General features: G+C 39.5%; 2 protein-coding genes across 10 annotated transcripts; both read left to right on the plus strand.

Moving 5' to 3' along the window:
• Nucleotides 1-7,247: 7,247 nt before the first annotated feature.
• Nucleotides 7,248-222,016, plus strand: thsd7ba (thrombospondin, type I, domain containing 7Ba; the record flags this gene model as incomplete). Its single annotated transcript, XM_079822385.1, has 27 exons — nucleotides 7,248-7,401; nucleotides 62,825-63,668; nucleotides 70,237-70,485; nucleotides 70,920-71,089; nucleotides 75,009-75,164; nucleotides 81,111-81,308; nucleotides 119,006-119,197; nucleotides 120,689-120,917; nucleotides 131,564-131,679; nucleotides 133,452-133,584; nucleotides 137,096-137,199; nucleotides 146,140-146,331; nucleotides 163,336-163,602; nucleotides 163,849-164,027; nucleotides 191,724-191,857; nucleotides 191,983-192,136; nucleotides 194,753-194,894; nucleotides 197,818-197,933; nucleotides 198,207-198,324; nucleotides 202,908-203,053; nucleotides 205,651-205,825; nucleotides 211,799-211,972; nucleotides 213,327-213,422; nucleotides 217,943-218,025; nucleotides 218,982-219,174; nucleotides 221,511-221,598; nucleotides 221,842-222,016. 27 exons carry the CDS (start codon nucleotides 7,248-7,250, stop codon nucleotides 221,921-221,923), a joined length of 4,884 nt encoding a protein of 1,627 aa, XP_079678511.1. The 3' UTR covers nucleotides 221,924-222,016.
• A 7,161-nt stretch (nucleotides 222,017-229,177) lies between these two features.
• Nucleotides 229,178-233,330, plus strand: hnmt (histamine N-methyltransferase). Of its 9 annotated transcripts, none has more exons than XR_013816892.1 (9): nucleotides 229,208-229,246; nucleotides 229,603-229,748; nucleotides 230,078-230,226; nucleotides 230,374-230,426; nucleotides 230,532-230,639; nucleotides 230,745-230,875; nucleotides 230,990-231,083; nucleotides 231,797-232,325; nucleotides 232,444-233,043. XR_013816892.1 is itself a non-coding variant. In XM_079821786.1 (8 exons), exons 3-8 carry the CDS (start codon nucleotides 230,081-230,083, stop codon nucleotides 232,150-232,152), a joined length of 888 nt encoding a protein of 295 aa, XP_079677912.1. In that variant the 5' UTR covers nucleotides 229,178-229,246; nucleotides 229,633-229,748; nucleotides 230,078-230,080; the 3' UTR covers nucleotides 232,153-233,327. The 9 variants fall into 9 exon arrangements, 6 of the variants coding, with proteins under 6 accessions (XP_079677912.1, XP_079677913.1, XP_079677910.1 ...); XR_013816894.1 differs by having other exon boundaries at nucleotides 229,222-229,246; nucleotides 229,633-229,748; nucleotides 232,444-233,047; XM_079821786.1 differs by having other exon boundaries at nucleotides 229,178-229,246; nucleotides 229,633-229,748; nucleotides 231,797-233,327.
• Nucleotides 233,331-288,358: the final 55,028 nt, after the last annotated feature.

Below are 288,358 nucleotides of genomic sequence, written 5' to 3' on the forward strand. Positions count from 1 at the left end.
CATGAACACAGACACTGGTAATCACGGCAACCCGTCAAAATAAAAGTTCGGTTTAACGTGAAGAGATTGACTACAGATTGTAGCCTACAGTAAATTTAGCTACGTATCTATGTAATAATAATACGTCTCTACTAATAATAATAATTATGAAATAAATAATACTAATTATATAATTATTAATGGTTGCTTATTTTTCACTTGATCTTTCATTTATAAACAATGTTTACTTTTAAACAGCATACAGCCTTTACATGTTTATGTATTATTTACTTATGATTATCATCATATATAATAAAACATTTATTTAAAAAAAAAAATAGTGGTATTGTACCGACTACTGGAACTACTACTATACTCTTTCAGGTGTAAAACAGTTTGGATAGTTGTTAATATGAGAATTATGATGCAGTATTTAAGAGTTTTAAGTATTATATAACATGAGTAGCTCTCTTTGACTTTTTTTTTAAAAAGTAGCTCTCAAATGAAAAAAGGTTGGAGACCCTTGACTTAGACAAAGCATCGCGGTTTGCAAGCTGTGTGACACAAACGTGAAATACTCTGGAAATACCAACAAGTGTCAGTGTCAAGCTAAAAAAGCTGTCAAAGAAACTGTTCAGAACAGGCCACTTGCTGCTACTTTTAAAACTCCATTGTTAATTGCAATACTGCACTTTATTACTTTTCAAAGGCTTGTAAGCAACAGTTTGCACTGTTTCAATAAATGGAACTAATTTTCCCATTACCGCCCGCAACGTGTGTGTTACACTCCCGCCCGCTCCCGCAATATGTATGTCCACTCCCGCCCGCTCCCGCAAAACTCTGAGAATTTATTCCCGCACAATAATAGAGATGCATTGATTTTGTGTCTTCTCCCGTCCCGCAGGGAAAAAAAAACACGTATTTGTATTGATATTATTAAAGAGATTCATGGGGTTGTTTGTTTCCCTGGCCTGCATGTAAAAAAAAAAAAAAAAAGACAAATACATTCAAATATTATTTCGTTTTTATCAAAAACTTTGCACATAAAAATAGACTGCTTTGCAAAACAGAAAACAGAAAAACAGATTGAGAAACAAAAAACAGATCCCAATTCGTCGGTCAGTTCCGACGTACGTCGAACGTGACCGACTGAAAGGAAACCTGAGAAAACATGCTTCAACAGAACGTAATGTGAACACAAAATACTAAACGGACATTTAGAAACAATCCATTTCCACTCACTAAACTTCTATGTATTGTTTGTCAAAAACACCAAACAGTCAACTTGACCTGCAGGGAGTGCTGAGCGTTTTTGGTGAGGTATGATCAAGTAGCTATGTATTTGCCAGCTGCGCAATATGTGGATACATATAACGTTATACCGCATGATTTTGCCTACCAAAACAATTGAGAAACTTCTCCAAATGTCAGACTTTCCTTGTTTAGCTTTTGTGCTGTAAATACCTCGTTTGAGGTTCTTTTCTACATCATCTATTGACATCTTCTCCATCATGTCGTTAGGCAACCTCCCTATCCCGCCGATTCCCGCTGTGTTTTTTTTAGCCGCCCATTCCCGCCCGCAGCAAAATTCAAACCGCCCGCTCCCGCGAGATTTGCGTTGGGTCCCCGGGACCCGGCGGGACTCAATCCCAATGCAGCCCTCTACTGTAGACTCTCTGTCCCGTCAGAGACATATATTGTGTAATTGATGATTTTAGTTTTCAGTTCAGTTAATTCAATCCAAGTAAATGAAACACTCACAAGATGTCACCAAAATCACTCTGTCCCCTTTAAATCTTTCAGAAAATGATGTAAGTGTATCGAATTATATCGAATCGTATCGAATCGTATCGTTGGCTGAATATCGTGATATATATCGTATCGTGAGCTGAATATCGTGTATCGTATCGTATCGTGAGATTAGTGTATCGCTACAGCCCTAGGCAGATCTTTCACCTGCGTCCTCACAAAGCTTGTCATTTGTATGTGGTTTAAGCCCTGCCAGTTTGAACATTAAAGCGAGTTTCGACCATCAGATGTGTATTATGTTGAACTAATGCCTGATATATTGTGACAAACGAGCACTCAGACAGAAGCTCACACATCACGTGAAGATTGTGCGCAGAGGAGAACAGAAACGCAGTGTCAACGCTGTCCTGTGACTAAAGTAAAATCACTAAAGTAGCTCAGAAACTCAACCGTTATATGCATACATGTTAATACTTTTGCAGGAAGTACAAGCCACAGCTTAATAATGAATAGAGACAGTATGAGTAATTCACACACAATCACTCTCTCATTGATGCATTCAGATAAATCTAATGTAGGCCTACTGTACTAATTTATCTGTATCTGATGTACAACAAGCAGAAATCTGCCCAATAGACAATAACTGCTGAAAGTGAACCGTTTCCTTCCAAGTATTTTAATATCACAAAGAAATGCACTTTTTCATTAGAAAAAAAAAATCCACCTTTAATAGTAGAAAATATTTACAGTACAAACCTTATCAGTGAACTTACTCAAAACCTTATGAGGGCAACAAAAAAAAGAAAAGCTAAATAATCGTTCATTAATCGTAATCGAGGTCAAATGTTCAATTAATCGAGGTTTTTATTTTTGGTCAGATCGTTACAGCCCTAATTGCATCCATCCCATCCATCGCCTGCTAGCTGCAAAATATTTTTTTGGTTAAAGAAGCTATTAGCAGAAGTCAGTCATGACTAAATTGTTGGTTAATGAGATAAAATGTGGCTAGACATTTGGCTGGTCATGTGATCTCAACATGGCCATCCCCCTTAGGTGACCCACTGTAAAATACAGTCACTTTTATTGGGTTACTGTGTAGCAACTTCATCTCATGTGCCTGTACATGAATGTAATTTTTTTTTTAAAGTACTGTTCCATTTTTTTTTAGAAGTAAAACTTTTTAATGAGGGAAAAGATACTGAGTTCACCTTTAAAATATTAGTGTCAAGAAGACTTCTTATTTCTCTCTTTCTTTTATGATGCCAGCTTGCTAATACAGTGCAGGTAGAGGCTTATTATCAAGTTGTGTGCTTCTGTGGTTTTATGGACAAATAAGGAAGCAGAAATGACAGGTGGCGTTCAAAGGTTTGCTCGGCTTGTCGAACACAAGCCAATTGGATGCATTACTGTATGGAAATTGAAGCAAGGGGGAGGCGTCTGTGATACAGTAAACAGGATTAGGAGCTTTTGTTTCCTTTGCTGTCAGAGCCGGTGGTGTCCTGCATTGAGAGATCTAATGGAACGAGTCTGGCTGAGGCTGCAATAGACCTGTTACAGACAGTGTTTTAGTATCTGCTGTGGGAGTTGTAATCAAACGTTAATTACCGGGCCCACCTGTTTACAGACGGATCAGCTCAGATGCCCTGTCCCATGTGTAGATTTGGGGAGGATCAGTTTTCCACGTTTTAAATAGACAATGCTGTTACATTTTTTTTGGCACAGTGGTTCAAATGTCGTTTCGAATTAGAGTTGGAAGTAGGAATCTTTCTCTTTTTTATGAGTATGCTCTTTGAGACAGGGCAGAAAAAAGCTCTCAGGTTGGGTGGACATGGTTGCTCATGCTTTTGGAATTCATTGACACTTATTTTTTGTTCACATTCATACGTTTATTTAAAAATACATTAAAAATGCTATTAATACTTTCAGTGATTTGAATGCAGGACCTGATTCACCAAGTGCAACATTTTCCTGATCTTTGTTGAACAACATTTCAATTCTGGAACAACAAATCAGATTTGAGGGACATAAAGTTTACGGTCAGCTGCAAAAATAACCCTGTCCATGCCTTTTCAGCGATAATTTTCACTGTGTGTCTTTAGTAAATCCTGACGTTTTTTAACACCGAATGAGGGGTCTTGTATTACATTGATATAAATTATAGAATATAATTGTTACGAGTCGCTCAGGCAGGAAGGCAAGGACTGGTAAATCCGTTATTCAAGCAAAGTTTACTGGTGAAGGTTTAACAATACAAGTCATACACACAGGACCATAAACGCTTTACATAACTGTGACCAGACAAGGAGTGAATGAACAAGAGGAACTTAAATAGTGAACAGAAACGAGATAATTAACAAGACACAGATGGGATAAATGAACTAATGAGGGTAATCTGGGAAACACAGAAATGGCGTGAAAAAGAACAAAGGAACATGTGACAAATCAAAAACACAACCAAAACAGACTAGACATGTGACAAAATAATAATAATATTATGTGACCCTGGACCACAAAACAAGTCATAAGTCGCACAGGTATATTTGTTGCTATAGCCCACAATACATTGTATGGGTCTTTTTTTTTTCTTTCATGCCAAAAATCATTAGGATATTAAGTAAAGATCATATTCCATGAAGATATTTCATATTCAAGTAAATATATACCGTAAAAATGTATTATTATTAGTAATATGCGTTGCTAAGGACTTCATCTGGACAACTTTAAAGGCGATTTTCTCAATATTTAGACTTTTTTGCACCCTCAGATTCAGATTCTCAGCCAAATATTGTCCAATCCTAACAAACCATTCATCAATGGAAAGCCACTTTATCAGCTTTCAGAAATATGTAGAAAAATCTCAATAAAAAATGACCCTTATGAGTGGTTTTGTGGTCCAGGGTCACATATGAGAAATAATATATTTTCTTTAAATCCTCATTAAATGTTTTTTTCCCCCCTAAAATTTTTAAATATGTTAAACAAAAAAAACATGTCTTTAAACTGCTTATTATTAAATGAAGGGAGAAAAAACATAAAATTGGTTCGGGGCACTGACCAAATGTGGTTGTCAAACACAACAAATATAGCACATGTAGATGTAACACCATATCACACGACAAGAATGGTGAAAAGCCTTCTGTTTGATGTTGATGTGGAATTCCCTGCCTCAGCTAATGCTAATAAATTAAATCCCATGTGCTTCTTTGAAGATATATTTGAGCGCATGACTTTTCACACCAATCTGATATGTAACCCACCCAAACTGGAAAGACTTTCAGCCTGCTGAAAAAGTTTGCTTTTATCCAATTCAGCCGGGCATCTGCATAGTGGTAACTAAGAGAGAACTGCATGATCCGCAAGCCTATGAAATTTGAACCAGTGCATATTTAAATCGGATGGTTTGTTACCCATTCATGGCAGTATAAATGAAAATCTGAATGAGAGTCCATGGCTCTGCCTGAAAGAGTTAATGTGTGTGCTTCTTGAGAAAATCTCGACAGAAATGTCATGAATCCTGAAGCGCAGAAGCTTTCTCAGGTTCTTAAGACTGCACACTGTGTTCCAGTCTGAGCCCACAAGCTTTGTTTGACCTAGTTATTCTAAAAAGCAGCGCAGGACTTTGACGCATTTTGATTTCCAGGATGGCTGTTGCTGGTACGGTGGGTGACAGGCACATGCAGGAACGTGTGTCAGTATTCACATCCTCCCTACGGCTGACAGGTCACGAGGGAAAAGGCCAAGTCCATCACTCCGAGGTTTTTCACTCTCAGCCAGTGAATGTTTGCTAGGCTTAGGCTATACGTAACCTTTTGTAAATCTTAACTGTAAATATTGAAGTTTCATGTTATTTGTGTGTTGTATTTGACAGCATGCAGGATTGTGGTGTACATTCCTACACCATATTTATGTCTGTGTACAGTTTGTGTGCATATGGCATGTCTGTAAACTGTTCATATGCCTATGGATTAGTATAGAGGATAAAGGAATTGCTAAAGGACATTTTATTTTATCCATTTGAATAGTTGGTCATTTGACTATATTTTGAGAACATATTAATTTCTTCAATGTTCTGTCATTTAAAACTGCAGTGTTTTGCTGAAATACAGCTCTTCTATTTAAAATGAGTTTAGGAATCGATAGAAAAATCGATTGTGAAGGAAAGCTGACATACAGTACAGGTCAACATCACTCATTTATCCACTTGAATAGAAACGTTAAACTGAAATATGTTATCAAAAATTGAATGAGCCAAGCTCCAAAGTCCCAAGCAACCAGCTCTAGCCTCTTCAAGAGGTTATCTGTGTATACCCTTTTGAAAATATCTAATTCTATCAAGACATTTACTTGTGGCAGCAGTTAAAGGATAAGAGATCTTTTTTCACTCCGTCAAGGCCTCTCACCATATTCCTCTCAAATCAGATTTTCCTGCAACACTGCTGAAGCAATGAAATAAAAATCTAATTTCCCCAAATGAAATCAACCAAAAACCAATTGGGAGCTGCAGGCTTTCCCTGAGAAATCACATCAGAATAATTCCACATTCCAAACACATATTTTAGTCTGATAGCAATTCATCCATCAAAACACCGATTCTGTCTAGCCGCCTCGAACAGATCGTCCGCAGGTAATGCATTGTATTCCGTCTCCATAAGAGGAAAATCAATCAAAATTTTAATTCAGATAATACTGTAACACACTGGTCTATGCAGAGCTGTGTCCCATATATGAAACAATGATGCTATAAAATATAGAGATCCCCATTTCTGGCCGCGGGACTGGCACGAATGAATAACCTTGGTTTGTGCTGCCGAGCTGTTTAAATGAGTTACTTTCCCATTTCGGTTGTCAATGGAGAAGTTTATTACATGTGAGAGGCATAACGTGGATTCGGTCCATTGAATATTTGCCATTTAAATGGTGTGCAGATTTCCATCAGTCAGCGCGTGACAAAACAGACTGTGCGTGCAGACGGTAAAAGACGTTTATAGTTCAAGATCAGCTGCTTTAAAATGTGAATAGTACAAATACAATAGTGTACAACTGCTATCTCCGAATGTTTGCAAAAAAAGTTAATTGTAAATCAGATATGCATTAAAATTCCCTCTCATCTATACACATGCTCCAAGTCAGTGATTCCAGAACTAATCCTTCACCCAAAGGATATAAATTACAGCGGCGGGGGACAGAATTAAATGAGTAGCAATGAAAAGGTGTTAATATCCTCAATTACTTCAGGGCTGAAAGACCCAATGCTCTGCCTGTGTTTACCGTGGTAGTTACCGCATCAGTGCATGCAGCTTTAAGACCAAATGATCCTGATCGTGACACTTGTGCTCCATTTGACGTCCTCGAGGATTAAATGACTAGTCAAACGTATGCCGGTGATTAATGTAATGATTCCCAAGAGTTGTTTATCATGCCTGGCTGGTGTATTCGCTCCCTAACCGGTAAGAGAGCATAATCATCTTAGTTTGCTTTGTGTTTTTGCTTTTGCAGGACTAAAAGTGGACAGGACGTCAATGGGCTGGACTATGGTTCTAAAAGATGACTCTGGTGTAACGGGCTGGATATGGCGTGTTGGGAACTACCTGCTGCTCTCTATGTCTCTCATTGGAATGCAAGTGAGGTCGGACCTGGAATTTCCAAAGGACAGGCACTATACATGGAAAACGGGTAAGCGTGTTGTCTATGATGTCTATTCCTGTGGAGATTTCTACGCTAGATCTCTTTTTAATGGATCCGCTTTGATGTTTCTCCCACCTGTTAGCATTACACAGCATCCATCCATTCAGGATTTATCTCACTCAAGCTCAGATACAGTGTTTATCAGGAACTAGTGTAATAAATTCCTCCGTGCCATTTCAACATTTTGTCATGCTGCTTTCTTCCATCTAATTCTTAATTATTACATTGCTGTCTGAGATGTGGCTTAGCGGTCAACGTGTTCTGTGAGTGCAAAATTCTGTTTCCAAACCCAATGCATAGAACAAAAAAAGGAACTGTGTAGCAAAATGTTCAAGCTGCTCTTTTCTCAACCTAGGCTTATGGGAGAAATTGTGCCTCTACCTATATTTTTGTAAAACTCCAAAACATACCAACAATTCACTGTATTTTCCAGCTAAAATAATTAACACCAACAACTTCATTCCTTTTTACACAAATTATGATTTCAAAGGGAGATTGTATTAATAAAGACTTATTTCCTTGAACACTGCTATGTTATGACCTCAGAACACTTTTACCATAGTGTATGATTTGTAAACTAATACATTTTGATGTTTACATCAAACCAGCTACATATGTATGGCTTTTCTGATTGTGGCGGATGTTGGCCGAGCCTCGGTCAGGTTGATGTTTGATGTTTTCGGTTTTATGTTTTCATGTTATTTTATGTAATGGAAAATGTTTTTTATCGCATGTTTGCTTTTGTCGTTTATAGGAATGCAACGATTATAGATTTTGTTGGGATGATTATAGTCAGAGAAATAATCACGTTTTCACGATTATTATGGATTCATTCATTTCACGATGTATAAAATCACATGAATGCTCTTAAGATTTTATAGTGTTCTTTTTTGCTACCTTTTGAACCAGAAATAACACAATAACCAAATAATACAGCATAAAATAATAATAAAGACATAAGTCCATCCCTCCATTTGGAATCAACCCCCTCGAGTCGGTGGTCGCGCCGGCGCGATCGACTCGCTTTTTTTCTTATCAGTGGCAAAGAGACTCAAATAACTGTCATTTTTTTTATCATTCAGGCAAGTGTTATACATCATTATAATCTGTTAAGTTTCTTTTTTTTGTGTACAGTCACAATAAAAACAAAATGTGCTTTTTGCAAAATAAAGAAAACAAACATGATGCGCGATCTGCAGCCTCTCTCTCTCAATGTATCTAATCTGATTCTCATCAGAAAATGACCTGTAGCTTAGTGAAAACTTATCACACAAACATGAGACATATGTCTAAAGAAACGTTAAAATGTCAGGTTTTAAATAATGTAAACCAAATCAAAAACAAATATTCTGTGTTTATGTAATCTGTTTGAAAAGAGAGAGATGTCAGTCGTAAAGAAAGTTAAAAGAAAGGTGACCTCTGCTAAACATCCACGTCAATATGAGGGGAATAAACTGAGCAGTTACTGTCCCTAACTGCCATCCATACATATTCATTTTATTCATCTTTTTAATAATTCATTATGTTCATTCTAATTTCATATGTGGCCTGAGAAAGTCATGTCTATTATATTGGTTCTTTTGTGTCACTGATGTATGAAAATGTATGAATTTACGTGATGAAAACAGATCCTCTGAATTGCAAACTCATTGCGCATTATATCAACGAACATGATCATTATGAAGGTGTTTCAACGTCAAAACACATTCACTTCAACATATTTGACAATCGGAATAGATCATAATTCATGATATAGTTAACAATTTTGTAAATATTTTGGATATAAAAGGACAAACAAAATAAAAGCGATACTTCTCTGTATTGTGACTGCATGACGGGTCGGCATTTAAATAATATGTTCTAAAATAACGGTCACTTTAAAAAAAAACTCAAGCAGGGGGCTAAACAATAGACTAGACAACTTCAGGCGTATCTTTGGTGGAAATAAAGTGTCGCTGTTTGGTCCCTCTGCCACAGTTAATCCAGTGTGTACAGTAGTAGCCTCCGTGTTTAAGCTGGTGCACCGCTGGTGTAACTTTTCGTTTTGTGCAAGTTGCAACATTTCTGTTCTGTGCAAAAGAAACACTCGGTGTAGCAGAGCCTTCACGGTTAAATAACCGTGACGTTTTTAAGCGTGGTTAATTGAGAAATCGGTTAAACGCTGCATCCCTAGTCAGTTAGTAAGTGTAGGTGGTGCGTTATTTTTAAATGCGATAGAGCATTAACCTTTTATTAACCACACACCAGACATTTCATCTCTGAACTGCTGCAATACACAACCAACAAAATATAACATTGCCATAGTCGCGTTCATCGGTTTCGGATAGAATTTACTGTAGCTACACTCACTGGACATTTCACTTTAAAGATGCAAGAAGCGAAGCGACAATATAATGTTGCAGAAATGTCATCATGAGCACAATTTTCCATTGAGCCTGGGTTGTCTTTTCTATAAATGAAAGTGAAGTGACACCACAGCTGTTCTTGATTCCTTTCATTTTAAGCAATGTGGTCATTCTGCTATTTTTTTTCTTTTGTGTCGCATGGACGAAAATAGTTAAACGGGTTTGAAACGACATGAGGGTAAATAAATGATGACAGCATTCTTATATTTGGATGAAATATCCCTTTAATTGCATTGTATTGACTCAGCGCTCTGTTTGCAAGCGTCTTTCATCCGTTCCTTTTCCCCCCACTGAGAATCCCTCATTCACACAGCTCCCAACATCACAACGACACTGACATCTTATGCTGGAATGAAAAACTCTGCCGAGTTTGATCTAGGGATGCTGTGTGGAAGTGGGTCTGTTAGCATAATATATGCTCTGAGAAAGATTATCCATCTCTTGCTGAACAATGACAGGCCCTACTGCAGAGAACGTAATCACATATAATGATGTATATAGTAATCTATTCCTAGTCCTCAAAGCTGGAGTAATTACCTACTGTTATGCCTAGTTTGAGATTTATGGGCTTTGCCAAGGCATTCTGAAGTAAGGCAGGATTTTTTTTACATGTTGTGCTCAGTTTTACAAACAAGAAAATCTGATTCCGACCCTTAATCTCTCTGGTTCTGTCAGAACAGTTCTTATTTTTCCCCTCGCTGCAGTGATTGATTCCAGATAAGGACTTTTACCCTTGGCGCACGCGACTTTCTGCAGCTGTAGACTTCGAAATATTTGATAAATGAATCGCAAAGGCATTTGCATTCCATAAATGATTTAAAACACCCAAAGGTGATTCAATTTGAGCCTGATTGTTGTCCTAGCTTTGCCTCCAAGAAGCAGACCTGCGGAATGAAACAAAAAGCCTTCGGAGAGCGTCACTCTCAGATCAGCAGTGTGGAAAATGAAGTAATGAATTTAAACTCACTGCCTCAGATGTTTTCTCTGTCCCGGTGAGTGCGGTTTAAACCTTTTTCGTACACAAAGGCCTCATTGGTTTTATGATCAGCGCTTTCATGTGCTTCTCCTCAGTGTGGCGATGGTACGACTGAAAAGATAAAGAGATTGATGAACTACACTTGAAAAGGCCCGTACGCAGAAAGAATCTAATCAGATCATCGCGAGCGAGGCTGTGACATCTCTACTGAGCAGTGACGGCTGATATATATCGCTTGGAAAAATGAGAAATCACATCACCGAATACAATCTAACGCTTTCTGGTGCGAGTAGCACCAACGACAGGCATTGTACGTGCATCTGATGTGTCTGTGGCCATTAAGATCAACATAAAATTTTTATGGAAAGGATTATCATATGGTTGGGCCAATTAGTAATGCCTTACAGAGCATGAGAGATATCTGGTGTGAATTATTAATGACTTGATTATAAAGTCAACTCAGTTCCACTTTGCAGAGTTTGAATTATTAGGTTGTAGTAATGCTTACTCTGTGAGGTACTGGCTTTTATCATGTGGTTGGTGATTTTTAGCACCAGTCTTCAGCTAGTCTGGAAAACGTTGCCTTTTTATCGGTTCATATGGCTTTATGCTTGTAGTAATTGGTGGCCTATAATTCTTCTAGGCATTTAACCACAGGCAGAGCGGAGTTCAACTGTTATAGGTGAAACTGTTTCCTCAGAGTTAGCAGAGCAGCGTGACTCTTGGCGTTATGGAGAGCTTGAAGTGTGCTTTGGGCTTGACCTTCATCACTGTCTGAGAAATGGGGGGGCACCCAAGGCTGTGGGTAATGGGACGATCATTTAGCTCCTTAAACAAAGCACTCTCATTAGGGCCTGTGAGGAACAATCCACCCTGCTCCATTTTTCACCAGCGACTGCCTGAAGAGAGGGAAAATGAGAGTGATCTGTAGTTTGACTCTATGCAGGGTTTCTGCATGTTCTCTAAAATCATAGGAATCTAGTGTAAATGTGAGCATTATTTCACATTGAGCTATCTGAATGGGCTTTTAACAAGATGTAAATAATGGCTGATATATTTAGCATTGTCAAACCTCATGCACTGTGCGAAAACTGTGTATTAACCGGTTTCAGGAATGATGTTTTTTCTTCTAGTGCTTCAGGAGACGTGAAGATCGTATCGGGTTTTGTTTTCAAAAATAATGGATACAGGGAAATGTGGTGTATGCTGTATTTCAAAGTTATTTGAACAGTTTGTAAGCGTATTTGAACTTATTTTAGAGCTATTTGTGCATTTGAATTGTTTTTTTTATAAACGCAGTTTTTCCAAGTTTGTGTTTTTTCAGCCCACATTTCACACTGCTAATGCTTTACTTAGCATATTATTATCTAGACCCAATGCAAATGCTTCATTAATTGTCGAAATATAATTTTTTTTTGTTCCCTCTCTGTGAAAGTCAAATGGTTTATTTTAATGAATGCACTTTATGTGGTTATTTTACGTTGAAATATTTTCAAGACAGTAGAATCGTGCTCTTTACCAATTATTAAATGCAACTACATTTACATTTATGCATTTGGCAGATGCTTTTATCAAAAGTGACTTGCGCTGCATTCAAAGTATACATTTTGCAAGTTTAGGCATTCCCTGGGAATCAAACTCACGAAATGGTCTCTATACAGGAATGATCCCATTTAGGGCTGCCACTAACGACTATTTTTATATTGATTAATCTATCGACTAATTTATCACAATAAATTTCAACATTTTACTTAAAAACATTTCATTTAACTTGCAACGTTGGCTTTCAGTAGTGTACTTTAAAAAAAAGTATAAATGTAAACAAGCCCTTAGACAAAATGTAAAACTAAAAGAGTAAAAATGTAAAAAGGTACAAATTTGTAAAGCAACATAACAAAAAAAGAGAATATCAGCAAATACTTTGTATATAGAATAGTGTTGTCACAATACCAAAATTATGACTTTGATACGATACCAGACTAAAATACCTCAATACCGATACTGAATCGTTACCATGGCAAAAAACAGTAAAAGTAATTGAATAATATGACAGAACTTACTATTCATTGTTTTATCACAGGGTTAAAAAACCCTAAAAAACTCACTTGGCCGGCATGTTCCTGCCCTGCTTCACACAGAATATTAGGCCAGGCCCTTTAAAGGCCCTGTAAAGTCAAAAATGAACATGTGTTCTGAGTTCCTCACACCACAGATAAATGTGTTATTAACCACCCAGCCAAATTTGAATCATAAAAAAATCAGTACATAAAATAGCTTATCAAATACTTTAAAAAATGAGCAGCATTCTCTGCTCTCAAACACTGGGGGTGTGTCCGCTGTCTGCGCTGAAACCACGCCCACTCACGGGAAAGCTGCCATAGCACACAAGACAAAACACTCGCGTACTGATCACGACCGTATATGATCACGACGCACCAGATGTCGGCGGGACGGGAGGAATAAGGCCGGGGCGGGGGATAGTCGGTTCTGCAGCGGATTATCAGTGAATCCCAGTTGTCTCCGGTGAAAGTTTGTAAAACTATCCGGTGTAAAGTCACTGCAGAGGCAGGTGTCGGTGGTGATCCTCAGCTCTCCATCAAGGTAGCTGTTCACAAAGTTAATCCACCTCTTCTTGATCATCGTTTTTGTTTTGAAAGCTGTTTTGTAAGTTGTAGGCTGTAATAACTAACAGTACTGTCAGTAACTAGAGATCGAGCGGGCAAACTGACGCGAATGTGCTCTAGTTATGATAGTGTTAGGGGAGGAGCCAGGCTCGGTGGCTCCAGTGCGTCATCGAGCCACCGCTTTAGACCCGCCCAGAAAATCCTGGACACAGCAACGGTGAAAAACGGTTTAACGGTCTAACTTCTGAATTCAGTACTACATAGTTCACAGTCTTTGTAATGTGTTTTAGCAATACATTTCTAACATTTATAATGTGTTTAGAAACAAATCTTAGAATTACCTTTACTGGGACTTTTAAGAGCTGCACGGACCAAATTCATTGTAACACCCGATTTCTCATTCAACTCTATACGTTCACTAAAGACACACCCAACTGCGTTTACCCGAATACTCGCCAGGACGTTAATTTTTACATATTTTTTACCATTAAAACCCAATAATCCGCAAAACTGGCATCACAATCTGTCTGAGTGAAAGGCATGTACTCGGCTGCGCGCGCTTCAGGTCTTCTTTTTCCTGAGCTGCGCGGATAAATTAGATTGTTCTGCTTCCATTGTTTAGTGAACGGTGGAAGCAGAGCTCACACACACGTCCTCACTCCTGCTGTCACACATCGACGCACATTAAGAAATACTGCTCTTATTTGAGTGCTGTCATTTTTAAAGTGCTGGTACTAATACAATTTCATATCGTACCCAATTTACCCAGTCAACTAAAAATATTGATGTCAACTAATTAACAGGCCTAATCCCATTGCTAATGAGTGTGGTTTTAAACTTCTCGCATGAGTACAACACCATAAACGAAGACGTCTGTATATATATATATATATATATATATATATATATATATATATATATATATATATATAATATAATATAATATAATATAATATAATATAATATAATATATAATATAATATAATATAATATAATATAATATAATATAATATAATATAATATAATATAATATAATATAATATAATATAATATAATATAATATAATATAATATAATAAATATAATATAATATAATATAATATATATCCAGCTTAGGAAAATGTCGGCCATTAAGTGACTGAATGCCAGTGGGCGGGCCTATGTTGGAATGATGTACTATTCGATGATGTCTGGAGGTAATATGCAAATGTATTTGCCCATGTGACTTCACAGATCATGCAATATCAAAACGAGCTTGATTAAATAAATGCTTTGTTTATAATTAGGATGACTTTTTAAGCTATGAAACTTGCAGGATGTTTTAATGGTTCAAATACCTCTTATGTCAAGATCAAGGCAAATTTGATTTCTCATGTCATGGCCCCTTTAAAAGAAAACTATAATGAACAAAATGCCTCTGTATTGATCTTGTGCTCTGCTTCTTGTTTTGTCTTCCTAGCATATCAATTGTTATATATGATGCTGCTGCAAGATAAATATGTCAGCAGTTACACCATTACACCGGCCCTAGTGGAGTCTGATTGATCTCGCTCTCAGATGAGATTCTTCTCCAAAATACTGTGAAAGGTTTCATTAGTGGAGTCACGTGTGATCTTAAATCCGATGAGGCTTGGTTTGATTTGTTACACCATTACCGTTGTCCAGTTTCTAATGTACATAGAATATGTAATCGGCTTTAAAAGGATGTAGAATAGAATATGTAATCGGCTTTAAAAGAATGTAGAAAGGGAACATTTTTATATTAATATAAGTCTCTGTCTCAGTCTACTACTACTGTTCATGAGCTTCATGGGGTCCAGTTTTTTTTTTTTTTTTTAAAGACATTCAAGGGTCGGTTAGTAAACAAGATAACATTTAATATGTAAAGCTGCTTTTTTAAGTAACTGGTTAGCAGTAAGGATCATGGCCCTCAGTGGGGGAGACCTTAAAGCCAATCCTATTTGCAAATATCACTGTATCTCCTGTTCTTCAAAGTCCTGTTTATTTGCTCTTGTGATAAGGCTTATCTTCAAAAACAGAGCATCCAGTTGGTCTGCATTTCCCCATCAATAAGTATAAGCAATTAAACACTTGTGGCAGTGCATTGTCTATTAGCATATCACTTATATCCTCCTCATGGATGTTAACAGATTTTCTTGAGGTCTGGATTTGCATTATTAGGAAATGTCTCATCTCATTCCCACATGCTTATCTCAAAGACGGGGGCTCAAATTTGTTATGGATGTTTCATGTTTCATGGTTTTGTTTCAAAAACAAAACATATAGCTTCATCTTTTAGTCATAACTTGGTGGGCGCAAATTAGAGCTGTACATCAAAGCATTTTATTTTTGGAAAGAAGGCATTTGTAGCTATTTTGATCTCTTATAAATCTATAAAGGTTGCAAACACATTCCATTTTCTTAAACGTGAGGTCAAATCTCATTGCAAGTCCGCAAAATGTAGTTGATTTATTTTTGATGCAGAGTTACCCCAGAGGTGAAAGGGGGAAAATGCTTTAGACAGGCGTGGAAGATTGACATTTCGAATATTTCCCTCAGACAAATACCAAGTACAGCATAGAATGGCATTGTGTTATTTTGTTTTGAGAAATGCACTGGCATTTGAACTGGCAGAATAATGCTGCGAGTCTCCTTCTCTGTGGGCCGGCATGTTTATTCTCCCCCTCCTCTCAGAACACAGCTACGATCAGCTGTTGTGTAAATCACTGCAAGTCTCACTCCAATTACCACTTCCTTTATTTCACAGAGATCTGTAGCACATTCATCTTAAATGATTCCCAAATCTAGACATTGTTTTGAAAGTCCTAAGCTAATTATATGTCTATCCTTACCCCTAATCACATCTATACAGTATGTGAATACAATAAATAAAATATAAAAACATATAAATTGTTATATTAATAATAATCATGAATAGTACTGGTTAAATGTTTGCGGTCGGTAAGATTTTTTTAATGAAGATGTTTATGAAAAAACATTTCTTATGCTCCTCATACGCTCTGTATTTGTTTGATCAAAAATGCTGTAAAAGCAATAATATTGTAAATTGTTGTTACAATTTAAAATTGAAACACTTTTCTATTATTATTATCAATGTTGAAAAATTATTTTTTCTCTGGAAACTGATACACTCTTTTATCAATAGAAAGATCAAAAGAATGCCATTTATTTGAAATAGAAATATGTTGTAGCATTATTGTCATAGTTAGCCTCAGTGACTAGATACTCTTATTATGAAAATGATTCTTATTCTGACACTGGACTGTGAACATGCATGCATACACTTCTTGCTGTAACATCATAACACACATTGGCTGAATCCGAAATCGCCCCCTAAACCCTCAATCACTATTCCCTACGTTAGTCCACTAATACAGTTCACTTGAAGGAGTGAATGAAAACGAGTGAATTCGGACAGCCGTTGACTGTATATGGACTGTACACTCGCTATTGCGGTGCAATGTGGAATAGAATGAGTGCACTCAGTAATGTCCACTATGGTTTTGGACGCCATTACAAATGGCTGTCCCCTCAAATAATGCCCTATTTAAGGGTATACTTGCGTACTGAAACATTTTCCCACCCCAAACAGACAAAACCCGGTCACAATAAGTGCCACCATTTTGAGGATCCCATTCCCGCCAATAGAAGGCACAGTTCATTGTTCTCATGTATGAGTGGGAGATTGGTGATCTGTTTGATTCTTGGTTTAACATTGTTAAACATTAATAATTTAAGTGAGTTTGTTTTGTATTATTTATATTTTTGTATAATTAAAACAGTTTACCTTGTTACTTTCTTAAATGTCTTTATTACCTTTAATTTCTAAATGGTTTACCGGTAGAAGTTCAAGTAGAAGGGGCTTGGCCTTATTAAGGGGCCTCTCAGAGTTGTTTGGAAGCTCTTAGACGCCGTCCACACGAGACGCGTATATCTGTATAAGTAAAAATTGTGTACCGTATCAGCATTTCGTCCACACGGATCCGGCGTTTTGGTTGCCTGAAACCGATCATTTTTGAAACCAGGTCCCAGAGTGGATAAATCTGAAACCGACACCCTTGTGTTTTCGTGTGTACAGCCAATCCGTATATTTTGTGAAACGGTGATGTCATCACACCACGTCCCGCACGGTAAATACTAGGTAAGGGATACAACTACAGGCACTGGACATGCGCACATCAATATTGCGTCATTTAGTTACTGTATTTTGCATTATTGTAAGGGTATGTTAAGGGTTGGGGTAGGTGTAGGCGTTAATAAAACACAATCTGGTAAGTAGCAAATTTATTTATTGTTATTTTATTGTGAGATTTTGCCTCACTTCCTACCATTGCTGTACCCCTTCTAGCCACAACTCTTCTTCTCCGTTTTTAGTGTATCTCTGTGGCAGAATTATAGCGCCACATACTGGCCTGGCATGTATACTACATTGTTTTGTGTCGGTTTGAGTGGTTTCTTGTAGAGGTCGACCGATAGTGGATTTTACCGATACCGATATCTAGGTTGGACCGCACTTGCCGATGACCAATATTTTTTTAAATGGATACTGGATTAAAAAAACAAAAGTAAAGCAGTGCTGGACTTTATAACAAAAAATCAAAAAAACTGTACTGATCCATGAAGTGTGCTAAATTAAAAATGTATAAATATGAATATTAAAATGAGAAGTTCTAACAGAACAAATTCTTCAGAAAATGTTTTAACATTCAAATATTACAGGTCAATTTTATTTCTTTACCTATAACCTAGAAACATGCATGCATATTTCATAGGTAACACTATGCAAGTCCCTTTGCAACAAGGATGAATTAGCTTACATGAACTATATGCATTATGCATCCATTTTTACAGCATGTATTAATATGAGCAATACAATTGTACCTTGATCATTCATGTTAGTTCATAGTGCATTAACCAAGGTTAACAGATACAAATTCAAACTCAATTTAATGTTGAAATGAACCTACTAACAATGAACAATACTTCCACAGCATTTATTAACCTTAGTTACTGTTACAAATTGAATCTTATTGTAGTGTTACCATTTCATACAAATCCAAACAGTCTGCTTTATTAGAAAGAGATAATTTAATTAAAAAAATGTATGCGTGTCTGCTTTGTTTATATTTCTGTCGGCAGCATGACGATACAGTTTGCTTTCTCACATCACTAATTTTATATATGCAACATTTGGGTCGGACTTGCGCGTTATCACATTGATTTAACTGCTTGAGGTACTGCTAATGTTAGCGTCCTCTCAGCCTCAGTGACAAACATACACTGTTGTTCTTTACCTGTTACTGCAGCATCTAGTCAAGAAATTAATTACTTTATAATGATTTGGCAACAAGTACTATAGTGTTCAGTATTCATTCATACCGTTTCGCTGTCGTGTTTTAAACGCGCATCTGATGTGTGAGTGCTCTCCGTGCAGCCTCACGTGTGAATGTAAACACAAGGCAAATTATAGTTTTTATTTGGCCTCTAGAGGCCGCTCTTGTGCTATATACTGACAGCAGACCCTTCTCAGAGCTCTTGTACTGTGTAATAACAGCGCATCCATCTCAGCCGCTCCAGCAACGGACGCAACTCGGAAAAACTATCTGTGTGGATTTTTGCTGATAACGATTGTTCCACCAATCAGCTATCGGTGCCGATTAATCGCCGATTAATCGGTCGACCTCTAGTTTCGTGTGTACGCAGATATTTCTTGAGACGAGGGGGAAAAAAAGATTGGATATAGGGAAAGCTCTGGCTTCGTGTAGATGTGGCCTTAGAGTGAGTTGGAGTATAGTTGTGGAGCGAAATTGCTGTGGTTTGGGTCAGTTTTTTTTTTTTTTTTTGGTTTTGTCCTTTTGGATTTTCACTGTAAATACCATGTGCATTCAATTGAAAAAAAAACATTATTTTTGCACTTTTTGGAATAAACACTGAACTTTTGACTTTATCATTACGTCACGTCATTTTACGCCTCCATCTTACCGGTACAATCAGAACAATGGTGCTGCTACTGTTCGAAACATCTTTGGGGCCCTCTTTATTGCAGTTGGCACACCCCTGTCTCTGTTACATTTGTGTACATTTCTTTACTGTCACTTCTGGTCAATTTAATTAGTCCTTGATCATTTAAAAAAAAAAAAATCTTACTGACCCTAAACTTTTAAACTGTAGTGCATTTAATTAAATATGTAATGTATTATACAACTATATTTTGTATTCTAACAAAGCATGGGCATTCTCTGAACTCATCAAAAAATCCCCAGCATTTAAGTCTGCTTACTTATTATAGTACAGTATGTTTAAATTGGAGCCATTTGCAGAAGTAAAAGGATTTGTGTTCATCTACATTACATTGATTAATCTCATGTAGATACTCTGGAGGTCCTAACGGTCGTGTTTCCAGAACATGTGCATCCAGATTAAATGTGGGAACTTGAGGTTGAGCACATGAGAGCAGAGGCAATGATTCCCCGCAATGAGAAATCAATAAGGGTTTCATTAAGGAAGGAGGGTTCATCTCAGCCCTTTCGTCATGTATCATTCAGCATTCAGTGGTCACTGTCGATCACAAAGATAAGAAAAGGAAGATGAAAAGAGAGGTTAAGTGTTAAAGTATTACCCCAGATTCACGGTAACCTCACGTAACTTGCTGTTAATGAGCATCTTGAGGATATGAAATAATTTGGCTTTCACTGCCAAAGCCAAAATGAATATATTTATATTTTAAAAGAATAAAGACAAATTACATTTCCTTTATACCACGTTTTTTCTTCAGGACTTAGATTTGGACAATTTTCATTTTTAAATGTCTCTTAAATTTCAATGGTTTCATGCTCATGGCAGCCAATAATTCACTGCATAGAATAAATTGTGGTGTTTACACATTTATCCTCACTCTTAGTGAACCATGTTTAATGCAGTCTGGTTATGTTTTCTTTTACCTTGCAGTGAGTTTGCTCATGGTTTCTGAGGATAGAAAGTAAGAAAAAGTAGGAGGGAAAAGTACATTCTTACGAATCTCTCTGCCCCTTTTTATCCTGTTGCCATGAAGAACTAATTTTGACAACGAGATGACGAACATGTATGATACTTTCTTACCAAAACAACTGGTTCACTGCATTCACTCGTGCTGGAACTGTCATATGTATGTGCTGTTTATTAAATTGACCTTGGAATACAGTGTAGATGCAGTGTTCAAGGCTTTCCTAACATCACGCGATAACGCGATTGGGAGTTGTAGCTGGTGTGTGTGCTATCTTCATGAGCAGGGGGAGCTGATTGAGGTTGTCTTAAAAGCTTTACATTCAGTCTCCCCGGACCCACCAGACAGGAATTTTCCAAGCTGTTTTCATTCCCAACAGAACATTTCCTTGCCAAGATACAGATTTCAGAAAGCCTTCTGCCTCTGATGTTCTTTGACGCTGTGAAGGTTATCTTATCAACCACATGCAAAGTTACTAGAATAATTTTTTGTTGTTAAAGTTGAATAAACTATTTTTTATTATTAAATTCATTTTATTTGAGATTTTTATATATATATATATATATATATATATATATATATATATATATATATATATATATATATATATATATATATATATATATATATATATATATATATATATATATATATATATATATATACAGTGAGGAAAATAAGTATTTGAACACCCTGCTATTTTGCAAGCTCTCCCACTTAGAAATCATGGAGGGGTCTGAAATTGTCATCGTAGGTGCATGTCCACTGTGAGACATAATCTAAAAAAAAAAAATCCAGAAATCACAATGTATGATTTTTTAACTATTTCTTTGTATGATACAGCTGCAAATAAGTATTTGAACACCTGAGAAAATCAATGTTAATATTTGGTACAGTAGCCTTTGTTTGCAATTACAGAGGTCAAATGTTTCCTGTAGTTTTTCACCAGGTTTGCACACACTGCAGGAGGGATTTTGGCTCACTCCTCCACACAGATCTTCTCTAGATCAGTCAGGTTTCTGGCCTGTCGCTGAGAAACACGGAGTTTGAGCTCCCTCCAAAGATTCTCTATTGGGTTTAGGTCTGGAGACTGGCTAGGCCACGCCAGAACCTTGATATGCTTCTTACAGCGCCACTCCTTGGTTATCCTGGCTGTGTGCTTCGGGTCATTGTCATGTTGGAAAACCCACCCTCGACCCATCTTCAATGCTCTAACTGAGGGAAGGAGGTTGTTCCCCAAAATCTTGCAATACATGGCCCGGTCATCCTCTCTTTAATACAGTGCAGTCGCCCTGTCCCATGTGCAGAAAAACACCCCCAAAGCATGATGCTACCACCCCTATGCTTCACAGTAGGGATGGTGTTCTTGGGATGGTACTCATCATTCTTCTTCCTCCAAACACGTTTAGTGGAATTATGACCAAAAAGTTCTATTTTGGTCTCATCTGACCACATGACTTTCTCCCATGACTCCTCTGGATCATCCAAATGGTCATTGGCAAACTTAAGACGGGTCTGGACATGTGCTGGTTTAAGCAGGGGAACCTTCCGTGCCATGCATGATTTCAAACCATGATGTCTTAGTGTATTACCAACAGTAACCTTGGAAATGGTGGTCCCAGCTCGTTTCAGGTCATTGACCAACTCCTCCCGTGTAGTTCTGGGCTGATTTCTCACCTTTCTTAGGATCATTGAGACCCCTCGAGGTGAGATCTTGCAGGGAGCCCCAGTCCGAGGGAAATTGACAGTCATGTTTAGCTTCTTCCATTTTCTAATGATTGCTCCAACAGTGGACCTTTTTTCACCAAGCTGCTTGGCAATTTCCCCGTAGCCCTTTCCAGCCTTGTGGAGGTGTTCAATTTTGTACAGCTCTTTGGTCTTGGCCATGTTAGTAGTTGGATTCTTACTGATTGTATGGGGTGGACAGGTGTCTTTATGCAGCTAACGACCTCAAACAGGTGCATCTATTTTTTTTTTTTTTTAGATTGTCTCTCACAGTGGACATGCACCTACGATGATAATTTCAGACCCCTTCATGACTTCCAAGTTGGAGAACTTGCTAAATAGAAGGGTGATCAAATACGTATTTTCCTCACTGTATATATATATATATATATATATATATATATATATATATATATATATATATATATATATATATATATATTATGTATATTATGTATATATTTATATATATATATATATATATATATATATATATATATATATATATATATATATATATATATATATATATATATATATATATATATATATATATATATATATATATATATATTATGTATATGTGTGTGCTTAGAATTATTGGCACTCTTGGTTAATATGAGCAAAGGCAACTATGAAAATAAACCTGCATTGTTTATCCTTTTGATATTTCGTTTAAAGAAAATCAAAAAATTAACTTTTCATTGAAGCAAAACAATTGAAAGTGGGGGGACAAATGAATGCTTTTCTCCAATACATATTGCCCACAATTATTGGCACCCCTAGAAAATCTTATGAGTAAAATATCTTGGGTATACGGCCATTCATATTTCCGTGTTTTTTTTTGTTTTTTTTAGCACACCAGGGTGACTGTAACATGACATTTTCCAGCCATGACTTACTGTTCCACAGGAGTATAAGACACTCTCAGACACGACTGGAACTTCAAAAGGGACCGGATTCTATGGTCAGATGAAACTATAAAATAGGCCACCAGATGGGTTTGGTGCAAACAAGGATAAAAAGTACCCCATGCCCATGGTTAAATATACTGCTGGATCTTTAATGTTGTGGGCCTATTTTTTGCAGGAGGTCCTGGACATCTTGTTCAGATACATGGTATCATGGATTCTAGCAAATACCAACAGATAAAATATAAAATCTTGACCACTTCTGATAAAAATCTTATAATGGGCCGTGGCTGGATCTTCTATCAGGACAGTGATTCAACAAACATCAAAATCAACACAAAAATGTGTCACTGAACACAAAAGGAAGCTTCTGCCATGGTCGTCCCAGTTCCCTGAACCCTATAGTAAATGAGTGGGGTGAACTGAAGAGAAGCACCAACATGGATCTGGGAATCTGAAGGATCTGGAGAGATTCTGTATGGAGGAATGATCTCTGATCTCTTGTCAGGGTTTTTTTTTTTTTTTTTTTTAAACTCATCAGGCATTATAGAAGACGACTCAGAACTGTTATCTTGGGGAAAGGACTTCGCAGTAATTGGGTGCCAATAATTGTGGCCAATGTGAACTAGAGAAAAACTTCTTTTTTTTAATGAAAGATCAAAAAGATAAACAATGTAGATTTATTTTAAAAGCCCCCTTTGTTCATATTTAACAAGGGTGCCAATAATTCACCTTATGTTTTTAATGATTTTGATATATTGGTAGACACACTACATTTCATGGTTGCAAAAGCGACACATTCTTCGCTACATATCTTTTATTCTATCTGTTGTTAGTTAAAATAATATATGAAGCAAATTTGAACTTCACAACCACACAGTTTTAGATATATTCTAGTAATTCTTCTAGTAAGTAAGAAGACATTACCATATCTCACATATGATAAATCACCATATGTCATTTGTGACAAAATACCATTAAATCATAATGTTGGAATCAAGGTTATTATAGTTTTGCATTTTTAAATTCGTTTTTATTTTATTATCGTTTTCAATTTTGCTATAAATTTCAGTTTAGTTTTAGTTAGTCTTATCAATTGTTTTGCTAGTTTTAGTTTAGTTTTTATTTTGTAAACACATTTCTATTTAGTTTTTATATATTTCGCTTCAGTTTTAGTTTTAGTAATTATAGTTTAGCAGAGTTACCGGAACAAAGAGTAGAGACCAAATCAAGATTTTTAATTTTAGCAAAGTTTAATGTTTGCACAGATTAGAGTTCTTATGCAGACATCTTAATAATAAAAATAAAATAATGGAATACAGATTGTTTTATTTAATGCCATATCAGCATCTAAGGCTATATTCATGGCAAAAATTAAATTACAAAAATACAAATATCATATATATTCAATAAAACCAAGCAAACAAACACAACAAGTCATTTTATACAAGATTTTTAAAATCAACTTATGATTAAAAAAAAATCCAATACCTTTTCATGCACAATCTTACTAAATAAGTACTTAAGTGAAATAACTTGATAAAAGAGTCCAACAAAATGTGTAACGGAGAGGGGAATCTTAAAAAAACATGCATAAAGTTGGGTCTTCACCTTTAAGCAAAAAAGCTTGAGTCAAACTATGACCTATACGGCAAACAATGGTCTGAGATTGAACAAAGAACCAAATAAATGCAATGTAAAAATATAAAAGTAAAAATGATAAATTCCAGACAAACTCATTAAATATGAAATATTATTAAACAATTAAAAGCTTATTTTAATTTCTTCAGTAGTACAATGTAGGCTAGCAGTGTGACCACAGCTAAAGTCATCTGACTACAGCCAACAAAAAACTTTTGTGAAGACAGTGTGATTAAATAATGAAGTGTTTGTGTGCGTGTCCTGGAATTCCCCACTTTGTGGGGAAAAGTCTCCACACGGATAATAATATTATTATTATTAATAAATGATTTGTAAAAACAATGATAACACCTTTGAGCCTGTCAATATTATGCAAACATGAACGCACTGCCACGAACGCATTTTTTGTGAACAGCCGTTTAGGACTAGCTATGTGTGTTCACTGCACGCGTCGCGTCACAGGACAGCGGTTAATCTCCTCAGCTCAGCTCACTTCACGCGCAGTAGCGCCATATACAAACATTCCCTCAACCGCCACAGGTCAGATTTTCCGCCACAAAGAGCTTATTAAATACGAAAACAAATATTTATTTTTGCTAATTATTATTTTATTTCAGTTCGTTTTTCAGTAAGAGTTGTTAGTTTCGTTTAGTTTTAGTTTTTCATTTATTATGATTTTTTAATTTTATTTCAGTTTACGAAAATGTTTTTTGACCAATAGTTTTAGTCTTAGTTTCAGTTTTCGTTTACGAAAATAACCTTGGTTGGAATGTCTATAAATAGGAAAACATGAGTCCCCATTTTTCATAAACTTCGCACACTGGGCAAATAACAAAATGTGTTTTTACAACACAAAAATATGTGCAAGGTCAGTTCCAGCTCTTCACTACAGGAAAAGGTGTGAACTGCCGGGAAAGATTGCCAAAAGCAGTGTGACAGACACACTCTGTAGATGCTGGCATGGCTACCAAATTATCGGGTGCTTTTGGTAAAAGGCCAAGAGCTGTGTGTTATTTAACAGGAAGGGACAGGAGGATGTGTCCATATGCTCTTAATGGAAGCAGTATGTCGTATACGGCACATGCAGCAATAATTTTCAACTGATTTCGCTGTTGTCTCAGATTGAATGTACACCTTACTAAAATTATTCTTTTAATGATTTCAGTAATTAGTTCTTGTAGTAACTTTAAAATAAAAATAGTAATGTGAAGTTAAGATAATTTAAAATAACGTTTTTCTATTGTTATTTATTTTTAGATTGTGAATGCAAAGTATATATTATATATGGAAATGTGTTAATATTAAAATAATATTATTTTAGACAGCCAAAACAAACCACACAGAACAAATTCTGGCTAGCACAAAATGTGTATCTGCTGGTTATGTGGCTATTATCTAGTGACAGATAAATGTGTACCAAAATACTGTAGAATGTGATTGGACTGTTTTCTCTTCTCTTTTTCAAGCCCATTTTTTTGTGTTTAAAGTGGCTCTTTGGCCTTGATAAACTGAATGTGATAATAAACTGCGATGATAAACTGAAGATTCAAGGAACTTGACAACATTTGCTGGAAATTAATACGACGGCCGATGTAACTGTGACAGCACTGACAGAAAAGAAAAAAAACTGCCTAAGTTAGGGGACTGACACGAAAACATTGTCAAAAACCCATCACTTTCCATCAGGTAGGAATTTACAGCTCAGCAACTGTTGTGGCAGTAATGTTTTCTCTGTGTCATCACAAATTACCCACCCAGCCAGTGCAGCAACAGATTCAGTAAAATTGGTTCCCCTGTGATTTAGATTTTCCTCTCTCCCACACAGTCCTGTTAGAAACTCTATACTGTGTGTGCGGTAATTAACATGGTATTACGTTGCCTCGGGGCCACTCCAGGGGCCCTTGCGAGAGCCGTAGCTAAGATGCAGTGGATGTCATTGTCCTCCTGTCACACTGCTGTCCGAGGCTTGAGACTATGGTAATGCTCGCTGTTCTGTATTTTACTCCACATTCTCCCATTTAACAATGCATTTATATGGATATGGACTCTAACAGAAACACTGTCCTAGATATGGCATCTTTCCCTTGTTACTAGGGAATTAAAGTCACCTGTAAATGTCATTGGTATTAATTAAGACATGGTACTGCTGTGTATGAGGATGTTTGAGTCACCATACTAGTAGTACAGTCATTTGTATAGAGAGAGAGAGAGAGAGAGAGAGAGAGAGACATTTTATTTTGAGAACAAAAAAAATATTGTGTGAGGTACGCTGCAATGTGAAGTTGTTGCATCAAAAAGTGATAGTTCATCCAATAAACTCTATCGTTTACTCCCTCTCATGTCGATCGAAACCTGTATGACTCTTTATTCTTCTGTTGAACACAAATGAAAGTATTTTCACCTGTTTTTGTTCATACAATGAGAAGTCAATACACTCAGCTATAGTGTTTCAGACAATTTTCATGAGACTCTGAATACTTTTTGGGGGCCACTCTCTATATTTTTGTATAGGTCTAGAGCTGTGGTAAAAGCTGCAGCCTAGGTGACAACAAACAAGCCAGTATGCATCCATCAAGAAAGTTTAGTTATGCATGTCTACACCGGACGTGTGGTGCAGCAAAACTAGATCTCTCTCCCATTACAGTCCAAAGAGCTGTCTACACTGGAAGCACCCCTGATGCGCCTTTAGCTGATGGACATTCTCTTTCTATTTTTAACATGCTGCACAGCTAGTCTACTTTATTTTTTTGACTGCAATAAAATGTCTTTACTTACAAATGTCAATGTGTTTTGATGGTTATGTATTTTAGTGTTTATTAACTAACTTCTAGCTGTTACATCAAAGACAGATTGCGATGTTTCTGGCCTCTTAATGAGACTGCTACCTGCATGATTGTGCTTTTCAAGGAACAGAATTTCAGGCGTCATTAGACCACTAAACGTGTAGAGCAGTGTGCTAGATCATGGAAGGGAAAATAAACTGAATAAATGTGCATTGTGATTCATTATACATCTTACATCATTTCACCAGTAAGTGGTGACAATTGACCTATCGGTAAGCCCCTCCCCTTGAACGCAGATGAGCCAATAGCAGTTGAGTATTAGTTGCGCTGGGACCAGAACTCAGACATCTTTAGGCTTCAGCGCCATAGAGAAACATTGGAAAATCCGAAGCTCTAATCGGTTTGATGGCGTTTATGCTACAAAAATGCTAAAACGATGCGTCTGGGAGACTGTAACACTGATTTCAAGTATCCAGAGAGGATTTTCCTTATTAAGTTACGATTAAAGTTAGTGAGTTCCTGCTAACATACAAACCGAAATAACTAACTGTTCTCACGTCATGTAACGTTAACAGTGTAGGTCAAAAACACATACATTACTGTGAGTTTAGATAAGTTTAAGGTCTGCAAGATCTGTGTTACTAAGGAGGGACTCCTGTTTTCATAGGTATTATAGTCTACGGAGCAATGCGGGTAGTGAAAGGGAGAGCCCGCACTCACAGTTTACCAGAGTTGTTTTCAGATACAAAATTTACAGTTTATTAGCACCCCCGAAAAGGCATGAGGTCTGTATATGTTTGTTTACTGTTAGTTGTATGAGTGTTTTTGTATATTTGCTGTGTATGTTAATGATAATGGAATGGAGAGAGGGTTTGTGAATGAGACGTTATTGGGCACTTCTTATGCTTTATTTGTTCAGCTCTTACTGTGAATTTTTTTCGGAGTGAAAAAGGACGCAATAAACTTAATAAACCATCATTCTTTAGACATATGTCTCATGTTTGTGAGACAAGTATTCACTAAGCTAGAGTTCCTTTTCTGAAGACTATCTGCATGAACGTCTTTGACAGAGAGGCTGCAGATCGCGCATGATGTTTGTTTTCTTTATTTTGCAAAAAGCAAAACATTTTGTTTTTATTGTGACTGTACACAAAAGAAATAGAAACTTAACAGATTATAATGATGTATAACACTTGCCTGAATGATAAAAAAACGACAGAGTTATTTGAGTCTCTTGGGCACTGATAAGAAAAAAAGAGAACCGATCGCGCCGGCGCGACTGCCGACTCTAGGGGGTTAAGTCTGGCCATCAATCGGAGGGGGTCCACTACATTCTGTGTCCAAAAACAATTTGGGATAAGGTTTTCCCACTGACACTGTCATTGTAAGACAGTTAGCAACGCTGTTTGTTTGTCCGAGTTAGCAACAGTAACTAAGGGGGGCGGGGCTTACTGATAAGTCAATTGAATATTGAAATTGAACCGATTTGCTCAAACACACCGATTTATTCAGTAACAAATCAAGTGAGTCATTGAATTGTTCACTCAGGTGATTCATTCAAACAGATTCATTCAAGACTGAATAATCACTGCTGTGTGTTGCTCTAAATGCAGCGGTTGTGTTGATGCTTCATTTGGAAGTAGCCTAACTTGGTGGAGCAAAAACAGAGAGTTTTTGTATGTAATGTTTTTACATACAAAAACATGAGGCGCATGGACAGTGTAAAGGAAAAAGAATGTAGGAGGACTGTAACAGAAATGCTATGGTGTCTTTCCCTTGTAATTGGGGAATGAATTACCTGTAATTGTAATTTGCATTAATTAAGACTTGGGTCTTCATACTGACTGTGTATGGGAAAGTATGAGTCATACTAGTTTGATGGGACAGACATTTCATTAGGTGAAAAGGCAAGAATAGTCACCCTGCAAAAATTCGGAAATCATTTACTCAAAAAAGGATTTTTTCATACAATGAAAGTCAGTGGGATCCAAAATAACATTTATCCTCAAGTATTATCCATATATCCAGCCCTGCATATCAATTTTCACTTTCTGAACTTAGGTTTTGCCTTTAACATTAACCTGAAGTTCTCTTAAAAGGTTAGTTCACCCAAAAATGATAATTCTGTCGTCGTTTACTCACCCTCATGTTGTTCCAAACCTGTAAGACTTTAATTCATATTCAGAACACAAATGCCTAAATTCAATCTGTTCATCATATAAAGTGATTGTGTCTCTTCAGAAAATGTACACTAAACCACTCAATTCAAATGGATTAGTTTTACAATCTCTTGAATTTTTTTTAAACGTCTAAGTAGTAGTTGCGTAGCTGTCAATGGAGAGTACAGGACTGGCTCAGATTTTATAAAAAAATATCTGTTCTGAAGATGATCGAAACTCTTACAGATTTATTTAACTTATTTTAACTTGAACGTCTTAATGTATAATGCGTGAGATGCTGCAAAAGACAAGAGCACAATGGTCAAAGACTAAAATACATCTAATGTGTGTACAAAACCATGTTCTGTGTGAACTGTAGTAACTATTAATATTGTTTTTAAAATGTAAGTTACTACATACTAAAGAGGTCATGGAATAAAAATCAAAATGTCATCGATATTTACACACATAAGAGGTTACACTACTATCAAGTATCAAGTTAAAAATAAATGAACATTTTTATTTTCCACCCTTCTGAAACGGACATATTTTAAATGGCCCCATTTGTGACATCATGATTTTCCACTAATGCTTTGACGGTAAGATGACGAGCAAGACCGTCCGATGTTGTTCTGTCCCTGGATGTAGGCAATGTGAAAGACACAGAATGCTGTGATCACGTGGTGGATTTAGTCATATTAAATAATTTTTGCCTTAAATTAAACCAGTTGAATTAAATATTACTGCATGAAGGACATTTTTAGGTTGCTTGACAAAAGTTTGCTCTGTACCAGTGGCCATCATTTCTTTGTCACCTGCTGATTCTGTTCAAACAAGCTGAACTAGAAATAGAAAACACGTTTCCGCCTTTATCTTAACGAGTCACAGATCCATACGTTTGCATGTTTCTTTCAGCTGTGTGTGCTGTTCTGCTGGGAATACAGATCTCCGGTGGAGGCACGGGGAGCCTAAACGAGACGCTCCTGAGGTTGCATCTCAATGAGCTGTGAGAGAGCACACAGCTGTAATGATAAACAGAGCCAAAGCGGCTGCAAGCTTTTGCTTTTATACTCTATGGGGTCATTTTTCCTTCAAAGGGAGCTGGTTTGTTTTCAGCAATGAAAGGGTCATGTACTCGGTATGTTTAGATATTGAAGGAAATGCCTCACGCTGAGGGACTGGTGTTGAAAAGGACATGCTGGTATTTTCTCTCTAGCAAGTTGTCGATATACTGTATATGCATCATTATTGTATTATTTATTGGTTCTATTTTATTGCCTGTGTAGAGTCTGAAGCTGTAAAATGTCTACATTGTGTGTACATTGTTTGTGAGTTCAGGCATAACATTATGAGGTAGAGTGAATAACACTGATTGTCTGTTTATCACGCCACCTGTTAGTGGGTGGGATATATTAGGCAGCAAGTGAACATTTTGTCCTCAAAGTTGATGCGTTAGAAGCAGGAAAAATGGGCACGCGTAAGGATTTGAGCAAGTTTGACAAGGGCCTAGTTTTAATGGCTAGACGACTGGGTCAGAGCATCTCCAAAACTGCAGCTCTTGTGGGGTGTTCCCGGTCTGCAGTGGTCAGTATCTGTCAAAAGTGGTCCAAGGAAGGAACAGTGGTGAACCGGTGACAGAGTCATGGGCGGCCAAAGCTCATTGATGCACGTGGGGAGCGAAGGCTGACCTGTGTGGTCTGATCAAACAGACGAGCTACTGTAGCTCAAATTGCTCAATAATTTAATGCTGGTTCTGATAAAAAGGTGTCAGAATACACAGTGGATCGCAGTTTGTTGCATATGGGGCTGCATAACCTCAGACCAGTCAGGGTGCCTGTGCTGACCCCTGTCCACCTCCGAAAGCGGCAACAGTGGGCATGTAAGCATCAGAACTGGACCACGGAGTAATGGAAGAAGATGGCCTGGTCTGATGAATCATGTTTTCTTGGATGCATTAAGATGCACTATGGGAAGAAGGCAAGCCAGCGGAGGCAGTGTGATGCTTTGGGCAATGTTCTACAGGGAATCCTTGGGTCCTGCCATCCATGTGGATGTTACTTTGACACGTACCACCTACCTAAGCAAACGGTATTCCCTGGTGGCTGTGGCCTCTTTCAGCAGGATAATGCGCCCTGCCACAAAGCAAAAATGGTCCAGGAATGGTTTGAGGAGCACAACAAGTTTGAGGTGTTGACTTGATCTCAATCCAATCGAGCATCTGTGGGATGTGCTGAACAAACAAGTCCGATCCATGGAGGCCCCACCTCGCAACTTATAGGACTTAAAAGATCTGCTGCTAACATGTTGGTGCCAGATACCAAAGCACACCTCCAGGGGTCTAGTGGAGTCCATGCCTCGACGGGTCAGGGCTGTTTTGGCAGCAAAAAGGGGACCAACACAAAATATATATACACACACCGATCAGGCATAACATCATGACCCTTATGTCATGAGATTGTCCTAATATTGTGTTGGTCCCCCTTAAACACAGTCTTGAACCTTTGTTGTTTTCTATTTATCAATGTAGATAGGACTGCTGAGCTAACGTTATGTCAAAAAAGTAATATTCACAAGTTTTATAATGTGGCCCCCACTGTTCAGATTTTTTCTCTAGCCCCTGATTTTCATCCAGCTGTTTTGGTTTAGCAAAAGGGATAATATACATTTTCTTAAGAAACAGTCTATAAATACATCCCAGTGGGTCTCCTTCCTGCAAAACCACTAACAGTGCGAGATAAACAGAATTAGAAAGGCTACTGTTCCATCATACTCTTCCATTATAAAGCAAAAACGTTGCTTTTTTTAGTGTAACAAATAAGGCAATTACCATATGTCTAAACAGCACATCATCTGGAAAGTTTTGTTTTATGTATTTGTGTACAAACATATGATGCACATCTTGACAAGACCAAATTCATTTTAGTGACATAGTCACGTTGGGCCAGGCAGACAAAGATGATGGAAGAGCAGGGCGAGGTGGATCTTAATATGTAAGCAATAGTGAGACAATTGTGGCACTTTTATAACTTAAGATTTTTTCAAACACAATGGTTTTAAAACATTGATTCATTCTTTTTAAATATTTGATGAATTATGTAAATGTCCCATATAATATCCAAATGGCATACATCACAATGCTTGTAATGCAAATCAGGAGACCAGTGGACTATGTCGCTACAACCATAGAGATATATAGCCTATACGTATATACGTATACATATCTATTGCTTCAACGTTTTCCGTGGGATAAACTAGCGACGTCTTTTGAGGACGTGCCCACCACGTTTCTGTAATGGTGTTAATGGTGGTGTGGGGTTGTTTATCAGGGGTTGGGCTTGGCCCCTTAGATCCAGTGAAAGGAACTCCTAATGCTTCAGCATATCAATACATTTTGGACAATTTAATGCTCCCAACTTTGTGGGAACAGTTCAGGGATGGCCCCTTCCTGTTCCAACATGACTCTGCACCAGTGCACAAAGCAAGGTCCATAAAGACATGGATGAACAAGTTTGGTGTGGAGGAACTTGACTGGCCTGCACAGACTCCTGACCTCAACCAGATATAATACCTTTGGGATGAATTAGAGTTGATTTCTTTGCTGCCAATTATAGCTTTAACACAAAAAACTTTTTTCCCTTGTTTGCGCAGCCTCAATTTGAGGCCAAAGTCTGATGCATGTGTCTTTCTTAGGGTTGGGCATCGAGAACCGGTTCCAACTTTGAACCGATTGAAAAATAACGATGCCATTGGAATCGTTTAGAAATTTTGTTTTCGATTCCGATCATCGGTTCCAAGCGCGCAAGTTTTCGGAAGTGCTTGCCGCGCCCGTTTGTTCTGTTGCAGCCATTGAGCACGGTAAGCGGCACTCAAAAGTGTGGCTTTATTTCACTTTTTAAAAAAAAGCCTGGGTCGGCACAGTGCAACACCATATGACAAACTTATTTCTTGCACGGGAGGATGCACTACAAATATGTGGTGTATAAATTAACGAGTGTAGCGTGTTTGAAATGCTGCGCAGCATTTGTCTGTCCTCCTCGGGCAACCCTGCGCTAACCAACGTTATTAAAGGGATAGTTCACCCTGAAATGAAAATAAATCCTTCTTTTACTTACCCTGATGTTGTCCCAGTGCCCTATGTCCTATGACATTTAAAATACTGTTCCTGCACGCACTCCATCCTATTATGGCAGTGAATGGCGATCAGCTAAAACATTACAAAAAATAAACAAATGTATCACGCAACGATACAGGGAGACGCGCGCCATATGGAAAGTGTTCAGGGGGCACACTATAAGGTTTTGCGAGAAAGAAACCGTATTATTCAGTCAAAACACTGAGCTCGGCCGTTATTCTGAGCGCGCTCCTCTGTGTGCACTATGAGCCGTCAGCAGCCGCCGGCGCTCATGCCTACTATAATAACTCGCACTCGTCATTGCACCCAGGATAAGCACACACACACACACACATGCACCATTTTGAGAAATCAAGCTCAATAGAAAAAAAACGCGATTCTCATCTTTTCTATAACGTAAATGATAAGAAATAGTACTAATAATATAACCTCCTTATGTGAATATTGTGTACCGGTTGTCATGACAATATTGCACGAGGCTACTGCGGCTTGGAGTGCGCACACACAGGAACACGCGCATTTGAACAACAGCTGGGTGAGTAAAAGATGGCTTTATTTTCATTTCAGGGTGAACTAACATTATCCCACCTCGTCATAATCAGGTAAGTGATTGTAGTGTAATAACAAAGCCCTTGACCAAATTGCGAATTGTGGTGAACAACAACGTTACTGAAATTATTTTTCCCCCTCGTAGATAAATGTAGCTATACGCAAATTGCCCACGCTAGTAGCAGTCCTAATATGACTGCTGTTAATGCTATTAGTGAAATTATTAGCTACAAGTGAAAATGCCAGCGGAGAAAGTCCCAAAACTAAAACCCATTATTGAATCAAAATACAATTTTCCTCTGTGAAATGAGCCTGTGATGTTGTGACTCCACCCCTCAAAGAATCGGAATCGAGAATCGAAAAGAACCGTAATCGAAACTAAGAATCAGAATCAGAATCGTTCAAATCAAAACGATGCCCAACCCTAGTCTTTCTTACGTTGTGAGGTCCTCTCCAAACCTTAACTTTCTGGACTGAAGATATTTTGATCCCTTTGAACTTTTCCATAGAAGCTCCTTGGTTGATTGCGCTGTAAACCTCAAGATGACCGGTCGAACCTTCTGTGCTTTTCCTCCCAACTCGATGTACAATGTCAATGTGATGAGGAAAGTTATCCGCAGCCTCCGGTACCACCGCACAGCACGACTTTCGCTCGTTGTTTGATGTTATCTCCTTCTTGCTCAGACCATAATGCCTTAAATTCCATCGCTTTTGGTACCTTTTAGCTTCATTTACTCTTTCTTCCAACTCTTTCTTTCTTAACATGCATCTCTTTGAAGAGAAATTCAGTACATTCCTTTAAAGAGTTTATGCATTGTCTCTTTTGTTTGATCTCTTGGTGTGAGGTTTCAGTAATTTGATTCATTTTCTACGCCAGCATTTGCACAATGTTATTCTGTACCTCAGAAAGCGTTGGCTCTGGTTTACTTTTTTTAGGATCTGGCATGTATGGTTCTGAACCCGGGACCAGAGTGAGATCTGAACTACCTCATCAAGCATAGGGATGCACTTCCATGACTTGCATCTTTTGATTATCAGCATGGTCAACAGAATGATCTTTTCAAGAACCATATTTTCCTTTTGTCTGTATTTCTCCCTCGTGTCCTTTCTGCCATTACAGCATACGACTTATGGGGAAAAGCTTTCAGTCGTCAGTATGCTCTGTGTAAGTTATACTTATTTCTAAAGGTTGAAGACATAATTTACACATTTATTGCTTCATTAATCAAAGCCATACATTTTACATTAGTTAAAAGTCAGTAAGATTGTTCAATGAGTGTGAAAAGCAGCAAACTATTCCATCTATATCGGAAGCCATCTTGGCCTACCTCTCGCCTTGAGTACCTTATTGCTTTTATAAAACAGTTACCACACAATACAAATATTAAAGCCAAAAAAAAAATATTTTCGTAAGTAAAATCACTAAAAGCCTTCCTTCTGCTGGAAAAAATAGTCCCTGTCCTTGAACAGCAACAGAAGATACATTTTTACGCCATTAGATGGCGGCAAAGACAGTCAATCAGTAGTGAAGACTTTTATATTGAAAGGACAGACACTTGTTGTGCAAACGGAGGAACAAATGCTTTGACTAGCACTGTCAGTTTAACGTTACCGAACGGTTTCCTGGTGCAATCTTTAACAGTTCACAGTCGGCTTGTTTTAAGCGCGGAACACACTTCAATCCGAGTTCCCACACAAATATATTAAGTATTCAGTCCATTTTATCACAAAATTCAAACGAATAATGCCGTTTTGATGCTCTATGTGGCGTGACTGATCACTGATCACAGTTCAAGTGGCGGCGCGACGCGCACGCTCGTAAACGCGATCATCTGTGAAGGCGATCGATTATCTCTTACTAAAGAATTAACATGAATGACCATCTGAAGGTATGCTGAGGATACATTACAACTTACTGTCATGTATATATGTGGTGTAATCGCTCAATCAGTGTTTCAACGGCGGAAAGACCTCAATATAACTGCTTGTAAACTAAACAATGTCATGTAACGTTAGCATCACATTTACCTCAGGCAGTCATTCAGTGTCCACAGAATTTTATTCACTAGACAAATCAACTCTTTCACTAAATATATGCACTATATTAGCCTATATATTCATTATATTCTACTTAATCTGTTAGTGATGTCTTGATTATTTCATGCATGTTAAATAAACCTGTCATGAAAATGACAGACACTGTGTATAAATTATTATATTTCAACAACGAATTGGAGAAAAAAACTATTTTATAATTAGATTTTGAAGTTAATGCAAAAACTGCCTTATGTGAAGTTTACATGTTTGCATACAATGTGTTATTTGAGTGTTGATTATTATATCTAAAAATAAATAGCAACTGAATTTAGGCTAATAGTTTGGGCTCTATTTTGTTAACCTTTAATATTAATGTGCAAGTAAGGGCTCCCTATATAATTTACAGAAATATCTTCAATAAACTTTTAGATATAATTTAATTCATTCAAGGACAGACACTTTTTTTCTTCTTCAGTAAACCACTGTTAAATGTAAAAAATAAATAAAAAGCAATTTTGTAAAACTGCTGTACCGAACCGTGATTTCAAAACCGAGGTACATACCGAATCATCAGTTTTGTGTACCGTTACACCCCTACTGTCAGTCTTTTATTTTTTGTGTCATGCGTCACAACACTTCCTTGAGTTCCAGGCGTTTCCGTGTTGTAAATAAAATCATTTTTAAAATATTAAATGTGTCATTCTCTTTAAGTCACGCTCAGAAAAGTGTCATTTGCATATTAAATGACTCCCCCTCGCGTGACACTGTCACCTTTTTTACTCAGAGGAGTTTGCAGGTCTGAAACTAAAAGTCCATAAAACAGAATGAAAACCTAACACGTATGTATATACGTAAACATTTATTAGACGCATCAAATTTTTGTCATTTTTATTGTTTTGGATGTGGAGAGCGAAATCTTTGAGTGATGCACATTCAGAGTGATGTGAGTGACATTCAGATTCTATGGAAATCTGCAGAACTTTTTGTGAAGTTGCAAGGCCCTCATGGAATGTACAGAGATTCCATGTGTGCCTGAATATAACTTGTCTGACACATGGCGTGAAAGAGTTCACACCGTATAGTGATTTTTTTTTGTCACTCAGTATCTAAGTATAACACATTTGTGGAAGGAATACACTTTTGACATTCTCTCTCTCTGTCTCACTCTCGCTCTCTCGCTGTCTCTCTCTCAGTTGTTAGTCCAGGGAGGCTTGTCCTCTAAAACAGACTCATTAGAACCCAATTATAGCAGCTGTACACGAGGATTGTGTTTGCATGGTTTACATGTTTTTACATGTACTTTGCATTTAAATCTGTGATCACAGGTAGATGATAGCTGCAGAGAAACACCTTAGTGTGAAACTAATTCTGAAGCTATATATTTCTTGTGCTGCTCAATTTACATTTAGTTTGCAATGTTAGGTGATGCCATTCATCAACCAGCAACATTCTGAGCTTCATCTGTTTTAAATTATGTCATTCCAAAGTGAGCATTAAATCTAATCCATTCTAAAATAATCCCTCTGTGGTCTAAGGCAGGAGTAGACTGTCCAGTTTCAGTAAAGTTGCATACTCTTTGTAATGATGTCTTTTAAAACTTCCATTTTCTGACTTTGCAAGGTCACTGATCCCCACAGGTATATAAAAAGCTTGACGTCTTGAAAGTCCCCTTTACCCTCATATTCTGTTCTGACTTATACTTTTTCTAATATAATAAAACTGCCTATGAATAATGCTGCAATAACATCCTACATAAAAAAAAAACAGTTACATTACTTATGCACAAATAAATGCAAGTATTCTTCACAAACCAAAAGTACCCACACACTACAAATTGTGTGACTGTGAACTCAATGTGAACAAAGTGATATAATGTTAATAATACTAATTTTAAAACGGTGTAATATTTATGAATTTGATCTTGTGCTCTTCTGTGATTTTATAATTGATTTTGTCACATCTCTTTTCATGTCGCTTGCCCCTGGAATCTTATCGCATTGCGTCTGGTTAGGACATGGTGTTAGGAATCGATTGCATTTGCATGTTTTACCAGCTTCAGTAACCAAAACTAAACACGGGACATGTATTACGCAATAATCACAACCCGAGGAACACATTAAACACCTGGGAATTGACAAAAAAAATATTTTCTCTTTCTATTTTAATTATTAGTATTAATAAAAAAAAATATTTTTTTTCATTAGATTCTTCAAAGATCTTAAAAAAAATTATTTGATAAATTTCTCATTCATTGGAATGAAAAGGGACAGATACTCTTGCAGTTAGAAAGGACACTGTAACTTAAATGGCAGGGTAATTTATTCCTCCCTTTTGCATTCGATTCCCCAAGATGGCATGAGGAAATATTGCAGCTCTTTTTTTTTATCACTCTAATGACCTTAAAGTGCCATCATTCATGGTTCCATTACTAGAGACAAGTGTAAATTACGCTGTCAATCTCCTCATTGTTAAAGATCATGTTATCTCTCGGTTTCCATTTTAAATGCATTTCAAGCCATTTCAATAGCCATAGAAAACAGCCACATTTTGATCTGTCCAACTCTGCAAATATTGCATGTTATTTTCAGATGTCAGAGTTCAGGCACAGCAAGCTCAACAGTGACATTTTGTCCGCTCAAGTAATAACCTGTAATTTCTACATTCCTTCTTTCATTTTGTTACATTTTTGCTTCCATTTTTATTTTGTTTGTTTTGGTCATGTGCTCTGAGAATACAAGGAATCAATGAATGTGGTGTCATGAATGATTTGCGTCAAGAGTTGACCCTGTCTCCCAGTGCATGATTTTATTTGCTTCAGATCCAAGTTAATGAGGAATGACTGATGAAAGATCTCAGGCTTTCAGGCTCTGGATCTTGTCATGAGTTGTCAGATGATTCTACGCTGACAAAAGTTTGCTGTAAATAAACATGTTTGTCTGTGTGCCTCTTATAGGTTTGCCATATTCGCACTATGCAAAATGCGGCATATTTCTCTCAGCGTGCAGCCTGTGCTGCCAAAGCGCCATCTGTCCCAAATTATAGAGTATCTTCTTGCATGTCTTCAGAATGTCTCAGCTTTTGTCATGTATCAGGAGCTGACTTCTATAGAGCCGATGCTCTTTCTCCGTACACCAGGCTTCTGCTCAACACAAACACACACACACACACACACACACACACACACACACACACACACACACACACACACACACACACACACACACACACACACACACACACACACACACACACATCTTTCAAATTCATGTATCGTATAAGCTGCTCTAAAACACACAGCTCCATAAACGAAACCATTTCCCAGAGCTATGGTCATATAGCGTACACTGCAAAAATATACAGCATACACAACGATTTCTACTTTATCTGATACTTAAAAATGACTCTCATTGCTGTATCCAGGAGTTAAATTGGGCCTGAGAGATCTGGAATGGCGTTGTGGCACTTTATTTTAATAAAACAATAAATAGAAATTGATTTTTTTTATTTTTAATTTATCAAAAGTAGCAGTAAAGACATTTATAACGTTACAAAAGATTTTTATTTCAAATAAATGCTGTTGAACAGAAACTCATTAAAGAATCCTGAAAAAATGGTATTATGGTTCCAACAATCAACATTTTTAGCCACTATTTTTTTTGTCAAATAAAGCTGCAATTTAGCTTTTTGTTTTAGGTTATCTTACTGTAAAAACATCAATATTTTCAGCACATAACAGATATATAAACAGTTTATGAATAGACCAAGAGTTTATACCATCCAAGACACTTGTGAGATCCTCAGGAGGTGGTTAAAAAGCATTCAACAGGAATATTTGGTGCCTGTCAGTACACTTGCATTGTTTTCTTCACTCTGTCTGTATATGCCATACTATACAGTAACATCCCCTCTTCCTTTCCTTGAGATGTACAGTTTTTTTTTTCCCCATTGGGACTCCCATCTGTCTCCTGGTGCACTTTTGCTGCTGTGGTGCCACAAATCTTATTTAGAGCAAGATGAAGGTGCATGTCTCATCTTATGCATGGAAGCTGTGAAGAACTTTATTTATCTTCTTCCCCAACCACCGAAGAATGCCAGTGCAGTATCTGTCCCTGTCTAATGGCTCTGGAGATAACACCTGGCTCCAGCAGCGGCTGAAGCTTCTGTTTTTCTCCACAAGAATAAGGCAACAGGAAAAAGGAAGTCAAAGGGAACGATTATCACATGCAGTTGTTGTAGGAAGCAAGGTTGACAGTACAATCATCATATTTATCAGTGTGTATTGTATGTTCACCTGGAATCCATTCAGTTCTGCATTCAGTTTGGAATTGTGCGAGTTTGTATCTTGTCAAATAGAAAAAGAAGCCAGACATAAGAGTAGACTCACTAAACAGGTGCACTATTTTAGCATGATATATTTCAGTGCAAAAATAACCAATATAGCCACCCACAATCCAGCATAACTAGTTCCTATTTAAATTTCTTTGTAAAATACACACCAGGGCTCGACATTAAGCATGTTCACGTGCTTGTCCTTCGGACAAGTAAATCTGTCATCCACTTGTCCGAGTAAAAAATGTGCTTGTCCGAAGAAAAAAAAAAATATGTTTGTGTGTGTTGTACATAAACATTTTTCTGAAGCAATATTCTCACCAGTGTTCAATCAGCTTTGACATATGCATATTTTTGATATTTGTACCTTTTATAAAGGGCATTTTTCCCCTAATCTTATTAAATATAGGCTATGATTCAGATTTCCTTTTATATTCTTAAATTGGATCAATAAATTAAATTAGAAGACGACACTGGCTGTTACCAGTCAAATTAAATAATTTACACTGAAAAATTACAACTGCATTAAATAATGTTATGAGATTGTTTTAAATATTTTTTGAATATACAAATAAGAAATGTTGGAAAGATGAAACTAAACCACCAGTAGGTGGCAGCAGGTGACCGTCTGAATGAGTGAGTCATTGAGTCGATTCGTTCAAACACTGATTCATTCAAGAATGAGGCAGTCGTTCCCATTCAGTCTGTCAACTCGGTACAACACATGACTATGGGATATCGCGCTCTAGCGCCATCTGCTGAAGACACCTTTATTCACGCCTGAAAGGCCAATGACGCATGACGACGTGGGCGGGGTCCCTTGCCCACAGCATATAAATGCAGTCGTATGCGTCATTTCCCTTGTTCTTCAGCTCTTCACCGTGCTGCTAGAACGCCATCACGCCAATCCTCACAAGGAGGTAGCCCACGGTGGTGAAATCTTGTGGAAAGGCACCGAAAGGAGAAAGTTTTAAGCACAAGTTTAGCATTGCTAACAGAAGCTAAAAACTTTTCTCAGAAAAAAAAAAAAAAAAAAACAGAAAAGAGAGAATGTCTAAGCACAGCAAGGGTGCTCGCCCCTGTCCAATGACATGTGGGTATATGCTGTCAGAGAGAGATACTCACGAGCACTGCCCGGTGTGTTTGGGGATTGTCCATGCTAAGCTGGCTCTCTCCAACCCCGGGGCATGTGTGCACTGCCATCAGCTCCGTCACTCGACACTCGAGCGGCGCATAGCGTTTGTTGAACGTGTGCTCGGTGGGGCAGTGGCTAGAGATGGTCCACTTCTGTCCTCTGGGGTTGGTCCGGATGCGACTATATCCGTTTTTGAGGAGGTTACGGGATCCTGGGCCGAGCATATGGAGGCTAATGATGGTCTGGGTGCGTTTGTTCCTCTAGTCGCTTCGGAAGGTAATCAGCGGTTTGTGGATGATGTCTCGCTTGAAGCGGGCGAGGAATTCTCCGACGAAAGTTTTCAAGCGGAGCAGATCCTCGCTTCCTCCTCGCCCATCGAGGCGGCAGATGGGAGTGAGGTAATGGGTGATTCTTTTATTGAGCTGTGTCAGAGAGCGGCAGGAAAGCTGTCCGTAGAATGGCCAGTCTCTGGACACTTTTCAGGCACAATTTGAGAGCTCCAAAAAGCAGGCAGAATCACTGAAGGGGTCAATGCCTAGAAAGCTCAGCGGACCGACGTAGTCGGGGGCACAGCCTGGTTTTAGAGCGTCTTTTCGGCCGCCACCAGCTAAGAGGCCGGCTGCAGCAACAGCGCCGAGACCTGCTTGGGAGGCTGGGCGAAAGCACGCACATCCTAAACAGCAGGTGGGGTCGCAAAAGAAGGGGCCGCCCCCGGCGAAAGGGAAATATTTCTCCGCAGGAAAGAAGGGTCAGTCGGGTCCCTAGCTCGCAGACGAGGGAGGAACGTCGGTCCAGGGGCAGCCGCTTTTCTCTCTCGCCGAAAAAAGAATCCTGCAAGAGAGCGGGTTCACCTTTAAATGTATCAATAAAGAAACTTTGTGTTCAGCATACAATGCCTCATGTGTTGATTTGTCAGAACAATCATACATTGCCGCAGGGGTTGATTTGTCAGAACAATCATACATTGTCTCAGGGGTTGATTTGTCAAAACAATCAGAATGTGTTGGAACCACTAAAATCACAAAAAGGGACGGGGGTTCCCCAGGTCATGCCAGGGATCCTCGCTGTCAGCCTCGAGCGGTGGCGCGCATGCGCACTAACACCGTGGGTTCTTCGAACGATTCAGTGGGGTTATCGGCTGCAGTTCATTTCGCGCCCCCCCCCCCCCCAGGTTCGGAGGTATAATTACGACGTCAGTGTCGAAAGAGGCTTCCTCTGTGTTGAGGGAAGAGATTTGGGTTCTCCTGGGAAAAGGGGCAATTCAGGTGGTTCCACATGGGAGAACGGAGGAAGGGTTTTACAGCCGTTATTTCCTTCTCCCCAAGAAAAGTGGGGGTTTGCGCCCTATCCTAGATCTACGGCAATTGAACAAACACCTCAGACGTTACAAGTTCAAAATGCTGACTGTACGTCACCTGCTATTCACTCTGCGTCCCCGAGAGTGGTTTACATCGGTGGATTTGACCGATGCATATTTTCACGTCACAATCCACCCAGAACACAGGAAATTCCTGAGGTTCTCCTTCGAGGGAACTGCATACGAATTTCAGGTCCTACCGTTCGGGCTGTCACTCGCGCCCCGCATATTCACAAAATGTGCAGAGGCAGCGTTGGCTCCACTGCGTCAGCAGGGCATGAGAGTGTTCGCCTATTTGGACGACCTACTTCTGGCCACAGACAGCAGGGAACAAGCAGTGTTACAGACACAAGCACTTGTCTCCCATCTGCGAGCTCTGGGGTTTTTAGTAAATCTCAAAAAGAGCTCCCTGGTTCCGTGTCAGCGGATTTCATATCTCGGTTTAGAGATAGATTCAGTACAGAACACAGCTATGCTGTCAGTACGGAGGGCCAAAGTTTTTTACGGCTGCCTGAGTCGGTTTCGGCGGGGCATGCGAGTGAGTTTTCGGACAGTGCTGAGACTGCTGGGGCTCATGGCCTCAATGATAGCAGTCATTCGGCTGGGTCTCCTCTTTATGCGCGCGTTCCAGAGATGGGCGCTGGGCACTGGCCTGAATGCCGCGAGGCATTTAAACAGGCAAGTGACGATAACGCCGTCATGCGTTCGTGCTCTGATCCCCTGGGGATCCCCCGGTCTATTGACAGAGGGGATTCCCCTGGGGAGAGCTACGTCACGTGTAGTGGTGACGACAGATGCGTCACTGCTTGGATGGGGAGCCCTGTGTCAGGGGAACTCCGTGAGAGGAGAATGGTCGGCAGCGCAAAAAGAGCATCATATAAATTGCCTGGAGTTGCAGGCGGTTCATCTGGCACTGAAACATTTTGCTCGGCGTTTGCAGTATTGTCGTATATAAACAGACAGGGAGGTACTCGCTCGCTTCCTCTGTTACAACTGACACAGACACTCCTGATGTGGGCCAGCGAGCATTTGGCGTCACTCCGGGCAGTATATGTCCCGGCCCGTCTGAATGTTGGAGCAGACCTACTTTCCAGAGGGGGACCACAGGTCAGAGAGTGGCGCTTGCACCCTCGAATAGTGGCGCGGATCTGGGCTCGGTTCGGCAGGGCCGAGGTGGATCTTTTTGCGTCCGCGAAGAACACGCACTGCCCGCTGTTTTTCTCAATAACAGACAGCAGCGCCCCGCTGGGGGTGGATGCCCTGTCACATGTATGGCCCAAGACTCTACTGCATGCGTTTCCCCCAGTGGAACTGATACAGCCCACTCTAGACAGAGTGCGCCAGGAGGGGCTGTCACTGATTTTAGTGGCCCCTCGCTGGACGGCGAGGACATGGTACGCGAGTATCATGTCGCTGCTGGTAGGGACACCGTGGTGTCTTCCTCTATGCACCTCTAGGACCTGTTGTCCCAGGCAGAGGAACAGGTTCTGCACCCTCGGCCGGAACTGTGGGCTCTATGGGCCTACCCGCTGAGAGGGAGAATCTAATGGCAGCAGGGCTCCCAAGCAATGTCGTGGCCACAATACAGAGCGCTAGGGCGCCATCGACAAGGGGGCTTTATGCATTGAAGTGGCGCATATTTGAACAGTGGTGCGGTCGGAGGTTTTTATCGCCATACCAATGTCCGATTGCGGAGATATTTACTTTTCTCCCGGAACTGTTGGAGGAAGGGCGTGCCCATTCCACGCTAAAGGTCTACTTGGCCGCCATTTCGGCCTGTCATGAGGGCATTGGTGGTGCTGCGCCGAGCGCGCACCCGCTGGCTGCTCGGTTCCTTAAAGGGGCACGACGGCTAAAACCCGTTACAAAGTCAATGGTGCCGTCATGGGACCTGACTTTGGTTTTGGAAGCTATGGGTGAACCTCCGTTTGAGCCCTTAGAAGCTCTCGATCTGAGAATGCTGTCTTATAAAGCAGCTCTACTGTTGGCACTGGCGTCAGCAAAGCGCGTTGGTGACCTCCATGCGCTGTCAGTACATCCCTCGTGCATCCAGTTTGCGCTGGATGGGTCAAGAGTGGTGTTGCGTCCGAATGCGGCGTATACACCAAAAGTCATGTCAGGAGCGTATAGTGCGCTCTCCTTTGAGCTGCCCGCTCTATCGAACCTTTCGATTGACTCGGAGGAGGAGAGGAGACTCCATGCGTTGTGCCCTGTGCGAGTTTTACGCAGGTACATCGAGCAGACGCAGGCTGTGCGTACATCTGACCAACTTTGTGTGTTTTGCAAAACCAGTTCGTGGGAAACCCTTGTCTAAACAGCGTCTTTCACATTGGATTGTGGAGGCGATTGCAATTGCATACAAAAGTAAAGGGCTAGCTCTGCCGGCAGGAGTACGCGCGCATTCCACAAGAGGCATGGCAACGTCATGGGCGTTGTTTAGAGGGGTGTCTGTAGAGGACATCTGTGCGGCGGCCAGTTGGGCATCGCCGCACACATTTGTTCGGTTTTACCGACTTGATGTTACTGCTACGTCAGTTGCTCGGTCCGTGCTTACGGCAGGAGCTTTAAGCCAGGGCCCATCGCTCCCTTAAAAAAAAAAAAAAAGGGGGATAAACGGTGTGGCGGTGCTGGCATTTGTGTTCTAGTTCAGCGACTTGCGGGGCGTGAATATATGTCCCATAGTCATGTGTTGTACCGAGTTGACCGACTGAATGGGAACGTTGAGTTATGCATATAACAACTGTTCCCAGAAGGAGGGAAACGAGGTACAACACCTCTGGGCCCCGCACAGTCGGGGCTCGGTGAAAAAGCTGCACTGAACAAGGGAAATGACGCATACGACTGCATTTATATGCTGTGGGCAAGGGACCCCGCCCACGTCGTCATGCGTCATTGGCCTTTCAGGCGTGAATAAAGGTGTCTTCAGCAGATGGCGCTAGAGCGCGATATCCCATAGTCATGTGTTATACCTCGTTTCCCTCCTTCTGGGAACAGTTGTTATATGCATAACTCAACGTTTACGAATAGTTCATTGAATCTTTGATTCTAGCAATTCATTCAAAACGCTGAATCATTCACCAACACGCTGTTGCGGTGACACGCGTTCTACTGTGATCTTTTGGAACTATTTTCGCTGCTGAAATAGAACAAAAACACTCAATATTGCATCTAAAATGTAAGTGACTTAATGTTAATAATTGTTTATGGAACTGTCATATGAAATCAGTGTCATTTTCAGTCGTGATGTTATTCAGGAAAACAGCACTCTTGGTAATGTGACGTTGCAACTGTATCATGTTATAAATATAAATAAACTCCACATTTCTACATTTTTACAGCAACTTACAATACATTCGCAACTTACACTAAATTAATGCAGAATCAGTCTTGCATTTTGGTGATTCCCTGGTTATTTTTTGTTAATGACGTTTTATCAGGCTACTTGTCCGTCCCGCAAGTAAAATTCTCTTTCACTTGCCCCATCAAAAAATCCACTTGTCCCGGACAAGCGGACAAGCGTTAATGTCGAGCCCTGCACACTACCATTCAAACATTTGGGGTCAGTAAGATTTAAATATATATATATATACCTTTTAATCAGCAATGATGCATTAAATTGATAAAAAGTGACAGTAAAGACATTTATAATGTTATAATGTCTATGTCTTGATCTTGTGGTGTAGATAAACACGATGAAGGCAATTGAAGTTCAACTCAGTCTTTACTTGATAATCCACAAGATAGATAATAAAGAAGGCAGGAGAATGCACACCACAAGTATACATTGACGAGACAGGACAATGAACTGAACATAACAGGGAGTACTTTTACCAAAACTAAACGAGGGACCTAATGAGATAATCGATGAACACCATGTGAACTAAATGACTAATCAAACACAAAGGAGAACGGAGTCAAACTAGCAGACAATAAAGGCAGAGTAAAAAAAAAAGAAACAAGACAAAACAGAACAATAACTCTGGCATTACTCCCCACTCCCGGAAGGCATGGCCCAAGAGAGTCCAACCGTGGAGGGAGGGAGGGCGTCCTGGAGTCGTGGCAGATGAATGGCAGGTGGTCTCCAGGATGGTACCGGTTATACAGGAGGCTAGGGAGGTACTGGTAGTTCAGTGGGACAGGGAGGTGCCGGAAGCTCAGAAAGTCATGGAGGTGCCACGGGGAGGCGCTGACTGTTCAAGGAGCCGGGGGGGTGGCAGCCGTTCAGGGGCCCAGAGAAGCGCTGGTAGTTCAGGGGATCAGCCTCCGTGGCCTTGACCCGGGAGCTAGACCCGGCCACTATGGCCAGGGACGTATAGCCTCCCCGCAAAAAAAAAAAAAAATCCTGGAAGGACCTATGGAGTTGTAAACCGGAGCTGACACTGGAGCAGGCTCATGAGCTGGAGCGGAGTCTGTAGTGGGCTCATGGGCTGTAGCGGAGACTCTGGGTTGGGCTCTAGAATTTCCCTCACTGGAACGTACTGGGGATTTTCTTTCACTGGAACGTACTGGGGAATTTCCCTCACTGGAACGTACTGGGGAATTTCCCTCACTGGAACGTACTAGGGAATTTCTCTCACTGGAACGTACTGGGGAATTTTTCTCACTGGAACAGACACAGGAATTTCTCTCACTGGAACAGACAACTCTGACAGTATAAAGTTTTTCTATTTTAAATAAATGCTGTTATTTTTAACTTTTTATTCATCAAATAATCCTAAAGAAAAAGAGATAACACTTTATTTTTGCAGTCTTGTTCTTCATGTACATACTATGTAACTATTATAGTGATTACAATTGTAATAACTAACCCTGTACCTACCCCTAAACCTAACCTTAACCTATGTAGTTACCTTATGTTACCCAATACTATCTTAGGTAAGTACACATAAGTGCACATGCTGTAAAATAAGGTGTAACCGAAAAATTTATCATGGTTTCCACAAAAATGTGTCAGTTTTCAACAATGATAATAAGAAATGTTCAATTTTTATTCATAATTAATAATATTGCTAATTTATTGTATTTTTTTATATATCAAATTAATGCAGCCATGGCGAGCACAAGATACCTCTTTCAAAAACATTTAAAAAAAATCTTACTTCAAAGTCCAACGGTAATGTACGCAATCCAATCTTCCATTTTTTAATTTAGTGTAATTTATAATCAATTTTAGAAGTTTATTTGGTCCTGCTTTATATTAGGTGTCTTTAACTACTATGAAATAACATTTAAATGAATTATCTGATTCAATCCACTTATTGTGTACATACATGTTTTTACAATGTACTCCTATTGTTAAAAATACCTGCATGTAATTACAGCTTTATTTAATCTCTGTAAATACATCTATAATTACTCAGTTGACCCTTCCCTTACCGCTTAACCCACCCTTAAAGGGTTAGTACACCCAAAAATGAAAATTCTGTCATTAATTACTCACCCTTATGTCGTTCGAGACCCGTAAGACCTCCGTTCATATTCGGAACACAAATGAAGATATTTTTGTTGAAAGCTGATGGCTGAGAAAGGCTTCAGTTAGGCCTCCATTGGCATTCAGTACACTTATACTCCCAAGACCGATAAAAGGCACTAAAAATGTCATTACAAAGTCCATCTCACCACAGTGACTCTACAATAATCTTACAATGCGACGACAATAGTTTTTGTGCGCAAAAAAAAATCAAAATAACACCTTTATCCAGCTTGTTATTGCCTTCCGCGTGTGCCTCCACGACGCATGCGCGAGAATATGACGTAGCGCCGGGGCTCGGGATTCCATGAAATGCACACTCTAACCTCATTTTGAGAACTACGCCGAGACCTAAAGCACGATCAATGTAGAATCCAACAGCTGAGATACGCGCGTCTTCCTCTGATTGTAAACAAATCACTTCTGGGTCATCTGTCCGAACGTCGGATCTGCGTCATATTCTCGCGCATGCGTCGTGGAGGCACACACGGAAGACAATAACAAGTTGGAAAAAGGTGTTATTTTGATTTTTTTTGCGCACAAAAACTATTGTCGTCGCATCGTAAGATTATTGTAGAGTCACTGTGGTGAGATGGACTTTGTAACGATGTTTTGAGTGCCTTTTATCCGTCTTGGGAGTATAAGTGTACTGAATGCCAATGGAGGCCTTTCTCAGCCATCAGCTTTCAACAAAAATATCTTCATTTGTGTTCCGAATATGAACGGAGGTCTTACGGGTCTCGAACGACGTGAGGGTGAGTAATTAATGACAGAATTTTCATTTTTGGGTGAACTAACCCTTTAAACCTACCCATGCCACTAAACCTATCCCACCTCAATACAACATCAACACAAGAACTACAAGAACTACATACTTTTTTTATGTAAGAACATAGTAGTGAAGGACACCTAATATAAAGTGTGACCTATTATTTCAACAATTTCAAACTTATAATTTAAGCAGGAAGCACGCCTCCTTTTGATGTCAATTAGGCTTAATATTGATTAAGTCCTTTCCCAGTAAATTCCCCCTTATTATTGGGAAAAGCACAGATGGTTAGTTTTGAAGTGCAGTAAAAGTATGGTCGTTCCAGTGTTATTTCATCTTAATTCAACACTCAATTTAAATAAGGTCATTGTAGGATCTCTTGAATTCAGTGTTGTCACAGTTACTTCTCGCTGCCTGACAGAGATTTTGATTGTGAGTATTTAGAGGAGCACATCAGTGTGACAGGCGATCTTCAGCTTAATCTCACTGCTGTCATGGAAATCTGCCCACTTACATTTCGGGCTGATGATGTTCTTTCTCTCATTCAAAATGTGCTGGCACATTTTTCAGATGCTCGCCCTCTCTGGATACCTTGTCTTTAGAGGCTCAGTGACAGTGAAAATAAGCAAACGCATGTTATCTCTATTGTACAGTTTGGGTCATTTTAATTTTCCCCCTAGGATTTGTGTCCTTCATCTTCCATGCCTTTCTCTTTCAGTTTTTTTTCTTTGCGCTGCCTGTTTTTCCTGCAGTGGCGTGTGATACCGGTGTTCGTGATAGCTTTAGAGGGGTGAGAGTGTATCGTCACTCAATTAGCCCTCAGCTCGCTGCTCTCTTGTGTCAAGAGTCGTTTACACTACGGAAGACATGCAATTACACCTCACCAATAATATGAGTTTGACTGAGCCTGTCAGTCACTCCAGCGGCAAGCCTGTATCTCTCTGCTCTCTGTGTAAACTGGGACAGGGGTGTGTGTGCTGCTAATACAGTGCTAAATCAGATATGTACAATAATTAATGTTTTGAGTTGATCATGTTTAATCTTAAAATCTATAATACAATACATTGTTAGTCCCAAGATTCCTGTAAGTGAATAAATACATACAGTAAATCCACTGTAATTGTTTGTGTGCCCTTATGGTCTGGCGGAAGTTTTGTTAACCGTGCCAGAGGTTCTGGGTTCTAATCAGTCCTCTTAGATCACTAGATGTTCATCAGTGATTGTATATCAAGACATGTTTGTGTGCAGTTTGTTTTGTGATTTCACCGGAACGAATAGAGAGTCTCCGCAGCAGCGTTAATTGCTATATTGAAGCGCTGGTCTGTGTGAAGACTAATAAGCGACAATGAACACGCAGCATGGTTTAAAAAACAACACATTCCAGCGCCAGATCGCCTCTTGGTTAACAAACTAAATTAATATTCTGCTAGTCAACTGCAGTCGTTTCATTTGTATTAGATACATTTGAGCCACGAGATGTTTCAAAAAGTGCAGAGACAATATCGACTCCAAAAAGTGGTGAGGACAGGTCCCATCCTCAAATGATGCTTTTGGTAAGAGCAACATTTGGCAATCAAGTTTTTAAAGATATAGTAGTGTTTGAACCACTGTTGTATTGCTTGGTTAGAGAATGAACACAAAACAGCACAAAGTATAGGTTTGTGGGTATAATTCATCACTTATATTCAACACTTTACTTGAAGTCTTTATGTATAATGCATTATAAAAGTATTTTTAATGCATTAATGATGCCTTGTAATGCACCTTATAATGCATTGTATGGTTGCATTAATACGTGTAACCACAGTTATAATACATTATAATTAGGGATGTCCCGATATGATCATGTGATCGGAAATCGGGCCCGATCACGTGGTTTGAGACTCATTTTAGGCAGTTTTTATTACGATAATTTAATTTCAAGTGTTCGTTTTTTTAAATAAGTTTAGTTTTAGTGAGTTATTTGATGCTATAAAAATGGGGGGTGTGACATCATGATTGACAGCTGAGATTTACGGCTGTCAATGTGATGTATTGATTGAGTGATGTAAATGAGGAGGCTTATAGAAATGAGAGAATGATGAAAAAAGGAGAGAGGAGGTATGACAGATACTCAAAATCAAATGACTCGGACTCGGACTAGAGGGCAAAAAAAACCTGATCGGGACATCCCTAATTATAATACACTTTGAAAAGTTGAATGCATTAAAACATAAACCAATTTCAGATGTAACAAGGAACAGTCCACTGGAGGCAAGGTTTCAGAACCCAAGTGCAGTTTATTAAACTCAGAATCCAAAACATAAAACAAAGACTGGGCAAAACAATAAACAAAAGACTTGGCTTGACAAAACTTGACTTGGCATGAACAGACTTGACAAAACTTGGCAGATACTCACCATCAAGGGTTACCGGAACATTCAATACTAGACAAGGACACATGGCAAACATGAGGGCTTAAATACACAAGGACTAATGACTAGACAAGGGACACCTGTGAACAATGAACCCATGAGAACAAGACAACAGAACACATGACGAGAGCACATGAGGGCATGGGAATCACATGACCAACCAGGAAACAAGACAGTGAACATGGCAAAATAAGAACATGAAACATAACCCAAAACAAACAGTGACACTGAATATCATAATACATTTTTAACTTTGGTTATAATTACTTATTACCATTATAATGCATTATACATAAAGGCTTTAAGTTAAGTGTTACCAGAATTTTTAACCTACTATAATTTCAAAACATACAAGCAAATAGTAAATAATAAAGGGGAACAAAGAAACATATAAGCAATAAACAAAGAGTGCTTTCAGTATATAAGAGTGCTTTAAAGTGCCCCTATTATACTTATTACCTTTAATACAGTGTGTAATATAGCTGTTTGTGAAATGTAAGATCAATGTGCACCACAAATAAATGTATTGCCTCCTAAAAGAAAGAATCAATTCTGAACCTCATCGATGCTAAAACGTCGAGAAGACGCTGTTTTCGGTGTTGCCAATCCACTTTCAAAAGGATGAATTTAGCTGGAATTTATACAGAAAAAACGTTTTAGTATCTGTGTATATCTCTGTGTATGAAGCCTCCGGAGCTTATGCTGCGTTCCAGGCAGGTTTTTGAGCCCGTAAGTTACGACTTCAAACCACGACTCACGACTTTGTAGCGTTCCAGGCAAAGTCACGCCAAACTGCCTGAGCGGTAGCTAGATGTAAACAAAGAATGGCGAACCGTACAGGGCTTATGCTCATTTATAATCATTTCTATCGCCAAAGGTGCTTACTCCTTGCTTATTTGAGGGAAAAGGAGGAGAAAAAACGGCGCATAAGGCAAGAGAAGCTGTTATACCTTTTATTTTACGTTATTTGTATATTTGGAAATGTATTTGGTATTCATTTATTCTTGCACTCAATGGCCTGAAAACTAGCTAACACTAGAAAAGCTGCTGATAATGCATAACATTTGCGGATAAATAACGTTATAGCAATACCTTATATTTGGTTTTTAATGTACGACTTTCATAAACACCGCGTCCATAGGGGCTGCCATTGTTGCTTCGCGGGCTATGTGACGTCAGAGCTCGTAACTGGGAGTACATCGATCTAGTACGAGTTCACGGGTGGGAAGTCACGGGTGTGACTGCCATTCCAGTGCACTTTCACGGGTAGAAGGTTAGAAAAACATGGGTTACGGGTTGCCTGGAACGCGGCATTAAATTCAGATTTGGTAATAAGCGTTTCCAACATGAGCTGTAAACGGTAGACCAATCAGAATTGACTGGGCTATCAGACCAATCAGAGCAGAGTAGGCTCACGGAAAAGGAGGGGTTTAGAGAGACTGAATCCTCAACTCAACCGTTTTCAGACTCTTTGAGAAATAAGGTGATGTAAAATGTATAATATGAGAAAATGTTAGTGTTTTTGACCTTGGATGTACGTAAACCTATTGTAGGAGGCCTTCAAAACAAATCTATGAGCCTTTAAAATAGCATCATATGGGCATAAGTATCCGATTTTTCTCTTTCTCAGCTTTACTGCTTCTCAATTTTTACTGATGACATAGACAGTAGGCTGTATTCACACTAATGCACAGATCTATTTTGACACATGTTTTGTCCTGTCTTGTCTAATCCCTTAAAACATAACTGACTGTTTAGATAAATTTTGCATCATAAAAGTGCATTTAACCACTTACACTGAGTTGCACACAGCAAGTGCTCTTCACAAAGCGTATGTGAGCATTTGAAAGCAGCCGTCTGTCAGTAAGTTTCATGTTGTTCATTTATTTTATTAATTTGACAGTTTTTTGGGGGGGATTTTAAATCTTAAATTCACACATGCTGTATTAGTTGTCAAAATGAACTAAAACTTTCAAAACACGACTATAAAAATAATTTTTGTTGGCATGAGACAGTGTTTTTACAGATAATAATAAGCTCAGCTTTAATAATTATTTTCACTGTTTTAGAAATGTTGCCATAGAAATGCACATCTGAGGAAAGAAAATCAACATCAACGTGTGTAATGCTGTGTTCGAATTTCCACTGATTGTGAAATAAAATAAAAGTATCTCTTCGGTGGCTCTGCAATGGAATAAGTAGGAAGCTCCATCGTTTGACTGCATGTAAAACAGGATCTGATGAAACAGCTGGTATCACTCTCTATTTCAAAAGAAACATCTCAGTCAATACTGTGATTAATATTCATCATCTATGCAACAGTCCAGTCCTTTTAGCAGCGTACATGGCAGACTGAAACAAAACGGACAAACAGAAGTGCCCATGTGTTTACTCTCATATTTGCATTAAATCGTTCAATTTTCATAGAGGGGATACAGGATTTAGACTCATTTAAGATTATGAATACTGAAAAGAAGTACACATTAAATGGGTCAACAGCAACTGGGATGCTCTTTGAGGTCATATCAATCACCTTATGAACTGTTGTTTTATGGGATATTCAGTCATTTAGGGTTAATGCCCAAATGCTATCTAAAATAAATATTTAATACATTTACACCGCCACAACAGCTAGAAGCTGTCTACACTGGACGTGACAAAGAGACCATTGCAAAAGCATTTGTCCTTCATGTCAGTATGTCATAAATAGAATAAGGCATCAGTTTACTGTCAGGGATTTGTCGTATTGTCATGTCGCACCACATCCAGTATGGACAACATCACTGTTTTATAATGTGTTATATAAGCTGTGTCCGAAATCAAATACTTCTCTACTATATAGTATGTGAAAAACAATACGCAATAACAGAAAAAACAATAGGCAATAAAACAAAAAACAATAACAGAGTAGTATGTCCGAATTCATAGTATTCAAAAAACAGTAGGCGAAAAGTTCCTGGATGACCTACTACTCCCGGCGAGATTCTTAAGTGCGCATACGATGGACACTTTACTATCCCATGAGGCCACGAGAGACGATTTATGAATAGGTCACATGAAAACGACAACTTGGCGGATGTAGTACGTCCGGATTAAATTCATACTACATTCATTCATACTATATAGAACATACTTTTTTTAACGGTCGCGAAGTTCGTTCAAATTCAAATGTAGTACCTACTCACATAGTACGCGATTTCGGACGCAGCCATTGTCTTTTTTTGGGTCACTTCGCGCCGCACGCGTTGGGTTATTTGATGCCAGTTACAAATGTAACCACATTGTGGCACAGCTATGTTAGTATCTATTTTAATGTATTCTTTATTATTAATATTTACGATATTTTATGTAATTGTTTAAGTAGAGTTCCATCTGATTCAGTTCTAAAATCAGATCTTATTTTAATGCTCTAATAAAGCATTTAAATTATTCTTTGCTAATTGCAAATGGTTTATTCATGGTTAAGATACTGTGAATGAAACACTAAAGCACACTCACAGAGAGTAATTGTAATATTTTGCTTAAATCACGTGAACATCATGATTCTGGACGTGAGCGTTCTCTGGATTTGATTTTAGCTCTGTGAGGTTGCATTATAATCACAAGCTGTCACTCAGGCAGGAGACTGCTGACTTTGTGAACGTACGTTTACACCGAAGTTAACATTTCCACACTTTATACTTGAACTTACTGACAGACCTGGCAGGAGGAAAAAGTGCAATTTAAGAGATGTTACTGTTAACAATTCTTGCATGCACCTCACCTCCAACATCTGGAGTGTTAACGTGTTAACTGTAGCTCCATCTGGCTGGATGAGCCGGAGATGTTTGCGTTCAGCGTCCCCGAGTGTTGCTCTGCAGCTGACTGAACTCCACTCAATTATTAAGTAATTAAACATCAGTCATCAATATTTCTCATCAGTCCAAACAGACACCTGGATGAAATTAAGAGCAGTAAAAGATGGATGGACTACAAGTTTATAACCACATGAGGTGCCGTATATACAAATTCAATAATTAAGCACTCGCTAGACTGAATAAATTAAACACGACAGGATTCAGCATGGAGATATAGTCATGAATAATTTAGTTCCTCGCTTAACAGTTAATTTCAAGTTGCAAAATAATTTGCATATTGATGGAAATTTTTCAAACTTCTGTTTATTTTAGTTTATATAAACATGCAATAAAATCAGGCCTCAAATGTAACTTTCCTGTAGCTTTGGATAAAAGTGTCTGCCAAATGCATAAATGTTGATGTACCAAACATCTGGGCTAAGCTGACAATACAACAACCAAAAGATTTGGAACAGTGTTGAAAAGAAATATATATTTTTTTAAATGTAGATATGTATTTGTCTGTGTGTGGTTATCTGTATGCGTGTGTCATTTTAATGTATTGTTTTTTTTATAGGAGCTGCATAACACATTTTTTGGTAACACTTTATAATAAGGTTCATTAGTTAACATTAGTTAAAGGAGAACTCCGGGGAATTTTTAAGTTAATCTTGATCGTTATACCTTTGTGAGTACTGTCTATAGAAAAAAAAAACGAACCGGATTGGTGCTTGCAACACGGAGCTGTTACAGTTAATGCCCAGAGCTCCCACTCAGCTAACACGGCAGTTATGGGGGCATATACATAAAGTGTGTCTTTGTGCCTCTTAACAGACACAAAATATGTACTATATAATTTACATTTTCATCGTCTTCCTTTTTATGACCTCGAGATTCTGCAGCTCCTCCAACCTGGACTATTTGCCTTTTTCCGGCTACAACTGAGTTCCCACGGGACTTCAGCGCGAGACTTCAGCTAGCCGCCTAAAATACTATTAAGGGGAATTTAAACAATGGCTAAGTTACTAAATGCATCTCGTTGCCATGTAAGGGCCCTGTTCATGTTGGACAGACATTTTAATTGCATTGCCACTCTTTATGTATATGCCCCCATAACTGCCGTGTTAGCTGAGTGGGAGCTCTGGGCATTAACTGTAACAGCTCTGTGTTGCAAGCACCAATCCTGTTCGTTTTTTTTTTTTCTATAGACAGTACTCACAAAGGTATAACGATCAAGATTAACATAAAAATTCCCCGGAGTTCTCCTTTAACTGCATTATTTACCATTAACTAATAATGAACTGCAATTATAAAGCATTTATTTATCTTTGTTAATGTTAATTTCAACATTTACTAATGCGTTATTAAAATCTTGCTAACATTAGTTAATGCACTGTGAACTAACATGAACAAAACATGAACAGCTGTATTTTTATTAACTAATGCTAACAAAGATTAAAGCTACACTGTGTATCTATTTTAGTTTATTCTTAGCTAAAAACACTTAGTTCTTTCAAAAATATATGTGCTCATTAATGTATATTTACTTCTTTCAAGTAATAAAGTATTCTCGTAAGTTTATAATATGCCATTGAAAATACATACGGGTGAGGGGTCGAATGCCGGTTGCCATGTTGTCCCTCCATCTTGAAAGTACATTAGCCAAAGAGGGACATACCCGTAAATTCAAGCTTTGCCTTTTGCGTTTTAACACTCGATGGCACCGTGTCGAATGTGGACGAGGTCGAACTGGAAGCCATGTTAATCTTGAACTAAATCGGCCACCGTAGGAGTTGAAACGAAATCGGAATTGAGAGGAACAGAAACTAATATTCTCTGGATAGTCATATACCTTTTCACCGCTAGATGGGGGAAAATATCACACAGTGTAGCTTTAACTAATCCTGAACAGAGGGGTTGTTCATGGCTAGTTAATGTTAACTAATGCGTTAACTAATACAACCTTATTGTAAAGTGTTACCAATTGTGTTGTATGACAAATAAAGACAATTCAATTCAATATCTTAAGCAATAGTTTCTGTCAAATGTTGTAATTATTTACTCACCTCCACTCATGTCATCTTAAACAGTTTATTTTGTCTGTGGAACACAAAAGTATATATATATTTTTTTGATTAATCAATTATTTTGGGGGGAAAAAAATTGCAAATGGGTTTGAAACAACATGAAGATGATTAAATGTGTTTTATGTAAGAATGACAGATAGTGGTTAAAATGGGTACTACAGTCCAAATTCAAAATATTGTTTGCCCCGCCCCCTCCTCCTCGAGTCGATGCTCACGTGGGTTGTCAGGTTGTGGACATGCACGTGCGCAATTGACAATGGAAGGCTAGGAGACTTACACACTGTAAGCTGATAAGTTGATTTATCTTGTTTGCTGGCCTCCATGGTAGCAATACGCTGTTTTCCGCCAACTGGCAACCTGTGGTGTCGACATACTATTGGTTAAATAGTATAATATTGGTACTATTGGCATGCGTATCACAGACCAAAACAAAAACAGACATTCCGACGCAGAATGCACATCTCAAAGTAAAATAACTGGCTGTAGCATTGTTTTTCGGAGAAACGAGTCTGTGAACTTAGCATGTTTTCTAAATACCTGCAAACATAATATGGTATTTTATGCTTTACAGTCAAAAACTTACATACGGCACCTTTAAATAACTCGTTGAATGTATAATTTTGGGGTAAATTATACTTTTAGTATGTAAGTGGAATAATTTTTTACTTGTAATAATAAAAAATCATCACATTTGTCTGCAATCGGGCTGTGAGTGAAATGAATAGGTCTCCTGGTGTCAAGCGCCGTGCTGATCCCTTGATGTAGTTACAAAAGCTGTAATGAATGGGGCGATGCCACTGGCTCTAGGTGAATCAAAAAAAGCGGCAGTAGGATGAGAAGGGTCTGGCCATTGATGGACTGTGTGATTATCCAGCCCTGGAGGTGTAGATCTCTGGAAAGGAACGGTTTGTTGTGTTTGCTGCTGCTCTGTCAGTGTAATCACTCTGAATCACTCTGCTATAAATCACCCGCACAGCACAGCTGGTGCTGGAACAGCCGCACTGGCTGGGATGAGGCTGGGGTGCGGAAAACACCTTGTGCTGACCAGGTGCAGTGGATTGAGAGGAGAGAGTGGCTTGTTAGGGATCAGTGATTCACTGATTTTATGTGCTGGCTGGATCATCAACAATCAGCAGCTGTGCGTGTGTGCAGGTGTGTACACATGTTGAGGATATTTCATGTCAGTTCTGCAAACTGAACGCTTTAGTCCAAAGCATTAGTTATGCATAGTCAGATTTTTGATCCATACAATGTCTGGACCATTTTGCTCCTTACACTGTATCCATTAGTGGTGGTGAAAGAGCTTTTCATTGACTCTTTCCACATTGGTACTCCAATAGAAGCTACAACTGACTGTCTATGAGGGAATCATTGAATAAATTGTTCAACCGATTTGTTCAAAACACTGATTTATTCAGGATTTAAACAAAATCTTTAAGTGAGTTATTGAACATTCACTAAACAGATTTGTTCATGAATGCTGTTTCATCCAGCTTTTGAGTGAATCAGTGAATCAATCACTGAAGTGATTCACTTAAAAATGCTGATTCTTTCAGGAACACCATACTGTGTATTGTTCGGGTTGTATGCTAGCTTGGGTTAATTCTGCTGTAATTCGGCTTCATGTGGACTGGAACAGTGCTGCATGATTAATCATTAAAAGATTGTGGTCTCGATTCAGACATCCACGCAATCTTATTCCTAAATGACAAAGATTTAGGTATGTCTATTATACCCTTTTGAATCAAAATATGTCATTCATGTGAATCGTGTAGATCCAAAGAGATCCCTCACAAGAATCTAGTGGGAATTGTAAATGTTTTCATTTATAAAAATATTTACTATCCTGTGTAATTTAAAGGTGTCATGAACTGGCTTTTTAAATTTTTTTATACTGTTGTCTGAGGTCAACTTATGACGTTCGCGTGGTTTTTACATTCAAAAACATCATAATGAATAAGTAATAGGCTATTTTCTGCCTTGGTTTTGAGGCTCTCTGAAAAACGATCGGTTTTGATGGGCATGCCGCACTGAAGACTTGGAAGTAAACGCCCACGGCTAGGATTGGATAAGATTTGCATATTTAATGAGCTTCTGCTCCCCTGTCAGTGAAAGCGTGTGTCAAACGGCAACCGGAATGAATCACTCAGCCCACAGCCAGGACTCACAAAATGTCTTTATCAAACAAACACAATGATTCATCTCTCATCCACCCGCGATTGATTGGAATGTTATTTCTGTATCATTTCGCTTGATCATCAGTGAATATAACCGCGAACCGTGCGCACGAGCCCGTATGAAAAGCACATAGCCCTGGGACATTGGGCTTTGCGAGCTGGCGTTACAAGTCCGAGTCCGATCATGAATGAACCAATAACACCTTCTCCAGCCTGTGACAGCGTGCTAAGGTATGTTATCAATAGATATCAAACGATCTGTAACAATGCAATACTAACACATATAAAAACATGTTTTACTCAATTAAGTGTGTTGCACCGTTCCTGTCGGATCCAATATAGAAGGCACAGCATTGTGTTTTAATCTCAATATCAATGCAAATCCAGTCTCGACCTCTATCTTGTTTACAATCGATTCCGCATCGTTTAGCTCCACGAGTCGGTGGGCGGGCTTGAGGTGGTACATCTGCGTCCTACTACGTCAGTGGTCGACATATTCGGAGATCTCTCGTTTTCTGGGCCTGGTGTCTATAAAAGCTTTTCTTTGACTAACAAGGACGTTTTCAGCTCTGAAACTTGCGGGATATTCTTATATCATGCTGAACTTTTATATACCAAAGGCTCAAAGGAAAGTTGATTTCTCAAGTCATCACCCCTTTAAATGTAAGTAGACTACAAATAAATATATTTTAACCTTTAATAGTATAATGACGTACCAACTGGGGTTCCCTGTATAGTTTACAGCATTACAGATTTTTTCTTTCTTTGAGGAAATTAGCCATGTACTCTGGAATGGAAGTTCTCCGAATCACAAGCTTGTAAATCAAATCCAATTGTGAAAAATGTCAATAAAAGTAGGATGAGTTTTTTTTTTACTTGAAGCAAATGTTGTCTTTTCCCTTTATTTTTCAGAGTTCACCAGAATGCTTTGTTTACATGTTAAAATCACAACAACAAAAAAATCCTCGGGAGGATGCCCCCAGACCATTTCAACAAAACACAGTTCGTAAACATGTCACCTTTTTCACCTCTTATGAGTTTGCAGGTCTGAGGACATAAACCTCTCACCACATGAAGTGGGATTGTAGTGTCTGTATTGTAGATATTTTCTCCACTCTTGATCCTTCACTCTGAAATGGGTGTTCAGCGTTACAAACAAGCATGTTGAGTCTGTGCCTGCTCGTTTCTGTATAGCCCCACAAGCTGTAGTTCACACTCTAATGTCTATGAATATGATTCTGAGGTTGAGAGTGTCTGCAGACCGAGAAGGTTATTCATCTGTGGTCTGTGTGCAATATAATATTTGCCTTCTGAATTTAAAGTTGATGTTTGGCCTATATTTTTTGTTGTTGTTGAACCCACTTAATATGCAGATAAAACTACAAGTAAGCCATGTGTAGGTTGATTCCCCTGGCTATGATGACCAGTCCAATACAGCAACATTGACTTTACCAATAGCGTGTAGTCGGGGTGAAACTATCAGTTTGTAAACAGTGCTTATTTTTGCATTTTCATTCTGTGATGCTAGTGACGCAGAAATTACACATTTCAGCTTCAAGTGTGCATTTAAAGAACACCATAGCTGCATTCACTAACTGAATCCTGTGGGTTTTAGCCTGAAGCGTTTTCATATGCAGGTACAATAACAGAGGGAAAATCAATCTTGATCCATTTGTGCATGTGTAGTCAATCTATAGACTCAGGGGAGGGCGTCTGTGGGAGGCATGGAAATGCCTTTAAATGTTGGTATTAGCTTGGCTTCTTTAGGGGAATGAACGTGAAATGATGGTGTTTACATGTTATTAGCTATTTTACACACTTTGGCTTAGGAAAGTGCGTGAGAGACATTTAATTCCTTCAGTTAAATATATAAACATGTTGTTGTGGTAAACCTGTGGTGGTGTTTCGTGAAAAGATTTAATGATGTGCTCCAGTGAGCTACAATGCTATTCAGCAGTTTAGGATGTTGTAGCTGAGTGTGCTGCTTTCCGGCTAACATGGATTTTTTTTTCTTTTTCTTTTTGTTATACCTATCTATTTTCAGTTTGCATAGATGAGCTTTTAATGTGGCCATCAATTTAGAAAGAAACAAAAAGTTAAAATAGTATCATTTTTATTATATGTAGTCCCAAATAGCACATGTACAGTACAATAATTGCCAGTATCTGTTCAACGTGTTTGCTCACTATCGCAAAATGTACATTTCATTAATCATTTCTTTATCTGCTGTACAATGATTATACAATATTTCTTGTTGGGTGTTAGAACAACACTCAGCAGATGTTTTAGCAATGTTTGTAATGTTATTGCACTCTTTAATTTTAATTGATACACTACCATTCAAAAGTTTAGGGTTCATTATTATATATTTTTTAAAGAAATTAATTATTTTATTAATTAATAAGCAGTGAAATTGAATGTAATGACTTTTACAATGAAAAACTATTGCATGCATTTTACTAAAAATTCTATATCATATAAATAAATAAAAGGTTTCCACAAAATCTGACACAAAAACATTAATTGGGGTCTGTCAGGCTTCAAAAATGACAAGTCTGAAGCAATATGATGGATTTATGTAATAAATAAACCAAAGTGTATGGAGTTAATACCTTCCTGTTGCTTTAAAGAAATTCATATGGGTTTGGAAAGACATGAAGGTGAGTAATGATGACAGAATTTTATTTTTGGGTGTAATAATCCTTTAAAGTAGAGCACAATGCTGTCCATGATGATGCGCTCTATCACAGATATCCTGATGATTTATGCGCACGCACTGGGTTAAGCTCATAGTTATGAATGCTGAGATATTTATATAACCATGTACGTGAATTAATGAATTATCCTCAAAGTTGGAGATCTATTGTTTATTCTTTCCTCCCTCCTTTTCCAGGTCAGTGGGGCAGGTGTATGGGGGAAGAATGTGGAACTGGTGGGGTTCAGTCCAGGACGGTGTGGTGCATCCACTCAGAAGGCTGGACCACGCACCACTCCAACTGCCGGCACGCAGACAAACCCGAGAGCCAGAGGCCATGTTTCAAAGTGTGTGAGTGGCACCAGGATCTCTTCGAATGGGAGGTGTCAGAATGGGGGCCGTGTGTTCTAGCCCCCTTCCAGTCCAATGAGCTCAAACCACGGACTGTGGAGTGCGTCACGGCCCAGCATGGCATCCAGAGACGGAAAGTCCATTGCGTGCGCACCTCGAACCGCACGGCGGTTACGGAGAGGATATGTGAGTTCTTCTCCCCACGACCGGCGCTCGAGCAGGCCTGCTTGATCCCCTGCCCTCACGACTGCGTTGTGTCCGATTTCTCCTCCTGGTCCGGCTGCAGTCGAACATGCGGCACGGGTCTCCAGCATCAGACCCGGCATGTGCTAGCTGCGCCGATGTACGGAGGTGCTAACTGCCCTAACCTTACCCAAACGAGGATTTGCGCAAACCTTTTGCCCTGTCCGGTTGGGGAAAGCGAGCATCACTACAGCCTTAAAGTCGGCCCCTGGAGCGAGTGCAGGCAGCCGCAACACAAAGGGCTTTGGATGAGCGGAAGGACCATGCTGGACTTCAGCACGGGAGATACCGAGAGGAACACCGTGAAACGGCATATCCAGAGCTCCCAGCACCACCATCACCACCTCCACCACCACCACCACAGCCTTAAGGGCTTGGACGTGGAAATCGGCTACCAGACACGCCAAGTTCGGTGCGTGCGCAGCGACGGCAAGAACGCCATGCTGAGGTAAGAAGCCCTGAACGTACGCAGACACATCAGGCGTATCTATTCAATTTACAATAATCTGTGTACAAGCAATGTATGCCTGAAAGACAAACCCTCTGAGAACATAAACCCTTTTAAGGTCTAAATCCCAGATTATGCTCTTGAAAGCAAGGTACGGCTGCTGCTTGTGTGAAAGGAATTGCTGTGCAGCTGGATTTTTGAAGCGGCTCTGTGAAGTGGGCCTAGCTAAATCGGTTAGTCCTCCATTAATCTCCTTCCCGCTGCCGTACTATACAAGGTGAGCAGAGAGACATGCCTCTGGCAGCAGCAACACCAGCATGGGAGAGCTGGCTCTCTGAGCAGAACAGACCCTGGCGTGATGGAAAGGATTGAATTTACTCTCTTGCTGCAATCTCTGCATCCATAGTATGAGTTCGGAATGACGGTCAATCACTGCTACGCTGTAGTTTGTGCTTTATTCTCGTTTCAGTCTCACTCTTGTTAGAATTAGAAGTCGTTGAGATGTAGCTCATCCTTCTCTCACAAAGAGTATGGATTTCCTACAAACTGAGGATAATGAATGCTGGAACGAAGGCAGGCTTTGAACATGACTTTAAAGATGCCTCCTTTGCAAAATATTGATTTGCAGGCACTCATGATAAAGGTTTTAAGGCTCAAATGTAGACTTTCATGTCTTTGCTCTTTTACCTGTGTCATGGTGCTGTCTGCTGCTGCTTGCTATCCAAGGTTGTTTAGGTCTAATAATAAAGGGTTTTGAATATTATATACACCATGGAGCCCAAATACTCTATAATCATCCTCATGAGAGGGACCCCATCGTAAAATTTAAAAGGCATCTGTACGTTTTCATGGTTTAACACCAAATGTGTGAAAAAGTTATGTTAAACGTGTAAAACATTATTAGGAAATATATTCAGTTGCTATTACATTCCTGTACAGTTAGATGTATTGTTTATTACATATAATTTATTTATTTATTTATATATTTATTTTAATACAATTATTTATTTAGTTTAATCTTATTTCTATTATTTATTTATTTTATTGTTAGTGTGCACAAAGAGAGCCTCAAGCCTTGTTAGTACTATTGGCTTGCACACCGCAACTGTCCACGCACTTCAGAATCATTTATGGTCATTCAACAAAATTATTAATTCAACAAAATTCTAAGAATATATAACCTTCCTTATATAAATATATAATGTTAATATAATAAACTTACACCGTGTCTACTCCGAACGCGACCATTGGCGCGTTGCGCCGCACCGCAAAAGAAGCTGTCTACACTCAACGCGACAAAGCAACCACTGCAAAGCATTTGTCCTTCATGTCAGTATGTCATAAATAGAACAAGGCATCAGTTTACAGTCTGGGATTTGTTTTGTCGCGGCGTGCCATGTCGCATCCAGTGTAAACAACATCACTTATTATAATGGGTTATATTGTCTTTTGTCTGTTTGCATTGTTCCGCTCGCGTCCGGTGTAGACACGTTGTTATACATTTATGTTTTATTCACTGACCATATGTAAACATTTATTGGAGAAAAGTTCTAAAAACATTTTAAAGGGGACATGAACTCCATTTATAATGTTATCAAGATTTTTACATAAAAAAACATCCTAATTTAGAAGTAATAAGCTATTTTGTACCCTGTTTTGACCCTCTCTTTCTAACACTGCGTTTTGATAGGTGTGACGCATTCCTGGAAGTAAACGCCCACTGCTATGATTGGTTAACAGTTTTGCATATCACAATAATTCAGTACCACAGTTTTTCACACTGTCGTTCTCATAGGCTATTTATAACTCATCCCTTTCGATCATTTGAAAACTGCATAAATTGTCCTATGCAGTGTCGTGTTTTAAATTAAATTCCAGCAGCCATATCACCCTGTAGCCCAAGACTGGTTTCCCACTGAAGCTAAGCAGGGCTGAGCCTGTCAGTACCTGGATGGGAGACCTCCTGGGAAAACTAGGTTGCTGCTGGTAGAGGTGTTAGTGAGGCCAGCAGGGGGTGCTCACCCTGTGGTCTGCGTGGGTCCTAACACCCCAGTATAGTGATGGGAACACTATACCGTAACAAGCACCGGATGAGACGTTAATCCGAGGTCCTGACTCTCTGTAGTCATTAAAAATCCAGGAAAAAGAGTAGGGGTGTCACACCGGCATCCTGGCCAAATTTGCCCATTGGCCTCTGTCTATCATGGCCTCCTAATCATCCCCATATACTGATTGGCTTCATCACTCTGTCTCCTCTCCACCAATAGGCTGGTGTGTGGTGGCCGTTCTGGCACAATATGGCTTCCGTCGCATCATCCAGGTGTATGCTGCACATCGGTGGTGGTTGAGGAGATTCCCTCCTTCTATATGTAAAGCGCTTTGAGTACTCTGAAAAGCGCTAAATAAATGTAACAAATGAATATAATATTATTAAATGAAACGTGTCGTAATGTCTTACTGGTGACAAAACAGAAGATGTCGCTCACTTAAGCTTTTATTGAGGATTACAGCGAATGGCTTGGATCAAAACAATAACAAAAGCAGCTTTATCTCCGTTCTTTATTCTGTATTTGATAATCCAACGCATTAACCCCATAAATGGCCCCATAAATTACAACTATTCAGTTTGACTGCGACGCTACAGTAATTCCTATCGACCAGCTCACTAATGCCTGGCTCACACTACAGGAGTTTTAGGCCGATTTATGGCCGATTTTCCCCTCCCGAGATTCGGAGAAAAAATCTTGTCCACGACCTCGATCGGTTCCGATGTTCGGCGCAGATTATCTGGTAATGTGAGAAGTTCACAGATAAAATCTTGCCCCTCCCAATCTGCTCCCACACAAATCGGGCTGGCCCCGATCATATCAAACATGTTTGATATTTATCGGGATGAGCAAGATTGTAATAACGTCAGTACTGTCACAATAGCCAATAGGAAACAAGTCTACGACTATGTATGTGCGCGAGCGCTGTGTGTGTCTACGTGCGCGCGCGCTGTGTGTGAGAGAGAAAGCTGCAAACCATTGTTTCTTATAAGTAGACACATTTCATAATACATAGCCTACTATACTAGCACCAATTGTATTTTCATATTACAGCACAAATCTACACTGTAAAAGGTGACACTGTCACTTTTGAACTAGGCAGGCAATATTATAACGGTAAACATTCTAGCACACTATAGCCCTATTCGCACGGGTTTAGTAGGCTATTATCTGGGGACCTCTGGTGATTTGTAATAATTGCAGAGAATGTCTGTGATCTTAATCCCGTCCGAATCGGCCATGTCTGTAATATGTAAAGTAAATATTCCCCTGCAAATTACCTACCATATTTCGCCAAACACCGAGGTCCTGTGATAATATTAGTCCCGTGCAAATCGGCATCTCTGTGATTTGGTCGGGTTTAGGCGGATCGTATATCATTTTTGCAAGGTTTTTTGCATTTTTATCTTTAACGAAGAATGGAGCTAGGCTGCATAAAATGCACACCGTTATGAATTCTGTGCTGCCGCGCGGATTATACTTTCACTTTAGAATGAGCATCAATTTGGGAGTAAATTGCTTGAATGGTGTGTTTAATATTCTTAATGAAAAACACAAAAACAGAAAAGGACAATGACAAACTCGCTTAAATGGGCGCTTTTACATTTAGGTTTGAAACTGAATCTTCCGCCGTAAAGCCTATATTATATTGCTCAGTTCAGTTTTTAATTGTAGCGTCTGTTCTCTAACTTAACTAAATTATTATTTTTATTAATATAATTCAATCAAAATGATATCGATACGACTGTTTATAATTTCATACAGCTATATCTATAACGAAAAAAACATTGTCTTGACATCATTTCCGGGAGATAAGTCAGTAAATTCGAGTAAAATCACACTCGTTTATTCTTTACGCTTTTGTTTTTTTTCTCACAACAAACGATCATTATTGATAGAGCAAGTTTTCGGTTTACAGTATCCATTTTCCCCAATTCCGATCTGCTGCGTAGATCACGTGACACGCTTCCTCTGGCACGATAATCTTAATAACATTTTGTAGTGTGTGATGCTTCACGAATTTCAAATCTTGTAGTGTGAGCATGTTTAAGATTTGAGGGAAGAAAATCTGCAAAGATTCTCCTGAAGTATGTGCTGCAACCAGATTTTACAATCGGATAGGATTTTAAAACTCCTGTAGTGTGAGCCAGGCATTAGCACAGCGTTCGTGGCTCGACTCGTCGAGACTGTTTTCCAAGATGGCTTCTGTCTGTATATGCGTAATGTACTGTCTTTATAAAGTATCTTCTTATTAAACTGTTTGTTCATTTACAAAGTTCTCAATGCTTCGGTTTGCATGTAGGGACCCTCATTATGCTACCGTGTTAGTGTGAGGCTATTTTGAGCCTTGTTAGTGGTATTACCTAGCGATTTAATTGTACTTATTCTATGCCCCATAGACTAGCGTTATAAGCTTATCTGTTTTTAGAGATAAAACTCTTTACATTCGATTTTCATGAAAACGCATCCCAGAGAACGATCTACTCGGTAACCATGTGTTAATTACCCCTAGGTTCATTTTTCACCGGAGTTGTCCTTTAATGTTAGGATCAAAAGGAAGGCAGTGCAATGCTGTGTTTTCCCACAACTTGGCACTTCAAAATGTCTTGTAAGACTCAGCTGTAATCATCGTTTTGTTGCTGGAGTAATACTGTGTTTGCGTCTCTTTCGTAATTACTACTACATGACGTGGGAATTGGTGGGCGGGGCTAAAGATGCAATGATGTAGAAGTAGGCGTTGATCTTTTTCTGCAGAGGCAGTCTGTCTTCGCACTGTGATGTAGTAATGTGACAAAATCTGAAACGTTGTTTTCTGAGCTTGGTTTCAATAAAAGCTGTTTTGGGACTACCGAGGAAGTTTGGGGTTCTAAAACTTACAGGATACTTTTAGAATACAATGACCTCTTATATGCCAAAAGATCAAGTAAACTTTTATTTCTCAATTCATGACCCATTTAAGGAATATTTTTAGTGTGTGTGTCTGTGTGTGTGTGTGTCTGTGTGTGTGTGTGTGTGTGTGTGTGTGTGTGTGTGTGTGTGTGTGTGTGTGTGTGTGTGTGTGTGTGTGTGTGTGTGTGTGTGTGTGTGTGTGTGTGTGTGTGTGTGTGTGTGTGTGTGTGTGTGTGTGTGTGTGTGTGTGTGTGTGTGTGTGTGTGTGTGTGTGTGTGTGTGTGTGTGTGTGTGTGTTGTATAACTGTAAGAGCATGAAGCTACACTTCTTGAGTTGTCTTTTTAAACAGACCGTCTCTTGTAAAATGGGGATCATCCCTTGTTAATCCTCATGTCAGGTGAAAAGAGGCTGCTATGCTTTGACATACAAATATCTTCTTTCTTCACGCTTTTGGCATTGTCACCTGCCATTGGGTTATGAAGACAAAAGCTTATGAAATTAGAGTTGACGTAGTGAAACTTTGCATTTCTTGGGTGTTGCGTGCGTCTCTGTGGTTATTTCTGAGAGCAAATCTACAGTATGTCTGACAGCAAGACTGACAATATTCTGTCAGTATATGAATGTTTTATATGTGAATCTTAGTTGGTCCAGTGATTGGAATGTCTTTTGTCTGTGGAAAGGCAGGTGTTCTTGCAGCAATTGTCTTCTATTCTATTCTTTTTTGATTCCACATTTGTTTGATTTTCGAGCATCTTCATTCACAGTTCAAAGTGGGGAGGGTTTGTAGAGCAGAATGGGGTCTGACAGGTTTACTACAGTTGTAGCATAACAAGAGAGAGGCCGCAATGTTATTTTACAGTGTGGCAGAGCGTTCACTCTAATTAACATATTCATTGGTAAATCCTACGTGCATGCTTAATGAAATGTAGTGATTTGAATATTTCCCACCTGAGTTCAATTTCTGCAGTTTTCCAATTATAGTCTAATTATCATTTAAAATGGAGTGAAAATGAATGCTACACACATGGATTATGATGTACACAAGTAATTGAATCGGTTGACTTATACGGATGAATCGCTAATTAGATATCCAATTTGTTGTGCATTTATTCATATTTCATATTGCAGACGTTGCTTCGTAGGACACAAAGGTGAATAACTCATTTAAATAGCCTTCACTTTACATTCATTACACTGTCTTGCTGTGCAAAAAACTCAGATGCATCCATTTGCTTTACAATCACTCAAGTATATTAAGAAAAATAGAAAATTTTTGAGCAATAATTAATTTAGTCATCACTTGCCACACTCTACTCATATTATTAATTATGCAAATTATGCACTGAAAAGTTGGATGAAAATGGTTGCTATGGGTTCATAATCTGTTGTTTTATGAGTTTGTTTTAACTGAATCACAAATTCATAAAGGTTTTTCATTCTGCCCTATCAATGAGCAACAGTAGAGGAACAATTGATGGCATTTATCTCATTTTATGAACTGTATTCTCACTATCTTCTTTCAACATTAAATGACTGAGACTGTCTTCTGTTCTTTTTGGCAGCATTGGAATGTTTGAATATATTTCGTCTGGGCTTCTCATTCTTAATTTATTTGTTTTCTTGCTCATAGTCTTTGTACCCTTGACAACGGCCCTGGAACATTCCAGTCGTGCATTATGCCCAGAGACTGCGAGACCTCTGATTGGTCCATTTGGAGCCCATGTTCAAAGACATGCAGGGCATCAGATATGTCGCCTGGCTTTCGGGTCAGGACTCGAAGCATAACACAAACTCCTATTGGACTAGGCAAAGAATGCGCTGCTCTTGAAGAAAAGGAAGCCTGCAACATCATCGGAGATTTACTTCCAAACTGCCCTAGGTTTGTATTTTAGCCTCCCAATAATGATTCATTTCTATTGTATGTGAAAGTGTAAAAAAATGTACTAGATGATTTTTCGAGTGTTGTGTTCAAGTATTTATTTACTGAACCCCTGTTGCATCCGAGCATTGCAAAGATTAGAAGAAGCTAATTAATGAGATTAGGTTTTTGATCAATAGCAGCAGACTGTTATTTCATTAAAACTGCTGCTTTATGCATCATAACACTTTGCTTAGTCAATGCATTTTCATTAGTAGATGGTTTCCTACCGGAAAACAGGACGCTAAGCCTATTAGTATCTTTCAGCGGCAGCTCGCTGTGTCCATTTATCCATTGCAACTTTTGAGAGGAGCCCAGCACGATATAATGAGACTATAGGGCCAAAACAAAAGAAGCGTGTTTCACCACAGCGGGTGCGTGCTTTTGTTCTCCAGGTATGTGTGGAAGAGCACAGATTGGGGGGACTGTCAAGTGGCCCCTCTCCTCAGCCAGCAGGACAGAAGGCTTAACAATGTTAGTGTTCTCTGTGGTGGAGGGATTCAGACCAGGCAGCTGTACTGCGTCCAGGTCCCAGACAACTCCACCCCTCATCACAGAAAAGAGGGTAAGTTTCAGTGTCTAACTGAAAGTGAGTTCATTGCTATGGCTATACAAAAATATGCATCTTTATGTGCATCTTTTCAGCTGTACGTGTTGATTTTATCATAGGTTAAATACACTGCTGTTCAAAAATTTGGGGTCAGAAATTAATACATTATATATATATATATATATATATATATATATATATATATATATATATATATATATATATATATATATATATATATATATATATATATATATATATATATATATATATATATATATATATATATATATATATATATATATATATATATATATATATATATATATATATATATATATATATATATAATATATACACTCACCTAAAGGATTATTAGGAACACCATACTAATACTGTGTTTGACCCCCTTTCGCCTTCAGAACTGCCTTAATTCTACGTGGCATTGATTCAACAAGGTGCTGAAAGCATTCTTTAGAAATGTTGGCCCAAATTGATAGGATAGCATATATATAATATTTCTTGAGCTCCAAATCAGCATATTAGAATGATTTCTAAGTAATAATGCTGAAAATTCAGCTTTGCAATCACATTAATACATTACAGATTAAAAATATTAAAACAGTAAACAGTTAATTTGTTAATTTGAAGTTGTAATTTCATGTATTTTTGATCAAATAATAACAGCCTGAATGAGCTTGAGACTTCTTTCACATACATAAAAAATGTATGTAAATGTATCCAAACTTGTTGAATGGTAGTGTATCAACATTTATTAACTGAAATAAGTTTATTTCACTCAAATTACTAAAAGTTGATTGCACTTAATAGAAAAATGTTATGTAAACTCAACTGATTAAATTAAGTAGAACTCAAACTGAAGTAGTTACAGCAGACTTCTAATTCCCAGCACGCTTTGCTTCAGACTCTGCCAGAAGAGTAAATGTTGTTGGGTCTTACATGATTCATATAGGAGGAGATCTGTTAAGATTTAATGTTGTTATGATGGGATTTAAAAGGGTTTCCAAGTCTAATAGTAGTGATTGCACTTGCTAAGGTAGTAGGGTTGTTGTTGACATGACGTGGCATTTTCACTGTCAAACAAGATAAAAATGAATATAATTAGCATTGTCATCATTTAAAATGCAGTAAATGGTTAAACATTCCTTTGTCTTACATGGACCTGTTGTTATAAAAACTGCTTTGTTTTTAGATTTTGTATTAGACTTAGATTTTTCATTTTTGAACCAAATCTCAAAATTGTGACTGTCTCAAGCATGGTTCAATAAATTAGTTTTATAAATGAAAAAGAAAAGCATAAAAATGTTAATTTAAAGCTCTGGCATAATTTTGCAAGTGTCTATTTTAGTAAATGGCAATCTTTTTATTTTTCATCTTAAAGCATAGGATCTTGATACATTTTGTCCATGAAAATGTCCTCTGGTGTGACACCATATCCTGATTTTAAATCGGGCAATTTCACGGACAACTTTAATTAGTTGAAGGACCCAACTCAAGGTCATATTACTGAAGCCTCCTGAGAAGCTCATGATGTGTGCACATTGTCAGTTTTAACTTTTTAAAGTTTTGTTTTGTTGTCCTTTGGTGTGACACCCCTAAATTATATATTTTTAATTAAGAATGTATGTTAAACTACACAATCATGGAAAGTTATAAAAATGTGTCTTGCTAACTGCTAATGACAGGTTAGCTACAAATAGCAAGTTCATTAACTGACTCAAAAGGTTGCAACATCCTATGGTGTGACAGATAATGTCCACCGGTGTGACACCTGTACTGTCACACCAAAGGACAAAGATGTCACAAAAGAGGAAAAGGTCTCTTTAAAAAGCGTTTTAAATAATTATTATTATTATTTTTTTTTTTTTACATTTTCAGTGTACTTAAATGAAATAAAGTGTCATGAAAATAAGTATATTGTGATATTATTTGTTTTTGAGACAGAAAGAATTGAGGGAGAGAAATGAGTGGGAGGGAGAGGACACGGAAGTATAAAACGGAAGTATAATTTAACAAACTGAAATGTTATTTCTTCTTTTACAAACAAATTAATTACATTAAAAAAAGATTTTGGGGTGTTAAAGTTTCAAAGATAATTGCTTTGTCTAGGAGTCTCCTTTCATTTTGTTGATAAAATAAAAAAAACACCAACATGTTGATATTGTTTGTATCAAAATTAAATTATTTCTTCTTTAATACATTCAAAGTTAAATAAAAATGCTTTAATGCACTACCCATCACTTTCTTTAATGCAATACCTACCATTTCTGTCCTTTAATGTGACGTAATGTTCTATGCTGTGACGCACATAAAATAACCACAGATTTGTTTTTATCTCAAAATATCTTAAAATACCGCCTCTGATTATTAGACATTGCATTCATAAGCTCAAAATAATCGCGTGTGATTGGTTATAATGCGCAACGCGATTATAACATGCCTTTTGATAAGACTAAAATTCAACCCGCCAAAGTGGCTAGTGGGAGTGACTGTGTTACACGCCATAGCTGAAATCCACCTGCAAATGGCGGGTGTTAATGTCAAGCCCTGCCTCTATATCTACTACCAGTAATAGTCTCTTGCTAAACTGAGTGTTTTTAACAATTATAGTGACGTTTCAGCAGCATAACATATTTCAATGGAGTTTAATTGTATATTAGGAAATAATCTTTTAGTGAACTGAAATGAAATATGTTTACTCATAACTCTAGGTTTCAAAACTTAAATGAATTGAGGCAACTGGTTTCGTCAATTGAAATTAGTTAGCATAACTCGATGGGTTTTACAGTGTATAAGTACTTGGAGTTTAAGTTTAGGTGAACTGAATTCCTACTGGTCAGTGCTTCACATTACAAAGACTAATTCATTTTGGTTTAAGAAATCCAGATGAGAAGGTCTCTTGGTTAGTCATTTTCATTAGCCGTGAGTAGCCGTGCCTGTGAAAAAAAAACAAAGATTAAAAGTCGTTAAAGGGAGTCACCTTGTTCTGAAATAATTTTTGAGGAGCTGCACTAGCCAGTGAAAGCAGTGCTTGGATGGATTTGAGACATGCTGAGCTGAGAAAGGCATACAGATGAGGATGACTCCTTTCAATCAATGTTGTTTGGGGATATAGATCTATGAAAATCAACAGTGGTGTTTTCTTTCCACCTGACCCAGAGGACTCACACTGATGTTAACAGAACGCAGTCAAAGTGTGAAGCTTTCAAGAGGTCTGCCCAAACTTTTGAACATTTGTTTGACAAAAGTCACATTGAGGATCAATGCAATGCAAAGTCAATGCAAAATCGTTTTACTTTCTTACTGCATGTTCCTGGTCTTATTGGTAACTATTTGTTCAGTACACGTTATTCTAGAACAAAAACAAATTGTATTAATTTGGTCATCCTCTGAAACAGGTTTCCTTTTTGCTGATGTTTCTTAGGCCATGCAGGCTATTGGATAATATTAATCAATAGCTAAATAGCTATTTAATTATTGTTTTAACAAATTCACATCCAGTCTGGCTCCATTCTTGTTTATCGGACTCACACTTAAGTCAGACTTCTTTCTTACAATCGACTGCAAGCTTGCATTCAAATCGGCCTTCATTTAATCATCAATTGATGAACAGAACCAAGTACATTCTGTTCTTTTTCCATAATCCGTTTCACTCGGATGTATGCCACAATATGGAAGAATTTGTTCGGTCACTACTTCCGTTACATTGTGACTCTAAAAATACTTACATTGGTTTACACAAGGTTTGAAATTGATTTTATTAATCAATTTTTTTTTTGTCGGGAATTGGTGCCCAGCATGAAAGATCAGAAATTATACTTACGCTGAATTATGTTTTGTCAAGAAAAATTCTTGCCTGACATATAGATTCTTTCTCACTTTCTCACGTCTTTGTCTGTCTGTCATTTTGTAGTGTCTAGGCCTGTAAGTGGGCTTCTGTGCGCAGGAGATTTGCCGTCTGCTGTGCAGCCCTGCTCCATACCGTGCCCACAGCTGTGCCTGCTCTCATCCTGGTCCTCCTGGGGGGCCTGTCTCCACGACAACTGCATGGAGACACATGGACGAAAAGGTAGGACAACATGGGAGTGAAGTGTCATCAATAATATAAAAAAGTGCCCTCTTATTAATAAATATTGAATAAAATTAATGAATGTACCACCTCTCCACTGAGCTTAACCCAGAAGTAACAGTATCTAAAACTGACACCACTTCTGGTGAAAGGTAATAACATCTGTCACTGCCGCGAGCTGGCAGAGTACTGCCCTATAATGGGAGAATTTTACAGAGGGCAGACTGATGTCACATGAATCAATCATATGTAAGTAGGGCTTTCAATCAGAAATGACTCATTCTGGGCAATCGTAAGAATAATTCCAACTTTAACACAATGCTGCACTCTTATCATTCACCTGCTTTACTGAGACAAAATAAAGGTTTATAATAAATCCATATGTATGGATATTGAAAGAATTGCTCATTTAAAGGCACTATGTGATATATATATATATATATTTTGATTTTGCAGAGCCTTTATCCCCTTTTTCCGGTCATGCATATGTGGGCTACTCTGTGCGTTCGCTCGGCGGCTACTATGAGACACTTGTTGCACACTGCAGTAAGCTAGATCCATATTAGGCATGGTAAAACATGGTACTCGCAGTAAATCAAGAAAACGAGATTTATACAATAAGACTAACTGTGTTGAGCTATATAACTGTAAATCCTATTGATGATGCACACTAAAGGTTCTCCACCCCAGTTGTCCTTCTATTTCTCATTTATTGAACACCAAAAAATGATCTCTACAATAGTCAAAAACAGGCTTAGGTGGTAGCAAGTTGACTCTAAAAAAAAGGTTAAACTCCTCAACATATCATGTGCAAATGTGCAATACTCTGACTCAGACTTTAAATAGGATTTCAAAACAGTGACATAGGCCAGCTCCTGGCCACAGCTTTCAACAACTTTTCGAACCCAGGCACAAACCATCACAACCGTCTCAATGAAAATAAATTGATCGCAGCCACCTATCTGGCGTTGTCACACTCGCCAACAGCTTACGACAACTGTTGTCCAACCTAGGCATAAACCATAATTAACATCTTAAATGAGGAAAGAAGAACCGCAGCCACCTGTCTGGCATTGTCGATTCAGCTTGCACGCCACCATTCCTCCTGAGCTAGCGCTACTCCATTCATAAAGAGGACACGGGACCAGAGAATTCCGTATTCACCCTACCAAACAGGACTACCGTAAATACTATGGTGGTTACAGCCATCACATAACAATGATTTGTTTTCTATTGATTTGAGTATCCAAACAGTTGCTGACCTGTCTAATACAACACACAATATATTAAAGTGTATTTTGGTGTTTCTATGGTTTCTACAAAATAAAATAAAAAATCGGATATCGAGGGTAACGCAGGTATGAGGTAACGCCTGGTTAAAATCGAGTTAATTGGTAAATAACCAATTGAAGTAAGACTTAAAAGCTATAAAAGGAATGTATTGCCCATATATTTTAGTCTCTGACTTAGCAAGTCATTTTGAGACCATTTTTTTTTTGTAACATTCTACAATGAGGTCTCATTTGTTAACATCAGTTAATGTATTAATTAACATGATTTAACAGTAAGCAATATTTTTTTTTACATGTATTAATCATTGTTATTGTTAGCGAATGTTAGTTATTTTCCTCTCAAAGAGACCCATCTGAGAAAGATTTGCTTTCCATTTAAACTGATCGCTCGGAGATGTTGTGATGTGTCTTCCCAATGGGATTGTCTGATAGGGTTCCACTTTATTCATTATTTAGACTGCACCTTGTTAGACAAGCGTATTTACTGTTCTCAAGCACTTCAACACCTTACTGCTGTTTCTGAGAGCGTCATTTGATCTTTGATATTGGATGAACTATGCAGAAATCCAGAGCCTAGAGCTTTCATAAATAGAAAAATGAACTTCTGTCCTACATACAAACATAGATTTTATCAGAGTTTGTTTTTTTGTTTTAGTTTTTATTAAAGATTCTAGTGCATTACAAATCTGCAATTGCCCACAGTCATATTTTATCCTTTGTGTGATCTTGGGTGTGCGGAGGAATGAATTGAACACAGGCATGGTAATGATTGTAAGTGGCAAATTCTATCTAGCATTAATGTGAGTAGGGAGCATTGAAGTAGGACTGATAAGGTTCTAAAGTATTGGAAGTGGAACGCTGCCTGCAGCCCACCAGTCTTTCCTATGAATAAGTCTGATAGCTCCAGTGAACCTTTCAATTATTAATATCCACAGGGATGTGTCTCCACCAAATAGTTTTTCACAGGTTAGAGGAGGCCATCGGCCATCCAGGCATTCCTTTTGGTCCCGAAACATGGCTGTTGGTGTGTGAACTGTGTCTGCATACATGTTCTCCTCCACTATACTGTTCAGGTGTAGTTTTGGAATGATGCATAGTTGTAATTTGTTCTTTGGGTGTCCTGGGATTGAGCTGTTGTCATCTACAGAAGAAGAATGCTGCTTTGGGTCTCAGAGGTGCAGGATGTTGTTTGTTACACCCTCAGCCTATCATGTTTTGACTTCAGTGAACAAAACTTACATTTTAATGTACTGTAGGTTCAATTCAATTCCATATTATGTACAGTATTATAACAATACATAATATAATTGCAAAATGTAATAATAATTAATGATAAAACATTATTACACACATTTTAAACACATATCATGTCACAATACACAATACAAAGATTTTTAAAATGTTTTTAAAATAAGTCTATTATGCTCACAAAGGCCACCTTTATTCAATCAAAAATACTGTTAAAACAGGAATATTGTGAAATATTATATTTTACAATGTAATTTATTCCTGTGATCACATGATCCTTCACAAATCATTCTAATACCCTTATTTTTCTGCCCAAGAAATGTTTTCAACATTGATAATGATCAGAAACGTTTCTTGAGCAACAAATCAGCATATCATAGCACAGCCTTGGTGAGCATAAGAGACTTCCAAATCTTGCTTATCCCAAACTTTTGAACAGTAGTGTATATAACCATGATTTATGCACAATGGATAGCATAAAAATAATTAAAAACAAATTAATTTCATTACCGCAATAAATTCCTGTACAAAATATAATGAGTTCCCCTGTAGTGGGGAAGATTGTAACAGTAGAACTCCTTATAATTTAAATTAATATACACATTTAGGGATCAATTTAAACAGTAAAACTTTAGTTTAGAGTCCAATTCTCACAATTAACTATTTGCTTATTAGCATACATATTAGGATATTGGAAGTTTTAGTACTCATAAAACACATATTAATGCCCTTTTTTGCATGACCATATTCTACATCCCCTAGTCCTACCCAGGGGCGGACTGGGGCAAAAAAGTTGACCTGGACTTTCTGGCACAAAGCGGCCCATAACAACCTGTCCGCAACACATCTCACCATAAACTCACCAGCTCATTAAAGCAATTTTAAACACCACTTACTAACATAAAAATATAGATGCTATTTATACAGATGCTTATCATTAACATTAATGAATGACTTAATAAATAATTTAGATTTCTTTTTTCTTTTTTTACACATTTTGAAATATTTTCCATACAGTGAAGTTTAATATCACTAAAGTTCAATACCTATCATAAAATCAGTCCATATTATAAAGCAATGCTATGGTCTAGAAGACTTAGTAGTGCAGAATGTGGACTATTTTATGGAATAGAGCTCCAATTGTTTACAAATTAAAGTTTAAAAATTATATTGGTCCTGGAGGTTTTATTTTTATTATTATTATTTTATGAAAAATACAGCATATTAGAACGATTTCTGCAGGATCATGTGACACTGAAGACTGGTGTAATGATGCTGAAAAATCAGCTTTGATCACAGGAATAAATGACACTTTACAATATATTCACAACAGCTACTAGAAATTGTATTTTTACTGTATTTTTAATCAAATAAATTCAGCCTTCTCCTTTCAAAAACATTTTAAAAAGTCTTAATTATTTCAACCTGTTGATTGCTAGTGTGTAAAATAATGCATGTGAACTAACTAGCAAATTATAGCCTATATTTATTTTAGTAGGCCATGACACGTTCCTTCACAGGACATAGGCTACTTGAATATGAAAGTTGCCAGTTTTACCATGTTTTAGTGAAAATAATATTTTGAGTTTTATAAATCACTTTCAAATGACTGTGAAGAAAGCCTGGATGCACATACATTCACTCTGATATGCTGAAAACTGCTACGTTAATGTTTCTTTGTGCATTGTGTGTCGACTAACGTAAATGGCAATACAATCTGAGAAATTCGAAAAGGTCAGCAGTTGTTTGCATCCCTGGAAATTAATGTCCATTGTTTAAATTGTGTTAATAAACAGTCGGGAAATATTGCTGTATTGACTCCTCAAGGCCAGCTGTTTATCTTACCTCGGCTCGCATTCAAGTGCCACGCTGCTCGGTTTCTCTGGACAATAAATCCTGCCTTCTTCGATTTGATATCTCAAACATTTTGACATTGACGAGCGCCTTTACACCACTGAGACTGATCAGGCAAAATAGATTAGAGTTTTTCCCTCACGTGGGCCATTCGTCTGGACTGACGCATAGACTAGGCTACGTAAATTTGTCCGCCCCTGGTCCTACCCAATACCAGTTAGTAACAACTACCTTACTAACTATTAATAAGCAGTAATTAGGAGTTTATTGAGGCAAAAGTCATAGTTAATAGTGAGAAGTGGACCCTAAACTAAAGTGTGACCATTTAAACCAGTGTTTGAAATCCGCTTCACCCTCAGCTACAGATGTTGGAACCAAAATATGTTAAACTCCCCTGTGTGACTGTTTTCTATTGGCCTATTATCTGTGGAAACAAATGTTAGTGGTTTAGAAAAAACTATTAAACAGACTGTCTCCAGAGAGAAAAAGGCATGTTTTCTCAGAAAATGTCCTTGTTTTGAATACATACAGTATATAGAATAGAGACTAGTTTTATGAGTTCTTCATATGATGAATTCTGGTTCACATGCAGCCTACAGAATGATATGGTATACTTCTGTTCTTTGATACAGAGTTATTCGTGTCTGCTTAATTATTTTGTGTTAAGTGAAGCAAACTGGTAATCCCTTAAGGTTTAAATTATATATGTGATATATTCAGAGCTCTCTTCACACAATGCACTCATGTCTTCTAGAGTTTATTTTGTGTTAAAGCAATGTTGAGAGCTGTAGGGTGTTTTGATTATTTCAAAGGTTTGGCTGACACTATGATTTTCTCAGGACTGAGACAGACTCAAGCCCCCCTACAGGGGTGTGAGATGAACCAAATCTCACTACTGGCATGCACATAGTCAAGGAGCAAGGATATGAGGAGTTAGTATCTACTCATCACACACCGTAAAACAGGATCAGATGGTATCCAGACAGCTAGGATTCCATCTCCTGTTAGCCATCAGATCATCTTTTTTGATAAATTATGCTTGGAGTAATGCCTGATTCATCTTTTTTTCTTGCTTAAGCACTGTACTGTAATGCTCATTGATGTCGTCCAGAGCTGGCTTTGTGAACGTATGCCAATTTGTGAAATATTCATTAAACTGGCATAGTGTTTTTTCCCCCCTAAATTTAAAAGACGATGATCTTTCTAGCAGACCTTTTTTTGTGAACAATGTTTTGCCTTCATGTTTGATCAGTACTTTCAGGTGTTAAATCTTCATATTTCAGTGTTATTTCAGTCATGACTGGCATTTCAGTTTGCAGTTATAGCTCATAGCTTTACAAATTAGTGAATGAAAAGAGTGTATTCAGGCAAATTACTGCAGAGCAGGAGGAGGAATTTATTACATTCTAAAAAAAACTGTGACAGAAAGCCTTTTGAAATGAGTTTCTATTACAGGCATATTTAGCCAGTGCTAGAATTTCGGTTCAGAACTCATTGGCCAGAAACGGCCACTCGTTTTCCTTAATCCACCTGTCTCTCGCTCTGTTCACAGGCTACAAGCAGAGGAGGAGAGAGGTGCTGGAGGAAGGATCTGGAACAGAAAACTGTGCCCATCTCCTGGAGTCAATGCCCTGTGAGGATCCGGTGTGTTTTTTGTGGCAGGTGCTGTTTGAGAGCGCTTGTGTGCCCAGCAAAGGGAACTGTGGAAATGGAACCAGGACTCAAACTGTGGCTTGCATCAACTCACAAGGTATACAGTCGACATTTGTTTTATTTGCTTGAATTGCATCGTATTATTTAAAGATTTTAAAAGGAAGTCTCTTATGCTCAACAAGATTGCATTTATTTGATAAAAATATAGTAATATCTATAATATTGTGGAATATTATTACAATTTTTTAAAAAATTATTCATTTTAATATATTTTAATTTATTCCCTTGATGGCAAAGCTATTATTATTACAATTATTATTGTGCTGCTTAATATGTCTATCTGTGATAGAGCAGAATTTTCTTTTGTGGCATTATAAATATGTCACTTTAGATATGTAAAATGTGGCTGCAGTAATACGCACAACGCAGGAGATTCAGAGAAACAAACAGCATTTAATAATAAATCCATGGAGAAACTCATAGAATGCAACCATCAAACATAAATGAGGCCGAACTAAGAACATAGGAAACCAAGGGCTTATGCTGTCTTTGCATGTTATTGGAAATGTGATAATTACCATTTCTGAAGTTGTGATGTGCAATCGTTCATGTGCAATTTTTACCTATGAAACTCGTAGTTACGATGATTCAGAGAGCATGTGAAGGCAGCATTAAATATAGATAACGAGGGAAATAAGGAACAACAGGTGAACATAATATGTAACTGAGGGAACAAACAGGCTAACAAAACTCAGTCTAATGGGGACACGGAACACATGGAAACTAAATCAAAGCACAACTAAACAGACTTGAATATAACCCTGACAAGATGATTAGATCAATTTAATGCATCTCAGCTGAATAATAGTATTTTGTGTGTGTGTTCATGTTTTTCTCTCCCTGTGGGGACTTAAACCTGAATGCACACAGACTCATGAGGACTCGTGCCACCGTGTGGACCTAAATTGAGGTCCCCATGAGGAAACAAGCTTATTACATTTACATTTACATTACGTTTATGCATTTAGCAGACACTTTTATCCAAAGTGACTTACAACTTACAGGAAGCGATTGGTCATGAAGAGTCGAGTAAGCGCAACAAGTGCCTGAAATACTGAGTCTGTGTACATTGCTCAGTGTAGCACAGGCTAGAGTAGAGAGAAAAAGGGAAGAAAGAGGAAAGGAAAGGTTTTTTTTCATTAGATTTTTTTTATTATTTATGAGGTTTAGTGTTCACGGAAGAGATGAGTTTTTAGTTGACTTTTGAATGTTGTCAATGATTCTGCGTTTCGGATGGTGGTGGGAAGATCGTTCCACCAGCTGGGAACGTTGAATGAAAATGTTCTGGAAAGGGATTTTATGCCTCTCTGTGATGGTACCACAAGCCGTCGCTCCTTAGCTGAGCGAAGGCTTCTGGTGGGGGTGTCGAGCGAGTCAAAGTATGCAGGAGCTGAGTTCGTGGTGGCTCTGTAGGCAAGCGTCAGCGCAAGAAGCTGTGTTGCGTGCTCTGTTAGGAATGGTCTGATCTTCCTGATGTTGTGGAGCGCAAACCTGCATGAGCGAGCTGCCTTAGAAATGTGTTCTCTGAAGGACAACTGGTCATCAAATGTTACTCCAAGATTTCTGACTGACTTTGATGGGGAAATCAAGGATGTACCTAACTGGATGGTGAAGTCGTGTTGTATAGTGGGACTGGCAGGGAAGACAAGAAACTCAGTTTTTGCCAGGTTGAGCTGTAGGTGATTTTTACTCATCCATGCAGAGATGTCCGCCAGACAGCTTGAGATTCGTGCAGCTACTGTGGGATAATCTGGTTGGAATGAGAGGTAGAGCTGTGTGTCATCAGCATAGCAGTGGTATGAGAAGCCATGTGCTTGTATGATGGGTCCCAATGAAGTAGTGTAGATAGAGAAGAGGAGAGGTCCAAGCACTGAGCCCTGAGGAACCCCCGTGGTCAGTTGATGTGCTTCGGATTCCTCTCCTCTCCAGGCAACCTTGAAATACCTACCTGTGAGATAAGACTCAAACCAATGGAACGGAGTCCCTGTGATGCCCAGTGATGAGAGCGTGAACAGAAGAATCTGATGATTGACCGTGTCAAAGGCAGCAGATAGATCAAGGAGGACGAGGACTGATGATTTGAAATGAGAATAAATCATACAGAATGTATTTTTTGAAATACAGAAGTTTTTTGAAAATGTAAAAATGCAGAACGTTTTGTGTGATGTGTAGGTTTAGGGGTAAGGTCAGTGTAAGGGGATAGAATATAAATTTTGTACAGTATATAAACCATTATGTCTATGGAGAATCCCCACAAAGATAGCGAGTGTGTGTGTGTGTGTGTGTGTGTGTGTACTTGTCTACCTATCTAACAGGGGACCTTGGTGTCGTTACACACCCACCAACAGTATAACAATATAGAAGATTATATACAAGATATAATAAAAAAAAACAAGTATTTAAGGTTGTTCTGGGTGTTGTTATACAATATGGTTCCTAAGGTGTTATGAGCAGTTGGGAGCACATTGATCTGGAGTTGCTAGGGTGGTCTTTGTGGTTGGTAGGTAATTATATACTGGGCTCAATAGGCAATCCACCTTATTTTTAACGTAAGAGCAGGTGCGGGCATTTGTAAATTGAATTTGTCTGGCTTCTGGTGCCATTCACTTCCAGTTATTTTTAGCTGTTTTATCTATTGCTTAGAAAAGGAATAGCACACCTCTAATGAACAAGCACCATGATTTGAGATATTTTTTATGTCCGTAGTGCAAATGATGCAGGCCATGCTACACAACACAAGGTAATACATTGTTGTAGGGGTGCTGATTAAAGCATAGGCACTGCTTTAACAAAAGATAGTAATGCGATGTTGTTAGATAAAAAGTATCCAGTGTTTGTACAGAATTTCTAGTCTTGGGAGTGATCTCAAATAAAGAAAAGGCTTTTAAGAGCAGCCTGACACATCGACCCATGTCATGTCAGTGTCACATTCTTTCATCAATACATTACAGTAGCCGATATTTGGCTTTTGGCTTTTGTAATCTATGAAAAATGGCATAAATATTAGGAATCTGGCATTATGAACTTAATGAAGCCTAAGTAAGACCTTATTAGCCCATCTATAAAACCTGCAAAACAAATTTTATGATGTCAATTTCATGAGGATAAATAATGTTTGAAGAGATTTCAAAACTTTTCAGTTGAAAACTCATCAGATGTGTGGTCTTAAGTTAACTCCAGTGTCAAATACTATTTCCCCACACCTTAATTGATGAGCTAATTGATGTTATTTGACACAGTAAGCTGTTTTGGAGATGATGAAGAGCTTGTTGTTAATTTTGTATTTGTGAATTTATTATTTCCAACTATAAGGGGCTTCTGTGTTATACAAATTTAGTTTGACCTCATTTTCAGAAGAGCAGCTCTCTCATTTGAATACAATGTGGCTATGTGAAATTTAATTACCCAGTATTTATAGGTAAAACAAATTTGTGTAGCAAAGAAGCGAGTAATCATCGTTAACAGCCTCAAAATGGCTCTCTTGATTTTGATAATTATGTTGATTTGAAGTCTGGTTAAATTAAGTGTGAAGTGGCTCAGGTGCTCTATTGTTTAACCTTTCATCCCAAACCCAAGAAAGAGACTGACAGAGCAATGAGCAAAAATGTTTGGGCATGTGCTGTTTTCAATTCAGCTTTCTTGGCTTCCTTTTGCCAGAGTTAATTGGGCTCTGGAGGAAAAGGCATTTCCTCTGTTCCTGCTTTATTTTCCAAGAATAAACATATTGATGCATGAATATCAAAGTCTGTTCCACCATGACCATGAGACAGGGAATTTTTCTCTACTGTGATGTTCAGAGTGCTCCAGTTTACTGGCCAGTTAAAGCTCATTGCCTAGTGATCTATATCCCTCTATTTGGTATCCAAGGGCAGGACTGAACTCTTTTTACAGCCTGGCAGCACTCTTAAGAGACACCTGTCATACAGTTCACAGCCTGATTGAAATCCAGCTACAGCCTTGAGAACATTAGCACATCTCTAGAGCATATAAACTCACACCACTGGACTTTTGACTATCTGCATTAAGTCTGGTCCACATTGCAGGTCAATTTGGATGAGAACTGTCTAGTTATACAGAAAAATGCCATCTGACTGACATGTCAAGTAACATCAGTTTGCTTTATTTATGTGCTGTTTATAGATACGTCTATATATCCTGAAATCAATATAGAATATACAGCTGCTCAAGGATATCTTGCTTACTTGCTACAGTGTTCATTTTTGGTTTTTTATTTAGTTCATTTTAGTTTCTTGGATTAGTTACGTAGTCAAATGAAGATCTTTTTGAGTTGGTTAACTGACCCATTGCTAACCGGCGGTCATTCACTGTTCACCTTCAGCTCATGCCAGCTTCTCATGCGCTCTATCCAGAATTTGAACTATTCTCCCATCTGGTCAATGTTTTCCGCAGCTCAAGGTCTAGATACAACAGCTACAAAACTGTTGACTCTAGTGTGAAGGACATGACTGTGTGATTATTATTGATGTGTTTATCTAGCAGCTTCATGTGTATTGCCGAAACGAATTTCCCTCAGGGGACAAATAAAGTAGCATCATTATCGAAAATGTTTGGCAATATTGACTGTGATTGGATTATGTGAAACAATCACTTTTTTTTTAATAGATTGTTAATATTTTGCAGGATTATTTTTCACATTAGTTTCAGTATGTTTAATCATTATTCACATTTTTGTCTCTTTTTTTATCATTGGCAAACTTTGTTTTAAGTAATTTTGTTGATTAGATTAACAGATTTGCTACAAAGTACAAAATTCCTGAATATTTTTCAAAGATCCAATGCAATGAACGTTATTTTAAAAAATAAAATAAAAAACAAGACTTTCAGATGCGATATTTTTATATTGACAGTGCCTTGGGGGGATTCCAGAAAGCAGGTTGTGAGACATACCCGGGTATGTTTAAGGGTAAGTAAGTGGATAACCTCAACTTTCGGTTCCAAAAAGGAAGGTCATTTTTAGGGTATGTAATTAGCCATAGCAACTTACTCTCCTTAACCTGCTCCAGGGCAGCTTGCTCAACACATACATGCATATATATATAGTAAATACTGCATAGTTAATCCTTTTGATCTTTTTTTTTAATCTCAAAAATCTAACCTTGAAAATGTGTGGGGGAAATAAACAAGTCTTTCTGACCCCAAAACTCAACTAATCTCTGCAATTCTCTATCTGTGATCCTTGGAGAGTCTTTGGCCACTCAAACTCTCCTCTTTGCCCTGCATTAGGACGATATAGACACATGTCCTCTAGTCATTTTGCTTCTACATTGCTTGAAAGTTAAGATATATCATATACGTTTTTATTATAGAAATACATTATAGCATAGAAAACATCCTGTTGCAGGAAAAAAAAAAACATCTGAGTACAGATCAACAAAGTGTAAGATGATAAATATATATATATATATATATATATATATATATATATATATATATATATATATATATATATTTATCATCTTACACTTTGTTGATCTGTACTCAGATGTTTTTTTTTTTCCTGCAACAGGATGTTTTCTATGCTATAATGTATTTCTATAATAAAAACGTATATGATATATCTTAACTTTCAAGCAATGTAGAAGCAAAATGACTAAACATAGAAAGAAAATGTACAGCCATGTTCTCTTTGCAAGCATAGATTGTTATTTAGTTTGACTTTTTATTAAATAACATCAAACAAATAACATAGGTCTTATTCACAGTGATTAAAGATTATTAAACAAAAATATTGATAAGTGATTGCACAACCACCAAATAGGTGGTGATATGCACCAATTATGTACAACCCCAAATCAGAAAAAGTTGGGACAGTATGGAAAACGTAAATAGAAAAAAAAGAAGTGATTTCTAAATTTACTTTGACTTGTATTTCATTGCATACAATATGAACACAAAATATTTCATGTTTTGTCTGGTCAACTTCATGTCATTTGTAAATATCCATCCTTTCCTGTCATTCAGACCTGCAACACATTTAAAAAAAAGTTGGGACAGGAGCAATTTAGGGCTAGTAATGAGGTAAAATGGTTAAATAATGATGTGATTTGAAACAGGTGATGTCAACAGGTGATTGTAATTATGATTTGGTACAAAAGCAGCATCCAAGAAAGGTCTAATCCTTTAGGAGCAAAGATGGGCCAGGATCGCCAGTTTGCCAACAAATACGTGAGAAAATTATTGAAATGTTTAAAAACAATGTTCCTCAAAGAAAGACAGGAAGAGATTTGGATATTTCACATTCAACAGTGCATAACATAATTAAAAGATTCAAGGAATCTGGAGGAATTTCAGTGCGTAAAGGACAAGGGCGCAAGCCTAAGCTGAACAACCGTGATCTCCGATCCCTCAGGCGGCACTGCATCAAGAATCGTCATAGCACTGCATCAAGAATCGTCATTCATCTATAAGCGATATCACCACATGAGGTCAGGGCTACTTTGGCAAACCTTTGTCAAGTACCACAATACGTAGTTACATCCACAAATGCCAGTTAAAACTGTACTGTGCCAAAAGGAAGCCCTATGTTAACAGTGTCCAGAAGCTCGGTCGACTTCTCTGGGCTCGGAGGCATCTGTGATGGACCATTACACAGTGGAAACGTGTACTGTGGTCAGATGAATCAGTATTTGAGGTATTTTTTTGGGAGGAATGGACGCCGTGTGCTCCAGACCAAAGAAGAAAAGGATCATCCAGACTGTTACCAGCAACAAGTCCAAAAGCCAGGGTCTGTCATGGTATGGGGTTGTGTCAGTGCCCTTGGCAAAGGTAACTTGCAATTCTGTGAAGGCACCATTAATGCTGAAAAGTACATAGAGATTTTGGAGCATAATATGCTGCCTTCAAGAAGACATCTTTCCAGGGACGTCCATGCATATTTCAACAAGACAATGCAAAACCACATTCTGCACACATTACAAAGTCCTGGCTAAGGAGGAAGAGGGTACGGCTACTTGACTGGCCTGCCTGCAGTCCCGACCTGTCTCCAATAGAGAATGTGTGGCGCATTTTGAAGCGCAAAATGCGACAACGAAGACCCCGTACTGTTGCCCACCTTAAGACTTGTTTTCAGGAAGAATGGGACAAAATTACACCTGAAACACTTCATCACTTGGTGTCTTCAGTCCCTAAACGTCTTTTAAGTGTTGTAAAGGAATGGCAACATTACAAAGTGGTAAATGCTTTACTGTCCCAACTTTTTTTGAAATGTGTTGCAGGTCTGAATGACAGGAAAGGATGCATATTTACAAATGACATGAAGTTGACCAGACAAAACATGAAATATTTTGTGTTCATATTGTCTGCAATGAAATACAAGTCAAAGTAAATTTAGAAATCACTTCTTTTTTTCTTTTTTTTTTGCGTTTTCCATACTGTCCCAACATTTTCTGATTTGGGGTTGTAAATCGCCAAGAAGAAAGTTGTAGTATGGCGCACTTCTTTTTTCAATAACACGCAGAATTATGCCAGAATGCCTGTTTGGTCGAGTATCCTCATAAGAGCAGTCTTAAATTAATTAAATACTGTCTTAAATTAACTTAAAGAGTTGTGAGAAAATGAGATGCACGTGACAGCGCGTCGGATCCTCGTCATGTTTGTCAGCGGCAGATGTTAAAGTCACAGCAGCCTAATAAATCAGTTGCTGTGATATCTGTCATTAAAGTTTATTTAAAGAGCAAATATAACAGAGAAAATTGTAGCTTTAATAAGGTTTAATCTATATTTTATTTATAATTTATGCAGTGCAGACTGTGATTTTATGTGTAGATTGTTTTAAGTTCATTTAAGTTAAATTAGTTGTTATTTTAAGCCTAATAAATGTTGAAATTGATATAACTTTTAATTATACTGTAATGTTGAATGTCTATCATTAATGTTTAAGAAAATCTATTTCATAGAGACATCAGTATCAGTATTAGTATAAGTGATACTGGCCTTCATTCATAAAAAGATGCCATTACAATAAATATTGTCTTTAAGTTGTTTATACATTATTTGGAGAGTAACTGTGACATTATTACAATATAAAAATATTATAAAATATTTTTTTGTTGATTGACAGCACTAATATATTTACTGAAAAACAAGCCAAAATACTGATTACAATTATTTTTAACAGTGCATGTGCAAACTTACGCAGAAAAATGTGTTAACCAACATGGGGTTTTCAGTATGCGACAGATGAACAGCTTGAATCGTCCAGGATGTCGATCTCGTAGACACACAGCAGTATGGAATGACCCCAGGGAACAGAATAAAAAAGACAGCGCTTTTATAATGGCTACTGCAAAGCATTCTATCAAAGTCAAAGAATGTCCTGTTTCAGTGGAATTAAATAATGTTTCAGCTCCTGGTGCTGCAATAACCTCCCTGTGTGAACTTCTCCATATGTCCAGACCCTTAGTTCTCCAGCACCTAACCCACACTGTGGGCAGTCTAATAAGGGTTCTTGTCAGTGAGAATCTCTGAATATCAGCTCCAGGTGTTTCTGCTTGCCAGTTTCTTTAAGTGTTCAACTCCGTCGGGCAAACGAGGAGTGGCAGTTTCCATCTCTGGACTCTGTTGCAATTCCACATTTCCTTAAAGGAATTCAAATAGACTAGCGAAGTCCTCCGAGAAACAGAATTTGTTCATTATTTTCACAGCACTTCAGGTTCAGTGTGCAGCCCCCGTGTTCATTTAGTCTGATGACAGACATTCTGTTACACAAGGGTGTGAAGTGAAAAAGTCATAAATAAAGCAATTCCTCTGGTGAATGTTTTACTGCTTCTTATTATAAATTTGTTTATTTATTTTTCACTTTACTTAACATTTTCATACCTCCAGCTTCACAGTGCTGATGGCAGTGGGGTGTGATGTCACGTCTGAAGTTCTGCAGCATTAAAGCTCATGTGTCAGTCAACACAGTTCAGCCGAGGCCTATCTTTAAAGCAGCATATTGAGGAAGTCAGTCATTTAACCTTGTGTCAGCAGCACGTTACTCAAATTCATTGAATCCTCTAGTCGCGGTTGTAATTTTATGCTGCTTTATGACCTCTTCGTTGTAGTTCTCCGGCACTGCCAGAAATCCACAGAACACAGAGTGTCAATATAATATAAGGACCAAGGTCACCTTCTATCTATGTTTTTTTTTTCCTTCTCTTTTTTCCCCATTAAATTTACAGCAGACCAAAATCGTTGTGACCTCTGGCTAATCAACAGCAAAATCTCAACGTAATTATAGCAAACGTCATACCCAGTACCACTGGAATCGATACAAGTAGGGCTAAATCAGCGACTGGTAGATAGATGTGAGAAAATAAATTACAAAATACTTGTGAAATGTTCAACGAGTTGCTATTATCTCACACTTTTTATGTTGTTTTCTTGCTGAAATCTTAGCTGAGATATTAATAAGATATTAGTGAGATATTAATTAATGAAATGTTTTCACCTATTTGCTGTGCAGGGCAATGCCTTCCCAAGGTTACCTTTCAAGTTACTAGTGCTGTCAAAGTGAACATATTAATGCATGCAATTTATTAAATATGTCTAACGCAATTTTTATGTTAACACATTTCTTTAGTTTTACATTATATAACGTTTACATTATAACTGAAAGGGTTGGTTCATTTATAAATCAAACCCAGACGGTAAATCAGTGTCTCAGTGGCAAAAATATCTTAAATGCATGTAAGATTATGTCCATAAAGTGTGGGAAAGTTCATTTATTATTGAATTTTCATAGATCTGTTTTTCTGTGTTGTGCAAGAGAAGTGTGATATGTTTGTGAAGTGAGACTAATAAAAGAGCGCGGTTTTGTATTATATAGTAGACTTATATTCCGGTGTGTCCCACACAAATTGACAAATGTAATTATTTATTTGTCTTTCCTTAAAAAGGAACTGAATGTGTAAACTGCAAAAAATCTTTAATTAAATACTATTTTATACAGTATTTTTTTTACAGTTTTTTTAAGTCTCTTATGCGCAACACGGCTACATTTATTTGATAAAAAATGCAGTAAAAACTTTAATACTGTGAAAAATTATTACAATTTAGAAAAACTTTTCTATTTTAATGTTTTAAAATGTAATTTATTCCTGTTATGCAGTTATTCTTCTTAATATTTTTTAAATATAAGTTAAATAATTTAACAAGAACAGAATTCATTTGAAATAGAAATAAACATTATGCTGTAAATGTATTTTACTGTCAATTTTGATCAGTTTAATAAAAAAAAACTTCCCCCAAAATAGTCTTACTGACCCCAAACCTAATATGTATATATTTATAATAATAAATACACTTTTTAATTGACAGCACCCACACACTTGCACAAATACACCATCATACTGTAGTGTTTTACAGGACTTGGAGCCCCTGGGATTAGTTCATATTCTCAATCAGGCCCATCGCACATGCTTTAGTCATTTCTGCCATTAAAATGCTAATAACATTTGCCAGGTAGCCACGTGAGGTGACAGGATGATGTGCTGATCAATAAGAACTGTAATCTATGCAGAAGATTAGAGGTTTGCTGCTGTGTGGTCTGTCCCAATAAGGCCATTTATCTCCTCTGAGCATGGTGTAATTAGGGATGCGTTTGATGGATCTCACAATATCTTGTGCTTCTCATCCTAGAGTTGACGGAAAACATGTGGCACTTCATCTTTTCCAGTGGTAAAGATGACTGTTTTTACCTTCAAAAACGGTATACCAATTAACCAAAAGTAATAGCAGTGGAAAGGACATGCTAATAAAAGCCTGCAAATCTGCTCTCAGCAGTCATGTCCAGCATGTAAGAGTGTCAAGTAGACAGTGGTCAGTGAAAAGACACGTTCACAACATATTCCCAGAGATAACGCTTTCTGTTCTGAATGGACTTAAGAATGCAAAGCGTAGAGGGTTTTTGTCCTGAGCTTTTTATTGAAAAGACGGTAGACTATACAACCTTGAAACTTTCAAGAAGATAAAAGTGAAATTCGTTTTACATTGTTCTTTAATACATAGGACATTTCTTACCTATGTAAGAGAGAGAAGAAAGGATTCTGATTTCTTTTGGTTTGAAAAATGAGAAAAGTAGCCTACACAAGTAATGTAATTTTGCGATTACGTGATCCGTGAGCATAATGATGGGACTAGTTTTCTGGGGCGGCGTAAGATAAATTTGTTTCACAGACGTACTTTACGATTTTAATCCCGTCCGAATCTGTCTCAGTGTTTTTCTCACACGTCCTCCGTAAAAATTCCAGGGCAAATTACCTACTGTTTTTTGGCAAAATCAACGGTCCTCTGATAAATCTAATCCCGTCCAAATGTGAATGTCTGTGATTGCTGATGTTGTATTATCCTAAATAAGGCTTCTCCTCATGTGTTTTTGACCTACCTGTGTCAGGGTTGGTGGTGATAAAAAGAGCAAGGACTCAGTCTCAGGAGAAAAATAATGGACTTTATTAATAAAAAAATAAAAAAAACACAAACAAAAAGTACCTTGAGGAGGAAAACATGACAAACCCCAAGACTTGACTTCTTGTTTTGGGAAAGGAAACATACAAGGGTACATTCAATGACGATCCAGAACAGGACTGCAAACCCAAGGAAAATAAATAGGGAAGCAAACAAAAATGGGGAACGAGGGTAAGACAGCTGGGGCAAATGAACCAATAATCAGATACCAAGATGGGCAGGGTTAGACAATGGACAGGACACAAAGACAATGCAATGCTCACACAAAGACAAAACAAATACAGGAGTGTCAGGGCTCTGTCACAAAACCAAGAATAAACTAGACCAAAGTGACAGAACCCTGACAACCTGAGCTACCGTTTGCGGACCAATCTTCAGCATGCTTTCATTTAGTTTCAATATGGATGGTATCCGGCGGAAAAAAGAACACATACAATCAATAAATAGAGCCAAATCGCAGAAACTGTGAAGACTGCCTATTTTAATATCAGTGTCAGGTAAGCGTAAGGTTCTTGTCTATTTTTCTCTGCTAACTTATGCAAGTTTATTATAAACAGCCACTGCTATAAACTTGTGAAGTTTACTTAAATTATTAAAAAATAATAAACTAAAAGACATACGTCCTACGTGATTCACGCGAGCACCGCACATGACCTTCTGTTACACCCACGTCTAGAAAACCCAAACTCACACTTGTATAATAATATACTGTAATATTGTGTAATAAACACAAAGGTGTTAGTTCCGTCCGAATAGGTACATTAAATCACAGATGTCAAGGGATAAGTATTTTAACTCAAACATTGTTTAGAAAACTAGCCCTCTCTGAATAAAGAGAGGGCTAGAGAGGGCTCTGCTGCTTTTGACACAGTTAATCACCATATCCTCCTGTCAACTCTCATGAAGATGGGCATCTCAGGAACCGCTCTCCAGTGGTTCAAGTCTTACCTCTCAGGTAGGTCCTTCAGGTTGTCATGGAGTGGTGAAGTGTCTAAGTCACATCATCTAGCCACTGGCGTTCCCCAGGGCTCAGTGCTTGGACCACTTCTCTTCTCCATCTACATGTCATCATTGGGATCGGTCATTCAGAAACATGGCTTTTCCTATCACTGCTATGTCGACGACACTCAACCCTACTTCTCTTTTCAACCTGATGATCCATCGGTTGGTGTTCGTATCGCTGCCTGCCTAACACACATTTCAGCATGGATGAAGGAACATCACCTGCAACTCAACCTTGCAAAGACAGAACTGCTTGTGGTCTCAGCCAAACCAGCACTGCATCACAATCTCTCCATTCAGCTAGGATCATCAACCATAACTCCGTCCAGGACAGCCAGGAACCTTGGGGTTGTGATTGATGATCAGCTAAAATTCACTGACCACATTACTGCAACAACCCGGTCCTGCAGATTTGCACTATTCAACATCAGGAAGATTAGACCCTTCCTATCATGCCACACAACTAATGGTACAAGCTCTTGTTCTCTCCAGACTGGACTACTGCAATGCTCTGCTAGCGGGCCTTCCGGCGTGCACTATCAAACCCTTGCAACGGATCCAGAATGCAGTGGCGAGGTTGGTCTTTCGTGAGCCGAAGAGAGCACTCGTCACGCCTCTCCTCATCAGTCTGCACTGGCTACCAATAGCCGCTCGCATTAAATTCAAGGCACTGGTGCTCGCCTTCAAAACATCCACTGGCTCTGCACCAATATACCTAAACTCGCTCGTTCAGACTTACACACCCTCCAGGAACTTACGTTCTGCCAGTGAACGACGCCTTGTGGTGCAATACCAGAGAGGCATGAAATCGCTGTCACTGACCTTTTCCTGGACCGTTCCCACCTGGTGGAATGACCTGCCTATCTCAATTCGTGCGGCCGAGTCTGTAGCCATTTTCAAAAAACGCCTAAAGACACATCTTTTCCAGCAACACCTGACCGATCGAGAATAGCACTTATCATTCTATTCATTGTCTGTCTGTCTAATTTATTTATAAAAAAAAATAAAAAAAAATCTGTTCTGTGCTAGATTAACTGAGACTCGTTACAGCACTTGCATATTGTTGCATATTGTTGATATTGTTGCCCTTGGACTGCTATAGCTGCTTCTATTGCCCTCATTTGTAAGTCGCTTTGGATAAAAGCGTCTGCTAAATGACTAAATGTAAATGTAAATAAAGGTAAAGTGTTGAGGTGTATGTGTGTGTGTTTGGATCATGCTACTTGCCTTGCTTTTCGGGACACATTTACCAGAACAATAAAAGAAATATACAATCTGTTGAATTTTGATGGAAATTCAAGATAGCACCTCCGAACGGTCACTATACTGTACACTAAGGGTGTAACGGTTCAAATTGCTCATGGTTCGGTATGTATCATGGTTTCAGGGTCACTGTTTCGGTACGGCTCGGTACATGCTATGTTCAGGAAAAAAAGGACTTCTGTCAAAAAAAAGAACAAAAAAAAGAAAATAAGAACTAACAATCTAACTACAAGCAACAGCTCAAATAAATACAATAGAGCAAAGATAAACTGCAAAATAAACAGTGCTTTTCAGTTTTTTCAGGTAGGTATAACATTAGTTTTAATGTACAGCAACGGAATAAAGTAATCAAATGTTAAATAACATTACATATTTCACTGTATATATTAAAGATTAATCCTTATTAATGTTCCAAAAGCTATTCAGTCAAGAGCAGTGAGTGGTTTCCTTGTCTTTTGTTGTTTGATTAACATTAAAAACACAGATCCAATACACTGACACTGTACACATGCTTTGCGTTAAGTTCACTTAAATGTCCCATGGCATGAAATTTTCATTTTATGAGGGTTTTTTTAACATTTAATATGAGTTCCCCTAGCCTGTTTATGGTCCCCAAGTGGCTAGAAATTTCAATTGGTGTAAACCGAGTTTTGGCTGTCCTGCTCTGCCTTTGAGAAAATGAGAGCTCAAAAGAGCCGATCTGGAATCTTCCCTATATGCCATCATATAGGGAAACTTTACCTCTATGTTTACCTCCCCTTCCTCTGCTTTGCCCGCCCAGAGAATTAGGAGAGAATGGATTCAGTTTATCAGTCGTGATGTCAGCACAGGCTTTACAAACAGACTTTTACCATATGGATTCGACAGCACCGCCACAAACAGAGTAACCGTGTTCATTAATGCCTGATCTGTGATCAGTGATTTCTGATGTGTAGCTAATTATTAAAGTTCACACAGACTTTCTTTCTAAATCGTTTAATACTGTCAGTCCTGCCGCTGGCGTGTTTATTCAGAGCTCTCAGATACAAACAAAATAAGCTTGCGCTCTCAACAACTCGGTACAATAAAACTTTCTCTTCTATCTTTCCCCAGCTCTCCGTCTCTCTGGTCCACGAGTGCCCAGTCCGTCTCTCTCTGGACTGGCAGTGCTTGTGTAACCCACACCTGAGATGTAAATTTTTATTTCGACTCGACAACTGGACCAATGCGCTCAGAAGACTAGGTTTGACCACTGAGAGAGATGGTGCAACAAGAGTGAACAAACTCAGACGATCAAGGGTTTAGTAAGAGAAAGATTTAGCTGTATTGAACACAAAACAGTTGATGTAATTTAAATGCAGGGAAAGATATGAATAAAATAAAATAAAAAAATAAAAAATCAGTCCATGAATTCAGTTCAGCTCAATTCAAAAGTCCTTGAATGTGATGTAATGTAATTCACAGTCTTTGCAGTTGATCCAGGGTGAGGACGAGGAAAAAAAAACAGTTAGTTGTGCAATTCCGCTCCTACCGTTCGATGACCAAACGTTTAAGTTCACAAGAAGTTTCAAGGATTCACTCTACAGGTGGCCCGCCAGTCCAACCCCACCAAGATGCATACAGAAAGTGCAGGAAGGAGTTGAGACGAATCAGAAGGATTCACACTTCGATCAATCCACATCCAGATCAGGCAACATTCAGCTGCTGGCTCCACAAACTCAAACAGACATCACAGGAAGAAAAAAAACCTGGCCTTGAACACACAAGGCCACAAGGACATTAATAACTGATGCTATAAAAGCACACATTACTGTTTGAAAGCACACAAGTTTGAACCCAATTTCTAATAAAACATCAAATAATATCCACGTGTATATTACATCAATTTGTATAACAATTTCTCTTTGTGCACTTTTCAGTTAACACAACTGCACCTTAACTTTTCATATAACATATGTACAGTGTCTTTTCTGCTTTAAATATACACTTAAAGCTGTAATCACCATCAATATTACACCAATAACAATAAATTTGATGAACTCAATATGACTTTGTAGTACACTGAAAATAAAGAAGGCCTAAACTCACCAAGGAAACTCATTCATCACATGTACAATGTCCAACAGGAATTTTCCAGAGCATTCACGTTCCAAATGTCACTTTCCAGACAATCTGCTTCTCTCTGAACCCTTTTTGTTAGAGATATACATGTATATCACGTCACATTAGCTTAAACTAGTCCTAAAACACGTCATTAACATTCATTTGGAATGACACGGACATACGAGTAAACATCGCACTTCTGCTTGTTTCACACTAATCTCTACATAATATACAATTAATTTAGAGACTTATAAATCATCCTTACATTACTTTTCTCTGACTTCAAAGCACTGAATCTCCCGGGATGGCGAGAAACATCCGTTTTCATCAGAGGTTATGGAGAACAGAGAAAGATCTCGAACGTGCAGGATATAATGATCCCGCGACGGCGGAGATTTAGTGACGTCAGACGCGATCTCATTGGATACTTCGTAGTGTGAGAATATCATTAAAGAATTTTGAAACCTTCAATATTTATTTATATATATATATATAATATAATTAGTAAAATGAATTACATCATAATTTATTGTTTCAGTCTCTTTATACTTGGTTTAATTCAAAGATTTATTTATTTCTCAGTCCCTAACCACTAGTAACCTGGGTTACACCTTCCACCACTGAATTCAGGCACGTCCTCGGGCATGCTAGGGGTTGTCTTGTCACCACTGAGGCAAAAACACCAGGCATGTTTACAGACTGATTATTGACACTAGTGGATTCCTCCAAGGTAGTTGTAAGTGCTGAACTCAAGCCTTGCAGTAGTGACTGGATAACCATTGTTAACGGATTTCCAAGTTTATGATATTGGAATTTGTTAGGGGGTCCACACTGCCTTTTAGAGCACCTATGGCCAATGGCTCCTGGGTCATCATCCATGACTGCTTGGTCACCAAAAACATCTTGGGCAGGTGGGATTTGATCAATTGACTGCGCTTCTTTACTCACAGGGTCTGATTGGCTTGGATACTCCAACACTCTTTTGTTCAAAGGCTCTGACATCTCTGGAAACTCAGTCTTTTTAGAGCATTTGCTTTCGCAGCTCTCCACGCCAATGGTGTCTTCATCTCGGCCAGAGCCAACTTCGGTGTCAGCTTCAACAGAATTCATCACAGGTAAGTGACTTTCTTCTTCACTATCTGATCGATTATTTGTTGAGTTTTCTTCCAGTCTGATGTCAAGTAAAGTTTCTTTTACAGGGTGTATGACAGCTGGAGGGAATTTAGAGTTATCAGGTAAGGTTTCATTCACAGGTTCCACTGCAACAGGAGGTGACTCAATGGGCTCCATTTCAGGTAGGGTCTCTACAATCCTAGGATGGTTTGAAGAAGGTGAGATGATCCTTGTGCTGAATTCCAATTGGTGCTCCGAATTCTTTATAGGAACATTGTCATCCTCAGATTCTGATTGACTGCTAGTCTGATGTTCTTGGTTTGCTGCTCCATTTGCAGATTGAGATCTGGTTCTAGGCTTACGACGAATCTTTGGAGAACCTATTTCTTCACCTTCAACCACAGGCAGAAACCCACAAGGCAGCAGCAAATCACGGTGTAAGGTGCGTATCGGTCCATCTTTCCCTTCTGGGCAGACTGTATATACTGGCATGTCGCCTGCTTTCCGGAGTACTACATAGATCTTAGATTCCCATTTGTCTGATAATTTGTGTTTCCCTCTTAATCTGACATTTCGTACAAGGACTCGATCACCTGAATCAAGTGCAGAGGCAACTACATTCCTGTCAAAACGTCTTTTGTTCTGATCAGCAACTTTTGATGCATTGTGAGTAGCAACTCTGTAGCTCTCCTCAAGTCGACTCTTTAGGGATTTCACATATTCCGAATGGGACTGGAATGGGCAGTTATTAGTAAGTCCAAAAGCAAGATCGACCGGTAATCGAGGCTGCCTGCCAAACATAAGCTCGTATGGTGAATATCCCGTTACATCACTCCTGGTGCAGTTATACGCATGAACCAATGGCTTGACGTGATCTTTCCAATGAGCTTTGTTCTTGTTCTCCAATGTGCCTAGCATCTGCAAAAGGGTCCGATTAAAACGCTCCACCGGGTTCCCTCTAGGATGGTAGGGGGTGGTTCTCACTTTGCGGATGCCAGCAATCCTACACAACTCCTGGATAGTACGAGATTCAAAATCTGGCCCCTGGTCACTGAGCAGCTTTTCTGGGAAGCCGTAATGGACAAAGAAATTATCCCAAAGGCATCTAGCAACTGTTTGCGCTTTCTGGTTACGGGTTGGTATCGCGACAGCGTACTTAGTAAAATGGTCTGTGATGACCAAAATATCCTTGGTGTTACTGCTGTCTGGTTCCAGGGTCAGAAAATCCATACAAACAAGCTCTAGTGGCCTATGGGTCTCAATATTCACCAAGGGAGCCGCTTTCTGTGGAGGAGTCTTCCTACGAACACAGCGCTCGCACGTTTTGACTTTCTTGTCCACATCTGCTGCCATCTTCGGCCAGTAAAATCTGGACCGGAGAAGATCGAGAGTTTGCTCAAGACCAAGATGGCCCATGTCATCATGGAGACTGGTAAGTACAATTCCTCGAAGAGCTTGAGGTAAGGCCAGCTGGTTTAATACTTTGCCTCCATCCATCTTCTTCCGATATAACACCCCATTCTTCAGCTCAAGTTTGTTCCATTGTCTCATCCACAGGGTTACTGCAGGTAAGTGGAATTTCATGTTGGAAGGTTTGTTATTAGACTCCAAGTAATCCATCACCTCTTTTATTTCAGGGTCAGCTCGTTGCTTCCACATCAGATCCTCTTCAGACAGGTATGGGATCTCTGGGAGACCATGGACACCTTCTCCCTGGATTCCTGGAGGCAAGGCCTTTACGTTCATGCTCAGAGACTCTACCAAAGTCATTGAGAAAGACTGAGAATCAAGGGATTGACTGACTCGATGTTTCTCACAGATGGCTTCCACCACTTCGGGTAAGATGGTCTTGGTGTTGCCCTCAAGATCTGCCAGGTGATGTAGAGTGAACTGTCTGATTCGCTCCTGCTCTTTTTTAGATTGCCAGTCATCTGATGGTTCGCCATTGGGACGACGGGACAATCCATCCGCATCTTGATTTTGGGCTCCAGCTCTGTATTGTATTTTAAAGTTGTACGTCGAGAGACTGGATATCCATCGATAACTAGTGGCGTCTAGTTTTGCAGAAGTGAGGACATAGGTGAGTGGATTGCTGTCCGTAACCACTGTGAAATCGGCTCCATACAGATAGTCATGGAACTTCGTGGTAACGGCCCACTTGAGAGCCAGAAATTCCAACTTGTGAGCCGGATACTTGGCCTCACACTTTGTTAATCCACGGCTAGCAAAAGCTATGACTCTCATGTGTCCTTGCTGTTCTTGATACAGAGCTGCTCCGAGGCCCATAGCACATGCATCTGTATGCAATAAGTAAGGCAGACGAGGATCAGCATATCCCAACACGGGAGCGGATGTTAACTTTTCCACAAGGCTGTCAAACGCCTGTTGACACTCCGTGGTCCACCTATCACCCAAGGAGTCCTTTGGATTTAGGTAAGTATGGTCTTTATCTTTCCTTCTTCCCTTCCGAACAGGGGGATATCCAGCTGTAAGGTGGTTGAGCGGCCTGGCAATCTTGGAAAAATCTTTTACAAATCTCCGGTAATATCCGGTAAATCCTAAGAAGGACTTTAATTCCCGAAGATTCTGAGGCCTTGGCCAGGTTTTAATAGCCTCAATCTTTGATGGGTCAGTTTCTACACCGTTCTGGGAGACAATGTGTCCCAAGTAGCGCACCGATGTCTGGAAGAATTTGCACTTCTTGGGTGAGAGCTTCAACCCATATTCTTTCAGGCGGTTTAGAACTTGCATCAGCCGACGCTCATGTTCTTCAAGGGTTTCAGAAAAGATGATCAGATCATCTATGAAGACCAAGACTTCTCTTCTATTTAAGTCACCCATGCAGCGCTCCATAAGCCGCTGGAATGTGCTTGGCGCGTTGGTGATCCCTTGCGGCATACGATTGAACTCCCAGAAACCAAGTGGGCACACGAATGCCGTCTTCTGCTTGTCCGCTTCATCCATCTCTATCTGGTAATACCCAGATTTTAGATCAAGGACAGAGAACCACTTGGAACCGGTTAACACAGAGAACACTTCCTCTAGGTTTGGGAGTGCGTATGCGTCTCGTATTGTCTGAGCGTTTAGCTTCCTAAAATCAATGCACAGCCTCACAGAGTTGTCCTTCTTTCTAACCACTACAATGGGGGAAGCAAATGGGGACTCAGACTCTCGTATAATCCCTGCTGCTAACAACTCCTGTAGATGTTTCCTCACAGCATCAATGTCTTGTGGGTGGATGGGACGGGCTCTATGCTTGAAAGGAGTCTCGTCACTGAGTTTAATTCGGTGCTTCACCTTATCTGTGTTCCCATAATCCATTTCATTCAGAGCAAAAACCTCAGGCATAGAGTTTAACAAGGCCGATACTCGTTCCTTCCACTCAAAGGGCAGCGGAGAGTCTCCAAAATCAAAAGTTATTGGAGAGCTTTTAGGCTTTTCCGGTGTTTCAGGAGCATCCCTTTCCAAGGGTTTGTCTATAACCTGCTGGACAGCATGCATTTCTGCAATTACAGTCCTGGGAGGGATGATTATATTAGACTGGGTTTCATTCTTGACTACCACAGGCAAGGAGAAGAAACGCTTCAACGGTAAGGTGTGCAACCCACTAGCAACTAATAAACCCCCTGGCAGAGAAGACATTGTGGGAGGACTTATAACAGTCAGGTTTTCTGCTGGAAGACCCTTTAGGCAGACAACTCCATCAAGAACAGCGGTGTGTCCTGCTGGCACAGTTTCAGAGACTGTCCCTTTTAATGTCACACATCCAAGGGTTTCAGCGCATGATTGTCTATGTCTCACATCAAGTGTCTTCAGTACAGCTGCATACCCATGAGAAGCTGGATTGGGGCTGACAGGCTCCTCTTGTATATATCTGGAGTAAAGTGCATCCAAGGTGTTTGTACCGACAAGGACTTGTGGCACATTCATAAGATCCGGGACCACCAGTGCTAACGTGGTAACCTCTGCGTTTGTTCCTAGGAACTCTTTGGGAAACATCAAAGTTACCTCCACATACCCAAGGTAAGGCACAGATTGTCCATTAGCTCCCTTCACTTCCAGCAAAGAATCCAATGGTTTCATGGGATAATGAGACAAGTTATTTTCGTAAAAAGACAAAGGGATTGTGGTCACCTGGGAACCAGTGTCTAAAAGGCAGTTCACTTTAATTGTGTCAACATAGATTTGAGCAGTACACTTCATTCCGATTAGTCCCTTTGGCAATTTCGTTTGAGGGCCTTGATGTGTTGTTCCAGCCTCCATATGCCCTGCTACAGAGACTGTCTGGCGTTTAACTGAGAGGTCGCTGCTTGGTTGTTTAGATCCCACTGGACTTGTCTTTCTCTCAACTGGCGTTTCTTTTCATCTACTTTAGAAGGGTTAGGATCATTTTCACAATTGATGGCAAGGTGTCCGTCTTCCCCACATCTAAAACAGTACCCAGGACGGGGACGAGTGAAAGTCACGGAACCACTTCTAAGCTGATTGTTATCATCCTTGCCAGTTTGTCTATGATGGAATGTTGGTGATGGACTTTTGGAGGTAGTCGGCTTCCCTGACCGATGTTGGGGTATCTTAGGGGCTGTCAACTGAGCCTTTAACTCTGCGACTTGCTTCTTTAGTCCGGCTATTTCCATAGCTGCTGGGGTCTCTTTAGGCACTTTACCAGGAATGTAGGTTTTCATTGCTTCTACTTGTTCCTGTAATTCGATTAGCTCTTTCTTTAACTCAGTTACATCAGCATTCTTTGAATAATCAGGCTGGCACCTCTGGTACGTTGAGGTTTGCATAGCAGCAACCTGTGCATGAATTTCAGATATCTGAGCTCTCATGGTATTCACCTCTTCAGCTGTTCTGCCAACTGAATCATGGGTGTATGCTGATGCTTGATGAGTAACAGTTCTCAATTTGGGGACATTGCTGTGTTTGTTCAATCCAAAATGATTTCTCATTCGGTCTTCTTTCGAGGTTTGCCTGTCTTCCTCCGTGCGAATGGACACTACCAGCTCTGCAAAGGAAGGTGAGTTGGTCTTTTTCTTCTCTAGCTGCAGACTAGCAATTAATCCATTATCCCAACACCCACGGCAGAATTGCCTTACCAGACAACGGTTTTGCTCACCCTCTGCAATGCCACCTCTCCTTACAGTTGTGCTCAACATAACATGCAACCGGTGCAGATAGCTAGAGGGTTTCTCCCCTGGATTCTTTAGCATTGTCATAAATTTTGCCAACAGCTCATCGCCATCCTCCACTGATCCGTAGACAGATTCTAACAATTCCAAGTACACTGAAGGTGAAGACTGAGGACTCACATGCTTAATGACATCAGATGCAGGAGGGAGCAGACTATCAAGTATCCTCCTTGTGCGGGACAGGTCGGAAATGGAGGGGTCATCCAAAAGAAATTGAACACTCACTCGCCAAGTGTCAAAGTCTGGTTCGTTGACTGGTCTAGGAACTTTCCCAGAGAAGGACCTGAGACGAAAAGAAGCAGGTTGTGATGCAGGAGTGTCATTTGTTCTGACAATGTGTTCCACTACCACTTTTTGCACACTAGGAGGATCAATCATGTCCATTGTAAGTGCTGGATGGGGTACCGTTGTAGCTGTAGGATGGCTAGTTCTACTGCTAGGTCTTTCCTTGGACAGGTTTTGTGATTCGATTCCACTAAATGGTGAATTTTCTAATGAGGGTGGGGCAACTTGTTCAGTTGTAACTCTCTGTAATCTGGCTGGGGACCACTGTCCATCCAGTGAGCTGGTTGTGCTGCCATCATGCATTTGAGAGTCTGCTGCATTTCGATATTCAACTCTTCCAACTGAAGTAGTTTTGGGCTCTGCAAGGAAACTGCCAGCTTTCATTCTCTTTAACTCCTCCTGGAGCACTTCTTCAATTGACTTTCCACTAGCACTAGCAATAACTTGCAGTCCTTCTAAATACCCCTTAGTGGCACTGTCACTAGCTACATGAGGGTAGACATAGCTTAAGGCACGCACTTTGAAAGTGGTATCTGGGTTTGACGTACTAACCATCGTTACTGGGAGTAGGGGCACTAATGTCTTCATAGCAGAGCTATCAGTAAACTCTATAATGGCATGGCGGTGAAATTCAGAGTTTGGATCGTCAATGAGGAGGTTTCGACTAATAATACCATATCTCAACAGCCACGTTTCCAAGTCCTGATCTGCTTCGGTTAATGTTAGGCCGCTGACTATCACAGCATTTGCAACATTTACATTCTCTCTCTCTACAACATCCATGCTGTCAATATTTTGTTCAATGTGTTATTCAATTAAACTCAACTCTTCTAACTATTGCTATTGTCACTATTGCTGCAGACCAATCTCTCTCCTGGCTGGCTCGCCACTTATGTAACCCACACCTGAGATGTAAATTTTTATTTCGACTCGACAACTGGACCAATGCGCTCAGAAGACTAGGTTTGACCACTGAGAGAGATGGTGCAACAAGAGTGAACAAACTCAGACGATCAAGGGTTTAGTAAGAGAAAGATTTAGCTGTATTGAACACAAAACAGTTGATGTAATTTAAATGCAGGGAAAGATATGAATAAAATAAAATAAAAAAATAAAAAATCAGTCCATGAATTCAGTTCAGCTCAATTCAAAAGTCCTTGAATGTGATGTAATGTAATTCACAGTCTTTGCAGTTGATCCAGGGTGAGGACGAGGAAAAAAAAACAGTTAGTTGTGCAATTCCGCTCCTACCGTTCGATGACCAAACGTTTAAGTTCACAAGAAGTTTCAAGGATTCACTCTACAGGTGGCCCGCCAGTCCAACCCCACCAAGATGCATACAGAAAGTGCAGGAAGGAGTTGAGACGAATCAGAAGGATTCACACTTCGATCAATCCACATCCAGATCAGGCAACATTCAGCTGCTGGCTCCACAAACTCAAACAGACATCACAGGAAGAAAAAAAACCTGGCCTTGAACACACAAGGCCACAAGGACATTAATAACTGATGCTATAAAAGCACACATTACTGTTTGAAAGCACACAAGTTTGAACCCAATTTCTAATAAAACATCAAATAATATCCACGTGTATATTACATCAATTTGTATAACAATTTCTCTTTGTGCACTTTTCAGTTAACACAACTGCACCTTAACTTTTCATATAACATATGTACAGTGTCTTTTCTGCTTTAAATATACACTTAAAGCTGTAATCACCATCAATATTACACCAATAACAATAAATTTGATGAACTCAATATGACTTTGTAGTACACTGAAAATAAAGAAGGCCTAAACTCACCAAGGAAACTCATTCATCACATGTACAATGTCCAACAGGAATTTTCCAGAGCATTCACGTTCCAAATGTCACTTTCCAGACAATCTGCTTCTCTCTGAACCCTTTTTGTTAGAGATATACATGTATATCACGTCACATTAGCTTAAACTAGTCCTAAAACACGTCATTAACATTCATTTGGAATGACACGGACATACGAGTAAACATCGCACTTCTGCTTGTTTCACACTAATCTCTACATAATATACAATTAATTTAGAGACTTATAAATCATCCTTACATTACTTTTCTCTGACTTCAAAGCACTGAATCTCCCGGGATGGCGAGAAACATCCGTTTTCATCAGAGGTTATGGAGAACAGAGAAAGATCTCGAACGTGCAGGATATAATGATCCCGCGACGGCGGAGATTTAGTGACGTCAGACGCGATCTCATTGGATACTTCGTAGTGTGAGAATATCATTAAAGAATTTTGAAACCTTCAATATTTATTTATATATATATATATAATATAATTAGTAAAATGAATTACATCATAATTTATTGTTTCAGTCTCTTTATACTTGGTTTAATTCAAAGATTTATTTATTTCTCAGTCCCTAACCACTAGTAACCTGGGTTACACTTGCCTTGCAGTCTGCAGACCACGCTTAACTACGCCCCCTCCGCCACATAATCTAATACTCATTTCAAATGCCATTCAGCCAATCACAACAGTGGGCGTTTTCACTGAAGTCTCACAGCAGACACGCCCCTTGAAACAGAGCATTCAAGCCAGAGGGCTAATATCAGTATAGAAAAAATGCCTTTTATTTCTAAATTATGACATTTTTTTTTGTAAAAACCATACTAACAATATAAGTACACCTCAGGAAACATTATAAAATAATACAAAAATCCATGCCATGGGACCTTTAAGACCTAACCAACTATGTTTGTTAGGATACTCACCAAGACGGGCATGTTGACATAATTTTTGTGTGAATTTGTCTGTTCAAGGGCAAGATTTGAAATAGAGCTCAATATTTGGGTGCTGTCTGATACACAGCTTTCTGTGTGCGCACTTTGTATTACTGCTCACAAATCTTCTCTCAGCGCGTGACTTTGCAAGGCTTAAAAACACAGGCAAGTGAGTTAAGTTTAAACACGGGTTGCAACGTGTGCTGTTCAGATCTCACCAACACCCGGGTTGACTGGCGTAAATGACTGGTCATGTTCGAGCAGACGGCACTCACATCGAACCAAGTTTACAAAAAGTGACTGTTTTGTCCACTGTTTTTTGATCATCGCTGTTGTAACTTATTCGGAAGCCAGAATGCATTTCCATCAACAGAAACATACATTAGCGGTCTGTCTGTTTTACGCATTGTCATTTTGAACAATCCATATTATATTTGCGTCGTCAGATTTGAGATTAACCACGGTGCAAGTGCATTCTGAATGAATGTGAGTGAGTGGAGAACAGTACGGTTCGATTTTTTTTACCGAGAACCGTTACACCCCTAATGTACACTACCACTTAAAAGTTCAGGGTCTGTTAGATTTTATTTAATTTTTACTAATAAATTTAAATTTAAAAATTTAAATTTTCTAATTTTTAAACCTTCTATTTATCAAAGAATCCCAAATTTCCACAAACATATTAAGCAGCAAAACTACTGCAATCCTGATTGGTTTTTACGGACATGGCTTGTCCTGTGCAAAAACGTTACATTACAGACATGCAGAATTGCTTAATTGCTTTGCAGACATATTTCATCAAACAAATCCCCAAATAGGATTTAAGGATACTTAAGACAGTCGCAAGTGAAGACACTTGATTGGGACACCGTTATCCAAAAAAGAGCAGCTACAGTGCGATATTCTTTTCAGCAGGAAACACATTAGTTAGACTAACAGCTCTGTTTGACTTACTGGAGCATTGACCCTTGCAGCATCAGTAAGAGTCATCTGCATCACAGATGTCGGCGTGTGCCCGTGGGCAAGCCAGCACTGATTGCTCTTTTAGTGGGGGAGGCGGTGCACATGGTTTTCACTTTGTATAGCTTCTTGGCTGTCACTTAGTGATGTGTCAGGCCAGTGTTGCACAGCGCTAAATTATGAGTGTTGCAAGTTAGCTGACATGATTGAGTGCATGGATGCAGTTTCACTGCGGGTTACCACAAAACACTGTATCACACTGATGGTTTCTGTGCTCTGACCTTAATTCCATCCCAAAATTGAATGCTCAAGCTTTCAAATAAAGGTTAAACTTAAAATTTAAACTCTGAAAGGGCAATGATAACAATGGGCAGTCTGAAGGAGCAATTTAGAAGGGGAACTCATGCCATTGTGATAATATATATTTGAGAGTGAGTTTCCAACGATAAACACCCATATATTAATAATTCAGGAAGGACCAGGAGCTGAGATCCATTTATAGTTTCCCCACACAGGCATTCTGCTTTTCAGGCATTCCTCACTCAGCCTGTTCTAATGCAGGCTAGACGCACACCCCACATTTTTCCACTTAACTTTTTATGATACGAGTATGACTGGCAGCTGTGTTTGGGTGGTTGGGGGAAAATTACAGCTACCGGTACTCTCTCTTAAATCCATCTATACAGAAGAGTGCCTATTTCATGGCAAATCATTCAGTTTCCTTCATTGTTATGTTAGATGATAATGAGGTTTAGAGCTTAAACTCTATAGTTAATGGCCACTTATATTTTAGTGCATCTGTATGAAGAAATTATGATGTAAATCTACAAAAGCTGCCACAATTGAAATATGGTCTATTTAACACTAGGCATCATTCCATTAAGCCATCATGTTTTCAAGTTTGTGATTAAGCCATCATGTTTTCATCATGTTATATATATATATATATATATATATATATATATATATATATATATATATATATATATATATATATATATATATATATATATATATATATATATATATATATATATATATATATATATATACAAATACACACAAGGCAGGATGGATCCATGCTTTCAAATTCTGACCCTCCCATCTGAAGGTTGCAGCAGAAATCAACTCCTCAGACCAGGCAACGTTTTTACGGTCTTCTATTGTCAATTTTGGTGATTCCATGCAAATTGTAGCTTGTTTCCTTTTCTTAGCTGACAGGAGTGGCACCGATGTGGTCTTCAGCTGCTGTAGCCCATCTGCTTCAAGGTTCGACGTGTTGTGCGCTCAGAGATGCTTTTCTGAAGTCAGTTGCAACGAGTGATTATTTAAGTTCATGTGCCTTTCTATCAGATAGAAACGGTCTGGTCATTTTCCTCTGACCTCTGGCGACAAGGCCCACAGAAATGCAACTGACACGTAATTTTCTGAGAGCTATGACTTGTAACACATGGCCACTGTACCACCTGACCACTGCAGATTTAAGATCTTGAAGCAGTGTCAACTTGACCGTTTGGTGTCTGAAATCAAAGTACCACCACGAAAGCGATTTGAAGGCATACAGAGCTTTATTCACAGTAATTACAACATGGCATTATCGCAGCATACACACACACACACACACACACACACACACAAGCTTGTCTGGTTTACTATCTTTGTGGGGATTCTCCATAGACATAATGTTTTTTTTACTGTACAAACTGTATATTCTATCCCCTTACACTAACCCTACCCATCACACAAAACGTTCTGCATTTTTACATTTTCAAAAAAACTCAAGTCTCCATGAGGCTGTGTGTGTGCAAGTCCCCACCGTAATAGAAAAACATGTCTATACACACGCACATTTATAAACATATAATCACTACATATATTTTACTTAAGTAAAACGTTTTACTTTTAAGTTTAAGTTTTTAAAAAAAAAATAAGAATGTTTATGTATTTTACTAGAAAAAAAAGTCTAACTTATTATGCAGTTGTTTAACAGAATGCTTCTTTACATGCTTACAGCTATTGAGTATCATCATATTTCTTAATATGGTTTAGGTTTTTCATATGGTTTGGTCAAAAAGTGGTTTTGGCAGTCATGTGTGTATGGCATAAACCCCAATGAGGCATGTGTGGGACACAGATGGGTTTTCATCAGTGTCTTTATTATGTTAGAATGAGGCTGACAGCCGCCCAACTGTTCCAGTGTTGTTTCACGTTGTGGACCTCAGACAGCCTCTAGGCAGTACAAGAGCTGCTCCCGCACTACTGTAGAGTGTTATCATGTCTTTCTGAAAATTCATAAAGCGGTCTCCAAAGGTTTGAGGAAGCCTTTAAGAAATGAACCTCCACTACTGAGCTTTGTACTTTAAATAATTGAATGACCTAACCTTACCTTAAAGGCAGAATTAGGATCGGAAATATTATAAGTGTCTTTAAGTCCATATGAGATGACAAGGCTGGATAACTCCAGGCGGAGCTTGTTCTGCTGTTTAAAATGGATCAGAGGTGAGGGTGGGAAATCCTGGACTATCTGTTTTCTTTCTGACTGTGTGATCAGTCAAAGTGCCAGTTATCAGTGTGTCTGATCAATGCAGGTGACACTAATCTGGTAAATGACCTTCTGCCTGCCTGTGCATCAGTACTGCCAATATCTAGACTGAGGTGAGCTAATTCTGATCAATTCTCAAAATCATCTCTTACTGACAGATGGAGTCTTGGTTCACTAAAGCGATTAATGGTTAAAGAAATGCCCTTTAGAGGCTGTGCCGTTTTTACAAGAAGCAAAGAATATTTATACCCGTTTAGTTCTAAGGGTCAGAGAAAGGGACCTTACTCTAGCGTGTGTGTGTGTGTGTGCGTGAGACGTATATATACATATGTATACATATATATATATATATATATATATATATATATATATATATATATATATATATATATATATATATACTGTACATACATACATATTATGTATACATATATTCATGAATTTGCATCTGTGGCTTCACATTTAGAATTGAGAAAACTGACATGTCACTTTTCATTTCAAATACAGGTTGTTGTTTGTATTTAAATGACAGCTGTCCTCTGTCTCCCTGAACTTTGTGTTGTGACTTTCCTCAGGAGAAGGTTGTGTGAGGTCAGGTGACATGTTCCACCAATCTGATTTCTTCCAGGGTTATTTTTTTATTCCCGTTCTCTAAATGTCATAGTTGTGATATCTCGACGGGTAACATTCAATATCACATTTGACATTTCTGGTGTCTGAACATTATTTTCTCTTTTTGTGTTTGTTTACGTTGTTCCTTTGCATTACACTCTCTCAGTCATGTACAGCATTCTCTTATGAGTGTCATTAGTTGTTGCTGCTATAAATATTAATATAATGCGACAGATAGGATGCAGAGTAAGGTCTGCCCCATACAAAGGTCTGACAGGTGGGTTTCCTGTTCTTCATTCCCGCTCTATCTCCATGATTCTCTCTGGTATACTGCGCTGCATAAGCAGCTGCTGTTTGTACACACCTCTGTTGATAATGAGGATTCAGTGTTTACATGGACCTTTCAGCATTAATATTTATGTTTTCTTGATGTGTCAATGAATACTAAGTGGTTTGAGTGACTGAGCTGGAACAGGAAAGAATTTTTTTCATTTTTAACAGCGTAGTCAGATCTTGTCACTTAATTCTAAACCGCATAATCTTTAAAGGCAAGGTAATTTCTTTGATATTAAAGCAGTTCCTACTTAATGTGCGAAGACAACAAAAAATACAAAACTTTATGATGCTTTCAGCTCTGTTTATCTAAGAAGTGCCACATGTCAATTTCTGGCTCAACCAATGGTGTGAATTTTGGGCTAGACTACCTGTTTGTCCAAAGATGGGTCGTTTGGAAAATCATAGATTGCTGCATTGTTGGTAACAAGTGGCAAAACGGGACTACAGAGGTTTCTGGGACATTAAACGCCATCACGGCGAACAGGAAAAACTCATCTGCTCACTAGTTTGTTTTTACAGCCACGTTGTGCTTATACTTACACTCTTGCAAACTTTCCAACTGGTGGGTTTTAAATTGATTTAATAGTTTTCAGATGTTTGAGAATAGTTTATGGAGTTTTCGTGACTTTTAATCATGCAACCATGGTGTATAGTTTATTTTTTACTTTTTACTTCTGATGGTTGTATATAGGCTTCATATTTCATTAAAGTTGTTTCCATCATTTTGGTGAACAAAACGTGTAAGATTCATATACTTTTGTCGGTCACAGAGCTTATTTTCTGCAATAATCCAAAAGCCAATTGAAAAATCCTATTGGCTTTTTGTTGAGGGAACCAGGGTGATACTAACTCATGGGTTGGCATAAAAAAAGTTTCATCCCTGCAGCACTATTAGGGTGGGCATTTGGATATGTGGTGTGCACAAAAAAGTAAATATGAGGAAAACGTGAATTTAAATGTGCAAAATTCTAGTTACTAGTAGACTGGGAGTTACTGTACTTTATAGTAGGCTAACAGTTGGTTACAAAATACTGACACATACAAACAATATTTTTTTCATGTTTTTTTCTTTGTGGCTCTCATCACATTCAAGAATTAAGAATTGAACAGTAGAATTGTTTTTAATAGAACAGATTTGTTGCTGTATGCCTGTAGTTTTATATCAGGAGCGTTTGAATGCATTTTATGTTGTGATATGATTAGAATGGAGAGTGGACAGCGAGTGAGAGCTGTGCAGGAGGAAACAGTGCTGTATATCAGGATCCTCCACTAATGACAACCATAGCACAACACACTGAACTTCAAATTCCAGTGCTGACATCGCAACTCATCAGGCTAACACACACTAATGAAATGAAAACTCCTACCCAACAATTCCTTTGTATTAGATACATCTCTGCCGCAAGTTATTTTTTTCCATTTTCAACAGAAGAAAGACTGTGGTCAGGACACAATTTGTTGTGTCCCATTTTTTTAAATGTTTGTTTTTATGTGTTTTTTTTTTAAGGCAAGTTTTCATTCAAAAAGAAGCGGGATATAATTATGCTGGTAGTTTTTAAAACAACCGCACAGGCTGCCTCATTTGACAAAAATTGCTCTTAGCTATTGTTACTCTGCTTTGATTGTTAAAGCTCTGTTCCAATGCCAATTAGAGAATGTCTAATCTAAGATCAAATTAATTGTACTCATCTTCTGTTGCGTGGACACCTTTTAGCCACGTCCCTGTTGGTGCACAAATTACACACAGCAGCTTTACAAAAGTATTTTTGTTAGAGCTTGAATGATTTAAAGTGCTTGTATCTTTTTGCTAATTAATTCCAGCTCTCTGAGACTGTAAAAAGACTATAACATAACTAATTTATTGAAATCCCCTGTGAGCTATTTAATGAATGGATTTGTCCTTGACTCTGTCTGAAAAATGAATGATAAATCAGCCTAACTTTCATACAGGAGATGTTCACTGAGAACTGTTCTGAGAACAGGTCTCGCGTTACTCGTTATCACTTCCCATTATGACTGTGTTCAAACTTGAATGCAGGATTAAATTTAAGGTTGTTTTTATCATAGTGTACAAAATAGTTTTGTGTTTGTGCTTGCAGGGGAATCACGGGTTGTTCTCTTGATCTCTTTCCCTCCTACTCACTTTCATTTTTGTGTGGAGGGTTTTGTACTTTGTGAACGGCATAGCATGAAATTGTACACAGATTAAGGGGTGCTCACAAGCAGCACTTTTTTATTTATTTATTTATTCCTTTCCTCTTAAATGCAAGTGAGCCAAAGAGATTTCAGCCAGGAAGATGTGGTCCTTCCCATGCGTTTTGCTCTCTGTGTGGGCTGTTAAGGTTAATTTCTGCAATCTGCATGCACATTTTCATCCAGTCCTCCTGGGGCAAAGTGTTCCTTTCAAACTTTCACAATTATTTCTGATATATATCACAGAGGGGAAGTGGATTGATTTAGGGTGGTGGGAAGCTGGAATCATTTGATGCCTGCAATATGACCTGGCATTATTCTTTCTGCAATTTAACTTATTACAGTTAGGTGTTCAAATTGCCAAGCACCTGTTATGGTATTACAGTTTGTGAATTATTCAGAAGGCTGGAATAACAGCTCTGTGCAGTTGGTTAAAATGAAAGCATTCGCTGCTTGGTTTTTTTATTTTTATTTTGTTATTGACTCTTGAACTGTCATTTTTCTAGTATAATTTTCTTTTTGTGAACTTACTGCCACTCATCACCATTTATAACACTGAATGTGTTTGTGTATGACGTTCTGCAGTATACATTATGTCTAACTTTATGGAAATATGTCATCCCAGCTGAATAGGCCAGCATAGCTGTTCGCCGTCATATACCTATTTCGTTTGATTTGAAACACCATAGCTGCGTCTGATATCGCATTGAGTAGGCACTACATTTGAATTTGAATTTTAACTTACTTCGCAACCGTTAAAAAAGTAAGTTCTATATGGTATGAATGCGTGTAGTATGAATGTAATCCTTACGTACTACAAACAAAGTGTTGTCATTATCATGTTGTTACGGGTGTGCTCAGGCAGGAAGGCAAAGACAGGTAGTAGAATACTTAAACACCGTTTAATACTTCAGAAGACTCCAATAGAACACAATAGCACACCATACATAACGTATACAAACGAGATCGGACAGAGACTGAAGGAATGGGAGGAACTTAAATACAAACACAGATGACTAACTAACGAGGGGCACAGGTGATACAGATGAGGGTAACTAAGGAAACAGACAAGTGGCGGGAAACTCAGACAAAGGAACATGTGATAACTGAAACCAGGAAGTACAAAAAACAACAGAGACAGACAGAAACTGTGACATAATGCCCCCCTCCCGATAGGCGCGTCCTCGTGCCGTAGAAGACACAAATAGGGAGGGAGGGTGGGCACCCTGGAGTCCTGAGGACGGGAGCACTGGGGTCTGGCTGGCTGGGGTGCCTCAAGGGTGGAGCCGTGGGCGGCCATGGCGGGTCAGGAGCCGTGGGCGGCCATGGCGGGTCAGGAGCCGTGGGCGGCCATGGCGGGTCAGGAGTCTTTGGGCGCCTTGGCGGGACAGGAGTCTTTGGGCGCCTTGGCAGGACAGGAGTCTTTGGGCGCCTTGGCGGGACCAGAGCCCCACCCACATGTCTCCCACCCACAGGTATATAGCCCCCCCCCCCCCCCCCCCCCCCCCCCCAAACTTTCTTTGGGGAATTAAGGGCTGAAATGGAGGGCCTGTGGAATGGGACAGTCCTGCGAGGTGGAGCGGCCTCGTGGAAGGCTGGAGCGGCCTCGTGGAAGGCTGGAGCGGCCTCGTGGAAGGCTGGAGCGGCCTCGTGGAAGGCTGGAGCGGCCTCGTGGAAGCCTGGAGCGGCCTCGTGGAAGCCTGGAGCGGGCTCGTCGAAGCCTGGAGCTGGAGCGGGCTCGTGGAAGCCTGGAGCGGGCTCGTGGAAGCCTGGAACGGAGTCCAGGAAGTCCAGGGGTGCTGGAGCGGAGTCCAGGAAGTTCAGGGGTGCTGGAGCGGAGTCCAGGAGTGCTGGAGCGGAGTCCAGGAGGTCTGAAGCGGAGTCCAGGAGTGCTGGAGCGGAGTCCAGGAGTGCTGGAGCGGAGTCCAGGAGGGCTGGAGCGGAGTCCAGGAGTGCTGGAGCGGAGTCCAGGAGGGCTGGAGCGGAGTCCAGGAGGGTTGGAGCGGAATCCAGGAGTGCGGTAGGATCGCTCCCAAAGTCTATCAACCACCGCTCCAGTGAATCTGCCGTGGTAGCGGCCGTCACGACCTGAGACGGGCGCTTAACGGCAGCTCTCCTCTTCCTCCTGGGCTTGGGGACAGGCAGGACCTTCCCGGCAGACCCACTGGAGGGATATGCAGAGGAAACTGGCTGAGGGTGAACTGACAGCAGCGAGCTTTTCTGAGGGGACTGGACGAGGAAGACATATATTCATAGGAACCTCTTCTATTATCTCAAACTCGGAACAATTTAGGGACAAAACCAGGTTGATTGTCTCGACTAGGGAAAAGGAACAGGCAGGTTCCAGGAACCAAATAGTGTCCTTGTCCAGGCCCATCAGAAAAACCGCATTAAGTTCAGTTCACCAGATAGGCTAGCTCAGAGAATTCCTCTACATACCTCTCCAGTGAGCGACCGTTTTGTCGAATCCCCCAAAGGCGATCCTCCGCTGAACCGCCTTCTTCTGGGGATTCTGGAGAGAGTTGGACCAGGAGAATACCCATCCCAGAGAGGTCCTCTTGCTGTTTTGGTCCGATCTTCTGTTACGGGTGTGCTCAGGCAGGAAGGCAAAGACAGGTAGTAGAATACTTAAACACCGTTTAATACTTCAGAAGACTCAAATAGAACACAGAACACAGGGTTACTACTTTTATTTAGCGAGGATGCGTTAAATTGTCCAAATAGTCCATCAAATTATCCTGAATAAAAATGCATCATGGTTGCCGCAAAAATATTCAGCACACCTGTTTTGAACATTGATAATAATAAGAAATGTTTCTTGAGCACCAAATCAGAATATCAGAATGATTTCTGAAGAATGTGACACTAAAAACTGGAGTAAAAATTACTAATAGAAATGTGTTAAACAATATTTGTGATCAAATAAATACAGCCTCAGTGAGAATAAAAGACATTAATCTTACTGAACCCAAACTTTTGAATGGTAGTGCTCACAATTTATTTCATGCAGGTAGTCTGTCTTTCTTTCTTGATATTTCTCTGCATTGCAGGAGCCTGTAGAAATGCTAATGCACTCATTTCAGGGGGTCAATAAATCTCTTCCAATATCTTGGATCCCTGATGTCAGTGTCAAGAATAGACCAAATACCACTTTTTCAAAACCATCTTTTCATGGTGTAGAGACCTCAGTGTAGATGAATGGAGGTTTCCGGTTATGTCTGCAGTTTAAATTACGCTCAGGGGTCCTTCACCTCGTGCACACAACGGTTATCTTCAACTCATTGAAGTCTGGGTCACGTGGATGCCTGCAGTGTTTTTCAATAGCAATTTGATTGCCAAGAACATGCCTACAGTCCCTCCTCGCCAGCCTCTTTGCTTTGATGACTCAAGAAGCCTGTTGCTAAAGGTTGGAGATGGAGGGCTGGAGACTTGCCTTAGGGAATATCTTCCATCCTAGCCTCATTGGATCAAGGAACATCACCCATCTCACATTCTTAGCCTCCTGACGTGGATGCAGTTGCAGCAGGGGCAAAACAAATCTGCCTCTGGGTTGTTAGTGCTCAACTGCATGTTTGAAAGTGAATGACAGGCTTCAAGAGAAATAATGATGCCTCGTCATGACCGCTGAAGTTCTTCACCCATTCAGTGTTTTAAATTTGCAGTCTGGCTTTAGCTTCTTTTTTTTCCGGCAATCGATCCGTTATGGTGGCGCATAAGAAGGACGTGCGCCTGTTTGTTGGGGATGTTTTTTAGGGTTTAATCGTTATAGGAAAGTTTTGTGTAATCCTAGAGAAGTGAATGGAAGGATTAATGTCTCTCTTTCATGCATGAAATGAGAGTTTTCCTCTCACTAACCTCAGCAGACAGCCCAGCTCTCTTTCTCTTCTGTCTTTTGATAGCTCACTGGCATCCAATAAATTAAATGGCCTTTGGTTCATCCTCTCAAATACTGTTTCCTGTTCAAATCTTTTCCTTCCTGCAGGCGAAAGGAAACACATTCTGCCCATCTGATCAAGCAGTCATTAGTAAAATCAGTGGCAACACACAAAGCAAATATTTCCTTTGGTTCATTTGTTTGAAGATCGAAGAGCAGATGATTTTTAGAGAGAAATTGATGGCATTATCTCTACAATGGGATGTGCAGTCGTGACTTTGACAGTCTTGGTTGTGAGGGTTTGGAACGTCATCAGAATATTAGTGTTCAGGACTTGGTGGTGTTCATCATAATGAAATCTAAATTGCCTCCTCTATTTTCATGTTTCCCATTTCTTTGATTGAACACAAAAAGGCTGATGAATCACAACTGTTGATTTCTTATTTGGAGATAAAAACCACTTCGTCTTCATCAAAATTGCATTAAAAAGATGAAAGCAGTGAATATGAGCACATTTATAATAGGGATCTCATAATAATCATGATTTACTCTTGTAACGCTGAGTTATTTGACTATTGCATTGAATGGCTTATTCCACCTCAATGCAAAAACACATTGAATTTCTGTCTTGTAAATGTACCTTGGGTTTGTGCTTGACTAGTATGAGTTTTTCTAGGCCGATGACATTATCTAGAGAACATGGTCACAGATAATCAGTATATGACATATATAGAGAACAGGGTGTGATTTGCTGGGGGATGGACAAAATGCCTCATGATAGTCTTATTTCAACATGAAATCTACAGCTAGCCAATGAAAATGATTCAGAGCAGCTTATCATCGTATTTTACAGGACCCTCACAAAAAATCCTAGAAATATTACAACTAGAATGGGACTACAGGAGCCACTGTTTTAGGATGGAGTTGAATTCCCATGCTGACTCAAGCGATGTGAGGCATATAGTCTATTTTTTGTTGTTGTTGGTAGCACGTTGTGCTATAGTGTGTTGTGATTATTTTGTATGAAATATTGAAGCTTGTGAATAAGTGTGACCGAGTGGCACAGTGCATTGTTCTAAAATTAAATTTTATTAATTTCTAAAAAAATTAATTCTGGCTTTTTTAAATTCGGGATTTCTTTTTTCATAACAGCGGAAAGAACTGCTCTGTCATTATTAGTCATACAGATAAGGCATCATTCGAAACTGTAAAGGGTCTTCTTTTATTTGTATAATAACAGCAAAACGTTATTCTTTTGTAAAATAAGGGGAAAAAAGAAAACAAACACCCAGGATGCGCAGAATGAACTGAAATTAAGCGTTTGAGCGCTTCCCAATGAGGAAAGGACAAGGGATAAGAGTGAAAATCTTGCCTTACTTGATTAATTAAAATGCAAAAATGTATTAAAATATAGATTTTTCAAAATCTTCCGATATTGTTTCATTAAAGTTCATAATTTTTCTATAAATGTTACTTTAACAGCAGCATGAAATACCTACTGTGGTTCGTGATTTTATTTTCATGAATAAATAAAAAAAACATCCCCCTTCTGCTTTTTTCACATCACACCCTATTGCAATTTCTTTCAATTTTTATTGATATTTATCTATACAGTACCATTCAAATATTGGGGTTGGTAAGATTATTAATGTTTTTGAAAAATACAGTAAAAACAGAAATAGTATTGCAATTTAAAATGACTGTTTTATATTATAATAGATTTTAAAATATATTTTATATTAAATTATATTTTTCAAATATATTTATCTGTGATGGCAAAGCTGCATTTTAGCAGCAATTACTCTTCAGTGTCACATAATGCATCCATCCGCCCGTCCAGTCTGTCTGGCTGCCTAAAATTGTATATTAAATATATTTTGTAATGTTCAATGTTCACAATGGCCAGTATAATAATTTTTTTTCTATTCAGTAAAGATATGGGCAAATGTGCACGTTTTGAAACAACAACAATAACCTCCCTTGATATCTGTCAACACCAAGTAATGATGGTGACATTACAACTCGTCTCATGTTCCACTGAACAGGGCAGCTTGTTCCTGAGGAGCTCTGTGAAGATGAGTCGCCCCCTAAAGAGGTGTCCTGTGCGATGGCGTGTTCAGGTGACTGTGTGCTCAGCTCATGGTCTGATTGGTCCTCCTGCTCCCATAGCTGCTCAAGTAAAAACTCAGAGGGCAGACAAAGCCGCACGCGGACCATATTAGGCTTACCAGGAGAAGGTCAGTTGACTTTCATCTTTCACATAAATGTGATGATGATGTTTATTATAAATGTTTGACAAATGTTTCTTCAATTTAAGATCATTTTGAGGCATTCGAATGAATGGTGCATGTGACATGGTGTGGTGCCTGGAGTCTGGCCCGTATGCGTGATTTCCTAACCTCTTTCATTACAACTGTGTTTCAGTCTCACTGCACATTCCTATCTATTATAATAAAAATGTTTATAAAGTTTAAAAAAACAAACAGATAATGTAATGCCGTGATATTGATTTGACAAGGGAAGCAATTTACTCTTAATATCACTCTGAGGGTGACATAACACCATTAATCAGTTTGTTTTGTGAGTGGAGGAGCAATTTTGTTTCAGAGGAGCAGTGATAAAAATGTGTTCACAGGGTCTCATTTTTCTGTCTGCCTACATACAGCTGTGGGCTTTTCCAATCACACACAGTCCTTCTGGAATGACAGAAAGAGCTGTGTAATTAAGACTTAAATATACCTTAGTCTAGAGACTACTCCCACCCCCTCTGCAGCCGCACACACACACACACGCATACTGAGTAACAGCATTGTGCATGCTCTTACATACACTTCTCTCCATGCATCTGGAAAATGGAAATAAAACCCCAACCTCTACACACCATCCACCGAGTGTCATTAATCAGACAAGCCCTTATTAATATTCAGGTCTATGTTACATTCATAATGAGTCCCTGTGTTATGGAGAAAGGCTGAATGTCAATACAATGTCATTAGCTTCAAGGGCAGATGGAGTAGGAATTACTTTTAATTATAAAAAGTGCAGAAGTAATTTTGGAGGCTGATCCCACAGAACGTGTCACAGGTGTTCCTGCATCACACGTGGAATACATATTCAGCTTCAGGTTTAGTATGTTCATTTGATTTCACAGTAAAATGATGAAAGAAGGTTTTGGGGTGCATCAATATAAAATCTTAGGCTGACAGATGAGCTAAAAAAAAAAGTTATTTTATGGTTGATCGATGAATGGAAGAGTCTTTACTAGTCTGAGTGGTGATAAAAAATCAAATATTCACTGTTTTCAAAAAAGTTTCTCAGACAGTCCTCCATTGTTTGGTCAAAGATCCACCCCAAACACAAGCCATTGGTGGGCCTTGCCTGCCTTGCCTTGCCTATTGTCAGCTTTCATTTTATTCGACTTATTTCGTTACGTTGTTGTAATTTTGTGAGGAAACCAACTTTGTTTGAACAATGAGAGATGGGCAGAATGTTTAAGAAGCTGTTTTAAAACAGACATTATTTCTTAAAAATGAATCCCGGGGGTTCAGATATTACATCATGATTCTTTTTCTTCTATTCATATATCTACATCTCTTCACATGTCCCAGTAGAATACGGTTTCATGCCTCTTGTGCTCATGTAGCTCGTTAACATTTTATGGAGCATTAAAGCAAACTTAAGAGAGGGTTCTCCATCTGTAATGCAGTTAATGATCTTTTTCATTTCAGCTAAGGCATGTCCAGCTGCTACGGCTCTGGAAGAGTGGAGAACTTGTAATGATCATCCATGCATCACGTTCTACTGGGAAGCGTCGCCATGGGGACCATGCATTGAAGACTCCTCCATGAATCTAAATGGCACCGGCTACTGGAACGGAACGGCCACCTGTGCAGTCGGGGTGCAGATTCGTAAAGTGGTCTGCATGAAAATGGGCGCCGGGCCGGTTATTCCCAAAAGGTGCCTTATTTTTTATGTATGAAATTTATAATCTGTGGATTTGTGTATTTCCACACACCACACTAAAAGTGTTTGCAGTGGCGTTTTGAGGAGGTTAGATTATTAAAGCACATAGATTTTCCACTACTGCTCATAGCATGAAGTTGAAATGGAATATTTTACAAATCTTTGATGATCACTGCTTAGTATTAATATTAAATAACATAGAGCAATTTACCTGTCAGATACAGGCAATAACGCTTTGTTCACAAATCGATGGATGAATCAGTCTCTCTAAAGCCCTTCCTTTCCACGAGCTACTCTGCTCTGATTGGCCAGATGACCCAGTCTGCTGTGATTGGTCTGCCACTGTCTTAAACAAAAACGCCCATTACCATAACTGAACTTTTCCTAAAGCTCAGCAGTTGTACACACTGTAAAGACAGTAATGATGATTTTACCATATCAATCTGAACACAAGTCCGATGATGAAACATTGGAAGAACTAGTTATTCAACCAGAACCTCCATTGCAAGGATGACTTGAGCAGGATGTTTCTCAGTTATACACTACTCATTTTGAGGTACATTATGAGATGTTGCAACTGTAATTCCTCACCATCAGCATCAACAAGTGTACGTCCATCAACAAACCCATGTGTATATTTCTAATTTATTGCTATGCACATGCAGGAACTGTATCAATAACGGTGCATACATTAGCCGAGCACTAATGTGAATGACTGATGTAACATTAAAATTCTTGCTCCATCCTTTATCATTACTCAAAGTAGTAAGAACGACAGACAATCTGCATTAATAGACACAGTTTTAGGTAATAGTGGCCCAAAGCTGATTAGCAGTAGTATTTTAGTAAGACGGTACAAACTTAGCCAATTGGCCGGAAACTTACACAATATAAAACACAAAAGTACATATTTGGAACACTGGTTAGAAAATATATACATCAATAATTAGTCATACTGATACTCATACAGATTGTGATTCTATGGAGCTTTGAGATGTGTTGAGATTTGAGAAGCAGTCTTTAGTAAAATTACGTTTGAGGGCTTCAAGTTTGCAGGCTGACAACGTACAACATAGACGGGCATTATGCAAATATCTGATCTAGTGACGCAGAACTGTAAAGCAGTGGGATTCTAAATCTAAATGAATCGTAAAGGCGGTTTAGAGTTGATTCTTTATTTTGGGAGACAATACCTTTTTTATTGTGCACTTACGACTTTAAAACTGTGCAGAACATGTGCAGTTTACATTCACAGAGAGCTATATTACACAATATGTGAAAAGGAATATTCGAAAAACCATTATAGGTGCAGTTTAAATCCCTTTAGTTGTTTGTAGTCTGAACAGCAAGTAACCTCATTGAAAATATCCTTTTGTGATTTGAAATCCATTTAAAATCGGATTTTGGAAATGCATTTCATTTGCTAGTCAGATTTCAGTTTTTTTGGACACAGCGTGACTGTAATATCATGCTAACAAGTGCAATCGTCGTATTACATCTGCAAATAAATGATCTCATTTACACTCTCTTGCCATTCACTATTAATTAATAATAAAACAAGGGAGCAGTTTTGGACATGGAATATGTATAAATGGGTAAAAAGCTCATGGCTACGGCTGTTATGTCTGTTACTACTCTTGACATTGTTGTTACTATGGCAACCAATATAGATACCATACATTGACTGCACTGTCTGGATTTATGTGCTGTGTGAACAAAGCTTAAGATTCCCTGATTCCACCAAAAGAAGTATAGACACAGCCTTATCAAACACTTTAAAATACCTCATCAAATATGTGCTGCCATTTGATTCAGAATGTCAGTTTTACAATGTGTCTGGATCTGGACAGTTTCCTTTATGGGATCATCCATTTTTATAGCTTTATCTTTAAAACATTGTCAGCATTTTCTCTCCCAGATATATATTTTCAAATACAAGTACATATAGCAGTACATGCATATTTGGTCAATAATGAACTTCCCTGAGAGAAATATTTCCCTCTGCTAGCTTTTGTAAATATATGTAGATTTAGTTTGTATTTAGATATTATTAGAGACATCTGCTCTGGGATACGACTTTGAGGCATCCTGCTACAACCACACAGTCCTGAAATCCGGCTTTAATGGTTTTCCATTCAAACATCACATTTACACTGCATTAAACTAGGGAAGAGTGCTTGGTTTACTTGCACTGAAGATATATCTTATACATAGAGTCTGTTAATAATCTCAGCGTTGTACTGTGAGTGGCTCTGAGTGCCGGCTGGACTGTTTCTCTCTGTTTCTTCTATGAGAGGGTCATGTTGCCCCAGGTCTTTCCTTGATAAATGTTTCCTGAGAGAGTGGTGTAATGGTGCTTTGGGTCAGATAAAATGTTCTATTGCATTGCATGGAGAAGATATTGTGTTGTGCATCTGGAAAAGAGGCTCATAAATAATGCAGTCGTTTATCCATTTCTTTCTGTTATATTAATGACACCAACGTAAAGGGAGTTTATGGGCTGGCGTATTTCACTGGCCTGGTTATAGGTTTGGGCTTTACCCTAGTTTCAGGAGGGGTGCTGTTTGGAAAAACATGCCCGTTTTTCTCTTTCTTTATATATCTATACTTAAAACAAGATGCATTTATATGAGAAGCAAAATTGCAAACAATTTTAAGAGTAACTCTGTGCTCTCTGCAACCTTCTAAGATAGCTTTAAAACCATCATGGAATTTGGAACACTATCCCTAATATATATAAAGCAATGGTCAAAAATTATGTCCGTAGGGGATATTTGTTTTTAATGACCCAACAAGTTCGATTAATCCATCAAAATATGAGAAAAATATTTAATATTTTAAATATGAGGGAAGGTTTTTTATAAAAGGTATTTATCTGACAGAATTATTTTGCAAAATAAGATTCAGGTTTTATTTTACTTTGCAAAAAATGCATAGAAAAGCAAAAAGCTCACAAGAAAAAGCATACATTGATTTCAACTAGTGCTGTCAGTCAATAAAAAAAATTACTGATTAATCGCACATTTTTATGTAATTTAACACAATTAATTGCACCTAACATTCAAGTTTTTAATATATTTGTATATTATAATAATTTCACAATTGATCTTCAAATTAATCTAGAAACAACAAAGACATTAGCCTAAATTTTAAATATTTGTTTAATGGCATCTTTTTATGAAAGAAGGCTACATTTTAGCCATGTATTATAGCTATTCAGCATCACAGTATAATTTAAAACTATACATTTTATCATGTATTAGGCTTTAAAACAACTATAATAACAACAAATACCTGATGTGCCCTTCAATATATCAAGGCTCATTTTTTTCTATTGGCCCTGTCAGACCTGTTCAGATTTTTTCTTGCCCTGTCAAAATGCTCAAAATGTTATTGTTTTCGTTGTTTTTGACCCATGTAACCTTTAAACAGTGCTTTAAGATTTTCAGGTAGGTCTAACGGGTAGTGTATATACAGAAATTGAATAAAGTTCACAAGCACTTCACAGTCTTCACTGCATAAATTATAAATTAAATATAGATTAATCCTTATTAAAGCTACACCTGTTATTCAGTCAAGAGCAGTGAGTGATTTCTCTTTTTCCTTTGGTTTTTGATTATCCTTAAAGGGGTGGTAAAACACATTCTTTTGAAGGCTTGATTGTGTTTGTGGGGTGCAGTGTAACGTGTTCATGCTTCGTTTTAAAAAAAATTGCATTATTTTTCATATATTTGACCTTTATTCTACACTGCTCTGTCCCTCCTTGTAAAACGGTCTGATGCTTTCCGGGTTGTATGAAGCCAGTCCCTCAAAAATACGCAGTGGGCTCAGATTGGTTAGCTGGCCCAGTGTGTTGTGATTCGCTAACCGCAGTGCACGTTTATCGGAAACGTCACGCCCCTTACCGGAGGCTGTGCTTTGGTCAGTATTAGAAACAATGGCGTCAATAAAAACATACCAATCTGAGCCCGAATCAGACCCAGAACATTTTAGTGAAGATGATCGAGCAGAACCTGTTCAACCTGTTCATTCCTCAAGAGGAAAGACTGCGGATCTATAGTGATCGCACACAGAACCATGTTTAGCAAGCCTGTAGATAAATAATACATAAAAGCTTTAATCAAAGAATCATTTACACTAATGCCATGTTCGCTGTTGAGATTTTAACGTTAGTGTTTGTAACGTTAGGTGTTCGTCGGATAACGTTAAGTATGAATGAGCATTTAACAGACTGGTTTGCAGAATAGCGTTGTCATCTGTTTACTTCCTTGCTACAACCTATTACAGGAAAACACATCGATGAAAAATAAATCAGACTTACAGGTTGTGGCCCGTAAACAGCTTCTGTTTGTAAATCCAGCTTTCAGGACAAGCTGTTGTGCATATCCTGCATTGAACTTGCAAAGTTTGTGGAAGTTTTCCTCCGTGAAATGTGCTGCGGGAGGGAGCCCCGCGCGCGTCGTGCATTCACACACTGGCCGCGTTTGTCTCACGCAGCTGACGTTGTGCAAATCCGGCATTGAACTCGCGAAGATTGTGGAAGTTTTCCTCCGTGAGATGTGCTGCGGGAGCCCCGCACGCGCCTGTTCCCTTCTGTCTCATACACACGTGCATATAACATGTTGTATGTTAAACGCTCTGCAACGCACCCCTGTCCCAAGGAAGGCTGAACAAAGCAAGTACCCCAGACCTGCAATCCGGATGAAAATAACAGCGTTTCCTCGGCATCGCGGCAACAACACTCCAGCCTAACTATACCACAACAGCGCCGCAATACAAAATGGCCTCACCCCCCCTTATTTAATATTCTCGGTGATGTCACCAACCCTGGAGGAATGTCTGTAGTCGCCTACTGGCCGTTTGCAGTAGTTCTTAGAAATTGATTTCTTTAAAAGCAAATATCTCCCTTTGCTTTAAACTTTGAACGTTGTAACTTTGCAGATGTTGTTTATGCTCAAGCAGCAACATTACACGTTAGCTAAAGTTAGAATAGTGAAATCGTGGTTTACCACCCCTTTAATGACAGACAGCAGCTGCTGTCACTTTAAGATCTGCCGCTCATGAATCTGAGGCCCCGTCCACACGAAGCCAGAACTTTCTCTATCCGATCTTTTTTTTTTTCTCGTTTCAAGAAATATCTGCGTACACACGAGAGCAATGAAAACGACTCAAAATGATGTAGTATACATGCCAGGCCAGTATGTGACGCTGTAATTCTTACACAGAGATACACTAAAAACGGAGAAGAAGAGTTGTGGCTAGAAGGGGTACAGCAATGGTAGGAAGTGAGGCAAAACCTCATGATAAAATAACAATAAATAAATGTGCTATACCAGATGTGTTTTATTAACGCCTACACCCTAAACCTACCCTTACAATAATGCAAATACAGTAATTAAATGACGCAATATTGATGTGCGCATGTCCAGTGCCTGTAGTTGTATCCCTTTCTAGTCTTTCCCGTGCAGGACGTGGTGTGATGACATCACTGTTTCACAAAATTTACGGATTTGGCTGTACACACGAAAACGCAAGGGTGTCATTTTCAGACTTATCCACTCTGGGACCCGGTTTAAAAAAATATCAGTTTCATGCTCCCAAAACAACGGATCCGTGTGGACGAAACGCTGATACGGTACAACATTTTAACGTATATACAGCTTAACACGTCTCCGTGTGGACGGGGCCTAACACGCATCCTATTTTCTCACAACTCAGTTCATTTGAGACTTCGTTTAACTTATTTAAGATTGTTTTTGCGAGGACACTCGACAAAACAGGCATTGTGTCACACAGACAGGAGATTCACAGACGCATGGCAGTATTGCACTGCACTCTTTTGTGTCTTGTCGCTTTTGAATGATTTAAAACATTTACATGAATGAGAGCATGGTCATATAACGCTAGTCAAAGGATGATGGGAAAAACGGATGCTGAGTTAATTGCGTTAAATATTTTAACGCATTAAACTGAAGAAAAATAATCGCATGCATTAACGTCTTAATTTTGACAGCCCTAACACATTTGTAATAAGATTTAAATAAAGGGTAAATATATACATTTTCCTATTGGCCGGACATCACTTTTGGCCACTACTGTATATACAGTATTTTATTCAAGCATGAATCTAACATCATCTAGTAAGCTTTTAGAGGGGCTAGATGAACAAATATTGATGTATTGCACATTTTTACTTCTCAAGTAAATATATCATAGAGATTTTTTTTTTATTATTATTTTATTTGTATTGATTTTTTTGCAGTGTAAACCCTGCATTGAGTTCACAGTGGGAGAGCATTTGCGAGAGCTTGAAAGGCATAGTGTGTGTTAAGGAGTAAGAGGTGTCAAATACAATTTTGTTTACAAATGAATTGGTAATCTATGCTTCTTTACAGTCGGGAGAGAACAAATCACACTGGTTTATAGTGGTCTGTTGACACACACACGCTCTCACTCACAGATGTACGTAAGCATAAATCACAGATGGGTGTACTGTATATGGCATAAATGTGTTTGATGGTGTGAGTGAATTTATGTGTTTGTGTCACACACACATCATATCCCTCGTGCCCCGCTGCATGTGCTGGAGGCTGCCAGAACAGAACATCAGTTATATAGAACATGCTCTTTCATCAGATGAGAGCGGCTGATATTTCATACGTAGGTGGTGTGTGTTCAGATAACTCCACTCTATTTAAAACAGCAAGGCTGAGCTATTTAAACACCCTGATAAATGAAATGACCCAGCAGGGAGTTGTTTGTTTATCTTACTGCTGCTAGACCTGTTCTTTATTAATACTCCTTTTATATATGTGCTTGCATAAAGAGGAAAACAAACCAGGTTCTTTATAGGTGCAATGCGACTTTAAATGTGAAACCGCTACCTGATCTCAGCCATTTTGAAAGTACAGTTATGTGGAGCAGGATGATACTTTGTTTGTTTGGGGTTTTTTTTTATTTGTTTGTTTGTTGGACCAATAAAATGTGGTTGACGCAAGTTCAAGCTTGATTTCCGAGCTATTTCCCCCTCATTCCAAATAATTTCCTCCTCCTCTCTCCACTGCCGCTCTCCACACTCTTTCCACTGCCACATAATTTCCTGCCTTTTCTCTCTCTCTCCACTGTCATTTTAATAAATGAAATCAATTTAATCCACAACCTTGGGTGAATTATTCATGTTCTAAAACGGTGGCAACAGCAATATGATAAAACAGTGTTCAAAAACATAATTGTATTAATTAATAATAATAATCGTAATGAACACATACTTCATTAAGTAATTTGCCTACAGATAGCATAATAAACTATTCAAATCAGAATAGTTCCAGTGGAAATTAATCATTTCTGCACTGACTTACAGCTTTTCTAAAACGGCAGCAACAGCAATATGATAAAACAGTGTTGAAAAAATAATTATTATTAATAATCTGAATAAACAATTATTCAATTAATTAATTTGCGTAGAGATATGATAATGAACCATATAAAGCAGAATAGTTTATTATTAGTATTATTAGTTTTATTAGTATTATTAAAGCAGAAATGTGTAATTTCTGCATCATTAGATAAAAAACTTTTTTAAAAAACTTATTGGTTGAGCCAGAGTTGTTGTGTTGGGATGAAACAAACAAAACACAACAGTCAAAGATTTTACTCTTTTCAGGGAAATCTACTTTAATTGTTTGTGAATTCAATAAGTTTGTTGTATATTGCTTTTACCATGTGAATTAATGCTTTTTATAACGGCTTTAAGGGGGTGGTTGATTGCCACTTTTTACAAGATGTAAAATAAGTGTCTGATGTCCCCAGAGTGTGTATGTGAAATTTTTGCTCAAAATACCCCACATATCATTTTTCATAGCATGTTAAAATTGTCACTTTTTGAGAGTGAGCAAAACCGTGCCGTTTTGTGTGTCCCTTTAAATGCAAATGAGCTGCTGCTCACGGGGCGGAGCTTCAAGAGCTTGTGTTAGCAGCTCTGATAACCTCATGCAGACAAACAATCAAACTCAAGACTCAAGAAGAAGTGACATGTTGAATGCAACAAGAAGTCCCTGAATGGTTAGTTGATGATGTGGAGTTAACTATCTTCAATTCATTGATTAGCATATTCTGTCATGTCATAATCTATAAATTCTCAACATGGCCCCTTTGTTGCGTGTTCCCGGGGGCAGGGTTTATGTACATTTCAGGGTTAGTGATGTCACCCCTTTAAACTTGCCCCTTCCAATTAACCCAAAAATGAAAATTCTGACATTATTTTCATGTTGACATTATCTGTCATGGTGTTCCAATCCAGTAAGACTTTCATTCATCTTGGAAACATAAATGAAGATATTATTAATTGAATCTGAGAGATTTCTGTCCCTCCATTGACAGTTTCTGCCCCAAAGTTTTATGAACAGATAGTTCATAAAGAGATCGTAAAAAGAATTCATATGAATAGAGTGGTTTAGTCCAGATTTTCTGAAGAGACTCAATTGCTTTATGAATTGAAGAGTAGGGCATTCATATGGATTCGTTTTACAATCTCTTTATGAACTTTTTGAAGCGTCAAAGTGCTAGTTGCGTAGCTGTCTATGGAGGGACAGAAATCTCTGAGATTTCATAAAAAATATCTTGATTTTTGTTCGGAAGATGAACGAAAGTCTTATGGGTTTGGAACGACATGAGGGTGAGTAAATGATGACACAATTTTCATCTTTGGGTGAACTATCCCTTTAAGCTGGAACAATCCATAAAAACACTGTTCGTGCTTTGTTTTCATAAGGAGAGGAAAAGACAGCGTCAACCTTTTGTCTTCAGTGATGTCTCTTCTTTCTACTGATTTCTTGCATTTATCCTCCACCCACTCTTTTGTTCCTCTCCTAAAGCTGTGTAGCATCATTGCCTTTGGGTGATTGCCCTCTGTAATGACATTCTGCTCCACAGAGCGCAAAAGTGAGAGAGAAACAGATGATTCATGGCTCTGTTCTTTCTTGTCCCCTGCTTTGATGTGTCCTGTTTGCTGCTCTCCAAAGCCTGTATTTGGTAGAGGCCTGCTGAGTCCCACTGCATCTCTTTAGAACTGCTGCATGCTGGGAAGGGAACTGAGCCTGGAAATGAAATGTCCAGAATGGGGATGGAGGGATGGACATTCTCCAAGGAGCAACATGCTCTCAAACAAAAGCATACACATACTCGCCCTCACAAGGACACACGCGAGGCAAACTCCTCAGTAGGACATGCACCCTATGTAAGGGATCATGTGCAGTCAACCAGTCATTATCGCAAAATAATGGCTCTTGTTTCAACCTGAAAGGGTGTGTTTTGTGAAAATGACCGGCTGGCTGTACATTATCCCTTATATATTCACCAGGGAGAATGTCATTACCCTCCTACTATACATGGCTGTTTATCAAATAGGTCAATGTGCATGAAATATTGATTAAAGTTGATTTTCTTTTAATGTTTTATAAGAAACCGATACCGGAGAGTGCTAGGAGAGGCATGAAACAGGTACATTGTTATGGGAAAAAGTAAGTACTAGATGGAAAGTAAATGTCGGTATGCTTATTTATTCCAATGAAGACAGTTTAAGTTTTGTTAATATTTTTGTTAAATAAAACTGCAGAATAATACAGTGCTGTTCAAAAGTTTGGGGTCTGTAAGATTTTTTTATATTTTCATTTTGCAAGGATGCATTAAATTGGTCAAAAATGACAGTAAATACATTTATAATGTTTTTTTTTTTTTTGAATGCTGTTCTTTTGAACTTCATATTTATCAAAGAATTCTGAAATGCTTGAGCACCAAATCAACATTGGAATGATTTCTGAAGGATCATGTGACACTGAAGACTGGAGTAATGATGCTGACAATTTAGCTTTGACATCACAGGAATAAATTGCATTTTAAAATATATTTAAATAGAAATCATTTATATTAAAATGGTAATAATATTTCATATCATTATTGTTTTCACTGTAGTTTAATGCATCAAATAAATGCAGCCTTGATGAGCATAAGATACTACTTTTTGAAACCAACCCCAAACTTTTGAATGGTAGTGTACATCCATGTTGGAAGTTGGGCTATTTTTTGACATGTTGGAAATTGTTTGCCAAATATACAATCATTATGTATAATCAATATCACAAAAATATGTGACCTTGAAGCACTGTGATCGACCGATAAGAGGGATTTTAGAGCACTGAATAATAAGCGATCTTTCCATTAGATTAGACCGTACAGTATAGGGGGCTGTGTGGGCACTCTCTCTTTATCTCTCTCTTAAGAAATATAAAGGCTCACATAGGCTCTCGCTTGCCGTCACTCATACCAAAATAACTCACCTTTACCGTATACTCACTCAGATACAATCAGCTGCAGCCTCTGCTGGTAAGATGCAATAAATATTACATCAACTTCCCCTACAGTGTGGTCGTGGTCTTCTGTTGCACAGATAGTGTCATTGTAACTGTGGTGTATCTGTACATGATAATGTCTGGGTTTGTGGGGTACAGTAAATCAAGTTGCACATAGGGCCAGCACAGATGATATCTGCACCCATGGTGAAAGGTCAAGGACAGAGCAACTGCTGTGTGAATTAAGGCAGCTTATCACTGATGTTCCTTCTCTCTGTTCTCCGTGTGTCATAGGTGTCCAGAATCTGTCAGACCGGACACCATTCAAACCTGTTTACTGCCCTGTAGGAAAGATTGTATTGTGACTCCTTTCAGCGAATGGACAGCCTGCCCTACCACATGCCTGCCAGGTATTGATACAATCTCTTCACACAACCTTTAGCGGTGATATTTCAGTGGTACCTCACATACATGGATTGTTCACCAGAAAATAAAAAGTGTTTATTTACTCACCCTCAAGTCTTTCCAAAACTGTATGCTTTTATTTTTCCCGTGCAACACATAAGTAGACAGTTTTAATAGTGATCATGTACATCACCGTTCAAAAGTTTGAGTTCGATAATATTTTTTGGATGTTTTGATCATTTTATGTCACATGATCCTTCAGAAATCATTCTAATATGCTAATGTTCTGCTCAAGAAACATTTATTTGTATCAATGTTGAAACATTTTTGTGGAAACCATGATACATATGAAAGAACAGAAATTATTTGAAATAGAAATTCAAATATAGATGTATTTTCTGTCTCTTTTGATCAATTTAATGCATCCTTGTTGAATTAAAGTATTTATTTATCAAAAAAAAAATCTTACTGACCCCGAACTTTATATACTGTAGCTCCATAAAAAGCACCATAAATGTATTGGAAAAGTGGCCCATACGACTTGTCCACTAGTTAGAAACTGTAGTATGGAAAGACCTATGTTAAGTTTTGTCAGATAACTTCTTTTGTGATCCATAGGACAAAACAACAACATATGTATGGAATTTTATTTTTTGGATGAACCATTTCTTTAAAGGAATATTCTGGATTATGCACATTATAATTACCACAAAAAACTTACTCTCTGTTTTGTTTCTTGTTATAGTAATGCAGTCACAATGGAAGTAAGGGGGGCATGCATTTCAATGATTTAAAAGCACAATTAAGAAGCTTGTATATTTGTTAAAACATCCACATCAGTTGCAACTTTAAAATGTGTACTATTTGAGTCATAAAGCAATTCCGCAATATTGTGGAATCAGTCCCGCCTTCCAAATAAAAGAGCCAGTCGCCAGTTGATCAAGTCACTGCAGCCACAGTTAGAAGTTTCCTGAGATGCTCACTTGGGACTACTACACATGCGCATTGGCTGGACTAACCTAAAATAAAGCTTTTTATGTTATTTGAGCATTAGAAACAACATTTATGGGACAGTTCATGGCAGATTTTATTGCTGATTTTAAATGTTATTTAACATCTTAATCAGATTTCAGCATTTCCCCATTCTCTCTTATCTAATAAAGAACAATCTTAATAGTTACCTCCATGAGGACAGTATGTTGATAATAATGAAAACAAGATTTCACACGTTTTTAACCTGCTGGGATGTGATGTCATACACCTCTGCTGTAAAAGCAGCGAAAGCCAGACCACATACTTTGTGTTCTCAGAGGGACTTTTTATTATTCTTACCAGCATAAAGGTTTTATTACGTTTTAATGAGACTATTAATTGACAATTACTTCCACTAAAGAAACCAGTAAACAGGCATTTATTATGATTGAATCAAATGGTAACATTTGAAGAAATGTTTTAAATAACTGATACCCCTTTTGTAAATAGAGTGCTTTACCCTGTTGGGTCTTCTGTTAATGAGTTCGCCCTCTTAATTGTGCTATTATCAGTCTTTTAGTAATTAGCAATGTGTAATGAGCCTTACATCGTTTGTTAAATGAAGTCGTTACATCAGCTTAGGATCCATACAGGGAACAGGAAGTGAACTCCACCAGAGAATCATATCATTACCTCTTATCTAAAGAGCTCTCTGAATTGTTCCTGCTGTGGTAATCACTGTCAGAATACTAATAAAGTGAAAGATGGGTGAAAGTAATGTTTTCTTTCTGTGTGAACTGTGCAGTGAACAGCACCGTGCCCTCACAGTCACGATACAGGATCATCATCCAGCGGGCGGCCAATGGGGGTCAAGAGTGTCCAGATACTTTATATGAAGAGAGAGAATGTGAGGCTCTTCTGGTTTGTCCTACTTTCAGGTGAGTAAACTGCAGTCTCTCTAGTTGTTTACCAATTTATCAGCTAGACCAATACAATGTCTGCGGTCCAGCCTGTTTTCTTTCACTTTTGTGGAGTGAAAAAACTTGTGCAAATGCTCACAGCTGTTCAGAATCGCATGTGTGAAATGCATAAATATATTCTACGCTGTTTTGTAAACTCACAATACTTTCCACAAAATACACAAGTCACACATTGTAGCTGTAATTTACTGTGCAAGTAAATGCCGAGCTATTTGCAAGTTTCTCCGCCTCATGAATAAATGTGAATGCGATTTAGCAGTTGTAATAACTTCTGAAATTGTTATTCTGCAAGGTTTGTTCACAAAAATAGAAGTAGGTTGATTTGTTAATACAATCATAGCTGTAACAGACAACATTTTGTTTCTATAAAAACATGTTGTACACAAACATTTCAGATGGGATAATCTGTATCTTAGGAACACTGTGTGACTCTTTCATGCTTTTACACCATGCAAATAAATCTCAACGAATGCTTCTGAATGCCTGAAAAAGCACCTGCCATGGGATAAGGACACAAGGTTTCTTGAATAAGAATGAGGCTCCACTGACATACACTGTTTGAGGTCAGGAAGATTTTATTTTCTGAAAGAAATGAATTCATGTATCTGGCAAAGATGCATTAAATTGAGCAAAAGAGACTTTTATTATATAAATAAATGTTGTTCTGTTTACCTGTCTATGCTTCACAGTTTTAACAAAAATATTATATTATAAAAAAAGATTATATTTTAACAAGAACAACTTTTTGATGTTCGGCATATATAGTAAGGATCATGTGACACTGAAGAAATGATGCTGAAAATTCAGCTTTACCATTACAGGAATAAATGACATTTTACAATATATTAAAACTTTTTGTTTTTCAATTGTATTTCTCAATACTACAGTTTACTGTATTTTTGTTCAGTTTAAATGTTTATATAATTTCAATATTTAATTTCAAATAAATGTAGCTTAGGTAAGCAAAGATACTTTACATTCAAAAAATATTACCGACAACAAACTTGGAGTATTGAATGGTAGTGTATTTAAGAATTCAATACTTAAATGCTCAAATGCTCACTCTAAATTAAATGTGGATATATTTGAAATGAGAAGGATTTATTTGTAATAAATCATCACATGCAAGGTGTAGTGTTGTAGTCAAGACCATCCAAACCGAGACCTAGGGCCAGATTTACTAAAAGTTTAAAAAAAACTACGGTCAGGATTTACTTAAGTCACACAGTGAAAAATTTGCACTGAAAAGTTATTTTTGCAGCTGAACTTATTGCTTATTGCATTTGCATTTGTAGGAGTTTCCCTTTCAGACGCAAAATTTATGGGAGGAGAGTATTTAAATGAATCATGCAAGGTTATTTACTAAGGTTTGAGCTCATCAATTTACTGGTGTTTGCGGCATTATTTACTTCCCAAAAAATGCATGTTTCAAACGAGACGTTTTCTGGTAGATTGTGTTGGTTATTATAGAAATTATCCAGCTGTGTCTGTGTTCTTTAATTTGCACGTTGTGTACATGTACATATTATTTAAAGTACATTATGATAAATACTTTGCTTGTTACATATACGTGCAACATTTCACGTGTAAATAAATAAAACATGTTAGCTGATTATGTTCATTAAATTGTTTATGCTGAAATATAATAAAATAATGGTTTGTATTATTAAAAACATCTATCGCGTGTCGTTATGTGTAGTGAGTTGGCTCGCGTGATTTTAGTTTTGTGCTTCAGAACTTCCGTCAAGGAAGCAGCAGTGAGCATCGATGCACCCTGGTTTTCACAGTGCATTGTGGGACTTTTTAGGGAGCGAATGTTTCTGTGCACTGGAAGGATTCTGCGATTGAGACAGCCCTTAAAATGACCGACTCCCTGACTAGTGCTCTGACTACTGAACTAGAGAGCTGATTGAGACGCACCCCAAGTCAAGACTAAGACCATTGTGGGTTGAAACCAAGACTTTGAGGGGCTGAGACCAAGACAAAACGAAGGCAGGCGAGACCTAGTCAAGACCAAGACCAGCTCTCCTTAAATTCAATTCAAATAAAGATCCACATGTACTGCCTGAGAGTTGTCTTATATTTAATCACTAGATACAATTTGAATAATAAGACACTATATAGAGCTCTCACCAATCAAATGAAATCATTATCAACAAAATTCATCTTTGCACTGCAGAGGTGGCACAGGAGTTGCATCTAAATTGGTATATCTGCATAAATAATCTTGAGATTATAAAAATGACTGTTTGTATAAAATCACGTCGTTCTCATATTTGCGAAAACCGCTCTCTTGCTCTTGTGATATTGCTTAATTATATCTTAAAAAGTGAAAGTGACGTGACGTGACGTGAAGGCCAAATATTCTAACCCATACTCTGAATTTGTTCTCTGCATTTAACCCATCCAAGTTAGCGCACACTTATTAAGAGACACTTCTGTCTTACGAGTCTGACTCTCTAACCGTTAGACCACGACTGCCCTTATGTTATAATATAAAAACAAGCTCTCATACAGTTACTTTTTTTGCAATGATATATTCAATTTTGTAGCCATTTGTATTAACTTTGGTGACATTGTTCATCTCTGACCCAGCACAACAGTAACAGAAGAAATCAAATCAGAAATAAGTTCATGATTGCATTTGAAGCAGGAAATTTTACATCGAATCACACATGATTTTACCAAAAATATATTGGATGATGCACCAGCAATTTAATGTTATACACGCAGTTGTGGCTGGTTTTGAAATAAAATCCTAAGGAGTCTGAGACGGAGACGAGACCAAAAAAAATTTCAAAAAATTGTCTCGCGACTACAACTCTAGTATATATACTATAATATTTTAGTAAAGTTGATAGTTGAGAACTTGCATGGAAAATTTGCACTTCTAAAAATGTATTTACAGTGAACTAGTCTAGTAAATGTATTACTTCATATTAACCAATGACCACTCTGATCTCTAGAAGACAGCATTGGCATCTGCCATTGAAATCCTTTGTAATTAAAACTATTAACAAGAAACTGTTTAGGATGCTGAAACAAAGTCATTCGTTTAAAGCAGCACATCATTACCACTGGTTTATAGGATTTATTTAACAGTCACCATTTTTTCTCATTTGCAAGGCTAGACGAAACTCATTTTCCTGTAAAAGCCCCCTGAATACAAAGGCAATTAATTCCATGCATCATAAAAGACTGTGACAGCATCAGTCTGGTTAATACTGATTTAAGTATTGTAACCATAAGGCTTCTATTGATATGCATTGTGTTTATACTGGAAGGTCTGCTTACACGTGTTGTTTCTGGTATTACATGCTACCTGTTATTACCTAAATGATACCTAGTATACTTATAAATGCTTGTCTTTTGGACTATAAAAATGCATTACAAATGTATGTCATGATACAACTCAGGGGACCTTTTTCCAACATCAAACCATCACTACAAATCTTCATCTCTTTTTCAGATGGAAGACACACAGATGGCATCCATGTACTCTCGTCCCAGATTCTGTCCAGCAGGGAATGACGGGAGCGAGTGAATCGTGTGGTAAAGGATTAGAGATGCGAGGTAAGAGAAGTGTGCTTCATGTAAAAGAGTAGATTCTCATGGTACGCAACATAGCCGCCTGATGTTGGTCTGCCTTTGAGCTATATGCATCGCTCTGCACATATATGAATGTGTTCATTGCTTTGAGCTCTGCTTTGTTCATTGGCACTGTACAGTGAGTGAAATGTTGATGCAGCATGCCGCAACTCCCGGTGTGATTATGACAGAATGGAAGTGAAAGCTGTCAAACATCATAGGCAATGTAAAAGGAAGAGTCTGCCTTCGGGGCACAAATGCTTTAAAAAACATACCCAAACTTTATGATTTACAGAGCTGTTCTGTATATTTCTGATGTTGGTAAACATATTTAAACATATTCTGTCTTGAAATATTAACATATTCTGACCTTTTTGTGTGAATGTCATATTATTCCAGATAGTGATTCTATTATTTTGAGTATAGTACAGTTTCTGATGAAGTATTTTGTCATCACAGGCAAATGTGTGATCTCTGTGTGAATGTCGAAACCTATTCAAATAATACTGTATTTTAACTAATTTTTGTAATACAATATAAATATTCATCACATATTATTGATGAAAATAGTTATGTTTATATATTGCTAAACATGACATTAGTGTCCATTCACATAATGAGAAATATAACACATTTTTGATTTGTATGAAAATAGATGTATTCATAGTTAAATGTATATGTTTATTTGATAATGACATATTGTAGTTATTATAAAGTGTTAACGTAAAAGAGTATGATAACCCAAAATTGTAAGCCTATCAAAATAATTTGACTCATAAATGGATTTTTCAAATATCTTCAGTAATATTCAAACACATTTGCATGGAAACCTTGAATTTGTTGAGATCAAATTAAAATAAATGATTGTATCCAGAAGTTATTACTTTTAGACACAATGTAGTGTGACATTTTACTGACCTTCCGAGGTTTATCAGAATATCATATTTGTACAATGGAAGAAAGCTGACATTTTTGTGCCGAGTCAAAGGTCAGTATTATTCCAGATATTGAGTGCATTCATTAAAATTAATGAGGCCATTCATTAGGAATAATAAGTCTGTGTAAATGTTATCCTGAAATGGAAGATTCAAATAGGGACTAGCAAGTAGCCGCTATAGTGCGAGTGCCCCCGCAGCAAGGTTAGGGTACGGATTACATGAAGATGGACTGCAGAGAGCACTTGCCTGTGTGCAGATTCAATTTCATGGTTTATTTAAAACGGCACTTGACATAGTGTTGACCTCCCCTTGGATCTCACTGCATGAAGGCATGAATTAAACTAAACAATAAATCTTGGCTAATTTACGAATGTTCACCGATTCGTTTCTGCTTTTTATTCCACAAGAACTAACAGCGAGTACCGCCACCGCAACTGCACTAAGCTCTTGTTTTACCGTTGTGTAGTGATTACAAATTACGCAGGTTGTTTATGTACACGGATGATTTATTGTTGTATTTTAGGCAAGCATCCCCGGCTGATGTAATTTGATTTTTCTCAGCGTACTCAGGTGGAGTGGTGGCTAGAGACAGGCACACAGACGCTCTCCGACACACAGATGCAAATGAGCCAGCCGCAGAGTTCCTGCTGTGTTTGAGAACACTTGCTCCATCAGCATCTTCCAAAATAAATAACAGGGCTTGAAGGCAATGCAGTAAATTAAACTAAATGAACCTGAAAGACAGACACCTCTGCAAAACTAACGCGAACCTCACACATATTGTGCTTCCTCAGACAGATTTGCAGCGACAGAGCGACCAGAAGTCATTCATTTTCAGTGAGAGTTAGACGTGAGGTGATAAGAGTGACTGTGTCTGTTAGTGACCATGTGAGCTCCACTGTCTGCACTCACATTGGTAGTCTGGCCTGATCTCATTAGTATTCCTGTGTTTGTTTGTTTGTTTGTTTGTTTGTTTGAGAGTATGGGTGTATTGACACTCAGCATCTATAGCATAAAAATATTTACGTATGCAACATAAATACTTTAGAAAATTAAGCTACCATTCAAAAGTTTGTTGTCAAAAAGATACAATACATTTATGTATAAAAAATATCATGGTTTCCACAAAAACATGAGGCAGCACAACTGTTTTCAACATTGAAAATAATAAGAAATGATTAGGAAATGAGTATATTAAGAATGATTTCTGAAGAAATGGAAAACCGTTCTTTTAAATTGTAATATTTCACAATATTACTGTTTTTACTGTATTTTGTATGTAATCTTACTGACCCCAAAGTTTTGAACGGTTAAATTGATATGTTGGAGCCCCTAACCCTACTCCTACCCTAAACCAAACCACCACTCGACAATATGATTAATGTATATAGTCACCATAATTTTTGTTGCAATATACCATTATATAAAGTAAAATGAAGCAAGTTGAATACAGCACCAGAAATCACACCAAATATTATCAGTTAAAATGTCAAATTAATCAAATGCGTTAAATAAATGAAGCCATTGAACATGTTTCATTAATATTTAATTAAATTAGTAGTATACTAGTCAATGTCCTATGGACCTAAAAAGATTTGTAAGCATGAATATGTAAGATGTATAATGCCAATGTCAATAAGTCTTTATAGACAGATACCTTTCACTAGTGAGATCACGCTGGTGGTTGCATTATATCACTGCTTGTTTGTATAAAGTTAAACTCTACACACCTTTGTACCCAGGGCCAATGGCCAGAAACTTAAGAAAATGCACCAGCCAAAACTTTGTGACACTTTTGTGTTTGCAACCGACTATGTTTACTTGGATACTCGTCATAATTTTGAGTGAATTTGCTGGCCAAACTGGCGATATATTCGCATTTGTTAACTGTAGGCCCTATTTGTACCTGTTTGTATCACTGTCATTCATATTACCTTAAATCACCAACTCTCATTGAAAGTGAATGACTGAATTCCAGTGTAGACAGGTTAAGGAACGCCTTACTTTAGCAACCAACAGTACAACAAATGCTCCTGTCATGGTCCATGAAACTGTCTGCACATGGCATAAATCTGTATCAGGTTGTATTTTGCATTACAGCAAGTGAATGACTATTTTTGGTTCTGCTATGGTAAATTTTAGCTGACAGAAATTTCCGCCACATATTCTTTGTAAATTGTTTTAGGGTGAATTTTTGCTGCCAGTATTCAACGCTTTGTCGTTTACAAGCTTTTGTTTCCTGAGAGGGTTTTTTGTCTAATTTTGCATGTTTTGAGCAACTCGCTGCAGTCTTTGGTGTCCACTGAATCACGCCAGGGGTATTTAAAAAGGCACATATATTGATTATACCACACATACTAATCTTTCTCTCACATTATGGATTAAAATGTCTCAGTTAATCAGTTCCCATTATTATGGGGTGGATGTGGAACTGTCTTAGTATTGTGCAGAGCTTCAGTAGTCATTTAATTGGGCTTAGATTCCCACATATTGAAACCTTCATTTTAGGAGCACATGAAAGTCTTACTCTAATGAAAAGAGTCGTCTTCTGGGTTTTTTGTGCACTCGGCCTGTGCTGTTAATGAGTACTGAGGAGCTTAGCTGGCATGTCTGACAGAGTCTTTTTTTAGGTTCTAAAAGTTATCTGCCATGTCCTTTCGAGTAGTCAGCAAACATTGTCACCTTTGTAAGTGGCTGCATTATTAAGTTGATCCCTGTCATGAGCCGAGATAAGAATAAAATGTTAACAATAGGGAGAGGAGATAAATTGAAAGCGAGTGGTATAGGGATTGAGGAGAGAGGGGAAATAATTGTGCTAAAAATGGGCAGCCTGGGCGCTCCCATCAGAATGTCACTACTGTCAACCTTTCTGTCTCTGGGATACTGCGGGAACCGGGAATGAGTGTGAGAAAGAAAAGGAAGCTAGTAGAGACAGAGTAGGCAGGAGAAACCCTGGGAGACATGTCATCTCATCTCAAAACGTACAAAAATGCTCAGAATGACTATTCAATTTTGTTAACAAAACATATCATTTCAGGCTCTCTTGATTCTGATTGGCCAAATACACTCACCTAAAGGATTATTAGGAACACCATACTAATACTTTGTATGACCCCCTTTCGCCTTCAGAACTGCCTTAATTCTACGTGGCATTGATTCAACAAGGTGCTGAAAGCATTCTTTAGAAATGTTGGCCCATATTGATAGGATAGCATCTTGCAGTTGATGGAGATTTGTGGGATGCACATCCATGGCACGAAGCTCCCGTTCCACCACATCCCAAAGATGCTCTATTGGGTTGAGATCTGGTGACTGTGGGGGCCATTTTAGTACAGTGAACTCATTGTCATGTTCAAGAAACCAATTTGAAATTATTTGCTTTGTGACATGGTGCATTATCCTGCCAGAAGTAGCCATCAGAGGATGGGTACATGGTGGTCATAAAGGGATGGACATGGTCAGAAACAATGCTCAGGTAGGCCGTGGCATTTAAACGATGCCCAATTGGCACTAAGGGGCCTAAAGTGTGCCAAGAAAACATCCACCACACCATTACACCACCACCACCAGCCTGCACAGTGGTAACAAGGCATGATGGATCCATGTTCTCATTCTGTTTACGCCAAATTCTGACTCTACCATCTGAATGTCTCAACAGAAATCGAGACTCATCAGACCAGGAAACATTTTTCCAGTCTTCAACTGTCCAATTTTGGTGAGCTCGTGCAAATTGTAGCCTCTTTTTCCTATTTGTAGTGGAGATGAGTGCTACCCGGTGGGGTCTTCTGCTGTTGTAGCCCATCCGCCTCAAGGTTGTGGCTTCACAAATGCTTTGCTGCATACCTCGGTTGTTACGAGTGGTTATTTCAGTCAGAGTTGCTCTTCTATCAGCTTGAATAAGTCGGCCCATTCTCCTCTGACCTCTAGCATCAACAGTCCTGACACCCACAGGACTGCCGCATACTAGATGTTTTTCCCTTTTCACACCATTCTTTGTAAACCCTAGAAATGTTTGTGCGTGAAAATCCCAGTAACTGAGCAGATTGTGAAATACTCAGACCGGCCCGTCTGGCACCAACAACCAAGCCACGCTCAAAATAGCTTAAATCACCTTTCTTCACCATTCTGACATTCTGACAACCAGGACCACACCCCTAAATGCATTGAAGCAACTACCATGTGATTGGTTGATTAGATAATTGCATTAATGAGAAATTGAACAGGTGTTCCTAATAATCCTTTAGGTGAGTGTAGATCTGTATAATGAACACTAAATTGTATAATTGATTGATGACTTTTGCATAAATTGCATTTATTTGATCAACAAATACAGAAAATTAGTAATACAGTGCAACTTTATTTAATTGTTTTCTGTTTTATGCATTTTAAAATGTTATCTATTCCTGTGATAGCAAAGCTGAATTTTCAGTCTTCATCACATGATCCATCAGAAATCATTCCAAAATACTGATTTGATGCTCAAGAAACATTATTATTATTATTATTATTATCAATGTTGAAAACATTTGTGCTGTTTAATATTTTTGTGAAAATTGTGATCCTTTTTTTCAGGATTCTTTGATGAATAGAAAGTTCAAATGAACAGCATTTCTTTGAAATAAGAGTCTTTTACTGTCATATTTGAGCAATTTAATTAATGCATCCTTGCTAAACAAAAGTATTATTTTCTTTAAAAAAAAAAACCTTTGAACAATAATATATTTAAATACTTATTTTAATCTGTTTATGACTCTTCATTATCCCATATAATTATATAATCCATATATTATATATATATGCATATACCATTGAGCTTACAAGAAGTTGGAGAGTGTGAAAAAATAAAATGGCTTTGTCTTTCATTTTCACACAAAAGCAAACTATGATGTATTCTTAAAACACTATCCCATGTCTATATACTATCTCCACCCACGTTACTCTGAAGTTGAGAGAGCAAATGCTTTGGTCAAAGAGCAACATTTGAAATTCAAATAGGAATCAATAAGATGTGTTAAAGGCATATGTGTACATGCATGCCTGTTCAAAGACATCAGAGGGTCACTTTCTGAGATAACAGCATCACATTGCCCTAGGGAAGGGGACGTCCATGCAGACTAGATGTTATTTTGACACTTTGGTCTTTGTTCTATGTTCTAAACTCAGTTGTTCCCTCCCTTCGGTTTAGAGCCTGTTCGACAGATCTGCAAGGTTTGAAATTTTATGTCCTACAAATCTAAATCGATACAGTATTAATTATCAATGTGGCACACGCAGTGGAGAACGAACACCTACTAAACATTGGAAAAACAAATAAACTCTGGTGTAGCTGTAGCTGAAAGGGCAAAATTCCATCTGAGCGCACAATAAAGTGCAAGTGTAAATGTTTCAGTGAAGAAAATCTTTGAAAAAGACAAAATAAAATGGTATTTACTGGAGATATCACTTATGTATTTATTTAGTCGTTCTTATTTTTTGTGCTTTTTTGCTTGGTTTAAATCTTTTTCTTATGTAGTTATCCTTTGTAAAGTTAAGATAGCGCAAGAAAAAGGATATACGTGTTGTTTTCGTTTACCCTTACAAAAAGTACTGTGGTGGTACAATAATACAGTCATGGTATCAGACAGTAAAATATGGTACTCCAAAGTACTTCAAAGAATGCCATGACACATGTATAATGGTATTGCCAGAGACCACACCCAAGATAACATGGGATACAATGTATTTAGTAGGTTTTCAAAATCACAAAAATGCTACCACATTCAGTGTGGTTGCCTGTGGCTCATCCAGCTATAGACTGATATACAGTTCTTCTATCTTGGAAATGGAAAGTTTTAATTAGAAGAGAGAAACATTTAATTGGGAAATTTCAATTGGGCAGTTTAGTGACAATGTTTACCTTTATTTTGTCCTTTTAATCCTTGCAGGATGTAGAGTTGCTACCCTCAGTTTTCATGTTTTTCATTCACACACACACTTGTATAATTTAGATTCTAGGACAGTATGTTAGTTAAAGGTAGGGTTAGCGATTTCTGGTAACCGATGTAGAAATTTTAAATCACCAAAACAAACACACCCCTACGCCTAAAGGGTCTCGCCCCTATTTTGATAGCTCCGCCCCACACATACGTACGCAACTCAGGCAACGACTATGGCGGAATCTGCTGTGCCAGCCGTCCAAGGGTATCATGTTGAATGTTCAATGAAAAAGTCAAACACAGTTCTCATGAACAACTCGATGGCACGAGCATGAGTGTCCAACTAACAAATATATTACAATTATGATAAGATTAGAGGGTTATATCGATCACTAAAAGAGGAAACAAACATTTATTAGGAGTATATTATCGTACTTTTCGGACACACTTTGGGAGTTGACGCTTGAAACAGACAGTTGTGGAGGTTTAGACACTCCAGACTTATAGGGTGTGGAAATGTATGGGTCTTTATCATAGCTGAAGTGAACGACAATATGATTGCAAATGAACAAACAAGCGAACATGACACACAAGCATATTCAAACAAAAGCCAGCATGTATTAGTTCTGTGAAACAAAACAAGACCAATGTTACTCGCCTATCGAGAAGAAATAAAGCAACCTCGGCGTGTCTGATTGCAGGGCTTAGCGCTCCTTGAGTTCTCTCCAGTGCTGGAAAGCTGATCCGATATTTAAACGGGTCCTACTTCTTGCCTGATCGTAAGCCTTCTTTTGTTTCACAGACATTTTCCACTTTTGTTTTTTATCTGCCATGTCTCTCTTTCTGCTCGGCTAATGTCCGTCCTGTGTGCCATATCTTTTGAATAATGATGTGCACTGAGCGATCTCTTCTCCCCGTCATTAGTATACACGCCCCTTACTGCTGATTGGCTACAAGTTTGTTTTGGTACTCGGCCCGAGACACTTTTCTAAAGCATTTTTGAAATATCACTTACCCCACCTTTAAAAAAAAAATCTTGAGCACCAAACCAGCATATTAGAATGATTTCTGTAGGATCATCTGACACTGAAGACTGGAGTAATGATGCTGAAAATTCAGCTTTGCCATCACAGGAATAAAAATATAAAATAATAAAATATATTTAAATAGAAAACAGTTACCTTAAATATTTCACATTGTTACTGTGTTTACTAATCTTTTCTTCAAATAAATGCAGCCTTGGTGTGCATAAGACTTCCTTTCAGAAATGTTGGCAAGGCTACAGTTAATCTAATGAACTATATAATAATTATAATTGAATATTTTTTTTCCGATATTGCTGCCACTGTTCTATAAAAGCATTTTTTTAATTTAATTTGTTTCGATATTAAAGCTTGCCTGTTGTTTTTTTTTCCGTTCTTTAATAATACTGTGTAAACGATGTGAACCAATTATAAGCTCTGCCATATATTTTGAAAAGTTCCCTTCAAGTGTCATTGTTATAGCTGTGTTAACTGTGCTCCCTTGAAAAGCCTCTGCTGAGTGGAAACCAGCCATGCTGTAGAGGACAGTGTCAAAACATGTCATCATGTGAGGCAGAGTGGCAAATTTAAGTCAGTGAGGGAAAAGTCCTCGGCACAATCTCTGCTGTCTGCAAGGAATACATCACTGTGTGGGTGGAATGGATGCAGTGTGCTGAAAAGGTAACAGGCTGCTTCGCATTTGCCAAGCATATCATTTATCGTCCTTCAGTGGTGGTGATGCAGAGGAGGACTATTTTCATGTGAGAGGATCTGAAATCTGCGCTGTAGGAGAAAGAGTTATGGGGGAAAGTTAATGGCTTTTAGTCTCCGTACCATGTGCAGTTCGGCTGCAAATACATTTCCATGAATTTGCTTCCACGTCAATGCCTGAAGAACTGTCATGTCGCATATTTTCTGTCCATAGACGAGGCTGATTGGATTGGTGTTGACTGAAGTGTAGAATAACTTATGAGCAATGTTTATCACATTTATTTAAGTGGCATAAATGACTGTTGTATTAAAGCTGTGTTTGATCGTGTGCCCTCTCAGGAGTGAGCTGTGTGGATGAGTATGATGAGATGGCAGCCGTGTCAGAGTGTCTCCGGTGGGCCGGGCCAATGCCGTCACGCTTCAGGAGCTGCTGGGTGCCATGCAGGGATGACTGCACCTTCAGTTCCTGGTCTAAATTCTCTGAATGCTCTGGATGTGGGAGCCAGCTTACCCGCAAACGCACCCTAACAGGTGAGATACATTCAGACAACATCTCAGGGCGATTCACAAAGTTGTGAATATCCAGCATTTACAGTGCCCTCCACTAATATTGGCCCTCTTGGTAAATATGAGCAAAAGTGGCTGTGAAAATAAATCTGCATTGTTTATCCTTTTGTTCTTTCATTCCAAACATTCTAAAACCTTTCATTGAAGTAAAACAGATGAAAGCGGGGGAAAATCCCATTATGAAATAAATGGCCACAATTATTGCTACCCAATTATTGCAATGCCCTTTTCCCAAGATAACAGCTCTGAGTCGTCTTCTATAATGCCTGATCAGTTTGAAAAAGCACCTAACAAGAAATCAGAGACCATTCCTCCATACAGAATCTCTCCAGATCCTTCAGATTCCCAGATCCTTGTTGGCGCTTCTTCTCTTCAGTTCACCCCACTCATTTTCTACAGGGTTCAGGTCAGGGGATTGGGACAACCATGGCAGAAGCTTCATTTTGTGCTCAGTGACACATTTTTGTGTTGATTTTCATGTTTGGTTTGGACCATTGTCGTGATGGAAGATCCAGCCACGGCCCATTATAAGATTACTAGCAGGGGCCACCAGGTTTTGATTTTTTTATCTGTTTATACCATGTATCTGAACAAGATGTCAAGAACCTCCAACAAAAAAAAAGATCCAGCAGTATATTTAACCATGGGCATGGAGTACTTTTTAGACACATGTCCTCTTCCAGGCAGATTTGTAACATCTTTATTTGATTGGAACTTCTTAATTATTGCCCTGATGGTGAAAATGTTTTTTTTAAAGGGATAGTTCACCCAAAAATGAAAATTAGCCCATAATTTAATAACCTTCAAGTCATCCTAGGTGTATATGACATTCTTCTTTCAGATAAATAAAACCTGAGTTATATTACAAAAGTCCTGGCTAATCCAAGCATTAGAATTGGATTCATAGTTGCTCTGTTTTTGAAGTCTATAAAAAAGTGCATCTGCCCATCAAATAACGTGCTCCACGCGGCTCTGGGGTGTTAATAAAGGCCTTCTGCAGCGAATCGTTTCGTTTGTGTAAGAAAAATATCCATATTTAAAATTTTATCAAGTAAAGTTTCGGCCGACCGCCTTCCCTGTTCAATTTATGGAAAAATTGTTGAAAGTTCCCCTGCCGATCAAAAGACTAACGCAACCAGGTACGCTCGACAATTAGCTTGGACTTTTGTAATATCAATATAAAAACTCTGATTTTATTCGTCTGAAAGAAGAATGTCAGATACACCTAGAATGACTTGAGGGTGAGTAAATTATGGGATAATTTTCATTTTTGGGTGAACTATCCCTTTAATGCTTTAGCTATTTTCTTACAGCCCGTTTCTATTTTGTGAAACTCAACAATATTTTGCTTCACATCAGAACTATTTTTTTTTAGTTTTTTTCAGGAAGTCGTGGCTGGACAATTTCATGCTTCTAAATCACCCTGGTGTGCAAAAAACAAAACAAAAAAAAGTAATTATGAATGGGAATATACTTCAGGGATATTTTACTCATAAGACTTTCTAGGGGTGGCATTAATTGTGGCCAACATGTATTCGAGAAAAACATTTGTTTCATATTGTGAGTACACCCCCCCCCCCCCCACACACACACACACACACACACACTTTAAATTGTTTTTCTTCAATGAAAGGTTAGAATTTTGTGAAAGGATAAACAATGCAGATTTATTTTCACAGCCGCCTTTGCTCATATTAACCAAGGGTGCCAATATTAGTGGAGGTGTTGTGTATTATGCCACCCCCAAATGTTATGCGCTAATTACACTAATGAGAAAATGCTATGAGGCTTGTAACCAAAGGGTTTCAGGTTTGTGCAATAACCATTCTACCCTTTAGCAAGCTGCTTTTTAAAACAAACTAATTACAAACTACCCTTTCTAATATAAAATGCCTTAACAGTTTATTAGATTTATATACATCAAATATATTATGGTGCTTTATAAAGCTTCTTTACCTTTTGTCGAGCTTAAAGGTGCAGTGTGTAAATGTTAGTGGCATCTAGTGGTGAGGTTGTGAATTGCAGTCATCCACCGCTTACTTATCCCTTTCGAAGCACATAAGCCGCGTTTCCACAGCAGGAACTTTCCCCAGGAACTAGGAACTTTGGGGTGGTACTCGGTGTGTTTCGACCGCAGGAACCAGGGTCTAAATGAAGTTCCGGGTAAATATTTCCCCCTCCGAACGGCCCTGCTCCCGAGGTCGTACTTTTTCAAAGTCCGGGAACTTTCGGGGTTGGGACTTGGGCGCTGAACATGCTGATTGGTTGAGCTCACACAGCATTTTATTTCAACCAGCATTTTAAAAAGTCTTTTGAGAGGATCGTTCTGCGTTCAGCAAATATCAGCCTTGCTCTTTCTGTCTGATGGCACGCGTTCGTCTCAGCCATCTCACGGTCAATGTCCGTAATAGCTGATAATAACAGATAATTAAAAATAATTATAAATCAAGCTTTACGAGCTTTCAGAATACGCTTTAGTATCAGTGCTCGTCTCTTTTCCGCCGATTTGTTAATGACCTCTTTAGTAAACCAATACATAACCAGCAAAAGCAGCGCTGCTTGAATCTCCTCTATACTTGTTATTGTTGCAGACAGTGTCGCACAAAAATTATTACTGTCCGTCGGTGACTGGGAGGAGCAGTCGCGCTGCGCGCAGTCCTACATCACCGGACTAATTCGCCTAATCTTCTCTGTACTTTAGACCGCAGTGGAAACGCAGACAGTCCCAGGTCTGGGGAAAAAAGTTCCTGGTACAAATTGTTCTGGGTAATTTCGGTGGAAACGGGGCTATAGAGAAGCTACGGTGGACGACACGCAGGACAAAAATGTCTTCGTTGGAGAGAGCAGAGTGTGACTAGCGCTCTGTAGAGAAGTTTGTCCGTTTAGGGCTACTGTAGAAACATGACGGCGCAAAATGGCGATTTCGCTGTAAGGAGACCCGTGAAATGGCTCAATTTAAGGCAGTGGTTTTCAAACTTTTTTAAGAGCGACCCTCTTTTAAAAATGTTTTTTTTATTATTATTATTGTGGCGACTCATATATAGCCCTTCAACCATTTACATTCAAACAAGTCAAGACAAGCATAAGAATACTTATATACAATGGGCGATTTGACTGTATTATTAAACCACTAGATGGCACAAAAATTCAGCTCAGCACTTTTCCACACAACCGCTTTTGATTTCCTTGGCGCGTTTTCAATGCAAAGTTGATTCTGCACTAATTTGATCTAGCTATATATGGGACGCTAATTAACTGGTTAACCGTTAACCAACAATAATTTTAACCAATTAATCATTTGCTGCATGCTTAAAAATATACTATATATTTACACTCACCTAAAGAATTACTAGGAACACCATACTAATACTGTGTTTGACCCCCTTTCGCCTTCAGAACTGCCTTAATTCTACGTGGCATTGATTCAACAAGGTGCTGAAAGCATTCTTTAGAAATGTTGGCCCATATTGATAGGATAGCATCTTGCAGTTGATGGAGATTTGTGGGATGCACATCCAGGGCACGAAGCTCCCGTTCCACCACATCCCAAAGATGCTCTATTGGGTTGAGATCTGGTGACTGTGGGGGCCATTTTAGTACAGTGAACTCATTGTCATTTTCAAGAAACCAATTTGAAATTATTTGCTTTGTGACATGGTGCATTATCCTGCTGGAAGTAGCCATCAGAGGATGGGTACATGGTGGTCATAAAGGGATGGACATGGTCAGAAACAATGCTCAGGTAGGCCGTGGCATTTAAACGATGCCCAATTGGCACTAAGGGGTCTAACGTGTGCCAAGAAAACATCCCCCACACCATTACACCACCACCACCAGCCTGCACAGTGGTAACAAGGCATGATGGATCCATGTTCTCATTCTGTTTACGCCAAATTCTGACTTTACCATCTGAATGTCTCAACAGAAATCGAGACTCATCAGACCAGGCAACATTTTTCCAGTCTTCAACTGTCCAATTTTGGTGAGCTCGTGCAAATTGTAGCCTCTTTTTCCTATTTGTAGTGGAGATGAGTGGTACCCGTTGGGGTCTTCTGCTGTTGTAGCCCATCCGCCTCAATGTTGTGCGTGTTGTGGCTTCACAAATGCTTTGCATACCTCGCTTGTTACGAGTGGTTATTTCAGTCAAAGTTGCTCTTCTGTCAGCTTGAATCAGTCGGCCCATTCTCCTCTGACCTCTAGCATCAACAAGGCATTTTCGCCCACAGGATTGCCGCATACAGGATGTTTTTCCCTTTTCACACCATTCTTTGTAAACCCTGGAAATGGTTGTGCGTGAAAATCCCAGTAACTGAGCAGAATAAATACTCAGACCGGCCCGTCTGGCACCAACAACCATGCCACGCTCAAAATTGCTTAAATCACCTTTCTTTCCCATTCTGACATTCAGTTTGGAGTTCAGGAGATTGTCTTGACCAGGACCACACCCCTAAATGCATTGAAGCAACTGCCATATGATTGGTTGATTAGATAATTGCATTAATGAGAAATTGAACAGGTGTTCCTAATAATCCTTTAGGTGAGTGTATGTTTTTGAGAGATAACAAAAAACGGGCAAGTCGCATTTTATTGCATTCAGAAAAAATACTGGTAAATAAAGCGAAATGTTATAATGTACTACAAACATTATAAACACTACAAACACAGCTATAGGCTATTTTAGTTCCCCTCACTCCACAACAAATCCTTTCATTTTAACGGTATTCAGAACAGAACAAGTATGAAAAAAATATAAGTAGGCTAACTATAAACAAGCCAAAATGAAATAATTTAATGAGAAACTGAAAGTAACCAGCGTTAGGCTCACGTAGCTTAACTATCTCATTCGAATCCAAATGTTTCCATATTCGTGATGTATTTGGATGCTAAACCATTATGTATTATACTTCACCCGCGTCCCAATATAGACAGAAAAAATCATCCTCTTCACATGTGCAAAAATGTGCTTGGAAACACCACAGCGGAGCAGTGCTCACGCTGAATGGCAGGAATTGTGCTACTGACTATTTAAACTGAGCTGTGTAACTTTTTATATGTTAGGTTGACTATTTTATGTTGCTAATGAACAGGCTGCGATGTCAAGTTTGCAATGCTGGGATATGTTGTGAATGCGCGTGAGGCGCCAGTGTGATCGAACAGAGGAAACCTAAAATACTGTTTTTGGTCATCATACAGACAATAAGAGTAGGACATCGTTCAAAACTGCACAGCGTTTACTTACATTGTGCAATTGTAAAAAATAGAAATCAAGATGTGCTTTCTGTCGTCTGGGTTTCCTTTCCGTGAACTTGTTTGAGGAGCGGCGCGACTCACAAAAATTAACTAAACTCTGCATTACACTGTCGCACAGTTTTTTCTTTCTTTTTGTTAATTTGTTAATTATTTAAGTCAAATATATTTCACGTATTTAATCCTTTTATATAGGCCTATAGACTATGATTTTATGAATTATGATTTTATAGACTATGATTTTATAGACTATCCATTTTCCTTAAATCTTCCTGGCGACCCATTTTTTTAAGTCTCGGGTGGGTCACGAACCCAGGGTTTGAAAACCTGTGTTCTAAGGTAATAAAAACATAACGGTTCATTATGTAAGGTCTTTATACACCACTGAAAACATAGTTATGTATATTATATTGCATTTCTGTCAATAGATCCTCATAAATACCACACACTTCACCTTTAACAGTAACAACCCTGAGTTGTTGAAAAATGCACAGTCCGGCAACAATTGCAGTATCAGAGCCGAGACCAATACTGATTTTTGGATCAGTGAATCCCTAAAGAAAATGAATGTAAACACAGTTGATTATGTCCTATGTTAAGTAAACATAAACAGTTTGGAGGGGGGGGGTGAATATGTAGCAATATATTGGATCTGTGCATTAGTTCTTAAAGTGACAGCAGCCTAATATACTGTACCTGCTGAAAAAGTAACTTGATTTACTTGTATCACGGTCATATCGCCCATAAACATTTTAGTATTTAGTAAGCTTTTGTATATTCCTTAAGCCTAGTTCAGACTGCACGATTTTCAAACTCGTTGGATCACTGTTCTTTTCACACTGCATGACTATCTTGGGTAGCATTCAGTCACTGCTGTGTTCACACTGCACGATGGATCGGCGACAGGGGGTTTCACACTGCATTACTGTACAAGAGGAAAAATCGCCAACAGCTCTGTCCCGTCCGCGAACTACGTTTCACAACAAAGCACACACGAGAAGTGAGAAGGAAACAACGCGAGATCACACGTTCATCAGACCGGAGTTCCCGTGCGAGACTGGAATTGTTATTAAAAATATAGACTGGAGTTCAGAAACTTACTATCCAAATTGTCTGTGAGCTGATTTGCAGCAAAAAGGATAAAAAGAAAAAAAGATTATGGTGGAGGAAATGGTTGGGGAGACACAGGGAGCAATGATAGTGTTCTGCAAAGAGAGTTGGAGGTACATAAATAGTTTTACAATGTACTACTGTCATGCAAATGTTTGTGCTTTGTTTCTGTTTGACATAATTGTAAATATATCTATTAAAATACTGATATTATGGTCTATAACTCCTCCCTGTACCTCCCGCGGTCCTGTATCTTGCTCTCTCATTGGCTGTAGGTCATCGCCAATGTATTTTTTAGTCAGAACACATTTCACACAGCAGGAGTTTGAATCGCTGACAGGTCCAGATATTTAGCATGCCAAATATCTCCCGGCCGTCAGCGACTCATCGGCAGGTCTCTCTGATCGCTTCTTTGATAATTCACACTGCATGATTGTCACTCACGTACACGAGCACCGATTTGCCTATGATTTCGGGCATTTGTCAGCAATTTCACAAAAACTTGTCGGCAAGTCAAAATCGGGGCTAAAATCGGGCAGTCTGAATTAGGCATTAGCTGAGCATAATCAGCTAGAGCTGGGAAAATGGTTTCGGAAAAAGAAGTCATTTGAAGTGAACTTTAAGTGTTCAGTCCTCCAGTAGGTAACATTGAGGAGAATTCATGTTCATTATTTCATTAACCATCTTCTTCTTTCCTTTTGTTTTACTGCACATACCCAAAGTGTTTTGACAGGCCTGTCTATCATCAGAGATCAGAGACCTGCTGTGAACTGCTCTACAGGCAGATTTTCTTTTTTGGGGGGGGGGGGGGGGGGGTTAGTTAGTTTGTTCCCATAAAAATCATGATTGGCTCTCATTAAGATCCTTCACATCTCACGGTGTGACATGTTCACTTTGTCAGATAAACCTTTAAAGGCTTTCTTCACCTATTACTCTTAGGAAATCCCACATCAAAGACGATCATACTAAAATGTCAGATTTCCAACTAGGAATCCAAGAACATCAAACAAACGACAGAAATGAAGACTGAAAACTGCAAGCTAAGGATGATTGCGCTTCTTGCTTAATTGAATGCACTATATCCAGCAGGTGTTGGTTTCTGCAGGTGTCATCAATAATGAATCGTTGCTGTGGAAAGTGTGTGTTTTATATACATATGCACACACTCTCACACACACAGTGAAAGCAGAGAGCAGATTGTCAGTGAGGCTACAGTGTACTGACAGAGATTTCACAGTTAGAGCTGTTTTCTATCACTGACCGCCTCTGAACACCCAAAACAGATGGAGGCTGGCAAACACTCATCAGGAAGCTTCTGGACACCAGTGAGGGAGAGTTACTCTCTACCTCTATGAGAGTGCCCATTTCTCTCTCTCTCTCCCTCCCTGTATACTGTATGTAGAGGCCTGCTGTGAGACATGGAATATAGTCCTTATGAGGGAGTCAAATAATCATTAACTCAACAGATTTGTTTAAACCACACTAATTTATTTAGAAACAAAACAAGTGACTATTCAACCTATTAATTCATCAACACTTGATTTATTCAGGAATTCATTCATTTTGTGTTGCTCAGAGACTATTCTACATTGGCTTCACTTGGAAGTATTTTTGTTGGCAATGTTGTGTCTAAAATATAAATGTAATTAGGCTCATTATTTAAAGGGGTATTTGCAGCTGGCAAGATGGGCTTTTAATAAAACTTGGCTGTCTATGCAGTAGAAAATTTGAAATCTGTGTTACATGACTAGAGAAAAGGGCTGTGGCACGTTCCCTGTTGCCAAAAACGTCAACATCCATAATGAGCTTTTGATTTTTGTCTTCTCTCTGCCGATCCGACTCTCTGTTGGGCGGAAATACAAAAATTTGGAGTTTTATCTGTAAGCCCTGGAGCTCTCAAAAGCAGTGTTAATTTTGACAGAAAATTTTGATTTAGTTTTAGTCAAGAATATTGAGTGATTTTGTCTTTTTCTTTTTTGTTTGATTAACATTAATGACAGACAGCAGAAGGTTTATTAGACTGCTGTCACTTTACGGTAAAATGCCCGGATCCAGTACACTGATGCACATCCGATAGTCTCCCAACCGTTTACGTTTACATTAAAAAAATAATCTATGAAAATTGACAAATTATGTGCCAACGAAATAAACACTTCTCAGAAAATCCATTAACTTCTTATTTGTTGAACTTTTGCATAAAAGCAAATCATAAACTCTTGCTTGTGATATTTATTCATTATTTTTCAAATCTGGAATACTTGAATGCTAGTTACACAGATAACTGTGCTTCTGTGAATTCCGGATGGCTGCCAGCGGCGCTGCTTAAGCACTAGAGGATTATCGCAGCACCAACTCGATAGGTTGAGATAATATATAAAAAAAGTCACGTAGTGACATAGGCTGAGTCTAGAGTATAATAGACAGACTAGCTCAGCATTCAGTCTCGGTATGCCTTTCTCGTGCATTCTGAGTGACAAATAAATCTGACGGAATTCACAGATCCACAGTTACCTATGTGACTAGCGTTCGGTTTCATTCCTCCAGACCGTTAGAGACTGGGCTTTAGCATTAGTGGATAACTCCTAACAACATAGTCATGAGGAATGCCACTCACAAGGTTTCTCCTGAAAAACTGCGGAACTGACAGTATGAGGGGTAGCAACATTGAGCTTGTTTGAAGCGGGCAAAAGTACATGGAGAAGCCCAAGTAGAGTTGCACAGATATCCGCCATAGAGACACCCTCTGAAAGCAACCCAAGATGTAGACATAGCCCTAGTGGAATTACAAGAGATACCTTCTGGCAGAGGATTTTGGGCTTTCTTGTATGCCATAGTGATAACCTCCACAATCCAATTCAAAAATATCTGCTTTGATACTGCAGCCCCTTTCTGGGCACCAACATAACAAACAAAAAGCTGATACGTGAGCCTAAGGCGAATGGTAGCAGCCACATAGCGCCTCAGGGCTCACACAGGACACAAAAGGTGATCCCTTGCCTGATCTGACTGTGATGCTGACTGAAAAGCGCCAAATTGATTGACTGATTTATAAACTGAGGAAGCAGAACTTTAGGTAGAAAAGATGGATTTGGTAGCATATCAAATATACATGTAACATATACCTTCAATGTGGAAGCTGCTTTGCCCAAATCCAAAAGATTCCTGAGATAGAGCATCCTGCCCCAACATCCTGGATGTCTCTGTTCTTCCAAACCGCAAGCAACAGTGAGTGATCACTTCCGTTGCAAAAAGATCCACTTCTGCTGCTCCGAACTGCTGCCATATCCTATTCACCACATCCGGGTGAAGCCCCCATTCCCCTGGGTGCAGAAGATCCCTTTAAGAAAGTGCATCCAATACCTTATTGCTTGACCCCGGAAGGTGAACTGTCATCAACAATGCTAGTCCAGGAAGAGACCAAGTATCTTGTGCGTGAGATGCAGGGACTTGAGCAACTTTGTGCCACCTTGATGGTTCAGGTGAAAAACGAGGTGTTGTAGGACAGAATGAGGACATGCCTGCCAGAACTAACAAGAAATACTGCAGGGCTAGGAAAACCACACGCAATTCCAGGAAATTGATGTGGTCCCTGGACCGAGCTGGATACCAACGGCTACAAACACCCCTGTGATTCCACATTGCTCCCCCATCAGAGGAGGGAAGCATCGTTCATGACCACCTCTTGACAAGAAGGAATGACCCTTTGGGGAACACCTGACATCAGAAACTCCAAGCGATTCCACTGTGTCAATGTTTCAGCCAGAAACAAGCAAGGAGCTGTAGAATACTGTCCACTCAGGCATGTGATAGGGTGGCAGACATTGCATGGGAGTCCAGGGTCATTCCATTGTACGTAATTGTTTGCACTGGACTCAGACAACTCTTTGCCTCGTTTATTGCAAGACTTAGCATATGCTCCAAAAACAGTCTGGTGTCATGGACAGTTTGTTGTCTTGTGGGGGGTACACAGCAGCCAGTCCTCTAAATAAGGCAGCATTTGCATACCTCTGGACCCTCAGCGGATATAGAACTGCAGTCATGCACCATGTAAAGACACGAGGGGCCAGAGACAGGCCGAACTGCAGGACCTTGAATTAATAGGCCTGGTTCTTATAACTGAATCAAAGAAACTTTCTAATGAGGAACAATCTGAACATGAAAAGAAGCATCTTTCAAAATTGATGCTTGTAAACGAATCTTCCTTCCTTACAGACCAAAGAATGTTGGCTGCATGTAACATCTGGAAGGGGAGAGTTGTCAGGAACATGTTTTGATGTCTCAAATCTCGAACTGGACAAAAACTACTGTCTTTTAATAGAACGAGGAAGTAAGTTAAATAAAAAACATTCCTTTGAACGTGGGGGTGCACCCTTTCTATAGCTCCCTTCTGTAGCAGAGAACACATTTCCTGAGAAAGAGCCTCTGAATTAACTGGATCCCCTATTACTGTAGGGACATTCCTTGAAACTTTGGGGGCCGGTGGCAAAACAGAAGCATGCCCCTTGCTCACTGTAGTCCAAACCCAAGGATCTACTTCCATCTCTCTCCAGTATTGCAGGTGTAGTCTCAAAAAACAATCGACAACCGGCCCAATCACTACAAGCTTTGTGGGTGTAACTTTTAATGGAAGTGTGGGGGGGTAGCTGCACCCATGACAACTGCCGCTGATGAGGCCGAAAACCTCTAGTGTCCTCAGCAGCACCGGGTCTGTGTAAACACTGAGGCTGTGATTGGTTGACAGAGAATCATCACTTGCGCATGCTTTTTCAGCTGTTTTTCCTTGCAGCCTGCAGCCTTGGCTCAAACAAAGTGTTGCTTCTTCTAGTGACAACAGCCACATGCTGAGAAACAAGAACAAGATCTGCTGTATGTCGTCCATTGTTGTTTACTGTATTGCTTTCTTCTTCGATGATCGCTACACCACGCCTATCATAAGCGTACTGTTGGCAGTGGAAACGCAAGCCGGATCAGGATTTATGGTCCCGAAATGGTACTGTACCGCATCGCGCCGCACCACACCGTTCGGTGGAAACGAGCCATTAGATATGCAAAGTTACAAAGCTCAAAGTCTCACACAAAAAAGATTTATTATATCTAAAAGAGAAAGCAGATCCAGGCCTAGCTAAAATGCCTTGATTGAATTCTCCTTCATCGACCTATCTCACTAGATGGAAATATTTGCATAATGCAGCCCAAATGCATACACAAAGCAATAAGGCGTGGCTTCAGTTGTCGTAGTAGTGTCGTCACGCCATGTCGTGAGATGCCGTGTGTTTCCATGCGAGAACAAAAGCAGCACTTTATTTGGCATCCCAAAAGTGGACGCAATTAGGAATCAGAGGTTAAGATTTATTTACAACACTTTTCCAAAACAGTACAACCCAAATGTTTGTGTGTGTCCAGCGTATTTTACAAAGGACAGTTTTCTGAACCTGGGAGAGTACAAGGCGAGCTGTGCACAATGGCTTTTTGTTTTTTTGTTTTTTAAATGGGGTAATTCCAACTTTTCATAGGGCAATCTGGTGCTTCTGAATCAGATCCTGTAAGTATGTTTTATTATTTGTTAAAGTGTTTGCTATTGACTGATCGAATGCTGATTACAAACATAGTATCCTCAGTTCTCTGCTTATAACTTGTGGTGAAAAGATGATAGATATAGATGCACTGTGTTTTGTTTCACATTGCTTCAAGCAGAGCTGAAGCAGCACGCTTTCATGCTATGCCTATTGAGCTTTCATGCTGGCACCTTTTGTCACGTTCAGCTGAACCGCGTCTTGTATACTGCAAATACAGACGTGTTCCGATCGATCGGCTTGGTTATATGCTTTTCAGAATCTGATTCGAACTGATATGGTAAAACTGATGACATTGAATCTGAAGCTTGTGTTTATGGTAAGGGACGTTATATGTACGCCACACACTTGAGGTGTTCAGCCAATCACAATGCACTGGGTCACCTGGCCAATCAGAGCACACTAAGCATCTTGGAAGGAGGAGTTTTGTAGAAATTGACACGATTTAGAAAGACGGGGCATCGAGGAGCTACAATAATGTACAGTATGCGAAAAAATTATTTTTTGAACATCACAGCATGTTAACATATTCTATTACACCCAATACACAAAATAATGATCTTTGAAAATAGCATTTTATGGCCCCTTTAAGAACATCCTGTCACAGCTTGCAAGGATGATAATTCGCTGCTCTAGTAAGCTGCACTTGACAGCGTGGAAATCGATTGAAGAACAACCTTGGTCAAGCGAGAAAGCAAAGGAGACTGAATGCTGAGCTAGTGTGTCTATTATACTCGGGGCTCAACCTATGTCACCATGTGACTTTCTCTGGTATAGTATCACGATCTATCGAGCTGCCGCTGCGGTAATCCACTAGTGCTTAAGCACCGCCTCTGGCGATCAGGAGGACTGAAACAGAATCAGTATTCTTAAATATATATGAAAAATAATTGAATTGTACATCCAGTATATGCCCATAATATGGTCAATTCAAGCAACAAGTACTCCTGGTTTTCTTGGTTGACCCTCTGTGCAGCTGATTTGAAATACAAAAGCAAAGCGGTCTCATCAAATATTCTCTGAGACAGTCTCATTTGGCTTTTGACTGGACCAGAGATTGTCTGAAGTATTGCATCATGTTTGATGATGATCTTTCATCAGCATTATCTTTAAAGCTTTAGCTGTCAGCAAAACCACGCCGATCTCATTGATGCAACAAAGCAGAACCCTTCAATCAAACAACAAAACACAAAAACCCTCTGAATCCATTACATCAAAGCAGAATTTTCCACAGCTCTTTAGCCTGACCATGCATAATTGTCCAGTGCAGCCCACAAGTTTGACAGCCTGATGTGGTTTTGCTTGACAGGTTTGAGGACCCTGTTGAATGCAGGTCTGTAGTGTCAGTGACAGCATGTCTGAAAGGAGCATCTCTCCTCATGAACAGATCCTTTTATTTATATAACCTAATAATATTCATCATGTCTAATGGACATGACTAATTTGGAATGTTCCAGGAAGTGAAGTGTGCAAATAGGAACTAATAGCCACTTAAACAGAAGCCTTTATGATGTGAAATCTATTCATTTCTCTCCTCATTAGATAAATTAGATGTATACGGTCCACTGAACAGGAGAGTGCTCCGGGTCTATGTTTGTACATATAAAAATAAAGAATGTAGGAGAGAGAATGGAACTGCTTTTGGTTGATGCAGTTCTCATATCGGCATGCCAATAATTAAGGGACCCCCCGAGAACAAAAATAAATAATAAATGCCCTTCAATTAATTGCTAAACATTCTGTGGGATTAATGATTCTTAATGTTGTTTATCTTGTTTAGATGTTTAATTTTTTATTTACTTGTTTGTACTTTTCATCAGTGAAACCTTTGTAGACAGGAAGGTAGACTTGTTTTTTGACTTATGTAGACAGGTAGATATGAGTGGGTTGGGGGATGGAGAGGAGTTGGAATTGGGACTTGACCCAGGTCTGACCCGAATATGGGTCCCCATGAGCCAACAGTTCTTGTATGTTGTAACTAACACCGCCCACTTTTTTTTTTTTTTGTTGCAGTTTTTCTTAAACTTGAGTTATGAACTATGTTACTTTTGTGCTAAACATGAATAACGCACAAGCGGGTAAGTTTAACATTTAATACAAATTTTATTAGTTCACTCAAAGATTTAAAAAAAATTGTCATAATTTATGCACCCTCATGTTATTCCAAACCTATGAGACTTTCATTCTTCTTTGAAACACAAATTAAGATTTTCAATAAAATCTTAATTTGTGATTTCGTTTAAAGCAGCACTAGGTAGTTTTTGCTCTCGGGGTCCCCCTACAGTTGGGAAACAGTATTGTCCTCTACTACTGTCGTAAACTGTCATTCTACATCAGTGGATGCATCGCACCTGCATTTGTTAACATGACAACTATGATAGCCCTGAACACTGCGGGAGGAGTTCACCTGTCTATGGAGTTCACATGCAGGTGTTCTGCTTGCGTCGCGTGTGAAATGTCTTCATCCCAGGTACAGTGGCATATGTTTCAGCATGTCATATGAATATAATTTCATGGGTTTTATTTTTTTCAAACGCCAAATGATCGCGATGCTCACGTTTACAAGCCAGCGTCATTATAGTAGCCTAGTCTATTTTTTCCCGTTTTACAGAATCTATATGATACTTCAATTCAATGTTTGAGTGGTAGGTAATCACCATATATCGTCAATATTATAATATCAAGTTACCATAGATGAATCTGCAAATTTGAAAAATCGATTTGCATTATAGCTTGAGGCAAGACAAATAAACCAATATCACAGACATGTTAGGTATCCTAAAATATGATTTTGTACGTCTTATCATATGTATTTACTTGCAAGAATGTAGCCCCTCCTCCTTCAGCTCACGCCAACGAGCAAACGCTGGCCCAATGTTGATCCTCGTCCTGCCTTTAATCTGATCACTTTCTCGTTTCCTCTTTTTGCTTTCCTCTGACAAAACCTTTGCTTTCTTATTTTTCTGTGCTGCTTCGGCCATGACTATAACATTCGGCAAACAAATAATAGTTTGGCTTGCACGTCCGAATTTAAGGAAGTGGGGGTGGTGGTGGAAGTGACGTATATGCCGTAAAGCAGTCGAATTTTGTAGTTCTTTTTTTTCTCGGGTTACTACCCGAAACCCGAAGTTTAAAAGTACGATTAAAAACGATACAGACCCCGTCAGGCTATGGCAGACGTGTCATTCAACCTATTGTAAGTCGATGTATCATCACAAGAGGTTTGAAAATATATTATAAAGGTTGAAAAGTTACCTAGTGCTGCTTTAAGATTTCGTTTAATTTAAAGTCCCCCTATAGTCAATCATTTTACCCCTTAAAACTATTTAACTACATATTTAAAAAAAAAATCTTCTTAAAATATCTTGAATATAACTTTTCACCCTTGCTTCATTTAGTATACGCGGAACCATGAATATGCAAATTAGCCCCACCTCCACTCACTTACATCAGCTGAGAGATACACTCATTCAACTTTACTCAGGTGTACCAAAGTCCCTTTATAGTCTTTGGGTAAATGCTGCTCAATGGCAAGTGAAAAAAAGCTGGTGTAATTCAGCCATATACATATGTTTCTAAAAATCTGTATCCTTAGAAACACTTTGAACAACTTTGAACGTCAGTGGAGAAAGGCATATAGTTCATCATAACATTGTAATATACTGTACATCAAATACATAATTCACCGGCTATATTGTTAAATGTATCTGCATTTTCAAATCAACAGAAAAATATACCGGGATAACCTGGCTTCTCTTGAGACTCCCCTGCTTCAGAGCAGTCATAGTTAATGATTTGCTAAAGCTCGCCCGCACGTTGACGTGATTGGTTACAAGGTAGTTTGAACGTAATAAACACCAGCGATTTCAAACCCCGTTTATGAGACGGTCTTTGGTTCGCTGCAGTTTTAAGGAGAAAATACTCAGCAATGGTGTCGACTTATGAATTTGCACATGGTTTGTCTTAGAGCATATTAAAAACACCATATAGACATAAACAACATTAAAAACTTGATTTTCGCCACAGGGGGTCTGTAAAGTGTCATGCAAACACATTTGAGTATCCACATGAACCCATGAGGTTTGTTCTTGCTCGTCAAGCAAGTACGGTTAAGCTTCTGTGTACCATATTCTATCAACTTTATGTACGTGTCTTTAACAAGGTTTATATGAGAATAAAACCCTAAATCGAAAATTTGTAGCATCAAAGTTTTGTGTAAAGGTATTTTCAATGGAGGAACAGGAATCTATCAGGTTCTTTATTTTTGTTTTGAATACAAACAAAAGTCTTTTAGGTTTGGTAAGTGTGCTGCTCTTGAATCTTTTAATACATGCTGAGCAGGGTTGGTACCGCTCTGAAAGTCTTAACGCAATTTTAACACTGATAAGATGTCTGGAGAGGTGTCATCCAGAACCGTATCCATGCCAAATGGACTTCTGATCTTTACAATCCATTCATCAGTTATTCCAGAACTGATCCTCCATCACAGGGGTGTCCAATCCTGGAGGAGCCAACATTCTGCAGACATTGCAACGTCCTAGCTCCAACACACCTGCCTGAACGTTTCTGTTAACCTTGATTAACTGATTCAGGGGTGTTATTTAAAGTTGGAGCTGAACTTTGCTCAAAAGTGGCTCTGCTGGAGAAGGATTGGACATCCCTGCTCCATCATATAAAGTGTGCTGAAAGAATGGCGTGTTTGCTTGAAGAAATTATTCTGTCTTGCTCTCGTCACTGAGCGTTTCCATTTCAGTCTACTCGGAATAGTTCTCTAATCGTTCCCTGGGGATGTTTGCAGTGGCACTTAGCAGTCCACATTTGACAGCAGAATGAGTAATGGTCCAGTTATCCAGACATCATTAATGTTTTAATAATTTTCATAGACAGATAAGTACATTACACACATGAGCTCCCAGGGTGCAGTCTGAATGTTTCATCTGAATTGTACCCAAAATTCTGATGACTAGTCTGTTATTTATTGCTCCCTCTTTATTTTTCCTTCTTTCTTTCTGGCTCTCTATTTTCTCACTATTTTCAGGTCGGAGCCGGAAACAGGACCGTTGTCTGCGGGAAGACTTATACCCTCTGGTGGAGTCCGAGCCCTGTCCGTGTGAGGAGTTTGTTTCTCAGCCGTATGGCAACTGGTCATCTTGTATCCTGTCTGAGACCCCGGCGCAAGGATCCCTCCAGATTTGGAGGGGTCGGCGAGAGGCGCGTGACTGTGGTCAGGGATTGCGTTATCGCGCTGTGGCCTGTCTGGACCATGAAGCCCAACTGGTTAGCCCGGACCTCTGTAGCGAATCAGGTTCGTCTACTTGTTTCTATCTTCTTTTCCTCTCTTTCTCTCTTTTAGTAAATTGCTAAGTAATTCGTCTCTGGTGGAAAGGCGAGCAGTCATTAGTCAAATAGGAAGCTGTGGGGTGCCCTGAACTGTCAGTGTAAATTAGACGAGGTCTCAGCATCGGCACCAAGTGTTTCTGCTAACATTGTTAGTGTGATGGTGAATGGCAGGGGCTCGGCCGCTCTGATTGCTCAACATGCTCTTTTGCAGGTCTGGTGGAAGAGGTCTGCCACATGCCCTGCCCTCTAGACTGCAAGCTGAGCGACTGGTCGCAATGGTCGGCCTGCAGTGTCTCCTGCGGCAGCGGGCTGAAAATCAGGTCCAAATGGCTTCGGGAGAAGCCGTTTAACGGCGGGCGGCCATGCCCCAAACTAGACCTGAAGAATCAGGTGAGATGTGCGGTCCCAATAGGGAAACTTGTCTCTCTGTGGGCTTCCACCACCATATGGTTGATCGTCAGTGAGAAGAAAGTAATGAGAATCATTAGGGCCTATGATCGCAGGCATCATGATTCAGATAATCGCTCATGTAAACTGTTTCATTTAGTGTCTTTTACGCATCCGTTTTTATTGAACGGCTGAAATATCCCCAACAGAATATATTTAAGCCGCCTAGAGATACATTTTGCATTTTCAGCACAGTTTAACATTCAACTCATTACCATTTCACCGGTTAATGCATGCCTCTTCATTAAGTGCAGTTTACCGAACGTACTTCAGCCTCGAAGCTAAATTATGAACAAACACAATCTCCTCGTCCTTTAAATAGTTCCTCTCTCGCAGGAGACAGCACAAAGGTGCTAACAAGTGTCTGTGTAAATACTCTTCCTGATTGCCGTAGATTTGTTCTCTTCGCAGAAAAACATGCTCATTAGCGCAGGCTGTCTTTCCGTGACCTCTCCTCTCCTCCCTCCTGCTAGTTTGGACAGTTTGTACAAGTGTTCTGTTAAACGCTACTGCTTGAGCATGTGCAACTCTGCCAGCTTCTCATTTCAATCTTTATCTTGCCAAAGCACGCATATGGGTCACATATTGTTCATTCTTGATGTCAATGATAGAAATGCTTATTTGGTCATTCGTCATGTGCTTTATGCATAAGGCAATTGTTTGAGTCTCCTGAATTAGATGTCACAGCATCTGCAAAAACAAAGAAAAGCATAAAGGTACATTCATCTATGAGTACATTTGCGACAGCTTGCTCCCAGATGGGTCGCGCTTTAAAGGGAAATTATATTATAAATGTGCTGTGTGTGCTGGAGTAGGCTGTAGAGGACACACTGGTTTCTAGAGGTCAGTATGCAGATGAGTCAGTGTGCGTGAAAAATATTCAAATGCATTCTTTTGCGGCTGTGTGTACAGATGGTTAAGTGCCTACTAACAACTTTTATGGACCCACTGTTTAAAGGGACTCAAAATATCCCTCTGCTAAAAGCAGAGTTTGCCTTGGCTAATGCCCCCTCCAATCTTTTGGGGAGATGAACTCTCAATGTTAACATTTTGCAAACAGCCGCTCTGTGGACTTGGCAGACAGGCTCTGCAGCTGGCCGTTTTTGAAGCAGCCCCCTCTGCGAAGGTGCGGAGATGGAGATTTGTTTATAAGCGCAGTAAGAAAGTCACCACCAAAGCCACAGTGGATTGATGTGTGTGAAAATCCACTCGAAGGATGTCCTTTCATAGCTCGGAAGACTTAATGGAGTTGTCAGAAGGGTTTGATGGGAAATGTTGAAGTTCATATTGAAATCTCTCAATTTTGAATGCAGACTTTGGTATCTTGGCATATCTGAGCACATTTACTGGTTAGTCTGATTCTGAAATGTTTTTTCTTTACAATTTTATGCATTTGGCGGACACTTTTATCCAAAGTGACGCTGCATTCAAGATAGCAGTTTATAAGTTCATGCATTCCTTGGGAATCGAACCCATGACCTTGGTGTTGCAGCACAAATCTCCATTTATCTGAATTGTGATGCACCAAAATGAAAATGTTCTTTTTTCATTGTTGCTGGAATTTTTTTTTTTTTTTTTTTTTTGGTTGCACTTTCGTATCTGGATTGCAAGTGCAGTGCAAGTGTCCCAACAACTGCATACATTATCTTTTTTGCAGTCATATCATCCATTACTCAGCATTTACATTAAATCTAATTAAACTGGAGTTGTTTAATTTGGTGTTTTTATCCTTGTCAATTATTCTGTTATCAATTCTTAACACAGCAATTTATTTTCAGATCATTGTCCATCTCTAGTCGTGAGATTTTTGGCTAGAAATTTTTTACGGCATTTTGTGCATCCCTAAATCTGATCCCTGGTGTAGGACATTAATTGACAAACTTTTTGATGCCTGTGGTAATCACATTTTGTGCATGATATTTTAAAGACAAAAAATTGATAAATGTTAACATTTATTATAATTTTATTTGTTATAAATTTTATTTGTGTAGGCCTATTCTTTTTTCTAAGCTTTTCCACAGACATCCTAGCACCTGGGATTTTTCTCTAAGGGCCGAAGAGTAATGCAGGAAGTGTAAGAAAAGTAGAGTGAATGTCTTTGTGTTGAAATTACTGGTCCTGGAATAATCGAAAAACCTTAATAGTGGAGTTTATGAATCGGAGCAGTGCGCTCAAATCATTCACAGTGTAATTCAAGACTAGCAAACATTTTCCTAAAAAATCAGGTTGTGTGCTATCAACACTTGAATTGACATTTCAATATTGTGACATCAAATGCATTCTTTTGCCGCTGATCAGACCACGTCTGGGCTTTGATGTTATTTTCTCTTTAAAGTAAATTGTTTGGAGCAGGACTAGGTAAGGAAACTTTGTTAACATGCCACGTTCCTTGTGAGCTTTAGCTTGTTATGTGTCTTTGATAATCTGTCTCTGGCTGTCTGGCCTCTACCTTTAACAAGCAATCCTCACTTTCCCCAGTGTGGCTTTCTGCTGTGAGTCAAAGAGCAGGGCAGAGCTCTGCATTCATTCATTATTTAGAGTTTCAGGTATTACAGACTCTGAGAGGCCTGTCACAATCACTAGATTGTTCCAGCTCCCTCTCGGACTAGTAAACAGCTGACCGTGTTCAGGACCAGAGCTGTCTTTCCACCACTTATCTATTGATTGGCTGTCTAAGACACTCACCCTATATGGACACAACCTGGGTGTAGGGCTGTAGTGCTCACTGTCCGTCGCTCAAAGCTGTTAGTGAGCACCTAGTCTCACGTATCCAGACATTCAGACTGTCTGCAGAAAGTCTGGACTGTCCAATCACAGTTTGTTTTGTGTTTATGTTTAGGGGTGTGAAAATGTGAAGTAGATGTCCCTACAATAACGTGTAAAACTCTTGGATGTATTTTAAAGAGTGTATGCCATGAACTTCACCTAATTTTGAAAAATAATTTAGTTGAGAGAGGATTTAATTTAGTTTGGCATCATGATGGTTTAGTGTAGTGGATTAGGATGCCGTTAAAGAAAAACCTGTAAAAAAACCAGAAAAAATTTATCGAATCAACTTCGAAAACTGAAGTATTTCCAATTTTGTGTGCCTTACGCATCAGACGTTCAGTCAATGGTCCATGGGCGTGGCGTCTGAGACTAATGAGCACCCAACGCTTTAGTTTTACCTCCTTTTCCTTTCGCATTGCTGTGAGGAGAACTTATTTAAGTAGTGGAACAGCTTATCCCGCGTCAAACAAGGACATGTAGCGTTCTGTCTCATTATGCCGATAAATGCTGATGATTTTGAGCGTCTTTGCCCTGTGATTGTCTGCAGTCAGCTGCGCTGATGGGAGATGGGATGATGCGTGACCTTCTCCAGATGTTTCCTTTTGCACCGTTCCCCACAGTGAGTCACTCAACAGAGATGAGATTGATATTCTTATCTCGCCTACTCTTGCTGTACAGATGATCAGCCGCTGTGACGGAAAGGAGAGGAGGTTGTGTGAGAAGGGATGTCATCCATTCACTGTGTCTTACTACTGATCTTAAATTTGAACTGTGTGGGAACTGACCAGATGCTCCTGATTCTGCATGACCACTTTAGACAATTGTGTTATAAGGATGTCATCATGTACTTACTCTCATGTCATTGAGCACAAAAAGAGTTATCTAGCAAAATGTTCAGGCTGCTCTTTTCCATGTAATGAAAGTAGATGGACTTTTGAACATAAGCTCCAAAAATTTATGGGAAGATAAATAGATAAATAAATATCATAAGTTATATGAGCAAAATCACACGAGTAGCCGTGCTGATATACAGCCAAATCGCATGGCTACTCATGTGATATTGCTCATTTTCAGCACTTTCACGTTTTATTCTATGACATAAAATACATCAGTATTACCCCACTCCTGATTTTTTTTAGCTGTTATGCGTCTTGAAAAAGGCGATTGCTAACAAGTGGCTAAATGGGACCACTCATACGTGCACCACTCTATTGTCAGGTTTATTTCAACTTATGATTCTGATTTGATAAAAATACAAGTTTTATAGTGATTAAGTATTCACTTGGTTGTCTCTTGAATTTGTTATAGATTATCAGATGTGACAGGGTCTTGGAATCCTGTTTGAACCCCTTAGCTTAGAGAACCCTTATATTCAAACGCTCTGTTAGGTCAGGCAGCTTTTATTGGCTGCTTTCTTTCTTTTTAAAAATTTTTTGGATGCGTGAACAAGATTCAGGAGCACTTCTGTAACATTCATATTTGCTCCGCTTATAAACAAGTTGATGTACTTCATTTCAATGCAGTGTCAGTATGAACCTCATTTAACTCGCTTGTACTCGTGTGTGAAATGCATGTTTCTGAATTGCTAGTGACATGTAATTTTTTTCTGGCTATTACTTTAATGTGTAGGATTATCATTACTAAGTGTGGCAAATGGTGATATTTCTATCAAATGCAACAGATGCAGCTGTCCTCAGGGCTGGTGCAGTCTCAGCCGCAGTTTGAAGTCTGTTTTACCCGCAGCAGAGGGCTCGGTGCTAGATTCGCTGTGTAAAGAACATTCTTCTTGCCCACCTCCAGAGCTGGGTACCATATGGTAGTCATCATGTGCGCTGAGGCAGACTGTTCTACTGATGAGATGAGCCTGTGTTCACCAGCCTTGCATAATTTAACAACCTCTGTAAATCTGTGCTTAGAAACCAATCTCCCTATAAAGCATTCTGCCTCTCCAACAGCTCCTAAATGAAGCACGTCTTTAGCTCAAAAGTAGACTTTTCGAAACCTTGTTGTCATGATTTTGTATGCTGTGACTGCTCTGTTTTACAAGATTATGTGCACTGCAGCATGTGGAAATATGATGAAAGTCTATTGTTAAACACTCACAGAAACATTATACTTCTCTGCACACTGATATTTATCAAATTACATTGTTATAATTATAATTAGATTTGTTTACAATTCTACCTGTCTGCACTGCAGTGCTTTGTGTCCACATTGAACATATTGAGCTGGTGCTCATGCAAATAATCATCTGTGTTTTTTTCCCCCTTTTTTTCTAACTGACCATAAATGTAAATAATAGTAACATTGAAACTTATATTGAAATTAAGTACTTTTCAGTTATTCAGAGACTGACAATAAAAAAAATTATCCTTTTCCTTTTTAAATATTATAGAACAGTTATGAAATGGCACCTATAGAAATGAGTGTTGTATTACATAAATATGTTTATGCTAAAATATGTATTTTGTTATATAAAAATAAAAAAACTTTTGTTTTATGGACCATGAACTGTACATTTACCAGACATTTATGAAAACCGAGAATTTATACTGTATTTTAATTATATTTATATATGGTCTTTTGAACTTGGGGTAATATATCATGGTTTCCACAAAAATATTAATCAGCACAACTGATTTCAACATTGATGATGATAGTAAATGTTTCTTGAGCACCAAATCAGTATATTAGAATGATTTCTGCAGAATCACATAACAAAAATTTTAATTGTATGATATTTCATTTTGTATGATACACTATATTGTTTTTGGGACGTCTGCCTTTACATACACATGAGCGCATTTGTGGGGTCAGGCACTGATGTTGGGCGAGAAGGCCTGGCCCACAATCTCTACTCTAATTCCTCCCAAAGGTGTTCTATTGGGTTGAGGTCAGGACTCAGGACAGTTCCTCCACACTAAACTCGCTCATCCATGACGTTATGGGCCTTGCTTTGTGCATTGGTGCGCAGTCATTTTGGAACAGGAAGGGGCCATACCCAAACTGTCCAAAATGGGAGCATGAAATTGTAACAAAAACTCCAGAGAACACGTCTCCACTGCTCTAGAGTCCAGTGGCGGCACCACTGCATCCGAAGCTTTGCATTGCACTTGGGGATGTAAGGCTTGAATGCAGCTGCTTGGCCATGGAAACCCATTCCATGAAGCTCTCTACGCACTGTTCTTGAGCTAATCTGAAGGCCACACAAAGTTTGGAAGTCTGTAGCTATTGACTCTGCAGAAAGTTGGCGACTTCTGCGCACAGTGCGCCTCAGCATGCACTGACCCCACTCTGATTTTTTTTTTTTACGTGGCCTAACACTTTGTAGCTGAATTGCGAATTAACTGAGCTCCTGAGAGCAACCGATTCTTTCACAAATGTTTGTAGAAGCAGTCTCCATGCCTAGGTGCTTGATTTTATACACATTTGGCCATGGAAGTGATTGGAACACCTGAATTCAATGATTTGGAGGGGTGTCCCAATACTTTTGGCAATATAGTGTATGTCTTTGTGAGCAAAATAGACTTTCAAAAACTTTCACAAAATTGGACCAACCCCAAACATTTGAAGGGTAGTATAAATAAATAAATAAATGATATTATTTATTTAATGTTATTATATTGAATAAATTATTATATAGCATGTATAATATTATTTGCATAAAATTACTTTACAATAATTTAGTAGACATTTCTTGATGCAGTTTATTTCAAAAATTCAAACTTGTTTTTGTGACTTGTGATCTTTTGACACTATTGAACTTGGTTGAGAGAAAGGAATAAGTCTAGAGTGTATTCTACATATTAGGGAATAAATATGCATAATTTGTCAAGATTAATGATATAAGTATGGTGTACTGCAGAACTTGTTAGACTAATGAAATTTCTCTGTTGTGTGACTGTGGTGAGTTTGTTTGAGTTACAGTTCAGTAAATTCCTCTTCTTGTCATTCCAAATCATATTCAGCATATTGTGTGTTGTGGCCAATTCAGTTCAAATTCATAATCATAAAATGAAAGGAAACCAATTCTTAAATTCAGAATTTTTCCCAACCCTGTTAGAAATAGTCTCGTAAAAAGGGTTGTGTGTAGCACCTCTATGACAAAGCAGTTGTCTGTTGTGGTATTACAGTGACTCTTCAATCTGATGTCTGTTATAGTGAGTCTTCTGGAGTCTGTTTGCTCTTGGTGTGATTCTATAAATCTGTAAGTATGGGGGTTCAAATAAAGGAAGGCTCTTGAGAGTGACCGGTTAAAAGTGTGTGACATTTTCTTTTGTTAACTGGAAACAAGAGTGGCAATAAGCAGACAAAAGCTGCGCTCTCCCACACTGTCGCCTCCATAATTGGTGCAGAGTTCAGCCACTTACAGATGATGATATGTGTCACGATTTTCAAGTGCATTTCGGGCAAAATATGTTGTTGTTTGCCGGTTATGGCCATAACTGCAGTGCTCTGCCCCCATGCTGAAACAATCACAGCTTCCTTTATCGAATACAACAAAATCAATACGTTTTTCATTTAGGCTTTGTGTGTATATCTGACATTTTCAACTGTGGGAAAATGTACTGTATTTGCGCCGAATGGAATGAATGGGCGAAAGAGATGTTATGCTTTGATACTCTGTGTCAAATTGTTGACTTGGAGGTTTGTTTAGCAGAGAGGTCTTTGGAGATTGATGTTTTGATTTGGGCAAAAGCTGCTTCACTTCATTAATGAGTGGCCCACAGCGTTTCTCTGCATCTCTCACACACACTCTTTCAAATGTGTTTGATGCCGGAGGAGCTGTTATTTATCCTGTGAGCTTAAATTGCTCTTAGACTCATTTATAATCAGAGAACATTTCAACAAGAGGCGGCATAAAAGGGTGAAAGATTCCTTGCTTGGAGTGACAATGCTAGCATTAGATTAGCGTCATCAAATCTTTATTTATTTACACACAACCAAGGCAGGTGGAATTTGTTTCTATGATTTTCACACAAGGTAATGTCACCAAGGAGGTTGATAATACCTGTAGAAAGCTATCTGTTTGCATTCCCATTATCTGTGGCATCGGCTGACTCTGGAGCCACAGGAGAATGAAGGCACGTCAATAATGCGCATTTCAAACAACTTTAGTAGTTTAATTGAAGTCTTCTGAAGCAATTTGATCACTTTGTATGATGTACATAGCAAAACTGAAATGGATATTTACTCTTAAAACAAATCAAATTATAGATCAACTCATGTATACAGAGCGCAAAATCAAATGTGGCAGCACAGCAATACAGCAAACCTCACGAGTTCATGATGATAAAGGCCAGATTTACTAACAGTTTGCGTCAGAGCAAACCCTCTTTTGGCGTAAAAAAAAACTACTGTCAAGATTTACTAATGACATGCAGTGAAAAATTAGCACTGAAAAGGCATGGACGGGCATATTTTTGAGGCTGACCTTATTGCATATGTATTTAAGGAGTTTCCCTTTCAGACGCAAATGTTATGGAAGGGGAGTATATAAAGCCGTAACTCTTTTTTAAATTTGGTTAAAAATTATCCAAATTTGACAATTTGAGCAAGTACATAACCTGCCAGTGTTCAGGACGATCTCCTTATCTTAGCCAGATTCACAACGGTAACCTTGTAATAATGTCTTATAATTTAAGTGGCACTGGTTGCTTTCCGTGGGAAATACGAGCTTCCACCATTCTTCTTTGCGTCATTACGTCACATATGTATACATAAAGGAGTCCGGGCTAGAAGGCTATATCGTGTGTGTGGATGTTGCAGGTGGTGGATCGTTTGTTGCCTCTTCTTACAGCAGCTGGAATGTAATTAAACTTGTCTAACGATAAGGATCCACTGGAGGCAAGCTTTAAGAACCCAAGTGCAGTTTATTTACAAAACACAACGTGAACAAAGATACAAGACATTACAGATTCCCCCTCTAAGGTTGGCTCCTGATGGCCAAAAAACCCACCCCAAACAAACAAAAGTCTAGGAGGGTGGTCTTGGGGGGCGTAATGTTGGTCCAGGCCCATGGACCCTGGCAAGGCAGAGATGGGCCTGGGAGCATGGGTGGACCTGGGCCACGGAGCATGGGTTAACCTGGTAGTTCAGGAAGCCATGGCGGCGCAGGCAGTTTAGGAAGCCATGGCGGTGCAGGAAGTTCAGGGGACCATGGCGGTGCAGGAAGTTCAAGAAGCCATGGTGGTGCAAGAAGTTCAGGGGGCCAGAGAGGCACGGCCTCCATGGTCGTCGCCAGGTACCTACTGCACCCAAAAAAATACAATTATTGGGCTGAGCTGTGGGGTCATGGCCTGGAGCGGATGTTGGACGCTGGTCAGGGGCTGGAGCTATCTCTGGACGCTGGTCAGGGGCTGGAGCCTTCTCTGGACACTGGTCACAGGCTGGAGCCCTCTCTGGACGTGGACAGGAGACGTTGCGGGATTCTGGACGTAGACAGGAGACGTTGCAGGACTCTGGACGTGGACAGGTTCTGTGGGGCTCCTCCACAGTTTCCACAGTAAATGAGGAACCACTCAACAGAAGGGCATGGTCGATATATTGGGTCAGTGAAAGGTGAATTTTTCCCCCTGACAGTCCAAAATGCAAGGGCTCGTTAAACCCATATCAAAAAATGTCCTTAAGGGCAACATCATTAAAACCAACAAGATGACAAAGTTCACAAAACTCCTGAACGTAGTCCTCGATGGCTCGATTACCTTGATGGAGGTTGAGCAGACAAACATCAGCTGGGTTCATTGTTATGTTGGTCTAGCTTTTTGTAACGATAAGGATCCACTGGAGGCAAGCTTTAAGAACCCAAGTGCAGTTTATTTACAAAACACAAAGTGAAATAAACAAAGACTTGACTTGACTTAAACTCACCAACAAACACGAGGGCTTAAATACACAGACTAATGACAAAACAAGAGACACCTGTGAACAATGAAACAATGAACCAATCAGAACATGACAACAGAACACATGAAGGCTGCGTCCGAAATCTGGAAAATGCTGCCTTCGGAGGACACATTTCAAGGCAGGAAGGCACCAAGGCACGTCCGAATCTAATGTTAGCTTCACTTCCTGTCTCCAGAGATACCTTCATCTGATCGATTTTTGAAGGCAGTATATTTGTATCCTTCGCTACCTTTGATATCCCACAATCCTGTGCTTTCCATTCTGTGACAGTTGAGCTGGGAAAAAGAGATGGTGTCCGAAATTTGCGTTTGCTGGTCAGTTTGTGGGTGAATATATGTTTTTTTACCAACATTTTCTACTTCTGATGTCATTTCTAGCAAGAAATTACTACTATGGCCGTTCATGTCGAGTGCGACGAACTGCTTCCCGTTTTGAGCTTCTCTCTTCCAGAAATGACTTATAGGACTCCTGAGAGTCCCTGCGGCCGTTGTCAATTGCTGCACGCCAGTTGGGTCTGTCAATTGCAAGTGCCTCCCAGTTGTCCAGGTTGATGGAGAAGGCCTGAAGATCCCTCTTAATGACATCTTTAAAACGTAGATGGGGGCGACCATGTTTGCGGGGGGCATTTGCCAGCTCGCCATACAGCAAGATTTTTGGGAGGCGGGTGTACTTCATTCGATAGATATGTCCAATCCAACGGAGGTGGCGTTCACGAAGGATGGTGTACAGGTCACTGGAACCAGTTCTCCCAAGTATGACAGAGTTTGGCACATGGTCCTTCCAGCATACACCCAGTATGGAGCGGAGGCAGCGAAAATGGAAGGCGTTGAGGCGATGTTCGTGCCTCCTGTAAGTTGTCCATGTCTCACTTGCATATAGCAAGGTGCTAAGTACACATGCATGATACACACGGACTTTGAGGAGCAATGAGAGGTTCTTGTTGTGCCAGACACGCTTGCTCAATTTTCCAAACACCGATGATGCCCTCCCAATGCGCATGTCAAGCTCTGCGTCAAGGTTATTGTTGTTTGATACTGTGGAACCCAGGTAGGTGAATTTGTCTACCACAGATAGAGGTGTGTTGTTAATGTATACTGTAGGGTTCAGGGTTGCAGGTTGGGCAAGGATAACTGTTTTTTTAAGACTGATCTGCAAACCAAACTCTAGACATGCAGCGGCAAAAGATGAGCAGAGTAGTTGTAGATCTACCTCTGAGTGGGCAACAAAGGCAGCATCATCAGCATAAAGCAGCTCACGTACCAGAACATGGCGTACTTTAGTCTTTGCCCGCAGTCTGGCCAGATTGAACAGCTTTCCTGAGCTGCGGGTGTGTAGCAGGATACCCGAGTCATCAGGGAAGGCACGGCGTAGTAGGGCAGAGAAGAAAATTCCGAAAAGGGTAGGAGCAAGGACACATCCCTGCTTTACTCCACACCTTATCTGGAACTCTTCAGAGCAAGTGCCTTCAGAGTGTACAGTTGCCTTCATGCCCTCATGAAACTCAGTGATCACCTTCAGTAACTTTGGAGGGCAGCCAAGTCTTTGTAGGATGAGGAAAAGTCCAGATCGACTAACGTAGTCAAAAGCCTTGGTCAAGTCTACAAACACCAAGAACAGAGGTTTATGCTGTTCAATACACTTTTCCTGTAGTTGACGAACACAGAACACCATGTCTGCTATGGAGCGGCCAGCACGAAACCCACACTGGCTTTCAGGGAGGATACGGTCAGCAAGGATTTGTAGACGTGGTAGAATAGTGCGAGCAAATATCTTCCCAGCAAGACTGAGCAGAGATATTCCTCTGAAGTTGTTACAGTCTGCACGGTCCCCCTTGTTCTTATAGATGGTGATGATGTTGGCATCTCTAAGGACATCTGGGAGATATCCACTCTTCCAGCACATCACAACCAGATGATGTAGGACAGAGGCAAGAACATCACCGCCTGCCTTATAAGCCTCAGGGGGGAGGCCGTCAGCTCCAGGAGACTTGTTATTTTTTATTGCTTTAATTGCAGATTTGATTTCCTCAATGGTAATATCTGCATCCAGATCAGACATAGGGGGGAGCTCAGGAACAGCCGCGGTTATTGCCAGTGTGTTGGCTGTGACAGGCTGAGCATAGATATTTATAAATATTTGTTTAGTTCTCACCAAAGCTCTCTATTTTGCTGTAGATCATTAAACAGTTACACGGCCTAAGAAGTCTGTCCGAAATTAGTGTTGTGAGGTGCCTTCATGCACAAACGCTGCCTTACAAGCCATTGTATGATAAGGCAGTGAGGCAACGAGTCAGCTGCCTAGGTTTTCGGACTCAGCCGAAAAGGGAGCACATGGCAGGATCACATGACACAAACAAGGGAAAAGCACAAGGCAAACAGGAAACATGACAGTGATTAAACTCAAACAGAAGACATGAAACATGAAACAAAACCAAGACATTAGACATTACAGCTTGTCATTTTGATGGCGTTTTTTTGTAATCCAGAAAGTTTAAAACCACAATCATCGTTGACAACTGGTGCTTTGATAGACAACCCACACATACACCTCAAAACATTAGATTCTTCCGCACTGAGTAGCCGTGCCGATGCACAACCCACTTAAAGAAGGTAACTCTGCAAATAACTGCAATTGCAGGGTTCAAACAGAGATGATGAAAAAGAGGTCAAACATAAAGGTGGGCTAAGTCATTTCTCAAAGACATTGTTGATATTTGAAATCAACCCAAACAAACACACCCCTCTTTTCATTGCTCCGCCTCAAAAGCGCACCCTTCATTCCTAACCGAGTCTCGAACCCCAATCGCTGCATGCAAGATCATTACACACAATTCAAGAGTGGATATCTTACGTTATTATTATTATGCTTCACAAAATAAAAGTGACAATGATGAACGACTGACAAGGAAGAGCAAAAAAAATTACAGTACATGAGGAAATACAAACAAGAGTACAGATAAACAATGACACTCAAAACCAGTGTTCCCTTTCGTTCAGTCACTACGACGTAACGTTAGTGACTAACGAATGGGGGTTTCGCTTAGAAGCCTATCATCTTCGAGCGTAGAGAAAACGCCCAATGGCGTGCCAATGCCATGGGGCATGCGGAATTTGCATACGTAACTCCGCCTCACCGCGTGAGTATATAAGGAAGTACGTGGCAATATCGCATTGTTTCTGCTTTCGGAGCCAAGAGAACCTACCTCTTCACTCATACAGCCTTCTGAGACTCTGTCAGCTTCTTCGAGATGAGCAGCTTTCCAGTCGGTGTTGGTGTAACGGTGCGTTCCAGTGATCGCATACTTCCTGCCTGCTGATCTGCGCAGTGGTCCGTTTGACAGCTGGTGTGTGTTTCCCTGGGCGCTACGGCATCGACTGCGAGGCTTTCCTCTCAGAAAAAGAGCTTGTGCGTGGCACGTCTTTTTCAAGACGGCTCGCCCGTGCACTTCCAGGTGCGATCGATTTCCGCTGCTGTCTATGGGCGCATTCACTGCTCGAGCGTGTTTGGGCTTCAGCACGTTCGGGCAGTGTTTGCGGATGTGTCACGTTTCCATTGCGGGAACGTGACCACCGCGATGTCGCGGTCGAGACTCAATGATCTCCGTGAGGAGAGAGAGTCCCCTCTGCCACACCCCAATCTACCGTACCCGAGTGAGATGGTACTTTGGCTGGTGGCCAGGGTGACCTGAGGGCGGTGCTGTGGTATTAAGAACCCCGACGTTCATTCCTCGGGCCACGCCCCCCTCTTACACATCGCTTCCCGCAAGTGTTGGACTGAATCAACGGCCCCCGTCTCTGACGCCCCGTTCGTTCAGTTCACGCTCCGGATAGCAGTGAGATGTCGATCGCCGCATCCCAAGGTGGGCTGGAGTCCTTTGGGGATGACGATTAGGTTGTGCTCCGCCTCCGGGTGTGTCAGCACTGCCTGATCCGACCTAAAGTTGACAGCCATGTTATCTCGGGCAGCCGCGAGTCTCGCGCTGGTGTGGAACTCCGCCCAGTCGCGGGTGCTCGTGGTTGCACGATTGGTTTTTGGGGGCGGCACCCGACAGCTGTTGGGCCCCGCCCCCAATGCCTTTCGCTCCCGGGGTGTATGAGGAGATCACGCGGTCCCGGAAGTCCCCGTGCTTCCCGCGACCATTTGGTGGCCTCCTCCGCCTTCTCTGCCCTTGATGGGGCCGCGGCCTAGGGTACACTGGGGCCCCCTCTCCCCCATGTTGAACTCTCAGTTGCGCACTACGGTGTCCACAGAGGGCTTTAGCGTGGCGTGGTGTGGCTGTCCTAAGCACCCTCCCAAAGCCTGTGGGCTCGTCTACTTCGGTGGCGTGGTCCTGCAGAGCTACGGGCAGGCCGCCGCCCCTTTGCACATGCACAAGGGTGGAGCCGACCCAGGGCTCTTCATTGAGCTGCGTGCCGCAACTGATCCCGCCCCCGGGCGGTGAAGGTGGCCACACGCTCCCTGGGTCGGGCGATGTCCACAGCTGTGGTCCGGGAGAACACCTGGCCTTACCTGGTGATGTGGAGGACGTTGAGCGGGCCCGCCTCCTCAACTCACCCATATCCCAGGCTGGCCTCTTCGGCGGCGCGGCTGAGAACTGCGCCCAACGGTTCTCGGCCGCCCCAGAGCAGACTGAGGCTGTAACACGTACTGCCCCGGCGGCCAGCTGCTGCACCAGCCGCCGGCTCAGTCGCCTCAGTCCGCTCGCCGCCGAAGGCGCCCTCCCTCTTCCCGCCCGGCCCCAGCAGCAGCCTTCACCTGGGCCGCGCCGTGGAGGTGGTTGAGGATGTCGCCCAGTCCGCTCCCCAGACTGGTTAAACGCCAGGCTGGAGGTGGACAACTCAGAGAGGGGTTCCAGTTCTTCCCAGGGGATGGTAGCAGGGCCTCTCCTTCCCCCGGTGGAGGGCCGGGGGAAAATCCTTCTGCTGCTGCCCCCCGGGCTAGCAGCGCTTGGGAAGAACTCATGTTCCTGTCTCTGAGGACCCAGAGACCGGTGATGACGGTGTGCGCCACCCACGAGTCCCGCCACTCGCATCCCTCTCTGTCGCCAGCCTCCTGGCAGAGCAGACCCCAGAGGAACATGCGTCCTTCCCTGGTCTCCTCTGTCAGGACGCAGCCGTTAACCGTGCCCCGACCCTGTCCGGGCCGGTAACACTGCCTCGCTGCCCCACCCTGGGTACGTCTGCCGTCCGTATGACCCCGTTGGTGCAGTCTCTGGAAGCATGGCTTCAGCTTCTGGGGCTGTCCCGCTAGGTCGCGCGGACCGTCAGGCGCGGCAACGCGATTCAGTTCGCACAGGCTCCTCCCCGCTACAGGGGAGTCCGCTATACCGTGACCGGGGCCCATGCCCCCGTCATGCGTGCGGAGATTGCCACCCTGCTGGCGAAGGGTGCGATCGAGCCTGTCCCTCCAGCAGAAATGAAGTCGGGGTTCGACAGCCCCTACTTCATTGTACCCAAGAAAACCGGTGGGTTACGGCCAATCCTGGACCTTCGTATCTTGAACCGATCCCTTCACTGGCTTCCGTTCAAGATGTTGACTGCTAAACGCCTTTTCGAATGCGTTTGTCCTCACGATTGGTTGCAGCGATCGACCTGAAGGACGCCTACTTTCATGTCTCCATCCTTCCTCGACACAGACCGTTCCTACGGTTTGCTTTCGAGGGGCGGGCATATAAGTACGCGGTCCTCCCATTCGGGCTATCTCTGTCCCCTCGCGTCTTTACGAAGATTGCCGAGGCAGCCCTTGCGCCCCTTCGGCAGCACGGGGTTCGCATCCTGAACTATCTCGACGACTGGCTCATACTGGGCCACTCTCGGGAGCAGGTTTGCGGACACAGAGATCGGGTGCTCCAACACCTAGCCGTCTGGGCCTTCGGGTCAACTGGGAGAAGAGCAAACTCTGCCCCGCGCAGAGGATCTCTTTTCTCGGTATGGACATCGACTCGGTCGCCATGTGCGCGCAGCTTTCGAGCGAGCACGTGCAGTCTCTGCTGACTTGCCTCCGTCAAATCGAGAGCAAGAGTGCGGTTCCACTGAAACTGTTTCAGAGGCTCCTGGGGCATATGGCATCTGCAGCCGCGGTAACGCCGCTCGGATTGCTTCATATGAGACCGCTTCAGCACTGGCTTCGCGATCGAGTCCCGAGATGGGCATGGCAGCCTGGCACGTTCCGGGTTCAAGTGACCCGGCCCTGCCTACAGACGCTCACCCCGTGGTCGAACCTCAGCTTTCTACGGGCAGGTGTTCCCTTAGAACGAGTTTCCAGGCATGTTGTCGTATCGACGGATGCCTCTGCCACGGGTTGGGGTGCCATGTGCAATGGACAAGCAGCCGCGGGCTCCTGGACAGGACCCCAGCGCCTACTGCATGTCAATTGCCTCGAGTTGCTGGCAGTACGGTTCGCCCTGCACCGCTTCCGAGCGCTGCCGAAGGGTCAACACGTGCTTGTCCGGACAGACAACACGGCCGTAGTAGCGTACATCAACCACCAGGGCGGTCTACGCTCCCGCCGTATGTCTCAACTCGCCCGCCATCTCGTCTTATGGAGTCAGAAGCGCCTGAGGTCCCTTCGTGCTGTCCATATTCCGGGAGTCCACGCAGCCGACGAGCTCTCCCGGGTTCAGCCTCTCCCGGGAGAATGGAGACTCCATCCCCAGACGGTCTAGCTGATTTGGGAACAGTTCGGCGACGCACAGGTAGATCTGTTTGCCTCCCACGACTCTTCCCACTGCAGCCTGTTTTATTCCCTGACCGAGGGCACGCTCAGCTCGGATGCACTGGCGCACAGCTGGCCGCGGGGCCTACGCAAATATGCGTTCCCCCCAGTGAGCCTACTCGCACAAACTCCTGTGCAAGATCAGTGAGGACAAGGAGCAGGTCAATTTGGTCGCCCCGTACTGGCACGGCCGGACCTGGTTCCCCGAACTCATACTCCTTGCGACAAGCCCCTCCCTAGCCTATTCCTCTGAGACCGGACCTCCTTACTCAGAGACGGGGCACCCTATGGCACCCTACGCGGCAGGTTTGAGTGGCCTGCCACCTACGGTGGTCGCCACCATCACTTCCGCTAGGGCAGAGTCCACTCGACATGCCTATGCGTTGAAGTGGAACCTCTTCGTCACCTAGTGCTCTTCCCGCCAAGAAGACCCCTGGAAATGCCCGATCGGGTCCGTGCTTGAGTTTCTCCAAGAGGGGCTGGAGCAAGGCTGTCTCCCTCCACACTCAAAGTTTATGTGGCCGCTATATCTGCCCACCACGATCTCTTGGAGAACAAAAAGGTAAGTCAGCATGACCTGATCATCAGGTTCCTGAGGGGAGCAAGGAGACTGAATCCTCCTCGCTCTCCTCTCGTACCCTCTTGGGACCTCTCAGTAGTTCTAAGTGCTCTGCAGAGGCCTCCCTTTGAGCCTTTGCGGTCGGTTGATATTAAGTTCCTGTCGATGAAGACGGCTCTGCTGACCGCATTGGCCTCTCTTAAGAGGGTCGGGGACCTGCAGGCTTTTTCGGTTTACGAAGTGTGCCTGGAATTGGGGCCGGCTAACTCTCACGTGATCCTGAGACCCCGGCCTGGATATGTGCCCAAGGTTCCTACCACTCCCTTCAGAGATCAGGTGGTGAACCTGCAAGCGCTGCCTTTGGAGGAGGCAGACTCAGCCTTGGCATTGCTCTGTCCAGTACGCGCCCTCCGCGCCTACGTAGACATGACGCAGTGTTTCAGGACCTCAGAACAGCTCTTTGTCTGTTATGGTGGAAAGCGGAAGGGAAGTGCTCTCTCAAAGCAAAGGTTGTCTCACTGGATAGTGGACACCATTGTTTTGGCTTACCAGCAGCAAGGTCGACCATGTCCCCTTGGTGTGAGGGCACACTCCACTCGGAGTGTGGCCTCCTCTTGGGCTCTAGCGCATGGCGCCTCGCTGACAGACATCTGCAGAGCTGCAGGCTGGGCGACACCCAACACATTCGCCAGATTCTACTATCTCCGAGTGGAGCCAGTGTCCGACTATGTACTCGCCCCCCCGAGGGGCCAGTAATGGACCAGGCTTTGGTGTCTTCGCTTGCTCGCCACTCCACTTCACGGACTGGATACGTGCAATATTCTCCTCAGGTGAGCTCCCCGAGAGCCCTGAGCTCCTCCAGCACTGCTTACGCCGATACCTGTGTGTCTGCCCTCTAGCGAGCCCAGACCCTCGTCTCCGGCCAGGTGCCCCGTGTGCATGGTTCCCCTCCGGCGACCCCCACACGAGTATTTCACCGTAAGTCTCCGCAGTGAGCGGGTTTCTTCCCTTGGCGTGTCCCCCGCCAACCCTAGGGTTAAAAATCCACCTTCGGCTGGTACCCTAGAGATCTCCATATGCAGCCCCTAGCCGGGTCATATGTGTCTCTTAAGTCCTCCCCACGGGTAGGCATCCTTGGCATTCCCTCACTGGGATATGCTTCCCAGTGTACCTTGGTAATCCTGTGATAAGTGGGAGTCCTTTCTCCGTACTAGTCTTACGACAGGGTACTCACACTTACGCAGGGCACTGGAAGACAGCTGAGTGGCGGGATTATATTGGGACCCCCATTCGTTAGTCACTAACGTTACGTCGTAGTGACTGAACGAAAGGGAACGTCTCGGTTACGGATGTAAGACCGCATGAATTCGCTCCAAGGATCGGTAGCGAACCGCGGTGAAGGCCGCACGCGTTCAGTGCTTCAGCTGGAAGAATGGATTTGATTATAATATTCTTTATCTGACTCCATTTATCAAAGTGGTCGCATTTAGAAGAGAATCCCAACCGGTTGTTTGGTCATCTATATTTGATAGTCAATCATACATTTAATCGTTCCGTTTTAACCCTTTGTTACAATTATAACGTTCCACATTGGAGATAGTTAATAATTACAGATTAATTCAGAAAGGATCAAAATGTAACAATTTATTAACAATCAAGTAAATGTAAAATGTCAATTACATCATAGACATAAATCTCTTCTAAAAGGAAACACAAATTCTAGTTATGGTTACACTCTAAATAGTTTCAAATAGATGTAAACATAAACCATTAATTATGCTCTGTAGGCCTCTGCCTAGAATGTTACCTGTGAGAGAGAGAGAAAGAGAGAAAGAGAGATAGAGATAGAGATAGAGAGAGAGAGAGAGAGAGAGAGAGAGAGAGAGAGAGAGAAAGCGAGAGAATCCAAAGAGAGCGAGCTACAGATCAAATTCTCTTTTATCCTCTTTCCTGATGTCACCAAATTCAAACCTGACTCTTGTAAAACTGACCAATCAGACCAAACCGTGAGACATTTGAAAATAACCAATCAGACCAAACCTTCCCCCATTGTATCACAGGTGCGAAAACCTTTTGACCAGCCAGCCTTTTGTTCTTCAAACCCCAACTGGCCCCTCTGATGGCGTTAAGGTGGAGGGGGTTGAGTCAATTTCAATATCTTGATCACGACGATGGCAGTTAACAGCAAAGCAGATGATTTTGTCATATTTCAAATATCTTTGATTATTTTCCACCTTACAGGATGTAACCCTCGTTCCCTGAGGAGGGAACGGAGACGTAACGTCCCGTTGCCACATCAGCTGTGCTACCTGGAACGCAGGAGTTCAGTCTTGGCTCCTCAAGCAGGTAACATAATGCGATATTGCCACGTACTTCCTTATATACTCACGCGGTGAGGCGGAGTTACGTATGCAAATTCCGCATGCCCCATGGCATTGGCACGCCATTGGGCGTTTTCTCTAAGCTCGAAGATGATAGGCTTCTAAGCGAAACCCCCATTCGTTAGTCACTAACGTTGCGTCTCCGTTCCCTCCTCAGGAAACGAGGGTTACATCCGTAACCGAGACGTTACTCATGTATGGAGCGATTCAAAGCAACCTCCGTGTCTGTTTTCAGGCCTTCCCGCTTAGCACTCTCCAGCACTGGAAAGCTTCTCTAATATTAAAAGCTGAAAGCTTTCTGAAAGCTCTTTCCTGATCATAACCCTTTATTTTTCAGTGATAATCCTCTGAGTTTTTCTCGTTTGTAATGAATCCAAATGCTGATTGGCTTCACGTTTGTTGTGTCGTTCCGACAAACTTTTAAACAGCGTTTTTCAAATATCGCTTACCCCACCTTTAAGGACTGCAGCTTTAAATGAATCATGCAAGGTGGTTTGCAGCATTTATTTAGTTTTAAACAAAACACAAATTTGCGCTCTTGGTAGATTGCGTTGTGTGTCTGTGTTCTTTTATTTGTGTGTCGTCAGTAGATCATGTGCAGAACTTTTTTTTTTAATTGCGCTCTCACGTTAATTTGTTTTGTAAACCCTGGCCCCAAGTCAGGTGACCTGGGTGGAACTGTGGTTTCATAGTGTGAATTGAAAAAAATTTGAAAATATTGTTTCAGATAATATTTGTGAACAATGAATACAGGCAAAAAAAGTCAACAGCAGAACCGATTGTAGCTGGAAACATTGAAACGGCAGGTTGAGAAGATGAGCAGATTTTTGAAGACGTGCATCAGTAAAAAGATGTAAGCCCTATGTGATTAGTGTTCACACTCTTGTTCTTCCTCTGATGTTCTTCTGCATCACACAGTCGTTCTGATAATGCATATTGTTTGGTCCCCGGTGGTGTGGTGCTCAATTTGCTCTTGGAGTCTTTCCAGCTTTGTGAAAGTCCTCCTGCAGTCCAGATGGCCTGCAGTGTTTAGCGGTGTTACAAAGTTAGCCATCACTTTATCAACTAATTAGAATAACGAAACGAGAACTGCATGATTATATAAATAATAAATGCTCAGTTGTCATCTGATAGCCACGGAATCCCCCTGTTGGGAAAAAAAGGTCAGAAATCTAACTCTGAATGTTAATCCAATGAAAGCTTCTCACTATGAATAGCTGCTGCTTAGTGTTTGAATCTGCAGTGAATTAAGGGCTAATATAAAAATATGAAAGGTATTAGTTCTAAAGAATTTATTGTGCTGAGGATGGAAAAGAATTAAGATGGTTGTGAATAATACACCATACTGAAATGATTCCAGTCAAGACCATTTTGCTTGTACTGTATGTGATCGTTCCATTGAGTTTAAAGGAATACTTCATAATTTACTCACCCTCAATCTTTTCAAAAAGATTGCGTGATTATGGATCATGTGAAGATTTATTTAAATATGTGCCTGTCAGAGGGCAAAGCATTTCCTCATTCTATTTAAACATCTTAAGGAGGGTTTTTTTTCCCTTGTCATGTCTTTTCACTGGCTGCTTGCTAGGGTTGCACTATTTTCTGTAAATGTGCTTTGAAATCTATACACTACTGTTAAAAATTTGGGGAGGTCAGTAAGATTTTATGATTTTTTTTTTTTTTTCCAAAATGTCCTTTTTTTTTTTAATCTTTGTAATATTATAAATGTCTTTACTGCCACTTTTTAACAGTTTAATGCATGCTTACTGAATAAAAGTATTAATTCCTTTTAAAAAATCATTTTTTTAAGCATTTTTAAGCTTTTTCCAATGCAATGAAAGAATACAGTGATCACTGTCAAGCTCCAGAAAACACCATAAAAGTATAGTCGATATAAGTCAGGCTATGTTTCAACTCTTCAGAAGCCGTAATAGCTTTGTGCGAGGAACAGAAGGAAATTAAATTGTTCTTGACTGAAAATCTAGACATCTTTCATCACTCTCAAATCTCTCACACTTCTACAAGAATCACAGAAGTCATACGACATCGGGGAGAGTAAATCTTGACACATTTGTTTAAAAACAAAAGTGTTGCTTGTCCCATCCCATTGAATTTTTCTCAGATATTTTATGGGCAGCTGTCAGTTTAATTTACATATAATGTCCTTAAATATTGTTTTAAGTGTGAGTGCACTAGGTCGGTACATTGTGACAAATATTTTTTGGTCCCTTTAGCCTACAGGTACATCCTGTGATCTCATCCTTTTATTTTGCTCAGTATCAGCGTTTTTTTCAATATCAGGACATCATCTTAAGTGTATTAGAAGCCATCACTGAGGTAGCATTTATCTCCTTATGTTTCAATGTACCCTGATTGTTTTGTCTGATTCCAGGGGCCAGGAGACTGTAATGGCCCAATCTGTTTGAAGTTTCAGTCAGGCTGTGACACTTAAAGAGGTTGATAGAGCTGAGAGTTGCCTGCCAGGCTTACAACTGCTGTCTCTGCTGCTGGTGTAAACACTGCTCTCATGTTAGGGCTCTGTGTGTTTCTGTGTGTTGGTGTGTGTGTGTGTGTGTGTGTGTGTGTGTGTGTGTGTGTGTGTGTGTGTGTGTGTGTGTGTGTGTGTGTGTGTGTGTGTGTGTGTGTGTGTGTGTGTGTGTGTGTGTGTGTGTGTGTGTGTGTGTGTGTGTGTGTGTGTGTGTGTGTGTGTGTGCGCGTGCACGTGCGCGCGTGTGTGCATATATTACATGCTACATATTACACTGTGGATGCCACGCTCAGTGTTTGCATTGTGCTCTTTTAACACTTCTTTGACCTAGTATGTTTTCCTTAGCCAATACATACTGTATGTATGAAAGATATGATATCAGCTTAACTTTACATGATGCAATATTATACATTTGGATATGAAAACATATATATTATATTTTATATATTAAGTATTATATAAAAACATAAATGTGCTGTCTTTGTAGTCTAGATGATATGTAATCCATAAATGCTTAAATAATTTTAATTTGAATGTTTAATTATTTTGTAATGTTCATTTCTGTATATCAAAATCTACATTTATAACATTGAACATTTTTGAAAAAAATAAAAATAAAATCACACCTCTATTTCTTCTTGGTATTTCAGCATCCTGAAACTGCTTTCGGACACTTAAAAATAATTAAAGGGTTAGTTCACCCAAAAATGAAATTGCTGTCATTAATAATGCACCCTCATGTCGTTCCAAAGCCATAAGACATTCGTTCATCTTCTGAACACAAATTAAGATATTTTTGATGAAATCTGAAAGCTTTCTTACCTCCCTATAGACAGCAACGTCATAACCAATTTCAAGGCCCAGAAAGGTAGTAAAGACCTCTTAAAAATAGTTTGTGTGGTTCAACCTTAATGTTATGAAGCGACGAGAATACTTTTTGTGCGCAAAAACAAAACAAAAATAACTTAATTCAACAATTTCTTCTCTTCCCTGTCAGTCTCCTACGCTGTTCATGTTGTAAATACAGTGCAGCGCTTCCAGGTTCTACGTCAGAACGCCGGCTCATTATTGGCCGACGCTGTACACATCTCTTATTTCTTCAAAAATACCTTACTTTGTGTTCCGACACATGAGGGTGAGTAACTAATGATAGAAATTTCATTTTTGAGTGAACCAACCCTTTAAATTATTTGCATTAGATACAAAATATCAAACTAATTGTCATCTGCATTCTTCAAGTGTCCTAGCAGAATAACCACTGATGTAGTTTATCACATTAATCATGAAAATATCCGATACATTTTGTCTTCATTTTAAACAATATATCTACTGATTTGGCATTTAAACTTGTGTTTTTTTTCTTGTAAATTGTACTAAAATGCCACTTTGGTTTGGATATTTTGCATCTAATGCAATACAATTGACACATTTTAAGTGTGGCTATGTGTCCAAACACTTTTTGGGGTCCCAGTATTTGTCCAATTGTAGGAACGGCTCCTCAAGGGTAAAATAATAGAAGTTTTAGAAGATTTAAATCCTTTTTAAAGTTTTGGTCAGCTGAATTTCCCTCTAGTGTAAACCGCTTTATTTATTTCCTAGACTTTGGACTATTGATGCAATTTAGAGAGTTAATTATATTTTCAATCTGCCAGCTTACCGTAGACGTTACTGTCTTCATCTTCATCCCTCATATAAACATAATTACACACACATAGAGACAAAGCCAAACATGCTGCATTACATTTCTTCTGTACTTTATAAACTGTTGAAGGTTAGTTAGTCCAGACAGCTGTAAGTTACTGCACAGGAGAAGTTATAGCTCAAAACTAATATATATATCATTTCTCTTCTTTCTCCTTTGCTTGTCATGCACTGCTAATACGGACATCTTCAAAGGCTCAGGTCAGTGCCTCATTCTGTGTTTCTCCCTGTGCATCTGTTAACCCCGCTGCCCCAGCTAGCCTCCGTGGCCCCAGCCGTCCTCCAAATAAGAGGAGCACAAGTGTATTTTGATCACGGGCTGACTGAGATTTGAATTAGTATGAAGTACATTTTCATGTCATCTCTGGCCCTTCAACTGACATTTGAGAAGGATCAGGGGACTTCATTATCCGGCCCAGAGTACCTACATCCTCCAAGAGGTTACAGGAACTGACCTGCGAGCTGCAGAGCTGGTTTATTTTTCTTAAAATATTATCTCAGCTTGAAAGCTAGGCAGGGAAAGTTGCCGTGAAGGAGGAAAGAATCTTATTTTTGTGCTATTTAAAGAACAGATGGGAGCTTTTCCTTAATGTGTTATAACTGAGCGCCTTCTTTGCATTGTAAAAGTCAGATGACAGGTTGGATGTTTATAGTTAGCTGTATAGAAAAAGTGTCAGGCACGCTGTAAAACTGACTTTCCCCATTAATTGCTTTTGAATAAAATTATTTGCTGCTGATGATGAGTGTTGCTGCATTAATGGTTGTTTCTTAACGTGGCAATTTCATTTCTTGATGTTTGTAGAGCTTGATATTTGTCTATGTTAATGAAATTACCCATTTTTTTAATGCTTCAGTAGATTTATTGCCAATTTCATTCATCATCTTTTCACTCACTTCTCACATCTTGAGCATCGTCTTAACAATCATTTGATTATTGTAATTGGAAATGCAATGACACTCATTAAAAGAGAAGAGAGGAGACGAGGGGAGACGAGAGGAGACTAGAGGAAGAGAGCTGATGGGGCTTTTAGCAGCTGCAGGGCCAGATGGGATATTTTGAGAGGGTATGTTTAGGGCGTGTATATCCCCGTCGGGAGGAGGCTATAAATGTACAGTCTCAGTTGTTCAATGTGTTTTCATAAGCCATTTTGTTACAGAGTTTGTTGGTTTTAATGCCAAATATTTTGTAACTGCAGTGTTTGGCTTCTGGACTCATTTGTGAATACATCATGTCTACTGAAGTTAAGAAGCAGGAGAATACCCTACATGCATCACATCAAAAAGCCTGATGCAAGCCTCTAGCCGGTCATCGGCCATCATTATAAACTGAAGAAATGGAGCATAATCAGGATAGACGCACATCTGACGCAAATGAAAACAATACTGTGAGAGACTGAGGACAACGTCATGTGGCATTCTCAAACCATTTGACGTATATAACAGTTGTGATGTTTGCAAGGCTTGAAAAGTGGGTATTTCATGTGGCTAAACCTGAATTGTGGACGAATATTTTCCTCCTCAAATAAACCTGAATTTTTGAATGGAGGTTAGAGGTCGAGCTATTTGGCTACTGTCTAGTTCCTCCAGGATTTTGCGATCTTGCAAACGCAAGAATTAATGCAAATTCAACCAAATGGTGCACTATTTGTGCACCAAATGGTTTAAATAAAGGTGTTGTAAAAGGAAAGATTCTGATTTGGGGCAGGCCCTTTTGTAAGTAATATGTAATATTCCTAAGAGATATCGCCAAACATTAATCACTTGTCTAGTGTTTTTGCAACCTGGTCACTTTAACCCTTGTGCACTGTTCGATTTCTGGTTACACCCCTTATGGTCCGGGTCAAATTGACCCTAATTGGATTCAATACAATTCCCCAAAAATAACACTATGAAAAAACACATACAATCAGGTACAAACAATTAACTTTTAATATCAATACTTTTCACACATTACAAAGAATAAATATCTGAATTTACGATTTATAAAAATACTTTTAACCATTTTTATTTTTATTTTTAAGATTGGCCCTTAGGACACTTGCCTTTATACATTTAGAACAATACTATCTTAGTCTAAACCTAAAGAAATCTTGACCAACTATATAGCATTTTAAAGCTTTCAGACTCTAATTTTCATATTTGGTGACTGATTTTCAAAAGAGATGACAGAGCAGGAGATAAATAGCGATAGATTCGTCATTTGTGATGCGGTACCAAACTATAACGCACGTTTTGACTCTTTCCATATGTTTTTTTTATATGCATTTTAGAGATTGAATTCAAATCAAATATTAACATTACTGCCCAAACTACTTCTCAATAGGATGTCTACTTCATAGATATTTTGAAAAGTATGAAAATATAACGTTCAGATCACTCAAACCATATATGGAAATCCAAGAGTCTACATGTCATCTAGTGGAAAACGTTGGTACTGCACACATAAACTTTTTTTTTTTTTTTTGCGATATCAACCTAAAATTTGGTAAAGAATTTGTTCAGATATTTAGCTTTGATTTTCTTGAGGTTTTAGAATTTAACATGTTTTGTAAAATGTATATTTTATATAAAATATAAAAATATATATGTTATATATTTTCATGTTCATAAACTTCTATAACTTGTTTTAAACTTTACTTTTACGACTTATACAGTGATGGCCGATTTCAAAACACTGCTTCATGAAGTTGTTAATAGTTGAAGAGCTGAGATGCACAAAGTATTTTGTATTTTGTGGCTGTACAGTTGCTTTTGAACAGCTATCCTATATGGGTCAAATTGACCCACAAACAGCAAGAGTGTATACAATTTTGATATGCACATTTCACAATGCATTATCATGTTGAAACTTTGCATGCATGTTAATGACCCTAAATGAGAAAAGGTCACACAATTTCAAGAAAAACAATGTAGGTTAGATAGTATTTCAGATAGATTGAAAAACGAAATTATGACTAATTTTTACCATTTGTGGCATACAAAAAATATTTCTGTATTGAAAAATGGGGAAAAGCAAATTTTTTTAGCTTCATAGGTTAGTAAAAAACTAAAATAACAAAATATAACCAAGAAATGTTATTATTTTGGGTCTCTACAATTGCCTTAGAACATTAAAATATGCGGGTCAAATTGACCCGTGAACATCACGAACGTAACAGTAAATGTGTGTGTATATGTCAAAACACATCAGCGTGTTGAAACTTTGCATGCATGTTCATGACCCTAAATGAGAAAAAGTCACAACATTTTAAGAAAAAAAACATAGGTTAACTGATATTTCTGACAACTTAAAAATCAAAACGGGTCAAATTGACCCGCAACATAACACAAGGGTTAAAACTGCATGAACATTTTCAAAGGCTTTTTGTTAAGCGCTGCCGGAAAAAAACTGTGTATGGGCTAGAGGTTCATTGTTTGTATTTAAAGTATAATACTGAATATAATTGGAATTAATCTAGTCCTCATAATGACTTCACCAGTAGATTGATGTACATTATTTTATTAGATTTGCACGTTGTTTAATATTTCAAATGAATACAGTTACAGACAGTACTAATTTAAGATTTAAAAATTTACAAAAATAGAGAATAACAATTGGTTATAGTAAGTAAGCTTACTGTCAGTTATATTTATTTTATAAATACATAATGGTTATTGGTGGATTTTTAATGCAAATCAACACAAAATTGCTACAAATATCTGCTACAAATAAGCTGCAGCAAATGTAGTCATTTTGGGCTAAAAATATCATGGGGAAAAAGTCCATTTAAATCATGGTGTGACTTATTGGCAAACTTATTGGCATTTTTTCCAGCCTAGGTGATGTTGGCTGATAAAGAAGCAGATAAAGTTATACTAGAAGACTATTGAAAAGACTGTGCTTCCATCCCTCACAGCTTTGTTTTCGTTTGCATCAGATTAGATATGGTGTCTACTCTGACTAACGTCTACAGGGAATCTCATAAATATAAAAGAGATTTCTTAAATTTCTTTTTCAATATATTACAGCTTTTGTGGTTCACGTTAACCACACAGATGTGTGAGATAAATCATGGAAGCTTCAAAATATAAATGAATTTTGCTGTAATAATTTCATTATGGCTGCCTCTGTGTGTCTGTAGGTGTATGAGGCTGTACCCTGTCGAAGCGAGTGTGGTCAGTACGAGTGGGTAACAGACCCCTGGTCAGTCTGCACCATCAACACAGTGGACGAGCTGCCAGCCTGTGGGGAGGGTGTCCAAAGCCGCAAGATCCGGTGAGCAAGGACACATTCTTACAGAATAACCCCATCACAGATGCTTCTCTTATGGGTCATGACCCACTCCAGTCTGCCACCCTTGTCTTCCAGATCCTCATTCTGTTGTTCTTTCTGTGTGACAGGTGTGTGAGGCGTGGTAGTGGGGATCTGGTTAGCAGTGTGAATAAGACCCTGTGTGACCAGGAAGAACTCCCTCCCCAAGCTCAGACCTGTGTCCTGCCATGCCCTGATGACTGTGTGATGTCCCAGTGGAGTCAATGGAGCACCTGTTCAATAGTAATATGTCCTTTTTTTTTCTTGTGCTATGTCCTGTTGGCACAATTTAAAAAATTCAGCAACATTGTGAGCTGACCCTGATGCATAGACCAGAATACAGAGGCCCCAAAAATGATTTGCACTCTTTTTGGATGCTTAAGCTAAGAGAGCAAATAGCAGATAATTATTAGCCAATAAATAGCATATTTTTTACACTGGCGTTCAAAAGTTGGTAAGACTTCTTAATTTTTTTAAAAAGTCTCTTACGCTTACCAAGACCATATTTATTTGATCAAAAATACAGTAAAATCAGCGATATTATGAAATATTAGCCGCTTTTCCACCGCCGGGCCAAACTGTTCTCATTGCTTAACCATTCCATGCCAATCAGGCCCTGCCGGTACGGATATGGTTACATTTTCCACTGTGGGGCTGATAACGGAGTTCTTTGGAATGTAATGCAAATACGTCAGCCATTGTCACTACAAGCATTCTACCAGCACGAATTCTGGGCAGAGAACTGTTTGTAATTGCACCGTGCTGTACCAGGCTCAAATCGAAATATAACCATAACTGTTCCTTGCCATTCTTAGAAACATTCTGCCCGACGGTGGAAAAGCGGCTATTGTTACAATAAAATAAGTAAGAAATATTTCTTATTATTACCAATGTTGAAACCAGTGCTGATTAATATTTTTTGTGGAAACTGTGATACATTTTCAGGATTCTTTTATCAATAAAAAGTTCAAAAGAACAGCATTTATTTGAAATGTAAATCTTTTGTAACAATGTTAGTCTTTAAAAGTATTAATTACTATTAAAACATATTTAATTAATCAGTGTTTGGCAGCAGCGTCCTTACTAATAGCAAAACCGTAAGTTTAACTGCTTCAAAAACAGTAATGTTACTACCTCACCACTGAGAAATGTCATATAGCCTTTCAGCTGCGAAAACAATTTTACTGATAAAGTTTCTGTGTGCTTGTATGTTTTCATTTTTGGGAGTGTGTGTCTGTACTATATGTGTATGGGAGAGAGAGTGGGAGAAACAATGCTTTTAAAATGTAATTTCATGAGGAAAACATGGAAATAGTTTGTTATATGTATTGGCTGGGTAAGTGTCTGTTCATTTGCTGGTGTAGGCTGTAAGGACCTTTTTGAAATATCTGAAATCATTTGGCGAAGTGATATTGAACTGTATTGCGGTCGAGACCTGCCTGGAACTACTTTAGCTGTGCATTTACTGAAAAATAATTGCAGACCTTAGAGTGTTCGCCAGCCAATCTGAATCAAGCATTCGACAATCCTGTAGTATAAATGTTAATAAAATATATCAACCAATACTGATCTCCATTATCAGACCAAACTGGTACCAATATAATGTATACATCTCCAGTACAAAAGTGTTTTTTTATGTATGAAGTCAGTTATCCTTAAATTCACGCATATATCCAAGCAGATTAACACAGATGTAGATCACCGCATTAACTATGGTCATGTTCCACTAACATTTGACCAGAATAAACTAGTATAAGGATTCATACTGCTCTTAGCTGTTTTCAGCAAGATTGCCTTGTTGACTTTTTGAAGGTAAAAATTATGCACTGGTGTTTATGAGCTCATAAAAATATGCCCCTTGAGAGATCATTTCTGTCTGTGAATTAAGAACAGAAATGTTTTACAGTACATTTTTGCAAGATTCTTTCTCAGCTCGGGCCATGACATAAGACCGTGTCGAGATGTTTTGCATCCATTTGAATATTTCACATTAATGCTGCCTCGCAAGTCAAATCTTCATACAGTTCTCCAGAGTTCCCGCGGCGAAATTTCAAACGGTGAATATGGAGAAAAGTGAAATCAGTATGCAGATGAACCTCCAGTAGTAATGAAGCATTTGTTATTCTAATTAATGTTGTGCATAAAAAGTTACCCTAGATACAATTTGCCATCGGGCCACTGACTCATTGAAGTGCAAACAGCTCTTCAATTCGCACTCAACAAATCAGAAACAAACTGGATGAGTTATCCTGGCTCGGCCCAACCTACACAAGACTGCCAAGCCATTTCAGCATAATTTGGTCCCTCCGCTAATCGCATTAGATCGCAATTCTACCTTGTACGGTCTCAGTTCCAAGCAATGTTTGTTCTCTTCGCTTTGTCAAAGCGCTCAGCCAGCGCGGCGAACATGTCAAACACCAATGTTCGGTGATTGAGCTTGGTTAATTGGTTTCAGTTTTACATAATTATGAAATGTTCCCCAAAAAACCTGGGTGCACAGATATATGGCACTAGCCGAATAGAGCTCATGCTGATGATCACCCTCCCCAATAGTGAGATACATGGACGTGGCCAGCTAGCCGTTTAAAGGGTCTCATTAGCGTCTGACAGTGATGGAGATGCAGATTAGTTGCTGCCTGCAGCCTAACAGCTTCTAACAGTGCACTTAGCATTGCAAGACCATGTGGCTGCCTGACTGCTGTGGTTCTTTTGTTTTGTTTTCACAATGCAGCCAGTGTGACTGAGCGCAGCAGTATTTCTCAGCTTTTCAATGTATATGCACTTTTAAAATAGTGTTTAGACTTTGATGTGCTTGGCGTCAAAGCCCCCCTTTGACAATTTAATTGTATTTATTTGTAGCCATGTGACGAAAGCACAGCGAGGATGAGGACGAGACACATGCTGCGCCCCCCGGTGGCCGACAGACCGTGTCCAGACAGTAACCAGACAGAGCCCTGCAACCTCAACAGCACCTGCTTCAATTATCACTACAATGTCTCCAGTGGGTTTCTCTCATTCTGCTTGACACAACACTGAATATGACATTGGCATCTAATGACTGTTGCATGACAAGTTCACTTCAACAGCACATTCTGAAGCAATGGTTCTCAACCTTTTTCACCCGAAGGCCCCCCGTTGTATAATACAAGAAATGTCTGGTCGTATTGCTGTAATCATGACAAAGCTGCTTGGTTTTAGGCAGTTTTTATTAACAGAAACTAGTGTAGCACTTTATTTTACAGTCCTGTTCCCCATGTACATACTATGTACTTATTACAGTAATTACAATAACTGGGTACAAACTCTGAACCTACCCCTAAACCTAACCTTAAAGGGATAGTTCACCCAAAATTACCCCATGATTTACTCACCCACAAGCCATCCTAAGTGTATATGACTTTCTTCTTTCAGACAATACAATCTGAGTTATATTTCCAAGCATTTTAATGACAGTAAATGGCTGCCCAAAATCTGACGACCAAAAAGTGCATTCATCCATCATAAAAGTGATCCATACGGCTCCAGGGGTTTAATAAAGGCCTTCTGTAGTGAATCGATCGATGAAAATATCTATATTTAACACGTTATAAAGTAAAATATCAAGCTTCCGGCGGACCGCCGTCCGTATTAAACTTACGGAAAAAGTATAACTGGCACGACGCTGAAGTAGGACATAGCAGAAGCATTTTGAACTGCGAGAGGCACTACACTTTCTTCACTTTTACACAAAACATCTGTTCGCTTTAGAAGGCCTTTATTACCCCCGGGAGCTGTGTGGATTTCTTTTATAATGGATGGATGCTCTTTTTTGGTCTTCAAATTTTGGGCTGCCGTTCACTGCCAGGACATTTGTTAATATAACTCCCATTGTATTCGTCGGAAAGAAGAATGTCATATACACCTAGGATGCTTGAGGGTGAGTAAATTATGGGATAATTTTCATTTTTGGGTGAACTATCCCTTTAGCCCCTGTTGTTACCTTATATCACCCAGTATTTTCTTAAGTAAGTACACTGTAAGTACACGAACTGTAAAATAAAGTGCAACCAAAACTAGAGATCTTGCATATTAGCCATTAATGTGCCAAAACATAAAATAGTTACATATTGCCATGAGAATGTGTTGAATAATAGTATATTTATAAATTAGCATTAACCTTACATTAATTATAGCTTTTATGATCATTGTTAGTTCATGACACCTGTCTAATGTTAACAAATTGAACCTTGTTTTAATGTGTTATCAATGTTGATATTGAACCCCACATTCTCAGTATGTACTTTTAGACCAAACTGTATGTCTATTGATAAAAGTGGCAAAAAGGACAAAGAGAGGTAACAAAGACAGCCTGTCTAAGGCAATCTGATAAAGTGCCTTTATCAAGAACACATTGATGATTGCTCAAGGATCTGCCCTTGCAAGGTTCTAACCCGCAATCTTTTGGGCTTCATTCCAGATCTTTAACCAGCAGGCTATGCCGCCCATAGAAGGAAACCTTCCAGTTGAGTACTGGGAGAGACTGTCCACTTTAGTACTAATGGGAACATGACTACACTTTGCCTTACATAACAGGTTCTTAATAGATAAGTTATGATGTCCAGGGTGAGTTTCCAGTTCAAACAAGATCGAAGCTCGTACTTTTCCTCTCTCCTTTATGTTGCTCTCTCACGCTAACATCTCCACTGAGAATGTGAACTTCTGAATTGATGTTAATTCACTGCTTTGGATTGTCCGGTCGCCTGCAGCCACTCCACGCCATCCATATTGAGCTTACCAGGGCATCTGCACATGTGAAGGATCATCCTATAAAGCAGATAGATACTAATTCTCCAGATAGACCCTAATGAAGGAAATGGGCATGGAGATATGGATGAGATGATAAGCGCTTTCTTGCACAGAGACCATGAAATCGCTGATCATATCAATGCTGATACTGCTCCTCGAAGCCATTCGACTGATTAAAGACAGATTAGCATCATAAAGACGGCCTAACTTCTGCCTTCAGATCACAGTGCGTCTCACTACTCTACTTTGCCGTTTCATAGACATTAGCTTAATCACAGTTTGCATACTTCTTCAAAAACTACACTATCATTCAAAAGTTGGTAAGATTGGGGTTGGTACGATTTTTTTTAACGTCTCCTAAGTCTCTTACGCTCACCAAGGCTGCATTTATTTGATTGAAAATACAGTATTCATGTGAATTATTATTATTATTATTATTATTACAACAATTTAAAATAACTGTTTTCTATTTAAAATGTAGTTTATTCCTGTGATGGCAAAGCGGAATTTTCAGCATCATTACTCCAGTCTTCAGTGTCACATGATCCTTCAGAAATCATTCTAATATGCTGATTTGGTGCAATAAGAAACATTTCTTATTGTGATCAAAGCTAAATATTTGTATGTAAACTGTGATACTTTTTTCATGATTCTTTGATTAATATAAAGTCCAAAAGAACAGCATTTATCTGAAATAGAAATACTTTGTAACATTGTATATGTCCATTGTATATGTGATTAATTTAATGCATTCTTGCTGAATAAAAAAAATCAGCAAACTTCTGAATAGTAGTGTATATGTAATATATCATTTTAAATATGGACTGAGCCATTATGACAATATTACAAAATCCTACTATTTCACAGAATTGCGCCTTGATATAGCATCAGACAACACGGGGGGTTGTGAACAATATTAAAAATTTGTGTTTGAATAGTTCTACTTAGATTAAATTCACTACTCCAGATGTTGCATATAATGTAGAATGGATAGTATGCACACTGTTATTTAGTCATGAATGGACATATTTTAAAGGAATTTGAAATGCTGTGTACAGAAATGTGAAATTATATTTGACACTTTGGTCTGACATTTCCTGTATGTGTGTGTGCTTTTGTATCCTTTGGTTACGGGTCAGGCTGGAGCACCTGTCAGCTGAGCGAACATGCCATCTGTGGCCAGGGCACGAGGACACGACTCTTAGATTGCGTCCGCAGTGATGGCAAAGTGGTGGATTTGAGCGTATGCGAGGAGGTAACCTTCATTTCCTGCCACTCCTCTCAGTATAAGTGTTCTCTGAGGGGGAATTAAGCACTATGGGATTGTATTATGTCCTTCAACTGCATGCACTACAAATCAACCATGGCTGTCCATTAACTCCCTACAGTATTGCTCCAAATCCAGAAAATGATTCTTTCATTGAAGTCTTTTACAGTAATAGCCCATCATTGGCTCACAATTGGTTCATCAGACAGAGATTGTGTGTGGTGAGGGGACATGGGTTTAATGGCTGTCCCTCTGATTTAGCTGGGCCTGCCTCAGCCATGGAGACTGGCGATGAACTGTGTGGTGGACTGCCCCTTTAACTGCATCCTGTCTGACTGGGCGCCTTGGACGGAGTGCTCACACACCTGTGGCAGTAAAGGTGAGTCACAGCATGTAATTATACATAAGAAGAGGGGCATTACTCAGTGAGTACACTGTGCCATAAAGCAGGGGTTTTCAAACGTTTTGATGTCAGGAGCCCTCAAATATGATCCCCTTATGATACCCTTTTGGAAATATAAAAGCTACAAAAAAAGTTTACTGTGTGAGAAAAATAGTTATATTTTAAAGACAGCCTGTTGTTGGCTTTTATATTAGCATTGTACCCAATTTAAAAATGCTTTTGATTAAATAACAAATGTAATAAAAGTGCATAAACTTGATTCAATTTAAATGTACACTACCGTTCATACGTTTGGGGTCAGTTAAGATTGATTTTTTCAAGAAATTGACACTTTTATATAATGAAAAATCGAAGTCTATTACAAAATGTTATGAGACTGTATAAAATCTGTTCTTTTGAACTTTCTGTATATCAAATAATCCTGAAAAACATGATCGCAGAATACACAATTAATTACCATTTTAAACTATTTTTAACTGTAAAAAATAAAAAGACTGGAGTATGGCTGCTGAAAATTCGACTTTGCCATCACAGGAAAAAAATTCAATTTTAAAGTGCCCCTATAATGCATTTTTCGAATATTACCTTTCATGCAATGTGTAATATAGCTGTGAATTGTGAATGTAAAAGGTCTGCAAAGTTTTAAAGATCAAAGTGGATGACAAATAAAGTTTTTAGCCATGTTTCTTTTACAGATTTGCGCAAAACTTTTGCAAAAAAAAATTTAAATGTCGATAAGTCATTCCAAAAATAATAGCAACGAATGTTGTTAGGTTTAAGTATATCCCAGCCACCGAGCCATTATTTTGAATCGAAGGTTAAAATCGTAGGTGTGTTATCCAAGCAGTAATGGCAAGGAAAGCCCCTTATATTTTGGAGGGGCCACGTGTGAGGTGTTTCTGGGTGTTTCTCCCTCCTATCTGCTTCAAGGTCATGATAAATTGTGGCATTTCTTTGTTATTCAGAATCCAGTATTCCCGTAATAATTTTGTCTTTTATGAATTTAATAAAGAACTCTGTCTCATCTTCTGTCCAAACATACCACGTGATTTTTTAAGAAAGAATGATCGACTTACGTATGTCAGATGACCTGTAAATGCAGAAAAAAGTGTTTTCATTGCATAAAACTTTTTTGCGATGTATGGAAATGAAAATATCGATTCATAACTGCTGAAATGAGTCGTCAACAATTCCAGTCTCACTTCTATGACATATCTACGTAGGTTCGTAAAAAAATTGCATAATTCCAGCCTGTGGTCTTCATTGGCTGCCATGTGAAACACCATCTATGTAGCATAAATGTGGTTGGTGCTTTTTGCTAATGTCAAAAAACCTACTGTAGGTTGAAGCCCAAAACGGTGATCATTTCAGTTTAGAAGAGCAATCAGAACTATTAAGAAGGATCAGGGGGGAAACATGCATGCAATTTACAGTTCACAATAATATTTAATGTTCTTGTGCAGCTGACATCTTTTCATTTGCATGCAACCTAACCAACAAACCTGTGGAGATAAACACTCTGCTTGCTCTAGGCTCACACTATCAGGTGGTGTGCATTTACTTTGCATTCATTACCATGCCATGTCGGAATCCCTTTTTAATTATGGATGTTGTGTCATGGATCATATTTAAGGATCGGCTTACAGGTTAATGACTCTGGGTTATGAAACCCTAGCTTTCCTGAACACGCCAAATTATTTATCAGTCAAAGGGAAATATTTATTTTATCCATTAGTGTTCTCAAAATTGCAATTGTTAATTTAGAGTTTATCGCCCTGTTTGGCTGATGGAACGGTGCTATTGCTTCATGTAATATAAAATAGGCCAATTACTAGTCTGAAGAGCAGCCCGGGTCCTTATTGCTCAAATGACCCAGCTCCTTAGGAGTTCAGCTGGTTTTTTCTCTTAATTTGACACGTTCAACACAATCTTCATTAATTTTCATTCAGCCATCAGCTTCCTTTCTCAACCAGGCAGTTTACTTTTAAATCCAAAGGGATTTCACCAGGCAACACAAACAGGAAGTTCTCAGCATGTTTTTGGCTACAGACACAAGCGAAGATATAAATGCAAGCTATGCGGGCTGGAAAAAGAGCATTTTCTGCCTGTGTCAAAGCAGTATTGTCTCTTGCGCACCTCGCTGGAGACAGAGAGCTTGGGGTTCATTATGTGTTGTATATATACATAGAGATTTAATGCATCTAGCAGTGGAGCTCAGGAGACCCAAACAACTCTGTGCTTTTCTCTTTACTTTCTTTTTTCTAGCCCTCATTTCTCTCTATTCTCACCCAACCCTCTTCCATCTCCCTACAGGATCAAGTAGAGATATTTCCACTGTCATATCACGTCATTTTAAGGGCTTCCTCATCTGGCCGGAGTGCTTCAGTTTTAATGAATGACATGCTCGAAGCGGCCAGCTGTAGAGGCAGCTCTTGAAGGCAGCATTTGATGAGCAGTTATGTTGTGCTGTGAATGTCATTTCTGTTTATTATTTTTTTAAGACAAATGTTTAATGCTCGACTGGAAGGAGGGCTTTTCACAGTCAAACTCACTGGAGTGCTATTGAGTTCAGATGTACATTGATGAAGGGTCTGTATTTTTGCTTTTTCTTGAGAATTTGGGTGAATGGAATGATGGGCCCAAAATTGTATTCTTCATAAAAGCCTTTTTTTTCCACTTGAGATACCCTGCCAGCATCTCATGGTTGTCCTCTTAAAATCCCATAAAGCTTTTTATCTTTTCTCCATCATTCCTTTTAAATGAGTGAGAACAGTGAATGGTAGATGTTCTGTTGGAAAAGGAAACCCCTACCTTGTTCTAAGCTTCAAGGCTGTCAGTTCCCATGTTAATTGAGAATGTCCTGTCCTAGCCAACGCTTATGTGTTGTTGAGCAGGCCGAGAGCTGCTATATACAGTGAACTTCTATATGTCCCTGCTGCGTTGAAAGGAATAGTTCATCAATTACTCACCCTCATGTCATTCTTTATTCAGTGGAGCACAAAAGTAGATTTTTTTTTGCAAAATGTTCAAGCTGCACTTTTTTATACAATGAAAGAGAAGTGCTGTCAAGCTCCTAAAAGACCCAATAAGTATAATTGTGCACTGTAGAATACCAAGTCTTCTAAAGTCATATGATAAGATAAGAAATGAAAGTCATCATTCATTCAAAATCTTTCTGTCCTCCATTGCTCTCAAATCTCATTTGCGTTTACAGGTGTTTCTGCACCTTTGGACACTTCTGGCCCCGTGGACTTGTAGAAAAACACACTTTTCTTTTTTATTTAATTAGTTGTAGTGAATGGTAAATGGACTGCATTTATATAGCGCTTTTAACAGACCTACGGCTATCCAAAGCGCTTTACATTTGCCTCACATTCACCCATTCATACACTCATTCACACACCGACGGCGGTGTCAGCCATGCAAGGCGCCATCCAGCTCGTCGGGAGCAGCTGGGGTTAGGTGTCTTGCTCATGGACACCTCGGCACTTGGTCAGTTGGAACTGGGGATCGAACCACCAACCTTCCAGTTTGTAGGCAACCTACATGAACCACTGAGCCACTGTCGCCACAATGAATGTACATAAAAGTCAAGAAAATTCACACACAATTTCATTTCCACCATGTCTCAATTTCTGTATTGTTTTTAATAGCATTCTTTTGTGAAAAGTACTGTTATAGAAAGGTTTAAATTATTTATGATTATAAATTATTTTAGAATCAGTGTAAATGGTTCAATAGCTTCACATGTAATAAAAAAGCTAATTAATTTGTAGAACTATGGCACACTTACAGTATCACCTGATTTTAATATACTTTGAAAAGAAATCTTAAAAGACCTCCAGATTGATTATAGATCATAAAATGTTATCTTATATAAAAATATCCTAATAATATTAAAAGCATTTGTCAGTTTGCCAGACATTGCTGAATATATTGCTGTTTATGTAAAACAAATAGGCAATATTCACAATTTTCGTTCAATATTTTTAGAATCATATGTTGAACTCTTTTGTTTTATTGCATAGCTATCATTTTATGTATCCAAAATAAATAATCCAAATAATATTTTCAAAAATGTTGCATAATTTGGAAAAATTATAACTGACACGCAATAAAAACATATTCAGTTTACAGGTGATATTTACTGGCACTGTTGTCTCCTTGATGAGCAAGTACAATTCTATTCTTTAAAAAAAGACGAGGGGGGGAACATTTTTTATGTTAAATAATAAATATGAATAAATATTAAATTATTTGTTTATTTAGATTATCATAGTTTTAAACCCAGCTGGACCACCTTGAATTTCATGCTGGTGCAAGATGGTCTTTGGGGAATCTCTTAACAGATGACTGTTTCTGTCTATTCCTGCATTGTATAGTTGATAAATATTTCAGCTATACGACGTGTGAATAATGCATTAATCCACAGCATTGTCCCAAGCTGCTAAAGTACGCACTAATGCAGGCTTGATGTATTTTTAGCAATGTCTCTGCTGTTTGCCATATTTTCATGGAGTGTATTCACAGATGTCTCTTCGTTTGCGTCTCTGTTCCAGGTGTTATGACTCGCTCTCGCAGCGTGTTACAGCAAGCTCATGATGAGGGACGCCCATGCGCCTCCCAGCTCTCCCAGACCAAACCCTGTCCCATCAGCCCCTGCTACACGTGGCTTGTGAGCGATTGGTCTCCCTGCAGAGTGGAGGTAGATACTGGGCAAAAATAATTGGATCTGCATGTATTTCTGCACTTACTGGTTATTGCATATCACCTAACCTGAGGGCATTCAATCCATGTTTCATACGACCAAGTGGTGTTGAGACCAGCCGCTCGGCATGTCTGTCTGGTACTAGCACAACACTGTTCTTTAATTGAATTTTGTAGAAATTGCACGTGCACATGCCGAGTCTGTGTGTGAGAGAGGGACTTTGTCATTGAGACGTGAGGTAACTGCTGATTAAAGTCATGCTGGGATCCACGGTCTTATCATTAGAGGAGAACAGTGGCAGAGTTCAGATTTTCATCGCCTCTCTTCTGCTTTTCTCTCCTCTCTCTTTTGTATCTGAGAAGGATTTTAATTGTACGTCTCGGGGTTTTGCGCACGTCCCTAGAGTCGTGCTTGCCCAGATCAAAAGCTGTCCTCCAATATGAACAAAAGAAATGTTGCAAACACTTTTAACATGCATTTATGTGCTTTCTTTGGTGCTTGGTGTGATAGACACTTTCATATTCATGAACATTATTACATTTCTCTGATATGTGTGACATCTGTGACAACTAATTGTATTTGTAGTCGGTATCAGTATTACATACTGTACATTTCTAGAGACAAGCTAAACCACATATCTGGACAAATGTGATTTGCATAGTTAACATTTGCGACACGAATTATGTTACATTCAAACATATTGTTTTTCATTTAAACATGAGATAACAACAGGAAGAAATGCGATCATGAGGTTAAACTTTCAATAAAAAAAAGTGAGGAAAAAGATTTATACTTAAAACTTAACAGCGTCAATAAAAATGATACATTTTTAATTATTATATTTAAAAGTTATTTATATTTTGAAATTTTAAAGTCTCTGAAGTTTTAAAAAAAATAACCCTTTGACAAACTCCCAAACATCTACTACTACTAATGGCTATCATGAACAAATCAAATATGTTTTGATCAATTATTTTTAAAAATATCAGCAAATCAACAACTTTGTAGAGCTATTAGGAAGCTCTGAAGAAAAGGTCGAATAATATTTTGATTGTGTTTACAAGCACTACAATCTCTAACCAAATGACACATCTGTTTAACAGAAAGGATAAAGGCATAGTTATTTTTTGTCCATTCTTCTTTGAATTTTCAGTCTACATAATTGTCTTCTGTGCATCAGAATAATATTGTGTCATCGTGTTCATGATCAGACGTAGCGCTGTATCAGCATAGGTGTAATCTACGGGTGGGATATGTCCCCACCACTTTTTGCCAGGGTCAGTATTGTCCTTTTTGAACCATCTCGTGGCACAGATGTACCTAATAGAAAGAAACATCTCCATTTTATTTTATTTTACTCAATTTGTTTGTTTGTGTTAAATAAGAGGCAATCTATCGCTGGAATGTGTTGTTTTTTAAATCAGGGCAAGTGCTCGTTGCCGCTGATATCGAGCTGTTACGAGGGCAGATTAAAACCCAGAACCTTTCTGACACGCTTAACAAACGTTCTACCAACAGACCATTAAAGCAGACAATCATTCCATGCGTATCTATGTATTCATTGACGCAAAAGACATTGTATATATAGTAAATGTAAGGATGAAACTATCATGTTAAACATTACTTCTGTGTCGATAAATTAAACTCAGTGTACTATTGGAATTGATTTCTGGACATTATAAAATAATTTTTTCTGCAGTTGTTGTTGTACACATCATTGTATTACCACCACCGCCTCCCCGCACTGTCCCGTAAAAAAGTTACGCCACTGTGTATCAGTGTCCTTGTTGCACATATATATTTCATTTGAAGAAGACATGATGAAATATGTGTGCATACACTGTGCTGGTTCATGTTTGGAGCAGGAGAGAATATGAAATATGTCCATAAAAACTTGCTTGCGCCATTCCAGATATGAACTGTGATTCGTGTTGTTAGTGTTACGAATCTCTCTTCATCTCTTCATACAATCTACTCTTCATGGCCTTCCATGCAATAACAGCTATTCTCATGTCAATACAGTCATATTTTCAATGTGCTGATAGTCAATCTTCAGCTCTCACTGCATCGTGGTGAAAATGTAAACAACACTTTGTGCTACTATACTAAGGAAACACATTTACGACACGTGTCCAAACTTGAACAGGCAGAGGTGAACGAACAGCGCTGAAATGTAGTGCAAAAATGCGGAGAAAATGATGACGTAGATGCGTACTCTCCAGCCACGGTAGCCAATCACTACTCCGAATTAATGCATATACCTCACTTTTCGTGACACTGGTTACATTTTTTTTAAACAAAAACATTTGCTATTGTTGTTTTCATTTATGTGCAACTTGTACTTATGTTAAAATCTCAACAAAACAAAAAAATGTTTTCGAGTTTCATGAAAATGTATTACTTATGTAAGTTTTTGCTGTGGAAGTTGAAACCTTAACTGTGTGTGATCAGGTCACATAGTTCATCAGAAATGGCGCAGCATGCTTTCCTCCCACTGTCAGTCATTCGCAGAGAGGTGTCACTGTAATAAGCTCCTCTGCCTCACTGCTCACAGCTCGTCCAGATTAATGAGTCATCCGTGTGCTTTTGTTCAGGGAGCAGAATGCGGAGAGGGCACGAGGGAGAGGAACCTGACGTGTGTGGTGCACTGGTCAGACTGGCCGGACAGCCCATACCCTTCTAAAGTGGTGGAGGATGAGAGGTGTGGAGACCGCGTGAGAAAGGAAAGCGAGCAGGAACTACAGCAACCGTGTTTCGTACCCTGTCCAGGTACAACTCTGATTCAGAACAACATTTCGTAAACTGTTTCGTTTATATTTTCAGATTTTACTTACTCAATTCGTTTTACATGATTTATTGTTTTCGTGTTGGAGGAACTTACTTTTAAATTTAATGCATTACAATGTTGTGGGACTTCCTAAAAAAGTAACTAATTACCTTGTTACTTTTTATTGAAAGTCATTTTCATGTTTCTGTCACTTCGGCCTGGTTTATTCTTGTTTGGTGACAGAGCCCTGACACTCCTATGTCTTGTCTTTGTGTGGGTTTCGAGTTTGCTCGGGTCGTGCACTTTTCTATCCATGGTAGTCGTTTTGCGTGCGGAGCATGGTGTTCGGATCCTGGCATTTCGGCCTAGTTTGGTTTTAATTTGGTGTCGGAGTTCAGATATTCATGCTCCAGGTGTTGGTCTTCTGTTGTGAGTGCAGGGGATGAGGATTCACTCATTCTCTGTGCTCTGTCTTGTTGTGTGAGCATATGGTTTCAAGTTCACTCTCTTTGCTCTTCTATCCGCAAGTGTGTTGTGTTTGGTGTGTATTACGCTGTTCATGTTCATCTGTGTGGACACGCAGTCAGTGAGAGCTCTCATTGTCTGCCTGTTCATGTCATGTTTTGTTTGAGCACATGGCGTCAGATTGTGTTCACTGACTATGTGCTAAAGTTTTTTGTCATGTTTGGTGTGGTCACATGTATGTCATGTTTGTTTCTATGTGCCATGTGCTCTTCTGTCTTAACCGCTCCCTTCTTGTCATCTGATTATTGGTTAATTTGCTTTGTTTGCTCCCTATTTATTCTCCTTGTGTTTTCAGTCCTGTGCGAGTTTGTTTTTGCATTTACCCATCATGTTTAGCCCTACGAAACCCTGTCCTACTTTGTCTTTCCATTTCCAGCCCTGCCTGTCCTGTCCTGTCCTGTCCTGCTGCCAGTGTTTTCCCCTACGGTGCTGTTTTTGTTTAATTTTCATAACAAAATTGTCCTGCGTTGTCCATTGTCCTGCATCTTGAGTCCTTGCCTCATTCCTTTACCCAACCCTGACAGTAATGTGTTGTTACTTTTGCATTACTTTTTCTCGCCTGGGCCGGGCTTGCTTGTTAGTTTTTTAATAACAAAAAAAATATATATTTTTGGCAAATGTAAAGGAAATGTAAATTCACGCCTGTACAGTATGGTGTGCAGCTCAAGCAAACCTTTAATCTGTGCTGCCATTCTGGATTGCAGAAGAATAGGACAGAAGCAATAGAGTGGTGCAGGTATGACATCACTTTGTAGGCCAAAACAAGGAAACGAGTTAGCATTTTAGCACTTCCGGTTCCATATCCCGAAGTCAGTGGGCATTTTGAATGGGATATTGGTTATAAGTGGTGAACGTTTTATTTCTACGACATAAAATGCATCAGTATTACCCCAGTCGTGATTTTTTGGAAGCTGTTACTTGTCTTGAAAAAGTTGCTACCAAGTGGCTAAATGGGACTACAGAGGCTGTCGAGGAGATTAAACGTCATAACGCCAAACAGGTAAACTCGATCTGCTTTTACAGCCTCATTATGCGCATAATTGTGCTCTTATAAACTATTCTAACTCAGACGTTCTGGGAAAATGTCTTTAGGTACGTTGGTGACGTTGAAATTGCAGGCCTGTGGTGGAGTCCGTTAATAGCCTACCTTTAGCTTTTTACCTCTGTTGACTGCATTTAGGCTTCAAAATTCGTAAAAGTTGTGTTCGTCTGTGACAATTATCTTGATGGACAAAACGTGTATGTTTAATAAACTTTTGTTTATCACAGAGCTTGTTTTTTGTGATAATCCAAAAGCCAATGGAAAAGTCCTATCATTGAACCAGTGTGATGCTAACTGCGCTGTAAAAAATTAAATGATCAATAAGTTATGAAAACTTGTGTTTTTACATTGCTTTAACTCATCAAAATAAGTTAAGCAATTTTCTATTTTTTTTATAAGTTACACTAGATTCAACTCATTTTATAAAGCCGCTTTTCCACCGCAGGAACTTTCCCCAGGAACTAGGAACTTTGGGGTGGTACTCGATGTGTTTCGACCGCAGGAACCAGGGTCTAAATGAAGTTTCGGGTAAATATTTCCCCCTCCAAACAGCCCTGCTCGCGAGGTAGTACTTTTTCAAAGTTCCGGAACTTTCGGGGGTGGGACTTGGCCGCTGAATATGCTGATTGTTTGAGCTCATGCAGCTTTTCATTTCAACCGGCATTTTTAAAAGTCTTGCGAGGTTCGTTCTGCGTTCAGTAAATATCAGTCTCGCTCTTTCTGTCCGTTGGTGCGCGTTGTCTCAGCCATCTCACGGTCAATGTCCATAATAGCTGATAATAACATACGTTGTCCTATTTTAAATCTAGCTTTACGAGCTTTCAGAATACGCTTTAGTATCAGTGCTTGTCTCTTTTCCGCTGTTTTGTTAATAACATATTTAGTGAACCAATACATTACTAGCAAAAGCAGCGCTGCTTGCATCTCCTCCATACTTGTTATTGTTACAGACAGTAAATGATTATTGTCCACGGTGACTGGGAGGAGCGGTCACGCGCAGTCCCACGTCTCTGGACTAATTTGCCTAATCTTCACGGTACTTTAGACCGCAGTGGAAAAACGCAGAGACAGTAGCAGATCTGGGGGAAAAAAAGTTCCTGGAAAAAAAGTTCCTGGTACAAATTGTTCTGGGTTATTTTGGTGGAAATGGGGCTTATGTCAGTTTAATGTAATTTAAGTTGAAATTACTTAAAAATTCAAGTTGATTAATGAAGTTAAAGATTTAAGGCAGCTATTTTTTTTACAGGGTGCCGATGGACCTACAAAGTGACGTCATACCTGCACCACACTTTATACAGAAAAAAAAAAAAATGTAATGTTTGTTCAAAATATTTTTTGCTTATTAGTGTAGTTGAATTGGGTCATCGAAGGTCAGCAGCAAAGGCACACTCTGCACTTAACTCCTGATTTCTCTCAACATTAGAACAGATGTCAGTCAATAAATTGGAAAACAAAGTAACTTGCATTACTTATTTGAAAAAGTAACTTGTATATTTTGTTTTAAAGTCCCCCTGTAGTCAATAATTGTATCCCTTAAAACTCATCTTTAATCAATAAAATGGCACATTGAAACGTTTTTCCCTGTGAGAAAATGTCTTCATCCGTTAAAATAGCTTGAATAATACTCCTACACCCTTGCTTCATTTAGGATATAAGCGGATCCTTGAATATGCAAATTAGCCTCCACTCACACCAGCTGAAAGATACACTCAGTCAACTTTTACTAAAGTTACTGTAGTAAACGCTGCATAAAGGTATCAGCTAGTAATGTGTTGCCAATGTTACACAAACCATGTTCCCGTTCGCCATCTCAGTCTGCCTTCTAAAAAAATCAGTATCCTTAGAAATGCTTTGAGCAACTTAGAACGTCAGTGGAGAAAGACATTATAGTTCATCATAACATTGTAATATACATCATATACATAATTTACCCGCTATATTGCTTAAAGTACCTGATTTTTCATATCAACAGAGAAATATACCGGGATAACCTGGCTTCTCTTGAGACCCCCCTGCTTCACACGTTGATGTGATTGGATACAAGGTAGTTTGTGATGTAAGAAACACCAGCGATTTCAAACCGCATTTTTGAGAGTCTTTTTTTCACTGCAGTTTTAAGGGGAAAATACTCACCAATCGTGTTGACTTATGAATTTGCACGTTTTGTCTGAAAGCATATTAAAAACACCACATAGACATATAAACAACATATTTAAATATAAAAGTAATGTGTTATTTTACTCGTTACTTGTAAAAGTAATTTGATTACATAACTCTTGTTACTTGTAATTCGTTGCCCCAACACTGTTCATAACCACTGGAAGATGTTGATCTTGTACTGCTGCTCAGATTTTATTTACTATCCCTGTGGAACTGTTCCAGGAATTAATGTGTGTCATGTTCAGTGAGATGAAATGAAAGTTTGTCGGTTTGACAACAAGCAGTGTCCCTTTTTACTTGTGAATACATTTCACCTTCAGGCTGTTGTTGACCTATGTTAGCCCTACTTCTGTGTCCCTCTTCAAACTGCATATTTATTTTTGTAAATGTGCTGCATGCTTACAGGGAAGAGCATATGCTGGGAGGAGCGGAAACCAAAAATGTTAGGCGTGTTGTTTCTCCGTGTGAGAAAGGTAAAGACAAAGAAGTGAGTGAGTTAGAGAGGGTGGCATATGGTGTGCGGTGTTCGTTGCTGTATTATATGTTTCGGCAGCTCCAGTGAGGGATGAAAATAGACTAGCTTCGTGAAGATGATGGATAATGAGATGCCTGGGTGCACAGATTGTCTCTAATAGCCATTCTGGCTGCAGAATCAAAAGGACGTCATGGCTGAAGAGTTAGTGTTAGCGTGTGCAGGTGGGGGGCGGCTGCCGCTTTGAATCGGCCTCTGTTCTGAGAGATTAGGAGGGTCAGTGATGTGTGAGCTTTGGTTAAGGAAGTGCTAAATGTACAGTATCTGAACTGTGAACTGTGTTGTGCCACGCATTTGATTCCATGACAGGAATATCAGATCAATCTTGTAGGGAAATAATAATAATAATAATTAATATTATCATTATTATTATTATAATCATCAACACTTGCACTACAGACTGCTGCTGTTATACAGACAAGTAGCAGGAAACTATAAGGTCAAATCTGTTTTTTTAAAGGGTTAGTTCACCCAAAAATGAAAATTCTGTCATTAATTACTCACCCTCATGTCGTTGGACACCCGTAAAACCTCCGTTCATATTCGGAACACAAATGAAGATATTTTAGTTGAAAGCTGATGGCTGAGAAAGGCTTCAGACAGGCCTCCATTGGCATTCAGTACATTGACACTTCCAAGATCCATGAAAGGCACTTAAAACGTCGTTACAAAGTCTATCTCACCACAGTGGCTCTACAATAATTTTACGATGCGACGACAATAGTTTTTGTGCGCAAAAAAAAATCAAAATAACACCTTTAACCAACTTGTTCTCGACTTCCGTGTATGCCTCCACGACGCATGCGCGAGAATATGACGCAGATCCGGCGTTCGGACACATGACCCAGAAGCGATTTGTTTACGAGCAGAGGAAGATGTGCGTGTCTAAGCTGTTGGATTCTACATTGATCGTGCTTTAGGTCTCGGCGTAGTTCTCAAAATGGGGTTAAAGTGTGTATTTCATGGATTCCCGAACGCCGGCGCTACGTCATATTCTCGCGCATGCGTCGTGGAGGCACACACGGAAGTCGAGAACAAGTTGGTTAAAGGTGTTATTTTGATTTTTTTTTGCGCACAAAAACTATTGTCGTCGCATCGTAAAATTATTGTAGAGCCACTGTGGTGAGATAGACTTTGTAACGACGTTTTAAGTGCCTTTCATGGATCTTGGAAGTGTCAATGTACTGAATGCCAATGGAGGCCTGTCTGAAGCCTTTCTCAGCCATCAGCTTTCAACTAAAATATCTTCATTTGTGTTCCGAATATGAACGGAGGTCTTACGGGTGTCCAACGGCATGAGGGTGAGTAATTAATGACAGAATTTTCATTTTTGGGTGAACTAACCCTTTAAGTTTGAATCTATGAGTGCTTTTTAAGTTTGAAATACAGTTTTTAGTGTAATAATTTAGCTAGATGATTATGCTAGCAGCACTGTTGTTTTAGTATTATTAGTATAATTTTTTGAATTAGCCAAATTTTCATGTTTTAGTAATTTTGCTATGTGCTTTTGTCATTTTATTAGTTTTTTATATTTCTGTTAAGCTTTTTTTATATTTATAAGACTTTTGTAATCATATATGCATTTAGTCAAAATACTCTGTAGCATTCATTCTTTGCACTTGCTAACTTGACCAGTTCCTTGATGAGTGTCATGTTATCATGATATTGATTTAAATTGTAGAATTGGACTTGTAATATGGGATTTGTCATCTGCAGGAGACTGTCACCTTACTGAGTGGTCGCTGTGGAGTTCCTGTCAGCTAACATGTCTGGAAGGACGTAGTTTCGAGACGGTGGGCCGCCAGGCACGTTCACAGGCTGTGGTCATACAAGTACTGGAGAATCAGGACAGCTGCCCTCACCAGGTCTTTGAGACACGTCCATGTAAAGGTACAAGCAGTGAAATATAATATAATATAATTTGTTTGATAAATCTTAATTATGACATTACATGACATGAAACATAAAAATAATTTACACAACATATCAAAATTGAAAGTCAAATTTAGATCTGATTTAAAATAAAATTATTTTGAATGAGTGCAATCTTATAGGTTTTTTTACAGAGGATTTTTGATGTGACGTGAATGTAACCACATAAGGTGTACAATATTTTGTGCCTGAGTATACTCATTTTCATTCAGTCTTTCCTCATATAGTTAACTATGTGACATCTGTAATGTTGTGTAGTGAAGTGAGTGAACAAGTCATCAGTTTGGGACACAGCATATGCATGAATGCATAAGACGTCTCTGTCACTTGTAATCTTACGCACCTTGTGAGTTCAGCACTACAACAAGATGTCATGATAGAAATTCAGTTCTCTCTTTCACAACTCTCAGTTGTGTATGAGAAAGTCTCTTGGCATCTTGCTGACGCTTACATTTCTGTTATAACAACCAACAGATACACCAGAGATGTTCAGACAACACAGATTTCATCGTTTACAAAATGACAGTGCAAGAGAGTCAGTCCCAAAGATTGGATTGTAAAACTAAATTGGAATTGTGTGTAGTGGAAACAGCCAAGATATCCACTGGAGGTCTGTGAGACAATTTTACAGAGAAGTAGATATGTAAATCAATATTGATCAAATAAATAAAATATTGTTTTTTGCTAGTAATTATGCACCCATACCCAGATGATTGGGGTCAGTAGGATTTTTAAGCAGCACAACTGTTTTCCACATTGACAATTATAAGAAATGTTTCTTGAGCATCAAATCATCATATTAGAATGATTTCTGAAGGACCATGTGACACTGAAGACTGGAGAAATGATGGTGAAAATTCAGCTTTGCATCAGAGGAATAAATTACATTTAAACAAATGTAAACAGTCATTCTGAATTGTAATAATATTTCACAATATTACTGTTTTTACTGTATTTTTGATCAAGTAAATTCAGCCTTGGTGAGCATAAGAGACTTCTTTCAAAATCACCCAAACTTTTGAATGGTAGTCTATATGATAATTAACATCATATAAACTTTCTGATCATTATTTATGTTCACTTTGAGTCTGATTTACTGGCAGTTACATTTTTTTTTTTAAAAACACTTTTAGTCCTATGTCAATGTTAGTGGGTCTTAGTGCAGTCATGCTTGCTCAGATGGTTCTGTGTGTGTGTGTGTGTGTGTGTGTGCGCGCCTGCATCAGTATATAATGTCTGCGTACAGCTATAATCACACTTGACTGCCCTGTGCAAACCTAATGAGTGTCTCTCTCACTCTGCGGTGCTGCAGGAGGGAAATGTCATAGTTACGAATGGAGGACCAGCGCCTGGAATGACAACGAAAGATCAGTGTGGTGCCAGCGGTCTGATGGGGTCAATGTGACAGGTAGCCCACCTCTTGCATTGAGACTGAGAGAATGAAAATATTCTGCACTGACTTCACTTACAGAAAGATAATCAAAAGACCTGTCGACTCCACATGACTGAAAATCTGTAGACAATGAAAATCCTGTCATCATTTACTTGCCCTCATGTAGTGCCAAACCAAACCTGTATGCTGTTATTTTTTACAGTGGAACAAAAAGGAGACTTTTTGAGTCTTGATCTTCTTACTTGTAAAGTCCATAGTGACCAGAGTCTGTCAAACTCCAAAAAGGAGGAGAAAATAACCATAAAGGTACTCGTGCACTGCATTCCACGTCTTCTGAAGCCTTATGATAGTTGTGATTAACAGACCCAAATTTAAATTGATGCAAGTAGTACACTACTATTAAAACTTTTGTGAGATAAAAGATATTTATATGATACATGATATTTTATTCAGCAAAGATGCATTAAATTGACAGTAGAGACATTTATAATGCTTTAAAAAATGTATAGTTGAAATAAACGCTTTTGAACTTTCTATTCATCAAAGAATCCTGAAAAAAATGTATCACGGTTTCCACAAAAATATTAATCAGCAACTGTTTTTGACACTGAAAATGATAAGAAATGTTTCTTGAGCAGCAAATCTGCATATTAGAATGATTTCTGAAGGATCATGTGACACTGACTGGAGGATTGATGCTGAAAATTCAGCTTTGTCATAACATGAATAATTTACATTTTAAAAATGTATTCAAATAGAAATTAGTTATTTAATATTGCAATTACACAATATTACTATTTTTTACTGTATTTTTGACCAAATAAATGCAGCCTTGGTATGCAGAAGAGACTTCTTTGTTTCTCAAACAAAGTTAACATATGGCTTTGAAGACTTGGAATTAAGTGCACAAGTCATATAGACCACTTTTATTGGTGATAATTTTGAATTATCGAAGCCAGAACATACATTAATGCATTAACTGTTGCTATTCCAGAATATTAAAAAATGTCCTTCATCATTCAGTCTTCGACATATTTTATAGCTTATAGAAACAAACAAATTTAGGGCTTATAGCACTGATACAGCAAGGCAAACTGCACCTTATCTCTACGCTGTACAGCAAACCTAACGTATGCTGAGTTCAGACAATCAGTAAAAGTCATTTTAACAGAGGGCTAATATTTTTTATTTTTTTACATTTTGGACGGTCTCCCCCCAACCAGCCACGCGCGAAAACTCTATGGTTTTGCACGAGTCGCCTAGGCTGTGAGATATAGAGTCAAAACTAAGAAAATCACCAAAAGACAACAACTTTGGGGCACTATTCATTTTGTTCCTACAATATTCTAAGATTAGAGTAAACTTTATAAGTACCTAGGCTACACAATGTGTAGAAGGTATCAAAAAATCCAATTATAAATTATATTTGAAAGGATTTTTGCCGCTTCAATAGACATCAGTGTATTTGACCAACTATAAATGTATTGTTTTGCTAGTACTTATGTGCATTTAAATGTCTGAAACCTAAAATAAACCTTATGTGGTTGAAAACAATGAATAGTTGTGATAAAAGCGCTGAGCGCGTCCGTATCTGGCACAGTGCCAGCCAAAGTGTGAACACAGATTTGAATTTAGCAGTTGATCATGTGACGCACTGAACATTCTAATTTACACTGGTGTGATCATACGCTTCAAAGAGCTAATTATCAAATATAAAAAAAAATTTTTTGTCTTTTGAAAGTTGCATTCAAATTCATTTGGCTCAAAAATCTGAGGGGGCACGTGCCTAAGTTTCAATGGGCATGACGCCTCTGCTTTGTGTTGCCTGTCAATGACGTCATATCCGTGCTAACCTTGATTTTCGTAGAAACCATGGAAACACCAAAAACACTTTAGTATGATATGCATTTTATTAGATAGGTGAGCAACTGTTTGGATAGACAGAAAACGAATCATTGTTATATAGTTTGGTTAGTCTTATTGTTTGAATCTCTTGTTTTCTTGATTCACCGCAAGTAATATATTTGTACCATGCCTCAGAGACAACACTATTTTTTCAAGTGGCTAGCATAGCATAATCAGTAAGGGTTTTATTTTAAGTAACAGCAATACAGCATTTTCTCCACCATACAATATATTTTAAAATTAATTGCATTCCATGTAGGAACACAAGTGATGCAGCTTTTATTAATATATTTTTAATATTAATCTAGCTTACTGCAGTGTGCAACAAGTGTCTCATAGCAACCGCGGAGCAAACGTCACATTATAATAACGTTAACACACTCAAACATATTTTAGTATGATTGTTTTGACCAAGTAAAACAGCGCTGCGTTACCCCACAATTTGAATTTGTCAGATAACGTGACCTGTATGAGTAGTAGCTCAGCATTTGCAGCTATTTCATTCAAATAAAAAAATAAATAATTTAAATGATCAAACGTAAAATGTAACAAAGTTAAAGTTCAGGGACGATGGAGGCGGATGTCAAAGGATTAGTTCACTTCAAAATGAAAATGTACTCACCCCCATCTCATCCAAGATGTTCATGTCTTTCTTTCTTCAGTCGAAAAGAAATGAAGGTTTTTTGAGGAAAACATTCCAGGATTTATCTCCACACAATGGTTTTCAAATGCAACCAACGGGTTGAAGGTCCAAATCAATGCGGTTTTAAAGGGCTTTGAATGGCTTTAGACTAAATCAAACTCCCTTTACAAGAATAAAAACAACAATGTCGGACAATTTTTAAGTTGGAAGAGAACATGAGACAGAGTTTTTCGGCACTGAGTCGGTACTTCCACCTACATTACGCGTGACCTTTCCAACATGATGACGTCATAAGCCGTGAAGAACAACACAGAAGTCGCGCATTTGAGGGTAAAAAGTGAGATGGTGGTCCAGTGGGTTAAACCATGGAACTGATATGCAGAAGGTTGCTGGTTCAATCCCAGCGGTCACCACCAGTGTGTCCTTGAGCAAGGCACTTTACTCCATGTTGCTCCAGGGGGATGGGCACTGTAAGTCGCTTTTGATAAAAGCGTCTGCCAAATGCATAAATGTAAATGTAAAAAGAATATAAATGTGTGGTTTCACTAGATAAGACCCTATTCCTTGGCTAGGATCGTGCAGAGTCTCTGAAGCCCTTTGAAACTGCATTGATTTGAACCTTCAACCATTGGTTGCCCTAGAAGTGCATTATATGGAGAAAAATCCTGGAACGTTTTCCTCAAAAAACGTAATTTCTTTTCGACTGAAGAAAGAAAGACATGAACATCTTGGATGAGATGGGGGTAAGTAAAATATCAGGGAAATTTTCATTTTGAAGTGAACTAATCCTTTAATCACCTTGAATCATAACTTGAATCATAAAATATGCATAGACAACAGAACAAAGGAGTGGTAACGGCCGACTGCAGCATATAAGCATAATAAAAACAGCAATGTAAAATGTCCCTGGCTCTTGGCTGCACCGTGCTTCATACCACACCAATGTTAATGAAAATGTAATACGTTAGCTTATCCATGAACATGATTTCTGTCCTGTCGGATTGCTTTCCATCGGCTGTGGAGGTGAAGACGACAACTCCCGTGATTCCACGCTCATTTATGGCATCATCAAGCTGTTATTGTTTTGAATAAGCGACCTCTAGCGGCGAAACTTGTATACCTTGCCCTTGATTCAGCCCTATGATGAGTTCATCCGTCTTACGGCTTCTATTTATTAGCCTGGTGGTTCTGGCCCTAATGCTGTGCAACCACCTTCCTGAAGGGAGAGTGGCAAACAGACCATTTTCTGGGTGAGCAAGGTCCCTCATAATACAAGTTGCCCACCTACATCTGGTGATGTAAATATCGCTTACAGTTATTAAAATGAGCTTGATGATTTTCTGGGCAGAATTAACTACCCGCTCTAATGCCTGCAACAGAACAATTTCCCCACCACACAGTGATACAGGAGGAGATGACACTCTCCACCGTACATCTGTAGACAGATGAGAGGACTGAAATGCCAAGGCCAGCATGCTTTGAATGTGGCACACTTTGTCTAGGACAGTTTAATAGCACATCCAACATTTTCCCTATTCTCTCCCTCCATTTCAACAGACATCATCAATAAACTAACGCTCGTCTGAAAGCGAACAGTATAAATGTTATAAAACATTGTTTGATTGTGGCGAAATGAACACGCTCCAGATGGCAAGCTTTCACTTGAGCGTTTAGAGCGAGAACGAAAGCTTTCGGGCTGCGCGAATTGCTGTAAATAACAGTGAAAGGTGATCTTATCTGAGTACGGAATCGTCTCGGGCAAATATAAGCTGTGAAAGGTAATCTTTTCTGCTTGAGAAAAGCCCGGACCCAGCGTATTAGTCTCTGATGTTTTGACATGTAATTTTCTATTCCAAAATTACAATCTTCACTGATTGATCAGAAGCTGTGATGGGTCCTTTAAGCCATTAATCAGGTGTGACAGCACTTTTATCTGGCTATCAATAGGGAAATGGCAATAATTACCTCTGTTGTTTCCTGTTGGAAGGGGGCTGCTTTCCACAGAACCGGCCAACCACTGTGCGGCACTGTCACCCTCCCTGCACCAAACCCTTCTCCCACTGCAAGCAGGTAAATACCGTCTTTCCTCTGTGCAAAGATATCATCCCGTATGTGTGCTTTGATTGTGCTACCAGCGTAATATTCATGTGATGTGATGTGAATACCTACCCCAAGCCCTAAACCTACCCTTAAAACAATGCAAATGTAGTGTTGGTAGCACAATCTGATAGGTAGCATTATCCGTTAGAACACTGTATCTATTTGCACCTGTAGTTATTGTTATTAGTTTACTCATGAAGGAGAGCATTTCAGACATGTGTAACATTTGCATAATTGCTTCAAATAGAGGACAGAAATATCAAATTCACAAAACTGTACATTGACTGCCACTTGCAGTGCACTGAATGCAACTACATGCAATTCGTTGCACATTTGTTTCCTGCTTGAGTACTGATACAAATATAGATTTTGCCTTAATGGAATATTCCAGGTTCAATAGAAGTTCAATTGAAAGCATTTGAGGCATAATGTTCATTACCACAAAACAAATTATTTTAACTCGTCCCTTGAGTAGGTTACGGTGAGGCACTTACAATGGAAGTGAATGGGGACAAAAGCAGAAATTTGGCGCTTATATTTTAATAAAAAAATTTACTTTAATGTGTAATACTTTGTGTATTGTTTGAACTAAAGTAGTTATCAGTTTTGCAGTCGTTTTAGGGTTTTAGGCATTATGTTGTCATAGCATATTGATATGTTTAATTGATAAAATTTGATATAAAACGCATAAAAGGGATTTTTTTTATGTTGTTTAGTCCTGTGGCTATACTATTACAACACTGAGTATTTTAATGTTTTCTTCTATTGTAAGTGGCTCGCTGTAACCAGACTTTTTGCTTTTGTGTGAAAAGGAGGGGTGGATTGATATGAACTTTTGTGCTAATCAACATTTTGCCTCTGTGGTTTGATCTTGGAATATTCCTTTAAACACAGCAGTGTCTCACAGCGATATATGTGTGTTTCAGAGCGGCGTGTGTGGCTGCGAGAAGGGCTACACTGAAGTGATGACCACACATGGATTCCTGGATTACTGCACCAAGACCCCAGGTGCCGACAACAAGAAGGCAGATGTGAAGACCAGCTCGGGAAGATTAAAACCAGGCACCACTCAGATCCAGGACTTCTTCGGCGAGTGGTCCCTGCAGCCGCTCGGCCCAGGTATTTGAAATGCAGATGAACAACAGGCTGATGTGGGTCGGCAGAGTGTGGCTTTGAGTTATAGCAGAATCACTGGACGCCTTTATGAGACCCCAGATACAGGCTGATGTAGAACTCTGTTTAATGCCTCAGTGTTTATGCCCTATTGGTGCTATGAGAAAAGCTGCATTGGACAGAGTCTCATAACAGCGTGATTTGTATTGCCCATAACTTGACAGACAGAGTTGCTTTATTGCTGGCTAGAGGCCATTTCTGATTAGAACTGAATTTAGCGGCCTGTGGTACAACAACTGTGTGCCGTCAGGTTGTGGGTTCCAGATGGAGGGCTGAAATTCGGAGAATTATCAGTAATGTTATCTGCAAAACAATCTTGTGTTATTAAATATGAAATTTATTCGATGAATAAATCGATTGACCAGGACTCGGAACTCGCCCGAGGCTCAACCACACTACATGTCGGAGTGCTGCCTATGAGGTTATCGGCTCCGACAAAAACATTTTATTATATATATTTTGCATTATATTATGAACATATTATCAACTACTGATTTAGACCTACAGTGTAATGTTTGTTTGTAACGTATTAAACCAGGGAAATTCAAACTCAGCAGTTCCTTGAGGGACCTGCCAAATATTGTTTGCAAAAATGTAAATAAATAAGTTTGCAGTTGGTGAGATTTAATGGTTTTATAAGAAGTCTCTTCAACAGTAAAAACTGTAATGATGTGTAATATTATTACAATCTAAAATAAATGCTTTCTATTTGAATACATCTTAAAATGTAATTTTGGGTCACATGGTCCTTCAGAAAACATTGTAATATACTAATGTGTTGCTCAATAAACATTATTATTATAAGTGCTGAAAACAGTTAAAATCTGAAAACTTTTAGAGTTTTAAAGTTAAGCTATTGTACAAAGTGTTCCATTGTCAAAAGTTCAAGTAAAATTAAATGTTATTTACAAGTACATTCCTGGGCCAAAAAAAAAGACAAAAAGGGCCAAGCCAAAAATAACAATATTTAGTGGTCTTTTAATGGTCTGACCCATTTTAATCACAAATCACTGGTCAGGAAATTAGCAAGAATTGCACAAATACTGTAGATAAAGTATCTTAGCATGGAATAGTCTTCCCATAACTTTCAGACAGCTTTTTTACAGGAAGAAGACTCAGTGTTGTTCCACTCAATGCTAATGGATTCAAACTGTTCATGAGTAGTTGAAAAATGTCTCCCAGTTTGTTGTGACACCAAATATTCACCATAGGGTTCAAATCTGGACTCTGACCAGGCCAAACATGAGCCTGATGGACTTGTTCTCAAGACACTTCTTGGTTGTCTTTGCGGTTTGAGCAGGAGCATTGTCTTGTTGGAAAATAACATCTGATCATTTTCATTTGTGGGAAGCAAGCCATTCTGCAATATTCTCCTGTACTCTAAAGCATTAGATGACTTTTCACAGAGAAGTAGCTCACCGATAGAAGCAGCTAAAAAGGCGTCCCACACAATGACTCTTCCTCCATACTTCACTGTGGTAGAGATGCTTTTATTATTATATTTCTCATCAGATTTTGGGAGACTCCGCTCTGGAACGTCACCATTCAACTCGTGTTTTATTTGATTCATCACTCCACACAAAACTTCCCATATTCTGCCAAAGACTTCATTCTGTCTTTGATGTTTTTCTGAGACAATGGCTTTAAAGTAGTGCATTTACTTAAATTTTGCCAATATCCTGACCAATCGTTAGTGGTTAAGACAATTAGTGTTTAGCCATTTCGGGCTTGGCCCATTTTTGCCCAGGAGTGTGCAGTGAACATCAGTAATGACTTTGCAAGGTGTAAGGATCATTAAAGTAACACGGTCCTTTATATATTTTATAGGCCAGACTCGACAGTTTTAATGTAACAGAAGGTCCTTGCTCCATCGGATTTCTTTGTCTAAATTAAAGTTATTATAAAGTGTTACAAAACTTAGCAAGATGGTATTTTCTTAGCAAGTAGTTTTTGCATCATCCATTGTGCGAGTCTCAAAGGATTCAGGTCTGTTGCCGGAGGAAAAGCTCATCAGGCTGATGTCTTTTGTCTTTCATCTGAAAGATGCGTTCTGAGACCTTGTCATATCAGTTATACAAGCATCTTAATGGCTCTATGACACACACCTCATTCTTTCCTCTGAACTGCGAATGGAAGATGGCGAAACAGTTTCTTTAAGTGCATTGTCACCAGCGGGAATGTGCCATCTGTTACCACTGCAACAGGCCCCAGCGCGGAAGCAATAAAAATGAGGTGCTTATATGTTTCAGCAGTGATCACAATCCTGTTTTCTGATCACACAGATGGAAGAATAAAGCTGTGGGTCTATGGGTTAACAGCTGGAGGATTCCTTCTCATATTATTCATAATTGCTGTGGCCTTTCTGTTTTGGTATGTATGCTATCAAATCAACACACTCATCACTGAATGGAAAGACAATACCTGTTTGAAAACACTCTGTGATTCTGGTTGATGACAGAAATGACACACTTCACCTATTCACTACTTGTTGACTTTATTAGTCTCTCTTATAATAACGTGTTGCCGCCATCTTGTGGCACCGTGTAGAAATACAATAGAGAGCAGATTACATTTAATTGAACTTTCTTTTTCTCCTCCTCTTTCTGACAGCAGCAAACCGTCCAAACAGAGTAAAAGTGCATCTCCACCATCAAAGCCCTTGACTCTGGCCTATGATGGGGATGTGGACATGTGATCAAGCTTTCTGTGACTGTACATTCAAAGCACAAGCTGGACTACGTGCAACATTTTAAAATGTTCATCTTTCCAAGGCACCCTTTGGATTTCCAAAAAAAAAAACAAAGAAAGAAAGAAAGAAAGAAAGAAGAGAGACAAGGAGTAACAGACAAATTTGCAGCATACACAAAACGTCTTGTGTCAGACTGCAAGGACAAAGGTTTTGGATCAGTGGTCGTCGTGAAAATTGTGACATTTAAAGAGAGTATGAGACACAGCTGACATTCCACGGACCAGATGGAGGACTTTGACATTTTCTTGCCGTGATTTTTCTTACATCATAAAAAAAAAAGAGGGGAAAAAACACACAAGTTCAAGTTGTGCCGAATTTATTGTATCAGTCGCATTCAAAGCCTAGTTCGCCCAAAAATGAAAATTGTCATCATTTACTCAAGCTCATGTTGTACCAAACCTGGATGATTGGACGGACTAGTCCAGTGTGTGTGAAGGGAATCAATCATTTAATCAATTCATTGAAAAGAGATTACTCAAAAGAACTATTTGTTCATGAATGTCAATGCAAATGTCAAGACTTGCAGTAAATAATGACTTTAATCGCACACAAAGTTATCGTTTGACTGAGAAGACTTGAAATGTAGTGCACAAGTTGTACTTTTACAACCGTAATAATAATAATAATAATACTTTCGTCCTTTTTGAAGCTTGAAAGCTCCAGTCCTGGTACATTTATTCAGATGAAATAAAGTCCTACAGGTTTGGAACAACTTGAGGGTGACAAAAATGATGACAGAATTTTCATTTTTGCGCAAACTATCCCTTTAAGGCGATGTGACTTTTTAACAGAGAGCGAGAAAAGACTGATGTGTTATGCACTATATTAGTGCTTAGTCATTTTTTTATTTTACTCTTGATTTATGTTCAAACTGATTTTCTAGTGTTTTTTTTTTTTTTTTTTTCATTTTGATGCGAGAACTTTGCTGTTGTTTTTGTGTATAATGTCTCTGAAAGTGTGTATGATCCGCACGGTAAACCAAAACACAGCTCATTTAGATACCCCGAGAGGTTAAGGTGATGATCTGCCCGTGTGCTCCTTCAGCACGCCTCAGTTTGTCCTTTAACCTCCGTCTAGCAGCTGAAAAATTGATGAGGTCTGCTCCAACACCAGCGGATAATGAACTGTGCTCCTGTGACGAGCAGAAAGGCTTTTGAAAGCGGCTTCCTGCAATATCCTGCGGTTCGGGGGAACTCATTTAGCACAGATACAGTGGACCAATGCGTTTATGTAGAGTCTGCATGAGCATTACACCGGGAGAGGTGCTTCAACGCTATGAATGTTCATCATTTTCAATAAAGTACCGGTGCTGGTTCTGTATTTTAATAATATCCCTGCTAGTTCGTTTTGCTTTATTGACTGACTTCTTGCTGGCATAATTGTCTTGACTATCTGTTTCAAGACCTACAGTGTCGGGGGTTCGCTTCGCTCCTTGTACTGCCATGTGAAAAACGAATTTTTTTCTTAATCTCAGTGGTCCTCATTATAACATAACTTGTGGTTTTTAGCTACTCAAGGCCTCTAGGCTTCTTGTGGTCTTACTCCACCGAAAGAATGTATTTTGTATGCGTTACATACCTGCACATGTAATTTTTGTTTTGTTTTTCTCTTCATTTGTTTATTTTGTTCGTTTTGTCCCATCTGTGTTTCTGCTGCCGTACAGTACATGTGATATGTAAGTGCTGGCTGGTTAGTCCACAGAACAGAACCGCTCCAGTTCCTGTCTGTTTGAGACCCATCCGGATGATCTGCTGCTCACAAGGCTTTGGCGTATTTCTAAATTAGTCCACTGATGTGTGAAGCTAAAGTGTGTATAGCTTATAATAGTTTTATTTTTTATTTTTTTTCAGGCGTTGCTGACAAACCCTGGAGAGAAAAAAATGGCAATATATATATATTTATTTATTTTGAAGCCCAATTGTGCGTGTGCATGCTGGATTGATTTTGTCATACACTGGATTATTCCAAAAGTGGCCTTGCATTTTTATGGAAACTTGCTCCTTTAGTGACAAAGTCAACAGTGTGTTTTGTTCATTTGATTTTCTTGTTTTTTCTTTGTTGCCCCTTAGAACTGACTTGTTTACATGGCTTCTTCTTCTTCTGATATGTTCAGTATGCTCTCAGCACTATATACAGTTGCCTGTAAAACACTGACCTTTAGTTTACATAGTAGGCTACTTTCTGTTTTAATTGTGTGTACTTGAAGAGTTGAACGAAAATGCTAATAAATTGTGATACTCTGTGGGAAATGCTGTCGCTCGTTAATCATACAGATGTTAATCTGCATCAAAGATGGATGGTGGTTTCAGCTGCTTTGGCAGAAATGAGGTTGCCTTTGTCCCATACCAGACACCTTTTTGCCTTTTAAATCATACCTAATATATTAACTATGCGCATGAGACAATTCCCATGCTCTTTTACTGATGGTGAGTTTAGTCGTATGTAATTTTTAATACTCATCATAAACCAACAGATGGAGCAAGATAGAAACAGTCCTGACAGGGAAGTGAAAGTATCTGCAACAAATGCAATTGTGTTGAATGATCTGTTGTCTGCCCATCGTCACACGATGTCTTCACCGAGCGGGCCATCAGACACTTCCACTCCAGGATGTTGAATCATTTAAATCTTTTGTTTAATCAGTTTTTATTAGTAAAGCCTGTCATTTCTGTTCAAGGATGAGATGAATTTAAGCGGACTTGTCAGTGCCACCTAGGGGACACGTGTCTGGGTGGTGTGATTCTGTCAGGCTTAATTTTTCCATTAAGCCTTAATAATTCTGCAGAAGATTTCCCATGAATCTTTGTGGGTTCTCTCATTTTAATCATGGATTTCCATTCACCAGTAGCCAAATCTGTTTAACAAAGTTTGACATGATCAAACTGACTGAAGAGTGAAAATTGCTTTATCTGTGTCTTGTAATAAAGAAAATTGTAAGAGGCAGATTAAAGATGGATCACTGAATTGTTGCCTAGCTTGTTCTCTTTCCGTTTATATTTGGATCAAAATGACGTGGCATAGATTAGTGTTGTAGTCAAGACCACCAAATCCAAGACCAATGTGTGTTGAGACCAGACCAGCACTCCTCAAATTCATAAAGATCCACATTGCCGGCTGAGAAATTACTTATTTTTCATCAATAAATATAATTAGAATAAGACACTCTTGTTACCAATCAAATGAAATCATTAACAACAAAATTAATATTTGCACCACAGAGGTAGCCTACAGAAGATGCGTCTTAATTGGAAAATTACAAATGCATTAATGTGTGTTTTTCATTTTATTGAATGTTTGTATAAAAGCAATATCATGTTTGCAGCCATGCTCAAATTTGGAGACCGCTTTCTTGCTCTTGTGATATTTCTTAATTACATCACGTTATAAAAATCCAGATCTCATACAAGTTTTGAATTTTGTGAGCATTTGTATTAATTTTGGTGACATTTTTGACTCAATCCTCATTATTTTTCTGAACTGGCACAATAAATAAATCGAATTAGAAATAGGTTATTGATTTGTATCTGAAGCAGAAAGTTTTACATCCGATTACATTAATGATGTTAATAAACCAGACAATGCACGACATTCACAAGACGTCAAATCCAGATTCATAGTATGTGGCAATTTACATTTTTCACAACTTTAAGAGACTTCATAACAGAGTGAGAACAGGGGCGCTGCTAAGGGGGGGGGAAGATGGGACGATTCTAAGGGCCCACACACTTTTGGGGCCCCCAGAGATTGGTTTTATTAGTAGTAACAGTACTAGTAGTAATGTAATCGAAATTATAAATGTATAATCTACCAAAGAGCTACAAATATAACAAAATTATAGCTTATTTCTGCATTATTTCCAGCAAAATCCAGAAAAACGCTCCACTCATGAACCGCTCACGCTCACAGGTAAAACGATATTTGCTCAAATCCCACTCCAACATGAAATTTCTCTGTACTGTAGGCTACTATAATTGTTGTAGCCATTAAGAAAAGGTATTTAGTTTTATGTTTAAATATTATAATGTTATTTTTTATGTCTATGTTGTCAATCTGTCAATCTATGTTGATTATGAAAAGTGAACAGCATGAGTGAGAAAGGACACGTCATTAGATGCGCAATGCCAGGAGACATGCGTCAGACATGATTGTGACCACTTCATTAAGTTTTGTTTTTAATAAATTGTATCTTAATTTTAATCAATGTTTCATCAGCCAATTGGGGCATTCTGGGTTGAGCGAGCAGAGCTTAAATGGTCAGTATTATTAAATTGCAGACAAAGATTTTGGATAGCTAGGTTGGTGCGTAGGAGGCCCAACATCATATTCTTTCATAGGGCCCAAAATTGCTAGCGGCGCCCCTGAGTGAGAATACGAACCGCTCACGCGCGGCTCTGCAAGCAGCAGTGATGTCATTTGGAACGTGACGTCGCAGCATTGCCTATATGCGGGTATAAAAAGGCTCACTTTGCTCAGTCTCCTTATCGTTGATATAGCGACGTTGTTCTCAAAAGACAAAGTCGATCAAAAAAATTAACTCTTTCATAGATGTAGGCTATCATAGCAATGTAAGCACTGCACAGTCGTAACAAAAACAAAAAAAAAGCCAATTGGTACACCAAATTCAAACGACCCCAGCTTAGTGATGGGCAAATTAAGCCTCATGAAGCCCATGGGTGCGTTTCCCAAAACCATAGTTGCTAACTAAGTTAGCAACTTTGTTGGTTGCAATGCAATTTCCCATTGCCAACTACCTAAGTTGCTAACAGGTTAGCAATATGGTTTTGGGAAACGCACCCCTGAATGATTGTTTCGGGAAAAGATTCGAAAACAGTGCCATCTTGTGGCAGGTCAAATGTATAGCAGCCATAACCCCGAGTGCGCAGCGCCATTGTTTTATCTATTAAGCACAAATAAAAGCCTGCCAATGCTAAATGTAAAGTTTTCTGATGATATTCATATATTAAAGTGTGGAAATAAATTAAATGTAACAATTATAAGAATACCAACAGAGTTGTTTGATGCAATGGCGCTCTAATTAATTTATGTTTTTTTTTTTTTTTTATACTGTTTATATGGCAGAATATATGATCATGCAATACAGGCTATAGGCTTTTATATATATATATATATATATATATATATATATATATATATATATATATATATATATATATATATATATATATATATATATATATATATATATATATATATATATATATATATATATATAAATGTTAATAAATGGACTTCAACTTCCAAAAACCCGTAGTGGTACGGGTTTAAACATTCCGACACGCAAAGTGAAGCATTCAAGTGACTGGAAAAAAGTGACGCTTTCGTTTCTCATTGATCACGCGTTTCTCTGAAACAATACGTGCTTCGAACATGTCTCACGGAGCTTCATGAGAAACTTGCTTTGAAGGCGAGACACTACAGGTGAATAGGGAATTTTTTTTAATTACAAGATATTACTGTGAAACTTCTCCAGTTTATTACTGGCATAAACATAAGAAAAAAATGTATTACACGTTTTGTGTAAATTAATGTTTTAATATGCAAATGAGGCCTTATATACTTAAATATACGCTCATTTACATACTTTTCCAAAAACAAAATCTGGAAAATGGAAAGGACCATGTTTAAAATTCTTGGTTCTATTTGTTGACATGTTAGATGAGAGGGCTTTTACAGAGGGGATTCTGGATATCTTATTTTGTGCTTTAGTAAATTAGAGAATACTGACAATAGCCTTAAAAAATCAATTTTCGCCATGTTTTTTGGAGTTAAAGGACCTATAACTCAGGATAGGAATGATATATCAACAAATCCCTCTGTAAAAGCCTTCAGAATATAGTTCCGTATAAGACTGGAAAAGTTGGTGCTTGTAGGTGCTACTGAAGTGGATATATCTGACTCTGAGTGTGAGAAAAAACTCATTTTGAGAAAACAGCCTTTAAAGTTTTATACTCAACAACTGCATACATTTCTATAAAACCCCCAACCTACAAACAAAATATATATTCAGTTAATTAATATCAGTAGAGTATAATATTTAAAACACGTGGAAATTGATAAATGAATAAATTATTAATAGCAATAGCTATTAGAGAACTACCTTAAGAGAACTACCTTAACAAACGCCAGTCACAAAAACTGCAGATGAACTGTCCCTGTTTGTTGTATTGGTCCATCTATAACTATTTGAATCTAATTCTGACGGGGTTTCGTAGTCTAATCTGTTGTTGTTTACCTTCTTTTTACTAGCTGTTGCTACTTGGTCTTTTCTGTGAGCGTTTATGAGCCGATTTCAGCGTTGTCTGCACTTTCTCTCAGGTGGAGAATACACAAGCAATCTGCAGCGCGTGAGAAATTTACATCGACCAATCAGATGTGGTTTTTGGCTGCAAACTTTCGCGGTTGGTTAGTTTTACAAAGGAAATGTCCATATTTGGATTAGACAGTGCTGTGTGTGAGACTGAGAGCTGTATAATGATACCAAGCATGACATGTTTCTGTGAATGGAGACGGCACGAGAGATCGCGCTAGAATAACGTTTGATGATTTCGGGTAGAAATCTAAAGGCGCACGGTGACAAAATATAATGAAATAACCACCTTAATGTGTAATGTTGACATTTTTTTATTTTGACATGAAAGCTTACATGTTAAGGGAGCAAACTGGCCCAAAATCTCAAAATTGACCACTGCATGAAAAAACGATGTTTTCACCTGCCGTGTCTCGCCTGAAGCTTCACTGTCACATGTAACATCACAACTGCAGCTGCATTTACCCTGTTATTTGACACATACCTGAGGACAGGAGTCTGATGAACACATGAGGGCAGCAATGAGCTGGGCACGTTGTATCAGTTGAGCTATTTTTGTGTTCCTGTCAGATGTGGCATGTTAATGACATGGTGGGACATTATACAGTCTATGGGAAATATTTGGTGGTGAGCCTAATACTAAAACATCATTTTAAGTAGGGGATAGAGTTTGAGTTTCAGTTAAATTGCTTCCTAGGTGAGTGGAAAAGGAACAGAGATCAAACTAATATAATAAATTATATTTGTACGTATATATTATTTTAGGACGTGTTTTATCAATCGAAATAATAGCTTCTCTTATGTAGCGTGTAAGCCCTGCGGCTTTAAGAGAGTGGGCGGGGCTTCCTTATAATGGGCGGGGCTGAATCTCTGGATATGCGGCGGCCCAGCGAACCACAGGCAGTGACAGAGCGGCAGTGTGATACAGGAAAGATATGAAGGTAAGCTGCTGCACACTTCTGCTTTCTCCGATTATGCATAGAGGCGGCAGTGCATATTCAGTCACTTAGAGTTAGAAATAATGCTGCAGTTGTAAAAATGGGAGGGAGTCAATGAACCTGTTGATGAATTATAATCTCATCATGTTAATCTGAATGTGAGATACAGCACGAAGATATGGCTGCGATTGTACTGACTCTTAACTAATGCATGTAGTCACGTTTTTTTGTTTTCGAGTTGAGAGTACTATACATTTTTTCATTTCCAATTATATTGTAAGCATAACAAATGAGACTGAGTTAACATAAATGTCCCATTATTTCTTTAGTGTATGTCCCTTTTTGATTAATAATTTCAGATGGTGTTAAAGATGTGTAAACATTTTTAGGAACTTCACACATCAGGTGTCCTGAGAAATTACACCTGCTTCTGTGACCACCCTAACCCAACTCCTAAAATCCAATCTGTTGTAACACGTCCTACTTGTATGCACCATTTTAAAGGGTTAGTTCACTTCACCTAAAATAAATAAATAAATTACTGATTTAATTCTAAACCTGTACATTCTGCATAACATTAAGACATTGTAAAGTGGTGATCACTGAATTCCATTGTATGGATAAACACATTTTTTTTTTATATTTATGCATTTGGCTGACACTTTTATTCAAAGGGACTTGCATTCAAGGTACACATTTGATCAGTTCTTTCCCTGGGAATCGAACCCATGACCTTGTCATTGCTATAGAACTTCTCAAAATATCTTCTGTGTTTCATTTTTGGGTGATTCAGAACTCATTTTCTCATTCTAAAACACCAGTTGTATGTTTCAGCCAATGAAAACCATGGCAGCTCCATTCAGATCACTTGTGGAAGATTATCCGAGATACCTTAAATCATTCGAGCTCTTTCTGGAGCGCTCATCAGAGCACCAGTGCATGCAGGACTTCATTCATAATACACTACCAGACATACTGACAAGGTGCTTTATCGTTCTTGATATATGTCATATTTTATTCATTTAGCCTGTCCTAGCTTTGTAATACAGAATGTGCCAGCAGATTTAACAATGGCAAGATATAATAATATTATCTTGCCCTTATTATATTCTCTCTCGCTCTCTCTGCAGCATTGGAGGCGGAAGACCCATTCTCAATGTAATGGGAGTAGGGAGTGGAGCAGGTATACTTTTAATAATACCTGAATTATTAACATCCTGTTTATATCGTCATTTCAGATTTGAACACAGAGTGAATTCTCAGTCATCCATTTTCATCTCATTTCCAGGTGAGATTGATCTAGACATGCTCGCTCAGCTACACCTGAAACATCCACATGTCAAAGTCAACAATGAAGTGGTGGAACCAAGCAATGACATGCTTCACAAGTATAAAGGTACCAATCATTTTATTGCTGCTTTATCATATTACACGCTTTTACTAACTCTACCAATAAATGGCTATTTGCGCTGTTTTTCTTGCTTTTATTCTTTCTGTTTAGTTCGGGTATTAACCACTCCAGATCTTGATCACATTAATTTCGCGTGGAACAAGATGACAGCGTCTGAGTTTGAAAAACATTGGCAAGAGAAAAGCACAGGGAAAAAGATGGACTTCATTCACATGATACAGGTTTGGACTTTTTCATTCAGTTTATCCACTTTATTTAAAGCTATGTTATTGAGGTCTGTGTATCAAACTTGTTTTGTTATGTTTGTAGAATATTAACATAAATCTTTTTAACAGATGCTGTACTATGTCAAAGATCCACAGGCCACTGTTTCATTTTTTCGGAGTCTGCTAAACAAAGATGGGAAACTCATGATCATTCTGGTGTCAGGTACAGTTCGGGTTGGGAAATGAAAATGAATTCCAATTCAGGAATTGGATACTTAAGGTCAGGTATCGGATGTTTTTATAAAATTTCAATTTCAATTCTGCTTCTCGATTCATGTGTGCACTTTTTAATGTGGTTTTAAACCATGGAAGATTCAAAAGAGAACTCAATCCGTCACTCGCGCATTGTTTTCTCTGAACACACATCCAGAACATTCGCACAAAAAGCGAATACTGAATTGAGTTTTCTTTCAAGTTTTCTTGCACTTAGGTTATTAGTTAGTTGTTCTTTAGGCTGCTGATATTTGTTCATGGTATTCAGCTGCAACAGAATGTTTTGCAAAAAGATAGAATAAAGACACAAAGACACAGAATAAAGAGTTTGATATCTACATGTTTGACTTTGAATCAAAACTGTGAATCGATAAGAATCAGAATCGGAATCACTAGAATTCAAACGATACCCAACCCTGAGTACAGTAGATACTCTAAAGTCAAAAAAGGTTTAACTCAGCTATGCTCAGATTCAGAGAAAATGGAGTATAATATCTGAAATCAAATCAAACCAATATAAATTCAATTCAAAACCATTGTTTGTTGTGTTGTGTACATTTGTAGGGCAAGAACAATGGGGTCCAAAAGTCTGTAACCAGTGAAAATGTTTTTGTTTTCGGTTTAAGGAAAAAAGTGACCGTAGTTTGCTTCTGCTCTTCATAGGTGAGAGTGGATGGGGCAAATTATTTACGACCTTTAAAGAACAGCTCTGTAACACTGAGCTCAGCCAGTGTGTCACTACGGGAGATATAAAAACCTTCTTCGATTCTGAGGGCATCCCCTACCGTAACTATGAGCTTCTGTCCCAGATGGACATCACAGAGTGCTTCACTGAGGGCGACCCGGTTGGAGAACTGCTGCTGGATTTCCTTACCGAGGTGATAGAGTTCAGTAAGAATGCTCCTGAAGACCTGAAGAAAGGAGTGCTGGACTTACTGAGACATCCTGACTGCAGTAAAGAGGTGGACGGCAGGATCATTTTCAACAACAACCTGGGAGTATTAGTGGTTGAGCCATAGATATAAAATAATACAACTTTTGTAGTAGGCCCCAGCCTCCTGGTTGAGAACCAATGGTCTAATGGAAGAACAGAATATCTGTTTTTCTATTTTCACATTTTTAGAAATGATCTGTTTCTGTACTGATTTCAGCAGAGATAATGAGAAAAGTAACATTAGCATATATTTTTTATGTTTTAATTAATAAGCCTTAAACTACCGTTTCCTCATTCAAGGCATTGCATTGCAATAGCAATTGCAATAGCATTGATACTATATTACAACATGCTATAGAACAGCAGGTTTCTATAGCATGTTGTAATATTGTATCAATGCTATTGTTATGGGTGAACAAACAGGAAAAGGAAAACCATAGAGAACAATGCATATTTTAGCCTGCATCAACATCAAACAAAGCTGTTTAAATGAAGGCCCGTATAGGTGATGGTTAATTTTAATAAAGAGACCTTGCTTGTAGCACAAACTCCAGTATAAGTAATGTATTCTTTGTGAAACTTGCCTGAGCAGCAAAGTACAACTTTTGTATATTGACATATTAACTCATAGGGTCAAAGAGTTGAGTTTTGTCTTCATGATGATAAAGATGAGATTGTATTGTTTGGTGACTAGTTGTGTTGTTGTGACCTTATACCTCATTTAAGGTTTGGAAAGCTATTTAATGCCTAACCAGGCAGGACAAAGGTTGTATAAATCTCTACATTTCAAGGTTAAAAATGTATGCACTTGAAACTAGTACAAGCGTTTTATTTGGTTACTGCCTGCAATGGGCCTGCCTTCACTTTGTTTTTTCTTACAATATCATTGTAACTTGAATATTGTCTTGTGTCTGCCAATATTTCCGTATTTCTGTCCCACATGACCACAAAACATCACATTAAACTGATGTGAATAACTTTTGAAATGTTTTTTTGAACCATGTACTGTCTTTGTGTGTGATGAAATTCAGCCATGCTGTAAAAAAAAAAAAAGACAGACAGACAGACAGGCCTGAAAATGTCAGGATCAGACATTACAGCTTTGAATCTGGAAGGTCTTTGATGATTGCAGAAACAACGCACCTTTATCGGTTCATTCAGAGAATTATAATCGTCTGACATTAATTTTCTGAAGTTGCTTGCTTTATTGAATGGAAAATGTATTTATTTATAATAAAAAAAAATGTCAAACCTCTTATTAACAAATCTATGTAGAAAATCTATATCCAAATGTGGCATTTTTCTAAAAGCAGTAAAAGATGCATTTCCGCTAACTCGCACAGGAGAACATGGCAGCTGCTACGATTTCATTTTTTGCATCGCGTAATATTGTTGGTTTTTACTTAAAACCATCAGGCCATGAGTGGATGTTTTTTGTGTTTTTTACGGAAGAAAAAAGTCGGGTCTGATGGTGAGTAAATTATGACGTTTGTTGTTGCTAGGATTAAAGCTACATACTACACACATAACATTCATTCATTCAAACTGCAGGTTAATGGCACCGGAAGCACTTTGCAGACCACACAGTTATTCTTAAGTTATTATATTAAGTTTCTCTGAAAACACATTTCTAATAAACACTTATTGCATGCAGTTTTGGTAGTTTCTACAGGTTGGACTGCAGGAAAACGCTGCATTTTAAGTGACTGACTGTCATCTCTGGTACACACAATGGAACATAGCTATACAATATATATTGTCTCCATCTACTGGCAAGTTTGTGTAATTCAAGCAACTTGGTGATTTTATAAAGGAGATCTACAGTATATAAAGTCTGCAGTGCAAATTACAGTAGGCTATAATCTCCACCAAAGCCTCCTTAGCCTACCAAACTGCCATAGATGAATAATGTGGGCTACTCTTGTTGTGCATTCAGTAGCACTTGCAAAACATATTTAGCCACCCAGAAACAGAAGTTACGAAAGTCTTTTCTTCCCTATTGTGGCATATATCTGAGTGAAACAATGTCAGACGTGAATTAATTGGATGTTTTAGGATCTTTTGTGAATGACAGATTGTCCTGCCCTCGTGCCAGTAAACACGTCATCAGAAAAGAGATGCTGTTTTTATGAAAGACAACGGGGGCACAAATTAAAAAATCTGTATGCATTCACAGATAAATCAGTTGTAATAAATGCTGCAATATTTCCAAAAAATCAGAATTGTCCATTTTGATTCCATGGTGACTTTAAAAATGATCTATTTGTGCATGATTATGCATCATGCTTGTACCCAACATACAGCCTGAATCAATATTATTGACATTTATTTTAATGCATTTGTTAAATGTGACTAATAGATGTTGCATTGTATAATAGGAAAAAGACAATTGGTGGAATAATATACCAGTCTAAAAGTAGTAAAGCTGAAGAAAAAAAAGAGCTAAAATGTTCAATTTTTTAAACCACCGTCTGGCCATACCGGTGCTACAGAAACCATGGAATATTGTACAGCCTAATTCAGATGTACAATTTAATAGAAAACCGACCCATTTTAGTACATTTAATGTGCCATGACAAGCATTTATTCTTTCCTTTGTCTTTAGTCTGGGAAAGTTCTGCAGAGGCGTGTTTTCATATTACAGCCGAATGTTGACAGTGATCAGGGAGTCTTCACAGAAGTGCAGGGGTCATTCTGCCAGCAGGGGCTAAACACTTCATCTCTGAGGTATGGATGAATGAGCACAGTTGCTCTGGAATGAGTGGAGTGTAACCTGTCCATATGTTTGCATATGGCAGTGGTCTGGCTGAAGTGAGATTATGAGTTTAGCCAGCAGGTGGCGCTGTAGTTTTTCCAAACATTGTATCGACATGATTTAAGTAAGGCCGAGCGTTCATGCTGATCACGGTGTTCATGCCCCATTTGTAGTCTGTATACAAGGGAAAACATGGGAGGATGCTCATTCTGATCTCATGCATTCACCAAAACCACAGACGCATTAGAAATTATGTGAAGAATTAGGGAGTCATTTTCCAATAAGAACTGCACCTGCCACTAGTTTAGCCGAGTTTCCCCAGTCCTGCACCGATTGAATGAGAGTAATGAACACAATATCCTAACAGAAAACACCAGTAGACTGATTTAAAAAGTTTCATGACAGATGAATAATTGTGTGCAAACGCTCAGTGGTAGACTAAGTAGCCAAGCACAAAGAATTTTAAAAGCTAGATTGCATATATTGTTCCCTAACATTGTAACACACACCTGTCCCCAGAAAGATAGTCACCCTAATTTGTATTTACCTCAGTGTGCGCGCAACCGCTGACAGGTTTTGAGAAACAGACAGGTGCATGTGACGACATGTTGATAAAACAGTGCTGATAAATCTTTCCAAACATCTCACTGATACGTGGTCGCCAAAAATTTTGGACTCAACAAGATGTTAATTACCCGAAACATTTAACTCTTTTTTTATAGTAGTACATTTATCTCGAGCTGTATTTCTACTCCACTTGCTTTATTGAAGACGTGAATGCTGCTAAATTTTTTAATGTCTACATGATGTTCAATGTTTCAATGTCTAAACCTATGATTGTATGTAATGTATTTTAAATGCACTACTAAATGCATTTTGTATTGCATTGATATATATATATATATATATACACAGTGGGGAGAACAAGTATTTGATACACTGCCGATTTTGCAGGTTTTCCTACTTACAAAGCATGTAGAGGTCTGTAATTGTTATCATAGGTACACTTCAACTGTGAGAGACGGAATCTAAAACAAAAATCCAGAAAATCACATTATATGATTTTTAAATAATTAATTATCATTTTATTTCATGACATAAGTATTTGATTACCTACCAACCAGTAAGAATTGTTAGACCTGTTAAGGCCGCTACATACTCCGCAAGAACAGTGAAAAAAGTTCTCGCTCCCAGGGCTGTTCTCTGAGCCCTGGTTTGGGAGTTCTCGCAGCTTGTTCTCAACACATCGTCTGAGCAGAACTTTTTTCTTGTGGGTGTCCGAGAACTAGTGGGCGAGGTTAATGTGGAAAAACGGAGATGTTCGGCACCTGCTTTTCTCGTGAAGTATGAATGTCGTGGCCAGAACGAACTTTGTTCTTGTTCTTGCCACCTCGAGAAAACAAACTAATTTCTTTGTTCTTGCAGAGTATGTACCAAGCTTTAGTTTTTCTTTAAGAAGCCCTCCTGTTCTCCACTCATTACCTGTATTAACTGCACCTGTTTGAACTCGTTACCTGTATAAAAAACACCTCAATCAAACAGACTCCAACCTCTCCACAATGGCCAAGACCAGAGAGCTGTGTAAGGACATCAGGGATAAAATTGCAGACCTGCACAAGGTTGGGATGGGCTACAGGACAATAGGCAAGCAGCTTGGTGAGAAGGCAATTATTAGAAAATGGAAGAAGTTTAAGATGACGGTCAATCTCCCTCGGTCTGGGGCACCATGCAAGATCTCACCTCGTGGGGCATCAATGATCATGAGGAAGGTGAGGGATCAGCCCAGAACTACACGGCAGGACCTGGTCAATGAACTGAAGAGAGCTGGGACCACAGTCTCAAAGAAAACCATTAGTAACACACTACACCGTCATGGATTAAAATCCTGCAGCGCACGCAAGGTCCCCCTGCTTAAGCCAGCACATGTCCAGGCCCGTCTGAAGTTTGCCAATGACCATCTGAATGATCCAGAGGAGGAATGGGAGAAGGTCATGTGGTCTGATTAGACAAAAATACTCGCCGTGTTTGGAGGAAGAAGAAGGATGAGTACAACCCCAAGAACACCATCCCAACCGTGAAGCATGGAGGTGGAAACATTCTTTGGGGATGCTTTTCTTCAAAGGGGACAGGACGACTGTATCGTGAGATCTTGGCCAACAACCTCCTTCCCTCAGTAAGAGCATTGAAGATGGGTCATGGCTGGGTCTTCCAGCATGACAACGACCCGAAACACACAGCCAGGGCAACTAAGGAGTGAAGTGAAAGGGTTAGTTCACCCACTTCGGAACACATATTTTAGTTGAAATCCGATGGCTCAGAAAGGCCTCCATTGGCACAATGGTCTTTACACTCTCAAGACCCATAAAATGTACTAAAGACGTCGTTACAAAGTCCATCTCACTACAGTGGTTCTACAATAACTTCGAATCATGATTCGGATCGTGTGACAAACCGCCAAACTGCTGAAATCACGTGACTTTGGCAATCAGAACCGCTGAATCGACTAACTGATTCATAACGCTTCGAAGCTTCATGATGCGGTGTTTCGAAATCGGTCATCACTATATAAGTCGTTATTTAGGGTTTTTTGCGCACAAAAACTATTCTCATCGCTTCATAAAGTTATTGTAGAACCTCTGTAGTGAGATGGACTTTGTAACAACGTCTTTAGTACCTTTTATGGGTCTTGAGAGTGTAAAGACCATTGTGCCAATGGAGGCCTTTCTGAGCCATCGGATTTCAACTAAAAGATCATCATGTGTTCCGAAGATGAACGGAGGTCTCACGGGTGTCCAACGAAATGAGGGTAAGTAATTAATGACAGAATTAAAATTTTTGGGTGAACTAACCCTTGAAGTGACGTGTGGCCAAGTATGGTGACCCATACTTGGAATTTGTGCTCTACATTTAACCCATCCAAGTGCACACACAGTAGTGAACACACACACACACACACACACACACACACACACACACACACACACACACACACTGTGAACACCATATTGCTGCGGCGCCCGGGGAGCAGTTAGGGGTTTGGTGCCTTGCTCAAGGGTCTCACCTCAGTCGCGGTATTGAGGGTGGAGGAGAGCGCTGGTTCACTCCCCCCACCGACAATTCCTGCCGGACCTGAGAGTCGAACCAGCAACCTTCGGGTTACAAGTCCGACTTTCTAACCATTAGGCCACGACTGCCCCATGTGGCTCCGTAAGAAGCATCTCAAGGTCCTGGAGTGGCCTAGCCAGTCTCCAGACCTGAACTCAACAGAAAATCTTTGGAGGGAGCTGAAAGTCCGTATTGCCCAGTGACAGCCCCAAACCCTGAAATATCTAGAAAAGGTCTGTATGGAGGAGTGGGCCAAAATCCCTGCTGCAGTGTGTGCAAACCTGGTCAAGAACTACTGGAAACGTATGATCTCTGTAATTGTAAACAAAGGTTTCTGTACCAAATATTAAGTTCTGCTTTTCTGATGTATCAAATACTTGTCAAAATCGGCAGTGTATCAAATATTTGTTCTCCCCACTGTATATATAATATCAAAAGTACAATGATATTTCAGCCCTGACCCGTCGAGGCATGGACTCCACTTGACCCAAGAAGGTGTACTGTGGTATCTGGCACCAAGATGTTAGCAGCAGATCCTTTAAGTCCTGTAAGTTGCGAGGTGGGGCCTCCATGGATCGGACTTGTTTGTTCAGCACATCCCATAGATGCTCGATTGGAGTCAACACGTCAAACTCGTTGTTGTGCTCCTCAAACCATTCCTGGACCATTTTTGCTTTGTGGCAGGGCGCATTATCCTGCTGAAAGAGGCCACAGCCACCAGGGAATACCGTTTCCATGAAAGGGTGTACATGGTCTGCAACAATGCTTAGGTAGGTGGTACTTGTCAAAGTAACATCCACATGGATGGCAGGACCCAAGATTTCCCGGCCGAACATTGCCCCAAGCATCACACTGCCTCTGCCGGCTTGCCTTCTTCCCATAGTGCATGGTGCCATGTGTTCCCCAGGTAAGCGATGCACACGCACCCGGCCATCTACGTGATGTAAAAGAAAACATGATTCATCAGACCATGCTACCTTCTTCCATTGCTCCGTGGTGCTTTCTGCAGTGAACAGGGGTTACAAAACTACTATGATGCACTGTGTATTCTAACACATTTCTATCAGAACCAGCATTAACTTCTGGAGCAATTTGAGCTACTGTAGCTCGTCTGTTTGACCGGACCACACAGGCGAGCCTTCGCTCCCCACGTGCATCAATGAGCCTTGGCTGCCCATGACCCTGTCGCCGATTCACCACTGTTCCTTCCTTGGACCACTTTTGATATAGCTATCGCAATTTGGTGATCAATTCTCTGTCTTAAGACCATTTGTTGAAGGTCTTGGTCGTGTCTCGGTCTCGACTGCATTTCTCCTCGGTCTTGTCTTGGTCTCGGACTTAGAGGACTCTGGATTTTATCTCAAGACAACAACTGCTGGGATAACACTAAATTGCTGCTGCATTGTCTGATTTAAAATCATTAATGTGATTTGATGTAAAACTTACTGCTTAAAATGCAATCAATAACTTCTTTGTAATGTGATTTTCTTTTGTTACTGTGCTGGCGGGTTCAAAATCAATGCAGCAATGCCCAAAATTAATATAAATGCCCCCAAAATTCTGAGATTTAGTTTTTTTTATATAACATAGAATATAATTAAAGGGTTAGTTCACCCAAAAATGAAAATTCTGTCATTAATTACTCACCCTCATGTCGTTGGACACCCGTAAGACCTCCGTTCATATTCGGAACACAAATGTAGATATTTTAGTTGAAAGCTGATGGCTGAGAAAGGCTTCAGACAGGCCTCCATTGGCATTCAGTACATTGACACTTCCAAGATCCATGAAAGGCACTTAAAACGACGTTACAAAGTCTATCTCACCACAGTGGCTCTACAATAATCTTACAATGCGACGACAATAGTTTTTGTGCGCAAAAAAAAATCAAAATAACACCTTTTTCCAACTTGTTCTAGACTTCCGTGTATGCCTCCACGACGCATGCGCGAGAATATGACGTAGCGCCGGTGTTCGGGAATCCATGAAATGCACACTTAAGCCCCATTTTGAGCACTACGCCAAGACCTTAAGCACGATCAATGTAGAATCCAACAGCTTAGACACGCGCGTCTTCCTCTGCTCGTAAACAAATCGCTTCTGGGTCATATGTCCGAACGCCGGATCTGCGTCATATTCTCGCGCATGCGTCGTGGAGGCATACACGGAAGTCGAGAACAAGTTGGATAAAGGTGTTATTTTGATTTTTTTTTGCGCACAAAAACTATTGTCGTCGCATCGTAAGATTATTGTAGAGCCACTGTGGTGAGATAGACTTTGTAACGACGTTTTAAGTGCCTTTCATGGATCTTGGAAGTGTCAATGTACTGAATGCCAATGGAGGCCTATCTGAAGCCTTTCTCAGCCATCAGCTTTCAACTAAAATATCTTCATTTGTGTTCCGAATATGAACGGAGGACTTACGGGTGTCCAACGACATGAGGGTGAGTAATTAATGACAGAATTTTCATTTTTGGGTGAACTAAACCTTTAAGCAATATCACAAGAGCAAGATAACTGTTTTCATGAATATAACCGTGATTGCAAATTATATTGATTTATTCAATAAACAAGAAGTTAATATTAAAAAATTACATTTTAAACTGTCTTTGCTAATTCTGCAACTTTTCATTATTAAATGAATCAGCTGCTTTGAACAAATCGGTTGAATAAAGGATTCCGTGACTGTTAAGTAATTTTAATGTTTTAATGTTAAATTAACCTGCAACTTCTGTGCCATGAATTTTATTGTTAGTGATACATAGTGTCTTACTATTGTAATTGTATTTAGTCATTAAATATAAGACATTTCTCAGACAGTAGATATGGATCTTTTAGATTAATTTAATGAGTGCTGATCTGGTCTTGGTCTTGACTCGGTCTCGCCCTGTCTTGGTCTTGGTCTTCTCTTGGGCTCAACCCCTCAAAGTCTTGGTCTTGTCTTGGTCTCGGCACATGCTGGTCTCGGTCTTGACTTGGTCTCGGTTTAGGTGGTCTTGACTACAACACTACTTTGAAGACAAAATGTTCTCTTGCTGCCTAATATATCCCACCCACTAACAGGTGCCATGATGGAGAGGTAATCATTGTTATTCTCTTCGCCAGTCTGTAGTAAAAATGTTATGCCTGATCGGTGTTTATATGTATGTATGTGTGGATGATATGGATTCCCTGCTCTGTCTCAGACTGCTGTAAACTATTAAGAGAGGCAGGTTACATGAATACTTGTTCATTTGGATGACATCTTTTGAACTTACATTGAGTTTTAAATATTACACTGCATCGATCTGTCTGTTCTGTGACCAACACTTACATCCCAGCGATGCTCGAATCTCATTGACAGTGAAAAAAGGCCATTGTCCATTAATCCACATTTAACTTGAACTCCTTTCCTCCTCCTCCTCCTCCTCCTTTTTCCTTCGCTCATGCCTTTTCCTCCCTTTCCCTCCCCTCTCCCTCCTCTTTCATCACTCAGCACTCTTTACCTCAGCCATTGCGCCTACTTAGACCTCAGCGAGAAGCCAGCGAGACATAAACTGCCCCTTCAATGTTTCAAACAGGCTTTAATAGGCAGAAGCCGAAGCATGACCTTGAAATATGGCCTCCGATACAAATCCTGCAAATGGCCGCTGTGGCTGCGACGTATTTCATTCTGGGAAATTAGTGCTGTTTAGCAGCTGCGGTTATATAGTGCCTGTTCTGAGATGGCTATGAATGGTGACCCGCCTTTTGATTGATGATTTCTGCCTTCTGCCTCTATTACCTATTGGAGGACGCCAGTGAAATCACACACTGATGGGCTAGTGCTTCCAGACTCCAGTGCAGTTGGGTTCATGAACCAGCCAGGCACTTGGAAATGCTGCATGCAGGAGATTGAAGAGTCGAAATAAGTTTTCCTGACTGTGAAAAAAGGAAACCGAGGCAGGAATTATGTGAGTTCATGGTGCCATAATCAAGATTAGACTTGGATGGCTCATTAATCTAGAACAAGACTGTGGGAGCACAAAAGAAGAAAAAAAAAAAAACATTTATTTCAGGATGGCTTGAATGGATGGGGGAGATTAACACGGACTGCAATGATTTACGGTTTGTTAATAATACATCATGGTTATAAAACGTTATTAATCGGATAGTTTAAAAGGAATCATTACACACATTTTATTAACTAATCCAATTTATCTTTTGATTTCTATCAAAGATAAATATGATTGAAAATCACTTCATAAATCTTGGAACAATTTTGCTATTTAACTGACTTGTGTGAATGAGTGATTTGCAGCGAAACTTTTGCAGGTTTTTGTGCGTGTTTAAGGGCTGAGCGATGGTGCATTGCCGGAGTTAATTAACAGAAGCCATGAGGCAGCTCTTAAGGCAGACCGGTGTGTGTTGGCTTAATTAAGACTCACTGTCAGATGTTCGTTTAGTCAATTTATAATGCTGCAGGCCTCCTTAACAATGCTCCATTCATCTGTTTCCCCCCAAAATCATGTCTTGTATAACAGGCCTTGTACCGATGATGCTTCAAAACATTGTTCATTGGATCGTTTTTCTTTTGAAATGACATTTTCATTTTCCCTCAGATTTCATTACTGTAATTCATTGGTATCATCTGTCCATCAAATCCAGTGTCTATTCAGGCGAAGTTCGGGTCAAATCAGTTTAAAAGGATCTTATATCCAGGGCTCCATTGCTTCAACTAAGTTTCTTTTAATCTTATCGTGTTTTAACTTCGGTTATATTAAAAACCATTCCCATCATTTATCCATTCTGTGGATCTTAAATCCATTCTTCCTCATGGGACCCCCGTTCAATTGTGCATACAAAATTAAGTTTGAAACTTAATACATTATTTGAAGTCGGGGGTCTCAGGAGTGGCTCCCCGCCTTAATAACATCTAATAAATTTCCACTTCTATTCGTGTTTGATTCAGCCCACTATGTGCTTCCAGGAGAAAATTAATGAAGACTTCCATTAAACTGTCAAATGAGCCTGTTTTGGATTTATATGACCTGTTTACAACTCCACTAAGGTCTGAGACACAGCAAACGACACTTTCACACAATTCACACGAATGTGATCCTTTACAGCCTTATTTACAAGTATTGTTAAAGGGTATAATCCCTAAAATGACAGTGCACCAATATTTCATGATACTGTGAATAGTTATTATTATTTGTTGTTTATTTGTCTGTTTGAGTTGTATTAAAGGATTAGTTCACTTTTTAATAAACTTTTGCTGATAATTTACTCACCCCCATGTCATCCAAGTTGTCCATGTCTTTCTTTCTGCAGTCGAAAAGAAATTAAGGTTTTGGATGAAAACATTCCAGGGTTTTTCTCCATTTAATGGACTTCAGTGGGCCCCAAACGGTTCAAGGTCCAAATGACAGTTTCAGTACAGCTTCAAAGGGCTTTAAACGATACCAAACGATGAATAAGGGTCTTATCTAGCGAAACGATCAGTTTCTGCAAGAACCATGCTATTATTTTACCTCTTAACAGACAAACGTGATCGTGCTCCGCCATAACTTCCGCTAAGTGAGGTAAAAATCAGTGTTCATTTTGACAGCAAATTTTGATTTAGTTTTTGTCATAGTCTTTTGACTAAAATGCCATTTAGTTTTAGTCATATTTTAGTCACCTGAATTGTTTTTAGTTTTAGTCTAGTTTTAGTTGACTAAATATCATAAGATTTTAGTCGACTAAAATAATCTACAGTAGATTTAGGGCGTTTTCACACCTGAAAGTCCGCACCAAGGTCCGAACCGAAGTTCATGTTTTGATACTTTTTATACATTCGGTTAGTTTTGGTTTGGTTTCACATTGCAATCATGCAAGCGCACTAAAGAACTTTACATGACGCACTTGCGTCCACTCGTCATCATCTATGTGGGCTGCATCTGGACATTGATTGGTTTGTAAACGGACGTGCGTCTGACGTCAGCGTCTTTGACAAGAATGAACGGACGGACGCATATCACCGCCACTATTGAACAGTGCGCATTGCTTGACTATTTTTTATTAGTTACGTTTAAAAGTGGACATTTCAAGCTTTATATACACATATTTCTCATGTTTGTGAGGCAAGTAGCCTGCAAGTAGCCTGCAAGTGAGGCAAGTAGCCTGACTTTCTGTCTTCTGACATATTGCGCATATTTTCACTTTTCATAATCAATGTAGCCTAGATTGAATTTAAAAATAACATTATAATATTTAAACATAAACAGGAACTTCCTGTAAATGGTCTGAAAGTCCGAACCATACAGAAAATGCTTTCACACTAGAAACGAACTGAACCTTTGTTCAGTTTGATCCGGACCGAGACCTCTTTTCGTCGGACCAAATTTCGTCTGTTTGGTCCGGACCGTGGTACGGGGGAGGTTTCACACCTGTAATTTTGATTCGGACCAAACTGAAAAGTCCGAAAATCCGGACCAAACAAGGTAGGTGTGAAAACGCCCTTAGTCTCCTTAAATCTAATGAGTTTAATTAAATTGTAATGCATTAAGCATTTAAGCATTTCATAACCGACTGTCACTTGAACTGACATTTTGACATCATTTTGTTTTTGACATTAAAAATACACGAAAGAGAGCTTAATTCACTTTTTTGTCTGTTTTTTAAGCTAAGTTTTAAGTTTTTTACAGCTATATCGTTTTTATAACTTTGTATTTCTGTTTTAGTCAGTAGGCCATATCAGGTTAAGCTTCAAATAAGTTTGTTTATTTATTTTAATTTCAGGTAACATTTATTTAAATTTCAAGTAATGAAGTTTTTTTTAATGGTTTTAGTTAACGATTATAACCCTGATACTTTATTGAATATGTGTCAAATACTAGTCTTTCCTCCTGACTATAAATTAAATGGGAATTAAATTAAATACAGTTTATTGTGTAACCAAAAACGAATATATAATGCGTGACTTTTAATGATAAACAAACTCGAAATACACCGGGACTCTTATTTTGAAATGTCTGCGCCTCTGTTGCAGTTGCAGCTGCTCATTCAAGTTCAGATGAGATAAAATATGCATTGTTACAACCGTCTAAAACATATTACTATAAAAACATTGTAAAGTTAACATTGTCATTATTCATCAGCATTAGTTCATAAACAATTGACTGGCATAAATGTGCGGTAATGTTCATTGATTGTGAGCCGATCTGGAGCGCTGTATTGGGGATGCGTGAGCTTGTAGAGCATGCAACAGCGCCGTGTTTTCCAGCGGTTAGATCAGCACGTTCAAATCAAATGTGCGCATCTGTTACACAGGGTATCAGTTCTGACTAGATCTCTTCCCTAATCGTCCCTCCCTAACATTGTCGTCTCGTTTTTATTTGTTGACGAAAATGACAGTTGATTTTCGTTATAGTTTTTGTCATCCAACACTAGTTTTTATTTAGTTTTCGTCAGTGAAAAAAAGGTTGTTGACGAAAATTATGACACAAATTATGTGTCAACGAAATGAACAATGGTCAAAATACGAACGTGGTCATAGATGCCTCATTCTACTGACGCGTGCAGACGCTAATGAGGCATCTACGTATACATGACCATGCTCGTATTTTGACCTCACTTAGCGGAAGTTATATTATATATTGTTTATCTTGACTAATTAACTATTAATCTTGACTTAACTAACTATTCTTGCCATTGATTAAAATATGTGTAACATACAGTACAAACTATATATGTAGATGTTTTTTTTTTTCGTTTCGCTTTAATATTTTTTTTAAGATGTCTTTGTTGCAGTGTAATGAACATGTACATACTATAGGGTTAGGGTTTGGCTTATGGTTAGTTGTATGTAATTATGCATAATTACTGTTATTACTATAGTAAGTATATGTAACGTGTAACAAGGACACTGTAAAATAAAGTGTTACCTCAAATATAGTTGGATCTAATTTCAACTATCAGTATATTTCCAGGTGTTTTTTATCCAGGTGTTGCTGTCGACTCGTCTGCCACTCGGCTCAAAATATTTTCCATTCATCCCTTCTGCTCATATGCATTTTGAGGGTGGGGGTGTCAGTTGAAAACCACATTTACTTCCTCCGTGGACTTGATCTTATTCGAGATGATCCATGTATCTTTGGCAGAGCCGGTGCTGTTGTATGTTTTACTGTAGCTCCCAGTGAGAAAGACATTATTCATCACCAAACGATCTTGCCATCCTCAAACAGCCCTATAAAACACAGAGTAATGAGGCTTCTGTGGCTGCTGTCAACCCAACACTGCTTTGTAAAGGATGACACAATTATACTTTACTAGCTCTCCGAAAATGCTGACAAGCTCCAGTTCAATAAAGCACAATTTCTTTTGCTTTTCAGCAGCCGTAGCTCAAAACTGGACATCTGCAGTGTGTACAGGAATCCCCTGCCTTAGTAGAATTCCCGAAATATACAGACTGTCCTTATCTAAACCTGCACAGCAAATTATGCAAATGTTTAATTTTTTCAAAATGGCAATGTCAGCAGTGCTGCAATATTGAAAGGTAATGATGGCTAATACGGACTGTACTGTAATGGTATTTTACATGAAATCCTTCTTTAACCAAATCTCTTCTCATTTTTACACTGGAAACATCACATTAGTCTGAAGCATGCATAATGCATCTCTCCTTTTTAATGGCCGCCTTAATGCTAGATTCTGTGTGATAACTTATGTTAAGATGTTCATGTTTAAAATGAGATTGTCTGGCCGTACACATTTCTCATCTGAGTAAATAATTCTGATGTTTACTCTGATATAGGAAATCACCTGAATCCAATCGAGAACAATAAATAATAGTAAGAAATGGCACAAGTACTATATAATATAGTACAGATACAAACTGCATCAATACTGTAAAAACAGTAATGAATACAGTAAAAAATATAGTCATATTGTGAAATATTATTACAATTTAAAATAACAATGTTCAGTTTAAATACATTTTAAAATATATTTTATTCCCTAAATTGAATTTTCAGTCTTCAGTGTGAGGATCATCAACATGATCCTTCAGTAATCATCTGATCAATCTGATTCCCTGCTCAAGAAACATTTCTTTTTAATGCATACTTACTGAAAAAAATGTTTAAACAGCTTCTTTATTAAAAGGTATTGTACTACACAAAAAAGTTAGCAAGACGTTTCAGTGTTTATTCAAACACCATCTTCAGTTGTAAAATACAGGAAGTAACACTGGCAAATATACACCTCATGGCATTTATTTTGGATGATTTACAATTGCTTTGTTACAGAGCAGTTTGGTAACCTATTCATTGGATAGCTTTGATGTCTGCCTTTCAAAGCCATCTCAACCATCATTTTTCTTCGAAAGCAATGGGCCATCCTTAAACGCTATTAGTAAAAACAACCACTCAACTATTTCGATTTGTTTTACCTACACTTTTATTCGGGTATCGTGTGTGTCAGGAGTGCTTCAGTGACAGATTTAGGACACAGGCTATGCCGTAATTTAAACGCTGCAAACTTTAATGGACTGTAAAACAAACGCAGAACATTGTAACTGGCACAGTAACTTCTAAACAATGACTTAACAATAGCAGATTATCCTCTTAACCCTTAATCGCCCCTCAAGTAGGGTTTACGTTTGAGTCCCTTGGGGTCAGATAGACCCCAAACTTTTACAGAGCGATTGCATAAGGAAATATATTTTTTTTTACATGGAAAACTATATATAATTTTTTTATTTACTTCTCAACTATACATTTATGCTGTGTTTTTGTGGGTATTTGGTAGTTTTTTTACCTATTTACTGCACAAATACTTAACTATGTCATAAATTGGGTCATTAAAAATTATTTTTTAATTAAAAAATCACTTGAATGAGGATCTTAAATAAATATAAATAGTTTTTGGACATTGCTCTATGTGTTAGGGATAGAATACCGCCATCTGTAGGTTTGTGGAAAAACTTTAGGAATTATAGTTAAAGAGAAAGAGAGTGCAATGACCACATTATCCAATAGAGGTCCATAGGGAAGTTATGCAAAAGTTAAGCTGCCTTTCATCTTTCTTTTATTTGCCCTTTTCCCTCTCTTTCTCATGATTGTTCCATGTTGCATTTGTGCTCTAGTATTTGTCCTTCATTTATGTATGGAATTTTTTCAGATTTATGCCAGTTTTGTTGATTTTATTTGCCAGTTTCTATAAAAATGCTCTCTGTTGCAGTCACACACATGTGTGTGTGTTTGTGTGTGTGTGTGTGTGTGTGTGTGTGCGTGTGTGTATGAGACAGAAAGTTCATTCCACTTTGTGTTTATGCTCTAGGACCAGATCTTGATATAAATGTAGACATTTTCAGATTTATACTGGATTTAGTTGATTTTTTTTTACAAACAAAGTGAAAAAAAAAGCATTTTTTACATTTTCCCGTTCATTGCCAAAATCCAAAAAAATGCTCCAGACACCTGTGTTTGTGTTTGTGTGTGTGTGCGTGTGAGTGAACATGCTTGTTCCATATTGCATTTGTGCTCTAGTATTAGTACTTCATTTATGTATGAAAATCTTTCAGATTTATGCCAGTTTTGTTGATTTTATTTGCCAGTTTCTATAAAAATGCTCTCTGTTGCAGTCACACACATGTGTGTGTTTGTGTGTGTGTGTGTGTGTGTGTGTGTGTGTGTGTGTGTGTGTGTGTGTGTGTGTGTGTGTGTGTGTGTGTGTGTGTGTGTGTGTGTGTGTGTGTGTGTGTGTGTGTGTGTGTGTGTGTGTGTGTGTGTGTGTGTGTGTGTGTGTGTGCGTGTGTGTGTGTATGAGACAGAAAGTTCGTTCTACTTTGTGTTTATGCTCTAGGACCAGACCTTGATATAAATGTGGAAATTTTCAGATTTATACTGGATTTAGTAAAAAAAAATTGACAAAAAAAGTGAAAAAAAATGTATTTTTTACACTTTCCCATTCATTTTCAATGTGGGGTCAATCTGACCCTGAGGGACTTAAACGGTTTTAAAACTTAAAAATTTTTGTTACACACCTTTAGAACAACCAAATCAAGCCCAGATTTTTTGTTCATGTTTAGATAGATTATTTAGGAAAAGTCACCAAGTCTCATGGCCCTGAGATGAAGGGAACACTTTTAAAAAATGGAGGAAAAGTCCAGTGGGGTCAGCTGGACCCCAAGGGACGATTAAGGGTTAACTCACTTTGAGCATTCCAGAACAAAGACAAAGAGCGGTGACTGGTGTTATGGTGTTCTGCCTTGGTTGCTCCTGGGGGGAAAAAACAACTGAATTGACTCAAGATAATTATCCACATGATAAAGGAGGTCTTGAATGTCTCAAAATTATCAATGACTTATTTTTGACCAAACGTGAAGGTACTGCCTTTTACCTTTGTAGGGCAGTATAATAGTGGCTGTTGTTGCCATATAATGTACCAATATTATAATATTGTGGAGTGCAATAAAGGAGGAGACAAGAGACAGAGATGCGTCGAGTCAGCTTTATTCTCCACTTATTATTTAACTCAGAACTGAACAGCGAGTGAGATCAAAACATCACAACAAACGTTTCAACCGGAACCGCCTAATGATCTCCTTCTCCCTTAAAGGTACAGTCCCTTAGTGAATGTCTCTAACAGTCCTCTTTGTGGGTCACCACACAGGCCCCCCAGAATTCACCTATAAAAACAGGGCCAGATCGAACACTATTCACTAGTGCAAAACAGAACAGTCCAGCTTCTAACAGTCCCTACAAGAGTCAACGTATAAGGGGGCGGACCTGGCGGCCATACCGGCTGCGCTTAACAGGAGGGGGGCAAAGGGAAAAAAGGGGCCGGGGTCGAGGCAGCCGCAGGGGGGCGCCCTCGCCGTGGGGGCTGGGCCAGCTGAAGCGGTTCACCAATATCCACATGAGCAGGCTTGAGCCGGTCTATAGCCACCCGCTCAGGCCTGCCCCCCATATCCACAAGGAAGTTCTTAGACCCTCCGACCAGTACACGAAAAGGCCCATCGTAGGGGGGCCGCAGCGGGGTACGATGTCCATCGTGGCGGATGAAAACATACTTGGCCGATGGTAAATCCTTGGGCACGTAGGACTGGGGGAGGCCATGGTGAGATGTCGGAATGGGCACAAAAGCGTCTGCAATATCCCGGGACACGGCACGATGGGAGGCAACCGACCACGGGGCCGTGGCCTCTGGAAGAAACTCCCCAGGGACGCGCAGAGGCTGGCCGTACACCAGCTCGGCTGATGAGGCTTGAAGATCCTCCTTGGGGGCGGAGCGAAGGCCAAGCATAACCCATGGGAGGCGGTCAGCCCAGTTTCTGCCCGTAAGGCTGGCCCTGAGCGCGGCCTTCATGTCACGATGAAACCGCTCACAAAGTCCGTTACTCTGTGGGTTATAGGCTGTGGTACGGTGGACTTTCACCCCCAGGACCTCGGCGACTGCTGTCCAAAGCTCCGATGTAAACTGCGGACATCGGTCCGAGGAGAGGTTGGACGGTATGCCGAAACGGGCCACCCAAGTCGTGATAAATGCCCGGGCCACTTCGGCTGATGTAGTGGATGACAGGGGAACCACTTCTGGCCACCTAGTGGTCCTGTCCACCATGGTGAGGAGGTAGGTATAACCATGGGAGGGGGGAAGTGGGCCCACCAGGTCCACATTCACATGATCGAACCGTCTCTCTGGTACTTTGAAGGGTGCCAAGGGGGCCTTGGTATGACGCGTCACCTTTGCGCGCTGGCACGCCACACAGGCAGCAGCCCAGGCCCTAACGTCCCTCCGCAGGCCTGGCCAGACGAACTTGGCCCCCACCAACTTGGTAGAGGCCTTCACCCCCGGGTGGGAAAGGCCGTGGATAGCGTCGAAAACCTTGTGCCTCCAGCCAGCAGGTACCATGGGGCGTGGTTGGCCGGTGGAGACGTCGCAGAGGAGTGTAGCGTTGGCCGTGTCAAACACCACCTCTTCTATGAGCAGCGCTGTGGGGGCCGTCCTGTAGGCTTGCACCTCAGAGTCCGTGGTCTGGTCCTCAGCCATGGCTGCGTAGTCGATGCCTAAATGGACGGACCCAGTGACCGCCCGGGAGAGGCAGTCGGCGACAAAATTGTCTTTGCCGGCCACGTGCTGAATGTCAGTGGTGTACTCCGAGATGGCAGAGAGCTGACACTGCTGTCGACCAGACCATGGCTCCGAAGACTTGGCCATGGCAAACGTCAGCGGCTTGTGGTCAACGAAAGCTGTGAACCGCCGGCCCTCCAACAGGAAACGGAAATGACGGGTGGCGAGGAACAGACCTAGGAGCTCCCTGACGAAGGTGCTGTATTTCCTCTCATTGTCACGGAGTTGCCTGCTAAAAAAGGCCAGCAGCTGCCAGGCTCCGCCCACCCACTGTTCACACACAGCCCCCACGGCATAATCAGAGGCGTCCGTCGTAAGAGCAACTGGGGCGGTCGGAGACGGGTGCGCCAGCAGAGCAGCGTTGGCCAGCGCGTTTTTGGCAGCCTCAAAAGCATCATACATCCCCGGGGACCAGTCCAACACGCTCGCCGGCCTTCCACCCCGTAAGGCGTCGTACAAGGGTTGCATGAGTTGGGCCGCATGGGGGAGGAAACGGTTGTAGAAGTTCACCATGCCCAGAAACTCCTGCAGGGACTTAACTGTGCGTGGGCGTGGGAAACTGGCTATGGCGTCCACCTTGGCAGGGAGGGGGACAGCCCCCTGCGGGGTGACGTGGTGGCCGAGGAACGTGATGGACGACCGGCCAAACTCGCACTTGGCCGGGTTGAACAACTGCCGGAGATGCGTCAGGTGGTCGTCTGCGGACGCGCTGGCCACGAGAATGTCGTCCACATAAACAAATAGGAAAGGCATGTCCCGCAGCACAGAGTCCATGAGGCGCTGAAACGTCTGCGCTGCCCCCTTGAGGCCGAAAGGCATCCTTAGGAATTCGAAAAGGCCAAAGGGTGTGATGACTGCTGTCTTGGGGACATCCTGCGGGTGGACAGGCACCTGGTGGTAACCGCGCACCAGGTCCACCTTTGAAAAAATGGTGGCGCCGGCTAGGTGGGCGGAGAAATCTTGAATGTGCGGCACTGGGTACCGATCGGGGGTGGTGGCGTTGTTAAGGCGACGGAAATCACCACAGGGACGCCAACCGCCATCAGCTTTGGTCACCATGTGTAGGGGGGAAGCCCACGGGCTGTTGGAGCGGTGCACAATGCCGAGGTGCTCCATGGTGGTGAACTCCTCCCTGGCGATCACGAGCTTGCCAGAGTCGAGGCGCCGGGCCCGTGCATAGACCGGGGGGCCAGCCGTGGTGATGTAGTGCTCTATGCCATGCTTAGCCACCGCCGATGAAAACGTGGGCGTGGTGATGTCAGGGAACTCAGCCAACAGGCGTTGATACAGGTCCCCGGTGGCAAGCGTGTTTGACAGACAAAGCGCCCCCACCCCTCCCAGCGTGCAGGGGTACGAAGCAAAAGAGAGGGCGTCGATCAATCGGCAGTTCGTAACATCCACCAACAGTCTGTAAGCGCAGAGGAAATCCGCCCCCAGGAGAGATGTAGACACGGCGGCTATTACGAAGTCCCAGCCGAAACACCGCCCGCCGAAACACACTTCCACATACCTTGTGCCATAAGTACGAATGGGTGTGCCGTTGGCGGCGTCCATCGGCTTTGCTGGCAGGATGCTGCGCTGAGCCCCCGAATCGACCAGCAGGCGCCGGCCGGACAAGGTGTCAGTGATGTATAACAGCTTGCAGTCACGGCCAGCGCCCATAGCTGCTAATGAGCGCCGGCCCTGGCTTTTCCCTGGGCTCTAAAACTGCAAGGCTTGCGACACTGCTTGGCTTTGGCCCCAAACCTGGAGTGGCAGTAACACCACCCGTCCTCACGCTGACGGCGGGCCGTCACAGCAGCTGCGGTGTCCGGGTCGTCCACAAGGGGTTGAGGCGGGGCAGACGTGTGCTGGGGGGGCAACAGCGCATGGACAAACTGCTGCCGGTTGGCGAGGAAAATCCTGTCTGCCTCCACCGCCAGCGCTCGGTAGTCTCTGGAGGAAGGGAGGGAGGAACTGGCCAGTGCGGTGCGCACGGGTGCTGGAAGCTGCCGCAGAAAAATGTGGGCGAAAAGGAATGATGGATCCGCCGCGCCCAGTACAGCCAGCATCCTCTCCATTAACTCGGACGGCTTGCTATCGCCAAGGCCATTCAGGGACAGCAGGCGATCTGCTTTCTCCAGCTCCGACAGTTCAAAGAGGCTCAACAGGAATGTTTTGAGTGCGTTGTACTTGCCGTCAGCTGGAGGAGCCTCTAACAGTGCCATAGCTCTGGCTGTCGTCGAGGCATCTAATGCCGCTACCACATGGAAATACTTCGTAATATCCTGTGTTATTCCTCTCAGCTGGAACTGAGCCTCAATGTGTTGAAACCACGGCCGTGGATTGTGCTGCCAAAAGTCCGGTAATTTGATGGTGGCCGCATAGATCGCGCCGACATTAGCCGCGCCACTAACAGCGACCGGCACTGCAGCCGCAGCATTCTCACCACCGTCGTTGTGTGACAAAATTCAGCCGTATCCAACTCGCGTCGGGGTCACCAAATGTGGAGTGTTATAAAGGAGGAGACAAGAGACGGAGATGCGTCGAGTCAGCTTTATTCTCCACTTATTATTTAACTCAGAACTGAACAGCGAGTGAGATCAAAACATCACAACAAACGTTTCAACCGGAACCGCCTAATGATCTCCTTCGCCCTTAAAGGTACAGTCCCTTAGTGAATGTCTCTAACAGTCCTCTTTGTGGGTCACCACAATATGAGGCATTTTGATAAATCTTAATTTGAAGCTTTAATTATTCTAGTGTATGTGAATGTTAATCATCAGTGGCGTAGGCAGAATTTTATTTTTGGTCGGGCCTGGGCAAAAGTGAGCGTGCACTTTCACACTTGTCACTGTCAACATAAACCAAAACTGTAGCTAAATCTGTCCACATACAAAACATGAGCAGCGGTTACAACAAACGTTAGACACTTTATTTCATTTTTAATTGAAAATGAACACCTTTACGATATGTGATAGGAAAAGGAAGTACAGCGAGTTCGGCAAAAGCCAGATTCGAACCTCAGGTCGAATTGTGTCAAAACTTTGTCCACACACCTTACCCCTACACTATCACGACTGACAGACACTGATGCCGTGTTCCTGTCTTTATAGAATTAACCTGCGCTTGGAATTGAAAATTCTTACTGTTACTTGGCTGATGGATGGGTTCTCTCCCGCGTTAATGCAAGTTTTTAAAAGTCCTTTATATAGAATTTTGCATCGCTGCTGTTTATCTATCACACAACTGCAAATTATAGGCTAAGTAAATAGGTAAACGCACTTAATGAACTGACATACATGAGAGCCTGACACCTAATTTCCTATCACAGCTGTCAATCAAACTCATCAAGCATTATGTAAAAGCCATAGACTGCAAAAAAAAACAACACATATTTATTTTAGTATTTGAGATGTTATAATAATTTTGTAATTACGTTAAAATAATTTAAACAACTGTTATTTAATAAATATTATTATATTTGTATAATAAACTGGGGGCGAGGGGAGGGGGGGTGCTAGTCATCATAGTGGGTGGGCCTGTGCCCGTCTGGCCCGCCCGCTGGCTACGCCCCTGGTAATCATGAAATCAGGGGGGTGGCAGTAAAGTTTATTGAACATTAAAATGTAAATGCTAATGGTATTTGTTACCATGCACCATGATGCCTGAAGCTTTTGTAGGTGATAGTAACGCTGGTAAACTTGTTTATTTATTAGAGGAATCGCTTGGTTCTCACTCTCCACTATCAGTGAGACTTGTCAGCAGCGGAGAGCAGGTGATGCATGAGCCAATATGTTCACCAGAGAGAACCCAACATCGCACATCAGCATGAAAATCGGTTTCTCTTGAAAGAGCTCTGGGCTGTACTGTTCTAAAATCACACTAATCGGAGGTCAAAATCCGGCAGAAGTTTTCTGGAAGATTTTCCAGCGTTGTCATCAAACTCTATCCTAAAGTAAGTTTATACATTAGTTGCTTTGAGAGTAGAAACCATAGAGGAGAATCATCGAATCAGACCATAATGGGACCAATATTCCAATTAGTGGTGACCGTTATCTCTACATTTAAAATCTAAAAATGATAGATAAATAAATAAAATAGATACATAAGTGATGTTCTAGAATATTTTAAACCTGGCTCTCACAGAGCCAGCCTTTTGACTGTTGGCATGAAATTATCCACTTTGCACTTTTTTTCTGGCCAAGAACCAACCAGAAATGTGTAAAGTAAACAATGACAGTTTGTTTTTATGCTTAGCTCTTCTTAAGGGGCACCTGGAGCCATATAAACATGAATTTGTTTTCTGGCAGACTGAATTTGTTGAAACCAGTTAATCTAATTGGATCTTGCCTTTTTGAGGAAGCTCTCACCATCTTTGTAATATGTAAGGCAATCCATTTGCTGTCTTGCTGTGAGGACATTGAGTGAGATGTTACATTTTGTAAATCCTAAGCAGGGTCGTCTGTATCAGTGAGTTCATGAGCTCTTGTTTATTGGTGGCATCAAGAAGTGCAGTAATCATAACTGCATAACTTTAGTCCTTGAACCAGTTCAGATTTGTTATCATATCAGCCAGCTTGGAGTCAAGATTACGTTTAAACTTAGCGAGAAACAAGTTAAAACCATTTGACAAATACACGGAGAACCCTTACCCTGAAGCCGTTTGGAAAGCAGTAACCCCCTGCAAGAAGAGGAAAAGAACTGGCATTAAATTCTTAAATTCCTGCTCTCCAGCCAGATGCCTACAGAGCTGAACACTGTTAATCGAAACCATGAACCTCTTCAGGCCTGGGGAAATCTTCTTGGAATTTCGATTCTGGATTTATTTGCTGCTAAATATGTACTGCTATCCTAAGGGTCTGATGCTTTGAAAATATAGCATGGAGGGCACACATAACATGTGCCTGGGATTTGTTCAAATTTAAAAGATGTCCTCATCATCTCTGAACTTTTCTTCTTCTCTCAATGATACAGTAGTTTACGGAGCCCTGCTCATGACATGCAGGAAAAAATAGTAGGCTAAATCGTGCGCATTATTTACTCATTCGTTCCCTCGATTGATAGGCTGTGCGCACAATTTACTAACAATTTACACAATCTTGCGTGTCATGTGCGGGGCTCCGTAGTAGTGTGATGGTACAAATATGAAGAAAAAGTAAGCATTTGTCATGATGACTGATGAGGAAGACAGACAGACTTGCAGATTAAAAGTGAAATGATGTTTAATAAAAGATGAGCAGACAGGCATAACAGTGTGTAATGCAAACACAAACAACAACCGACAAAGAACTCAGGAGACACCAGAACATAAGTACAGACTCAAACAAAATAAGAAATCAAACACAGCTGATAACAAGGAACTAATCATGACTGTGACCATGGAAACTAAAAAGTGGCAGGAAATTCAAACCAAAGGACACATCTGAATAATGAAAACAACTAAAAGTCTATGAAAATGAAACTAAGAACCAACACAACTGAATATGTGTAAACACCTAGTAGGGATAACAATAGTGTTAAAATAGCTATTCTTACTCTTGTGTACGTTTCATTCTAGGTCATTTTTATAGCGTAGAGCTTTGGTCAATTCATTAGTGCATTAACAACACATTTTTTAGTTTTTGTACTAGGCATAATCTTTTTTTGAATTTTGTGCAATCATCACTCACTTTGAAAAACTCTCAGAAGCTCTCAGAAGAGGAGTGACAACCATACATTTTTTTGTAAAAAAAAAATTTGAAACATGTCAGGTATCACTGGATAGAAATGGGAGCGAAGACTCAAATGCAAGAAGAGTAGATTTATTGTAAATAATAAAATAAAACAAACATAAACAAAACACCTGCGAGGGGGAAAACCAAACTTGAAATAAACTTAAACATCAGGAGAGGTAAACAGGAAACACGCCAGGGAGCAGACGACATCCAACAACGATCCAACATAGGACTGCAGACACAAGGAGACTATAAGGCCGCGTGTCCACCAAAGCGTTCTTTCACGCAGCTGGCTGGCGTATTCAACTGTTTTCAATGGGAGCGCCGCATTTTTAGAATGCCATGAGCGTAACGAAACACTGAGCGAGTATTTCACACTCAAGTGCTGAGCGCTCTGCGTTTTTTACTGGTCTCGGAGAGTTGAAGAATGTTCAACTCAGTAAAACGCAGCGCTCATCACTGTCACTTTTCACCCAGCCATCCAATCACAGTGGAGGAGGGGCGCGACAAATACAACACCGACCAGCCGCAACATTCTGCTTGTACAATGTCAACAGATGAAAACAAGCAGCATAATAACGGAACAAAATAATTTAAAACAAGAGCCAGAGCAAATACTTTACATTGTATCAGCATTTTTATATAGAATCAACACAGAAACAAACTATCTGTGAAATGAGATACTAGTACATTTCCGTGGATATTCCGTATCATAACAACGAGACGTTTTCAACAGAGCGCCTAGCGTTTTCAGCTGGATAAAAACGCTTTGGTGGACACGGCCTAAAGGGAACAAACCAGACAGGAAATGAGGGAGAACAGGTGAGGCAAATAAACCAATCAGATAACAAGAGGGGCGGGGTTAGACAATAGACAGGAGACATGATATCACAAGCACATGCACAGAAATGACAAATACAAGACATGTGATTAAACAAAACAAGACAGACGTGACAAAACTACAGACTTCATGAAGAATGCCAGATTTTTCCAATCATTTAGTGTTGTTAAGTCCCGCCCCTTTCTTACAATCAACTGTAATCAACAAGCCAATCAACAACTAATGGTAAGAAACCAAGTCTTCACCCTACATTTTTTTCTTTTTTGATAATCCATTTCACTCAGATGTACATCACAATACGGAAGAAATTAGCTGTTGTTTCTTCTTTTTCATTGTGACTATAAATAGCTATTTGGCATTACACTTTTTTTTTCTTTGAAATAACATGGATCAATGAATCATTCACATTATGACCCAGAATGTGTATTGGAAAGTAAAAAGGGTTGATTTTTTTTTTTACTTCAGTACTTCAGCTATTTATCATGAGGGAAGGTTGTCACTTATTGTTGTTTTAAATAGCAATTTACATATTGCACAGTAGCTTTCTTGCATGTGGTAAATGGTAGTAATGTAAACTATTCCGTAATGATCTAATATACACACCGTTATGCCCTAAACACTTCTGACAACTCTTCCTCATCGGTAACTTTTGTTGATACGACCAGCTCTGCACATAGAGCATAGATCTAGTGTTAAATCAATACTTCTCTTTTTCTGGCTATTTTGAAGGATGGTGCGTTCTAGCTGAAACATGGAACTCATCCAAAACATTAGCCCTGTCTAACCATCTCCAACACACATCCATTATCCAGCATCGTCCACTTCCTCGGGCTGATCTATGGAGGAAAACTGTTTTAGTTTTTTTCTTTCATCATGCCAAGAGACGAGTTTCTCTCTGCTCTTGAACAACTGGACTGGACATCAAGTGTTGCTCTTAAAGGTTAATTAGAAAAATTATCTCATCAGTTGAAGACAAATGTACCAGAGGAGCCCCTCTTCCTCCTGCCGCAGACATGCTAATCTCTGGCAGGTCTGCTCAGGGTCCACCTGTGATGTCTCTCTGTCAGAGCCGCGGATCCCCACGGGCCCCTGAAAAGATCCGCTTCACTGAGTCCCTGTGACTGGGCTACTAATAAAAAGACAGGAAAGAGAGTGTGACCTGTTTGGACTCACTCACAACCACTTTGTATCCCACCTATATCTGTCTCCTCATCTCCCTTTCTCTCTCTTTCTATCCCTCACTCAGTCACTTTATCTATATGTGGCTTTTGGTCTTCACAGATCTCTCTTTTGTGGTATCTGTTCCTCGTGTGCTGCTCAGGTAATGCTGGCACAAATGAAGCAGAACGGCTTATTTTCTCTCTCCCGCATCACTCTGGCCTCTCTCCCTTGGCCGTATCTTTTTTCTCTCCCTCTTTTAAACTTGATCCTTTCTGTCCAAGCACTCTGTAATCTTCTCTCTCTTCTACCTCTTCTATGCCTCTGATTTTATTTTCCTCTTTCCTGCTTTCAGTCACACACATCTTTGCTCCTACTATTGGGATAGATCACCAAAAAAATGTAAATGTCATCATTTATTTAATCACCATGTTTCAGCTTGCAGAGAATGTACTGTATGCTGTTATTTTTCTCTCAATGTGATCTCATTAGTAATTTGACCACACATGTTTTTGTAGATTTGTATAAACACAGAAGCAAACCATAATAATGTATTTACAACATTTAAACATTAAGCATTTTGCATATGAACAACTTTAGAGATGTACAAATGTTTACAAATCGTTTTACTTTCATAGAATATTAAATTCATGGAACAGGTTTATTCTTTTCTGTGTGATATCTGTTCGATTAAAGGGTTAGTTCACCCAAAAATGAAAATTCTGTCATTAATTACTTACCCTCATGTCGTTCGACACCCGTAAGACCTGATATGAAGATATTTTAGTTGAAATCTGATGGCTCTGAAAGGCCTCAATTGGCACAATGGCACGGTTCACTCTCAAGACCCTTAAAAGGTACTAAAGACGTCGTTACAAAGTCCATCTCACTACAGTGGTTCTAAAATAACTTTATGAATCGGCGATAATAGTTTTTGTGCGCAAAAAAACCCTAAATAACGACTTACATAGTGATGACGATTTCAAAACAAGGCATCATGAAGTTTCGAAGCGTTATGAATCAGCGAGTCGATTCAGCGGTTTAAATCGCCAAATTTCAGCAGTTTGGCGGTTTGACACGCGATCCCAATCATGAATCGGCTCGCTGATTCATAACGCTTCGAAGCTTCATGATGCCTTGTTTTGAAATCGTCATCACTATGTAAGTCGTTATTTAGGGTTTTTTTGCGCACAAAAACTATTATCGCCAATTCATAAAGTTATTTTAGAACCACTGTAGTGAGATGGACTTTGTAACGACGTCTTTAGCACCTTTTAAGGGTCTTGAGAGTGAACCGTGCCATTGTGCCAATGGAGGCCTTTCAGAGCCATCAGATTTCAACTAAAATATCTTCATTTCTGTTCCGAAGATGAACGGAGATCTTACGGGTGTCGAACGACATGAGGGTAAATAATTAATAACAGAATTTTAATTTTTGGGTGAACTAACCCTTTAAGGATTTCATCATTTTACTTTAGTCTAAACTTTAAAATCTTCAAATGAATGAAAATTCTGTCATAATTTAATAATAACTTAATCATTTAATTTTACATTTGTTTGCTTCGGGACAACTGTGTCTAAAAAAACCCGACAACCATAAAAATCATAACCGTACCATAAAAATCATAACTTTTTATTTGTGTTATGCAGTATTCCAATATATTTACACTATATATGTGTGTGTGTGTGTGTGTGTATGTGCATACGTGCGTATATATATATATATATATATATATATATATATATATATATATATATATATATATATATATATATATATATATATATATATATATATATATATATATATATATATATATACTGTATATAATTTTTTTAAATATTACGTGAAAATACTAATGAGGCTGTTTTCCATGAAACATAACAAGATATACAAACCAGGATGATGAATTCAAATAGGGCTTAAAAACACTGTAAAACTGCCAAACTCATATTTAAATTCTTCTGAAACCTTTATTAACTTGTATGGAAAATACATGCTTAAAGGTTCTATTTATACTTAGCAGAAAGATAGCAGCAAATGGTTCTGAGCACATAAGAGTGAGTAAATGATGCCAGGATTTTCATTTTTGGATGAACTATCTCTGTAAGCTGGCTGCATGATTTCTCTCATGCTTGAAATCCCAGTAATGGTCCAGTGGACAGGAGAGTGTGGTTTACATTCCCCGCTCCAGAATGGGAGATATGAAAAACTATTATAGAGACGGTTGGGGGAATGATGGGTCAGAATAATTGTGTTTGTCTGCGTTCTGGCTTTACGAAATAGCTTACAAAATAACTGTCTTCGTATATAACAGTCATGTGTGCCACATAATAGATGCACCTTTCAAGGATGCATGAGTATTGATTTAAGCCTTGACATGTGGGTGTTTCCTCTTCTAACCTACTGACCAAATCATTGAACTATCCAATCATGAAAGGGCTGGCCAATAATGTCAGCCCTGTTGTTCATGAGAACCTCCAGCTCATGTCTGGCCACAGAATTACAGCTTAATTTATCATCTTTGGTGGCATTCCAAATATGATTGGCGAATATGCTTTTTGCACTTCCTTTCTCATTACTCACTGCCACATAAATGTCAATCAGCATTCGTCTCAGGAAGTGAGGCGGAAGGTAAGGTCATAACCCTCCAAACTAGTGGCTCATAAGGTCACTCCCACTAACACACACTAGCAGAGCACATGCATTCAGATGCTTCACAACAACAGATTTCATATTCTCTGAGGAAAATACGAGTGGTGGCACAAAATCTAGGGATTTTCAAACTAGGGTCCAGGGACTCTCCAGTGAGCCACAAGGGAGTGACTGTGGAAAGTTTCTTTTAGATATATAAAACAAATAAAAAAAAAACAACAATAAATAATAAGATTAAAATAGAAAAACTGAAATTTTATATTTATCTGAATCGTATGTAGGTTAATACATTTTTAGCTTGGAATATAATTGGAATGCCTGATTTTCGTGCATTTCTACAAATTCCCAACTTGAATGTTCATGTATTATGATTTGTTTAATTTGAACTAATTTTAAAACGCTTCCAGCTGCCAATAAGAGTATATCACTTTCAGCTCTGTGAAATTGCCCAGATCTTCCCACAACATCAGCTCAGAAAATGTAAAAATGTCTGCAGATCGCCCAGGCCTGCCTAGACGTTCAAATACAAAAAGTGAGCATGTGTTTGAAGTGTCTCTTGATCAAGACTTCCTGCCTGTGGTGACTTCCTTCCTGTCTTCTCCTCAGGTGGATCCTGCATCCCACTGCGTCCTGCTCACTGTTTATTAATGACCGAAGCTTCAACACAGCTCTCACTCCTATGGAAATGGGGTAATCTAAATGATTGAATATGTGTCCACAGATAGCTACGATTCATTTATTACCTTGATGTTTGTCTGATAAACAGCATTAACAGGACTTTGATGAGAGAGAAATGGGATGTCTGCATCACTAATTGTCAATAGTGCAAAAAAAAAAAAAAGATTATTGCTGCAGAAGAACAAGCAGATTTGTTGTGAAATGCTTAAAGCTGAAGGTTTTAGCTTGACCTTCCCAAATAGAGAGTTGAAGTGTAATTAATTTTTTTGTCTCAGCTTTTATTCTCTCTTTTATTCTCTCGTTTTATTCAATTGCATTCCATGAAAAACAACATTCCTTTGTACTATTTGTGATCCAAAATAGAACCAGAGAATTGTCTATGCTGCTTAAAACAGAATGGAGCAGAAAATAAAACTCCTTTCCAGAGAGAATTATGATCCCTCAACCAGTGACGGTAATAAATATCTGACACTGCATTTTTATCGGTATCGCCGTGACCCTCAAAATCATGATCTCATCATTAATATGGGAGGACCAAATAATAGATCCCAGCATGCTCCACTGGAGACTCCCAGCACTAATGTTGGCCTTGGCTCGTATATCACTCTGAACATTTTTGGACACTTGTAAGGGCACTCTCTCTGCGATATTTTAGGTTTGGTAAAAACAATGTTAAAACCACATCCACTGACACTATGTAACACTAAGGTATCAGTTATTTTGGTGCTTATCCAAATAGAGAAGTAATGGTGACAGACAAGTGTTATATTTTATCATCAGCTGTAAATGTCTTTTTTCTTATTTAATATTCTTATCTTAATCTGCAACAGATAAAATGTATTCTATTTTGTGTAAATTAGTGTGTATTTTTTAAAAAGCTGCTGTTGCAACCTGTTGTGAGTAATAACACTAAAATGGTTTAAAAATAGCAGAAATGATTCATTTTACTCAAAAACTTTTGTTGTGTACTTTTTATATCTCTAATGTGATTGATAATTTAACCCTTCCAGCTCTTTTTGTGATTGGTTAAAGTTTTAAATGTAATCAATTTATTTTGAATTAATAACATTTTCATTTAAATTAATTAATTGAAAGGCTAGATATAAATAATCCTGATTTTGTAAAATTGAAATAATCCACTCCAGTTATTGAACATATTCTACATATTGTGGAGCAGTAAGGACGATGGTCCCAGGGTGGAGGCAAGGTAGAGCTGACAGGTCGACAAGCCGAGATGGAGTGGTGGACTTGATGGCTGGAGGTGGAGTCAGGGTGTCCATTTTCCAAGGTGGAGCCATTTACCGGAAGATCAGCAAACCCATGCAGCATCTTGGAGTTAATTTGGAGGAACTGACAAACTGATGGGAACCAGCAGAGAAGGGGTCGAAGGACTGGCTGACTTTGGAAGAGGAGGCGGGAGAGGGAGGTTGGGTGGAAACTCTGGAGACACATGAGACTTCGAGCTTGGTGGAAACAGTAGAAACAGGAGATTTAGAGCTGGGCGAGACCTGCGGAGACACAGGAGACTTAGAGCTGGGCGGGACCATTGGGTTTGGGAAACCGTTTCCTCAAAAAATGTAGAGGCCAGCTGCAGGAGTGTGGACAGGGCTCTATGCCTTTTTTTCTCCGCGAGCAGTCCCATGGTGTTGCCGGCTCATGCACCTGGTCAGACTCTCAGTGGGACTTGGGCTCCAGGATCCGTTGATTTTTACTAACCCGTGCATCACAGTGGGCTCTGGCGTTCGCTCTGTGCAGTGTGTGGGTGGTGGCTGGCTAGGCTCTGGGTTCGGAGTTGGGCTGGTGTTGTCCTCCACTGGGCAGATGATGAATGTCAATCCGTTGTTCACCAGCACCCACCCCACAAACGTGGTAAAATCCTCTCTGGGATGGTTCATTGTCTGGAAGCTGTGCCTGGTGTGGTTAAAAACACAGTGCGAGTGGTCCGGATAGTGAGTTCTAAAAAAATCCCTTGTATCGTCCTCCAGTGAAAAGTCCTTCTGCTCCAGGCAGAGTAGTTGGACGGTGGGTAGGTCCATTAGTGAGGGGGAGACGAGAAAAACAAATCAGCAAATTAAAAAAATCTACATTCGGTCCGGTACTCTGTCACATTTTGGTGGTTGTAAAGAGTGCACAACGATCAGAGATAAAAAAAGAACAGTCTTTTAATTCAATAATCCAATCACAGCAATCCACTGGAGAATTTCATGGGGAGAAAATGACAACCAAATAACCTAAACGATTCCAGACAAAAGAACTAAGCAAGCACAGGGCTTAAATACATGGAGAGGGTCATCAAACTGAACAGAAACATGTGAGGGACTAATTTACAATCAAGGAAACTAAGGCTGGCCACACACTTTTAAGCCCGATTTGCACCCCCAAGCAATCGGGGGGTGTTGCCCGATTCAGTGCTCGTCGCAAACTAATTTTGTTCAAAATATCCTCAATTGTGTGGTGTCATTACAATTATTTTACTGCTTCTGATTGCATCGGAGCCTGCACATTCCCAAATCGTAAATATAAAACATGTTTGATATTTACGATCGGGCTGCCTCTGACGTGATGCTCACGATAGCCAATCGAGAGCGAGCAAGCTTCACCAACCGGATGTTGCATGCTTCTATATCTGAAACTTGGCAGCCACAAACATGCTACGAAGTGAAGTATTGAGAAAGAAATCATCCATATTCTTTTTTTATCCCTTGCTTTTCTTACCGTAAAACAATACTCAGACCAGGAGAGCAAGCTGACGACGTTGATTGTCCTCCATCTGTTTTTCTTCTCAAGTCACGTTTGATCCTGCAAATCTCTGTGATATCTCGTCTCAATGTGGAAAGTTACTACAATCGGCAAGTGTGTGGTCTCGCGGTCCGGACGAATCCTCTAGTGTGTGCATTTGGAGGATTATAATGCTACAAATCGGTTGAAACTGCTCTTATGTCTGTGATCTCCCACACTTTTAAAGTTTAAGATTTGAATATCGTCTAGTGTGCCCAAGGCCAAACTAGGAACTAAGGATGTGTTTACACAACACACTTTTTATGTGTTATGGCCATTCATTTACACAACAACAGTGTTTTAGGGGCCTGAAAATTACCCTAAATGAAAAGTGCAAGGTTTTAAAAACGATATCTTTACCATCTAAACAACAAAAAGGCGAATCTATGAAAACGGTGACATCATGCATATGCGTATTACATGTTTGCGTTTTTTTTTTTTTGTTGTCTGGCTTGAGACAGCACCGCTGTGACGTATGGCATCAAAGTTTCACGAGCGCAAAGAGCAGAAGGCTGACTTAGCCGACGCAGCTTCTCCGCTGCACAAGCTGTGATGACAAACACAGCTGTTCTACAATTGGCCGGATTCACCGATGACAACAATGACGTGTTTTGTGTTTATTCTGACATCTTCAATTCCGCTAATGCTCACAAATCCTTGTTTTTATAACAGTAAAAACTCATGTCATGTAACCATAATGTTGTATTGTGTCATGTTTATCAAAATAACTGATTAAAAAATATATAGACCCATTGGTATTTAAATAGTGTAGGCTTATGTTGACCTTTATTCTTGTACGGATGTCGCTGTACAGTGTTTCTGTTGTTCATGAAAATGAATGTGAAAAGAAGTTGTATTTGACAAATATTGCAGCTAATCCACTTCGTCCGTGATAAAGTCCGCAAACACTACGGGAGCAGAAAGTGTCTGATTTGACGGCTCTGTTTTCAACTCCTCCCCGACTGCAGGCGGCAACTCTCGCGATCAGTCTGCAGAGCGCTGCATGAAGTCGAACACACCTACTTAATTTGTTTGTTGTTTCTTCCTTGCTTCCTTCCTTCATGCATCCAGTAACTACCTAGTTATAACATTTAAACGTTTTAATGTTATTTTTTAAACGTCATAATACCAAAAAGTACTTTTTTTATTTGGTTCATGTTTGATTGATGATTTCATTGACAGCTAAAGATTAAACATTTTAATAATTTGAGTAAATGAATTAATTGAAATATTTATTAACACTAAAATATGGTGTAAAAATAGCAGAAATTGTGAATTTTCCGAAAATGATTTATGTAGTGTATATCTTTTTTATTTTATATTTAAATAGCCATGACTTTTTATAATTAGATTTATTCACACCAATTACCCACCATTTCCTGTGATGGATGCAATTATTCTTAAGAGGGCCAGTGTTTCTTCATCTTGATTATTCCACTCACATCAACACCCTTGTTAACTCATACCTTATTATCAAGTTTGTCTTTAGATGTTTCCTCTGATTGTGACGCTTTATTCCTGGAAGTATTACAACAACAAAAAATTTACCAACACCAATAACGTGCTTTCTTGTTAAACTTTCTTTTATGTTCTACCAGAGCACTTTTATCTCAAAGTGTTTTTTTTCCCTCATTCCAAACTGAAATGATTGTTCTGGTTAGATCAGACATAGCTCAACTCCAACAGGTAAGCCTTTCTTACTCCGTCTCTGTCTCTCTCTCTCTCTCTCTCTCTCAGCTCGACACATGCAGGTGTCAGAAGCCGTCTCGCTGGCTTGTCAGAGCTGCTCTGCGCCATGTCTGGAGTGATTCATCTTGTTGCCAGGATCATTAACTTCTTGTTGGAAGGACTGACATAGAGAAAGTCAAAGCAGACTCGAGAAGAGCTGATGTGCCACCAAGCCTTCCATATTAATTAGATTGAAACTTTCTCTTCTTTGCTTCTATCCAACATGAGTATGTTTGTATTATGCTGGAAACACCCATAGTTATATGAGAGATAAATAGCACGAGAAAGGAGGGTATGGGAGAGACAAAGACAGGACAGAGGATCAAAGATAGAAATGTGCCATTTTATGGAAAAATCATGTAGTGTAAAGCGTTATATTGGGATAATGTGATCACAGTGAACTTGTCTAAACAAACAGATTTATTGTGTTTTTAACTACAAGGAAATCATTTAGATTAAACAGACACTTGCGTCCACGGTTGTCCCATTATTAAACAGTCGCTAGCGCCCTGATTGTCCCATTAGAGTAATGAGTTGCTGTCATTGATGACTAATTGCATCATTTCAGTAATGTTGCTTTTGTTTATTTTAGTCCTGACATACGTCTACTGCGATCAATTTAGGTTTTTTTGTTCTTTTTTAAGAATCATGCCCATCTGAAACCTTCAGTTAATTACCAATAAAATGCAAAATCTAATCAAATTAACCTTCTTTCCAGTACATTACGCTATCTCATTGAAAGTAATTATGGCAAACGAAACATCTTTTTTTATGCTCCTATATGCACCGGGTTTATTTTCCCATATTTCATCAACAAAAAGAAAAAGTGGGTCATGTGTGTATTGTGCCACTCTATATGTCCTAAGTACTGCTTTATTTGAAGTTTGCGCCAATGATGCTGAGACTAATGGTAGAAAATGAGTGGTGGATCACCTTGTGACCTTTCACTATAGTCCTCTATTGTTGTTGCCTGGTAACAAGATAATGCTTAGCTGCCCCTCAGTCTGTGATGAAGGAAATTGTCTTATTTTAAGAAATGGTTTGAAGGGAATCATACTGGACCTGGACATACAACCATAGCGGACTTTCTATGTTGTGCTGTGATGTGCATGCTCTGGCTTCATGTGGTGTGTGGTTTTTCATATGCTGTTGAAAGAACAATAAATCCCCCGATATTGGAGAAAAGGTTATGCTTATGTAATTGAGATGCACAAACCCCGTTATGAAGGGGATGCAGTGTTATGATAGCAGTAGATACATTGATGTTAGTAGTTTTTCATGACGCTCTTAAATTCTTAAGCCAAAGTAATGTGTATTTTTGGAAAAAACAATAAACAACATTGCTGGAAAATAACATTACACTAGTGTACAATATGTAAATAAAATTAACCAACACTGTCTTAAGACTGAAAACTGACAGTTGTTACCTTAAGGAGATATTTGAACTACCTGAACTTTGCATTTAGATTTGTTGAAGTATACAATGATATTAAAAAAATAATATTTTTTTAATTGAATAAAATTAATGAATTTATTGTCGATTTTTTAAAAAATTATTTTATCTCTATACCACTTGAAGGTGCACTGTGTTAATTTTAGTGGCATCTAGCGTGGAGGTTGCGGATTGCAACCGCCCAAAGCTCATCCCTCCCTTTCGAAGCACATATAGAAACTATGGTGGCTGACACAGGACAAAGATGTCGTCGTCTGAGACAGCAGAGAGTAGCTAGCGCTCTGTAGAGAAATTTGTCCGTTTAGGGCTACTGTTGAAAAATGCCGACGCAAAATGGCGACTTCACTGTAAGGGGACCCGCGGTGTTTGTAGATAGAAATGGCTCATTATAAGGTAATTAATTCAAAATTCATTAATTCAAAAGTCAACTAAAAACTCATCTCTTCCGTGAGCACTTAACCTCCTAAAAAAAAAAAAAAAAAAAAAAACTTTCCTTTCCTCTTTTCCTCCTCTTTCCCGCCCTACTCTAGCCTGTGCTACACTGAGAAATGTACACGGACCAAGTATTTCAGGCACTTGTTGCGCTCACTCGACTCTTCACGACCAATCGCTTATTGTACCCCCAAGTTGTAAGTCGCTTTGGATAAAAGCGTCTGCTAAATGCATAAATGTAAATGTAAATGTAGGTAATAAAAATGGTTCACTATATGTAAGGTCTTTATACACCACTGAAAACATAGTTATGTATATTATATTGCATTTATGTCAATAGATCCTCATTAATATTACACACTGCACCTTTAAAACAATGTTAACCTATATAAAAACGTGTGCAATTATATTTCAAATCAAAATGTATTTTTTTTTTTTTTTGAATTTTTTAACTTGAATGAACCAGTTAATTTAGATTTTTTAATTTGGATGTAGATTTAGAACATTTATATAGTCTTGGCTTGAGGAAGTCTAGGTGCTCCGATATCTTGTATGTTTTGGCAAAAACAACTGAGATCATTGGTTGCAAAATGTCACAGACAATTGAGCCCACAAGTCCTTTGTACCTCAACACCACAATGGGTTACTAAAAAAAGAGCATTTTGCAGAAAAAGAAAAAGAGGCACAGTTAACATTATATTTCTAGTGTCTCCCCTTGATTAGTTTAACAGCTCGTTTGATCTTTCCCTGTGACTGAAGTGTTAAAGTAAAACACACAGACGGGGGAGGGTACGCCGGCTCCCAGCTCCACCACATGCCTGTGGGGCACAAACATCTTAATGTCACACGGAAATTAAAACACTTTCCCATTACCCTGGCCCTGAATCTTAATTTGCTCTTCCACAAACTATACAAAGTAGGTGACAAGGTCAGTACATTTTTATTGAATAGGAGGTGAATGTTGACCTTTGAAGGCAGGAGTTAAAATAAGTCTTTAATTCCTATATGTGAACACACAACAGGCTTATAGGATTGACTTTTAAGCCGAGCACATACAACTGCTTTGGACTTGAATTGTTTTTGAATTGTTTATTGATTATCTTGGGAGTAAACTGAAGAGTATTACTAATTAAACCCTTGATTATTATGAATCGGCAACATTTTCAGCTTCTGAAGCAAAGTGTAAGGACGCTCTATCGTGTGACGTATCTGCTGTTCTGTCCATCATCTTTTTGCTTGATGCTCTGAGTCAAACATTAGTAAAGAAATGCACGTCAGTAACGGAACCTGGTAACTCATGAGCTCTCCAAGACACACTTCACAACACAAAACAATTTGGCACCTGTAATGCTATGTCAATACCTACTGACAGAAGACAAATGTTGTTATTGTTTTGTCATTTTAACATTAGCAGGAGATTTGGGATCTGCGGTGCCCGTCTCAGCAGGAAAAGAATGTCAGCTAATATGAGGACACTCAGAAAAGAGCACCATATTTCTTACAACTGACAAACAGAGATGATTGATTTGGACTCCTAAAACATTGCCAATGGAAACTCTGGATGGAATCTAACACTAAGACAGTGAGATGATGTTTGCTTTCAGACCAGTTTAAGTGATAGAAACATTGCTGTGCACAAATATTGAGCATGAGACATGCGCTCTATTGAACAGCCATTATGTTGAAGTACTTCAGTGTGTTGTTATTGATTGGCTTAACTGTGCACTATTGTGTGTTGTGTGTAATTGACTAACTTAACTATGCAGAAAACACACATTCTCAAGTTGCATAATAAATTAAAGGCTCTTTGTTCCATTGTAAACAAAATGATTAGGGGTGTACAATCAACCAACCAACCAACCAACCAACCAACCAACCAACCAACCAACCAACCAACCTACCAACACCAACCAACCAACCAAACAACCAACCAAACAACCAACCAACCAACCAGTCTGTCTGTCTGTCTGTCTGTCTGTCTGTCTGTCTGTCTGTCTGTCTGTCTGTCTGTCTGTCTGTCTGTCTGTCTGTCTGTCTGTCTGTCTGTCTGTCTGTCTGTCTGTCTGTCTATCTATCTATCTATCTATCTATCTATCTATCTATCTATCTATCTATCTATCTATCTATCTATCTATCTATATCTAGCTGTCTGTGTGTCTGCTATCTATCTATCTATCTATCTATCTATCTATCTATCTATCTATCTATCTATCTATCTATCTATCTATCTATCTATCTATCTATCTATCTATCTATCTATCTATCTATCTATCTATCTATCTATCTATCTATCTATCCATCCATCCATCCATCCATCCATCCATCCATCCATCCATCCATCCATCCATCCATCCATCCATCCATCCATCCATCCATCCATCCATCCATCCATCCATCCATCCATCTATCTATCTATCTATCTATCTATCTATCTATCTATCTATCTATCTATCTATCTTATCGAACCGATCTGAACTTATAGTTTTGAGAAAAAAATTCTCATTTCAGAATTGAGCCAAAGCGATTAAGAAAAACTGTAAATACAACTGAGGTGTGCATCAGAGGGGATTATTCAGCGATCCTCATTTAGAAACAAATCAGTCCAATTAGGTTTGCTCCAAAGTGACTTTCCCAGTCATCCATCCAGGGAATTCTGCTGTTATCAATTAGAATTGTCGCTTCTAATCTGTGACAGCCTCCCAGACACTGGTCATTTCCCATTAGAGTCATTTTCCCCAAGATCCCGCTGGCCGATAGACATCTCTGACACTCAATAGAGGGGACGTAGAGGAGACAATAATTAAAGAGGTGGCATTTACTCCCAGTCAGGCTCTCTCAGAGATCTGAATCTGCAATTACCTTCCAGAAAATAGCATTGTCAGGACAGGGCTGGCGTTAATAATGGCTCCCATCTCAGACTGGGATACTGGCCCCAATCGTTTCTACTGAAGCTGCACTTTGATTGTTTATCGCTTCACCCCAGGTTATCGTGCCACAGTACTGGAGTAAATGCTTAAAAAGAGAAAGCAAAAAAAAAAAGGTGAGGAGAGTCTGTTTATTTCAGGATGCATATCACTAGTGTTATACTCCATATTTTTCGGAGTAAATACTGCAATGCTAGTCGTCAAAATGTAAGAATAATGAAAACTTCCTTATTTGCTTTTCTGTCCATTTTCCATTCAGCCATTTTCTTATAGACATATACACTGTGTGTGAGAGAGAGGGAGAGCGACTACAGGCATGCCCAAGTTTCTCGACACTTGATAAAATACAAAAGGACCATTTGCACAGAAGGCAATTAAAAGCTTTAGTGCTTCCTGCAGGCAGAGCGGTACTTTTGGAGCCCCAGTTGACACATGAGCCAGTACCTTATTGGAAAGGGCTGCCTTGTGCACTGAAATGGCACCAGTAATTTTCGCCAAAATAGGCTCCAGGTAGTAAATATGGGCCAAAAAGAAGGCATCTGCATTAATCAATATGAAATTAGCCCTCATTTAATTTGCAAAGGGCAGTCGTGCACCTGCCCATAAATGTGATAAGCTGGATGTGGAGAATGGTTTTCAGGGCAGGGCAAGACTTTGGTAAAAAAAAAAAACTTCCACAGATAACTTATCAATGCCATTTATAAATTATATACAGGATACACTTTGTGTCCCTTGCACAACTTTTGTCTCTTTTTGGATGAAAAACTGTTTTAAAAGTTTATGTCTATTTGTTAATGTGGACACTGTAATACATTTAGATTTGTAGAGTATAAAAATATTTTCATTTCAATTAAATATAAAGGCTTATGTATAATCTGTAATTGTCTCTTTGACTTATTTAATTTCTCTGTCATTATTTAATTATTCAACTAAATCTAAATTATTGCTAAAATGCATACATTTACATAGAATAATTAACATTTTTACATGTAATGTTTTACATTTACCTTTAAAAAAAAAAATAAGGGCCAGATTTACTAACAGCTTGTGTCAGCGCAAACACTCTTTTGGGATTAAAAACTACTATCAGGATTTACTAAAGACACACAATGAAAAATTAGCGCTGAAAAGGCGTGGACAGAGTTATTTTTGCGGCTGAACTTATTGCATGTGCATTTGTAGTTTCCCTTTCAGACGCAAAATTTATGGGAGGAGAGTATATTACAGTTTTTCTCAGTCGCTTTGGTACATTTCTCAGATCAGAATTGAAATTCTCAAAACTACCTGTTCAATTTTCACATCATTGTGTCACTTGTGCACATCAAAAAAGCAGTTTATCATTTCTTTGAACAAGTTGCAAATGCTTTCGTACATCCATGCAAATGTGTATGTACAATTCTCTGCTGTTTCCTAACCTGGTCTTACCAGACTCTCGTACATTTCATTTGTACAGAGAGTCTGGCCACTCTCCATTGACAAGCGTTTACTTCCTTAAAGAGCACCTATCATGGAATTTTTAAATTTACCTTTCATGTAGTGTGTAACATAGATCTAAGTGAACAAAAACATCCTGCAAAGTTTGAAATATGACAGTGCACCGTATATATAGTTATTTTCTTTCAAAAGTAAGAGTCGACTCTGAGTCATTTTTAAGAATCGTTAGAAGACAGAAGCTTTTTCTCTGACTAGATGACGTCAACTTGTCAAGTTATTTGAATACGATACGCCCACTTATTGCGCTCCAAGACTCCAGTGAAAACTAGAAAACATCATGGCCACGAGACGCTGTGTTCTGAAGTGCCACTCAAAAGCAAACTTTTTTCATCTGCCCAAGGATGAGCATTTGAAGACTAAGTGGCTTGAAGACAAACCATACATCGTCGCGATTGTGTGTTTATTAGTCTTCAAATGTCTCTATTTGCATGTTTCGCGATCTCAGGAAGCTTTTATTATGGACTTCTATTATGGCACATGGTATCTTCTTCGTCTGTCTGTACCATATATGGACTACATGTGCACAGAGCGCCATTCGGCTGCCAGTATGAATTGAAAACAACACATAAGAGACTCAATCGCTCATGATTTGGCTACATCTGCGCATTTTGAGGAAGTATTGAATAAAAAATACTCCTCTGTTTAGATATTTGACACAGACATATGAGAATCTATCAATATTTCTCCTCATCTGCACACTTTTGAACTAAAAGCCCTGAGGGATGTTGATTTGTCGCGAGTCTTCGAGAGTTTTTTTATGAATGAAAGCAGCTGAGGCTCATATTACAATCAAACGGTACCGACGCGGTTTTCATATTCATAACTCCTGACACATATTAACAAATTACTGTCACTATAAGACTTTGAGAATAAAACAGAGGTAAAAAATAGAAGCTTGACTCTTAGATCTTTTAAATGATGTATAGATTGACATGGTAATTACTGACATCTGACAGTCATTTGAGCTAATTTAAACAAATAAAGCTTGAGGACGAATGCGCCCTCAATCCAGTTAAGAGGTTCCGAAAACCATTTATGGTGATGGGCGTTCCGTTTCCGAAAATATCTGCACAGACTATACAAATCACAACTGACAGGGTCATCGGACCAATCACCGCAGATTAGCGTCACGTAAAGGCGGGGTTTTGAAAAGTGAATCACTAAAGGAATCATTTGAGAATCGCTGTCAAAACAGGTAAAAATAAATGCATATTATAAGAAAACTAGTCTTTTTTGTCATTGCATGCAAAACTGTTGTTGGGGACTTCTAAAACAATATTTGGAATATTTTAAATGCCATAATAGGTGCTCTTTAAAGGCGGGAACTCTGTTGAAGTTTAAAACTATTGGATCTGCCCAGAGCCACTCTGGATCTTCCATAACCAATTGCTAACATTTGGTCGCAACGTATGTCATGCGCCTTTCGCCTCTGTTTCTCACATGGAAATCCCTAAAAATAACTGTGCAGATTGTGCACGCCACCTCAGTGATAAAACCTAAAACTTGTGCATTTGGATTGGGATTTATTCACGGTGGAGGGGAGAGTTTTCTGATCGGGAACGCACTGCTCACGTGGTCCGTAACATGATTGTATGCTGTAAATTAAATATCATATGCTTGGTATGATAAGAATAAATGCTGCCGTAAATAACGGCCCAATTCAAATGTTTACGTGCTTTTCTTCTTTTTATTTTTTGAGCAGTGATGAAATATATTGCTCTTGTAAATACTTGCCAGCATTTAAAGAAATACAAGTCTAGAAATGCATCCAAATTACAGAGAAGCGCAACCACACGGTGCTCTGCAGTGGTCAAAAAGGATATAAACAGTGAATTTTGAAGTGATATATTCTCGAAAACTCAGAGATGTTGATTCGGACAGCAATTAAATCACCACACGACCTTGGTGTTTGTCTAAAACAGTAGATAATTCGGCCGGGGAATTTTACGCAGGTGGAGGGAGACAGAGAGAAGGGGCTCGCTGCAGCCTGCGGTGGATGTCCAGCCCGGCCCACATTCAAGTGTGACGTCAGAGGCCAGGCCAATGCCGCCCTGCAGCCGATTCTTAAGATTGTATTGGTCATATCAATCACAGTAGAGACTGCCTCTACACCAAACACTGATCCCTAAACCTACCCATCACTGTAGTGAAGTAAGTATTGATTGCCTACAAAACTTTAGCCATAGTTTACATCAAAACATCCCTCCAGAGTGCACTGTTATATTGACAACATGACTAAGCAATTCGTCTTATCCGTACACAATGACACAAGGACTTGTCATTCTGATGGCACTGACATGTTCATTGACACAGATATTTACTTTTGAGAGATGAACTAGGGGTTTTGAACAAGAGACTGGCTTTTGCAGGTAATCCATTGTGTTTTGCTATTTGTACGAATTGTTTTGAGAAATGCACTTACTGTTTTGCAAATTTCGAGGATGATTCAAGAAATGTACTGAGAAAAACCAACCCGATCTCACGGCAATTCGTACATATTTTACGAGGTGGCTAATTCGTACGAATTTGTACGACCCCACTCGTACGAATGTGTACGATTTTTGCTAATTCGTACGTATTTGACGAGTTGACAAATTCGTATGAATTCTTACGAATGACCTACCTCAAACCCCGCCCCTAAACCTACCCGTCACTGGGGTTTAGACAAAACGTACAAATTCGTACGAGTGAGGTCGTACAAATTCGTACGAATTAGCCACCTCGTAAAATATGTACGAATTGGTCGTGAGATAGCGTTGGAAAAACTGTAAATACAAGGTTTAAGGTTTGCGCTTATCAATTTACTGGTGTTTGCACCATTATTTACCGCCCCAAAAAAGCATGTCTTAAACTAGACACTAACTGATAGATAGCATTGGTCATTTTGGAGATGATCCAGCTGTGTCTGTGTGCTTTAATTTGTGCATTGTCAGTAAATCACAGGCAAAACTTTCTACTCCCATCTGCTTTTTTTTGGAATTGCGCTCAACCGCTAATTTGCCCTGTTTAGTAAATCTGGCCCTGAATCATTTAAAATGATGATGCATATTCTGCAAGAATCATGACAGCTAAAATAAGTTAAATCCAGGGGGCATGTTGCACGGGGATAGGGGGCAGGCCCTCAATTTAGTAAAGGGAAGCATCTTCCCCCATTTCCCCCAAATGTGGCCAAAGAGTTTGTGACTTCTGTAAGTCAGTCCCTGAAAAGGTGGTATTGACAAAACTAGAAGAGGCAATCCTGCAGCGAGAGATAAGGTTGTCCCTGAATGCCTGTACAGTATACAAATATAATGAAGATGTAGTGTGGATTAATTGATCTGCATGTTTCTTGATCAATATAGTTGTTTGTCCCACTCACACACTCGGCTTGGCTTAGGCAAAACTCATCCATTCCACACTATGCTCATACTTCACAACCAGATGAATGAGGCAATTCTGTCCAGTGAGCTGCTCATTATCTCAAAATAAACCCAACAGGATAAACCCAAGGAGAAGTGGAGGGGTCTTATATCATCCTGAAGGGGATTATTTTGTTGCAGTTGATTATTCCACTTATTATCTGGCTATTTACAAACAAACAAACAATATTTCGAAAAGGAAAACGAAAATGTTTTAGCGTCTCATAGCAGCTCGGTTATCAGTTAACAAAATCCATCTCTGCAAGTGTTTGAGTCTCTTATAACATGCATGTAAAAATGCAACATGCTTCCCATATTTGTAATAAGGATCACTTATAAATCTGCTGTAAAACAAAAGAGAAGCATTAAGTTCTCCCTGCAGTTTTCCATTATTTTTGTCCTCAGCTGATCAAATGCCTGATCTATGATAAACGTTACTCTTTATTTTGCTTGTGTGAAAGTATCAATAGAAAACGTCTCGGTTACGTATGTAACCCTCGTTCCCTGAGGAGGGAACGGAGACGTACGTTAGTGACTAACGAATGGGGGTTTCGCTTAGAAGCCAATTACCTTCGAGAATATAACAGCGCCCAATGGCGTGCCTATGCCATGGGCATGCGGAATTTGCATGCGTAACTCCGCCCCACCTCGTGGGTATATGAGGAAGTACGCTGGCAACATCGCATTATGTATCTGCTGCGGAGCCAAGATCTGAACTCTGCTTTCCAGCAGCACAGCTGACGTGGCAACGGAACGTACATCTCCATTCCCTCCTCAGGGAACGAGGGTTACATATTTAACCGAGACGTTCCCTTTCGTTCAGGCACTACGAAGTACGTTAGTGACTAACGAATGGGGGTTCCAATATAACAGCGCCACTCAGCTGTCTTCCAGTGCCCTGCGTAAGTGTGAGATCCCGCCATATAAGGGCCGAAGGACTCCCACTTATCACAGGAATACCAAGGTACACTGGGAAGCATATTCCAGTGGAGATATGCCAAAATGCCTACCCGTAGGGAGGACTTAGAGAGTACACATATGACCCGCTAAGGGCTGCATATGGGAGAACTCTAGGGTACCAGCTGAAGGTAGATTTTTAACCCTAGGGGTGGCAGGGACTTGCCAAGGGAAAGACACCTGCTCGCTGAGGAGGCTTACGGTGGAAATACTCGTGTGGGGGTCGCCGGAGGGGAACCATGCACACGGGGCACCTGGCCGGACATGAGGGTCTGGGCTCGAAAGGGCAGACTGAACTGATGTCGGTGTCGACAGTGCTGGAGGAACTCAGGGCTCTCGGGGAGCTCACCTTAGGAAATATCGCACGTATCCAGTCCGTGGAGTGGAATGGCGAGCAAACGAAGACACCTGAGCCTGGTCCATTACCGGCCACTAGTAGAGGCGAGTACATAGTCGGACACTGGCTCCACTCGGAGATTGTAGAATCTGGCGAATGTGTTAGGTGTCGCCCAGCCTGCAGCTCTGCAGATGTCTGTTAGCGAGGCGCCATGCGCTAGAGCCCAAGAAGAGGCCACACTCCGGGTGGAGTGGGCCCTAACCCCAAGGGGACATGGTCGACCTTGCTGCTGGTAAGCCAAAACAATGGTGTCCACTATCCAGTGAGACAACCTCTGCTTTGAGAGAGCTCTTCCCTTCCGCTCTCCACCATAACAGACAAAGAGCTGGTCTGAGGTCCTGAAACACTGCGTCATGTCTACGTAAGCGCGGAGAGCGCGTACTGGACAGAGCAATGCCAAGGCTGGGTCTGCCTCCTCCAAAGGCAGCACTTGCAGGTGATCTCTAAACGGGGTGGTAGGAACCTTGGGCACATATCCAGGCATATCCGGGGTCTCAGGATCACGTGAGAGTTAGCCGGCCCGAATTCTAGGCACGCTTCGTCAACCGAAAATGCCTGTAGGTCCCCGACCCTCTTAACGGAGGCCAATGCGGTCAGCAGAGCCGTCTTCATTGACAGGAACTTAATATCGACCGACCGCAAAGGCTCAAAGGGAGGCCTCTGCAGAGCACTTAAGACTACTGAGAGGTCCCAAGAGGGAACGAGAGGAGAGCGAGGAGGATTCAGTCTGATCAGGTCGTGCTGACTTACCTTTTTGTCCCCCAAGAGATCGTGATGGGCAGATATTGCAGCCACATAAACTTTAAGGGTGGAGGGAGACAGCCTTCGCTCCAACCCCTCTTGGAGGAACGATAGCACGGACCCGATCGGGCATTTCCAGGGGTCTTCTTGGCGGGAAGAGCACCAGGTGACAAAGAGGTTCCACTTCAACGCATAGGCATGCCGAGTGGACTCTGCCCTAGCGGAAGTGATGGTGGCGACCACCACAGGTGGTAGGCCACTCAAACCTTCCGCGTCCCGTCTAGAAGCCACACGTGGAGCTTCCAGAACGCTGGACGCGGGTGCCATAGGGTGCCCCGTCTCTGAGAGAGGAGGTCCAGTCTCAGAGGAATCGGCCAGGGAGGGGCTGTCACAAGGAGTAGCAGTTCTGAGAACCAGGTCTGGCCGTGCCAATACGGTGTGACCAACATGACCTGCTCCTTGTCCTCCCTGATCTTGTACAGTACCCGTGCGAGAAGGCTTACTGGGGGGAACGCATATAAGCGTAGGCCCCGCGGCCAGCTGTGCGCCAGTGCATCCGTGCTGAGCGTGCCTTCGGTCAGGGAATAATACAGGCTGCAATGGGAAGAGTCGTGGGAGGCAAACAGATCTACCTGTGCGTCGCCAAACTGTTCCCAAATCAGCTGGACCGTCTGGGGATGGAGTTTCCATTCTCAAGGAAGTGGCTGAATCCGTGAGAGCTCGTCAGCTGCACGGTTCAGGTCTCCCGGGATGTGGACAGCACGAAGGGACCTCAGGTGCTTCTGAATCCATAGGACGAGATGGCGGGCGAGTTGAGACATACGGCGGGAGCGTAGAAAACTGAGGTTCGACCACGGGGAGAGAGTCTGTAAGCAGCCTCGAGTCACTGGGACCCGGAGCGTGCCAGACCGCCATGCCCATCTCGGGACTGGATCGCGTAGCCAGTGCTGAAGTGGTCTCATATGTAGCGTTCCGAGTGGTGTTACCACGGCTGCAGATGCCATATGCCCCAGGAGCCTCTGAAATCGCTTCAGTGGAACCGCACTCTCGCTCTCGATTTGACGGAGGCAAGTCAGCAGTGACTGCGCGTGCTCGCTCGAAAGCTGCGCGCACATGGCAACCGAGTCGATATCCATACTGAGTAAAGAGATCCTCTGCACGGGGCAAAGTTTGCTCTTCTCCCAGTTGACCCGAAGGCCCAGACGGGCTAAGTGTTGGAGCACTAGATCTCTGTGTTCGCAAACCTGCGCCCGAGAGTGACTCATTATGAGCCAGTCGTCGAGGTAGTTCAGGATGCGAACCCCGTGCTGCTGAAGGGCTGCCTCTGCAATCTTCGTAAAGACGCGAGGGGACAGAGATAGCCCGAATGGGAGGACCGCGTGCTGATATGCCCGCCCCTCGAAAGCAAACCGTAGGAACGGTCTGTGTCGAGGTAGGATGGAGACATGAAAGTAGGCGTCCTTCAGGTCGATCGCTGCAAACCAATCGTCCGGACGAACGCATTCGAAAAGGCGTTTCACTGTCAACATCTTGAGCGGAAGCCTGTGAAGGTATCGGTTCAAGATGCGCAGGTCCAGGATCGGTCATAACCCACCAGTCTTTTTGGGTACAATGAAGTAGGGGCTGTAAAACCCGGACTTCATCTCGGCTGGAGGGACAGGCTCTATCGCACACTTCGCCAGTAGGGTAGCAATCTCCGCTCGCATGACAGGGGCATTGGCCCCGACCATAGTGAAGCGGACTCCCCGAAAGCAGGGAGGAACCTGCGCGAATTCCTGATCGTCTCGAAGGCTGACAAACTCAGTTAGCAGGCTTGAAGGAGTGAAGAGATACTCTTGGCTCCAAAGCAGAAACATAATGCGATGTTGCCAGCGTACTTCCTTATATACCCACGAGGTGGGGCGGAGTTACGCATGCAAATTCCGCATGCACATGGCATTGGCACGCCATTGGGCGCTGTTATATTCTCGACGGTAATTGGCTTCTAAGCGAAACCCCCATTCGTTAGTCACTAACGTGCGTCGTAGTGACTGAACGAAAGGGAACTAATTTACAGTGCTTTACTAAAGCAATAAGCCTCAAAAACCATCTAATTCTGCGGAGGGCCTAAAACCCCCTTCTGAATTAACTGTAGGCCTGAACCCTGGCTTCACTGGGCTTATTGCTTTTATAAAACGGTTAGAATTATATTTATGTTTTGAATTATTATATTAACATTTTTACGTTGAATACTAGGCTACTCTTCTTTAATGCTTTAAGAAAGCTGAGATAAGCACCAACTCAAACTTATGTTCTGGACTGTTGTTGTTTCAATTTGCCCTCAGAATAACTTAAAGGCTTAAAATGCCATTGTCCGCCGTAACTCGCTATCAGGAAAGGGTGCGGCGGAGACAGTCACTGACCTCTCTCTGCTGGCTGTGTCCTCCAGATCTGTCTCCTGCGCTGCACAGCGGCTCCTCGTTATTCAGCTCTGCAGTCGGCTCCTGCTCTTTATCACCCTCCAGGATCAGCAATCGCTCACTGACCACTCTCACATTAATGCATCCCGTCTGAAGAGCTGTCCACGGTCCTCCCAAAGCACTGAAAATACAATAGGAAAAGTCCAACAGCTACAGTAACTGTTGTGAAAAGGGAAGAGGACTATTTTATAAGAGAAGTCTGTCTGTGATAAGGCCAATGATGGGCAAATTCAGCAAAGCACATTCGTACATGTGAATCTGGAATTAAAGGGTAAATCTTGAAAGCTAGTGGATGTTCAAAAGTTTAGGGTTGGTAAGATTTTTTGTATGTTTTTGAAAGAAGTCTCTTATGCTCACCAAGGCTGCATTTAAAATTCAGTAAATCCAGTAATATTGTGAAATATTATTATTACAAATTTACAGTGTTATTAACTGTTTTCTATTTTCATATTTATCTTGTAGATTATTTTTATGGCAAAGCTGAATTTTCAGCAGTCATTACTCCAGTCTTCAGTGTCACATGGTCCTTCAGAAATCATTCTAATATGCTAATATTTGATCAAAAGAACAGCATTTATTTGAAATAGATTTTTTTGTAACAGTTTCTGATTAGTTAACCTTTATTTAACCAGGCGAGTTACTTAAGAACAAGTTCTTATTTTCAACAACAGCCTGGCAGGAGAGTTATAGAGTTAAGACATACAATTACAATACACACACATGTACATTCATTTAATACATTTACATGCTGTAATGAAAACACTCCCTAGTATTTTTTAAAATGCAGAGATTGAAATATATGACTCTAATTTCAACGACTTAGCACATATCATTTGGGGCAGCAAAACCATGAACCACCATAAACAGTTGAACTGACCCCAAACTTTGGCCAGTATTACTGCATATTTTCAAGTGGAATGATGAGACTTAATGGATTTGATGATCATTAATTTGAAATGTTTTTCATGAAAATTTTATATTTACATTGTTTTTAATACATATCGATTATAGCAATAAGGCACTCTGGGTTTTGTGAATATGTTATATACATATATATTATATACATGTTTCACTCTTACTACACATAGCACACATCTCATACTTTATTGTTAACGCTTGCTTAATTGAATTATGGAGGAATTCAGCTGAATGGCCACCATTAATTATTCAAGAGGTAAATGATCTATTAAAGAGCATTTTAAAGGACACAACTGGACATAAAAATGACATTATGAGAGCAAGAGAGAAAAGAACATACCATTTCCTTTTGTCATATTATCATATCTTCATTTTCTCTCCAAAGCCAATTAAGGGCAGAAGTGATTCTACTCTTGCTCAGCATCGAGTAGCAGCAAACGATAAACAGCATTGTAGCATGTACACTTTAAGCTGCCCCTGTTCGCCTCGCTCCAGGGTGGAAATACAGATTTAGACACAAATAAAATACAGGCTCTGAGCTAACCTGTCATAGTGTGAGATTAGAGGGAGAGAGGAGCCGACAGGAGCTTGTCAGAGTGTAGTCAGCCTAGCAGAAAGCAGCTACATGAGTCAGGCCAGAAGAAAGAAACGTTATCTCTCGGTTCCTTCTTAAGTAATAAAATGTACACCTGCCATGGCTCTGATATACCATCTTCTCCTCTCAAACCGCTCACATTCCTGCTCCCCTAAGTGTGGGAATGTGGAGAGACTTTCAATTTTTGAGATGGCTAACTAACCACCACCACCAGAGGGAAATTTCCCATCTTTGTGAAACAGTAAATTAATTGTCGGATTTAATGTTTTTATCCCTTTGAATTTGATCAAGAGATAATGGATGGTTAAATTAAATTTAAAAGTCATGTTGCAATTAAAAATTGTAATAGGTAAACACCAAATCCCTTGGTGTGTAACGTAGATCTACTACATCTTTAAAAATCCTGTAAGCATCTAAATGCAAAACATTTTATAGTGACATTGGACATCTGTAAATAAATGTTCCTCAATTTCAACTAATTTGACAAACATTTTTTTTATTTTGCTGAAGTATGCAGTACTTCTCTGGTAATATGAGCTGGGGAAAATTTATCTTTTTCTGCATTCTAGTAAAATTAGAACCTAATTTCCATATGAAGCAGCTCTATTAATAATAGGGAGCAATATGTGCAATTTCTCTCATCATTCTATGGGAAATGAGCTATGAAAAATGATTGTAATTGTCAGTGGACATCTCATCGTGATAGAGCATCTGCTCTGGCTCTTCATGCAGCCCTGTTATAGCCCAAAAGAGCTAAAAGGTTGACAGGGGAGAAATGCAGAGAAAAACGGTTTGTGAAACACAAGAGGCCAACAGCATTTCTTTTAAGTAATATAACCTTCGTTTTTTTTTTCTTCAAATTTTCATTAAAATGTGGAAAAATTGTGATATTTCCGGCAACCCCACATAGTCTTTTGTGTCAAAACCAGCAGATTTCTACTGAAAAAGAACACTGAATGCACAATCCATGCAATCGTTGTTTACAGTGAAATCCAATTATTATTTAACATGACAAGGTTCATTTTCAAAGGTGCAATGTACAAATTAATCTGGTGAAATTCATGTGCACAGTTCTCTGTGATTGCAGTGCATTATGATTGATAAAGTCTCATTTATGTTCATCCATCCAAATTTCTAAAATGTGTATTTGTACACACCTTTGTATTTGCTCACTGTTTAAAATGACATGTTTGTTCAGTGGCTTAAGCACTTGATTTGGTGGAATTCTTAAATGTTTGCCTGGGTTCAACCAAGGAGTCGGTGGATTAGGGAGAGAAGGAACACTCAGAAGATCTGAACACTGGGCCAGTCTCTGCCATGCTTCTACGCAGCCAAACACAGTTGTTAAAGAGATTAAAGGGGCTGCATGCACGGACTCTGGGAATGATAGATTTAGCAGGATCAAGCTCATTATACATGCAGAGAGCTGTTAGTATGTGTGTGTGCGTAGCTCTGCTAGCTCGAGTGTGAAATGTTCTGTGTGGCTCTGAGAGGCTGCAAGGCTCCCACTGATCCAGCTGTGCACATCACTGCCTGTCCACACTGAAAAAGAAACATATTGCTGCTTTATTTGCATATAATGATGGATGCATGGAGACTACGATCTAAATTAGATGTGTGTGCATTGGATAAATATATCAGTTGTTTCCTTTTTTTTTTCTCTAACAAAGACTAAACTGTTTGTGTCCTTCATCGTTAGTATGTTTTAACTGAGTTTTGAAAGTTCCCTTAAATGCATTTAAATGAAATTCAACTTAGACTTTCAAAGGGAAATTGGTGAAGTCAAGGACAATGAAATGTTCCATCCAATAAGCAGAACAACTAATTTTCCTGAGGTTAGTCTGGAGTCACAGATGTACTGTATAGATGTACTGTAATGAAAGATGTATACTGGTTTAGGGCTGTCAAACCGTTTTAATGACATGATATGCAGATTAATTAATCAAATAATTTGCATAGACCTCTATTTTCCGCGAAAAGCCCCCAAATGATGAAAAAAAAAACCACTGTAAAAATGCTTCATTAAAACCAATTGGTTAAAAATTGGTTACAAATGGTTGAAAATCACATTATATGTAGTTTTAATGTTTTATTGTCATGTTTGTGGTTTTTGGAAGTAAAACATTATCATATACATTATGGTGGAAAAACAGTAAAAGGACATTCCCAGAAGTCCCTTGGTGACAACATATTACTTAAATAGTTTTGTTTTTTTCTCAATTTGTTACCCGTAAAAATGTTGTGTTGCATTTTCTATTATTTAGTTCATGTTTATTGCATTATGTTAGTGTCATGAATGATGTTTGTTTTTTCTCTGTATATGACACTGTGAACTGTCTATATGCACATTTTGGGCTTGTTTTATGGACTTACAGTGAACTCTGATTCATCATGTGGCTTTTTATTGTAACACCCTTATTATTATATTGGTTAACAGTAAAGGTTCGCCCAAAAAAGTCTTCAAAATATCTTCTTTTGTGTTCAGCAGAAGAAAGAAATTCATACAGGTTTGGAAATTCTGACAGAATTTTTATTTTTGGGCGAGCTATTCCTTTAAGGTAAAAAGAAGACTTGTTACATCAAGTAGGAGTAGCAGTAGTAGTAGTATTGTTTTTTTTTATGAATAACTGAAAGTATTCCTCGTGACACATGGGAGATTACAAATATAAAAGAAGGCAGAGAGAGAAAAAGCATTCAGAGTTCATCAATGTTCATTCAGCTGGCTTAGAGAACTGATAGAAAGTCTGTATTTTGCTGTCAGCTGACGTCTGTCAGTGGCCTGATTAGGTCAGTCCTGGGTCAGCTGTCACAGCACTCTTATTTTCCATGGTCATCATTATACATGTCTTGCCATTCAGCCTGAAAATGACTTTTTGCTACACATCAAAAATAATAATAGCAATGTTTTGGTAGCACTGACATCTAGTTTAGATGTGGCACAGATGTTAGATGTACTTTTTATTTAGAGTTGTCATTCTAAATATCTTTCAGTGAATGTGTTTCTCACTGAAAACATGGCCTGTCTGCCATACAGTGGTGAATTAATATAAATCACTTATAGCAGATGTAACGGTTTATCCACTGGAGGCAAGTTGTTGGACCCAAGTGCAGTTCTTTTATTCAAACATAAATCTTAACATAAATCAAAAACTTGGCTGTGACAAACTTGACTAAACAAAACTTGGCTGTGACAAACTTGACTAAACAAAACAGACTTGACAAGAAAACTCACCACCAACGGGTTACAACGTTAATAACAGACAAGGACACACGGCAAACATGAGGGCTTAAATACACTGAGACTAATGACAAGACAAGTGACACCTGTGAACAGTGATTAAACAATGAACCAATGACATGACACAACACATGAGGGCATGGGAATCACATGACAATGAAACATGACAAAACCAGGAAGTGCATGACAAGACTGAACATGACACTAAAACATAACCAAGGGCATGATAAACTTAAATCATGAACAATGAACAATGAACATGAACCAACACCAAAACACCCTGTGACAGCAGAAGAGGAAAAACACGATGAAAAAAGTTTGTATTTGGTAACACTTGCGTTATTACTAGTGGGTTACATGATCTTCACTTTAGAATACTGATCCAAGTAATTAGTAATTCCATTAGAAAGATGTAGAGATACATAAGCCATTGCTATCCAAAACCTTACAAAAACCTCAAAACCTTACAATGACTTCAGTCATTACTAGGGAGTTATCAGGCTTTTCACTTTACTGATCCAAATAATTACTTTGGATTTGGTAATACTTGAGTCATTACTATGATCGTCACTTTAGAATGAATTATAAATTATGCATTGTTCACATTAATTATGAACTTGTGTAGTGTATATAGTAGTTCTTTGTAGTTCTCTAGGAGGTATGAAAAAAAGAAGTTATTGATTAGCTAAGAGTGAACTATACTAATAGTACTAAGTGCTTCTTGTTAGTTAGTAGCTGTTAATATTGCATTACTCCTTTGTTCCTTTGTAGTTATTCATTGATGGAACAGTATTCTACCATATATTCAGAATAGAAAACTTTTTTTTAAATTGTAAAAATATTTCATACTGTCTTTTTTATAAATAAATCAATCATGGTGAGCATATGAGACTTCTTTCAAAAACCTTAACATATATTGATTTGTTGGTTGAACTGCTGAACGGTCCACTCAAAACCTCCGTTGACTGTATATTATGTTTTAAACTAGCAGCTCCAGTATACAGATTACTTTCCTTGTCTTTTAAAGAAGTTTAAAACAACATCTAAGAATAAGACAGACAATTAGACACTTCAGTGCCTGTCAAACTGTATAATGATCATTTAACTGTATTCACATCCATTGTGACCTTAGCCCTTGTCAGCAGAAGATCTTCATTTTAAACTTCAAAAAAAAAAAATTTGAAAAGAGAATGGCTAATCTGTGCAATTAAGACATCATTCTTCATTTCTATTGCTCTGATTTGCACTTGTTTTCAGTTTGCAACTTTAAAGTATTTGCGGATATTGAGTAACCATCATATTTTGGAGGTGTTGATGAATGCAAAATGCTTTTCTCTCTTCCATGTCTTGAGAAAATTAAGTTTAAAGAATATTTAATTTTCACAGGCAATGTAATATGCACTATACAGTATTTCAATTTTCTTTATGAAATGTGGAATCAGTTTTTCAAAGACTTTGCAGTCAGCTGGTATAGGGCTTTGTCCAGCTTGTGGTGAAATGTAGAACAGACATCTCTAACTTTCGGCTCACTCCCACAATGTAATGTAAGTTAACAAAGAACTTGTCTCATGATGAAGGCATATTAACCGTGAAACACTAGCTGTGGAGACCATGAGACCCATGTGAAAATGGTGTATCATTTTAGCAGTGAGACACTTCCACGCTGATGTAAATGTGAATTAGTTATCACAGGCCTCCAGGGTATAATCACAGCACATTGTTTCAGAGTGGCTTACCCAAAGCTCCTTTTTGTTTGTCAGGAGAATGACATCAGAGCACTGCGGAGGACAGCGTGAGAGAAGAGTCATCTGCACTCAACTACTGCCAATCAAAGGAGAGCTTGCCACACAAGAAGAGATTATTTATGTTGCTTGTTTTGCTTTCAACACAGCTGATACATGTTCTCAAGGACATTATGAATATTTACGATATATATGCAGTGGGGAGAACAAGTATTTGATACACATTGCAGGTTTTCCTACTTACAAAGAGGTCTGTAATTTTTAGCATAGGTACACTTACTGTGAGAGATGGAATCTAAAACAAAAATCCAGAAAATCACATTGTATGATTTTTAAATAATTAATTTATTGCATGACATAAGTATTTCGTCACCTACCAACCAATAAGAGTTCCGTCTCTCACAGACCTATTAGTTTTTCTTTAAGAAGCTCTCCTGTTCTCCACTCATTACCTGTATTAACTGCACCTGTTTGAATTTGTTAATTGTATAAAAGACACCTGTCCACACACTCAATCAAACAAACAAACAGACTCCAACCTCTCCACAATGGCCAAGACCAGAGAGCTGTGTAAGGACATCAGGGATAAAATTGTAGACCTGCACAAGGACAATAGGCAAGCAGCTTGGTGAGAAGGCAACAACTGTTGGCGCAATTATTAGAAAATGGAAGAAGTTCAAGATGACGGCCAATCTCCCTCGGTCTGGGGCACCATGCAAGATCTCACCTCGTGGGGCATCAATGATCATTAGGATGGTGAGGGATCAGCCCAGAACTACATGGCAGGACCTGGTCAATGACCTGAAGAGAGCTGGGACCACAGTCTCAAAAGCCCCGTTTCCACCGAAAACCGTCCCCCCCCCCCCCCCCAGACCTGCTACTGTCTGTGTTTCCACTGCGAAACTGCAAATTAGTCCAGAGACATGGGACTGCGCGTGACTGCTCCTCCCAGTCACCGACGGACAGTAACCAAAACATTTTTGTGCGATACTGTCTGCAACAATAACAAGTATGGAGGACATTCAAGCAGCGCTGCTTTTGCTGGTTATGCATTGTTTTACTAAAGAGGTAATT

This window comes from Gobio gobio (genome assembly GCF_949357685.1).
Source record: "Gobio gobio genome assembly, chromosome: 7".
Taxonomy (NCBI): Eukaryota; Metazoa; Chordata; class Actinopteri; order Cypriniformes; family Gobionidae; genus Gobio; species Gobio gobio.

Excerpts from the sequence above, each read along its gene's own strand:
- hnmt (XM_079821783.1), top strand. Across the intron at positions 229,749-230,064 it reads TGTATGCACCATTTTAAAGG|TTGTATGTTTCAGCCAATGA; the intron begins GTTAGTTCACTT and ends CTAAAACACCAG. Across the intron at positions 230,427-230,531 it reads GGGAGTAGGGAGTGGAGCAG|GTGAGATTGATCTAGACATG; the intron begins GTATACTTTTAA and ends TCTCATTTCCAG.